The sequence below is a fragment of the Aquarana catesbeiana genome, linkage group LG03 (assembly GCF_042186555.1).
Source record: "Aquarana catesbeiana isolate 2022-GZ linkage group LG03, ASM4218655v1, whole genome shotgun sequence".
Taxonomy (NCBI): Eukaryota; Metazoa; Chordata; class Amphibia; order Anura; family Ranidae; genus Aquarana; species Aquarana catesbeiana.
Genome location: NC_133326.1, coordinates 145,944,111 through 146,204,958, shown reverse-complemented (window position 1 = coordinate 146,204,958; position 260,848 = coordinate 145,944,111). Strand labels below are relative to the sequence as shown.

The 260,848-nt window shown below is 43.2% G+C and overlaps 1 protein-coding gene and 1 long non-coding RNA gene across 3 annotated transcripts; one reads left to right on the top strand and one right to left on the bottom strand.

Annotated features, from left to right (window-relative positions):
* Window positions 1-17,476: 17,476 nt before the first annotated feature.
* MKLN1 (muskelin 1) lies at window positions 17,477-121,143 on the bottom strand. 2 transcript variants are annotated; one of them, XM_073619413.1, is made up of 18 exons: window positions 120,856-121,143; window positions 92,681-92,750; window positions 92,371-92,513; window positions 86,443-86,531; window positions 84,777-84,886; window positions 81,816-82,008; window positions 78,512-78,589; window positions 76,225-76,290; window positions 70,591-70,703; window positions 55,929-56,141; window positions 55,301-55,522; window positions 54,869-54,998; window positions 50,427-50,574; window positions 38,755-38,869; window positions 31,676-31,815; window positions 31,453-31,555; window positions 30,439-30,493; window positions 17,477-25,534 (listed from the first exon to the last, which is right to left on the bottom strand). In XM_073619413.1, exons 1-18 carry the CDS (start codon window positions 120,927-120,929, stop codon window positions 25,413-25,415), a joined length of 2,184 nt encoding a protein of 727 aa, XP_073475514.1. In that variant the 5' UTR covers window positions 120,930-121,143; the 3' UTR covers window positions 17,477-25,412. The 2 variants fall into 2 exon arrangements, with proteins under 2 accessions (XP_073475514.1, XP_073475515.1); XM_073619414.1 differs by lacking the exons at window positions 86,443-86,531; window positions 92,371-92,513; window positions 92,681-92,750; window positions 120,856-121,143 and having other exon boundaries at window positions 81,816-82,011.
* A 25-nt stretch (window positions 121,144-121,168) lies between these two features.
* On the top strand, window positions 121,169-151,413 carry LOC141131764 (uncharacterized). Its single transcript, XR_012242812.1, has 3 exons — window positions 121,169-121,309; window positions 149,737-150,168; window positions 150,432-151,413. It is a non-coding gene; the product is annotated as an uncharacterized lncRNA (long non-coding RNA).
* Window positions 151,414-260,848: the final 109,435 nt, after the last annotated feature.

The following is a 260,848-nucleotide window of genomic DNA, read 5'->3' as shown; positions in this document are numbered from 1 at the left end:
CTGGTCATTTCAGAACACAAAACATTTGTGGGCTGAGACAGGAACACCCCCCAGGGTTGATTGGCCAAGGGCTAAAGTCCAGCCCGCATCCATATTTCAATAAATTGGGTAGCCTGAAATATGGACATTGTTCTTCCACGAAGCCAGTTCGAAACTGGGGAGTTCCCACATATTCCAGTATGCTTCTACTAACGGATAGACTTACTTGGTAAAGTTTATTTCTGTTTTTATCCCTTTTTATTTTCATAGCAAATTGCCATTTGTGTGTCTTTCTGCATTTTTTGTATCTTTTTTCGTAACTTCTTTTTCTTTGTATATCTTTTATGCACTGCCCACTTTCGGGATATTAAATGATAAAATTAATAAGTGACTTCTGTGTACTAAGCTAGGACTCATATCTCTGGAGAGATTGTTGTATTTTAGTGCCTATGTACTCGGTTTAAGTTACGTACCAATCGGTATGCAATTGCACTGTGTGTTGGCAGATTGCATGCAGATTGTAAGCTAACAGATCTTCCAGACAGAGATCTGTGTGTGTGGTGGCTCAGCAGACCAGTCTGCGGACAAACTGTTGGGTGGTGGCAGGCTATCGTTTATTGTGTGTGTGGGGACAGTGGGAAGAGTGATTTGTCAATAAAACTGTTTTTATTTTTACTCCGTTGCCTTCAAAGTCCCACCACTTTTTGAGGAATTATTTTCTTAACACCGGGGTTCAAGCTTGCAGGATAGCTGGAGGAACCCTAGAAGTGTATAGTAATTGCTAGACTGCTCCCCAACCCTTAGAGTGCACCAGATTGTATGTAAGATTTGTATCTGCCTGTGTGTGGTCAGCTAGCTGGATTGGAGTGGAGTCTCCCTCTAGTGGTGGCCAAAGGTAGTGTAGGCTGTGAAAGTACCGCAACCAGTCTTACATGCGCAGTATAAGTTTCCCCTTATTCCCTTAGTTCCTCATATACCCCGGTCACGGAACGCACGTCGCGGTTAGTTGGTCGCCATGGGCGTGCAAATTCGTGACAGGCTTCACAGAAAAGTTGTATTTATACTGAGATTAAATTACACACAGGTGGTCTCTATTTACTAATTAGGTGACTTCTGCAGGGTATCAGAGTAGGGCTGAATACAAATGCATGCCACACTTTTCAGATATTTATTTGTAAAAAAAAAATGTGAAAACCATTTATCATTTTCCTTCCACTTCACAATTATGTACGACTTTGTGTTGGTCCATCACATAAAATACCAATAAAATACATTTACGTTTTCTGTTGTAACATGACAAAATCTGGAAAATTTCAAGGGAAATACTTTTTTTCATGGCACTGTATGCTCCTTTACTTGATGGATGAGTCCTATTAAGGACTTGAGTGATTCAATCGTGCAGAGTAATGCAACTGTGTAAAAATATCCCTTTCCCTACAGGCAATATCAGCCTCTAGTATCCCATGACAGGAGCTTGTGCTCAAAGGAATATACTGTGATTTACCAGTAACTTATGAGAAGGGCCTATGCCTAGATCAAGTGATCTGGATAGCCATGTGCACACAGCAACTGTGAGATCTCCTTCTAGGCATTTAACCAGCAGACCTTGTCCAGACCTAGTGTTTTTATAGTGAAGACAACTTTGTCTTGCACAAAGGGAGGGTGTAAAGGTGTTTTTCATTTGATTTAGCTTGTATTTGGTTTAGTTTCACTTGAAATAAAGCTTAAAGTGATTGTAAAGGATCGTTTTTCTAAAAAAACAAACATGTGATGCTTCGTTTGTGCAGCTCGTTTTGCACAGAGTAGCCCTGAACATACTCTTCTGGGGTCCCCTGGCAGCTCCTCCATGCATCAGATAACCCCCTAGGAGAAGCTCTGTCCCAAGGGGGTTACCTTGCGGGCACACTCCCGAGTCCAGCATTTGCGTCCACAGACACGAATGCCGGACCCGCCCCCCCCATCATTGGATTTGATTGGATAGATTGGCTCCAGCTGCTGTCAATCAAGAGCTGGGACCCCATGGAGAGAGGGACAGCACCTCCCCGCTGAAGAGATGAAGGGGCTCAGGTAAGTAAAACGGGGGGGGTGTGACCGCCAGGTGTTTCACCTTGATGCATTAAGGTGTGAAAAAACACACGAGGGTTTACAACCTCTTTAACCACTAAGCCACCGCTATATGACGGCGGGACGAGGCATCTCTTGTTCTGGGCAGACGTCATATGACGTGATCGCCCTCCCGAGCCACTAGGGGGCACACGCGTGCCCGCTGCATCGCTCGGGACCCGGTGCGCGTGCCCGGCGGCCGCGATGTCCGCCGGGCACCCGCAATTGCCGGGTAACAGAGCAGAACCGTGGATCTGTGTATGTAAACACAGATCCACGTCCTGTCAGAGAGGAGAGGAGACCGATGGTGTGTCCCTTGTACATAGGGACACCGATCGGTCTCCTCCCCTAGTGAGTCCCCTCCCCCCACAGTTAGAATCACCTCCCTAGGTCATACATTAACCCCTCGATCACCCCCTAGTGTTAACCCCTTCCCTGCCAGTCACATTTACACAGTAATCAATGCATTTTTATAGCACGGATCGCTGTATAAATGTGAATGGTCTCAAAAATGTGTCAAAAGTGTCCGATATGTCCGCTGCAATATCGCAGTCACAATAAAAATCGCAGATTGCTGCCATTACTAGTAAAAAATAAATAAATAAAAATGCTATAAATCTATCCCCTATTTTGTAGACACTATAACTTTTGCGCAAACCAATCAATATACGCTTATCGCGATTTTTTTTTTACCAAAAATATGTAGAAGAATACATATCAGCCTAAACTGAGGAAAAAATTTGTTAAAAAAAAAAAATTGGATATTTATTATAGCAAAAAGTAAAAAATATTGTGTTTTTTCAAAATTGTCCCTCTTCTTTTGTTTATAGCCCAATAAATAAAAAACACAGAGGTGATTAAATACCACCAAAAAAATGCTCCATTTGTGGGGGAAAAAATGATAAAAATTTCATTAGGGCGCAGTGTAACATGACCGCACAATTGTCATTCAAAGTGCGACAGCGCTGAAAACCGAAAAATGGCTTGGGCAGGAAGGAGGTGAAAGTGCCCTGTATTGAGGTGGTTAAACTCTTAACTGAATTTGTGTTACTTTAGACTTTGACTGATTAGATGCTGCAAGGGTCCACTGAAAGATGGTGAAAGCCTTTATTTGGTCTGTGATAGCTTTTAGACCACCTGGATTCACACATTAATTTTGTGAGTACATTCGCAGACATATTTAATTCAATTTTGCCTGGCAGGTTTTTTTGTAAATATTGATTCCAACTTAGAGGAGGAAGGATCCTCCATTTTTAAAGTTTCAGCTAATTAAAGCGGGATTCCGGCCAGCTAAACATTTTTTTTTAAGTCAGCAGCTACAAACACTGTGGCTGCTGACTTTAAATAAGTAGATTTACCTGTCCTGGGTGCCCGCCCGAGGCCGACCTGTCCCTCGGCTCTCGGGTCCCGGGTCCCGGCACCGCCATCCTAACTAAGGGAAACAGGCAGTGGAGCCTTGCGGCTTCACTGCCAGTTTCCTACTGCACACGCACGAGTGGCGCTCTGTGAATAGCCCTGTGGTTTTCTGGGAACACACACAGTTCCCAGAAGGCAACAGGGCCGCTCACCGAGGAACAGGACACACCGCGGCTTAGGAAGAGGCAGATTAGGAAGACTGCCTAGGAACAAGGGTTACGGTAAGTTTAAAAAAAATTTTTTTTTCAAATGTTTTTTTTTTTTTAATTTTTTAGGATTTTTGGATGAAATTTTTTTTTTCAGGGTGGCCCTCCACTTTAAAATGAAGACCATTTCCCTCTCGTTTTGCCAGGGGAAGATCCTGATCCTCAACTTCACTCAGTGATTCTTTAGAACCCAAGTACAAATTTAAAAGCTGAAATCAATACTGAGAGACACTGAAGAGAGACAGAAAGAAGGCTGACCCTGCCATATCAACCATGCCATTTACAAAGGAGAGCTATTACAGTATGCAGAAAATCCTCCAGGATAATGGATTCTGTAGCTAAGAGAGGGAGGTGCTATATTTTTACCCTATGCTATTACACAACTACAGTGCACATTAACACATAAAAAGCCTGTCACTGCATACTGAAAGCAGAGATGTGTCATTCAATCTTGATCCAAGTATAAAGGAAACAATAACTATTTAGATTATACAGGGAGATTAAAAGGATCTACAAATCCAGTCTTTTTACCAGTCTGCTACTCATCTAAAACATTCATGAAAAAAGAACCACAAATGTAGTGAGGTACTAAGTTAGACCAGTGTTTCTCAACTCCAGTCCTCAAGGCGCCCCAACAGGTCATGTTTTCAGGATTTCCCTCAGATGAATCGGCTGTGGTAATTACTAAGGAAGTGAAACTGATCAAATCACCTGTGCAAGATAATGGAAATCCTGAAAACATGACCTGTTGGGGCGCCTTGAGGACTGGAGTTGAGAAACACTGAGTTAGACCAATACTCTAATTTATAGTGAAAAGGTGAAATGTCCTCTCCTTATCCCTGTGCATGCCCCTATAACAAGTCATGTGCTATGGAGGCACCCATGTGGGTACACTCCTGAGCTGGGCTGTGTGCGTCCATAGACATACACACACAGTGAGGCTCACCCATGCCCCCCCACTCCCTCCTCTCAGGATTTACAGACAGCAACAGAAGCATATGGGATCCTGACTGGTGGAACAATATGTGTGACTCCTTGCACAAAAGCAGGTAAGGTGAAGCAACCAGTCTGAGAAAAAAAGACTGCCAAAGGCCGAAAACTAGACTTTTGATCGTCCTGAGTTTGAGGCTTGTCTCAGATAAATTCCAGATTGGAGAAAAGCCAGGATGCGACCTCTGACAAGATTTGGAGGAGAAAAACCTCACACCAAAACAAAACAATACTTGAAAGATTTGTGGTAAATTTTCCTTGAAGGCACCTCCCAAGCCTTCTATACATTAGGAATGATCCCCCCGTCTTACAGGACTCTGGCTTTAACAGCCTTGGCATTAGGCCAGCAACAATAAGAAAAGGAAGGAAGACTGGACCTCGCAACGGAAGGTCGGGAAGAACTAGAAGATCAAAGGATTGACCCCCGACATGTTCACAATGTAAGAGTACCTAGCTCTCCTAGCTAAGACCGGGGTTAGAAACATGTGAACTCCAGTCCAGCGTATCAGACAAGGTTGAAGCTATAATACCATAAAGGCATAAAATATTGAAAACTGGTCACCAGCGTAGTCCCCGCAAACACTCAAAGGTTCTTTGTCCTGGGGACATACCCGCCCAGCGAAGCATTGAACCTGGAAGTCAGAAGATGCACATGCAAGGAGCCCCACCCTCAACAGAGTTCCCCAAACACCTCTGGGTGAAGAGCCCAGTCTCCTGGAGACATCTGGTTAAGATAATAAATCCCACCAAACTTCCACGCCTGGAATGTGGATGAGGGACAGTGCAGGAACATGGAGTTCCATCCACTACAGGATGAGAACCGTTTCCCTTTAAGCAGCCAAACTACTGGTGCCTCCTGGATGAAAAATGTACACCACCATAATGGCCTTGTCCAGATAGAACCTACAGGAAAACCTTTTAGCTGCTCTATCTATGCAGTCAGGCAAGCCAAAAAGCCCTCGATTCCAGGATGTTGCTGGGCAATAACCTCTCCTGTGGTGACCAAGCTCCCTAAACTGAGAATTGTCCAGAACTCCACCCCAGTCCACAAGGTTGGCACCCATCGTCAGGATAATAGAAGAAATGATTTTCCCATCTCCAGTATAAGTGAAGAGCTCCACCAGTCCAGAGACAGTCTCTTTCTGGTATTTGGCGACATTGTTCTATGCCCTTAAGACCTTCCATTGGAGGGACTTGGAAGAAATCTGGGCAAGGTAAGGTCACTAGGCTGATCAGCTTGAGTAAGGCCACCTAACACCAGAAGGACAAACATTTTTACCTTGAAGACACCCAGGTCAGGCCTGAATTTTCCAATATTGGGTCAAGGCTAATTTCTGTAAATTCAGGATTTTAACCTCTCCAGTGTGCACTGTGTGACACACATTGGTGTCCAGCTGAGAAGCAAATCGCTCTCTGTGAAGTCATTCAAAATATCCACAACAGCGATACCCTGGTAAGCACCTCCAAAAAAGTCAAAATCTTGGCGACACTATGGGAGCTATGGGAGTCATGGATAGGGCAAATTACAGGGCCACAATTTAAAGTGGCAGTCCCCCACTGCAAAACGCAGAACCTTTGGTGAAGCAGAGGACTCAAAACATGCAGTATCTTAGATGTCGGGAAACTCTCCTCTCTCAGGAGAGAGATGACCACAGACCGCTCAGATTCCATTCGAACCTCTGCACTTGCAGAATCTAGTCGAGTCTCTTGAAATCCAAGACAGAACAAATACCCCCATTTGATTCCAGAACCTGTGAAAAAGTCTTGAGTGGAAACCTCAAACTTTTTGCCCTCTGGGATTGGAATGATCACTCTCTGAGTTAGAGGATGATCAAATGCTTTCAGAAGAGTAATATTTTTTTGTGGTCATGATGAAGGCCTACAGACAAGAAAATTTTTATTGTGGGGGACACCTTTTATCGTGTTGTGAAAATGGCTTGTTTCCCTGCATAACGAGTTGAGAAGTCCCTAACTTCTCACAGAAAACTAGAAATTTGGAGAGACTGGGGCCTAAGGTGGCAAAAAAGTTGTTTTTTTAATAATTAGATGGAGCATCAGGTTTTTGCAGAAAGACTTAAAAAGGATAAAGTTCACCTTTTAGAAAAAAATAATAAATGCAAACAACGGAAGGCACTCACATGAGTGTAGACGGATAGGCCGCACACCCCATAAAGTGCATGAAAAAGTACAAAAACCTCCTAACGGGGCTTTAAAGCAGCCAATAAAGTGCAGTATAGGTCGTTGAAAAAATTCAATTTTATTGATACAAAAGGTATAAATTAGATACAAAACGTAATTAGTTCCGCCACCACCCCTGCACTTTGACACTGTTTGTTTTTCACTGTTTGCGTGTTGTGCACTGTTGTTCTATGGTTTCTTTTCTTGTCACTTTTAGTCCTCACACCCCTTTCCCTTGACCCACACTCACTGCCCATCTCATACACACCCCCACATTTTCCTTTCACCTCCCCACACCTCTTACACACTCCCCTATCCCCACCACCTCTCACACAACAATCTCCCCCCCCCCAGCACTCTTTTTCTTCCTTTTTCCTCACCTTTCTTTCCCTTCTCACTCCTTCCTTCCCCTTCATTTCCTTACCCATTCTCGGTTTCACTCTTTTCTTCCTCTGTTCCCCCCCCCCTCTCTCCATCCTTCCCCCCTTCTTTTCTTCCCTTTGTTTCCTTCTTTCCGTCCCCCCCCCCTCTTTTTCCCCCTCTTCTATTCCCCCCCTTCTCCCCCCCCTCTTTTTCCCCCTCTTCTATTCCCCCCCCCCTTCTCCCCTCTTTTCTATTTTTCCACCCCCCCCCCTCTTTTTTTCCCACTATTTCTCATCCAGCTTGGCTGGTCCTTTCCCCCCCCCCCCACCCCCCCTTTTTTCACTTGGTTTATCTACTGGTGGTTTGTCGGCACTTCTACCCTATTGCTCTCCTCATACATTCCTATGTTGCATGATTATTGATTGGCAGCAGGGCATTTGCTATTTTCTAGTTCATTCCTCTCTCACTCACACATTTTTGGTTCACCACTTTTCTTTTCACCTTTTCCCTCACCTGCTCTCCCCCCCCCTTTTTTCTTTCTTTTAGCAATGCCCTTCTGCACACCCATGGACCTATAATCCAACAACCTTATAGAATCCATAGTTGGGGCATTCCCCGACCATGTGGATGAACCAATTGACCCCTCGTTCTTTATTCTATTTTTTTTATTTTTAGCACTAACGTGAACCTTTCTGGGTGCAGTTCGGATTGCCTATTGCCCCTTCCTTCCCCTCCCTCTCCTGCATGGGGGGCTGGTAGACGTGATCCCTCGCAAGATACATTCGGTCCACTGCCCGCTCCCTGGGGAGTTGGTTGGACACGGGGGAGACAGGGGAGCAGAGGAGAAATCGCATCCTCCTAAACACTCCACAATGTTAGAAATTATCTTATAACGTCATAAATCCTGCGATAGGTAATTATACCACCTAGGCAGCCACATCACATGGTATAAATATATAGGTTTGGTATTGTTGAATCCGATGTTATGTTTGATACATGTTAATCTTTTCACAGTGGACAACCATCCTCTGAAGAAGACCCGGGAAGGGTCGAAACACGTCAGGATTTATACGCACAACTTTTATTGTTCCACATATACCGTATTGTATATTGGCCTTATTTATAGGCATTGTCTATTGTTATCTAATTTTAAGGGTTCAACTCTTGAAAATATTTTGGTTGCCCTTTAATACATTGTGTTTTGCATTGGTTCTAATTGTAGGCTCTGTCCGTTGCAATTGTACTCCATATCCAGTTCATGTCCTGACTCAAATAGTCAGTATTCACTTCAGTGATTTTATAATATGTTATTTATACGTTTTGTATCAATAAAATTGAATTTTTTCAACTACCTATACTGCACTTTATTGGCTGCTTTAAAGCCCCGTTAGGGGGTTTTTGTACTTTTTCAAAAATAATAAATGCATTTTTTTTTTGGAGCATGGGAAGCATAGCACCAGCAATCAGCAAATTCCTGGAGCCATGCAGGACTCCCTCAGACTGTCAGTTGTACGGGCAGGCAGTTTTACACTGTCAGGAAGAATCAATGAACTACCACAGCACTTAACAGCGCCCTGGTAGTGCATTGAAAACTACAAGCCGACAGCAGCAAAGACTAGTTTTTATATTCACAGAACACTGTGAATGGATGACACGGCTGGGCGTCTTGATTGTGACTGCCGGGGGGGGTGAAGATTTCCTGCTGGCTGTCAAAACAGAGGATAGGGGAGAGTCGAGGGCCGGGTGCATTTGTAACAGGTTACATCCTGAATATGGGCGTTACAGGTAATATGTTACAAAAGGAGAATTTATACTTTCACCTTCTATTCCAAGGTGTAATCAAATACCCTGCCTTGCCCCCCCCCCCCCCCCAATCACTTACCAGATAAAGCATCCAAGCAGGACTAAACAAAACATTCCCTTTAAAATGTGAATGTTTCAGCAGGACATTTCCACTGACAACACTTCTGCCATCAAATCTTGCACAAGCGTACAGAAAGGACGCCAGGACATGACAGTCACTGGATGCAGTCTTTTATGGTGTTAACAGAGCATCAAAATACACGTGGAACATCCTCCAGATTTTGGCTCTATTCAGTAGTTTCATTAGCAGAAACCCTCCTCTCATCATATAAATGAGCCCAGAACGTAATGTTTTAGCACATGCCAACAGCTGGATGTGAAGCTGTTTGCACCAGCATAAACAAGGCCTAGAATAAAGCCTCCAGATATTTCTCAGAGACATCTTCAAATACTGGGACCTCATCCACTGGGCATGTAAAAACATTAACCGGATCCAAAGGCATACTCCATTCAACAGTGAACTCTATACGGGGTATTGCTGAACAAACCTCTATGGCGGAACAGACACCTTGGCAGGGTGACCTCAGTCAATGAGGATGTACAGAGAAGGACTGTGGATGCTATGACAAATATCATTATCTAAATCCTACAACCTTTGTAGTGCAGGATTCGGGGAGCATAAATTTTAAATTAGCCCAACAATGTTCATGTGGAAACTCACAGAGGCCATTTAGGGCCTGAATTAAACCCTGGCCCTGAGGTACTTTATGAGTAGAATACTTGGATGAGGATTCCACTGTGTCCCCTTCTACCAGAACATCTTGCTCTACCTCGCCCTCTGCTCCATTAATTAGGAAGGAGGAACGGGAGAATGCATCCATTTGCGACCAAGGTCGTCCAAACTAACATATTCCAGAAATCTGCTGCAGAGTTCAGTAACCGCAGAAAAAAATTCCCTCTTCCCTTCAGAAGCTTCTGTGTAAAATATGCAATGAATCACCAAATGGCCGCAATCACAGCCTAACGCAAGGTTAAAAATAGAGCTAAGCTTGTCATCCAAAAGGCGCAAGAGCTTGGGTGACAAATGTGGATAGGACTGCCCACTGAAGTAAATAGGCTGCTCTATGCATGACATAGTCCACTCAATAGTTAAACATTATAAAACGAAAATCTTTTTTGGGTTGTTTTTCAAAAGAGCAGAAACACGTATGAAGATAACATATTTGAAACAAAATAATGGATGCATACAAATTGGCAGAATTTTAAAACTATATACATTGTTTATTTTGCACACAAGTTTGTTACAGGCTAGAACAAAAATGTAGTTTGTAAATTGTGTTCAAAATACAATATGAAGCATTTTGTGAAAGCCAATGAATGTGTGGAATACAAAGAATGTGCATGATTGAAAAAAAAATAATAATAAAACAAGACTACAGCATTCACCATGGATTGAGAGGATTACTATTGATATTATTATTATATAGTATATTGATACTATTAGTGATCTCATCTTTGCCAAATTAAGTATTTAGATGCAACAGACAAAAGTAAAGCTGTCGGAACCTGGCAATTCATGAGCATGTTATAAAAAGTACAGATGGTAAAACCTACATGACACAATGACTATAGATATAGAGGTATAGGCAACATAGATTGTAGATAAACCTTGACTTCTCCCACAAGAGAGAAAAAAAAAAAAAAAGAATCATTTCGAGTTGCCTGTAAATGCCATATCTTGGTATACAGTACAGGACACAGACTATTCATAGACCCCAAGTTACAGACCCCTCTATAACCTAGGTGATTGGACACTTGCAAAGCTTTTGAGAACATGCCCCCCTCTGGGTCCTTCTCCTATAGCACTACCCCACTCCTTGAGTCCTCAGATTGGTAGCAAGAAACGCAGAGTAACCAAAGAATAGAAGGGAGGATGACCCGTGTCCTATACTATACTCCAAGATATGAAATTTACAGGCAAGTCAAAATTCTTATCTTAATCCTACAGTACAGGAAACAGGCTGTGCATTTATAGACATTCCCAAGGAACAAATGAGAAGGGTGGGTAACAACTAGGCAAATAGAAGCGTGCCAACAGACCCAACTTCAAGATTCCACAGCAAAAACCTTGTGAATATAAGCTGCATCAACAGGAAATTGGACATCTACCTGGTAAAACTTTGAAAAGTTATAGAGGACAAGGTGGCAGCCTTACAAAGCTAGGTTACAGAGGCTTGGTGCTGGAATGCCCAGGAAACAACCACTGACCTGGTGGAATGGGCACGTAAAAGTGCAAGAGAGAATTGTCCAATAGAGTGTAAGCTCTAGCGAACAGTTGTCTTATTCAAACGATGGTGGACTTGGGAACAGAATGTCCCTTGCGCGGTCCTGAGAATAGGGCAAATAAGGAGGTCATCTTCCTGATAGAAGCAATTGCATTAAGGCACACTGATGGCTCTGACTTAGGGTGCTTTGGAACAGGCAGAAGGATGGAGGACTATGTCTTTTTGAGGTGGAAGACGGATACCATAAGAAGAAATGATGGATGTAGGACTACCTAGGTCATTGTGAAGAATGAGGAATGTCTCCTTATAAAAGGGAGAGCCATCAACATCTGCCAAATGTGATAGTAACCCAAAAGGCTACTTTGCAGGAGAGGCCATCTAAGGGGATATCCCTGCTGGGTTCAAAGGGTGGTTCCTACAGGGCAGAGAAAACCATGTTGAGGTCCAAAGGGAGCACAGGATGCCACAAGGGGGAACTAATGGGAGATATACCTGGAATAAAAGGTTTAGACAAAGGAAAGCAAAGCCAAAGGTTTTGGAAAAAGAATGGACAAGGTTGAAACCTATCATTTCAGAGTGCCTAAAGCAGTTCTTCACTGCATCTGAGCACCACAAACCAAAAAACAATTATTTAATTTTTAATATTTAAAGCAAACTCTCCCCATCCATCCATGTCTCCATGCTTTATTTTGATGAGAAATCGCTTTGAAAAACACCCCCTAGCATTTCTGGCCATCTTGAATAAGGGCTTATGATTCATGTAGCATTTACTTTGTGGAATTCATCTGCCCTTAGCTCAAGCATGTAGGCAGAAGGGTGTGCTTACCCCCTCCTCCTCTCCTGATGACTTCTGAGATGTATAACATCATTTGCCTAGGCAAGAAACCAAGAAGTAACTGAATAAATGTATAAAAGAAGTAAATACGATATACTTTCCTATTTACCAACGCCATCAGCACAAGGAAAAAAAATAATTAATGTTGATTGGGAGACTGAAGTTCCACTTTAATATGGTTGTAAACCATTACATATACCCAGTGAAGTGACTAGCCTCAGATGATACAGAGATGAAACAAATCCTCCTACATATGTTGTACCTGTTTATATGCAGCCATCTCTCCTCTACAGACTCCTTACATTTTACACAGCATCTCTGAGCTATAGAAGGCAGGGGTTTGGGATCTGACATCATGCTGTGCAGAACACATAGCAGGGAGATGACTAATTGGAGAGTTGAGGAGGTGGAAATGGACACACCCCCCCTTCTACACAAACTCATAGGAAACATACACACAGCTGAGGCTGTGTGCTGGTACTCCCCTCCCCAGCTCCACTTTGAATGGCATTACCTTTAAGAAATGACTCCTGCAGATACCAGAGCTTGTGGGCAGCCGACAAATCACACATCGCTTTGGAATGAGGAAAGTACACACTATAGAAGGATAAACTTTGTTAATTTTTAATGTCAGAGGTTCACAACCTCTAAGATCAAATTCTGGTCAAGTCCTGATTGCAGGAAGGCCAGAATGCAAAGCAGGGTATTCTCTGGGATTGAAGTGCCTGTATTCACACAAGGCAAAGAAGGATTTGCAAGTACAATAATAGGTTCTTCTGGAAGTGGCAATTTTTGCAAGTTAGGAATAACATACTCTGAAACCCTTCTGACGTTTAAGACCTGGGCTGCCATGCATGTGGTTAAAGCTAATGACTAAGAGGGTGAGGGAGAAGCCAAGGGTTCTCTCCTAGTAGTCTGAGTATCTCTGTATAGTGGGTTATTCTAGGCTAGTTTGGGCCAATGGGAATCACTGGCTTCCTACTCGGGATCCTACTCAGGTAATGATAGTGGAACCAGAGCAGGAACCTGGCGTTTTGCAGCCCTGGACAGTGATGGCTGTATTAAAGCCATTAGTTGTCCGAGAACTTGACATAGTTGCAGAAAAATTGGCCTTTGCCAGGTAGCTGCTTGTTGTATGTCTGAAATAGAACTAGAGTCAGATACAGAGACCAGTGTTAAATTTGGTTCTGCTTTGGTGCAAAGGAAGTATAGTTATTCCCATGTTGAGTAGTGTGCAGGCCTTCAGCGGAGCAAATGTTCAGTTGATCTTTTGCTGTGGCTCCCTTTTGCCTGGTTTTCCCCATAGCTATGGGTGAGTAATACCTTGTGGGGTACTCATGGTGTAGGGTGCAAAATATAGGGTAAGCATGTCTACAAAGAATACATAGCAAGCTGGGAGGAAGTACCTGAATACCTTACGAAAGCTTTAGGCGGGTATGGCAGTAAAACATGTGACCAGTGGTGTCACAGAACACCTCTTCATCCACCAAGCACCAAGTGGTTGAGTTTTAGTGCCAAGTTTGAAAAGTTTGCACTGTAAAGTGAATGCATTCTAAACATAGCCCCAGTTTTTACACTGACTGCCAGATACAGGACCACTCTAGCGACCAGTGTCATGGACAGGTAAGACAGAGTCCTGGCTTCGCCCATCACAGTGGGCATTCGCCCTCGCAGAAGGGGTCCCCAGGGTCTGGATTCCAGGAAAATTGCCCATGACCCCAGGATCTGTATAGCATAAAGGGGCTGAATAATGTGCTAAGTTGAGCACTCACAGGATCCAGTGCCAAAGCAACATTAAAAGGCCATCCCCTACGTCATATGGCCTGGATACTGCTCCCAAAGCTTTACTGAAGTTGAACCAGTCCAGATGCACTGCTTCTAGTGTGGTATTAGGGGACAGTGAGGAATCCAAAGATCAAATTTAAATATTAAATTTAAGCCAAGAGTGATTTCTCTGTAAGGAAGATCCACTAAGACACTAGAGAAAACCTAGGAACTCACAGAGAGGGGTTATAGAGGAGGTGCCCAGGGGGTATGTCCTCAAAAGTTCTGCCAGCATCCAAACGTACAAGCCTCTAAGGGTATATGAATACTCAACCTGTGCCCTTTACTGTACAGTTAAGATGTTAAGCTTGGCCCAATTACCTAGTGAGATTTTCTATTACATTATAGGAGCAATTGGAGAGCTCAGGAGTGGGAAAAAAAACAAACAAACAATATTTGCATACGGATGCAGCCTACATCTGTTGCTATGCTTATTTGGATCCACTGATTATTCATTGTTTTTCTCTGAACTTTGGCTTATGCATTTTGTTTTCATGCTCATTGCAAATCAGTAATGTTTGTGATAGATAGGGTTGCAGCAATAATGAACGTGACCTTATGTTTTATTTTTGGCAATATTATGAATGGAAAGGCAGCTACAAAAAAACAAACACTAATCTGTCATTGAGGGACAGAAAATTTATTTTCTATATGTTCAAGTCGTAGTTATACAATATCTTCAAAATGAATAACTTTCTTCAGCAATAAGCCAGGTGATGGCTTTTGTGTCAAAATTCAAAGAATGGGTGCACAGTGTGCAAATGGCCTCACCAATAAAAATTACTTTTATATAGTAGCAATGAAAGCCATATTTTTTTCATAGTGATTAGTTCCAGAACATAACAGCAGGTCAGACAGTTTTAGAGGCAACTGATAATCACCCATTGGGGCATAAGTGATACCCCAGCTTGTATAGTCAAAATTTACATTATTCTGAGCTTAATATATTTTTGGTTTGGATAACCAAATTCCGTCACTTTGTTCACTTATATCAAGGTGTTGTGGTGTGTTGAGGAATATTCTCTCTCTCTCTGGGATAGTCAATCCTATGGCTTGGAGCCCTCTTGGACCCTACCTAGGCAATGGCGTCCCTGGGGGGGGGGCAGAGGGGGCCCTGACCCCCCCCCCCCCCAACATTATGCTGTGCCCCACCAATTAAAAAAAAAACATTTTTTTTTTTTTTATTCTTTAACAAAAAGGCAGTCTTTTTGTTTGCATTCATAGCGGATGCGCCACATCTTACTCGGGCCGCCGCTGGAGTAACACAGTCTCTATTGAGAGGGAGAGCATCCCCAGTCAGCTCCTGCGGGTAATTCCTCCCCCCTCCCTCTGCTCGCTGACACTGCATAAGCGAGCGCTCACACAACCACGACCGCCCCATCTGCTCCTTCCCCTGCATCCTCATTGGCAGGGAGAAGAGCGAGTTGCAGGAAAGACTCCGGCAGGACTCTGTTACTGACAATACAGACTGAATTCTCCCGTCCTTAGGACAGGAGAACCAGCCTGTAAATTCCAAGAGATGCCAGACCACCGCTGTCAATAGCAGGGGCAGGACAGCAAGGGGGGGCTGGGGAACCCCACAGTGGCAGAACACCAGGGCCCGGTGGCAAGACAACCTTTGCAACCCTGATAGTTCTCCCACTGCTTTGGACCCTTATATTTTCTTGGTATGCTGGTGACATATCTCGTTTTCTGCCACCTTGGGGGGCCCCAATACAGTAGGAAGGGGGCTCACTGCAGTGAGCCCGTTGTGGGATCATAGTAAAGGGCCCCAGAATATGAAAATATATATATATTTGCATTTCATAGTTGCCCCCCTACTCTTGTCCCCCCCCCCCCCCCCTAAATATGAAAGCTGGAGACACCACTGTACCTAGGTGCAAACAGCAATCAGAGACCCAGCTTCTATCCACAAGTACAAGGAAGGCCCTTCAACACTATTCTTAGTCCAGGACAGTAGAACATTACATTTAAAATCACATAGGTGTATACTTTAATCCCTGCACACTATACTCAATAGACACAGAAGAGTTTCTTACAGTGATTTTGGTAGAATAGGCAGTACCTATAGTAGAAGAATACTCTGGTCTGGTTTCCGTGAAAGTAATCCTAAAAAGCTGTTATGAGTGAATGCTTTGCTTCTTGTACCTTTTATTGAATAAGATCGTTCATCTCCCATGTTAAATACTGGTATGTTTATGCTTTCCTTGAAAAAAAAAAGGTTAACTTTAAAAAAGAATTCTAATTAAATACATTGATTTTATATGGATGTCAAAAGAAAAACTGTCATCAATACACAGGAATATCTCCGCAATTGCCTAAAAGCAACCACAATAAAAAAGGCACTGACTTGTGTTTGAAGATGCATGACATCCGTATCCTTGCTTCACTACTTGATGAGTAACTGCCACAGGACAGTAATATTGAGTGCCGGTTCACATAAGTGCGCTCTGCGAGATCACATGCAATGTCCATGCGATGCAATTTCAGCCATACAGATAGTATGGCAGAATTTGCATCGCATTTGGAACAAACTCGCACAGGACTCTTTTTTTGGTCCGCACCAGAATCGGAATTTTTTTTAAACACTCAGTTTCTATTTACACACATTTAGTGGTTTTTTTTTTTTGCCAGAAAACTCCTCTCAAACACACAATCCAGAAGGGTTTTTCTTTTCTGCCGCTAAAACACTGAGCTTAAAATAGGCCTCTAAATGTCCTAATGTGCATGGACACATAGGATAACATGAGCTGCTTCCACAGACAGAACATTGGTTGCAAATGGAAGCATTCTCCCTTTCCTCCTCCTTCCTAATTAATGGAGCAGAGGGTGAGGTAGAGCAAGATGGGTATGTTCTGGTAGAAGGGGACACAGTGAAATCCTCATCCAAGTATTCTACTCATAAAGTACCTCAGGGACAGGGTTTAATTCAGGCCCTAAATGGCCTTTGAGAGTTTTCACATGAACAGTGTTGGTCAAAAAGACCTCAGATCTCATATTTACACTAAAATGCAGTGTAAAAAAAAAAAAAAAGTTGCTTTAAGAGCTATGGGCGGAAGTGATGTTTTGACGTCGCTTTTGCCCTGCAATGGTATAGAGCCGGGTGGGGGCCATCTCCCCTTCACTCAGCTGCATACCACAGAGGGGAGAGGATGCGATCGCCTTCGCTGGCGGCTCCGGTAAGCGGCGGAGGGGGGGCCCTCTCCCACCACGATAAAAGTAATCTTGCGGCGAATCTGCCGCAGAGACCACTTTTCTCTGAAAGCAGACCGCCCGCTGAAGAAGAGGATACTGGGGTTATGACAGCTAGCTGCTGCCATAACAATGATATTCCTCTTCGAAGTGCCGACGTATAACGACAGCAGGCGGTGCGTAAGTGGTTAAACTGACTTAAATTTACAGACCGAAGTATTTCCCCTTTGATCTAAAAGGACTAACATACTTTTTTTGATAGTTAAACCCAGCACTGACAATGTTGAAAAACATTTGTCTGCTTCTTTTTTTTTTTATCAGCTGTGAGTAGAGAACGGCTCTCACTGTATGGAAAAAAGAAAAATAAATAAAATCGGGAAAATGCTGGGTTAAGATCGTGAGGGGGGTTTGAATCGAGATCGCAATTTAACAATTAATCGTTCAGCTCTAGTATGTAGTGAAACAAGGATAGTAGCTCCAAAAGTCAGGCTTTAAAAACAAATCTGAAATCACTTCCATATTTCTTTGCCAACAAGTATTCTCAAACACCAAATACATAAATGCTACTTTTAGCTGGATTACAGTACTTCAAGAAATAAAACTTAAAAAAACAAAAAAAACAAAACTAATTAAACTGGTTAACATGATCTGAAATCTGACTGGAAACAAGGGACAGGGTATAATGAATATCACTGTATTCCAAACAACTAGCTGGGATAGGGAAGTGGCTGGGAATCTGAAAAGTTGACATCCAGATTGTGGAATGCAGCAGAAAGCTAAGAAAGGCGTGTTACGCCAGATGACAGTTCAAGCCAAGCAGCTCAACTGTAATTTACTTCTGTCAACTACACACATGTAGAAAAATTGCATTCATTCCTATAGAGTGGCTGTCTACTATTGGTAAGCATAAGAGCCTCTCTAGTTTTAACATACCAGTAAAAATTACTGTACAGTACAGGACCAAAATATGCGGTCTTTAACCATGGCTTACTGTACGAGAGGCTGCTTAAGGTGGAAACTGGCAAATAAAAAATAAAATTAAAAAAACCCTGTAGGGATATCCCTCATAAAACCCCTCCCACTTCCAGCTAGCGGCAGTTATCTAGCACGCAACCCAACTAAGGATGGACAATGCAGCAAACAAATTCCAACAGACCCAGGTAATAAACATTAAAAAAGGGTGCAACGGACTTAATTACTAGGCTGTAGAAACTGAAATGGACATCAGAGGCCTAATCATCCACTTAGTAAAACTTACAAAATGTTCAAACAGAAGACTAAGTGGCAACCTTACAAAATCTGAGAAACAGATGCCCGATTTTGAAAAGCCCATGAAAAAGATCTTGTAGAGTACACCTCAAAAAAGGGAAGGGATTAACCCTATACTTATACCCCATAGACTATAAACTCAAAAGATGGCAATGGCTGCATGAGAAGCAGGAGGGTGACCTCACAACTGAGGTGTCCAGTGTTGGAGTGACAACCAACTTGCCCCAAGTTCCAGCATGTCGATGGCACTTGCACCGAATAGGTCAGCCAGGACACCTCCTGAGCCCGATAAGTGGGCATCTGTCATGAGACGTTATCACGTCCTTGGGAGGAGGGGTTTCCCTGGTTGAAAATCCACCACTCCAGGGAGAGTCTAGTCTTACAGGTCAGATGCATGAGGGGGTCCATAGATCTAGAGTTTACTTTGTTGTCCGAATGTTGTGTTGCAATGGTCTTTTGTGAAAAGAAGCATACAGCACTACCTCAAAGGACGTTACTATCAAGACCAAGCGCCTCATGCAGGTGCTGAAAAAAAAAAAAAAAAAAGGGTTGATCCTGGGAATGAAGGGCTCAGGGCATTAGAGTGGAGGGTCAGATGTTTGTTTCAGGGCAGGAAGATTCTGGATATGGTCCTATCCAATGTCAGGCCCAGGTACTCGAGTTGATGAGACAGACTTTAACAGGTTAAGGATCAAACCAAATCAAGCAAAGCAAGAGGACATCCAGGCCAATTGCATGTGGAAATTTTGAACCCACAGGAATAAGTTGAGCTTTCAGATAGGGAATGGCCTTAATGTCTTCATTTGGCTTGAGAACCACAAACAGGTTTGAGTGGAAACCCTTACAGCAGTCCGAATTAGGAACTGGGGCAATGACCGTTGCAAGAAGAGCTTCTGAACAGCAGCAAGAAGATCCACTCATCTTTACCTCTGCTTCATGCTTTCAAATTTGTGTTTCTTTAGCAGAGTCCAAGTCTGCAGGTTGTAGCCTCTGGGAAATGACACTCTTGACCCCAAACATCAGAATTCATGGGACCAGAAGGCCAGACTTTTTTGGATTGGAGGCCCAAATTGTGATCCAGATTTCAACTCAGGCTAAAAGCCTGAGGAGAACACCGGGAATGTTTTGTAGCCTCAGAAGTTGAAGGGCTACCTGCAATAGCAAGAGCCTTCTTTTTTGGGGGGAGTGGATAACTCTTATCCTCCTGCGATCTCAAAGGGCAGACGGTTGAGGTGTTTCTTGTGCGACAAGAATTTTAAGCTAAAGAAACCTCCACCTATGAACAGAGAAAAAGCTCGTTCTGAAGATCTGGTGAAGCATTTCCACTGAACTAGTCAATCAGTAAGCTGAAGGGCCCAGGTAAAAGCTCTAGGTAGTAGTGAAAGGAGAGGATCCATCAAGATGGTGCTAGGGTCTCAGGTCATGTACTTATTTGAGACTGAAAAAGTTTGACAAGCAACTAAAGGTTACATAACAGGGCATGGTAAAGAATAAAACAGCCTTCAAGGAGCCAGTGGAGAAAAGGTTATGGACCATTTTTAACACAGGATTGTCATTTACAGGATCCGTTAGCATCTTGTTAAGACAAGAGATGGTGGGGTCCAACAGAGGGATCATTCGTTTTGCAGGAATCCCTCCTCAAAAGGATATTCCTGAGCAAACCATTTTGGAGGAGCCTGTCCTTACAGGACAGGTTCTATGAACGATTGAACTGAGAAAGTCTCATGCAATTTTTAGGTATACCAAGCTGGACACCTTGGGGTGAGCAGACACCCGCTGCCTTAACACTAAACAAGAGCGTACAGGGTAGCAATGGTAATCTTATGCTTGGCTGACATTTCAGCTGAAGGCATCTCATCCTGATCTGATACCTCAGAAGAAAAGTGGAGGGAGATCTTCCTAGTCTACCTCCTCCTCAGGCAGCATGTCTGCAGAAAAAGCAAAGTCAGAGACTGACTTACGAGGGAAGACAAGACCCCTGTCATCTAGCAGCCTCTGAAAAGATAAAATTCAGCCCATTAAAATCAGACATTGTATATGAGGAAAGCTGTGTGGTGTAAGGGCCAGCGGTGTGCTCAGAGGAAGGCAAGGGAGTCAGAATGAAGTCAACTGTCTGAACAGAGGGTACTGGAGCCCTATAGGCTGCTGAACCCAGGCAGATGTCCAAAGATCACTGTGCTGTACCGGGGGGGGGGCACGGACCAGGAGCCCCATGTGCCAATAGAGATGTACATTTAAAAAAAAAGCTTCACTGTTCAGGTTTCATCAGGTTCCATCAAAGAGCCACACAGAACTACACCAGACTGCAGGAAAATTAGTTCCAATGTTAAATGGATGGTGTCCCCACTGCAAGGCTGCAACACTCCAAGTATTACAGCCTGTGCTCCTCCATTTCTTAGGTATAGGCATACCAGTGCCCTGCTACCGGGCTTTAAGGGTTACATATCTCAGCACTTTGCACAGGATTTAGCGTACCAGATTGTACCCTGGCTTTGCCTTCCATGTTGGGCACACCTCCAAAAGGGTCTTCAGGGACAGGACACTGCTTCTGTATAACACGCTGTGGCCAACAATACAATGCCCCACGTGCCAAGGTAAACACACTCATGCAAAATACAACATTATAGGCCAGCTATGCATTTTCTTCAGTAAGCCTGAGTATAGTCCCCCAAGGGGCAACCAAGCTGACTGATCATGAAGCTGCAGAAAGACATTGCGGTGGCTATGGTGCAACCAGGAACCTTGACGGAATCTTTAAACACAAAAGACTCCACACAAAAGAGTTAAGAAGTCCATTGTCCAAGGACACAAGCAAAAAAACTGAAGCTAGCTGGAAGTAGGAAAGGGTTAGATAGGGGATATCCCTGCAGCTTTTTTTTTTGCCAGCATCCAATTACTGAAAGGTACCTGCATATAACTCATGGGGTTAAAGACTAAAAAGCTTGTGCCCTGAACTGTATAGCTAAGAAAGAAGTGAACCTCCGGTCTGAATTTAAAAAATAATGCACATAAAATAACTAATTTACAATAGTCCTTTAATGTATCATCTTAAGTTTTAGGGCTGTACCATTGAGCAGTACACAGTAGCTTCTACACACAATACAACCCAGCAAAAATATGAGATGAAGGTGAAAAGATATGTGAAATGTTTGCAGCATACAAAAAAAAAAAAAAATAGCTAATCCTAGTATAAAAATAAAAAATATCAGGTGAGGAAAAGCATTAATAGATAACAAGGAAACTGAATATTTATGTTGCAACACCACATTTTTGTGAGCCAAAGCTCTGGCTTACTTATTGCAAATTATATCCAAAGGGAAAAAAGAAAGCTAAGTAAACTTGTTAATTCTGTTTATGTGGCACACAGGGCGAGTTACCTTGGCATTTAGGACACCCTTTGAAGGTTAGTTTTATTTTTTTCTAGTGGAGACAAAGTATGCCGTAACCACATGGTGGTCTGAAGCCATCAACCCTCACAAGTGCTCTCTAGTTCAATTGTCATGTTTCAGCTTAGTATTCATTCTTTATATGCAGTGAACAGACAATGGGGTTGATTTACTAAAACTAGAGTGCAAAATCTGGTGCAGCTCTGCATAGAAACCTATCAGCTTCCAGGTTTTATTGTCAAAGCTTAATTGAACAAGCTGAAGTTAGAAACCGATTGGCTACCACGTACAGCAGCACCAGATTTTTGCATTTACCAATGCCCGATGCCAGTCTCATATTAGCTCTATGAGATCAGCAGGAATGAGGAAAAGTGCATTTGTTAAATACTGATACAAACCTTTTAGGATATGACCTGCCAGGTGCTCAAACCAAAGAGGGTGCAGCCAGAATGCAAGTAAATGGCGTTATACTTTAACTAGTTGATAGGCCAGGGGAGCACCAAAATTCCAGACCAACTTTATACAGAGCCCTTACGTCTGGTCCGAGATATTGCTAAGCCCCACTCATCCCCTCTAATCAAAAGCCAATAGAAGAGCCTCTACTGGCCACAGGGGCTGGCTCACAAATTGTATTATTAAAAAAAAAGTGCGCTCATTTTGTTTGCGCCCCCCCCACTAACCTGAAAGATTCCACCCTCCCCCTCCATAGATGCATACTTGAGATTTGAAGCCTGTACCTGTTGTTGACATTCTCTTCCTGGCTATGCCTGTTCCAGGCCAGCTGCTGCAAAACTACAAGTCCCATGAAGCATTGCAAGGCTGACAGTTACAAGCATGACTCCCACAGGCAGAGGCATGATGGGACTTGTAGTTCTGCAACAGCTGGAGGGCCAGCAGTTTGAGACCCCTGCACTTCAATAGGGCACATGCACCTTTGTCTCGCACACGCGCAAACGTGGCCAGGGAGAGGGGACTTGCAGCATTTGATGTCAAACACAGGATTGTGTGTTGAACCTCTTTAAAGCGGGGGTCCACCTATCTTTTTTTTTTTTTTTTTTAGTTCATTCACAAACTTTTCTTCTCAGCATTACATACTCACATATTGTGTGTAATATGTCCGCCTGTGTCAGATTTCGTCGGAAAGAATAACTTATATTATTCACTGCAGGCGGTTTCCATCTTCATTGTGGGCATTTGAAGCCCATAAGCATTTATTTCCTGGATGTGGTGAATGCTGTGCTCCCAGCATTCACCGCTCGTTCCTGCACATGCTCAGTGGCATCCTGGGAAGCCTGAGACTAGCTCCCAGGAGTCTGGGAGAGGCTAGAAACACGCCTACTCCCACGGGAGGAGAACCAGGAAGTGCAAAGAAGAATAGAAAAATAAAAGGTAATTACAGCGATTTAAATTTTTTTAAACGGCATGTCAGCATCTAGGCAAGGAAGAGAATACATACAGATATTGTTCAAAATTTGGGTGGAACCCTGCTTTAAGTATGTGTCCACAGGAAAGGGAGTGGGGAATTCTTAGGTCTGCAGAGTGGGTGAGTTTAGTATCAACTAAGACCTAAGTACAACGTGGACCAGGAATTAAGAGGCCATCTCCAGTCCCACAGAAAACCCACTGAGGATTAATAAACTTGCGGGCATAAACAACCATGATAATCTGATCAGTTTTGATCAGCTTAAAGTCAACTTTTTTTTTTTTTTTTTTTTTTAAAAAGGGAAAAGCAGCAATCCACACCCTGGATTCATGCTTTACAGTTTTGCAGGAGAGGTCTGCATCTCTAATATAAACTTAGTAATTGACAAAAGAATTATTGTCCCATCTCATTTTCTAGATCTCACCAATGAAACACAAGGAGAGCATTATAATGACTACTTCACAATACCAGATTTCACCAGCAGATAGTAGTGCTGTAGGCAAACCAGGTATGACTGTGGCACTGAATGTATGAATGTGGCATTATGCAACAGGTCTCTTGGTTAAATGTTACAAAAGATCATTGAAAAGACATCACAGTGTTGTGTTGGCTTTAAAGCGGTACTAAACCCAAAACCAAAAATGTAACACATTGCAGCTTATCAATCAACAGATGTGGTAGTTGCATCAGTTTTCTTTACTTTGGATTCCGACAACTCTGGAGGCATGAGAACAGGAGGCACAGCAGACCGCAGCATTGTCACTCTGGGGGGGGGGGGGGGGGGGGGGGAATGTAGTGTTAAATGTATTAGCAGATTTAGAACCACTAACAAACTGAAGCCAAACTCCAGCTCACACTTAATAAGCAGTTACAGCAAACATTTTTTTTCCTTTTAGAATAAAGGTTTACATGAATAAATAAAAGCTGATTTTAATCACCCCGCCAGTGTTAAGTGGTTTGTGTCATCCATGTAAACTGATACATTCTGCCGGACAGTTTGTCCTTTTGAAAAACAGACTTGCTGGCTGGAGCACCAGATGAAAATAGAAGAAAGCCTGAAAAGGGAAATACAGCCATAACATTTAAGAACTGGTAAGAGGCAATATAATAAATGGTTGCTTTTGGGTTACGGCTTTAAAATTGCAGCATTAAAAATTCCAAGCCTTTGGATCAACCTACCTCACCGCTGCAAATACTACAATACATACTAGGGACTCTCTGATACTGTGGTTATGTACAATGCAAAATGCACAAAACTTTACTTTTCAATTAGCATTATGCTATCCCACAAGTTAAAAAATGTAGGATGCAATCTCTTGGTTTTATGGAAAATAAATCATGCATGTGGAGTTCAGTGACATTCAAATATATTGTGAAAATAGAACACAGAGGGCTGAACACTAAAGTACCCATCAGCCTCCACTCTACCAATTCAAAGGAAGCTTTAGATAGCAAGGTGTTCAATATACATTGATTATTAAATAAATAAGCAATAAGTCTTACTGCAGCTCAAATGAATACACAATGATGATTAGATTTGGCTCATACATCAATCTTACAACCCCTGACTTCATATTCAAAAGTAAAGGCTGTGAAAACGCAAAATAAAAAAGAAGTATATTTATAATACACATTCTTTATACAGAAAATACAGTAACTGTACAGGAGGTCACTCAGTTTCTCAGTTCTTAATTCTCAAAGAATTTCCTTGTCATGCACGACCAAGCTTCACGTTCATATGTTACTATAACATACAGCTATGCCCCTTTAAATCTAGTTGAACATAAAAAATAAAAACTATATATATAATTTCGGGGCAATGCTTATTATCAGCTAAAAGGCTAACCCACAACCATGGGAGGCCTTTTAAGAGAGCATGATACCATAGCATTTTAAATAGGAGAAAAATGCTACATTACATCATCATTTTACACATGTAAACCATTTTACCAAAAGGGGGAAAAAAAATAAAAATAAAAAAAAACACTTCAGCCAAATTAACCTTTGGCAGCAAGAGGCAATCAACCTCTTCCTACAGAGTTGAATTTTTACTACAAATGCAATGTTCAATCTGTTGTGCACAAATTGCATTCCAGCTTCAATTCCAATTATACATATAACACAAAAGCAGATTACAAGGTTTTGCTCTTCAACAGTTCATCACAGTGTAATCAAGTCAACCAGGTTGCCTTTTGGTGGGGTCATACTGTCTGGAAAGAAGTTGACAAGTGTATCAAATAGCTGTGTTCTCTGAGCATATGTGTGGTCAACATCTGAGAAACCTAATAAATAAAACAAAAATCATGAGGATCAGTGAGCATCAACAGGCCATGCATAAAACTAGGTACAAAAGGACAGGATAACATTTCTCCTGTTCCTAAATAGCCAATTCACCTTAAAGTGGAACTTTAGTCAGAAAATGAAGTCCTGCTAGATTACTTCAGGCTGGCCCCTTTTGCAGGTATAACTATGTAAAACATTAAAAATAAGTGTCTACACTGTTTAAAACCCAGTAAAATATGGTCTCACTCCACTCTGCACATTGTTCAGTTGCTCTCCATTTTTGGGCATTTGTAGGCCCTGCTGAGTTTGTAGAGGCTGATCTGCTGACAGCCTAAAAGCAGAATTAAACCTTCCTATGCTTTACAGCCAAGGGAGCTAGTTCTGTGTGAAATGCACGTGTCGTGGTACTGCACATGTGATCAGTTAGGACTCCAGACATTTGATGGTTTGACTGTTAAATCGATGGGGTTAGTTCCGCTTTTTAATTTTCTGCTGGGGTTCTGGGCTACGGCAAAAGGAGCAATGCTGGATGCAATTTACAGAACACGCTAATTTTAGTAGCTTAATTATTAATGTGGAATGTATTAATGGAATTATTAATGTGGAATGTTCCTTGCTAAAGAATTTTTTATCAAGTTATGGGTAAAGTTCCGCTTTAAAGTAAATCTAATGTCAAAATTAAACATAGGCCTTATTCACAGGTTTGCCGTTTCCTGTACAGCTTGAATGACAGCCTTACTTATGCATCTGGAGAAAGGTGCAGGCAGCCCATATATCCTATGGGAATGCAGTGGCTGAATGGACACAGTCACTTATCCTAATGTGAAAGGCATGCAGGGGCAGGGTGAGCAGCTCCACTTACACACTTTCTGCCCCTGCACACCTGTCACATTAAGACAAGTGGCTGCATCCCTATAGAGTAGGGTTTCTAAACCAGGGTTCTGCCACAATCTACTTCTCAGGCAGCTGATAGGTAGATCCTATCCCCCGCACGCAGAGTGGTGCAGGCAAACAAGGAGTTTCTTCACAGTTCCCCGCTGGCCCGTTCCCCCTCCTGTTCATCCCAGGTGCTTGTATGTGACTTCATCTGGGATGGACAGGAAGGGAGGAGGGGCTGGAGGGGAACTGCACACCACAAGAGGGAATCGGTAGTGTAACGTTGCCATGCGCCCCAAAATGTGCCCTGCTGTGTTCTCTACTGCCCCACCCCATGTACACTGTTTATCTTAAGTTGGACCTAGAATCAAGCATCAATACAGAAAAAAGCATACGTTTCATATTAAATAGGTCAATAGATGCCTTTAATGCCATGTCTAAAAATAATTGTTGTTATATATCAACAGCTCGCTAATCATACCAACATGAGCTGTAGATGTGATTTCAGGGGTTCCCCAAGATCTCAAACTTTTTACCAAGAGTTCCCCAAAGGTAAAAAGGTTGCAAACCCCCTACCATAGAGAAATTCAGGCTGCCTGCATGCAGCTTTAGCCACAAACAAGGTTTAGATTTGCGCTGTACGGGCCGCATCGTCCATGTGAATGAGCCCATCATGTTTTTCTTTTATAGTCTCTGCTATAAAATTTTGCAAACAACCATTTTTTCTTCAAAAATTTAGGCCATAATGTAGTCGGCTACATTTCTTTGGTAAAAAAAATAACCCAAATTAGGGTAGAGTATATTAATTTGTCTGTGTAAAAGTTAGAGTCTACAATCGAAGATAGATTAGATAGACAGACAGTTGTGCTCATAAGTTTACATACCCTGGCAGAATTTATGATTTCTTGGCCATTTTTCAGAGAATATGAATGATAACAAAATCTTTTTTCACTCATGGTTAGTGTTCACTGAAGCCATTTATTATCAACTGTGTTTACTCTTTTTAAATCATAATGACAACAGAAACTACCCTGATCAAAAGTTTACATACGCTGGTGGTTTTGGCCTGATAACATGCACAAAAGTTGACACAAAAGGGTTTGAATGGCTATTAAAAGGTAACCATCCTCACCTGTGATCTGTTTGCTTCTAATTGGTGTGTGTGTATAAAAGGTCAGTGAGTTTCTGGACTCCTGACAGACCCTTGCATCTTCTATCCAGTGGTGCACTAACGTTTCTAGATTCTGAGTCATGGGGAAAGCAAACTAATTGTCAAAAGGATCTGCAGGAAAAGGGAGTTGAACTGTATAGAAAAGGGAAAGGGATATAAAAAGATATCCAAGGAGATGAGAATGCCAATCAGCAGTGTTCAAACAATGCGGGGGTTCTGTTGAAACCAAACCATGGTCAGGTAGACCAACTAAAATTTCAGCCACAACTGCCAGGAAAATCGTTCGGGATGCAAAGAAAATCCCACGAATAACTTCAGGTAAAATACAGGACTCTCTAAAAACATGTGGTATGGCTGTTTCAAGATGCACAATAAGGAGGCACTTGAAGAAAGATGGGCTGCATGGTCGAGTCACCAGAAGAAAGCCATTACTACGCAAATGCCACAAAGTATCCCACTTACAATACGCCAAATAGCACAGAGACAAGCCTCAAACCTTCTGGCACAAAGTCATTTGGAGTGATGAGACCAAAATTGAGCTTTTTGGCCACCACCATAAACGCTTCATTTGGAGAGGAGTCAACAAGGCCTATGATGAAAAGGTACACCATTGCTAATGTGGAACACTGAGGTGGATCTCTGATGTTTTGGGGATGTGTGAGCTACAAAAGGCACAGGAAATTTGGTCAAAATTGATGGCAAGATGAATGTAGTATGTTATCAAAAAATACTGGAGGAACATTTGCATTCATCAGCCAGGAAGCTGCGCATGGGATGTACTTGGACATTCCAACATGACAATGATCCAAAAACACAAGGCCAAGTCGACCTGTCATTGGCTACAGCAGAATAAAGTGGAGGTTCTGGAGTGGCCATTTCAGTCTCCTGATCTCAATATCATTGAGCCACTCTGGGGAGATCTCAAAACGTGCAGTTCATGCAAGACAGCCCAAGAATTTACAGGAACTGAGGAGGAATGGGCAGCTTTAACATCTAAGAAAAAGAGCCTTATCCACAAATACCACAAAAGACTTCAAGCTGTCAATGATGTTAAAAGGGGGCAATACACGGTATTAGGAACTGGGGTACAACACGGTATTAAGAACTGGGGTATGTAATCTTTTGATCAGGGTCATTTGGGTAGTTTCTGTTGTCATTAGGATTTAAAAAGAGTAAATACAGTTGATTGCTAATAAATGGCTTCAGTCAAACACTAACCATGAAAAAGGAGCGCTTGTGTGTTATTCATATTCTCTGCAAAATGGCCAAGAAATCAAATTCTCCCAGGGTATGTAAACTTATGAGCACAAGCGCGTGTGTGTGTGTATATAATGTGTATATAATATATATATATATATATATATATATATATATATATACACATACACACATATATACACACATATATACACATATACATTATATATTTTAAACCTGATGCACCGACGGCTCATCTCATTTCTTGAGGCCCTAAAATTCCAGGACAGTACAAATAAACCACGCCCCCCCCCCCCCCCCCCCCCAATCACCCCTTTTTGGAAAGTAGACACTCCAAGGTATTTAGTAAGAGGCATGGCAAGTATTTCTGAAGTTGTCATTTTTTTGGAAAATTAATAAAATATTTTTTTTTAATGCTGTCAGAGTAGTTCAGCGACATTGTTTTACCCGGGGGGGGGGGGGGGTGTTCAGGGATTTAGTTTATTTTCTTTACACTGATTGCGCGTTACAGTGATGATCACTGTAACAGCAATCGTTTGAAATAGGGATGCACCGTTACATTCTCCCCCCCACCCCCCACCCCCCCAGTACTCGCCAATACCAATACTTCTTTTAATGTCATATGAAAGTGGCACTAATATGTAGCACTGATGAGGCGTGGACTTTTTTTTTTTTTTACCATTTTAGAATATAAAATTTTATAATATATAAATAATTTTTTTGGGAGGGGGGGGTTAGTGGACAGTGTCTGCTTTTTTTTTAAATAATTTTTACAATTTTACTGTTAATTTATTATAAGGTGTGCTTTTTTTTTTTTTTTTAAATCAACCCTGGGGGGGTTACAAGTACTCGCGCAAACGCTCGGTATGGGCACCAATACCAGTATAACCCTAGTTTGAACTATCATGAATAGCATTCATGACTTAATATTTACTATTGTGATGCTGTGTTGGGCCCACAACTATCACATGGACAGGATATGGGGGTTGGCCCAGGTACCATGTGATCACTGGTGACCAATCGCAGATCACTCACACACACACACACACACACACACACAGTGTAGTAAATTTCACAAATGTATTCCACACTTGTTTACTATGTGATCACATAGTGATCTTGTGGCATCTGGGCCGCTCTCAGCGGCCCGATACCGAGCACCGCCATCCGATAAGTTCACCGATGAGCACTTCTGGGGAGGAGAGGAGTGCAGTGCACATGTTTACCTCGACGCAAGAGTACGTTGCAGTGTCTCGGGAGCTGCCTGCCAGCAGTAAATGTACTGCTGGTGGTCGGCAAGAGGTAAAAACAATATCTTGGTATTTATGAAAGCTATTTTATTTATGAGAAATTCACAAAATATGCCCTGTTGGGGGTACTTAGGGAATACACTGCTCTAAAGTTTTGTCATTAAAACAAGTGTCAACATTAGAAAGTTTCTCCTCCGTTTCGGTCTTGGTGACCATCAAAATTTTAGTTTTTCCCTTACTTTCAGTACTGGTGACAATGGTCACTTCCCCTTTGTTTTTACCCTAACAAAATTTATTTTAAAAACACTTTAGAAGAATTTATAACATGCAAATACAGATTTTCCACACAAGTCTTCTGTATATTTATTTTACGGTCATGCTTACTTACCAAGAGGGGTGAATTCTTTGCTGGATTTGAACAGTGCAGAGGGAAGAAGCTGAAACTGAAAGAGAAAAATGAAATTGGGCATAAACAGCAACTCAGGTCATTGTTCTTTTTACCATCCCAAAGACATTTGTATGATGCTATGTCAAGGTTATATATTCTCAACCATTAAAACTGAGTAATGTATATAATTTGACAGTCCTGATACACCATACTTTATCAGAATTAAAAAAATGGAGAGCAGGTGGTGGGGACTTTATATGAAGCGCATAGCAGCACAGAGAGAAGTTAAGTGACTGGGAAATAATGTTTATTCATATTGTATGATCTACATATAAAACTAAACTAAGTTGGACACACGACCTTACAGTATATCCCTTCCATAATATTCAACGATTTTGTCTCAGTAATTTGATTGTCCCCTTATGCTTGGTACCCCTACCTCACAATCAAAATTTATTAATATTTGAGACTATTTAGAATCCATATTTTTTGTTTTTAGATATTTTCCATGGTTTTTGCTCCTGATGAGCAGCTATAAGGTCGCAAAACGCATCAAGCCATTCACCTTCATCATGCCATGGATAAATTCAAATTCCCTATGGTTTTGTTTATATTTATTTAATATATGAATTATGTTTATTTTCATAATAATTTTATTAAGTATCCATTGTCCGTTTCCATTTCTACTACTTGACTGTCTAAATGATTGCGGATTACCATGTAACTTATGTTTAATATGATCAAATGCTTTTGGAGGCTATATGCCCATTTAGTTTTATATGTAGATAATACAATATGAATAAACATTATTTGCCAGTCACTTGACTTCTCTCTGTGCTGCTACGCGCTTCATATAAAGTCCCACCACCTGCTCTCCATTTTTTAATCAATGATAGGGATGGCGGCTGTTACCCCTTTGGTTCCAGCCTCATTTAAAGTCCCAAAACACCCTTTTCCTCATTTATATACTTTATCCGAATTTGACAAGATCTAAAAAACTAGATATTCCCTCACCTCTTTAGTTTCTTCAGGGTCTGAGTGATCCACAGTGACATACAGGTCATTTTGCAGGTATTTCAGTGCGCTCAGGGGTTCGGTTTGTGCACGCTCTTCAAACCTGTAACATTTTAAATTAATTACCAAACAACCCCATTAAATTTCAACAAGGCAGTTTGCATTTTAGGCTAGCAGCTTTGAGAGAGGACGAGTCATATCAATGGGCATAAAACACACTTACCTGTGTTTTCTAATCAGATATTTACAGTGTCTTAGCAAGTACTCTTTAGAAGGCCGGCACAACTTCAAGGACCAGAAATCATCCAACCTCATTTTTGGAGAGCAGGACTTTCCTGGATTTCCTCCAAAAAGATAATGAACCTTACGTGAACAGAAAAAAAAAAAAAAAAGGAATTATACAAAGACATCTTGACACGCTTTGCAATTGCTTGGTGCAAGTGCAACAAATAGTATATTAGGCACTGGCAATGTAATTCCTACAATACAGTGCATAACCTCTGTTGTCTGTATCTTTAGTTTCAGGGAGCAGGCTACCTCTTTACCATTTAAATAGTGTACATAACTACATGCATTTACTATTTTAAATATTGTGACTCACTGTAATTATAAATAGATCATTCTACCCAGAATTGTAGGTTTGGAAAAACTCTGGCTATAAAGCCTGAAAACAAACAAAGCCAAATGCAATAGCACGAACCATGAGGGAACATCTGGTTTAGCTACTGGTTTCCTTTTGATTAGGAGCATTATTTGGGATTGACTGTACTCTATGAACAATAAATATACACCAACTTTGTTGAAATGATCGTCCTTCTGAACAATCACACTAATACATGTTTTACAGCCAGTATTAGACCTTATCAGTGATCAAATACCATAGCTGCTTTTGCAGTAGGGGACAGCGAGCATCAATAGGATTATAGTAGGGAGAAGGTACATTTTTGACTCCCCTAAAAAATTCCTGGTTATGGAGTGCAGTACAGGACAAAGGACCTATATTTATGGACCATGTGTTATATGCAGCTACCTTTGTGTTATAGAACACTGGCAAAAACCTTGTGGGGCCACCCCTAGGAGCGTATCCATAGAACTCCACCCACTCTGAGGCTCCAGTTTTTTTTTTTTAGCAAGCAATGATGAATATGCTGAAGACACAGAGGGGAGGGACCTGTGTCTTGTACTGTACTCCAAAATAAGGAACATAGAGGTAGGTTTAAATCCCTATTATCTTAATCATATAGTACAGGACTTGTATTCATAGACCAAGGGACATACCCATCATAATGATGAGAACGGGAGGAACTTTGTCCTTAAAGCCCTGGTAAAGGAGTAGTCTGACCCACCTGGCTATAGTGAAGGTGTCCACTACAAGGATCTCCTGGTAGTACAAAAAGAGGCCATGGCTACCAAGCAGTTTGCAACAGCCTTAACCACATCCAAACAATGTAATGCAGTTTCCTTTTACTTGGGGCAGGACAGAGGTAAAACAGGACAAAGCCCTCATTCAAGTAGAAGGAAGAGATAAACTTTGTTTTGGTCTCAAAACCATCTTGTCCAAAATAAGAAAAGTCTCTTTACAAGAGAGCTGCTAATGCAGAAACAAGCCCAATATACATGACAACCACCAAGGCGAGGTATTCCAAAGAAATGTCTCTAATCTGTTCAAAGTGGGTTCTCTGAGGAGCAGAGAGCACCAGGTTGGGATGCCAAGGTGACACAGGAGTTCGGATTAGGGGAATTATATAAACACCTCCTTGTAGAAAGTATTGATAGCGGATTGCAAAACATTTGTGGAAGAGGATGGAGAAGGATAAAAACCTGTCTCTTGAGGGTACTCAGGGCCAGACGTTTGCAAAAGTGAAGAAAGGGCAAAAAAAAAAAATATAAAAGTGTTCTGGTATTCCCCAGAGTCCAGCCTTCTCTCCTCTCCCCATGCAAAGGTGGTCTTCCATGTGTGATGGTAAATCTTGTGAGAATTAGATTTCCCTGCCCGGATTGGCCGATCTTGATCCAGCAATGTGCATGTGAAAAGCAGCTCTCTCCATCCTCAATTGCTCAGGCAGAGAAGCAGGGGGCCAGAGAGAGGATTGGGGCTGCTCTGTGCAAAACCATTGCACAGAGAAGTATGGCATGTATGTTATGTAAAAAAAAAAAAAAAAAAAATGCATTTACAATCACTTTAAAGCCAGTGACTGAAAAGCAGGATGAACAGGGGGTCTTGGACCAGTAAGTCTGGTCTGTCTGTTTGCAAGAGGCCAAGGCTTGTACATCAAAAGTCTGAGTATGTCTGTGTACCACATTCTGGGCAGATTTTGTGTTATGAGAATCACCATGGCCCTATCCTATTCTCTTAAGCAGCAGTCATGGGAGGATCTTCAGAGGCAAAGCATAAACCAGTTGGAATCAACAGAGCATCTAATGCAAAGGTTATAGGATCTCTGGTTTTGACCACAAAATTTTTCAGCTTGTCAAACCTGGAAGCCAGAATTTACACATCTGGTGTTCCCCACCTTAGACAGATTTTGGGTGCAGAAGCCACTCCCAGATTTAGGCACTGACAGCTTAGGAAGTCCATCTGCCAATCGTTCACTTCAGGAATGCAGACAGCCGAGAATGCTTTAATGCAAGTTTCGGCCCATGAGAATTTTATATTTGTTTCTTTTAGGGCTGCTAAGCTTCAGATGCTCCCTTCAGAGGATTTATGTAGGCTGACTGACAATCTGAGGGCTCTGTTTCAGCTTGCAGATGGGGAGTTTTGACTCCTGCAGAGACCATGTCCCCTGGACAGTCATACAGTTGTAAATTTAACCTGAGCCTGTAAGGCTCACATCTTTTATTACCACGTTTCCAAGTCTTGCGAAGGAATGGCTTTCCCAATTCCAGGGAGAGATTGAAGATCCACCATACCAGAGAGCTTTGTTTGGCTGAACAGAATAATTTGGTCATTAAAAAGGTTTACATCTGCTTGTTCCATGTCCTGAAAATGTTGGATTGAAAGTGTCTGGAGTGAAACAAGGCAAAGGGAACTACCCAAAAGGAGGCCACCATGAGGCCCAGAACCCCTATGCATGTCCAAAAGTTGGACCTTAGGGAGGTAATCTTCTGGCTTGGGCTGTGTCCAAGATTAGACCAAGGTAGAATGTGTGAGGGTTGGAGAACAGACTTTGGAAAGTTGATTATCCAAAGGTTTGAAGGAACTGAATGGTCTTTTTGACATTGGCAGATAAGTTCCTCACTGAGGGGTCATTCAGTAGATCATTCAGGTAACTTGTGACATGAATGCCCTGGTTTGTAGAAAAAGCAGAAGTGGGTAATGCACTTTAGTGAACATTTGGGGCGCAGAGGAAAGCCTGAATGGCAATGCCACAAATTGCTGAACTCCCACAGCAAAATGCAGAAAGCATTGGCACGATAGTAAAATAAAGTGGAAGTGAAATACCGCGCTGTCGCTCAAAAAATATATAAACAGCAGCCAGCACAGCAAAGAGAAAATTGCAAACAGATAACTACTAAATGTGCAGCGCTAGAAAGAACAATCACTAAATTATAAGAGACCGTGATAAATATGCTGATGCATATACGTGGAACTCTTATATTATTAAAAATATAAAGATGATGAATAAGCCACCAACATGTGTGAAAAATAGATGAATATTGTGTACAAAAGCACATATAAAAAGTGAAACCAAAAGAGGCTCGAGTCCATAGATTGATTCTGGCAGTTGAATGTGGAGTCAACTGGATGACATCATTTGAACATCAGAGGGAAGACTGTTGAGGAGAGCAAGTATGGAAAATGACCACCGACAACAAGAAGGCTTACCGGAGTTAATGGACTCCAAAGGCCATACGCCCCCTGATTCATCAAGGCTTGTGGTGAAGCTTCAAACGATCAAGAACTTTACATCTGTAGACACTCTTATGAATGGATGACATTCACTCCTTCCTTCAACTAGTTCCCAATGCTGTTACTGGATAAAGATTCTCACAGAGGGGTGGGTTGGATCATACCCATATAAACACACAATGTAACCCAGAAATAAAAAAAAAAAAGGTTCCATATAGTGTGATATCATTGATAAAAAAAGTATTTATTAAATAAAAATTAGGAAAACCCACATTTCTGTAGAGATAAAAGCACTTATAAAAAAGAGAACTGTAGAGTCACGCAATGACACTGGAAGAGCTCGTCCCAACGCGTTTCATCTAAAGAGACATCATCTGGGGTATGAGCCTGCCACAGTCATTGCTCTTAAATAGAAAATGTGCCCCCAAAATGAAATACCCACAGGCGGTGAGCTCATGCTGCATTGATTGCACTATGGTTACTTCCGGTCATAAAAAACTGGCGCCGATGCGTGAAATTCAAACCTTGATATGAGGAATAAATGCTTTTCGCGCCTCTGAAGTTGGCATGATACCCTATTGGTCAAACTCCCACTGCGGGTTCAAGCCTCATTGTGAGACGCACAATATCCAATGGACAAAATGGCAATAATGCATGTAAAACAAGCCTCGCTTTAAACAGTGCCATTTTTTACAATCGGAAGGAACCATAGTGCAATCAATGCAACGTGAGAGCACCGCCGGTGGGCATTTCATTTTGGGGTTACATTCTCTATTTAAAAGCAATGACTGTGGCAGGCTCATGCCCCAGATGATGTCTCTTTAGATGAGACGCATCGGGACGAGCTCTGCTAATGTCATTGTGTGACTCTACAGCGCTTTCATCTCTACAGAAATATGAATGTCCCTTTATTTAATAGATACTCTTTTTATCAACGATATCACACTATGTGGAAATTTTTTTTTAATTTCTGGGTTACATCTTGTGATTATATGGGGATGATCCGACCCACCCCCCTGTGAGAATCTTTATCAAGTAACGTCATTGGGAACTAGCTGAAGGAAAGAGCGAATGTCCTCTATTCGTGAGAGAAGCTACAGAGATGTCAAGTTCTTGATCGTTTGGTGAAGCTTCACCACAAGCCTTGATGACTCAGGGGGCGTATGCCCCTTGGCATCCATTAACTCCGGTAAGCCTTCTTATTGTCGGTGGTGGTCATTTTCCATACTTACTCTCCTCAACCATCTTCCCTCTGATGTTCAAATGAGGTCATCCAGTTGACCCCACATTCAACTGCCAGGATCAACCAATGTTCATCTATTTTTCACTCATCATCACCTTGGTGGATTATTCATCATCTTTATAATTTTTATTAATATAAAAGAGTTCTATGTATATGTATCAGCATATTTATCACTTATACGGTCTCTTATAATTTAGTGATTGTTCTTTCCAATGCTGCACATCAATACATTTTATATATATATATATATATATATATACATACATACATATATACATATATACATACATACACACACACACACATATACACACATATACGGTGATGTAAGAAATTCTCCTTTTATTAAGAAAAGCAACTACAGATCATTGATTGCTTCAGGAATTTTGGTATACTAAGAGAAATCTCTCACCCTCTCTCGTAGAAAACCGCAATCAAATCGGTGTCCACAGTGAAAAGCATTTGGCGTATAGGCATAGCTTGTACCTCAAAGTGCATTGGTTGGGAAATCCTCCACTACAATTAATGTCCCCAATACTTTCCTTCATAACATCTTCAAGTAGAAGGAGATTACACTTTTGATTCCTGAACAGGGTCAGGGGAAGACAGGACTTGTAAAGTTTCTTGACTCTTAAAACTGAAAGGTCCAAGAGTGTGAAAAGTTTTAATCAAGAGTTCTGACTTTGCATAGAAATCTGCTTTTGTTAAACAGGCTGCATGGTGTGCACCTGAAAGGGAGTTAGACAGGAGGTAGTGGTGTCAATTGAGAACACAGATGTTTCCTTGTCCTGGAGCAACCACTCTGAGCAATGTTTTGCGCCTCCTGTAGCATGTCTGAAAAATGCATGTTGCTCTGGCCTTTAGTCTCAGCTCTCTTGTGCTTCTGATCGACCACTGCTAGTTAGGAGGTCCCCAGTGGGATACTCACAGTTTAGGAATGCAAAATTAAAAGGGGCTCTCCGTGTCCAGAGGAGCCACTATAACCCAGGTGCCGACTTCCTGTGGCTGTGTATCCGTAGAAGATGGCGGCAGCAACGTACTGCAGGCTTTCTTGACAGATGAAAACAAGTCACCTAGGATGTGTGAGATAGCTACCTCATCATTATGAGACCAAGTCAAAATAGGTGGGAAAATTCCAAAACATTAAAAAGTGCTCATGCTGAGAAGCATTAAAAACCAAAATGGCAGGGGTTACGTGAACTACTCCCAAATCCCCTGCATCCTAAAATGCCTGGACTTCAAGGTCTGAACCATAAAAATGGATCATGGCTCTGGGCCTGTATAGCATCCTGAAGCTTTACACGTTGCATTTCATGCCAAGGTGAGCACCTACAGCAAGATCCAGTGCCCAAAGCCAATAATACAGGCCAGCCCCACACAGTGAGGTCTGGGTATGGTCCCCGAAGTAGACACCAAAGGTAACAAATCCAGGAACTCCTAGGGAGTGCAAGGCAAAAAACTATCAGATGTTGACAGACGCTATAGATGGAAAAAAAAAATTGAATGGTTTAAAATGTACACCAAGTGTTCAATCACTTGAAAGGACAGCATATAACCCACAGTCTATGAATACAGGTCCTGTATCCTGTACAATTAAGAGAAGTATTTTCCATATTTAGAAAAAAAATGCACACTTTATTTTTAACCAACCACAGTTGACAAAAAGCAAGCGAATATGACCATGTACAGCCACAAGTAATGGCTGTTGAAAACACTATTCAACCTATGCAATGAAGTACAGTCACTAAAAACCCTGATCAAAATTTCAGCAGTGTTTTCCCCAATCCCCCAATAGGTTTACCCTAGAAATACAGAGAACTGAACACAGCCAAGTAAAATTATCTTGACTTAGTGAGGTTTGTCACAATTGGATCAAGTATGGGAGTGATCTTGCCAAAGTGTCCAATAAACTAGTTGGAGATAGAACCCATTCACCCAAAACCAAAGTTTTGTTTTTAGCTAGCACTTAAACATACACTTGTTGTAATAGAGGTATGAAGGCTGCCAGTGGTAGTTTTTTAATTTTAAAAATATTTGTTGTACGGTTGTCATGTTGATGCTTTCTCAGGTCTAGAACAAGCATGATGTAAAAGATTGTTCGAACACTAAAACTAGACAGCCAGTCAACTAACATTCTTAGAAGGCAATGGCAGCCCTCATGCATCTCATGTCAGGTATACTGTAAGAAATACTAATTTGGGGACGATACCTTGTGCAATTCATCATAAACAAGCTGATGTGCAAATCTTGGACAAGGTTCCTCCTCTTGAAGGTTTTTGTTCGGATTTTCCTTTGATGCTTGGTCGTTTTTATACACACAAGACCTGAACATACAAATTGCAAAATTAATAAAACAAAAAAAAAATCCAGGATACGATAAAATAATACCAATGTAGGCAAATAGGCTAAAGGAAACTTATTTTAAAACTCACTGTGAATTATGCCAAACTCTAAATTTATATCCCGATGGTTAGAGCTGAAGACTACAGTAAAGAAACTAAACTAAAAAAAGGATACAAAGGGGGCGTGGCCAAGATGGCGCTGTAAGCGGCGTTTTTTTTAGAGAGCTCCGCCGATCCGCACAGAAATCCGGATCCATCGGCTCAAAAAACGCTCTAAACTCACTCCTGCTGCCTAGTAGGGGATGGGGGATCCTATCCCTGCTGAGATCTGGGGCAAGTTTGGATTTCTGGTGTGAGATTGGGGACCCGGCCTACCGCGGGCTACTGGGCCGAAGCCGCGGCCTTTCCTGGCGGCCCGCGCGGCGAACCGGGGACCCCCTGCCGCGATCGGACTGCACATCAGGCTTCACCGACTGCTGCGGACCACAGGTGGGGGCGGGAGAGGCCATCCTGGACTGTATCTAGGCCGCGTCCTGGGCCTGACATCCCCCCCCCCCCCCCGCGATTTACTAGGCCGCGACCTTTCCTGGAGCCCCAGGGCCGCCGGATCAAAGGAGGGAGTGCTGTGTCTTGCTGGCCTAGTGCAAGGGGCCCTGTGATTGCTGAGACACATTGCTAAGCCACGGGAGCAGATCGTGGAGCACCCACATTCCTCTGATTATCCCTGTAGGCCTGTGTCAGCAGCTCCTGTGCCATTTGCTTACAGATGAGGGGAGAAGACTCCTAGGGGGACATAGACTTTACCTTACCAGCTGAGTGAATACCCCTGACCTCGCAGATAGGTCCCCTATACTTACTCTTGAATACTGCCCGAATCTGGGCCCCCACCACCTGAATGAGGCGCCGGAATTCCAGCGCAAGATACGGCAAAGGAGGTAAGAAGCTGACCTTCCCACCACAGCCGGACTCCCCCCAGACCCCCATTGACCACCGTCCGGAGGTCCCTAAGGTACGCGCCACCCACAGAGTCCCACAGACAGATATTATGGAGTCGGAAGACTCCCGTCCCCCCTGGCTGGCGGACGTCATGGCAGCCATCGCAACTTGCCAATCAACACTAACAACAAAGATCGAAGCAGTTCAGTTGGACATGGGTCTAATCCGTCAAGATATAGATAAAATCAGATCACGAGTCACTGAGACGGAGCAAAGACTGAGCACCACTGAAGACACCATTACGGAACATGAGACGTCACTCCGTACTCTCCAAACTAAAGTAAAGGCCCTTGAATATAGAGCCGAGGACGCGGAGAACAGGAACCGGCGTAATAACCTTCACATTGTTGGTTTACCGGAGGGGGTGGAGGGGAGTAACCCTACCTCCTTCATATAGGGCTTGCTCCGTGACCTGCTACCTGGGGCCCGCTGGTCACCTTACTACACGGCGGAAAGGGCCCACCGCATTCCACCTAAGCCGGGGCCTCCTGGATCCCCCCCTCGCACTTTCATTCTACGTCTACTTAATTTTAGAGACAGAGACGAAGTTCTCCGCGCCTCTAGAAACGTTGGGGACCTCAGATTCCAGAACACAAAGTTGATGATCTTCCCCGATTATACGGTAGAGACCCAGAAGCTCAGGAAATCTTTTGACCAAGTTAAGGCGGCTCTACGATCACGCAACATTCTTTACAGTGTACTTTTCCCTGCTCGCCTGAGAGTCCAGGATGGCGAGACAACTCGTTTCTTTACCTCTCCAAGGGAGGCCTCAACCTGGATGGACTCGCTACCACGGATCCGCTGACGGTTCACCTGGCATGTAAGGTGAGATCCTTCATTGTTTGTTCACCATAGCCCTGGCTCAGGTCTGAGGCAACATATGTATTCCCACATGGATGACTTTCTTTGTTATGCTCAGTTCAATCCATGGTGTGGACGGCCTTGGGAGGAGAAGTTTGTTACCCCTTCCAGGGAAATTCTAAGATAATGCCCCTGCCAAACAATTTGGTCAGGAGACCGTTGAAATATGAAGTTCCTTTACAACTTCTTGTTCTCTTGAGGGGTGCTAGGAACACTTTTGCTCAGTATCTTCACCCAACGATGGACAGACTTTACTGTGGGGTCGCACTTTCGGATATTTCCCCTTCATCTGACTTTATACACCCCCACAGCCTGTTGTATTATAACGGAGCTCTCAACTATATAAGCCGTTTGAAATGCTGTTTCCCCTCCCCGTGTGAAGTTTCGGGGGGTGAGTTCGCCTCTTCCACGGACCCTCTGTTGCAGCCGGCGAGCTGAATAAGTTCGGGATTGAAACCCGCCTCAGTTTTGGGGGGTTGGGTGAGGAAGGGGGGTGGGGTGAGTTCCCCTACTGGGGCCATTTTTATCTGCTTCGATTATTGGGATCCTTTATCTGTTTTTGGTTTGGTTTTGTTTTTGTTTGTTATTCATACCAAAATAATTGACTTATCAGCATTACACTGTCTACAAATGTGTCCGGTTCGGGTCCCGGGGTCCGGTCTGAGAGCCGCGATTTCCATTGATTCTAATACTCTTAACACTATCAATGGCCATGTCCTCACTTAACATTATCTCCTGGAACACCAGGGGACTGAATTCCCCAGTCAAACGCTCCCTGGTGTTCCAATTCATTAAGTCTTATAATCCACACATATGTGTGTTCCAGGAAACGCACCTGACAGGTCGTAGAATTCTGGCCCTTAAAAAACCATGGGTGGGACACCACTACCATTCCACGCACTCCACATTTTCTAGGGGTGTAACTATACTGGTACTGAGGTCACTTCCCTTTCGGCTCTTGGATTTGGCCCTGGACCCTGACGGACGCTATGTTATTATCCACGCAAAAATGTATTCTCTAACGTGGACTATTGTGGGCTTATATTTGCCCCCCCCCCCGGCCTCCTTGCAGGTGCTCAATCAGATCACTGGTAAGCTGGCCGACTTTGCCTCTGATAACAATGTCATATTGGGGGATTTTAATCTGGTCCCTGACCCAGATTTAGACAGGTTAACTCCTGCGGGAGGTCACTGCTCTGGGTTGGCTGAGTGGGCGGATACCTATGGGCTGACTGATGTCTGGAGGTGGCGTCACCCCCAATCTAGGGCATACACATGCCACTCGGCCTCCCACAGAACGTTTTCCCGCATAGACTTGGTCTTCGCAGGGACTCAGGTTCTCCCACGGGTCACAGACATACGAATATTGCCTAGGGGAATTTCCGACCATGCACCCTTGTTGTCTTTGGATCTCTCCCTAGGCTCAGTAGAAAGGATATGGAGGCTCTCCAGATTTTGGATTTCAGACACCGCAGTAGAATCCCAATTTAGAACCGAACTGCTTGACTTCTGGGCTATAAATGTGGGCTCTGCTGACTCCGCAGTAGTGTGGGATGCCTTCAAAGCCACGACGAGGGGGCACTACCAGACCATCATTGCCAGGGTCCGACGTGAGCGTAGGGCAGACTTAGTGAAGGCAGAGCGGGAGGCGTGTAGTGCGGAGGCTCTGTTTGTTCGTACCCGGGACCCTGTGCACTACTCGCATCTACAAATGTTGACGAAGGAGGTGGTTCGTCTCCGTACATCTCTCACCCAGAAGAAAATGTTGGCCCAATCTCAGCGGATTTTTGAACAGGGAGAGCGGTCTGGCCGTTTGTTGGCCTGGCTCTCTAGGGAACAGGCAGGTGGGATGAGCATTTCACATATTAGAGACTCCTCGGGACAGTTACTCCACACACCGGAAGGGATCAATTGTTGCTTCGCGGAATTTTATGAATCTCTCTATGGGTCCAGGGTAGGCTATAGAGGGGAGGATCTGGGGGCATATCTAGACGACATCGATATCCCAACCCTTACAGTAACGTATCGCGACAAGCTTGATGCTCCAATTACGTCCTTGGAGATACTACGGGCACTTAAATCAATGCAGACAGGGAAAACTCCGGGACCTGATGGCATCCCTGTAGAGTTTTATAAACAATATGCCACAGAACTAGTTGACAAACTACAGGTCCTCTTCTCTGAGTCGTCGCGTCTGGGGAAACTTCCAGACACGATGAGCGAAGCAATCATTGTAGTGATACCCAAGCCAGGGAAAGACCCCACGTTGTGCTCCTCGTACCGCCCTATATCTCTTCTGAACGTGGATGCAAAAGTACTGGCAAAAGTATTGGCCAATAGGCTTAACCTGGTAATTACTGCTTTAATCCACAGAGATCAAACTGGCTTCATGCCCGGCAGAGGAACTGACATTAATATCAGACGCCTCCACACTCACATAGACGGGGCGGACGAGGTGACTAACGGGATGGTGGCCTCACTCGACGCGGAGAAGGCCTTTGACTCCGTCGAGTGGGGCTACTTATGGGAGGTTCTCTCGCGATTCGGGTTTGGTCCGGGTTTCACGAAATGGCTCCGCATGCTGTACCATAGCCCCTCAGCTAGAGTGCGTACCAATGGATGCCTCTCGGGGAAGTTCCAATTGTCTAGAGGCACGCGACAGGGGTGTCCCCTTTCCCCGGGTCTATTTGCTCTGGCAATGGAGCCTCTGGCTATATTGTTGAGGGCCGACCCTGGGGTAAGGGGTCTTCAGGTAGGACCCATTGAGGAGAAGTTATCGCTTTACGCGGACGATGCTCTGCTTTATTTAGCGGATGCGTCGTCCTCTTTGCAGACTGCACTTAATCTGATTGATCGATTCGGTCGGTATTCGGGGATTCGTATCAATTGGGACAAGTCGATCCTATTCCCGCTCCATCCCTCGACCCCAAGGGTACCACACCCGCAACTTAAATGGGTAGATGATTTCAAATATTTGGGGATAAAAATTAGTGGTAAGGTTCAAGATTACATTGACAACAATTTGCGTCCACTCATGACACAACTTACGGCTAAATGCTCTGCTTGGCGTTCCCTTCCATTGACTCCTGTTGGCAGAGTCAACCTGCTAAAAATGATATACCTTCCCAAATATCTATATTTCTTTCGTAATACACCCATACCCATCCCTAGGACCTTTTTCCGAAGGCTGGAGAGCCTATTAATACACTTTGTCTGGGCTGGGAGGCCACCCAGGGTGGCCAAGCAGATCTTATATCTCCCTCTCTCGGGAGGGGGACTGGCGCTACCGAATTTCCAAATCTACTACTGGGCTGCAGTTCTGGTCACGATTCGGTGGTGGTTCTCCCAGCCCACGCAAAATCCCGCGGTCACTTTGGAGGCAGCCATTCTGGGCTCCTTTGCTGCTTTGAGTAATCTCCCGTTTCGGGGTCTCAGGGCCAGTTTGTCCATGACGACCCCGATGCGTACCACTGTAAAGGTTTGGCAGGAGGCCAGGAAAATATATGGGAAACCTAATCACATTTCACCTCACATGCCCCTGTGGGGCAACCCTATGCTACCCCATTTTTATACTTTACCGGACCCCTCTCTCTGGGCTAAAAAGGGAATTCTTACACTAAAGCACATAGTCAAGGATGGCAGGCTTATGACTTTTCAAGCCCTTAGACAATCCTTTGCTATTCCTGCCTCCTTCCAGTTTAGATACTGGCAGCTGAAGCACGCCTTTGAGGCTCAGTTCCCGGCCCCCCTCACTCTGGAACCGGACTCTATTGAAAGACTCTTGACTTCCAGCGTGATGGGGAAGCCCCTCTCCACACTATACCTATACCTGACAGTGGAGTATGATGCCAAACTAACTAAAACCTGGGATAAGTGGGAGGGTTGATATTCCCTCTTTAGCTGAAGAGGAATGGAAGGAGTGTTTAATATCCTACATTCCTTCCATGATCGCTGCAAAAGGACAGGTTCATACAATTCAAGTTCCTACACAGGGCGTATTTTACTCCACAGAGGTTGGCGCGTATTTACCCTCAGAGAGATCCCAATTGTCAGAGATGCAGACAGGAAGTGGGTACTTTCTGGCACATGGTCTGGTCGTGTCCCTGTCTCCGACTCTTTTGGTCAGCGGTGGCGTCCACATTGAGCAATGTCATAGGATCGGATTTGCAGGCGGATCCCCAGATACTACTGCTCAGTCATTTGGAAGATGTTGAGGGTGATAGGTATAGCAAATTGTGTCTAACCTTCGCATTGTACTATGCTAGGAGGGAAATTCTATTGCGGTGGAAAATGGTAGAGCCTCCTACCTTGGCCTCGTGGATAAGGTCTGTGAATAAGGTGCTCCCTCTGTATAAATTAACGTATGAAAGTAGGCAATGCCCGAGGAAGTTCGATAAAATCTGGTCGTCCTGGGTCGACGCCTCCGGAGACCCTGATCCCCCTACCCCATAGGACGGGGAAGGTAATGGAGGATATCCTATATCTCACGTCTCTTCCCTTTATGCCTATTTTCTTTCATCCCATTCCTTCTCATCCCTCCTTCCCCTCTCTTCCTTTCTTCCTCTCCTTCTCCTTCCTTCCTTTTCCCCTCTCCCCGCCCCCCCCCCCCCGGCTTCCCTTCCCCTGCTGTCCCTACCAGGTTTAGTTGAATATTGGGCCACCCATTTTATACTATCAAAATGTATGAAGATTTGAGCTTTGAGAGGTCTGGTTGAGTAAACTTCTGATGTTTGCACACCTGGAATTTCTGATAAATAACGGCTATTGTTTAAGGGTCAATTTTACTGTTTTTCATTCTCACTACAATGTCTGTATTAAACTTTGTATTGTTCTGCTGATTTGTTCAATAAACAAAAATTTCTGTAAAAAAAAAAAAAAAAAAAAAAAAAAGGATACAAAAGTAAAAAAGGTGGGTATCTGGGACTTTTGGGGCACAGGCACCAAAGGAAGTATATATCATAAAAAGCCAAAATGTTATTATTGTAAACAAAGTCATATAAAAAAAAAAAAAAAAATTCTTTGCTGATCTAATAGAGCCTCACTCACCACTTAACAGCACATCCATTCTAATAGGTATGGAGTATTCCAGCAAAATTCTTAGGCGTTATCCAAGAACAAAGAATGATGCATTTTGAACAGATCTAGCCAAGGAGAGTTAAATATTTTTCAGCCAAATATGTATTAAAAAAAAACAAAACAAAAAAAAAAAAAACTGCCAGCCTGTAGATCTGGAAACATCTAGAAGGGTACATATAGATAGGGATACATGCAAGGATGAGGGAACATGCAAATAATGTGGCAATAGTGTAGAGTATTCCAAGATTCCCATCAGCCACAGCGGTCCCCAAAGGCCCATATTGGAATCAGAAAATCATACAAAAAATACCACTTTCAAAGCGATTGTATGATAATCTGATCGTTAGCACACTTGAGTCGATCACAATTCATGCAAAATATTCAGATGGGAAAAAACATGAAAAGTCCATCAAGTCCAACATATGTGTGTGATTATAGGTCAGTATTATATTGTATATCCTTGTATGTTACGTAGTTTAAAAGGTTAAACCTCTTTTTTTCTAATTTTAATGCGTGACCACGTGTCTTGTTAAACTCCCTTCTGCAAAAAAGTTTTATCCCTATTGTGGGGTCACCAGTACGGTATTTATAAAATTGAAATCATATCCCCTCTCAAGCGTCTCTTCTCCAGGGGAGAATAAGTTCAGTGCTCGCAACCTTTCCTCATAACTAATATCCTCCAGACCCTTTATTAGCCTTGTTGCCCTTCTTTGTACTCGCTACATTTCCAGTACATCCTTCCTGAAGACTGGTGCCTAGAACTGGACAGCATACTCTAGGTGCGGCCGGACCAGAGTCTTGTAGAGCGGGAGAATTATTATTTTATCTCTGGAGTTGATCCCCTTTTTAATGCATGCCAATATTCTGTTTGCTTTGTTAGCAGCAGCTTGGCATTGCATGCCATTGCTGAGCCTATCTACTAGGACCCCCAGGTCCTTTTCCAACCTCAATTCCCCCAGGGGTTCTCCCCCCAGTGTAGAGATTGCATTCATATTTTTGCCACCAAAATGCATTATTTTACATTTTTCTACATTAAACCTTATTTACCATGTAGTTGCCCATTAATTTGTTCAGATCTTTTAGCAATGTTTCCACATCCTGCGGAGAAGTTATTGCCCTACTTAGCTTAGTATCGTCCGCAAATACAGCGATTTAACTGTTTACCCCATCCTCCAGGTCGTTTATGAACAAAATAAATAGGATTGGTCCCAGCACAGAACTCTGGGGGACCCCTCTACCCACCCCTGACCATTCCAAGTACTCCCTATTTATCACCACCCTCTGAACTCACCCTTGTAAACAGTTTTCAATCCATGTACTCACCCTATGGTCCATGCCAACAGACCTTATTTTGTACAGTAAATGATTATGGGGAACTGTATCAAATACTTTTGCAAAATCCAGATATACCACGTCTACGGGCCTTCCTTTATCTAGATGGGAACTCACCTCCTCATAGAAGGTTAATAGAATGATTCTTCATGAATTCATGCTGATTATTGCTAATGATACTTTTCGCATTACTAAAATCTTGTATATAGTCCCTTATCTCCTCCAAGAGCTTGCATACTATTGTTTTAGGCTAACTGGTCTGTAATTCCCAGGGATGTGTTTTGGGCCCTTTTTAAATATTGGTGCTACATTGGCTTTTCTCCAATCAGCTGGTAACGTTCCAGTTGTAAAAATACAGTTGTCATCTGAAAATACAAATACATTACATCACTTCCAAAATGTTATTCTGTTGTACAAAAATTTCCGTAACTTTAGTAACCTTTATTTTCGGTATTAGACTAGCAGGCAAAAAAAAAAAAAAAAGTGCTGATCATTAATTCAATACTCTCATCGTGGGTATCAGGCATAAGGTTCAATGGTGGGACCGGTGCAGCTGGCAGGAATCCCAGGATACTCTTACACACTGCATTATTGCCACTTTAAAATGTGCATGATGCAGTGTCCTTGCATGTATCCCTGTCCAATACCCAGATGTGTACATAAGGAGGACACATGCAAGGATGCAGGAACATGCACATTTGAATATTGTGGCAATATTACATTGTATAAGAATACCCCGAAATTCTTGTCAGCCGCACCAGTCCAAAATGAGCAATGGTGAGAAGGGCGCGGATGGTGGGAATACTGGGATACTCTTAAACACTGCACTTTTGCCACATTATTTTTGTGTTTGTTGCCAAGTCCTTGCGGACCCCTACGGATGTTTCCAGATGTACAGCCTGGCAGGTTTTTTCAAATCTATATTTGGCCGACAAGTATTTAACTCTCCTCGGCTTTATATGAATGTCTTTAAGCCCCTTATGAAGATCTGCTCAAAATGTGTCAGGCTTTGCTCTTGGGATAACTTCTAAGGATATTACCATACTCTTTTACAACAGATAATCTGATGAGAGGAGAGAAACTATTAGATCAGAGAAGAATTTTCTTATTTATGGTTTTATACTTGTAATAACATTTCAAATTTTTATCACATATGCTTTCTCTGGTTAATGTCTGCACCCAATAGTCTGATACCAACCTTTACTCTGTATCCTATGCCACATAGTGGGATGTTGGCAAATACACAATACCAAGTCACATCTCGCTTTTTACCATAATCTAAAAAAAAAATAATAAAAGCTGCCAGTAGGCAGATAAATGCAGGCGATACAATTGGCAACTTACAATATTTCAAAAACTGTCATCCTCGTCTCTTCCTAATATGCACACTTTTTCTATGTCAATAACTTGATCATTTCTGGAGAAACAACAACAACTTTATGGTCCCATCTACTGAATCTTTAAAAAAACACGTCATTTGGCAGCTCCCATATTTCTATCATTTCAAGATTTTTATTTTTTATTTATTTATTTTTTTTTTTTAAGAGGCCACTTCACTGATAAAACTTGCCATCTGACAAAACCTGTTCTAAGAGAATACATAGGGTGACTTTGCTGACCACCTCCTGAAAATACTAGTGTTGGCCAGTATCAAAATCTGAACTTTTCCCATCCTGCCCGCCCAATCCCCTCTTAACCATCCAGCCAGCAGTTCAATTTTCTTTACCTGGGGAAGTAGATTATACTCACTGTGTACCACCATCCAGGGTTCCTTGCTGATGCCCGGAAGCCCAACAACAAGTACACAGAGGGAGAAGACCCGGCACTGTATGATTGCTTGACCGTGGCTTCAGGTTAAGTGAAATAGGGGCCTTCGTAAGGGTTTTTTTTATCCCAGCGAGAAGGCAGAAGGGGGGGCTATTTTATCCCAGAGTTGGGCTTTACAGTACATTTAAACCCCAAACTCTTTCATTTGAAACAGAGCAGACAAAAGTCAATCTCCCTTCACTTCCTGTCCTGTTTCCACAACAGTAAGTGAAAACTCTCAAAAGCCCCTCTATACCTATTCTATTAGTAAATGACAGCTTTGGATTTTCCAATCACTTTCTTTCCTAGTGATAATGGTAACCAGGACAAAAAGGGGTAAATCTTCTCAGGGAAGAACCAGACAACAATCTGATAGGAATTCTAAACTAGGTCTATTCTATCTACAATCAGCAGGACAAAAGATATAGTATAGCCTGGGGTTCACCTAACTATAGGTCTGTTTAACCACTTCAAAACTGGGCCATTTCTGATATTTTTCACATGTAAAAATCTGCATTTGTTTTTTTATTTACTAGAAAATTTACTTAGAAGCCCCAAACAATAAGTATTTTCTGAAAACAAAGTCAGTAAAGACAAAGGCAGTTTATCAAATGCAAATTTTAAGGAAAAAAAAAATACACTTTAATGAATTTCTGTGCACACAAACACATTAAAATGCCAATTTGGTAAGATAAATAAATATATGTTACTCCGAGGAAATAAATACCCAACATGTCACGCTTTAAAATTGCTTAATTGCCCGGAACAGTGACAAACTACGGTACCTAAAATTCTTCATAGGCGGCCTTTTCAAAAGCCTTTACAGGTTACCAGTTTACACAAAGTCTGGTGCAAGAATTATTGCTCACTCCAACGTTTGCAACAATACCTCACGTGGTGTGATCACCATTTACGCGTGCGCGCGTGTGTCCTAAATGCACAAACAACCCCTTGTGATAGCATGGGCCATAACAGGCCCTCTCTATGGAGAGATCTGGGGGGTCTATTAAACTCTAAATCTCCTCTCTGCCCCCTCAAAGCAGCCAATCAAGCTCCTAACTGTTTGAAACAAACTGAAACCAGAAGTGAAGAAATCCTTGTGGCTTCCGTTCCACTCTTCAGTGCATATAATGCAACTGGTCACATTGGTCCCAGTCTCCTGGGTGGGGGGTGGAGGAACCACCTTCTGTCGCCTAGAAAAGTGACTTGGTGGCTTTTTAGCCTCTCAGATTATTTTAATTTAAAAAGAAATCACCGGCTGAATAAAACGATATATGAATCATGGGTGCAGCTGCAGCCATGACCCAGATAATACCACCACTTCCCAAGGACGTATGTCGGGCAGGAAGTGGTTAAACACGTACCAATTTTTACAGGGCTGATTTCTAGTGGTCCACTTTTAGTGTAAGATTATTTCTGTAAATAAATTATACAAATAAAACAGAACTTTGCGAGTGTCTATACATACCAACTATTCCTGACAATATCATAAATCCAGAAGGAATTTCTGACGTTCTCCTCCCGTTTCTCTTTGTCTTTACTCAAACCTGACAAAACGTGGATTTCATTCAGCTCTGGATCAATGGTGGCTCTCTGAGTGAAACCTGTCATTGGAACTGTAAAAAATCATGCTAGTTAGAACAGTTAAGGCTCAGGGATCAGTTATATGTAACAAAAATGTCTGTACACCATCATTCCAGAAACAGAGTGAATCGCCCCAGTGATCTCCTGGTGACCCCGCCAGTCCCTTTGCTTTCCTATTAGAAACTGACCACACTAAGCAGAAGAGCACACCATGGTAAGTTCTCCAGCTATGCTGAGAATTCAGCCCGCTCTCCTCCAATAATCAGACTTGTTCTGAACCCCCCCTCCCATTTTTGTTCTTGCATTGTATTAGACCGAGAATTGTACACTTGCCTTCCCTGGACTCATTGTGTAACGTGAACACATGGCTGAAACAGCTACATGAAAACGGTTTCCTAGTGCCTGTGCAGTCAGTTATGCCATAAAGCAGCCAGTGCTGTACTTGCAAAAAATAAATAATCAGTTCTCCACCTGTTGCACATATAGTCCATCACATGGGGAACTTACAGATTTGCATTGTGGAACAAAAAGCACAGTGCAGCACTGAAAAGACAGATAGCTAATAATTTGCATTCAATGGGCAAATATAGCTGTCCCCTGCAGCACACATTTAAATACAAGCACTTAAAAGGCTTGTAAAAGCTCAGTTTTTTTTAACTTGTGTGCATCTGTGCCGCCCCGCACCCCCCCCCCCCCACCCCCACCCACCCCCTTCCAAACATAGCTGAGCTCTCTTGATCCAGCGATGTCCACGAAAGCCTCGGCTCTCCTGTAAATCTCACTCCTCATTGGCTGAGGCAGCAGGAGCCATTGACCAGTAAGCCAATGAGGAGAGAGGGTGGGGCTGAGCCGCAGCGGTGGATGGACACGCAGAGCTGCGGCTCAGGAGCCAGTGTAAGCTGCTTGCAGTGGGGGCGCTTGGCAGGAGGAAGGCAGGTAAGTATAACAAGTTTGTGGTTTTGTTTTTAAACCAATACTTTAATATCACTTTAACATACCATGCCAAATCTCTAACATGCATAGCCAAAGACGTATAAAATGATACTTTATGCAGGTAAAAAAAAAAAAGTGCATTTATTTACTTATTTTTGAAGCATGTAAAGCACTGCACCAGCGATTAGCAGATCACTGATGCCATGCAGGTCTTCTGCAGATCTGTCAGTGTATCTATGTGCCCGAACATCCCATACAGGAATGCACAATCTGAAAGGAAGAATTAATGAACTACAAGCCACCAAGGATGTCGGGGCTTGTAGTTCATTCACACAGAGCTGTGTGAATGTATGATGCGGCCGTGTGGGCGTAGCCACACGTGGCTGCGCGGATTTCAAAAAGTGACAGCTAGTACAGGAAACTTCTTCCCGTACTGCCGTCACAAAAAATGGGTGGAACATGTAACATGTTCCCAAAGGTTACATAGTGGGTGAGGTTGAAAAAAAAAAAAAAAAAAAGACACAAGTCCAACATATGTGTGTGATTATATGTCAGCATTACATTGTGTATCCCTGTATGTTGTGGTCGTTCAGGTGCTTATCTAATAGTTTTTGAAACTATTGATGCTCCTCGCTGAAACTACCGTCTGTGGAAGGGGATTCCACATCCTTGCTGCGCTTACAGTAAAGAACCCTCTACGTAGTTTAAGGTTTAACCTCTTTCCTTCTAATTTTAATGAATGGCCTTCCCTTCCGCGAAAAAGTTTTTTCCCTATTGTGGGGTCACCAGTACGGTATTTATAAATTGAAATCATATCCCCTCTCAAACATCTCTTCTCCAGAGAGAATAAGTTCAGTGCTCACAACCTTTCCTCATAACTAATATCCTCCAGACCCTTTATTAGCTTAGTTTCTCTTTTTTGTACTCGCTCCATTTCCAGTACATCCTTGCTGAGGACTGGTGCCCAGAACTGGACAGCATACTCTAGGTGCGGCCGGACCAGAGTAGAGCAGAAGAGCAGAAGAATAATTATTTTATTTCTGGAGTTGATCCTCTTTTTAATGCATGCCAATATTCTGTTTGCTTTGTTAGGCTCAGCAATGGCATGCAATGCCAAGCTGCTGCTATCTACTAGGACCTCCATGTCCTTTTCCATCCTAGAACTTACCCTTTAAAGTGGAGCTCCGGTAAGTTTTCTGAAAATTAAAAGTCAGCAGCTACAAAAACTGTAGTTGCTGATTTTTATTAACAGACCCTTACTTGGATGCAGTGATGTGCTCATCGAAGGTGGCACCAGGGACTAGAGGTCGACAGTTATGGGTTTTTCTCTGGCCGATGCCGATATTTAGAAATCTCAGTGGCCGATGGCCGATATGTGATGCCGATTTTTTTGGGCCAATATATGAGGCCGATTCTCCCCCCCCCCCCCCTCATCTCATAAAATCTAACAGTTAGACCCCTTTCACACTGGGGCGTTTTTCAGGCGCTTTTGGGCTAAAAATAGCACCTGTAAAGTGCCTGTAAAACGGCTCCCCTGCAGTCTCAGTGTGAAAGCCTGAGTGCTTTCACACTGAGGCGATGCGCTGGCAGGATGTTAAAAAAAAAGTCCTGCAAGCAGCATCTTTGGAGCGGTGTATACCACCACTCCTGCCCATTGAAATGAATGCGCACCGCTGCCGAAGCGCCTGCAAAGCGTTTCGGCAGCGGTGCTTCAGGGGCGCATTTAACCCCTTCCTCGGCTGCTAGCTGGGTTATAAGTGCCCCGCTAGCAGCCGAATAGCGCCGCTAAAATGACAGTAAAGCGCCGCTAACACTAGCAGCGTTTTACCGTCAACGCATGCCCGCTCCAGTGTGAAAGCAACCTTAAGTGATACAGAAAATTTTTTACATTTAAACATTTATTAAACAAAACAAACCTCCAATCAGTTCACTTGTATGTAGAATTTAGAAAAAAGAAAAAAAACTATATATCTTAAATATTAAATATACAAAAACAGGTAATCAAAACTTTTGCACGAAAAAATGGGCTAACTTTACTGCTTAGTTTTTTTTTTTTATTTATTAATGTATTTTTTTTTTTTTTAAATTGTGTTTGAAAGACCGCTGCGCAAATACCGTGTGACATAAAATATTGCAACAACCGCTATTTTATTCCCTAGGGTCTCTGCTAAAAAATATATATATATATATATATAATGTTTGGGAGTTCTAAGTGATTTTCTAGCAGAAAATACAGGATTTTTACTTGTAAGCAACAAATGTAAGAAAAGATTTAGTCTTTAAATGGTTAAACTGAGAGCTTCTACACACAGAATTTAGTTCATTCATAAGTGTAAACATTGTATCCTTCATGTTCTATTTAATCATATTCGGCAGGCTGCCCAGAGGAGGGAGAAGTCAAGATTTCAGGCAACTTGCACTGCCTTCTATTACAGAAGTCATTTGCAAGTCACGCTGAAGTTATATCGGCCTTTTTTATCAGCACAATCGGACGATGCCGATTAAGTAAAAAACAACAAATATCGGCCGATATATCGGTCGACCTCTACCAGGGACGGTCTTCGGTGCCAGCATCTTAACTGTCGGCACCGATAGCTTGAAGCTTCAAAGCCAGGTGCCCACAGCGCATGAACAAGCAGGACATTGTGAATGGCCCTGCAGTCTCCTGGGAGCTGTGAAGTTTCCCAGAAGACTGCAGGGAGGAGGAGAACTTCCACTCTGATCGCCCAGATTTTCTTTTTTAATAAATCTGCAAAAATGTCAACAATTCTGTGTTTTTCTGTCAATATGGGGTGCTGTGTGTACATTAATGAGGGGGAAAAAAAATGAACTTAAATGATTTTAGCAAATGGCTGCAATATAACAAAGAGTGAAAAATTTAAGGGGGTCTGAATACTTTCCGCCCCCACTGTATATCTGAGTGCAGGCTGTTCCTGGTGTACTTTTTCTAATATACTTCAGGCAGTGTACACAGTACTGTGCACCCATAGTGCAGATGCTACTACTTTCCTGGTGGTGTACACAGTACTGTGCACCCATAGTGCAGATGCTACTACTTTCCTGGTGGTGTACACAGTACACCCATAGTTATTACACTTCTGTTGGTGTACACGGTACCATGCACCCATAATGCAGTTGCTACTACTTTTCTGGTGGGGTACACAATACAGTACACCCATAGTTATTACACTTCTGTTGGTGTACGCAGTAACGTGCACCCATAGTGCAGTTGCTAGTGCTACTACTTTTCTGGTGGTGTACACAATACAGTTCACCCATAGTTGTTATTAAACTTCCTTGCTACTACAACACCTTCACTTGTTTTTCCCTTTGTTTTGTAGGCAACAGATCATAAGCAAAGCTAGAAGACAAATCAAAAGTCATTTCAGTTACCCATGCCAGAATCTTTCTTTGTTCCATCTGAGATGATTTCCACATGGTCGCTGTCCACATCATAACTAAAAAAGTCATTCAAGTAGGTCTTCGACCTTTGTCCACCAAACACATACAAGCAGCGATTTTTCTTGAATGAATAAGAACAGATTATGTAAAATGGTCAGTTTTATATTTAACATACCCAAATTTTTCACCCTGGTTATGGCATATTTTTCACAGTCCACTCAATCTCCACAGCAATTGGTTTGGGAGTTTATACTCAATGTTGCCCATTATCCCCCATCCCATAACCCCCCCCCCTCCCCCTCAGACATATGCCTAAAATAACCTGTCACTTGTCTTGAACAACATAATTACAAATATTACCTGCTCAAAATTTGCTTCATAAGAATTTTAATGCAAAATATATAAAATACAAAGTATCCTTACAGAGTGAAAAAGCATGCAGTGTCCAATTCTGGATTGTATATCTTCAGGTCCAGCATTACAAGAGTCTTCTCTAAGCAGTTTCCACACCTGTGTTCGACAATCAAACGCAAAGAGTCCACTGAACTGGGGCTCACTGGCCCTGCTGTCATCAACATTACCATTGCATGTCAGTATTCGGCCTCCAAATGTGTAAATCATGTGCTTTTCAGAATCCATACACATCTAAAAATCCAGGAAGAGACAATTTACAACAAATTAGGCATCTAAAATGAGCAAAGCAATTATTCCTACTGGAACCCACAAATTAAATTTACCTTGTCTGCATGTTTTTTAAGCAAACTGCAAGCGACTTCATTCTCATGAATGGTACTTCTTAAGGTCACATTCACACTATTGAATGTGGCCGTTTGCAATTACCAGTTCCCTGCAATTAGCTGAGGGTGGAAAGCCCCATTTAAAGCAATGTTCGTGGTCATTTGCATGTAATCGGTCACAGAGCAATTTCCTGCTGATGATCGACCCTGGACACAGACAGACAGGTCTATCATCTGTAGGTAATTGTGCCTCCGCCATGTATTCGTAGTCAGCCTCAATTGCCAGTGTGAATGTGGTCTAAATAAACACATACCTGGTGGTCAAATACAAGCTTTGGCCCCCCATCTGCTGATGTATCTTCACTCAATAAAGTCCAGGTGTTGGTGTCAATATCATAGCGATAGAAATCACTTTTAAGAGATTTGCTGTTTCTTACAGAAGAGTCCAAATATCGGCCCAGAGTATAGATCTGCCTGCGCTGAGTATCAATGCACATCTTGTGACAAGATCTGGCACTAGGACCATTCTAAAAAAACAAGTAAACAAAAAACACATTTAAGAACATTCATTTCTATTACTTAACATTTTATGAAGGTCTGTATTCAGCTGATATGAGCCATACTACAGATCTAGTAGGTTTATTAAGGGAAACAAAACAAAAAACTAAATCAGTATCTGCAGCACCAACCTTAACCCCCCTGGAGGTATTCCCGAGTCTGGCTCGGGGTGGATTTTTAATACCAAAAGCGGTATCCCCGAGCCAGACTCGGGATCGCATCGCAGGATCCAGGAAGAGTTTACTTACCTTGTCCCCTGGTTCCTGCGATGCCTCTCCGCTATGATCAGCGAGCCGCTGTGTCTCGCTCGATTCACAGTGCCGAGCTCCGTTCCCTGCGAGCGTTGCGACGCACGGGGACGGAGTTCGGCGGCAAATTCAAAAAGTGAAACACACAGTACAGATACAGTATACTGTAATCTTACAGATTACAGTACTGTATCAAATAATTACACACCCCCTTTGTCCCTAGTGGTCTGTCCAGTGTCCTGCATGCAGTTTTATATTGTAAATACTGTTCTTTCTGCCTGGAAACTGGAGATTGTCCATAGCAACCAAGACTGTCCCTTTACATCAAGAGTGGCTTTAGACCAGCTAGAAAACAGCGATAATAAATTAGAATCACTCGCAGAATTGAGCGATAGTGATTTGTGGGGAAATCTGTCACCAAACACTAAAAGTAACGAAAGCGACAATTCTGCAACTGAGCAAATTTCAGTGTTTTTGATTTGATTACATTATTGAATAATTTTTATTATATTATTATTTATAGTTATTTATTATATTATAATTTTTTATTTCTTTTTTCAAACTTTATCATACCCGGGATGTCAACTAGACTCTTGTTTGGACATATTTAATTGAATTATTCCTAAGAATTACAGGCCTACAATATAAAACGCCAAATTTATGTGCAAAATAATGGTACCGCTTTCAGCACCTAAAATCTGAAATAATCATACCGCCAGGGAGGTTAAGGCTAGGTTGACATCTATGTGGGTGTAAGGAGAATGTAGACCAATGTGGAAAGTTATCACAATAAATAAACGGCATCCCAGGGTTTTGGAAACAAGTAGAGCAAGAAGGATGAGACTTTAGCGGTGCAAGAAGCAAACCAATAAATAATATATGATAAAATGTATTAAACAAAATCATCTTAAAAAGTCACGTTAAAAAAAAAAAAAAAAAAAACCACACAAGCTTAAACCCATAAGGGAGGGGCGTGGCCGGATGTGATCGGGGCAGCACGCGTCTCTGTGGAGCTCCTGAGATCCTGATCTAATTTCTCCGATTTAGAGTGAAATTTCCTACCTTAAAGTAACACCAATCTCTGGGGGAAGGTGAGCGGACTCTGAGCATGCATTCCTCGACATCCAGAAAGTCACAGAAGCAGCTGCAGGACCAACGGCAAACACGCTCAGCGAAGGAGACGGCGAAAGACTCCGCCCCCGCCAGCTTGCCTGCAAGGGAGCCTGAGAAGCGCGCTAAACACAGGATGGCAAACATGGCGCCAACCGGGAGCCCGAAGGATCCGCATGCTGATCTGGAGGCGGTGGAAGATCAGATGCTGGCGATGGATGCGGAGGCTATAACCGGCCCAATCCTAGAAGCCATAAACCAGAGTAAGTCAGAACTCATGGGGCGCATAGATCACTTATCATCAGAGTGCACCTTGATAAGACATGACCTAGATAAAATAAGGGGCAGGCTCACCACTGTGGAGGACAGAGTCTCGGGGGTGGAGGACACTTCTCATACACAAGGCCTGCATCTAGCTGAATTAGAAGATCTGGTAAAATCCCTGCAATACAGGGCAGATGACGCTGAAGACCGTCAAAGGAGAAACAATATCAGGGTGGTGGGTCTGCCAGAGGGCGCAAAGCCTACCCACTTTGCTGAGGCCCTGTTCAAAAAATTGCTTTCCCTGGAGGATTTACCCCCCACCTATGTGGTGGAGAGAGCTCACAGAGTTCCTGCTGGTCGTAGACCCCCTGGTGCATACCCCAGACCTTTCCTGGTACGCTTCTTGAACTACAGAGACAGGGATATGATCCTTGCAAAATCAAGAAAAATCCCTGACTTGAAATATGAGAACACGCGCCTTATGTTGTTTCCAGATTTTTCAGCAGCCACCCAGCAGAGGCGCCGCTCGTTTAATGATGTACGCAAGAGACTCCGGGAGAAAGAGGTGCAGTACAGTATGCTATATCCGAGCAAACTACGAGTACAGTATAAGGGCACAGTAAAGTTCTTTGAAAATCCTATGGAGGCATGCGAATGGATGGATAAGGAACTGGCTTAAACTCCTGGAATGGTTGTCGAGATCGGATCCTCAAGTAAGAAGAGGTTATTTCTCCATTTTGGTTAAAAAAGTTACGCCAGTTGGTATGGGTTAATTCTGTTTTCAACCACCCAGGCCCTGCAATAATCAACCTGGACACTAGTCTGAATTGTGGTTATATGAATGCCTTGGGGTCAAACTCACTCCAGCACTGATGTCATTGCTACATCCCTCTAAGGAATGTTAACAGTGTAAGAACAACACTTGACTTAGATAACCTGGATGATGTAATGAAGTCCATGGGCAGGAACACTGCAACTAACATACGGCTGGAGAAGAGGACTAATAGTCCTTTAAAGTCACTGGAAATATGCAGGGTAACAGAGGAATTACTAGTCCTGAGCCTTTTTCCTTTTTTTTTTTTTTGTTTCTTTTTTTGTTTCCTCCTTTTATCTCATTGCCCAGGAGTCTCCCTCCCTTACCACAGTGCTCATTGTTTTTCAATTTTTTATTTTTACTTTTTTTCGGTAATACTACCACTACGTTTGGTACCTATCAATATGATCGCTGGAATTTCACTTACCGGTATGAACGGAGCAAAGGTCAACAGAGACTATCACTCAGAAAGTCTGCCGAACTTTGACCAATGCGGTTGGAACTCTCCATCAAGATTTGTTCGTGTTTTAGGGGAAAAGCTACATGCCAGAACTTTTTGGTTCTTTATTTTTTGGTTCACCCTTTTTTTCCAGGGGACTTTTTTTTGATGTTTCTGGTATAATAGCAGGGGGGGGGGGGGGGGTAAGTCACGGCTCGCAAAGCTGAGGGTGATGTAATAACCTTTAACGTGGAAAGTTTAACAGGATATATGGTGATTAAGAAATCGGAGAAACTAGTCTCACCAAAATGCGCTGTGAAAAATTGCTTCAGTAATAACAACAATGGCAGATAAATGAAAAATGGTCTCTTGGAATGTCAGAGGCATGAACAATAAAATTTAAAAGGGCCTCAATATTCCAATACCTAAAAAAGTCTAAACCTCACATAATTCTCTTACAGGAAACGCACTTGGATGGTAATAGGATCATGTCCCTGCGCAAACCATGGATACAGAGAGCTTTGCACTCAACGTATTCTACCTTTGCCAGAGGAGTGTCCATATTAATAAGCAAATCAATCTCATGTACTATCCACAGAGTCATTACTGATACAGGGGGGAGGTTTGTGGCGGTTGTAATCACCATATATCATTGTCAAATACTGTTGGTAAATATATATATATACCTCCTCCATTTCAGGGTCAGCTATTATTTGACATGTTAACTAATTTAGCCCAATACCTTCATCTTCCGACCCTCTTTTTGGGAGATTTTAATGCTATATTGGATGCGGCATTGGACTCTTCCAATTTGGGCAGAGGAAGCTCGGCTGACCTGAACGGATGGGCTTCTGTGGCTGGGATGGTTGAGCTTTGGAGATGGAAACATCCAATGGCAAGAGAATATTCCCATACATCACTGTCACATGGGTCATCAGCCAGGATTGACCTGGCTTTTGGTAATGCTCGATCTCTACAATATATAAGTGAAGTGGAATATATGGCGGGCGGACTGTCAGATCACAATCCCTTATCCCTAACTTTATCATTTGCAACGGGTCCTGCCAAGAGGGGGTGGCGACTTTCGCCCAGTTGGTTACAACATGAACAGGTTGGGACTCAACTGGAGGAGGCGATAAAAACTTACTGGTCTACAAACACTGACTCAACTGAGCCACCAGTAGTATGGGACGCCTTCAAGGTGGTAATAAGAGGTGAGTGCATCTCAGCCATCAAGACAGCTAGAGTAAACGATAACGAAACTTTAAATACATTGAAGCAGAAAGAGAGGGAGTGTGCGAAAAAGCAGGCAGAGGCCCCCACTAGGGCAGCATATGAGGCTCATCTGGAGGCTAGGAGAAATTTGTCATTACATATTAAAGGGCTGACACGTACAGAATTAACTAGAAATTCGCACACGATATTCGCTGAGGGCAACAAAAATGGAAAGCTTTTGGCAATGCTAGTAGCGGATTACCACCCAGTGACACACATACCAGCTATAAGAGATAAGGTGGGAACACTGGTCACTGACCCGACTTTGATTATGCAGGAATTCCTTGATTTCTTTTCTACACTTTATACCCCAATGCCGCAAAAAGATTCGGCAGGGCTTGATATGCTGTTCTCTAGATTGAATATACCAAGACTAACTATGGAGGACAGCAAATCATTAGACGCCAAAATCACAGTAAAAGAGGTTCAAAAGGCTATATTTGCATTCCCCCCAAACAAAGCCCCGGGTCCTGATGGCCTTCCGGCTGACTTTTATAAGGTGCATGTGGATCAGTTGGCCGAGAGATTTAACTGGTTAATCGAACATTGCTCTGATAACTCTTCTCTACCAGATTCCATGCTTGAGGCTTACATGATCCTCCTGCCCAAACCAGGGAAAGACCCAACAGAGTGTGCATCGTACCGCCCCATAGCATTGTTGAATTCTGACCTCAAAATCCTAACCAAAATACTGGCTTCTAGACTAGCCCTAGTCATTCAAACGGTGGTAAACATATATCAGACCGGGTTCATGCCAGGAAAGTCGACAGATACAAACCTCAGAAGACTTTACACCCACATACAACTTCCAAGGACAGACACAGACACCAGGATAGTAGTATCTATAGATATAGAAAAAGCCTTTGATACGGTAGATTGGGTGTATATGTCCAAGGTCCTTGAGGCAATGGGTTTTGGAGCACAATTTAGAGGTTGGATCTCCATGCTGTATAGGAACCCAAAGGTGGCTATAAGGATGGGATCGAGGGTTTCAGACTTCTTTGCGGTGGGCAGGGGCACAAGACAAGGTTGCCCGCTGTCACCTTTCTTGTTTGCCCTGGTTATGGAGCCCCTGGCCATCGCACTGAGAACCTCTAGAGAGGTACAGGCAATCAGAGTGGGTACAATTCAAGAAACACTTGCTTTATACGCGGACGACATGCTCCTGTTTCTAAGCGACCCCATCGCCTCGTTAGAAGCAGTACTAAAAATCCTAAACGAATTCGGTGAGTTCTCGGGGTTGAAAGTAAATTGGAGCAAGTCATCTATATTACCTCTAGACACTAAAGCTAGGGAAAAAGCAAACTCAGGAGTGCCTTTGCAGTGGGTAACATCACTAAAGTACCTGGGGGTGAAAATAACAACAAATATACACGACTACATCCCCTTAAATTTACTCCCCCTTCTGACCCTTCTTAAACAAAAAGTGCTTTCTTGGAGTAAAACTACCCCTTTCGCTCATAGGTAGGATCAGCCTGCTTAAGATGAAGTTTCTTCCGGTACTTCTTTATTTCATACGTCACTGCCCAGTTTGGATACCCAAATCATATTTCAAACAAATTGAAGGAATTATTGGATCTTTCCTCTGGGCCCCTAAGCCCCCTAGGATAGGAACTAAAGTATTGCAAGAACCTTGTGATCAGGGAGGAATGGCGCTGCCGGACTGGCACAAATACTATCTGGCAGGCCAGATGGTGTTTGCCCAGAGATGGTTGGTGGCGGATGACGGGGACTCTGCCACTGTACTTGAAGCGGCACATCTGGGAGCTTATGAAAGCCTGAGATTGGCACTGTTTCGCGGTACTAAATCTGACCTACCCTTGACCATAACTATGAAAGCCACTATTAAGTCCTGGGAAATGGCGGTGAGGTTGGTATCACCTAGTTATGAAGGACTGTCCCCATCGACCCCATTATGGATGAACAAAACTTTACCCCATTTTTACAACTTACCTGATCCAGGGATCTGGGCGGTTAAGGGCGTAAAAACATTAAAAGATATCACAATATTCGGGGAACTTCTAACTTTCTCACAGTTACAGTCAAGACATGAATTGCCCAACTCATACTTATTTCGCTTCCTCCAGATTAGGCATGCATTTAAAAACCAAATTTATAGAGCGGGGGGTGGCGTCTCTGCCTTCCGCACTTGAATCTATGCTGTCAGAGGACTTGAGTAAGGTCCTCTCTGTGACGTATAAATAATTCTTTAAATTAACACCAAAAGCAGTATCAAAGTGCTGAGCCAAATGGGAATTGGAAGTTCCAGAACTACAGGGGGAGGACTGGGATGACCTTTGGAACCAACCGTTCAAACATCTAGTATCAGCCAGAGACAGACTAATACAATTTAAATTCCTGCATAGAAGTTACTACACCCCAGCCAGGCTGGCCAGGATCTATGGTGGAGCATCGGCCGAATGCTGGAGATTCTCGGCATCCCCGGCCGGTGCGGAACATATTTTTTGGCAATGTACACATATACAAAATTTCTGGAAAGAGATTGTAACATGCATTTCAGATCTTATACTGGTACCTATACCATTGACTATTAGGGTGTGTCTTTTGGGTCTGGTTGAAGAGGTGGTTCCGAAACGAGCCATGAGAACGCTGCTCACTATTTTATTGTTTTATGGGAAAAAAGCCATTCTGCTTAAATGGAAAAATGCTCAAGCTCCTGACATATACTTTTGGAAAAACCTGGTAAATTCAATGTTACCACATTATAAATATACATACAAAGCAAGGGGATGTACCAAAAAATGTGATAAAATATGGAAAGTATGGTACGAGTCAAACACCACAGTGAGTTAACAAAAAATGACACAGTAGTCAGTAAGAACAAGGAATAGGCAATGTGAATGTCATGAGGGTATAGTTATAGACAATTTGGCAGATACAGATTGGTAGTAATATGATGTAAGAAATACAGTTTGTTATTTTTATATTCCCTGTTTACATAATCACCAAAACCATGGGTTAAGAAATATTGAAGGACGTTGGGATGCATAATATGCTTTGTGAGCTGTGACAAGGGGGGGGGGGGGGAGGAGGAAGTTATGGGGGGATGTTATATGGGCCTTGCAAGGCCAAAGATGTACGGGGAATTTTGCTATGTTGGCAGATTCTCAGCATTTGTATATCAAAATTTTTTAATAAAAAGAAATTAAAAAAAAAAAAAAAAAAAAAAAAAAGCTTAAACCCATAAATGTGGTCCGTGAACTTTTTAGAGTGGCATAGCGTTGAATCCCAAAACCCCATCTACGTGGTTGCAGTTGATGCGGTTTTGTGGTGCGTTTAAATGCATTTCACATTTTTCTCTCCTTAAACTGTGAATAGCCTGTTAAGGAGTGGGCAATTTTTTGTTTGTTTTTCTCCTATTTTTGGGAGTATGATTAGAGATTTTGGGAGGGGGAGAGAGGCGGAGTGAGCATGATTTTTTATCTTTTTAGCCCTTTCGATTAGTTAGCCCCCACGTTTGTGTTTTGTTATGTTGATTATGTTCTTATATGTATTTGTTTTGTTAAGTCATACACGTTGTTTGTTTATGTTTGTTGGTTTATGAGCACCTCTCGGAGTATTCTGTTTCTCCTTTACCTCCCCCCGCTGTTCGTGCCCATCTCATTTCCTTCATGGGAGGTACCCGTGAGGGGTTCGGTGATGGGGATGGTGGACTGGGGGGAAATGTCCTTGTATGTACATGTTTGTTGTATGTGTTTTTGCTTTGTGGTGTTCATTTTTGTGTATGCTTGTTTTGTATGTTGTTATCTTATGTGTACCTCTTGGAATATATTTTTTTCTCGCCCTTCCCTCCCCCCTCTGCCCGCGCATCCGCCCTTCCTTCACTGGAGAGGGATCCAGGGACGGGAGCTGCGGATTGAGGGGGTGGGGGGGCGGAAGTAGGGCGACATGGGTTGGAGTGAAAAACCTTGTAATTGCTGCACACGGCCTGAGTATTTTGGTTGGTCCATTTGTGATTTGTTTGATATGACTCACTCAAGTGAAGTGTTAATTTCTTGGAATGTAAGGGGTCTTGGTAGCCCCTCTAAGTGGCAAGCAGTGTTTACATCACTAGGGAGATCCTCGCCATCTATAATATGGCTCCGGGAAACCCACTTAAACCCTAAGACAATACACTATTTAAACCGAAATCTGTTTAATACTCAGTATCATACTACATACACATCTTATTCAAGAGGAGTGTCTATACTTGTATCAAATGGATTGGATTTTACATGTAGACAAATTAAGGAGGATAGTAAAGGCCGATTTATTTTTTTGTTCTGTACATTATTAGGTTGTTCATATGCGATGGGAAATATATACATTCCTCCGCCATATTCAACGGAAGTATTTAAATAATATATTTAGTTTATATCCGATAAAATAGATAGTGTATGTCTGTTGGTTGGTGATTTTAATATCTGTATGAACTCTGCATTAGATAAATATAATATGATTGATAAGCAAACATTACTGGGCCCTACAGCCTTTAGTAGATACATAACGGAACTGGGATTGATAGATCTCTGGAGACAGCATAATCCAACAAATAGGCAATATTCCTGCTCTTCAAGTAGTTATAAAACCCTCTCTAGGATAGATTTGGCATTGGGAACATATTCTATGTTGTCATACTATCGTGATATTAAATATGAGGCTAGGGGTATCTCAGACCACTCTCCCTTAATACTATATTTTTCATTTGGGACTAAGTTGGGAAATACCCTATGGAAGGAGAACCCATATTGGTTGTCATTATTCCCAACATCGGAAGAAATTATGACCAAATTACTTATTTATCAGAATATAAATAGAACCTCGGCCTCACCCTTAATATATTGGGATGCAATGAAAGCGTATCTTCGAGGTATCCTTATTGTGCAAATCTCAAAAATTAGGAAAAGCTAGGCAATGGGTAAAAACTCTAGCTAATGATATGATGAGGGCCGAGCGTCTATTTATAACCAACCCAAATGAAAACACAAAAAATGAATGGCTTCAGAGCCAAATACACTATGCAGCAGTGGCTAAGAAGAAGGCAGAAAATAAGATTCTTTCTACAACAACCATACTTTGAGGAGGGAGAGGGGACAGGACACCTATTGGCAACTATTGTAAAAGCTCAGTGGGCAGCAACATATATAACTGAAATACAATTACCCTTATATAAAAGGGTTGATACTACTCCAGAGATATTGGGTGCATTTAGGGAATATTATCAGGCATTATATAAAAGCAGGGTATCCTTCTCGGAAGAGTCCTTGAAAGGATTTTTTGATACCATTCAATTACCAAATATCTCAAATGACGAAAGGGAGGCTTTGGAGGGTCCATTGACTTTGGATGAACTAAAAAAAGCAGCAGGTAATTTTACCTAATAAAAGCACCAGGACCAGATGGCCTTCCAGGGGAGATATATCAAAAATATGGGGACACGTTATTGCCTGAACTGCTTGATGTTTTTAACCATGCTATGGAGGTGGGTTCACTTCATCAATGAAGGAAGCAGTAATTATTGTTCTATTGAAACCCGATAAGGACCCAAGTAACCCTGATTCATGTCATCCAATATCTTTGCCAACGTCAGATATTAAGTTGCTGGCAAAGGTATTGGCGACGAGATTATCAAGATATATATCCAAATTGATCCACCGTGATCAATCAGCCTATATCCCTAATAGATTTACAGCTAATATTAGACGGTTATTCTTGAATTTACAACCCCAACAGATATTATGGGAAATAGAGCTATAATGTCACTTGATGCGGCTAAAGCATTTGATAGTATAGCGTGGGTCTTCCTGTGGAATTGCTTAAAACGATACGGGTTTGGTCCAAGATTTATTAAATGGATACAGCTTTTATATGACTCCCCAAGAACAAGGGTACAGGTGAACGGATGTGTATTGTCCCCTTTCTCATTGACCAGAGGGACGAGATAGGGATGTCCTTTATCCCCGCTGCTCTTTGCTCTGGTCATCGAACCATTGGCTGAGGCTATTCGTTAATCTGTGGATATTGTGTGATTCCGCAGATCTACAGGTGAAGACAAGATAGCACTCTATGCAGATGACACTCTAGAGTTTCTGGGAGTTACAGGTCCATCCATATCTGCAGTTATCTCCTTAATAAATCTATATGGATCCTTCTCAGGATTTAACATTAATTGGGACAAATCTGTAATAATGCTTGTGGACTGAGTGTACGGGACATTTAGCCAGACTCAGCGGATGGCCCTGGTCACATCATTTAAATACATGGGAGTGGTAATTACACCGAATGTTATAGATTATACAGATAGCCAATGTAAGATTATACTTTATTGCTTCACAATTACAACATTGGCATGGTTGGGATGCAGTGAACATGAAGGATCCTATACAGAAGATAATAGCATCCCAATTAAAAAATTACCCTTTAATTCAATAGTAGCACACCATTTCTATAATAAAAAAAGGTCCCTACTTTCCATTTGATTCATAGAGTATGGGAAGCAGTACGAAATATTACTCAACATAAGGGATATATGAAACAGATGCCCATATGGGATAATTATTGCCTCTATGAATTAAATTAATCTGAATATTTTAGGAAAAAGGCAGACATAATATTCCTGTATCAGCTATATGAAGGGGACGCTTTACTTCCTTTTAATATATTGAAAGATCGGTATCAGCTAACAAATAAAAACTTTTATCAATACCTTCAAATACGTCAAGCATTACAAACTCAAAGCGACAATTACATTATGAACATTCTAAAATATTAACAAAGGCAACCTCGGCTGCATGTATGAAAAGAGGATTGATAGGAGATCTTTATGCTAAATTTACAAATAATGTAGAATACTGAAAAACACAAAAATAGCTTTGTTCGGTGGCAAGAAGATATAGAGGGTTTAGATGAGGAGGAATGGACAGGTGCTCTTGAAACACTTCCTAGGACATCTCTCTCGCAGTCTCAAAGGTTATCTCAGCTCCACAAAAACTTTATGCTTGGGGAAAATATATACCACCACTATGTCCATGATGCTCTCTATTCAATGGTTCCCTTATCCATATGCTTTGGCGGTGTCCAAAACTTGTTATTGGGAAAAAGTATTTATAACCTTAAACTTAGTATGCTCAAATGAGATAAGGACGCCCAAACTGGCACTACTGGGTATAATACTTGATGGAGCATTACCAATAGAAATGCATATTATGTGGATAAGATCCCTATACTTAGCACATAAAGTTATTCTTCAAAAATGGACATCTATTGATTCCCCAACCCATAAACAATGGGTTGAGAAACTCAATTATATACTTAAGAGAAAAATTAACGTACAAACAGAGGTACATCTCAAAGATTTCATAAAGTATGGTTACATTGGATAAAACCTACTAATGAATTATATGATGGTCTTTCTAGTAGAGAGAAGTGAAGGTAGAGGAGATAGGAGTAAGGAATAGTGGTAAAAGAGAGAGGCATAGAGGGTGTAAAAGAAAGATAATTTGTGGCTGTTTGGAGGAAATGGCTACAATTTGATGACTTACACTGGGGGAACTCAGGCTGTTGTGCAGAGTGTATTTATAATTCTAGTATGTTATATTCATTATATGCCAAGTCACCCCGAGAGGTCCAAAGTTTGCTTGGTTTAGGTTTTTGATTTTTATTTGATTCTTTACCTTACGATATGATATGGAATAATTTGTTATATTTGTTTATATGTTTTTGCAACAAAAAATAAAAAAAGTATTTGATTAAAAAAAAAAAAAAAAAAAAAAAGGAAGAAGAAGGAGTGGGCAGCCACGGTGTCCTTAACCTATGAGTCATCAACTGTCAGCAGGGAAAAGAAGAAATGCAAAGAAAAAAAAAAGTTAGTAAAAATATGGGTGTGGGGTCCCCCATATTCCATACCAGGCCGTTATTCGAGCATGCAGCCCGGGAGGCCAGAAAAGGGGGAGCCCAAAGTAACTTGTCCCTATTAAGGGCCTCTTCCCCACAACCTGGGCCAGTGGCTGTGGGAGTCTGTGGGTGGGGGATCAGAATCTGTTACAAGGGGGCCCCTAGATCATGGGGTACATATTACACCTACTCATTCACCAAACAAAAAAACAAAAAAAAAAGAAGAAGTGTAGGGTAAAAAAAAGCGACAGGCAATTTTTGACAATTTTTTTTATTCAAGGTCAAATGCCTAAGCTGCCATTACTTCTGCAAGCAAGTTTGTTTTCTGAACTTTACAATGTAGAAACCAGGGGGTTTTAAAGCTCACAATGTCCCCAGGTAGTTTTGGCCTTTCCCCTTAAAGCGGGAGTCCCGCAAAATTTTTTATTTTTTTTTTAAAGTCAGCAGCTGCAAATACTGCCACTACTGACTTTTAAAATAAAGACACTCACCTGTCCCGGGGTCCAGCGATGTCGGCACCCGAGACCGAACCGTCCCTCAGTCCTCGGGTGCTGCCGCCGCCATTCTCAGTGAGGGAATCAGGAAGTGAAGCGATGCGGCTTCACTTCTTGGTTCCCTACTGCGCATGCGCGAGTCGCGCTGCGCATTCTCAATGTTCCCCGCTATCTCCTGGGACCTGTGTGTTTCCCATGAGACAGCGGGGGAGTGCAGGAGGGGGCATGACTCCCGCGGGAGTCTATTCCCGGAAGTGGGTGCAGATACCTGTAATTATACAGGTATCTGCACCCCCCTCCCCCCTGAAAGGTGCCAACTGTGGCACTGGAGGGGGGGGGGGGGGATCCGATGAGCATAAGTTCCACTTTTGGTGGAACCCCGCTTTAACCACAATATCACTTGCTCTTTCAACACTTTGTGCAGCTCCAGCTCATCAAAAGGTGACTTTCCTCTATTGCCCAGATGTAGTTTGGGGCAGGTGGGAGTTACAGGCATTGATTCTTTCAAAAGGACTGTCTTGCTCATGGTTATTCCTAATGGTTTCTGTAAGTTAGTACCAGCTTCTCATGATACCATTTCTAAGGTGACTCAGACATTATACAAGCTTGTCTCCTCAAGAATCTGGTTCAACTCTTTTCTGTTAGCATTGGGCTATTGTTTCTCAGATTTTCAAGGCTACCACATGGTCTTCTGTTCATGTGTTCTACAAGTTTTACCAGGTGGATGTTCATCCAATGGCAGCTTTGGCATAGAGGCCAATTAGCCAGCTCTTTGAGCTGCATGCAGTCCCCAGTTCCATCTATATTTTGTTGCCTGTTACCACTCAGTTGAATCGATTTCGGACATCCCGACAGCTTACAATTTCCAGTGCCCTTCAAAAGGACAAGAACGAAAATAGATTTTTGTACTCATCATAAAATCCATTGCTCAGAGTCCATTGAGGGAACCAGATCCCACCTCTCTGCATTTATGTTGATCTTGGTACTGCTTTGCACAAAACCTGAGGCATGCTGGGAGTAGGAGGGGTTATCCTGGGCTGGCTGACAACTTGTTTGCCAGTGTTTAATCCTCGTGTGTGGCCTACATGTTCCTCTGATGGCTGAATTATAAAATTGGCAATTTTTCATATTTGCAATACTATTGCTTGCTTCCACTGTGCGAAAGGATGGCAAAGCAGAAGAACTTCATGGTGCTTTATTTTAAATACTGTGTGGCAACTTTAATTCTACCCAGGGATAAAGTATATATCACTGCTGGGCATGTTATAGTTTATCTAAAACTTTCAATCTCACTTTTGCAGGCCTGTTTGGTCTGTATGTAAATACAGAGATTAAAAGTAAAGTCACGTGAAATAAAGGGCATTATTGTACCAAATATCACATGTATTAACCCATACTATTCTTTAACAATAGTTTCCCTTCTTAAAAAGTAGGACTTCAGGGCAAGCAACTAAATACAAATGTGGACTTTCTTTCATGCCAAATTCTGTTTATCCAGTCTTGCAAATGACATAATACTGTGCAGACTGCACAGCTAGGTACTGATATTTAGTGCAGTTTACCAGTAGAGTTCAGTCGAGGAGCTTGTACAAGGACCCTTCGCAATGATGAAGTCAGCCCCTGTTCTGACTTCCTGCCACCAAAATTGCAGTTTTGCACCATTTAAAATATACTTTAAACCTTTAATGATTGTTTGAATCCTCCCCCCTTAACAAAAGTGGATTAAGGAGAGGATAAAATCCACAACATTAAATTTGGACAATACCTTCAACATGAACAACACTTTATTTTTTTTTTTTTTTTTTAAGAACTAATGTGAATCCTGTACAAGATATAATAGCTCATGGTCTTACGCCATTATGAAAAATCAAGACAAGCTACCTCTTTCTCTGTATCTCGGGATATGCAAATCCACTGGTTCTCTCGGACGCTGTATGCCCAAAAGTCTGCTAGATCCTGTGTTCCATCCCAGCCTCCAAACAAATACACCATCTCTGCCAATCAGAAAACAGATGTGTCAATAAGATATCCTGAGGCTACCATTTTACAGGGCACTGTGAAACAATATGTGAAGATGGCTTTCAAAAGCAAGGAGACCTGAACAAAAACTTAGTTCATTTCACTAGTTCAATAAAAAGCTGCTGATGGCAGGTTGCCCTATTCCATTTTGGACATTTTTGTGATCATAAACGGGGTAAAAACTACCACAATTGCCAAGAATATGCCCAGAATAATTATTAACTTTGCAGGGAAACCATTATGCTTCCGATGCTGATATAATTTTTTCTTCTTCACAAGCTTTGAAACTGATGTTTTATATATTTTTTTAATGCATTATAAAATTTTTACACAACCACCTCAGCTCCAGGAGGTTTTACCCCCCTTCATGACCAGGCCATTTTTTGCCATTTAGTACTGTGCTACTTTAACTAGTAATTGCATGGTCATGCAACGCTGTAGCCAAACAAAATTTATATGATTTTTTTTTTTCCAAACAAATAGGCCTTCCTATTGGTGGTATTTGATCACCACCAGGTTATTTTTTTATTATATAGACGATTAAAAAGACTGAAAATTAAAAAAAAAAAAAAAAATTATAATTATAATCTGCTATAAAACATCCATAAAAAAAAAAAAAAAAAAAAAAAAAATATCTTCTTAGATTTTGGCCAAAAACTTATTCTGCTACATGTTTTTGGTTTAAAAAAAAATAATATCCCAATAAGTGTATATTGATTGGTTTGCGTGAAAGTTATAGCATCTAGAAACTATGAACTATATATTGGATTTTTTTTTTTTTTTTTTTTTTTTATTATGCTACAACCGCACTGCAATAGTGCAGCTGACAATCTGACACGAACTGGTGCTGGGGGGGGGCGGGGGACTGCCACAAACATCACCAGTGACACCAATACAGCAAATCAGTAATACTATACACTAGTGCTGTACTGACACTGGCTGGGAAGGGGTCAACATCTACGGAGATCAATGGGGTTAAAGGCGTGCCCAACAATGTGTAATGTATGTTGCTTTGCAGGGATAAGAAACCAAGATCGTTCCCTCTGTACAGAGCCCTGTGTTGATTGTCAACACAGGGCTCTGGGCTGTGGCTGGAAACAGCCGATCAGCAGGTCCAGGCTATGTATCATTGGCCGGTACATCTTTGTCCACATGGGCCGCCCGTCCGCAGTACATTGCAGGTGCACCGCAAGTGGTTAACAATTTGTACAGTATATACCCATGACATCTTTCTGGATGACATTCCCAAAAAGGATGTCACCTTGCGCACACATATTCTCACAACTCAAACTTTAACATTTAAGTGTACTATATGTAAAACGAATAAAATAACTGCTCTTTTGGTCTGGTAAATATACAGTGCCTTGAAATTGAAACTCATACCCCTTGAAATTTTCCACATTTTGTCATGTTACAACCAAAAACGTAATTTTTTTTTATTGGAGTTGTATGTGATAGACCAACATAAAGTGGCACATAATTGTGAAGTGGAAGGAAAATGATAAATGGTTTTCTACATTTTTTACAAATAAATATGTGAAAACTGTGCGTGCACTTGTATTCAGCCCCCGAGTCAATACTTTGTAGGACCACCTTTCGCTGCAATTACAGCTGCAAGTCTTTTTGGGGATGTCTCTACCAGCTTTGCACATCTAGAGTGTGAAATTTTTGCCCATTCTTCTTTGCAAAATAGCTCAAGCTCTGTCAGACTGGATGGAGCGCGTCTGTGAACAGCAATTTTCAAGTCTCACCACAGATTCTCAATTGGATTTAGGTCTGGACTTTGACTATGCCATTCTAACAGATAAATATGCTTTGATCTAAACCATTCCATTGTAGCTCTGGCTGTATGTTTAGGGTTGTTGTCCTGCTGGAAGGTGAACCTCCGCTCCAGTCTTTTGCCGACTAACAGGTTTTCTTCCAAGATTGCCCTGTATTTGGCTTTATCCATCTTCCCATTAACTGACCAGCTTCCCTGTTCCTGCTGAAGAAAAGCATCCTCACAACATGATGCAGTCACCACCATATTTCACGTGGGGGATGGGGTGTTGTGCAGGGTTAGTTTTCCTCCACACATAGCGTTTTGCTTTTAGGCCAAAAAGATCAATTTTGGTCTCATCTGACCAGAGCACCTTCTTCCACATGTTTGCTGTGTCCCCCACAAGGCTTCTCGCAAACTGCAAATGGGACTTCTTATGGCTTTCTTTCAACAATGGCTTTCTTCTTGCCACTTATCCATAAAGGCCAGAATTGTGGAGCGCACGACCAATAGTTGTCCTGTGGATAATTTCTCCCACCTGAGCTGTGGATCTCTGCAGCTCTTCCAGAGTTACCATGGGCCTCTTGGCTGCTTCTATGATTAATGATCTCCTTGCCCAGCCTGTCAGTTTAGGTTCATAACCATGTCTTGGTAGGTATGCAGTTGTGCCATACTCTTTCCAATTTCAGATGATGGATTGAACAGTGTTCCGTGAGATGTTCAAAGCTTGGGATATTTTTCTATAACCTAACCCTGCTTTAAAGTTCTCCACAGCTTTATCCCTGACCTGTCTGGCGTGTTCTTTGGCCTTCATGATGTGGTTTGTTCACTAACAAACCTCTGATGGCTTCACAGAACAGCTGCATTTATACTGGGATTAAATTACACACAGGTGGACTCTATTTACCAATTAGGTGACTTTAAAGGCAATTGGTTCTAGTTTTTAGTTTGAGGTATCAGAGTAAAGGGGGCTGAAAAATGCCCGCCACACTTTTCAGATATTTGTAAAACATTTTGAAAACCATTTATCATTTTCTTTCCACTTCACAATTATGTGCCACTTTGTGTTGGTCTATCACAAAAAATTCCAATAACATACATTTACGTTTTTGGTTGTAACATGACAAAATGTGGAAAATTTCAAGGGGTATGAATACTTTTTTAAGGCACTGTACATGTTCAACAAGTGCAACCCCCCCCCCCCCAAAAAAAATTGCTGTTCGTTCAGCCAGCAACCTTGCAAGGCGATAACCATAAAGAGGCAAAGAGCACATGAAGTTATCACTTTGCCTTCTTTCCTGCTATCTTTATACTACAAAACACCTCCTCCTGCTTTGGAAAAGAGAGAGAAGTGTTGTAGTCCTAACACAAGCACTCAGCACTATTGTCACCCTAGGACAGGAGTTATTGGCAGGATTAGCAGTGTTGGAATTAAAGGAAAACAAAAAGGCAACTGGCAGGAGACCAGAAGCCAAACCACCAGCAGTGATTTTGCCAAGGGTATTTTCTGGACTTTATTACTATGGTAGAGAAGTAAAAGCTATTCTCGCTCCTCATGCAAGCAGGAAATAATGGTCATATTGGAAAAAAAAAAAAAAAAAAAAAAAAAAAAAAACTAATCTATAATAGCAAAAAAACAAAACAAAAAAAAAATTGTTTTTAGAAATTCATGGCAGTATCAGGGACTAAAAGGAAGAAATCTGATTGGTTTCTATGTATGACAATATATGTCTTCCTTCAGAAAAGTAATGAGTCATTATTGAAAATCAAAATGTTCAAAAATGAAAACCAGCTCTGACTCAAAAAAACACTGGGGCATATGTTGGAAATGGTGCCTGTATGACTGACTATGACAGTAATGGATTTTATGTGAAGGAGCAGCACTTTGATCAAGTGACTGTTACTTGAAACATTTATAGGAAACAGAAAGCTTATTCTATTACTGCAGCCTTTTCTGAAGGGGAGCATGAAGTCAGACATGAATGAATCACCATGGGTAGTTGGGAAAGGTGATCTACTAAATCAAGTAGCAACCCAACCTAGTTATGGCCGTCCATGCTTTGAAGCCCTGAAAATTTAAACAGCCATCATAAAAAGACTAGTTTGTTGCGGGGTTTGGTGTCACTTGTAAAATGTTAAAGAGGAGCTCCACCTTAAAAAAAAATTATTAAAAGCCAGCAGCTACAAATACTGCAGCTGCTGACTTTTAATAAATGGACACTTACCTGTCCCAGCGATGTCAGCAGCCGAAGCCGAGCAATCGTTCGGCTCTCGGCTGCGCCTCCTGCCCATCCTCGGTCAGGGAATCGGGAAGTGAAGCGCTTCACTGCCCGGTTCCCTACTGCGCATGTGCGAGTCATGCTGCGCCTCTGCACTGGTCCCCGTTGTGTGCTGGGAACGGTGCGTTTCCTAGAACACAACGGGGGGGCAGGCATCTGCGGATATTCTGCGGCTGTCTAAGCCCGGAAGTGGCTGCAGATACCTGTATTAGACAGGTATCTGCAACCCCCCTCCCCCCTGAAAGGTGCCAATTGTGGCACTGGAGGGGGGGAGGAATCCGATGAGCGGAAGTTCCACTTTAGGGTGGAACTCCGCTTTAACAGTTAAATATCCAGTTGAGCCGTCAAAGTTAAATCCCGTAAAACTTTATCTCCCTTACCGTGTATTCCAAAGAACACGAAGACTAAAGCAGACCGTAAAAGACAATAAATTAAACCAAATGCCTTAGCACTACAGAAGTGATTATTGTACTACAATATTATATTAATTTGAACATTTGACACACTTGTCAAAAATGTGTCACTTAATCATTTTTAATAGTTAAGTCCATGCACTCTCCTACCTACAGGTACTTCACTACTTGATGAATTGCTACAAACGTCAAACTTCTGTCCTTAGAGCAAAGCATGTTTTACTGATTAGGATTTGAGGATTCATATAATTAAAAAAAGAAAAAAAAAAAAAAAGAAGGAGCCGTGTCCTCAATTCACAGAAGTTCCAATGTATAAAGATTAGTGCAGTCGCTATAGAAGTTTACAGGGTGACAAGTAAATGCTGTTGTGTGGCAATCACATTGCGACATCAAAACGTCTATCACCAGTTTCTCTGGTCACTGTAGAAGCTTAATAAGCTTTAACCATTTAATACCGCACCATAGTCAAAAGACAGCTGCAACACAGCTCTGTTGTTCTGGGAGGGCGTACCTGGACACAGATCAAGGTAAAGGGCCAATCGCAGTGGCCCTTTGCCATATGATCAGCTGTGTCCAATCACAGCTGATCACATGTAAACACACTTGCCAGTTATTGGCATTCCTTTCATCAAGTGCTGTCACAGCATGCGGAAAGGAGAGCCAGTAACCGGCAAGTGTGAGGGGACATTTACACATAATCAGGGCTCTTATTATTGGTACAGCCTTAACGGCACCCATAGGTGAAGAAAAATTACTTGTTTGCAAAATTTTATAACAGAAACTAAGAAAAACATTTTCTTTTTCACAATTTTCCGTCTTTTGTTTAGCAAAAAAATCCAGTGGTAATTAAACCACCAAAAGAAAGCTCTATTTGTGTGAAAAAATGTAAATGATAATTTCATATGGGTACAATGTCAGTGTTACATCAACACGCAACTGTCATTCAAGGTGCAACAGGACTGAATGCTGAAAATTTGCCTGGGCAGGAAGAGGGTAAAAGGGACCAGTATAAGTGGTTAACATCAGTTAGCCCAAACAAATTTACCAGATTGTACATCGATGACCATCTGATGTCCTCCCCTCATTCCCGGCCTGCTATCTTCTCCGTCACCTAAACAAAAAACACAAACAACTGTTAAAAGAGCACTGCGGTTTACCATAATAAATCATTAAAATTTGCAAGTGAAAATATTTCAACCCAGGATACAGGCCGGGTTCATACTGATACGACAAACGCTCTGACATTGGGAGCTCATGTCGCATGACGTGTGAAAATCAATGTTTCCCGATGGGAGCCATCCTAACTGGTCCGACACAAGTCGGTCCGACTTTGAAAATGCTCCCTGTACTACTTTGGTCCGACTTTGATCCTACTCCAGCTCACTGACTATCACTGAAGTCGGATCAAAGTCAGATCGCCGTCTCCATGATCCGACTTTGGCATGCGACTTGTGCTCAGATGATCTTGAGGGGGAACTCCACGCCAAATTTTAAATAAAAAAACGGCATGGGTTCCCCCTCCAAGAGCATACCAGGCCCTTGGGTCTGGTATGGATTTTAAGGGGCACCCCCTATGCTGAAAAACCAGCGTTGGGGTCTCCCCCCCAAATCCATACCAGACCCTTATCCAAGCACGCAGCCCGGCCGGTCAGGAATGGGGGTGGGGACGAGCGAGCCCCCCCCCCCGAACCATACCAGGCCGCATGCCCTCAAAATGGAGGGGCGAGTGCTTAGGGGCAGGGGGGCGCCCTGTGGCCCCCCCACCCCAAAGCACCTTGTCCCCATGTTGATGAGGGAAAGGGCCTCTTCCCAACAACCCTGGCCGTTGGTTGTCGGGGTCTGCAGGCGGGGGGCTTATTGGAATCTGGGAGCTCCCCTTAATAAGGGGGCCCCCAGATCCCGGCCCCCCATCCTATGAATGAGTATGAGATACATCGTACCCCTACCCATTCACCTAGGAAAAAAAGCGTCAAGAAAAAAAAAACAAAAACAAAAAAAAAAAAACCACACTAGACAGGTTTTTAAAAGAATTTCTTAGGCAGCTCAGGGGATCTTCTTCCGACTTCGGGGGGTCTTTCTTCTTCTCTGCGCTCTCCGGTTCTTCTCCCGGGCTCCTCCACTATCTTCTGCTCGCTCTTTTGCTAGCAGTGGCCCGGTCTTCTCCGCCACCTTCTTCCCTCTTCTCTTCTTCCGATGTTGACAACGCTCTCTCCCACTGTAATGCTGTGTGCGCGGTCCGCAACGACTTATACAGGGATGGGGCGTGGTCACCGGGTGATGTGACCCCGCCCCTTATGACATCACAGTCCCATCATGCCCCGGGACTGATGTCATAAGGGGCGGGGTCACCGGGCAACATCACCCGGTGACCACGCCCTATCCCTATAAGTCGTTGCGGACCGCGCATGTGGCATTACAGTGGGAGAGAGTGTCGTGTCAACATCAGAAGAAAAGAGGGGAGAAGAGGGAAGACGGCGGAGAAGACCGGGCCACCGCTAGCAAAAGAGCAGAAGATAGCGGAGGAGCCCGGCAAAAAAGATACTGGAGAGCGGGAGAAGAACTGGAGAGTGCGGAGAAGGAAGAGATCCCCGAAGTCGGAAGACCCCCGGAGCTGCCTAATAAATTTTAAAAACCTGTCTAGTTTGGTTTTTTTATTGACACTTTTTCCTAGGTGAATGGGTAGTGGTACAATGTACCTCATACTCATTCACATAGGGTGGGGGGCCGGGATCTGGGGGCCCTGGATTCCAATAACCCCCCAGCCCGCAGACCCCGACAACCAACGTCCAGGGTTGTCGGTTAGAGGCCCTTGTCCTCATCAACATGGGGAAAAGGTGCTTTGGGGTGGGGGAGCCGCAGGGTACCCCCCCCTGCCCCAAAGCACCTGGTATGGTTCGGGGGGGGGGGGGGGCGCTCGCTCGTCCCCACCTCCCTTTCCTGAACAGCCGGGCTGTGTGCTCGGATAAGGGTCTGGTATGGATTTGGGGGGGACCCCCACGCCATTTTTTCAGCGTAGGGGGTGCCCCTTAAAATCCACACAAGACCAAAGGGCCTAGTATGCTCTTGGAGGGGGAACCCATGCCGGTTTTTTTATTTGGCGTGGAGTTCCCCCTCAAGATTCATACCAAACACAGTGCCTGGTATTGGCGGGGATCCAAGTCGGATCCCCGTTCATTGAAAGTAGGACATATGTCGGCTTCAAGTTGCAGGGCAAAGTCGGATCCAAAGTAGGACGGCTGTTATGTCGCACCAGTGTGAACCCGGCCACAATAAATACTTCTAAAGGGTCCCTTTTGTTGCTGAACCCTAGTAAGCTATATAAAAATGATTACCTTTAGTGCTTTTAGGAATTATCTGGTTCCATTGAGGTTTATATTCTTGTTGACTGATGTATTGGCTGAACAGACCATCTAAAAAGTATAAATCAAAATCTTGTTACATTTTATATACACACTATATTTTATATAAATATATATATTTTTATTAGAGGTCGACCGATATGGGTTTTTCTCTGGCCGATGCCGATATTTAGAAATCGCGGTGGCCGATATATGATGCCGATTTTTTTGGGCCGATATATTAGGCCGATTTTTTTTCTTTTTTTTTCCCTTCATCTCATAAAATCTAACAGTTAGACCCCTTTCACACTGGGGCATTTTTCAGGCGCTTTTGGGCTAAAAATAGCGCCTGTAAAACGGCTCCCCTGCAGTCTCAGTGTGAAAGCCCGAGTGCTTTCACACTGAGGCAATGCGCTGGCAGGATGTTAAAAAAAAAGTCCTGCAAGCAGCATCTTTGGAGCAGTGTATACCGCTGCTCCACCACTCCTGCCCATTGAAATGAATGTGCACCGCTGCCGAAGCGCCTGCAAAGCGTTTCGGCAGCAGCGCTTCATGGGCGCATTTAACCCCTTCCTCGGCCACTAGCTGGGTTATAAGCGCCCCGCTAGCAGCCGAATAGCGCCGCTAAAACTAACAGCGTTTTACCGTCAACGCATGCCCGCTCCAGTGTGAAAGCAACCTTAAGTAATAAGTGATACCGAAAAATTTTACATTTAAACATTTATTAAACAAAACAAACCTCCAATCAGTTCACTTGTATGTATAATGTAGATTAAAAAAAATAACTATATCTTAAATATCAAATACACAAAAACAGGTAATCAAAACTTTTGGGACGAAAAAAATGGGCTTACTTTACTGCTTATTTTTTTTTTTTTATTTCATTAATTTTTTTTTTAAAAATTGCGTTTGAAAGACCGCTGCGCAAATACCGTGTGACATAAAATATTGCAACAACCACCATTTTATTCCCTATAATGTTTGGGGGTTCTAAGTGATTTTCTAGCAGAAAATACAGGATTTTTACTTGTAAGCAACAAGTATCAGAAAAGATTGAGTCCTTAAATGGTTAAACTGAGAACTTCTACACACAGAGTTCAGTCTATTGATAAAAAGAACCTGAAAAGATACAATGTATCTTCTTATCAGACTTGGCAGGCTGCCCAGGGAGGAGAGAATCCTCTCCACAGATAACTCCGGAAAACTTGCATTGACTTCTATTACAGAAGTCATTTGCAAGTCCCAATCGGCTTTTTTATCAGCACAATCCGCGATGTCGATTAAGTAAAAAAAGCCAAACATCAGCCGACCTCTAATATATATATATATATTTATATAATAATAATAATAATAATAATAATAATAATAATAATAATAAAATATATATATATATATATATACATACACATATATATACACATACACACACAAACACAAAACACCACCTATTGAAACTGTAGCTCTGCCACTTAAGTAGGTAGAACCATTTTTACATATTAAATTTTTTTTTTTTTTTTTTTAGTTTTTAAGGACCGAGCCTCTTTCTGAGATTTGTTGCTTACAAGTTAAAAGCAGATTTGCTAGAAAATTACTTAGAACCCCCAAACATTATAATTTTTTTTCTAACACCCTAGAGAATAAGATGGCGATCGTTGTAAAACTTTGTCACACCATATTTGCGCAGCGGTCTTACAAGCGCACTTTTTTTGGAAAAATTTAAATTTTTGAATTAAAAAATAAAAAACAGTAAAATTAGCCCATTTTTTTTTTTTATATTGTGAAAGATAATGTTACGCCGAGTAAATTGATACCCAACATGTCACGCTTCAAAATTGCACAAGCTCAAGCTTTACCCTTGCATGTTTTGAGTTACAGAGGAGGTCTAGGGCTAGAATTATTGCTCTCGCTCTAACGCTCGTGGCGATACCTCACATGTGTGGTTTGAACACAGTTTGCATATACGGACAATAGTCACGTATGCGTTCGCTTCTGCACGCAAGCTCGTCGGGACAGGGCGCGTTTAAAAAAAATTTTTTTTTTTCTTATAGATTTTTTTTTTTTTAAACATTTTTACACTGTTTAAAAAAAAAAAAATTATAATTGTGTCACTTTTATTCCTATTACAAGGAATGTAAACATCCCTTGTAATAGAAAAAAAACCATGACAGGACCTCTTAAAAATGAGATCTGGGGTCAAAAAGACTCCTAGATTGTAAGCTCTAATGAGCAGGGCCCTCTGATTCCTCGTGTATTGAATTGTATTGTACTTGTACTGTCCTCCCTAATGTTGTAAAGCGCTGCGTAAACTGTTGGCGCTATATAAATCCTTAATAATAATAATAATAATAAAAAGACTTCAGATCTCATATTTACATTAAAATGCAAGCAAAAAAAAAAAGGCCCTTTAAGAGCTATGGGTAGAAGTGACGTTTTGACGTCGCTTCCACCCTGCAGTGATATGGAGACGGGTAGGGGCCATCATCCCCTCACTCGTCTCCATACCCATGCAGGGGACAGACGTGGCGATCGCCTCCACTGCTGCTGACGGCTCCAGTAAGCGGCAGAGGGCACCGGATCACGGCGGGGGGGGTGGCCCTCTCCCGCCGCCGATAAAAGTGATCTTGCGGCGGATCCGCCGCAGGAGATCACTTTTATCTTGTAGCGGACCGCCCACTGAAGAGGATAAAAGGGGTTATGGCAGCTAGCTGCTGCCATAACATCAATATCCTCCTTCAAAGTACCGACGTATAACGACGGTGGGCGGTCCGGAAGTGGTTAAAATATATAAGAGACTTCTATTTTTATTTTTTTCTAAGCCCTGAATTTACTACCAGTACACATGGTGTAAAAATAGTATTCAAAATCTGGGCAGTTATATAGCTATAACACTGAAGATAGTCTAAAGAGGAAAAAAAAAAAAAAAAAAAAAAACCTACACACTGCATATTCAATTTAAACGTCCACCAGACAGACTTGCCAAGCTCCAGAAGCTGAGAGCTATTGTACAATTCCTGTGGATGAGTATTGGCCTTTCCCTCTTATTCCTGCCAGCTGTTCTACAGATATGATGGGCGGTCTCACTAACCAACAGTATGTATGCATGCAAGGTGGGCAGCCTGAGTTCTAAACTAGAGTAACCAGTTGATATTTGCATAACAAAGCATGACAGGGGAGCTTTACATGTTATGCACGTTAGAAAGCTCTAGGTAGCTTTTAGTAAAGACAAAAGCACATTTTCAGTCAGTTTACACGTCATGTGCACCGTGTAATAAAAACTTATAAATGTTTAGGCATTTACCATTTACAGCCTTTTCAATCAACTCTTCACTGCCATCAAAGTCTCCTTTCAAAACCAGCTTGTCATGAAGCTCTGTTAACATTGGATGTTCCAAGGCAATTTTGGTTTTCTTCTGTAAGGACTCAAAAGCCTCTGTGTAATTGTGCTGGCGGAAGTGCTTGAGACAAAGGCGAATAGCTTCCTGTTCACGGTACTACTGGAACACAAGGAGAAGGATGAATAACTTTACTAAAATCATTACCAAAATATACTGCAAATGCTGCTGCATTCCACAAAGCATGAACTGCTTTATAGTAAAGTGGAATGACAGACGGTTATTAAAACATTGTGGGCAGGTAGGTTTTTATTGTAAAGGGAACTCTGAATGTGTCTCATGCAATAAAAGTTCCCCCTTCTGCAAGTCAGCAGTGTTTCTTCCGAGTGTACATGTTCAGCTCAGTGTACACTCTCAGCATGTCTTGATGTCAGGATTAACCTCTGTGCGCATGGGAGGAGAATTGCATCATTCTATCATCCTAGGCTGCCCAATGAAGGCAGCCGAAGATGTCAAACCCAGAAGACTGGGTGAAGATTGGGTGCGTCAACAAAGGCATTCAGTGGTAAGTACAAGGACTTTAGTTCATTTTAATACCTATCACCGGGATTTTGTGTTACTTTAGTTTGTGGAGCGGGCTGGCCCAACTGAACTATGTTCAATACTAAGACATGTAGCTGTTGTCAATGCTGTATAAGCTGTATGTAGCATTAGCTAAATACAGTATACAGCGCTGTATTCTGGTAGCGGTAGTTGGGCTGAGCACTGCTCAGCCATCTGCAAGAGGCCTTGTGCTTTTGTAAATTGAAGGTTTACTCTGATTGGCCAAGGTGGAGATTGTGTTGTGATCTGGCCACCTCAGCCAATCAGAGGAAGCCTTATATTCATTGATAATACAAGACTTTCTGCTTCTCTCCTGAAGACTCTTGGGATTTATGACATCATTTGCCTAGGAATGGGAACCAGAAAGAAAATGAAGAAACGTAAAAACAAAAGTTTAAAACACAAAAAATATGATATACCGGTACTTTCCTATCCAGTTACTAATGCTTAGCAGCATGTGGATTAAAAAGACTCAATATTGATGGAGAGTGTGTCTGCTTTAAGCATTGTTCAGCCCAGCTCAATTTTTTTCCAGAAATGGGACAGGAAGTTTATGCAACACTGCTGGAACACAGCGCTCTATACTGTATATAGCTTATGCTATATACAGTTTATATAGTGCTGACAGCGGCCGCAGCCATTGGCCCAAACTATTTAATGTAACACAAAGCAACAAAACATCAAAAAAAATATATATTTTTGTATGCTGTATGAACAGGAGCAAAAGCACATAGTGGGGTTTTCTCAAATTTGAGTGCAAACGTGGCAATAAACTTTAATAAACCAGCCTTCTTGCTAACAGGCAAATGGCCTCCTGCAATGATTTACTTATGTTAATACCAGTCCATAGTCACTTCAGTAATGGTGGATGTCTCAAGATGTGACACAGAAACTAGTGCCCCTCCTCTTCACCAGCCCAGAGCTGATGGGGAACAGACTATTGCACTATAGGTCCCCCAAAATGGCTAATGTGGTACTAAAGGCAAAATAAAAAAACGATATTTGATGGTCTTGTCATTGGCATTAACAAAGCAGTCGGGGGGGGGGGGTTACTTAAAACTGGAGCACTCAGAATCCGATGCAGCTGTGCGTAGTAACCAATCAGTTTCCAGATTTTATTGTCAAAGCTTGATTGAACAATTTAAAAAGTTAGAAGCTGACTGGTTACTATGCACAGCTGCACCAGATTCTGATTGCTCCAGTTTTAGTAAACGTCCCCCTTTTTTACCCACTGATCCGGCAGTTATTTTTCAGCCTTTGTAAGAGATCAAGCTGTACAGCAAAAAGGGGAGTTAGGAGGGCCAAGACAAACCACGTAACACTGACGGGGTGTTTACAATTGTAAAAAACTAAATATGGTAAAAAAAATAAATAAATAAATAAATAAATGTTTGTGACTAAAAAGCATTCGGTTAGGCTTTAATTTGTTGGTCATTTATATAAAGTCCTTTTACATAAACTAGCCTAACAATACCCACTCCAAACTGTACTGCTGTCCAAGGATGTTCTCCATTGCTCTATAGATAAAGAATACACCAAAGTACAGGAAATGCATTACTGTAAAGATCACTAGTTAAAATAATGGGAGGAAAAAAAAAAAAAAACACAAACAAAAAACTAAAAAACTGAAATTGAATGCAACCACAACAGCAAAGGATTGGTCAAATGTAATAAATACACTACTTTTTTTTTTTTTTTTGGGGGGGGGGGGGGGGGGGGGTTAGATAAACTTTAAAACAAAAGCGCACATTATATTCTGCTACTCACCCCTCCTTATTTTACCCTTCATGGAGCAGAACTCCATAAAGATCTTTGTTGTGTGGTCTGGCTGTGTTGTCAGACCTCTGAAGTCAATTCTGTCTGGGCCAAGCATTAAAGTTTATGGGCTTGTTGAGGGAATGTATTGACCCTTTAAAATGTATGTGCACAACCAGCCTTTTGTGAGTGAAACCAGTTTAACTACTGAGCTTTTATATTTTGATACATGGCATTTACATGACAAAGTCTGTACATCTGCAGCTAAAAACACATGCACAAATCTCCTCTGCATTGCCTACCAATCAATGCAGCTTTCAATAAAGTGGAAATTCAGCAACTAAATGTTTCTACTTAGCTGTAGAATAAAATTAATTTTACTGCTGTCTCATTTGTAAAATTTCCCTTCACTAGCTTTGTAGTCAATGAAACAGACAGAAAACTGACAGATGTTCAAATATTTGATCATGCTAGTCAAAAAAAAAGGTTTCCCTTTAAAGCATTCAGGAGCACAGGAATTGCATATTCCCAGTCATGCGGTTATAAGTTAATACAACCTGTAACCTTACCTTACTGTACCAGTGAAGACAGGGCTGTACCACTTCCGGATTATCAATGCCATTAATTTCAACATACCAGATACTGAAGTTAAAGCTTGGTCCCCAAGACAAGAGAGGAACTAAAAAAAAAAAAAAAAAAAAAAAAAAAAAAAATATACAGAGGCACATAAGATCATTGTGTCACACATTATTAAAACAATTTTGAAGTACAAAAGGCTCTAATGTGGTCTTAGTCACATACATTATTACCAAAAGTATTGGGACACCTGCCTTTACACGCACATGAACTTTAATGGCATCCCAGTCTTATTCCGTAGGGTTCAATATTGAGTTGTCCCACCCTCTGCAGTTATAACAGCTTCAACTCTTCTGGAAAGGCTGTCCACAAGGTTTAGGAGTGCATCTATGGGAATGTTTGACCTTTGGGCTGAATTAGAGCAGAGACTGTAAGCCGAGACTTCTTGTCCACATCAGTACCTGACCTCACAAAATGCGCTTCTAGAAGAATGGTCAAACATTCCCATAGACATGCTCCTAAACCTTGTGGACAGCCTTCCCAGAAGAGTTGAAGCTGTTATAGTTGATGGGTGGGCCAACTCAATATTGAGCCCTACAGACTAAGACTGGGATGCCATTAAAGTTAATGTGCGTGTAAAGGCAGGCGTCACAATACTTTTGGTAATATAGTGTATGTATAATCATGTTTCTATGAAAATAGCTCAAAGAGTAGTGTTATAATTCAAGTGTATCTAGTTCTGCTCGGTCTGCATGGAATGCATCTTTAAACATGTACTAAGGGCTAAAAGCAATCCGTTCAAATACTTCTATCCTCTGCAGTCTCTGTGGTCAGACTGTGCAGCCATAAGGCTCATTTTACAATGACGAGGTGCAGTTTGACTGCACCACGCATGTAGAACAGGTTGGCTGCTCTTTCCCATTGTGTTCTGAAGGCACACACCAAAACCACAGGAGATAATAGAATTCAATGGGAAATAGCTAACCCGATGGTACACTGCTCTATATCCACTGTGTGGTCATACCGCACTGCATCAGTGTAAAAGGGGCCTAATGCTTCACAGTAACTGTACATTGCAAAAAACAAACACAATTTGATATGAGGTGATAAAAACAAAACATTACAACATCAAATATTAGACTGTAATAAATGTCTTTTTGGAACACTAAGAGCAAATGTCTCCTTAAAAGCGGAATTTAAATTATAATGGTTTTCCAAAACTGTTACATTCAAGTGCATGCTGCCGTGAATGATAACTACCACAGTTGCTTGTGCTCTCAACTGAACTGTCAAGCTATCAAATGGCTGATGTCATCACTGAGCAAATATGCAGCACCATGGCAGCTTCAGATTGCAGATGCAAATAAAGGCTAAGATGGCAGCTTCGTCAGCTGTAAAGGATAAGAGGGTATAGTTCTGCTTTAAATGAAACGGAAGAGTTATTTTAATTCTTAAAGTGAAACACACACAAAAAAAAATAAAGAATAAAAAATGTTTGTTTAAATTTCAAAACTTTAATGACCTATGCAGATGTTTGCCTGCAGCTTATTGTTAAATTACTTGATATTGTAACTACAACGGTGAAAACTTGACTAAGATTAAGTTATGGCTAAGGAGTATACATAATTAAACAACTTCTGACACAAACTAGTAATATACCTATTTTAATGAATCGGCATGGGAACATCTGCTCATCAATTTTATGCTTCAATGTGAATGTTTCTTTGTTATAATCATTCTTCAGGCCACTGAAAGAAAGAGCATGCTTAAAAGTATGCATTTAGTAGAATTTAGATTTTGCAACTTTGACTATGGAGAAAACACACTGAAGACTTTTGGTACACACTAGAATTGAATGAACAAATAAAAGAATTATCAAAGGCTACAGCATCCATAAGGCTGAGTTCACACTGGTGCACTCTCACACCCATGCGATCCGATTTCTGTCCGAATTGACAGTTTGCACTGCGATACGCGAACCAATTTGGGGGTGTCATTAACTGTGTATTGACACTCCCAGCAGTTTGCACATAGCAGTGTGAACTGCCTGCGAGTCGGGTGCGATGCGGGAACCTGCAGTGGATTTGCAGTTTTCCCGCATCGCACCAATGTGAACCGAGCCTAAAACACGACTCCAATAGCTTTAACAATCGAAACATTCAAGATTGTATTCCTTTCCTCGCCATGTGAGAAACATCAATGCTGCCACTGCTTATTATTTTAGATCTTGCAACATACCTGGCTACCACCCTTCTGTCATTGTCACTAGTTAGCGTGCCAGCAAACAATCACACCATGAAACCAGCAGTATCGTTGTTTTGGTACTTCATAGATACTGCAGGTTGTAATGCAGCAATTTTGACAATGGTGGTCACCATTTTAGGGCTTATGTAAACAGGCTTTATAAAAGTTGAAATTTTGTATTTTTACAAAGTGCTATTCAAAAACGCATGGAGTTGGACCCCTTGCCTCCAAAGGAACCAAAAGCAGGTCAAGCACACGATTAGGATGCTCATCCACAACACACAATTAGAGCTGACCTCCAGAGTAATCAAATATTGTTTAAATTATTTGTTAAAAAAAAAAACAGTTTAAAATAAAAGACTACTGTATATTATATAGAATATATATCCGTGTGAAACTTTGCCTGCATGCAGGAGCTTCCTGTAATAAAGTCTGGTCATTGCTGTGCTCTTTGTGCAGGGTGACTGGCCTCAAATAATTCCCTCCTCTATTTTTCTGTAGGTAACCTGTAGTAAGTGGACCTTTTGGTTTACTTACATGGCTATACTCTAGACCATTGGTGCCTAATCTGTGGCCCTTTGGTATATGATGTGCAGCCCTCTGACCTCAGCAGTCTGTAGTGGGAACATTGATTAGAGCGGGGGTCAGCAACCTGTTTTTTTGCAATCTACCAGTAGATCTCGAACACGTGACTGGTAGATCTGTCTGGGCTTGCTGACCCCCCATTCCAGAGCATCAAACAGAGTGCAATGCAGAAGGACTACTTGTACAGTTGAAGTTGTAGTAGGAAGCAAATCGCATAAGCGGATGCCTCCTCTGTAGTGCTGGCTCCTGACCCATACGAACTGCACTCCACCTCTTATACCAGCTAGCAGCCTCCAGAGTGGTGATAGCAGCAGGAAAGAAGAGATCTTCAGGTCAGTGTGAATCAATACACTGGGCATTATCGTATAGGGCTGCTTTCACACTGATGCGCTGTGGTTTACCCACACCACGGGTGCAGTGTGCCTGCAGCTTTCCTACAGGTTTGCTGCACTTAGCCATAGACTATTATATTCTGCTGTTATACCACCCCCCAACTTTGTGCGAATAAGTCCCAAGGATGCTGCAGCTGAATGCAACTAAGGGCTCATTCAAAGGTAGAGCAGGCACTGCTGTGAATCCAAAATGCAATCTGAGTGTGTTTTGACAGGTGGTAAGGAGGGGATATGTTGCCTCCTGACTTAAACCCATTGATTGCTATTCAATGCACGTGATTGCAACATGGTAGTACAGCAATTACATGTTTAAATCATCTGGGAGTGGGAGACACTGTGTCCGGTGATCTTCGACTTCTCCCGTGTTGTTCAGGTAAATCTCCACCTTTTTAAAGGTTGCCTACCCCTGGATTAGAGTAATAGCATTGATCTCTACTAGCATCATGTTACATACAGAGTTTCATATTGACTTCTGCAGCATATACTCAGCCAAAAATGTAGCATATCTACACTCTGACCCTCCTTTCCTCTACTGGGTCTGCAGTCTGACAGCCCTTTCAAGCATTTCATATATTGAGTATTATGTGTGGCCCTTTGGCGATCTCAGGGGGTCGCATTTGAAGCCCCCCCCCTTTAGCTCATAAGTTGACAACTACTTCTCTGGGCTACAGAAAGCACATAGTGAAGATGTTTCTGCTGCTTTTACTAGGCAATAGTGGGGCTGGCAAAAAAACGAAAAACAAAACAAACACAGGAGGTGAACTTATTTACATTATTGATGAACAGTTCTTGTGCTCAGAGATCAGCTTTGAAGTGGAAATTTGCAGATATGGCAAACTTGCCTCTTGCTTTAAACACAGAACAAAGCCCAAAACATTATTATACTGCAGTTGGCCAGTTCTTAGCTGTGGTAGCTGCATCAGTTCATTCGTTTTCAGGGCGCCTTCTCTTTATTTTTCACCTGTTGATCTGGCCAGCAAATCTGTAATTTTCCAACTTCCTTTAACCTCTTCACGCCCGCGCTATAGCCAAAAGACGGCTACAGCGCGAGCCCAAATTGATGGAAAGGCATCCATGTACATCCTCCCGTGCATGAGCTGCCTGCAGGGCGCGCTCTGTGATCAGCGAGTCTATGAGACTCGGCTGATCACATCGGAGCAAGGGGCCGATCCTGACCCTTTACCACGTGATCAGCGGTCAGCCAATGAAAGCTGATCACGTGATGTAAACAGAGCAGGTGAAAAAAAGCTGATCATCAACTTCTATCAGAGGGACATCGGTCCCGAACAGCTAGAGCCACTGTCGCCTCATCTGCCTGATGCTCATCAAGGAAGGAGAAAAAGAAATTACCCGTTTGCAAAAATGAAAATTTTTTTTTTTTTCTTTTTTTTCAAAATTTGTTTAAAAAAAAAAAAAAAAAAAAACCCAGTAGTGATTAAATGCCACCAAAAGAAAGCCCCATTTGTGTGAAAAAAAATGGTAAAAATTACATTTGAATACAGTGTAGCATGACCGCGCAATTGTGATTTAACCACTTCCATACCGGGCATTTTGACCCCCTTCCTGCCCAGGCCAATTTTCAGCATTCAGCGCTGTCACACTTTGAATGAGAATTGTGCGGTCATGCGACGTTGTACCCAAATTAATTTTGATCACTTTTTTCCCCGCAAATAGAGCTTTCTTTTGGTGGTATTTGATCACCTCTGCGGTTTTTATTTTTTGCGCTATAAACTTTTTGCTATAACAAATATCCCCATTTTTTTTTTTTTTTTTTAAACAAATTTTTTCCTCAGTTTAGGCCGATATGTATTCTTCTACATATTTTCGGAAAAAATAAATAAATAAATAATCGCAATAAGCGTATATTGTTTGGATTGCGCAAAAGTTATAGCGTCTACAAAATAGGGGATTTATGACATTTTTATTATTTTTATTTTTTTTTTACTAGTAATGGCGGCAATCTGCGATTTTTATCGTGACTGCGATATTGCGGCGGGCACTTGACACTATTTTGGGACCACTGACATTTATACAGCGATCAGTGCTATAAAATGCATTGATTACTGTATAAATGTCACTGGCAGGGAAGAGGTTAACACTAGGGGGTGATCAAGGGGTTAACTGTGTCCTAGGGAGTGATTCTAACTGTAGGGGGAGGGGACTTATTAGGGGAGGGGACCAATCGGTGTTCCTCTGTAATGGGAACACACGGATCAGTCTCCTCACCTGACAGGAAGTGGATCTGTGTGTTCACACACACAGGTCCACGGTCCTGCTCGGTCAACGGGCAATCGCAGGTGCCCGGCAGACTTCGCGGCCGCCGGGCACGCGCATCGGCTCCCGAGTGATGTGGCGGGATGCTCTCCACAATGCAGGGAATCCAAGGACGTCATATGACGCTCACCTGGAGGGACGAAGGGTTCCTGTGGGCATCATTTGACAAGAGAGCAGTAGGGAAGTGGTTAAAGTGCGACACCGCTGAAAGCTGAAAATTGACCTGGGCAGGAAAGGGGGTTAACCACTTCCCGTCCGCCCCATAGCAGATTTACTGCTACAGGGTGGCTCTCCTGTGCAGGATCATGTGTATATATACAAGATTCTGCACTTCCACCTGCGGGGGGCGTGCCACCGGCGGGCCGCTTCCGTTGTGATTAATCACAGCAGAAGCCGATTTGCGGTTGCCGGGCACTCAATGTCCTCCAGCACCCACCGATCATCGTTAGAAGACACAGAATTGAGATCTGGCAGATCTCCGTTCCGACAGGGGGGACGGATGATTCTTTTGTTCCTGCAAGGCATCCCCTAATAAAAGCACCTAACAGCACACAAACACTGGCTAAGCACACAGTTAACCCTTTGATCGCCCTAGACGTTTAACCCCTTCCCAGACAGTGTCAGTAGAGTGACGGTGCAAAATTTTAGCGCGGATTGCTGTATTAGTGTAACTGGTTCCAGCAAAGTGTCAAAAGTGTCAGTTAGCGTCTGATTGTCCGCTGCAATATCGCAGTCGAGACACCGACGGCAGGGCGCTAGTCCTCCCACTGGGCGCTAGTCCTCTCGCAGGGCACCAGCCCTCCAGCAGATGCCAGGGCACTGGAACCAGTGACACCAATACAGCAATCAGTGCTAAAAAAATTGCAAACATAAACCTTCACTAATTGACACTGCTACTGTACAAGAGTTGCTCCTCCACAGATACAGTAGAGGAGTGAGTGCAGCCACTCTTAAACCTCTTACACACCCAGCGGGCTGAATGAAAAAAACAAAACAAAAAAAAATAAAAGACTGAGGAACGTGGGAGGAGCTTGCTTTACTAACTATGCAATGTTAGTACAGCGATTTCCCTGCTGAGCTATTGCGTTCTGACAGGGGGACAGCCCCTGACGACAGAACATGCCATTGGCTGCCAGCACTGATCAGATGCTGGTTTTCCAGCATGCTGGTTAGGCCGCCTTCTGTCGGACAGGCTGACGTACACACAAGCTGAATGTGAGCCGATTTCTGTTGAATCAGCTGATTTTCTGCCCGTGTCCCCCAGGCTTAAGACAGGAGGTAGGTTATCTGATCACCTGTGAAAATAAGGAGATAAAAGCCTGATAATAAGAAAACTGACACAGTCACCACATCCAATGATCGGCAAGATGCAATATATACATTTTTTGGTTTTAGTTACACTTTAAATTTTCACAAAGAAGGTAAACTTAAGAATGGCTATACTACTCAGATAAAGAGAACTGCTACAGACTAGTGAACTTAATGTAAAATGGTCCATCCAAAAACAAGCAGAAGCAAAAGCTGGTTTACTGATATTTTGGCAGGTCACAACCTGCCTTTCTCAAGGTCCACTGAAAAATCTGTTTAATAAAACTAGTTTTTGTTGTTATTATACTTCTGTGGAAAACCTGAGTGCCTACCTCATTCTTGACTATATTTGTGTATAGCACCAAGGAATGTCTTTTGGATGGAGTGCTGGTACCACTATTGCACGTGTGTGAGAAAAGTATAATATCTATATTTTATATACATACACACAAAAATAACTTTTTTCTCGATCATTTATCTACTAGCATTTCAATGTGATTGACATCATTGGATGACAAACTGAGGCTAGGAAGGCAGGATGAATGTACTTGCTTATAAGGGTGCCCTGGGTTACAAAGCCCCAGAGGCACTCAGACAAAAAGCTTAAACCACATGCAGCTATCCTGAAGGTGCCATGACCATTATTGGAAGTACTGCAAGTTACAGAAATCAGAGTGCTCCACAAAACTGTTGGAACCTCTGAAATGCATAGCGCTAGACTTGATCTGCATTTGTCTGGCTCTCATCACAATACAAATCGGTGAAATGAAGCCTCTTCTAGTACCTTGATAAAAGCTCTGTCATATTTTCTTCATTCATGCCTCCAAAAACTTTAAACTTTTTCAAATTACAAACATGAGTCTTCTCATATTTTCCAAAGGTGATGCTCTGGACAATGGCTGGCCTTTCAACTTTCAGTATGAGATACTAGATTGCAAAAAAACATAGAACATTGGTTAGAATCCAAGACAAAATGTAAATCCCTCTGTAAAAGTATTACTATCACAGAACAGCACAAGTAGGTTTTCAATTAAACTGGAAATGATAATTTATGGTAATTTGTACCAATATCACATTTTACTAAAGAAGATTACCTGAGGGGGGTAGTTGCTCTCAGAAGACCACCTTGAAGACTGATCATTAGGCTTGTCAAACAAAATGTTTCTGTTAAAATCAAAATTTTAAATAAAGTTATAAAAGGAATTAAATTTTGCAACACAGAAAAAACAAACAAACATTCTAAGCTATGATCTTATATTCCCTTGAAGCTGTACACTGCAGCTGTGAACCCTATCATTCAAAAACTGAATACACACTTTATATAAAAACACATAAAAATCTGGAAAGATCGAAAGATAGCAATTCATACAAATAAAATTAACCACTTGTCTACTGGGCACTTTTACCCCCTTCCTGCCCAGGCCATTTTCCATCTTTCAGCGCTGTAACATTTTGAAAGACAATTGCGCAGTCATGCAACACTGTACCCAAATGAAATTTTTATCTTTTTTTCTCCCACAAATAGCTTTCTTTTGGTGGTATTTGATCACCTCTGCGTTTATTTTTTTGCACTAACAAAAAAATAAATACATTTTCCTCAGTTTAGGCCGATATGTATTCTTCTACATATTTTTGTAAAAAAAAAAAAAATTAATATATATATATAGATAATCTATATTATTAATATTATTAATATCATTTTATTTTTTTACTAGTAATAGCAGCGATCTGTGATTTTTATCATGACTGTGACATTGCGGCGGACAGATCGGACACTTTTCACACTATTTTGGGACCAGTGACACTTATACAGCGATCAGTGCTATAAATATAAACAGATTACTGTAACTGTGGGGGGAGGGTATTGACTAGGGGAGGAGACCGATCGGTGTTGCTATATACTAGGAACACATGATCTGTCTCCTCTCCCCTGAGAGGACGTGGATCTGTGCGTTTACACACACACAGATCCACGTTCCTGTTCAGTCACCAGCAATCGCGGGTGCCCGGCGGACATTGCGGCCGCCAGGCACGCGCATCGGCTCCTGAGTGATGCGGCGGTGCGCGCCCCCTATACCGCCGGGAAGCTGAGGGCATCATATGACAGCCGCCCAGGATGGGAGATCCCACCTTCAGACGTCATCTGACTATGGGCGGGTAGAGAAGGGATTAATCACCACTGGGAAAAAGTTTGTTTGTTAAAAAAAATTAGCCAACAGGTAATTTTTCTTCTTCACTGATGTGCACTTATGAGGTGGCACTGATGGGGCTATACTGATCATCAGTGCCCCAATGATCAGTGTAGGTGTCTCCTTTCACACATTTCTAGAGTGTAAGCTCCAACGAGTAGGCCCCCCGATTCCTCCTGTATGAATTGTATTGTAAAAGCGCTGCGCAAACTGTTGTCCCTATATAAATCCTGTATAATAATAATAATAATAATGCCATTTACCGGCTCTCCTCTCCTCACAGTAACAGCATGAGGAAAAGAATGGCAATAACCGCAACGTGCGTTTACATCATGATCTGCTGTGATTAGACACAGCAGATTGTGTGGTAAAGGGTCGATGAGATTGGCCCTTTTCCCCCGATCTGTGATCAGCTGTAGGGCTGAAATAAGCAAGTCGACATAAACGATTAGTTGGCCTGCATACAGAATGTATTATTTCTTTACATATCAGAAAATGCAGTGCAATACCATCTACAGCTCAATGCACCATCCATACATGTCGGTATATATAGTGCAAAAAACACACAGCTCAGTACGCCACTCATACATGTCAGTAAATGCCTGAGAATTTGTGAGGAGCAATGCCTCATGAGACATGTAGTCCTGGGCAGAAGGAGGAAGTGAGCGATTCTAAAAAGGCTGAAGTTTTTGTACCTTGCTATAGGGCCACTCTATACCAGGGGTCTCCACATCTGGCCCACTTGTATGTTTTCTGCTGACCACAGCTCACTCAGACACTGCCAACCCGGCAGACAGCACTGCTGGTCTGCTTGCTTTTCTAAACCCTCGCTGTTCTCGGCAGCAAGTCCTTCCCCTCTATCTGGCAGCACCTGCCATGTCAGTCCCGGGCCTGCAAAGTGGAGGGCACACACGGGGGGGGGGGGGTAGAGGGGGCTGGTTGTTACTGGGAGTTTGTGGAAGCAATGGGGGAACAGACAGCAATAACACCCTAATCCCTCTCCAACCTATCAAAATGTTTTAGCTTTAGGATACTTAAGAGCTTATGCACAGTTGTAGTGCAAACCTATTCTAACGTAAAAATCCCAGAGAGCCATAGGTGGCACGTAACCTGGCTATAGAAGTGAATTGCTGTACACGTGTTAACTCGTGTATTGTGAACAATATAAAAAATATTATATATATATATATATATATATATATATATATATATATATATATATATATATATATATATATATATATATATATATATATATATATATATATATATATATATATATTTATTTTACACACACACACACAGCGCCACCAATTGTGCAAGTTCTACCACTTAAAAAGATGAGAGGCCTGTAATTGTCATCATAAGTATACCTCAACTATGAGAGACAAAATGTGGAAACAAATCCAGACAATCACATTGTCTGATTTTTGAAAGAATTTATTTGCAAATCATGGTAGAAAATAAGTATTTGGTCAATATCAAAAGTTCATCTCAATACTTTGTTATATATCCTTTGTTGGCAATGACAGAGGTCAAACGTTTTCTGTAAGTCTTCACAAGGTTGTCACACACTGTTGCTGGTATGTTGGCCCATTCCTCCATGCAGATCTCCTCTAGAGCAGTGATGTTTTGGGGCTGTCGCTGGGCAACACGGACTTTCAACTCCCTCCAAAAGGTTTTCTATGGGGTTGAGATCTGGAGACTGGCTAGGCCACTCCAGGACCTTGAAATGCTTCTTACGAAGCCACTCCCTTGTTGCCCGGGTGGTGTGTTTGGGATCATTGTCATGCTGAAGGACCCAGCCACGTTTCATCTTTAATGCCCTTGCTGATGGGAGGAGGTTTGCACTCAAAATCTCACGATACATGGCCCCATTCATTCTTTCATGTACACGGATCAGTTGTCCTGTTCCTTTTGCAGAGAAACAGCCCCAAAGCATGATGTTGCTACCACCATGCTTCACAGTAGGTATGGTGCTCTTTGGTTGCAACTCAGCATTCTCTCTCCTCCAAACACGACGAGTTGTGTTTCTACCAAACAGTTCTACTTTGGTATCATCTGACCATATGACATTCTCCCAATCCTCTTCTGGATCATCCAAATGCTCTCTAGCAAACCTCAGACGGGCCCAGACATGTACTGGCTTAAGCAGGGGGACACGTCTGGCACGGCACGATCTGAGTCATTGGCGGCGTAGTGTGTTACTGATGGTAGCCTTTGTTACGTTGGTCCCAGCTCTCTGCAGGTCATTCACTAGGTCCCCCTGTGTGGTTCTGGGATTTTTGCTCACCGTTCATGTGATCATTTTGACCCCACGGGGTGATATCTTGCGTGGAGCCCCAGATCGAGGGAGATTATCAGTGGTCTTGTATGTCTTCCATTTTCTAATTATTGCTCCCACAGTTGATTTCTTCACACCAAGCTGCTTGCCTATTGCAGATTCAGTCTTCCCAGCCTGGTGCAGGTCTACAATTTTGTTTCTGGTGTCCTTCGACAGCTCTTTGGTCTTCACCGTAGTGGAGTTTGGAGTGTGACTGTTTGAGGTTGTGGACAGGTGTCTTTTATACTGATAACAAGTTCAAACAGGTGCCATTAATACAGGTAATGAGTGGAGGACAGAGGAGCCTCTTAAAGAAGAAGATACAGGTCTGTGAGAGCCAGAAATCTTGCTGGTTTGTAGGTGACCAAATACTTATTTTCCACCATAATTTGCAAATAAATTCTTTCAAAAATCAGACAATGTGATTGTCTGGATTTGTTTCCACATTTTGTCTCTCATAGTTGAGGTATACCTATGACGACAATTACAGGCCTCTCTCATCTTTTTAAGTGGGAGAACTTGCACAATTGGTGGCTGACTAAATAGTGTGTGTGTAATTTTTTTTTTTAAATTAGTGGTGCACCGAATGGAAATTTTGATGCCCAAACCGAAAATGAAGGATGCACTAGGCCAAAAACCGATACCGAAAATGAGTCTCTCAAGCAGAAAGGGTCATCATCCAATGTGACCAACTTGAAGTGTACTCACAAGAGATTGCCAACGTATCAAAAGGACTCAATTGAAGGATAGCCCTCTGCACAAATTAAATCCAATAATTGATCACAAGTTACTTCGAGTTGGTGGTTGCGTTGGAAGGTCGAATTTGTTCAGTGAAGAGAAAAATCCCCTCATTATTCCAGGATGTCATCACATTACTGCTCTGTTAGGCATTTCCATGAGCAAGTTCAGCACCAAGGACGTCACTTCACAGAAGGAGCAGTAAGGTCTGCAGGTTTCTGGATCGTCAGGATGATAAGATGTATATTGTCCATACTCCACAAATGTGTCAAGTGCCAAAAACGAAGAGGAAAACGCCTACAACAGATGGCAGAGCTGCCGGCTGACCAATTAAGCACTGAACCTTTGTTTACTAATGCTGGCATGGACATATTTGGCCCCTGGACTGTTACACGCAGAACTCATGGTGGAGTTGCCAACAATAAGCGATGGGCTGCGCTATTCACTTGTTTGAGCATTCACGCAGTACACATCGAAGTGCTAGAATCAATGGACTCTTCCTGCTTTATTAATGCCTTCAGAAGGTTTGTATCTGTGCGAGGACCTGTAAAAGTTATTTAGATCTGACTGTGGGACTAATTTTACAGGAGCAGAAAAGATTGTGAACTTCTTGAATGACAACAAGTGTAAAATGGGAATTCAACCCACCTCATTCCTCTCACATGGGAGGCTCCTGGGAACGCACGATTGGAGTTGCAAGGAAAATCCTGGACTATGCTACTGGACCGGAAAACTTCCCAGCTTACCCATGAAATCATAGTCACTCTTCTTGCAGAGGTGTCTGCTATAATCAATGGAAGGCCTCTGGTCCCTGTGTCCTCAGATCCAGAGTGTCCAGTATTGCTCACTCCAGTCATTCTGCTTACCCAAAAAATTGGGATAGCCACTATTCCCACAGAGGAACTTCATTATCCTAAATGTTTACAAGCATCAATATAAACTGGTTCAACATCTTGCTAATGCGTTTTGGAACCGCTGGAAGATGGAGTACCTTTCTAACCTTCAAAGTCGCAGTAAATGGCAAACTAGCTAACCCAACCTACAAGTGGGAGACATAGTTCTCTTGAAAGAGACAGATTCTCATCGAAACCATTGGCCTATGGGTCTTATTACAAAGACTATGCCAAGTAATGATGGAAAAGTACAGAAAGTAGAAGTTAAAAGTAGTGAAAGAAGGTTCTGCACACTTTTACTCCAGGCCTGTAAAGGAACTAGTACTTCTTTTGCCCAAAGAAGACGACAAGTCTCACAAGTCGTCAACTTGATTCAAAGGGAGGTAGGAAGGATTGATGCATGTTGGTGCCTTGCCCTCTGAAGATGGCTATTTCCTTGTCACAGCCTGGACCTTAGAGACCAACATCTGCAAGTATATGTTAATGTTTGCATTGTTTCCATTCCCTCTTGTTTTCCAGGTGTTCTTGAAAAGAATCTTCTTTACTTATATTTTGACTTGAACTAAAGTTTGTTAATATAATAATAGAAATCATAGATTTGGGACAGGGAGTGTCATGTTTCACATGCTTTGTGATATGCCTTTAAATGTTATATGTATTATTCTGTCCCTGGTTCCTCCCCTTCCTGTATCTCAGCTTATAGTTAGCTCCACCCTTTACTTATTTCCCAGTAATACATCTCAGCACATGTCTCATGGACTGGATCACATTATGAGCTTTTGACCTATCAGATGTTCATTGCTGTAAGATCCTCACAGTTTATGGATTAAACTTCACAAGATCATCAAGGTGACGCCTGGATCGGGTCACTGTTTATCCACATAAGATTGGGGTTATTGACATCTCAACACAACTGTAAGTTATGGATTTCACACTTTCAATGCTTAGACTGGAGAGGCAGAACACCCCTAGTATGTATGATGCATGCATATTCTTAGCCCCCAAGTGCATAACTTTACATTCAACATTAAACCTCATTTGGCACAGTTGCTCAATTAAACAGTGCATTGAGGTTGGCTTGTAAATTGGAGACATCCTGTAAGGATGGTATTCCACTGCATAGCTTGGTGTCATCTGCAAAGACTGAAAATGGTACTTATAATCCCAGACCCTATATCATTTATAAAGAAATTATAAAGTAAGGGTTCTAACACTGAACCTTGGGGTACACCACTAATAACCTTAAACCATTCAAAATCATTAACCACTACTTTCTAATTTCAGTCTTTTAGACAGTTTTCTATCCAATTACAAACTGATCTTTCCAAGCCTTTAGACCAGGGATCCTCAAACTACGGCCCTCCAGCTGTTGCAGAACTACACATCCCATGAGGCATTGTAAAACTCTGACATTCACAGACATGACTAGGCATGATGGGAATTGTAGTTCCTGAACACCTGGAGGGCTGCAGTTTGAAGACCCCTGCTTTAGACTTTACCTTACACATTAGCCGTGTGTGGGGAACTGTGTCAAATGCTTTTGCAAAATCCAAGTATACCACGTCCACACCTCTGTTCAAGGTTTTACTTACCTCCTCATAAAAAAAAAAAAAAAAAAAAAAAAAGTACTAGTTACTTACCGGTAACTGTCTTTCTGGGAAATCTTCCAGGACGGCACACCTGAGAGATGAGAGGCTCCTCCCCACAGGAAGCAATCAACAGCTGTTTTAAGTCCACACCCTTCCCCCCAATCCTCAGTTTGTAGAGAAGTAACTCCTGAACCTGGATCACAAGGGAAATCATTCCTCATAGGCACTCACCTTCTAGTGTTCTAAAATTTTCCCTCCTCCAACGGGTGGGAAGTAGGCCTGCCATCCTGGAAGATTTCCCAGAAAGACAGTTACCGGTAAGTAACTAGTACTTTTCTCAAGTCATCTTCCAGGACGGCACACCTGAGAGGATAATCAAGTACCTCACTGCAAGACCCTCTTGGCAAACCTCGGTTCTGCAGTAAGCTTTATCTTTACTCCATATGCTTGATGAAGGTATCTTAGCTGGATCATGCGGCTGATCTGCCGGTCTACTGCCTTCTCTGTTTCGGATGCAGGATCTAGGTGGAGTGGGCTCTTAAAGATGAAATCAGAAAACATGTTAAACTTGTAGGTTATCAATGTTGCCTGTCACACATCTACCAACAATGGCCTATTCTGCCTATAGGTGCTGTTTAGAACCACTAAAAAGATTAATCGGAGACCTGTGTTGTAAGACAAGGACTAGAGGTCGACCGATATGGGTTTTTCTCTGGCCGATGCTGATATTTAGAAATCGCGCTGGCCGATGGCCGATTTACGATGCCGATATATTAGGCCGATTTTTTTTTTTTTTCCCTTCATCTCATAAAATCTAACAGTTAGACCCCTTTCACACTGGGGCGTTTTTCAGGCGCTTTTGGGCTAAAAATAGTGCCTGTAAAGTGCCTGTAAAACGGCTCCCCTGCAGTCTCAGTGTGAAAGCCAGAGTGCTTTCACACTAAGGCGATGCGCTGGCAGGATGTTAAAAAAAAAGTCCTGCAAGCAGCATCTTTGGAGCGGTGTATACCGCTCCTCCACCACTCCTGCCCATTGAAATGAATGCGCACCGCTGCCGAAGCGCCTGCAAAGCGTTTCGGCAGCAGCGCTTCATGGGCGCATTTAACCCCTTCCTTGGCCGCTAGCTGGGTTATAAGCGCCCCGCTAGCAGCCGAATAGCGCCGCTAAAATGACGGTAAAGCGCCGCTAAAACTAACAGCGTTTTACCGTCAACGCCTGCCCGCTCCAGTGTGAAGCAACCTTAAGTAATAAGTGATACAGAACATTTTTTACATTTATTAAACAAAACAAACCTCCAATCAGTTCACTTCTCTGTATAATTTAGATTAAAAAAAAAAATAAACTATCTTAAATATTAAATACACAAAAACAGGTAATCAAAACTTTTGGACGAAAAAAAATGGGCTAACTTTACTGCTTAGTTTTTTTTTTTTATTTCATTAATTTTTTAAAAAAAAATTGCGTTTGAAAGACCGCTGCGCAAATACCGTGTGACATAAAATATTGCAACAACCGCTTTTTTATTCCCTAGGGTCTCTGCTAAAAAAATATATATAATGTTTTGGGGGTTCTAAATGAATTTCTAGCAGAAAATACAGGATTTTTACTTGTAAGCAACAAGTGTCAGAAAAGATTTAGTCTTTAAATGGTTAAACTGAGACCTTGTATCTTTTCAAGTTCTTTTTATAAGACTTGGCAGGCTGCCCGGGGGGTAGAGAATCCTCTCCACAGACAACCTCGGGAAACTTGCATTGACCTCTATTACAGAAGTCATTTGCAAGTCCCGATGAAGTTATAATCGGCTTTTTTTTATCAGCACAATCGGCTGATGCCGATTAAGTAAAAAAAAAAAAAAAAAAAGCCAAATATCAGCCGATATATCGGCCGGCCGATATATTCGTCGACCTCTAACAAGGACACTACATTGATCCATAAGGGGGCCTGTCTTAACACAACCCTGTCCAGGGAAATAAAACCGCCAAAAAAGGGGGGCCCCTGACAGACAACCCCTTTTTGTTCATTTTTATCTTTACGTCAGCAAAGACTGAAGGGAAACCTACTTAAGGGAAATAGATTAACAAAAACTTAATCCCTGGGTTTAAGGCATGCCCAATCTATAGTTTTACTTAGAGCCTGAGAGCCTACTCAGGAGATTAACATCTATAGCAGGAGAAGAACACTCATTGCTACATCTAGTTTTGCTAGAAGGGCAAAATGAAGGCCATGCACCGAGCTGTAACCTATTTGGTCGGGTATACATGTTTATACTTCATCTTCAGGCCATAAACCGCCTCTGAACCGAACTTCCTAAGTTCTTATTAAACAGGGCGATTCATTATCGCCTTCCTCCAGTGACCCATAACTCTACTGGGCTTCAACCCTAGGAAATGGCTCTGGCATCCCTGAATGTAAGGGGTTGAGGCTTTCTGACATGTGACATCTGCAGCCAGAACTCCTGGCCCTTCCACGGAAGAGAAGGCTGAAATACAAAAAAGGTGATACATGTATTATTAACCGCTTGGCATCCGGAGGACGTCATATGACGTCCTCGACTTTCGGGGATTATATCTGAATGTCTGAGGCTACAGACATCATTCAGATACCGGCATTTTCAGCCGGCGATTCCGTACATCATAAGAACGATCATAGCGGCTGTTCCGCCGCTTGATCGTTCTTACGGGCGGCGGGAGGGGACGTCCCCCACCTCCCGCCGCCCTCCGGTGCTTCTACCGACTCACCTCAGTGATCGTGAGTCGGATGTTCACCATAGAGATTTCCGGCGGACCAGATGGTCGCCGGAGTCTCTATGATCGTTCGGAGGCCGGGCGTGATGTTATACGTCACGCCCGGCCTCTGCATTAAAAAAAACGGCGCGGCTTCGGTTGTGAAGCATTTAAAAAAAACGCGTTTGAAAAATTGCTGCGCAAATACCGTGCAAGATAAAAAGTTGCAATGACCGCCATTGTATTCTCTAGGGTCTCTGCTAAAAAAAACATATATAATGTTTGGGGGTTCTATGTAATTTTATAGCAAAGAAATGATGATTTTTGACATGTAGGAGCGAAGTGTCAGAAATGGCCTGGATGCGAAGTGGTTAATATCACAAATAAAAAAAAAAAATCATAGATTGTGGACATAGCACAATAGATTTAGACAGAAAGGACACAAGCATAGACAACAATGTTGTGTATCTGAGTGTGACTAGCTAAACCAAAATATCAAATATGGGAAGAGACCCAAATCTGAACCTCACAGTCTGGTTTTCTGATGTGCAGCCAATATGTAAGCATTAAAGACACAAACACACCTTAAATGCTGCGCATTTTTGAAGTGCAGCTAGCTAGGTCATAACTGGTAAATACAGAAAGGACGGGAACCCCCTTTTACAGTGGTGTTTTACTGATGTACAGCAAAACAAGGCTCTAAAAGAGAAGACAGAAAGACCCAAACTTCTATGTTGCGTATTTATGACAAACCACCAAGTACAGTTATAAGACAACCCTTCCTGTTATGCAGTTCTGTAGTGCAGTTACATAGAACCAACAGAGAAAGAACACAAGCAACCTACAGCATTGTGTTTTTCTGAAGTGCCATAAGGTAAGGCAATATGAAACAGAAAGCACCAACAAGCTTCAATGTTGAGTACTTCTGCTGTGCAGCAACATAAAAACAAAGAAACAGACAGCCTTTACAGCTGCGATCTTTCTGGTCTAGTGCAAAATAAGGCAATAACTCCACAATGAGTATTCCTGCTGCGTTGCAAAACCTGAACTAGAAGGGACAGATAAGCTTAGGGTTCCCACACCCGTGTGACCCAACCTGCCACTTGGGACTGCAAGACACATGAGAAGTCATATAATATGGCTTCCAAAGGGTACCATTCATGACTGTGCGACTCCAGGTCGCAGCGTCTCCAGCGGTCCCTGCTTACGGAACCACAGACCAAGATTACACAGGTCGCAGGAAAAGCAGTTTTCGGGTCGAACAAACAAGGGGTCCCCATGCTGTGGCTCCCTGGAGGAGTGCAGCCAACAACCCCCTACTGTGTATACCTAAGAAACAGCAAGTAAGATCAATGAGAAACACCACTTACTGCTGTGCCTTTCTGATATACGGACGATAAGGCAGTAAATATAGGACATACAGGACACAAACAATGTTCAATCTTTGTGTATGTCTGATGTGTAGCATATACCAATACTGAGCAGAGATGTCATCACCCTCAATGTGACTCCCTGCTGAGCAGCAAAAACAAAATCAGAATTCACTGTTGTGTCCTTTCTGATATGCAGCCAATAAGGCAGTAAAATGAAAGACATAAATGACAGACAACCTTCAATCTTGTATGTGTCTGATGTGCAACAAAAATCTTGAATAGAGATAGCACATCCATAGTTAAGTGATTTGGCATGTGACTCAACATGTCAAATCGCATGCCTAAAATTGGCAGCCATTGCCGTTAATAGCACTGTCTGAATCAGCACGGGCCACTTTGTGGTGCTGCACTGAATACCAATGGCAGTATGTGTACTACCCCTGGCACAGGTTCAATTTTGTATTTTCCAACAAAATCAGGACCATCCATCATCACTGCTGCCTTCCTGATAAAGCAACCAATAAGGCAGTAATACAGGACCCACAGACAAACCTCAATCGTGTATATCTCTAATGTGCAACAATCTAACAATTCTGAATAGAGAGAGCACATCCATATTGAAGCGATTTGGCATGCGACTCACATGTCAAATCGCATGCCTAAAATCGGCAGCTATTGCCGTTAATGGCACTGTCTGAATCAGCACGACGCCACCTTGTGGTGCTGTACCGATTACCAAAGGCAGTATATGTACTACCCCTGCCATCAATTTCCTGCTGCCTTTCTGATAAGCAACCAATAAGGCAGTAATACAGGACACAAAAACCCCACAGACAGACCCCAATCTTGTGTAGGTCTGATGTGCAGCAATATAACAATTATGAGCAGAAATGTCATCACCAGACTCAATGATGTGCGTTTCTGGCGTGCGGCACAAAACCAGAAAGAACAGACCACCTTCCCTGTTGTATTTTCTGATCTGTAGCCAAACAAAGCAGTACCTTTAGGATATAAAGGACACCCAACAAGCTTCAGCAGAGATGTCACAAATCTCAATGTGTACTTTAGTTGTGCCACCAAACACCCCAGCAAGGACAAACCTTCACTACTGAGGTCTACTGGTGAGCAGCCAAGGAGGAGTCATGGTGTATCCCTTTATGAAATAACAAAACAGGGGCAAATTATTTCATAGGCATAGCCTGGGCTGTAGATACTAATCCTTCACCACCAGTGAAGGAACCAATCCTAAAATGGTTGGACACCTTACTATAGTAGCTGTTGTCCTACCTTACCTCACCTCCGTAGATTGAGCAAACGCTAGCCAGCTCATACACGGGTGGGGCTGATCAGTAACTAAAGTCTCAATGAGCCCAGCCCTAGAGACCAATATAAGACCTCTAAAAAGGGTGGTTACCAATTTAGCCTGGAGGTAAATAGCCACCTGCAGCCCTTAAAGAAGCAATCATATAGCCATCTAGCTCTTGCATATGTTTGCACAGAAAATCCTTAATCAAAGGATATAGGAAAAACGATTTATGGTAAATCGCTTTTAGATCTGTCACTGAGTAGACTGTAGCCCAAACCAACAAAAAGGTTTTTCTTACCCCCTGCATTAAAATATAACCACAATGTAAGAGTGGAGTGGGAGGTTGGAGCTTATGAAAAGTTACCCATAGCAAGCAACCCCCAAAAGGAGGATCTGTCACAAGGGAACCCCTACTGTGCCACACAGAAGCTTGGTCCCTGCCACATTGTTGAAAGTTAGGTCAGCTTTTAAGCATCTTGGAGCAACTTTAAGCAGATTCCTAGCAGCTGGGCTAATAGGGCCAGATAACCTAGTGCACCTGCTGAGCAAGGGAGCTTACTCCTGAATCCTTCAACCATTGCACCATTAATAACTTGTTCAGTGGTATACCTGGCCAGTAAGGAACTCTTTGTTCTACCAGGTCACCCTCTTTGTTGTATTCAGCCCTACTAATGTACCACAACCGGGTATGTAGGGAGAGGCTGGCAACCTACTGTTGTGATAACCACAGTGTCTCTGCTATAAGAGGAAGCTGTGGCTGGTGGTTTTTAGCAGTAGCTTCTGGGCTATTTTGTTATGGAGACCCCAGGTCCTGCACTGCACCACTCAGTAAATACAGGTGGAAGGGGAAAAAATGCCTTACCTACCTCTTTCCCATCTGAGGTGGTTTAGGCACACTCGCTCCTCTGCACCACTTGTCCACCATACAGCATCTCTGATGTAAGAGGGAGCTGTGGCTGGTGTCTTTAGCAAAAGCTTCTGGGCTATTTAAATCTCAAATGCCCAGAAACCACCTGGCTGGGATTGGGGATTTTTGACTCACCGTTGTCGTCTTCCCCTTTTGCCACAGCCACCGGGCTTGCTTTTCCATCCTTATGGTCCACACGCAAGGAGGATAGCCGCCAAAGTGCCCCCCCCCCCCCACAACTGCTGTCCCTTTAGGGAGCTGCAAGGTTAGGCTGTGTCCTGCACTGTCCAGTCAGTATATACACATGGGGGGGGGGGGGGGGGGGGCAATGCCGTACGTTCCTCATTCCCATCTGAGGTGGTTTAGGCAGACATTCACCATAGTAAACTGGTGCCTCCTCGAAAGGAGGATGTGGGTGCCTGCTCCTGCTGACTCTCAGCCTTCCCTTCTGGGTAAGAACGCGGGTCGTTCAGGCGGTGCCCTCCCTAGCAGCCCACGTGAGCTACCAGGGACCCAGGAGTCAGGGGATACGATCCCCCTGGAAAGAACCGACGGCCAGCACCCCCGTCTGAACGGACGTCCGGACAGGTAAGGGGGGGGAGACAGGATAAAGGCCCCTGAAGTTCTGGGGACACCACTGTACCCAGGGGCCTTCAGCTCTTAGGGGGGCATTCCCAGTTTCTGCTGCCGCCCCCTGAGGAAAGGATAGGGGAACCCCCCGGGAAGGATAAATATATCCCGCTAGACCCAGAGGCTTCCCAGGCATTTGGTCCGGCTCCTAGGGGGAGACCACCAGCCCCAGGCTTCGGTCATTTGGAAAAAAAAAAAAAAACAAACAGTTTCGCCGTGTAGGGAGAAACACAATCAAAAACTGAGGATCAGGGGGAAGGGTGTGGACTTAAAACAGCTGTTGATTGATTGTGTTTCCTGTGGGGAGGAGCCTCTCATCTCTCAGGTGTGCCGTCCTGGAAGATGACTTGAGAAAAAAAAAAAAGTGAGATAGAGATATATATAGATATATATCTCTATCTATAGATATAGATACATCTATATAGATATATATCTCTATCTATCTATATCTATATCTATATTTGACAACTTCCGATGCTGTTTGTTGCTTAAAATATTTTTTTTCCAGCAAGAACTCATCTATGCGTTTTTTTTTTTTTTTTTTTTTAATTAAACTCTCCAATATCTTCCAGACTATAGAAGTTAAACTAGCAGGTCTATAGTTACTTGGTAAAGACTTTGATCCCTTTTTAAATATGGGCACCGCATTGGCCATACGCCAATCCGGTGGTACCATTCCAGTCATTAACGAGTAAATTTAGAAACAATGGCTTTGAAATGACAGAGCTCAATTCTTTTAGGATCCTTGGGAGTATGCCATCTTGTCCAGGTGCTTTATCTACCTTTATTATGGATTTGCATTATAATGGAGTCAAATAAGTATTGCATATTACCAAAAGAACACCATACCCACAGTGAAGCATGGTAGTGGCTGCATCATGCCTTGAGGTTGTTTTTCTTCAGCTGGGACAGGGGCCTTAGTCAAGGTAGAGGGAATTATGAACAGTTCCAAATACCAGTCAATATTGGCACAAAACCTTCAGGGTCGGTTCACACTAGGACGACTTGGGATCCGACTTGTAAGCCCTCAAGTCGCTTTACTGTGAGATTTGTATTACAGTGAATGAGAGCGTCTTAATTGACACTACTGAAGTCGCTCCAACTTCAGAGCGTACTACTTGGATCCAACTTCTAGGCGACTTGTACCCATAGAATTCAATGGAAGTCGCCTCCAAGTCGGATCTCCATCTATACTGAAGCGACTTTACAGTTAAAAAAATTAGTTTGCCCAGGCAAACACCTCCCTCCCAGAGAGCTGATTATTCTGTGATTGGCCACAGCCAAAGTCGCCTGTCCTGGAGGCAAATTGAAGTTGCGTTGTAAATTGCTTAAAGTCGCACTGAAGTCGCCTTGCAAAGTCAAGCTGAAGTCGTGTTGCCCCCTGTGTGAATTGAGCCTCAGGCTTCTGTTAGAAAGCTAAACATGAAGAGGAACTCCATTTTTCAGCATGACAACCACCCAAAGCATACATCCAAATCAATAAAGGAATGGCTTCACCAGAAGAAGATTAAAGTTTTGGAATGGCCCAGCCAGAGCCCAGACCTGAACCCGATTGAAAATCCATGAGGTGATCTAAAGAGGGCTGCGCACAGGAGATGCCCTCGCAAACCGACAGATTTTGAGTGTTTTTGCAAAGAAAAGTAGGCAAATATTACCAAGTCAAGGTGTGCCATGCTGATAGTCTTTTTGGATACGAGTCTGAATGCTGTAATAAAATCAAAAGGTGCTTCAACAAAGTATTAGTTTAAGGGTGTGCACACTTATGCAACCATATTATTGTCAGTTTTTATTTTTACTTCCCTCCACCTAAAAGAGGTCAGTTTGTTGGTCACATTAAAAAAAGATGGAAAAAGTTCTGAATTTATCTTGGTCTCATTTTTTTTTATATCACAGAAACATTTTAACAGGGGTGTGTAGAAAAAAAAAATTATATTATACACACACACTTGAAAAAAAGGTAAGTTTTGAAAGTTTCCACATTTTGTCATGTTACAATAATGTTACAAGACATAAATGTATTTTATGTGATAGAGCAACACAAAGTGGTACATAATTGTGCAGTTGAAGGAAAATTATAAATAATTACTTTTTTTTTTACAAAAAAAATATGTGAAAAGTGTGGCGTGCATTTGTATTCAGCCCCCCTGAGTCACTACTTTGTAGAACAACTTTTTGCTGCAATTACAGCTGCAAGTCTTTTTGGATGTCTCTACCAGCTTTGCACATCTGGAGAGTGACATTTTTGCCCATTCTTTGTAAAACAGCTCAAGCTCAGTCAGATTGAATGGAGAGCGTCTGTCAACAGCAATTTTTAAGTCATGCCAAAGATTCTTAATTGGATTTAGGTCTGGACTATGACTGGGCCATTCTAACTCATTTATATGCTTTGATCTAAAGCATTCCATTGTAGCTCTGGCTGTACGTTTAGGGTTGTTGTCTTCCTGGAAGGTGAACCTCCGCCCCAGTCTCAAGTCTTTTGCAGACTCTAAGGCCCCTTTCACACAGGCAGCTGTTCTGCCGCTGTTAAAAGCATGTTTTGTTATTTTGAAATTCAGAAGAATCCTGGCACAGTGTTCACTTGCACATTGCGATTAGCTGCGTTTACTTGCGGCTGCACTGAAGCATTGCCATTTCTGATGTGCTTCCTGTTTTTTTCCTTGTTGCCGCTGCTGCTGATCTGCAGGTTAAATAGCACACTGTGATTACCTGCAGTTATGTGTAGATAGCTGCAATAAATCGGTCCTAGACGCAAATTTATTTTTTCTAACCGCACCAATACCCATGTAACAGAACCGTTGCTAAATGCAGTGTGTGAATGTGGCCATAGGAAAGCATTGTGTGAGTTTAACTGTGATAGATAACTTGATCTATCTGCAGCTAAAAGCTGAATTCTATCTGCCCGTGTGAAAGGGGCCTAACAGGTTTTCTTCTAAGATTGCCCTATATTTGGCTCCATCCACCTTCCCATCAACTCTGACCAGCTTCCCTGTCCCTGCTGAAGAAAAGCATCCCCACAACATGATGCTGCCAGCACCAATGCTTTTTCCATTTTCAGGTGATGAATTGAACAGTTCTCCATCAGACGTTCAAAGCTTGGGATATTTTTTTTTTATAACCTAACCCAGCTTTAAAATTCTCCACAACTGTATCCTTGACCTGTCTCCTTGGCCTTCATGATGCAGTTTGCTCACTAAGGTTCTCTAACAAACCTCTGAGGGCTTCACAGAACAGCTGTATTTATACTGAGATCAAATTACACAAAGGTGGACTCAATGTACTAATTAGGTGACTTCTGAAGGCAATCAGTTGCACTAGATTAAGTAAAATTCCAGCAATAAAAGATTTGTAGAAAAAAAAAATTGTGTTTTTATTTGCCAAATGAACAGCATGTGCTAGAAATGTATGCTGTAGTAAAAGCCTAACGTTATTTAGGTGAACACCCTCTAGTCTAGATAGACTAGATAACCACTTTGTCTAGCATGCAGATCTTGAAGTCACACACTTAAAACATTCAGAGAAGAAAACAAAAAATGGTCATCAACATGGTCATACAGCTCTAAATCAATCCTGTCTGCAAACTCTATATGTGTTCAGAGCCATCCAAGTTCATATGACCTTTGTTCTTTCAGACAAGGTCAAATCTGGGTTACTGCCAGTTTTGTTAAAAGGGACACGAATAGATAAACATGAATTTTATTTGACCCTACTGTGGACATTTTTTATTTTTTATTTTAGCAGTGCATATGCATCCTGATACAATGAGGCTCATTGTCTAATGTAAAGTGACACCACAACATTCTGTAAGTGTCACTGAGTAGATTATGGCGTTTCTTCCACCCTACAGTGTCCAGATCTTTTTTGGATACGCCACCATTCAAAACTGTATAAAACGTACGTCAATCAGGAAACACTACAGATATTGTACTTTGCTGCCCATAGCAACCAAAAAGATGAAACCAGTTTGGGCCACATGTCATCTGATAAGATTCTAAACTCTCACACAGGCACAACCTGGTCTCCTCTATGGGAGGTCAGATGTAAACGGACTGCCTGTTCATTTACCACCAACTGCCATCTGATCCGCTAGGGATCTCCAAACTACGGCCCTCCAGCTGTTGCGAAACTACACGTCCCATTAAGCATTGTAAAACTGACTGTCACAGACATGACTAGGCATGATGGGAATTGTACTTCCTGAACAACTGGAGGCCCATAGTTTGGAAACCCCTGTGCTAGACAGATACACATCCCTCTGTTTTTAGCATATCAGATTTTGGCGGGTGTAAACGAACACACCTGTTTACACTTGCAGCTCCTTAACCACTACCGCGCATAGTTAGATGACGGCGGCAGGAACCCTTTGTCCCTCCGGGCTGCTGTCATATGACGTCTTTTACTTCCTGAGCCCCTAGGGGCGCGCCCACTGCGTCACTAGGCACCCGATGCGTGTGCCCGGCGGCCGCGATGTCGCCGGGCACCCACGATTGCCCGTGAACACAGCAGGACCGTGGATCTGTGTGTGTAAACACACAGATCCACGTCCTGTCAGAGGAGAGGAGACCGATCGTGTGTTCCCAGTACAGAGGAACACCGACCGGTCCCCTCCCCCTACAGTTAGAATCACTCCCTAGGATACACATTTAACCCCTTTCTCGCCCCCTACTGTTAATCCCTTCCAGTCAAATTTACACAGTAATCAGTTCATTTTTGATAGCTCTGATCGCTGTATAAATGTGAATGGTCCCAAAATAGCGTCAAGTGTCCGCCGCAGTATCACAGTTTAAAAAAAAAAAAAAAAAAACACACCCACACAAAACAATAAAAATGCCATAAATCTATCTCCTATTTTGTAGACGCTATAACTTTTGCGCAAACCAATCAATATACACTTATTGCGATTTTTTTACCAAAAATATGTAGAATACATATTGGCCTAAACTGAGGAAAACATTTGGGTTTTTTTAACCGGTTCCCGACCGGCGCACGCCGATGTACGTCGGCAGAATGGCTCGGCAAATGGGCGTACCCGTACGTCCCTTTGTATTTGCCGCCGTGCCATTGCGTGCGCACCGACCAGGAGCTTCGTGAGTCAGGTCGCAGGTCCCACGGACTAGATCGCCGCGGGGATACCCGATCGCCTCACGGAGAGGGCGAACGGGGAGATGCTAATGTAAACAGCACCTCCCCGTTCTGCCTAGTAACGGTGTCACTGATCTCTGCTCCCTGTGATCAGGAGCAGAGATCAGTGACGTGTCATATGTAGCCACGCCCCCCACAGTAACACATCCCTAGGACACACTTAACCTCTCCCTAGCCCCCTAGTGGTTAACCCCTTCACTGCCAGTGTCATTTACACAGGAATAAGTGCATTTGTATAGCACTGATTGCTATATAAAATGACAATGGTCCTAAAAATGTGTCAAAAATGTCCGATGTGTCCACCATAATGTCGCAGTTATGATAAAAATCGCTGATCGCCATTACTAGTAAAAAAATAAATAAAAATGCCATAAAACTATCCCCCATTTTGTAAACGCTATAACTTTTGCGCAAACCAATCAATAAACGCTTATTGCGTTTTTGTTTTTTTAACCAAAAATATGTAGAAGAATACTTATCGGCCTAAACTGAGGAAAAAAATGTTTTTTTTCAATAATATTTGGGGATATTTATTATAGCAAAAAGTAAAAATAATGCATTTTTTTCAAAATTGTCGCTATTTTTTTGTTTATAGCGCAAAGAATAAAAACCGCAGAGGTGATCAAATACCACCAAAAGAAAGCTCTATTTGTAGGGGAAAAAAATTATCAAAATTTCATATGGGTACAATTACCGCGCAATTGTAATTCTAAGTGTAACAGCGCTGAAAATTGGTCTGGGCAGGAAGGGGGTGAAAATGCCCTGTATTGAAGTAGATAGAGGAGAATGGAGGATCCGCTTATGTGAAGGCGGCTTTATGCAAACAATTACCTGAATGTGAATTCACACAGGAGAATGCAGCGGCTCACAGCAGGAGTTCGGTGCATCTCTATTCACCGGTTCAGGTCCGATTTCAGCCCACATTTTTGTCTGAATTTGGACCTGAAACGGAACAAAAGACACACAGGGCTCCTGTGCAATTCGCACCGGAGCCGCTGAGATGTGTGAACCGCCTTCATAGAGAGCCGGTCACAATCTCCTGCTATGCAAATTGGATGCGGTGAAACCACATCCAAATCACAATAGTGTGAACCCAGCCTGTACAGTGTACACAAAAGATGATTGGAAGAAAAATTTTGTACAACAAACAATTGGTCTGATCGTTCGTATAGTGCTTTCAACAGCCGATTCTGACTTTTCAGTGCCCCGTTGAATTAACCCACATGGTTATTAAAACATTAGCTTCTCTGTGACTGCAATATGACTTAAATCCAAATGTATAATGCCCTTTGCCATGATATTTCTATTTCCTAGGAACATGCTTGTTGTTCTGTAACACCCTTTTTGCTGTTTTATGATGTGCATGTTTATAACATAGAAGTTGATATATTTCCGTTTTTATAGACTTATGGAATAAAGGTGATTTTCAAAAGCATTGTTATGTCTTTCTGTGAGACCATCCACCTTTTAAATCCCGTTTTTGTGTTAGGCAGTTTTTCTGCCAATGAATGGTTCCAATTATATCAAGGAGATGGTGGACAGTGATTTCAAGGCCCAAAAGTATATTAGACCCCCTGAATACAGGTGCAACATCTTACGAAAGATGAAAATATCCTAACTTACCTTATCCTCCGCTTTCCCAGCAGATGGGCCACCCCAAGCTTCAGTGGTGAACTGCCCTTCAGCGTCATCACGTCCAGTGCAGGGCTATGCAATCTCAAATCACATGATGTATGTACGGTGACATTCATTTTCAATGGCACAGATGTGGCGTGATTTTGGTACAATTATTGTGCTGACTGCAATGGGTTTGTCACCTAAAAAAGGAGCTGGAGCTTTTTTTGGGGGGCGAAAAGCTTCACGTGTCGCAATTGTGGCAAAACTGCACCGCATTTAGACGCCACTGAAAATGAACGGCACCCGAGCATGTGTTTTGTGATTGCAGCACAGTTTGGGAAAGCAGGCAGAATTGTAGTGATTCTGACTGAGATCCCAAAACACCAAATGTGAACAAAGCTTTAGTAGTCAAGAGGCAATGCCATTAAAAGCGATACTAAAGAATTAAAAAAAAAATTTTTAACTAGAGGTGAAACTTTTTTAGTTTTGTACAATAAAGTGGAGAGGGATAAGAACATGTCAGGTTTTTATTGCTGTCTGTGCCTCATTAGGGAGATTCACCTTATCACATGTACCTATATCACTGAAAGAAAATCCCAAAATGTTGGACTGACATCGGAACAGTAATAAAAAGAGAAACCTTCCGATGGGGAAACACCCTCACTATAGAGGGCTTTCCTCTTGCTTCCTATTTTGGCTTTGGGACAGAAGTGCAGGGAAATCACTCCCAATGGGAAACAGATGGTAAATAAAACAGATATTTAAAAAAAAAAAACTGATAGGTTAAGACCCCCCCTTTACTTTACCCTAAATGGGGAAAAAAAAAAAAAAAAAAAAAAAAAAAAAAAAAAAAAAGGAGGATGGTTTTCCTTTTATGTTACACTTGTCCTATGCACTACTGCACAGAAAGCACCATCTTCTAATCCACTTGTAGGCACTGTCACCATCTCTCAGAGGCTGATCAAAGGTTTTCCAACTTTCTTGTTCAAGAGAAATAGATCATTAGATCGGCTTCTGTTGAGTGGCAAAGACCATAGATAGATTGAAATTTGTCTGGTCCCTGCTGGGGTTCAGCTTTGAAATGCGAATGGACACTAAGCGGGTTTGGAGGCTAAAAAAATAAGTGTAAAATGTGCCAAAGTGTGGTATTTTTTTTTTAACGCGCCATGTACACAAAGCCTTATAAGCTGTTACAGCAACCAGTATTTTCATTTTGGAAATAAAAGCAAATTGTAAGCACCCGTCAGCGGTAAATGGTTTGTCTCATCCCTCTAAGGCCCCTTTCACACTGGGGCGGTGGGGGCGTCGGCGGTACAACAGCGCTATTTTTAGCGCTGCTGTACCGTCGTTCTTGCAGCTGTATTCGGCCGCTAGCGGTGCGGTTTTAACCCCCGCTGGCGGCCGAAAAAGGGTTAAAATCCCTCGTACAGCGCGGCTATAGCCGCGCTGTCCCACTGATTTCAATGGGCAGGAGCGGTGAATACACCGCTCCTTCACCGCTCCAAAAAAGCGGTTTGCAGGACTTTTTTCACCGTCCTGCCTGCGCACCGCTTCAGTGTGAAAGCCCTCGGGCTTTCAAACTGAACAAACAGCGGAGGCTGTTTAGGGGCGGTTTGCAGGCGGTATTTTTAGCGCAATACCGCCTGCAAATCGCCCCAGTGTGAAAGGGGTCTAACTGCTACATCTGCAGGAGAGGTTATACTGCTGGGGAAAAAAAAAAAAAAAAAAAAAACACCAACTTACTGGCTAGATCGCCAGATGAAAACAAAAGAAAAAAAAAGGCTACAGAAGAAAAAAAAGAATACAGCCATCAAATTTGAAAATGAGTAAGCTGCAATATAATAAATGTTTGCTTTTGGGTTTAATACTGCTTAAAAGCGGTATTAAAAAGGAGAAACAAGCGAGCACATCAATGAGGACGTGACGCTCCTAGGATGGGGGAGGGGCCTGGCCAAATCGCCGAGTGGGAGTGTATGAGGCCGACCTGAAGCCCGGAGGGAGACCAGCGGTGTGAGGCCGCGGGGTCTCCATAAATGAAAGCCCTTGAACCCCAGCATCTTCCAGCACGGGCTCGACCCTGTGTCGGGTAAAGTGGTTTTAGGCAACCCACCCCTCCCCCTGCCCAGGGAGTACGTAGCCCCTGAATAGTAAGACTTCCAAACGGTACCCTGAGACCTGAGGGAGTAGTAAGAGGAGAGGTTACTTGGTCATGGAGGAGGCACAGGGTATCGGGAAGCGAGAAGGAACGGAATGGAAGAGTGGAGGAGAGAGTAAGGCGAGCCGGAATAAGGAGATGAGAAGCACGGAGCTCTGTGGATGATGGCTGCTGTCCCCCCCCCCCTCACACCGACAAGTGCCAGGATTATCTTTTTTTTTGTCTCTTCTCCTCCTCACACTGCATGTGAATTCCTCTGAAACAGCTAGATGAAGAATTGGGAGTAACTGGCGGAGAAGAGGAAGCGAGTGACACAAAACCAGTGACTTGTTGATATTCAGCATCTGTATGATTAAAGAGGCCTAAGGAAGATTTAATCTGTGGGGACATACAACAGAGTGTTACAATTTATGGCCATAGCTTTAACAAGCAAAGGATCTGTTTATGAAAGCACCCGAGGACTTTATGTGATACTACATAAACTATATACAAGTGCATGGTGGGAGAACTGTGATAAAGTGCTTTGAAATCATTGACGGGAAAAAGGTGTATGGACTGATTTCCCTGGAGAAACTGATAGTGGTGCAGGAACCAGCTGTGTAACTGATCTGTGACTTTTGTAATAGCTGGTACCCATTCGGTTGAGTATAGACAAGATACCCCTGGTGGAACTTGACTATAAGTGTCACTCTCATCCTTTGTTTATTTTTTGTTTTTCTTCCTCTCTAAGTCCCCCCAAATGTTTAAATACATTTTTATATCACTTAGGTGTTGCAAGTTTTCTTTGCCTCACTCCTGTCCGAGCGTGCTTGGTTAAACCCTCCCCCTTCCGGGCGGGTGAAGGGTAAAGAGGGGGTAAATATACCCCTGACTAAAGTGTGTCTGTAGTGGGTATAAGATAACGCTTAAAAAATAAATAACAGAAGCAATATGAGAGGTAGATCTACGAAAGGAAGGGAACCAAAAACACCAAAAGATAAAATGCCAACACAAGCATGATTAAGAAATATTTGACAAAAGAGGGGAGCCCAAAGACTCCCGGAACCGAAAAATCAAGAACAGAAAAGCAGCATCCAGTGAATAAGGACAAGAAAAAAGCACCCGGAAAAAAGAAAAGGCAAGCCTGCAGAGTCGATACAAGTACAGAAAGTGAATTAGAAACAAGTAAAATGGAGGAACAGGGGGCGGGGGCCCAAATGCCAACCGAAATGGTAGATATGATCCTGAGATTGGAAACCTTTATCAAAACAGAAATTTCCACACTGCAGGTGGACTTAAATCAAATATTGACACGGGTGGAAGAGATGGAAGAAAAAAAAAAAAAAAAAAAAAAAAACGGACAAACAAGCCAGAGAATTAATTCTAAAAAAATCAAGTCAAAGACATGCAACGGGAACAGAGAAGGATTCTATATAAACTAGAATATCACAAGAATCAAAATATAAGACAGAACCTAAGGATTCGTGCCCTACCAGAAGAAAGAGGGCAAGATCTTAGAAAAACTATAAATAAAATATACAACCCAGTGTTAGGCAGTCCTTCGCTGCTCTGTCCACAGACAGAAAAAAGTTCATAGGATCAGAAAACCCCAAAACATATCAGCGGACTTACCTTGAGATGTAATAGTAAGATTATTGAGGAAAAAGCACAAATCTGGGGGAAAAAATGAGAGGACAACCACCCTTAAAAGTATGAAGGGGTAGATCTTCAAATATTTACAGACTTGGCGCCAGAAACACTAGCCAGATGAAGATTCCTTAAACCTCTATTGGAGCAAATGCGCACAAAGAATATTAAGTACAGTTGGGGTTTCCCGGCATGTTTAATCGGCCAGAAGGAGGATAGATCAATAAGATTAAGAGACCCCGAAGAGCTTCAAGATTTTTGTAATAAACTTGACTTATAAGTACCGATTATTCCAGGGTGGACCGAACAAGATTCTTCATCTTCGATCGAGGGCGATCTGTGGCAGAAATCGCAAGGAGAAGAATGTTGCATAGATTAAATAGAGTTAGACTATAATTCTACAATCTGGCAGAGAGCATGCTCTGGACAAATGGTGTTCAAGTATATAGAGCAGAATTAGAATGGAAATGGTTAAGGATGGAGGAGAAATTTCTCTTCCTTTTTGGGGGGGGGGGGGGGGGCGGTTGGGGTCTCACCCCAGGATGGGAGAGACACTGGAGGAAACGGAATGCAGTTCCATCAGTGTCAGAGAGGCCAAAGGAGGAGGGGTGGTGAGGTTGGGGGGCGGATGGGAAGGGTGGGAGGAAGAGGGTGGGGGATGCTTTAGATGAGGGGGAAGGGAGATACCTCTCAAGAAAGAATGGTAATCATCTGTAGTAGACACCCCTACCACAGCTGCCACTGGTTGTACTGGGATGGTGCTGGGTCCCACATTACGGTACAGCAGCTATTTCTGGCGATATTATATTGGGGCCAAGGAGTAACCAAGATGGTAATCAAGGTAAAGAGGCTAGACAGCAGTCAAAGTTCTTGACATAACGTTCGTGGACTGAATATGCCAACTAAGAGACATAAAATTTTGAAAGAGCTAAAACGTTATGGGGCAGAAGTGGCGTTCTTACAGGAGACCCATCTCTCACAGGATATAAAATGTGAAATTATTTTCCAAAGACTTCCCAACATGGTATTATGCCGACTGCACAACAAAGAGAGCCAAAGGGCTGGCAATTGGATTTGCCACGGGGGTGCGGTTCAAATTGGAGGAACAGATGACTGACCCCAAAAGGTAGATACCTCTTTTTGAAGGGTAGCCTAGATGAAATGGATTTCACATTGGCGAACATCCAAGCAGAAAATGTACCAATACCAAATGCCAAGCGCATGGGAGGGCTATGCACCCTAAAACACAAGATTACACGTTCTACTCCCCAGTGCACGGGATGTACTCTAGAATTGATTACATAATGGTAGATCATAAAGCATTGAAGTTGGTGACTGAAACAAATATAGGAATATCTACGCCATCTGACGACTCCCCAGTAAGTATGAAAATGAGAGTAACAGGAATACAAAGACCCCCCCCTTATACTTGGCGACTAAATGAATCATTAATACAGGATAAGAAAGATGCAGAAACAGTTAAAAAGGAGATAGGAAATGGTGTTCTAACCAATGATACAAAAGAAATATATGCTACCCTATGGGGGGCCCACAAAGCCTACATTGGGGGTATTCTTATTGCTATAGGGGCGGGGAAAAAAAAAAAGAACAAAAAACATTAACTTAATAATAGATGAAATATATATATATAGATTAGAACAAGGACATAAAAAACTTAAAGGACAGCATCAGGAGATATTCCACTCATTAGTAATCAAGAGAGATGAACTAAAGGACCTCATGGAACAAGAAACGAAAAGGACATTTAATAGAAACTCAAAAGAAAGATATCTATGGGGAAATAAAGCGAGTAAACATCTAGCTAGGATGTTAAAAAAGAAAAAAAAAAAAAAAAAAAAAAAAAAAAAAAAAAAAAAGAAAGAAAAGAAAAGGAGAAACAAGTCAAAGCTCTTTTGGTCCACTTTTCCTGTGCGTCACAGAACTGCACCTTGTTCTGCAATCCTGTAACATGTTTCCATCTAACAGCAGGCTATAGCCCGGTGTCTGCTTACATCACTCAGCCAGTCTAGGCTCTGGTACAGTCGGGATCCTACCAGATGCATGGAACCAAGTAATCAGTGATGTTTGATTGCTCAGTTCTCGGTCTTAGAGGTGGCAGGGGACAAATGCAGCTAGGATTGGTGCTGCAGCCATCTAGGGGAGTATGAATTTTTATTATTTTTTAGGTTTTCGAACTTATCATTTAAACTCAAAACCAAAAATGTAACATATTGCAGTTTACCAATCATTATATGTGGTGGCTGCATCAGTTTTCTTGTTAAGCTATTTCTCCTGTTTTCACCTGGTGATCTGGCCATCAGCACACCTCCTGTATTAGAGTGCGCCCACTCTGTATGAAGGAGCGAAGGAGGCACATTTGGACAGCAGTATTGTCAGTCTTGGTAAAGGGGAGTGTTAAATGTATTACAGTAGCAGATTGAAGCCAAACTCCAGCTCATCCTTTATAATCAGCTAGGCCCCTTTCACACCAGCAGACCGATCGTGTCCGCCTGTGTTTTTTCAGGTGGACCCGATCGAACCACCCATATTTCTTTATGGGCGGCGGATGTCAGTGGACAGGTTTCAGCTGTCACCCGCCGGCATCCAATAAAGTTCCCCATCCATCAGGTGGATTGGATGGAAACGGACGGGCGGTTCATTTCTATCCGACCGCCCCATAGAGAACAGCAGGATGTATCTGCTCTGCATAGCGAACGCGAGCGGTCACCCGCCTGCTCAGCGGAGAGATCCCCCACTAAGCAGGCGCATCCAGTTGGACGGGTTCTGCACTGTCTGAAAGGGGCCTTACAGCAAACCCCCCCCCCCCTCCTTTTTTTTTTTTTGCAATAAAGGTCTTACATAAATAAAATCTGATTATTATAAGCACTCCTGTAAGTAGCAAATAGTTTTCTCATCCCTCTGATACATTCTGCTGGAGAGCTTGTTCCTTTGAAAAACTGACTCGCTAGTTAGATCAGCAGGTGAAAAAGGAAAGGAAGCCAGAAAAAAAAAAAAATAAATGCAGTCACTATATTTATTAATTGGAAAGCTGCAATATAATAAATGGGTTTAATACTGCTTTAAGGGAAGAGGGTGTAGGCAACAGCTCTGTAAGGACAAACACCTTGACCAGTGACAACATGGCCAATGAACCCTCCAGAATTCAGGGGTCTCAAACTGGCGGCCCACCAGCTGTTGCAAAACTACAAGTCCCATCATGCCTCTGCTTTTTTGGAGATGGGAACGAGGGACACCTATTAGCAAAACGTATGTAGGCATAGGACATGCCCCCTTAAAAGGAGAATTACACTGAAAAAAAAAAAAAAAAAAAAAAAAAAAGGGAGAAGGATGGATTAGTTAAACCCACAAATGCTTTTTTTTTTAACCACTACTATTCCTTTATACTGGCTTTTGAAATTTACAGCAATTTAGAAATTGGATTAAAGGTTTAGCACTGGGAAACACTTTTTGATACATAAGTAGTGCATTTTATATACAACTATATAGATCACACCAAAATGAGGGACAAATGGAGGAAAGAGGGACTTTGTTCCAAATCAGGGACAGTTGGGAGCTATGTGCTTGTAACTGTCAGCCTTACACAGCCCCATATGGGACTTGTAGTTTCCCAACATCTGGAGGGCCGCCAGTTTGAGACCCTCAGACGATGCACAGACATGACAGCTGTGTGAACCCCCCCTGATTGGACACATCCATGATCCTGCTCCATGTGTGATCTGCAGGAAGCTCTCTCTAATCAGTCCAATCCCTATAGAGAAGACAGTGACTAGGGATCAGACATCTCCTGGAGATCACACACATTGCCCTCCATGTCACATTATGGCTCCAGAGCCGGCACAATACTACAAACAATGGAGGTGATCGCGCAGAGCGGACACTTGTCCTCAGCACACACCGTGGTCACATGTCCCACACAGCGCCGTATTTACTAGAAACGCGGCTCAGGCCTGCTCTGCACACCGCTGTCCCGGGACAAGGCAGCGCCTGAGCCGGGATAAGACGTCGTACGTACAGTGCGGGGAGACCCCCTATGTACTCACTCGGGGAGGTAACTGGAGGAGAACGAGCTCCACTTGTACACGGTATAGGACAGTACTCTGCTCTCCGCCGCCATCTTGTCAGCAGGAAGACAGGAGGCCGGCCCGCTGTAGACACACACACAGGCACATGCACCGGCGGAGGAGGGAAGCAGGGGGGCGGGCTCTGCTCGATGCTCTTCTCACACACAACGGTAACCAGCACAAGGTGTCAGCCAAGCAAGGTGGCCGGTGAAGCGGCCTGCGTAGCCCCACCCATCATCGGCTCAGGTACGCCCTCTAGCCGACATTAGTTGGAACATGAGCTTGTACGTCACAAATCTCCGCCACCGGTAAACACATGACGCACTCGCCAATGACTCTTGTCCATCAAAGTGTGTTAACCACGCCCCCTCTGCTTGCCCGCGCTTTGGAGTTCTAGAGCCTGACTGAGCTGAGGAGATGTGGTGTCAGTCAGGTGAGGAGAAGAGAAGTACTTGTATAGGAGGCCTCCGTTTGTCTGAGAGTAGAAAGTGTATGAAGCGAATTTAAAGGGATTCCAGCAGTTTTTTTTTTATATGCTTTAGCTGCAATTTCTGGATCTTAAAGCGGAGTTCTGGGCTAAAATGAATAATTGAGCACCTCACGACTCCTGGTTTTTGGATATCTTTTTTTTGGGCGTTTTGTACCTTTTTTGTTCTTCATATTGACGTCCGTCCTACCTTGCTACAGCGAAGTACGTCATTTGCATCGCCCCCCCCCCCCCTGTCATTTGCATCGGCTGCCTTGTGGGACCTGTGTCTCAGAAGACAATGGGACCATTCAGAAAGCGTGGCTCGCGCATGTGCAGTAGAAGACCGTGTGGGAAGCCTGAAGGCTTCACTACCGGTCTCCCTTAGTTGAAATGCCGGTGCCTGCACCTGAGCTGGGGGGGGGGGGCGACATTGCAGGATCTGTTAAATGTTAGCAGCTACAGTATTTGTAGCTGCTGACTTTTACAGTTTTTTTAGAGGCTGGAACGAAACCTATTGATTTAATTGTTCCCAGAAACAGTTGCTTGTGCACTCAGTCATCAAATGGTCAGTGTTTTAAAGCAGTAGTAGACTTTGCTATGAGTAAGCTTATAATAAAGCTTATCTGTATGTAAAATGAGTATCTCCTAAACATGTATCGTGTTACAGCCAGAGATGTCTCTGATGCATGCACACTGCTCTGAAATGAAGGCACGGTGAACGTGCTGCCAATCCAGAGGTCTGTGCTGCGGCTGAAGCCCGCAAATCCAGAAGGAAGAGCGGGTAAAAATGGAAACCCTGTCGGTGACAGAGCATCGTTTTTTCATATAAAAGGTTTGGGAGGGCAATAGGACACAACTGAAACTGGCTATTGGCAAGGGACCAGGAGTTTGGATAAAAGGTTTGGTATCAAAGTTACCTGAAAATATTCTTGGAATGGATCTACTTCAATGTCAGTCAATTCAGACTGAACAGGGGTACATTCACATACGGGTACCTGATAAAACATATCTGGTTAGGGTGGTGAGAGGTCAGGGAAAATGGAACCCTGTCTAAATTCCTCTCCCAGAGAAGCCAGTTTGTCTCAAGCAGTGCAGACTTCCTAAAGTCCACAAATAAATTAGAGAGACTATTCAAGGACTGTTGAGAGAAGGTATCCTTAGATCTGCTGTAAGTCCTTTCTCGTCTCCGGTGTTCCCAGTACAGAAGAAACCTGATAGAACATATAGAATGACTAGATTACAGAGGTGTAAACAAAGTGGCACCTCCATTGAAGTTAGCTGTACCTGATGTGATCTGCATCATTGAGAAAGTTTGCAAAGATGCAAAAGAATATCATGCTGTGATAGACCTAGCTACTGCCTTTTTCTCAATTTTGGGAGACTTAAAGTGTCAGGACCAGTTTCCTTTTGTGTGGGATGGCTACCAGTATACTTTCACCATCCTTCCGCAATTCTACCTTCATTCTCCAATGAATTGTCATGGACTAATAGCTGGAGATTTATGTACCCTAAATTCGCTGTGTTTAACTACATTGATCTCAGGGACAAAAGAAGATGTCACTGAAGCACTGCACCTGCTGCTACAGCACGTGGAGAACAGAGGATGGGCCATCAACAGACACAAAGTCCAAGGACTTGCCACAGAGATGAAATTCCAGGGAATGATGTGGACTGGGCCACAGAGGAAAATTTCAGATATAGTTGTGCAAACTATCTTTAGGCCTATATGCAATGTTACCAGGAAAAAGCTATTTTGCAGCTTCAGTGATTGGGATGCGTGAGACAAAGAGTACCATTTCAGCTGGATGTAGTGGAGCAGGATGATACCATATCTTGGAGTCTGTGGCAGCCAAATGAAAAGAAAGGACAGAGAGCAATACCCATTGGGTTTTGGTCCAAAAAACTGACAGGGGCACAGAAGAGATACATGCCCCTAGGGAAATGCTTGTTTGCAGCCTACACAGCACTTCAACATGTAGAGACTATTACAGGACAGGACCCAGTCACCATCCATACTGCATTGTCAATAGCAGAATGGGTGAGAGATAATGGACTGACCCCTAGGGCAACTGTAGCATAGAATCAAACACTGATGAAATGGCAGTGGTACCCACAAGAAAGAGGGGGTATTGCAGCTGGGGATGTCGGAGACATTTCAAAACAGTTGGCAGGGCTTGTCACTTTTGCCAGCACCCAGCAAGACAAAGAAATTCCTTGTGCTGCTGCCATCCCCTATTCAAGAGGCTCCACCCTTTGAGTCTCTGTCAGAAGACATGAAAGAGTCAGCATGGTTCAGCCATAATCACATCGTCTGGGCGTCATTGGACAGTAGACAGTCCTGCAGGGGACCATAATTGGAGGGTCCAGTCAGTATGCAGAGTTAAAAGCTGTAGAAATGACTCTTCAGGAGAATCCTTCTTCCTGTGTCGCTATCTATACTGACAGCTGGATGATCTTTAAAGGACTGACAACTTGGGTGCCTATGTGGAAGTCCAGTGAATGAATGATTTATGAAGAGGCAAGAAAGTCTGGGACTACACCTGGAAGGAAATTCACTCCCTCACCATAAAAGTGAGGCATGTTGATGCATACGTGCCCCTAGTCCCAGACTTTGAGAACTATAACAAAGTGGCAGATAACATCGTCAAGGTGAATGCAGTTGTGCCAATTGGCCCTGTCTTGATTAACTGGGCCCACAAGCAATATGGACATTTGGAACAGAATGTGACATATGAATGGTCACAATAAAGAGGATTTCCTATAGCCATAGACATGATAAAGACTGTAATGGGGAACTGTACAGTGGTGTTGTGTTAGGTACCTGGTAGTAGAGCCTGACTTGTAGGAGGAGACCTCTCATACAACGCTGGTTCAGGAGCCACTGGAGTGGGAACAGTGGTCTCGTGAGCACAGTGGGGTAGGAGTGCCTGGTGAGGTAGAAGTCTCTGGTGCTGGAGCAGGGTAGAGATCCCTCCAGGGATGGCTGGACTGCAGGTGAGGTGGTCAGCGGAGGACAGCAGGCTGAAGCACTGGAAGATGCAGATGCAGTGGTCACTGGAGCTGAAGGTGCAGCAGCACACGGAGCTAACGGCAGGCACAAGCAGGGTCAGACAGTCCGGGTCGGCAGGCAATCAAGGCAGGTGATAACGGCAGGCAAAAGGCAGAGTCAGTAAACAGGCAGAGGTTGGCAACGGGTACTGGCAGAGATAGCAGCAGGGTCGGGCAAGCCGGGTCGGATTGGAGAGAGAGGGATGGTCAGACAAGCCGGGTCAGTATAGTAGACAGATCAGTCAGGTGCAGGTAACAGTTCACAGAAGCTGAAGACAAAACAGCAGCGCGCCATCGCAGCTGGAAGACCTTTATGCGATCAGTGGCGCCAAACAACGTTAACGCGCGCGCGCCCCCGAAGGACGCGCTGACGCACAGCAATAGCTGGGCATTGCTGCATAGTCTGAACAGGGGCGCGCATGCGCGCACGCATATGTCCCAGTCTGGTGCTGACAGATCCCTGACATTGCCCCCCCAAAAGGTCAGCCTCCGGATGCCCAAACACCTTCTTTTCTCAGGATGGGCAGAGAAATAAGCGCAAACTAATCGCCTGGCGTGAACGTTGCTGTCAGGTTCCCAGGAATTATTCTCTGGACCGTAACCTTTCCACTTAATCAGAAACTGATTTTGTCCTTGTCTTCTGCAGTCAAGAATAGCCTCAACCTCAAACTCCTCACTTCCATCCACTAAGATGGGTTCAGGAGGTCTGGTTCCTCTATCATTGAAAGGGTCAGGTATGGCAGGTTTTAGCAGTGACACATGGAATACCAGGTGAATCCTGAGAGAATCAGGCAAAGTTAGTTCATATGAGACTTCGTTCATTTTTCTCTTTACCGGAAAAAGGTCCCATAAACCTAGGTGCCAGCATCTTAGAAGGACATGCTAAATTGATATTACTGGTAGAAAGCCATACCTGATCGCCAAGCTGCAAATTCAGTTCCCCTCTTCTTCTCCAATCGAAGGCTTTCTTGCTGTCTGCCTGGGCCTTGGACACCGCCTCCTGCAACATCTGATTGTTGTGGCTGAGGAAGTCCACTGTATTCTGCACTGCCAGAACTGAAAACTCTGGAAGAAAGTCAGGTAGAAAGGTTAAATGAAAGCCGTAATTGGCGAAAAAGGGGGATTGTCTGGTGGCTGAATGGTTAGCATTGTATGCGAATTCTGCTAAGGACAGGAGGGACACCCAATCATCCTGTGTGAAGGATGTAAAACACCTGATGTATTGTTCAAGGGTCTGATTGGTCCTCTCTGTCTGTCCATTGGTTTGAGGGTGATAGGCCGAGGACAAGGCCAACTCAATCTTTAGGATTTCACACAGGGCTCTCCAAAAACATGAGGTGTACCCCTCTATCAGATACTATATTTGCAGGGACTCCATGTAATCTGATGATTTCCTTGATGAATATGTGGGTGGTTTCAATGGCAGATGGAGTTCCCCTTAAAGGTAGGAAATGGGCCATTTTAGATAGGCGGTCTACAACCACAAAAATGACTGAACACCCCTCAGAACATGGAAGCTCTACTATAAAATCCATGGAAATCATCTTCCAGGGTCTATCAGGTACAGGCAGAGGTTTTAACAGTCCCCAAGCTCGATTTCTTGTCGTCTTGTTCTGGATACAAACAGGGCAGGAACTGACGTATTTTTCACAAAAGTCTTTCAAGTTGGGCCACCAGAATGTGCGTTGCGCAAGTTCCAGGGTCTTTCGGACCCCAAAGTGACCTGCCAGCGTATGATCATGAAGTAATGTCAAAACTTTAACTCGAACATCCTCAGGAACGAAAATTTGGCTCCCCTTCCAAAACAAGCCATCCCTGATCGTCAAAGTGATCTCTGGAGGTTTTGATGAATCTGAGGATGCTTCCTTAATCTGAGAGAGAAGATCTGTCTGTAGGAGTAGGAAGTTGTTTGCGGGCAAGATGGTATCAGGAATGGATAAGTCCTTCGGGTTGTTGTGCATACGTGACAGGGCATCCGGTTTAATATTCTTTGACCATGGCCAGTAGGTTATATGAAAGCATAAACATGAAAAGAACAGAGCCCAGCGGGCTTGCCGAGGCTTCAGCCGTTTAGCAGATCTTAAATGCTCTAAGTTCTTGTGGTCAGTGTATATTAATACTGGATGAACAGCGCCCTCTAACAGGTACCTCCATTCCTCCAAAGCAGCTTTGATAGCGAGTAGCTCCCGGTCACCAACATCCTAGTTCTTTTCTGCGGGAGAAAGTTTGTGGGAGAAGAACCCCACAGGATGCATTAGATCTTTACTGCCTTGACGTTGTGAGAGGATTGCTCCCACAGCTATCTCAGAAGCGTCAACTTCCAAAATGAACGGTAACGATGGTTCAGGATGGCTGAGGATCGGAGCAGAGGTAAACAGTCTCTTGAGATTCTCGAAAGCATCTTGGACCGACTGACTCCAGGAGAAACGGGCATTCTGCTTAGTCAATTGCGTGATGGGTGCAATTATGTCCGAGAATCCCTTGATGAACTTCCTATAAAAGTTTGCAAAGCCGATAAAACGCTGAATACCCTTCTTGTCTAGGGGTACTGGCCAGTCCAGAACAGCAGACACCTTTTGGGAATCCATTTTGATGCCAGTTGGAGAGATTATTAACCCCAGGAATTGGATGCTTTGCTGCTCGAACTCGCATTTCTCTTCCTTTGCATATAGTCTGTGCAAGCGAAGACGACCCAAGACCCTGCAGACATGTTCTCGATGCTGATCAAGCGATCCAGAGATAATTAGGATGTCGTCCAGGTAGGCAATCACAAACACATCTAAAAAGTCTCTGACTACATCGTTAATGAGATGTTGGAAGGTCGCAGGGGCGTTGCAGAGCCCGAAAGGCATGACGAGGTATTCATAATGCCCGAATTGGGTCCGAAAAGCTGTCTTCCATTCGTGCCCGGCCCGAATGCGGATCAGGTTGTAAGCCCCTTAAATCGAGTTTAGTGAAAATGACAGCAGATCTTAACTTTTGGAATAGTTTGGGTATCAAGGGTAAGGGATACCGATTCTTCACAGCAATTTTATTCAGCTCCCGGTAATCTATACACGGGCGGAGAGTCTTGTCTTTTTTGGTGACAAAAAATATTCCGGCACCTGCTGGAGAGGTGGAGGGGCAGATGAACCCCTTGGCCAAGTTTTCATCAACATATGTCTTTAGTGCCTCTTGCTCTTTCTCTGATAAGGGGAAGATACGCCCAAATGGAATTTCGGACCCAGGAAGCAATTCAATCGGGCAGTAGTAGGGACGATGAGGCGGAAGGGAGTCTGCCCCCTTCTTGCTGAAAACATTGATAAACTCATGGTATTGTTTGGGTATGGACTGGAGTAATTTCTGATCGGTGTCAAGACATAGCAGAGTAGCTGAGGAATTGGGGTTTTCCACCAAACAGTGTTCTTGGCAGTAGGAAGACAAAAACTTTACTTCTCCAGTGACCCAGTTAATGTGCGGGTTGTGGGCTTGGAGCCAGGGAGTACCCAGGATAATTGGAAACAGTGGGGAAGAGATGGCATCAGGGGTCAGCAGTTCTTTATGCTGGGAGGAAACAGTAGCAGGCAAAGGAAGAGTCTCTTGAGTTACTTGTCCGGATCTAATGTGAGAGCCATTGGCCAAGAAAACAGAGTGTCCATGAGTCTTAGTCCATAAAGGAATATCATGATGGCTGGCAAAGGTCGAGTCGACAAAACAGCTGCATGCTCCGGAGTCAATGATAGCATTGACTGGAATTATCTTTCCCCGGAGCTGTAATGAAAGAGGAATGGCAAGGTGGGTAGAGTTGTCAGACAAAGCAGAGGCTGGTAGACACAGAAGATGAGCACTTATCTTGATTGGACAGTTAAGGACATAGTGTCCTGTTCCACCACAATAGAGGCACAGGTTCAGTTGACGATGATGTGCTCGTTCTTCAGGAGATAAGGCAGGACGCATCAGTCCTAGCTGCATGGGTTCAGAAGCGTCAGGCATCGAGTTGACCGGGTTCACATTGGGTGGAGGTAGGTAGCGAGCCGCAGGAACCGGAGCCCTTGCAGTCATCCATACCGGGCGGGTTTGCTGAGCAGAACGTTCAGATCGGCGTTCACGGAGGCGACGGTCGATCTGGATTGCCAAGGAAATTAAGGCCTCGAGAGAATCTGGTATGCCAACTGGAGCTAGTTCATCTTTCAGCCCTTCAGACAGGCCCATGCGGAACTGGTGACGTAGGGTCACATTGTTCCATTGAGTGTCCGCGCTCCAGCGCCTAAAGTCAGTGACATAGTCCTCGGCCGGTCTGCGGCCTTGCTGGAGCGCGAACAGGGCTGACTCGGCTGTGGCAGTCCGCAGAGGGTCCTCATAGAGCTGAGCCATGGCTTCAAAAAAGGAGGGTAGGGATTGGGTTAGGACCGAGTCCCCCTCAAGTAGTCGGTGGGCCCAAGTCTGAGGTTCTCCTTGTAGGAGGGAAATCACAAATCCCACCTTGGTAATTTCCAGAGAGAAGGTTTGGGGTTGCAAGGCAAAATAAAGTTAGCAGGCATTACAAAAGGCCCGAAACTTGGTTCGGTCTCCGGAGCATCTTTCTGGGATGGGGACCCTTTGCTCAGGTGGGAGCATCACAACGGAAGGAGAAGAAACAGGCTGTGCTGGAGCTGTGGCCGAAGAAGAAGCCATGGAACTGGGGCCAGCAAGATTCTGAACTTGTCCTTCAAGTCTGGTGTAATTATCCTGTAGGGATTGCACAGCTTGGGTAAGGGCCGCAAGATGCGTGCAGATCTCCTTCATTGAGGAGGTCTCTCCTGCAAGCTCAGTCATGGCTGTTTGGTACTGTTAGGTACCTGGTAGTAGAGCCTGACTTGTAGGAGGAGACCTCTCATACAACGCTGGTTCAGGAGCCACTGGAGTGGGAACGGTGGTCTCGTGAGCACAGTGGGGTAGGAGTGCCTGGTGAGGTAGAAGTCTCTGGTGCTGGAGCAGGGTAAAGATCCCTCCAGGGATGGCTGGACTGCAGGTGAGGTGGTCAGCGGAGGACAGCAGGCTGAAGCACTGGAAGATGCAGATGCAGTGGTCACTGGAGCTGAAGGTGCAGCAGCACACGGAGCTAACGGCAGGCACAAGCAGGGTCAGACAGTCCGGGTCGGCAGGCAATCAAGGCAGGTGATAACGGCAGACAATAGGCAGAGTCGGTAAACAGGCAGAAGTCGGCAACGGGTACTGGCAGAGATAGCAGCCAGGTCGGATTGGAGAGAGAGGGATGGTGAGACAAGCCAGGTCAGTATAGTAGACAGATCAATCAGGTGCAGGTAACAGTTCACAGAAGCTGAAGATGAAACAGCAGCGCACCAGTGCAGCTGGAAGATCTTTATGCGCTCAGTGGTGCCAAACAACATTAACGCTCATGCGTGCGCACACACTCTTCGTGCACCCGCGCGCGCCCAAGGGACGCGCTGACGCACAGCAATAGCTGGGCATTGCTGCATAGTCTAAACAGGGGCGTGCAGGCGCATGCGCGCACGCATAGTCTGGTGCTGACAGATCCCTGACAGGTCGATTTACTAAAAGTAGAGAGTGCAAAATCTGATGCAGCTTTGCATAGAAACGAATCAGCTTTCAGGTTTTTTTATGTCAAAGCTTAATTAAACAAGCTGAAGTTAAAGGCTGATTGGCTACCATGCACAGCTGCACCAGATTTTGTACTCTCTAGTTTTAGTAGATCAACCCCATTGTGTGGAGAAGTGAATCAATGGCCAATGCAAACATACTCCACTGGGTCAGTTAAGAGTAGCGAGAGGCCTGCAGAGCTTTGGCAAATTCACCTAATCTGTCCCCTGCCCCAGGGAAACGCTGCACTGCAGTGGCCACCTATTCAGGACTTTTGCTTGTTCCTCCTTGCAAATGTGCAGATCAAGCTGCAGTGCTTCAACTGCTCCAGATACTTATAGTTGCTTATGGCTGTCCCAGATAGGTCCAAAGTAATGACTTACACTTCACCAGATCAACAGTAGGCTACAAATGCTCGAGTGTACTGGTTGTGCCACATCCCATACCATCCACAGGGAGCTGGTTCATTGAAAGATACACCAGGCTATTAAAAGACCGGATACACAAACTTACACCCACATATACACTAAAGCAGTGGGATCGGGTCCTTACACAGGCAGTTCTGTTGTTAAGTTCTAGGCCAAAAGTACACCATATGAGAGGATGGTGGGGGCTGGAGCACAGATTCCACAGCTGGAGTGCAGGGTTCAGTCTTTACATAGGGTTCCTGAAAGAACAGGGCTTAACAGGTACCAAGTTACTGTTTCCCATGACAGAAACCAAAAGTAATATACACTATATTGCTGAAAGTATTGGGATGCCTGCCTTTACATGCACATGAACTTTTTCGTCATCCCAGTCTTAGTCCGCAGGGTTCAATATTGCGTTGGTCCACCCTTTGCAGCTATAACAGCTTCAGCTCTTCTGGCAAGGCTGTCCACAAGGTTTAGGAATGTTTGACCATTCTTCCAGAAGCATATTTGTGAGGTGCACCCCAAACTCACTATTCCATGTCTTTATGGACCTTGTTTGTGCACTGGTGTGTAGTCATGTTGGAACAGGAAGGGGCCATCCCCAAACTGTTCCCACAAAGTTGGAAGCATGAAATTGTCCAAAATGTCTTGGTATGCTGACGCCTTAAAGTGGAGTTCTACCCATTTCTGCTGACTTTTAATAAACAGACACTCACCTGTCTAGCGATGTGGCTGCCCGAAGCCTCGCTTCTCTCACTCTTCCTCTCCACGGCGCTGGCATTGCAAGTGTGGGCACCCGGCTGAGACAGCTTATAGCTTCACAGCCGGGTGCGCATTGTGCATGCGCGAGTCGCGCTGAATGTTCTGAATGGCCGGGAAATCTTCTGGGACCTGTGACATGTCCCAGAAGATTGCAGGGAGGGGGAGAGGACAACTTCCGCTCAGTGCCATGAGTGGGACCTGGGTACCTGTCAAAACTAGGTACCCACTCCCCCCCCCAAAAAAAAATTACATGCCAAATGTGGCATGTCAGGAGGCCTTAAAGCAGAAGTTCCACTTTTCGGTGGAACTCCGCTTTAAGAGTTACCTTCACTGGAACTAAAGGGCCACGCTGAACCCCACACCATAATCCTCCCTCCACCAAATGATTTGGACCAGTGCACAAAGCAAGGTTAATAAAGACATGAATGAGCGAGTTTGGGGTGGAGGAGCTTAACTGGCCTGCAAGGAGTCCTGACTTCAACCCAATAGAACACCTTTGGGATGAATTAGGAGTGGAGACTGCAAGCCAGGCCTTCTCGTCCACATCAGTACCTGACCTCACAAATGCGCTTCTGGAAGAATGGTCATACATTCCCATAGGCACACTCCTAAACCTTGTGGACAGCCTTCCCAGAAGAGTTGAAGCTGTTATAGCTGCAGTGGGTGGGCCAAATATTGAACCCTACCCACTAAGACTGGGATGCCATTAAAATTCATGTGCATGTAAAGGCAGGCGTCCCAATACTAATAGTAATATAATTAATATAATATAGTGAAGCTGAAACATTTCTAGGAATGAAAGGAAATCTGGCAGGAAGTTTTGAAGTTATATTTGCATTGACAGATAAACTGATATTTCCCAGAGGTCCTGAAGCTCATTTCGTCTCTGATCACTTACACATTAACACCTATAGTAGATTGATGGCCAGGTGGGTGCTTTACCATCCTAACTAGACATATGGTGTTCTTCACCGTGCGTGTCCCTGGGGGCGTATTTTGCGGCAATCAGGGTAAAGAGCCGATGATGTAGGCTCTTTACCATGTGATTATCTGTGTCCAATCACAGCTGATCACATGTAAACAAATCCTGGTTATCGGCATTTCCTTTCCTTAGCGCTGTGTGTCTGAGGAAAGGAAAGCCGATAACCATCTCTCCAGTTACAGAGACATTTACAATGATAATCAGTGCACTGATTATCAGTGCAGCATATCGGTGCCTGTGACGGAAGTCACTTTGGGCGGAGGGGCTTGTGTAACCCAGCTTACCTTAGAGAGATCTGGAAGCTCTTTGTCCAGCTCCCCCGACCCTCCTATGTGTAAGTTACCCTATTTCTATAAGGGGCACAGGGTGACCGAGAACCCCAGTTGGGTCTGCACTAACCAGACTCGCCGTACAACCACACCGGACTTTGTCCACTCGCACCCCATTTTGTGTTACCCCTGTTATCCAGGGTTCTATATGTGTGGTTTGTGTTGAAAGAATGAAGGGGCTCTTTCACTTGGGACAGTAATATTTCTGAACAATATCCCTCAAGAAATATATGAAGATAAATGAATTCCACCTTTCCAACTGCTGGAATATTATATGAGCTTGGTCTCATATACTTTTGTATACTTTTTACTAGATCGTTTGAGGAGTGGCTGTGTCCCATTGTTCTATTGTTTCTGTCTGCCTTGGGAGCAACCTATTATGGGATGTATATGCTTATGTGGATTGGCTTATATGTTAATGAAACCCCTGTCAGCTATTAGATGCTCGAGGGAAGGGGGGGATTTCTCCAGCAGCCCCTCCCAAAGACGGTCTAATCCTGGAAAGTTGAATATACCTGTGTGTCATGTTACTGGAGGAGGTACAGTTTACCCCGCCTTGTGTCATTATGCAAAGAAGGGGGGAGTGTACAGTGCCTTGAAAAATTATTCATACCCCTTTGAAATTTTCCACATTTTGTCATGTTACAACCAAAAACGTAAATGAATTTTATTAGGATTTTATGTGATAGACCAACACAAAGTGGCACATAATTGTGAAGTGGAAGGAAAATGATAAATGGTTTTCAAAAATTTTTTTTTTTTATAAATAAAATGTGTGAAAAGTTTGGCATGCATTTGTATTCAGCCCCCTTTACTCTGATACCCCTTACTAAAATCTAGTGGAACCAGTTGCCTTCAGAAGTAATCTAATTAGTAAATAGAGTCCACCCGTGTGTAATTTAATCTTAGTATAAATACAGCTGTTCTGTGAATCCCTCCGAGGTTTGTTAGAGAACCTTGGTGAACAAACAGCATAATGAAGGCCAAGGAACACACCAGACATGGCAGGGATAAAGTTGTGGAGAAGTTTAAAGTCTTTTCCAATTCATAGGTGTCTTTGTTCAACCCCACCTGCTATGTAACTATGTAAAGCAGGGTTAGGTTCTAAAACAAAAACTTTAAACATCTCACAGAGCACTGTTCAATCCATCATCCGAAAATGGAAAGAGTATGGCACAACTGCAAACCCCAGCAAGACATGGCCGTCCACCTAAACTGACAGGCCGGTCAAGGAGAGCATTAATCAGAGAATCAGCCAGAATGCCCATGGTAACTCTGGAGGAGCTGCAGAGGTCCACAGCTCAGGTGGGAGAATCTGTCCTCAGGACAACTATTAGTCGCGCACTCCACAAATCTGGCCTTTATGGAAGAATGGCAAGAAGAAAGCCATAAGAAGTCCTGTTCGCAGTTTGACAGAAGCCTTGTAGAAGAAAGTGCTCTGGTCAGAAAAAAATTTTACTTTTTGGCCTAAAAGCAAAACGCTATGTGTGGCAGAAAACTAGCACTGCACATCACCCTGGACACACCATCCTCACCGTGAAACATGGTGGTGGGAGCATCATGTTGTAGGAATGCTTTTATTCAGCAGGGACAGGGAAGCTGGTCAGAGTTGATGAGAAGATGAATGGGGCCAAATACAGGGCCATTTTTGAAGAAAACCTGTTAAGGCCCATACACACGATCGGACTTTCCCGTGGATGTACAAAGGGCATTGGCCATGAACTTTTTAAGCATACACATGGTAGGACTTTTTAGGCAACAAACACGAACGTAGTGACGTTACAATGTACTGACGACACTTCAAAAGAGGAAGTTCAATTCTCCGGCATCACCCTTTGATTGTGTCTGTCATGGAACAGTAGCACAGAGACACCGGCATTAGCGTTCTATTTGCTGTCCGTCCTCTCTCGCAGGGGATGAGAGAGGACACACAGCTGATCTCACTGCCTCCTCTTCTCCCCCCTCCCCTCTCCTGCTAGAGAGGACGGACAGGCAAATAGAACGTTAACGCCAGTGTCTCTGTGCTACTGTTCCATGACAGACACGATCTCCGCTCAGAGCCTTGCAGTCCTGAGAAGGCAGACGGCACTGATGGACATTAATAGCATTCACCGATGGGCACTGATAGAAGGCACTGATATGAGACACTAATGGTGACTGATAGAAGGCACTGATGGGCACTGATAGGAGGCACGGATGAGCACTGATAGGCAGCATTGATGTGCACTAATAGGTGGCATTGATATGCACTGATAGATGGCACAGATGATTGGAGCACTGGTTATCAGTGTAAACAATTTACTGACATTCTTGACAGTTAACAGCAGTCCTTTTCGAACACAGACACAGCGTGGGAGGAAAGGGCTGTGGATAACCGGCAAGTCTGTTTACATGTGATCAGCTGATCACATGGCAAAGGGCTGCTGTGATTGTGCTGGATGCATGTCCCAGGGGTCATGCGGGAAGCATGGTTTTGGGAGGCTGTCCATGGACACCCTCCCAAAATTGGAAGCCCGGGGCTCGGATGGAAGGGGGGCCCATCATGGTTTCTTGCATCGGGGCCCTGAAGGTTCTAGTTACGCCTCTGCCTGCATGATTACCTTCAAAATGTACACTATTAATTTTTGTTCTCCTATTATCTTAATGTTAAGTTATGTATGTCAAAATGCGTATAGATTTGGACAGTGTGTATTCTTCTTTTTGGATTATGCCACTTACCTGTCCACTGGGCTGCCAAAGATGGAAGGGCTGGCCAAATTAACCTTCATTTTTAATGCATTTAGCTCTCATGGAAGTGTAGCAGTTTACCTGTCCAAAACATCTACTCATTCCCATTCACAACCCCCCCCCCCCTAACATTTTTAGAATGTGCCACCAGAGGGAGTGAGGAAGCATATAATTCTAACTTGCCCTTTTTTTTTTGGAAATACACATTTAAATGTTATAAGTTTATGTTGCCCAACAATGTTTGTGTCAAATATGGTTGCAATTTTATGTGCTCAAGTATTAATTCATCTTTCTTTGTTTGACTCCACCATTTCCTTCAAACACCCAGCAATGGCAGGATGTGACAGTCCAGTTTGCCAATTTGTGGAATTTCCCCAACTGTGGGGGTGCCATTGATGGCAAGCATGTGAGTATTTTGCCACCACCCAACTCAGGATCCTATTTTTTTAATTATAAAGGCTTTTGCTGCATAGTTTTGCTTGCCGTTGTGTCATCAAACTACGAGTTCCTGTACGTGGATATTGGTATGAATGGACGCCACTCTGATGGAGGTGTCATGATGCATACGGAATTCTACAATCGGCTACAGAATGGCACCTTGCATTTGCCACATGCTCACGACAATGTTGAGGGGCTAAATTTTGTGTTTGTGGCAGATGAGGCCTTTGCTTTGGGGGAACATCTTCTAAAGCCCTTTCCAATGAGGAACCCCACCCCAGAACAACGCATTTTCAATTATTGGCTCTCTCGTGCCAGAATGGTTGGCATCCTTGCAAGTCGATTAAGGCTGTTTTTAACCGCCATAAACTTAGCAGAGTATAAAATCATCCATGTGGTGTTGTGCTGCTGCATCCTACATATTTTTTTAAGGAGGAATGCTACAAGCTACATTGCCTCAGGGCAAACAGATGAGCCTTCTATTTCACGACCAGCTGAAGAGGCTGTGATGCCAGCTCTCTAAAGTGTACGTGCTGGTTTTGGCTCCCAGAATGCCCGTCTTGTCCGGAAACAGTATATGGACTACTTTGTGGGTAGAGGAGCAGTGCCTTGGCAGCAAAATGTACTTGATAATGAGTAAATATTTGACTTATTCATAAAATATTATTTCATTTGAACTACTGTTGTCTGTGTTTACTAGGTTTGCAAATAGCCTTGATCTTTGTCATTTTTGCCACTAGTGCAAACCAACCTGATGTGTAACATGAGGTGACAATCTCGCCTTGAGCTAACTATTATGTTGTGCTGTGGCTCAGCTACACACATTTTAGAGTACACTGTCAATGTAACTACACCAACTTAACAAATATACTAGTATTGAGCATTGAAATAAGAAGCCACACATTGTATTTATACTCTCTGCACATTCACATGTGCGTTTAGAAAATTAATTTTTTTTTTTTTTCCCCTCCAATATTTTTTTTTTTTTAAGAAACAGGCATGTTTTAAAACAACATACACAACTCTGGAACTTACAAAGTTCAATGTCTAAAAACTGAAGGCAATATCAGACGTTATGGTGTAAAAAATGTCTTGATATTGCCATAAATATGATGGATGTCACCCCTGTAAAAGCCAAATTTTGAAGATGCACACAAATTGGGAGTCCAAATGGGTGATGTTAACATGTGCTATCTCCCATCATGGGGGATCAATGGACGTGTTATGTGGGTGCAATCCCTTCCTCTCACCTACTAGCGTTATGAGGAAGGGGTTGCACCCACAAAACATGTACATTGAGATCCCCTGATGGCAGAATCTGGTCATCTAAAAAGAAAATAAAGAACATGATCGATTTTGTTTTAGGGAAAAAGGGATATTCTCCCCCAAAACATCTGCTGCATGATGTCCAGGCGATTGCGCATTGCATCGATCTCCCCATTCCATGCCATGATTTTGGTAATGAGGGTTTGGGCGCTGGTGCTAGTAAAAGGTTCTGCTGCTTCCCCTTTCACAACCAGAACATCACCTAAAATTGATTTAAAAAGATGTATTTAGAAATATGCATGCATACATAGATTACCTGAAGCTGGGGTGTCAGACACTCACCTGGTGGGGTGCCCATGTCACCCACTTCCTCCACATCTCCTTTCTCCACATTCTCAGGGGGGTTACTTCCCATTCAGGCTGACGAGGTCGGGGGTCCCTGTGATCCTGTTGTCTGAGTCTTTTCTCCCTTATGAGAATGAAACAAAAGGTATGCTTACCACACATATATTTGAGTCCAGAAATAGAAATATGAAACATTGCTTTGAAGTGGTGTACAATTGTTTGGGAAGAGATCCAAGTTGAAGACATGATTAGAAAAAATCCCTTTTAAACAAACTGCAATACTTACCTTTTTTGGACAAGTTTCACAGATAGAGACACCGCAAGTATCCACTGGAGCACCTGTGTGGGTTACCCTAAAAAATGTTCTCTGGTGTCCCACACTAGTGCTCCTGAGTCTAGATGTGTAAACAGCTGCTGAGCATCCTCTCCTTACATTCCACTGAATCAAGTTTGCAATTCATTCAAAGACTTCTAGACAACAATGTCTTAAACTTCTTTCAATAAGACAAATTAGCATGACCAAAATGTAGGTATAACCCTGTATCAGCTAAATACATCGTATTTATTGGCAAACGATCGATGTTCCCTACCAACGATTACTGTGCCCACTGTACAACAGTAAAGAAAAGCACATGCAGCAGCATGCAAGTTAATAATCATAATAGGAACACACGACAAGTACTTACTTTTTTGAAGCACCTTCTTTATTTTGCGATACTGAGCCGGTACCCTCAGTTTAATGTCGGACCAGCGCTTCCTTAATTTGTCTTTGGACCGTTGTACCCCAAACTTGTGCTCCAGAGTGTTCACAACTGTAGTCATGATTTGGTCCTTTCGCAAATTGGGATGGGTGTACAGACCATGTTTCCCATCATAAGGGGCAAGATCTCCACCATTTCATCAAAGGCCATGTTGGTGGCCTTAAATCTCCTCCTCCTGGATCGGGATGTTTGTGGCTCCGGGCTTTCCTCCTCACTAGATGACAAATTGCCAAACACCTGTTTCTCCGCCATGTTGCTCCTACTGCGGGCGACACGGGCGGAGTTTCACGCATGGGCAGTCTATATCAAGTTAACACACGCTCCGTACGTAGGCCCACACACGATCGGAATATCCGATGAAAACTGCAGTTTCCAGTGCACTTGTAGTGCAAAGTTGATCGGCCTTTATTAAATAAGACCCACTGTGTGTTTGTTGCCTTTTGCTAACTACATGTATGGAAAATAACATAATTTAGACATGTGATCATTAGGGATGGGCCAAACCTGTTCGGTTTGAACCAGAACGACCGAACACCGTGAAAGTTCGGACCTGAATAACGAACCCCATTAGAGTCAATGTCAAATATCAAAGGTGCATTGCAGAATATGGAATCTGGTCACGGCCCAGCGTCATGACGCTTGGAGAGCGGAGGTTTCACGCATGCGCTGTGTATATCAATCCAGAACGAGCGTGCGATGTAATGGACGTAGTAACGTTCCGAATAGGCACGAGACGAACGCAAGCCGAAAGTAGCCACGAAAAAATGGTACGTTTCTAAATTCTGTCGCTACCGCTAGTACTTTTTTTTTTTTTTCATCAAACAAGGTTTTATTAAGCAAAGATGATGCATATAAATACATAGTATTACTAATATATATATATATATATATATATATATATATAAAAAAAAAATGCGTATTGAACAAGGAAAGTATACATTGTTAATATAGTCAACATTAGGGGTAATATATGTTGATGTAGAAATAAATGTATACCACATAATGTGTAATATTATCTCCCACTCCCCCCCCGTTGAACATATTTGGTTTAATTGCATTTTATTTTAGTACACGTGATATGTATATGCATAATGTGATGCTCTCATATGTGTTATATACCTTTAAGTCTATAGGGGATATATTGTGTTCAGTACAGACATGACCATTTTGGGAGAACAACATGAACCATGATGTCTTTTGGTTTATAGTTTCTCTGTATGTATCTGGAATAGAGTTTTAGTTACAGAGATCCACGTGTTGTATTACTGAGCGAATTTATGATTCCCAAATTTTGTTGTATTTTGTCGGACATCCTCTATTAATGTAAATATGTTTTTTGTATGGCAAGGTAGTGTTAACTTCTGTTTTCTACTCCGTCACACTGGGAGGGGATGGTCTCCACTTTCATCCACTTTCTTGCAATAATTTTTCTGACGGAGAATAGAGTCTCATGTAGGAATACCTTGGTAAATTTGTCAACTGTGTCTGGAAATATCCCTAGGAGACATTGTTTTGGTTCTAACGCTATTGGGGAGCCCATGGTATCGTGTAGAAATGTTATGACCTGTTTCCATAGTTGTTGAATCTTGGGGCATGTCCATATTAAATGAAAGAACGTGCCTGTTTCTTGGCCACACATCGGGCATAGAGTAGACTGATTACGCTTATATCTGGCTACTCGAATTGGGGTGAGGTATGTTGTATGTGTTATGTAAATCTGAGAGAGTCTGTCCGAGAGTTTTGGTGATACTGCTTTGCATGTCTCGAGGGCTTCCTCCCACTCCTCATTTTCCATCAGGCCTACCTCTCTCTCCCATCGAGGCTTCAAATCAAACGCTATTTTTGACGAGGTGGGAGTTAGAAGCATATTATAAAATGTGGATATTAGTCCACGTGGGTCTGTACTTTTAACAATAGCCATAACGGGATGAAGAGCAGGCGGAGCCTCAACCTGTAAGAATTGTGTTTGGGTTGCATGTCTTACTTGCAGGTATCTGAAGAACATGAAGTTTGGAAGAGAAAACTCCTCTTTGAGTATATTGTAAGTTTTGAGAGTTCCATTGAACAGCAGATGATGTATATAGTAAATTCCCCTAGACTCCCACAGCTCCGAGTCCGGTATGTTAATGAATTCTGACATATCTCTATTGTGCCATATCGGTGTATGGTCGTGCAGTCTTGGTATTTCTAATTTGGTGGAGGCAAGGTCCCAAATACGTCTATAATGGTATAACAAGGACTTCTTGTCTCCCCCCACTTCAGTATTCCTGGATCCCGCCGATATTGCGTACAGAGAATCGCCTGTGAGTTGCACACTTTTGGAGCAAAGAAGGGTCAGGAAGCGTACGTTGTCTGTCTTGTCTATGTGGAATAGTTGTGATAATTGTGATGCAATGTAATAAAAGTTCAGATACGGTAGGGCCATTCCCCCCATGTCTGTCGGGTTTTTAAGCGCTGACCATGCGATTTTATGTCTGCTAGTCCCCCACACAAAGGGTTTAAGTAAAGCTTCAAGAGACTTAAAGTGTTTTAGTGGGAGATAGATTGGGGTATGCCACAATATGTAGAGGATTTTTGGGAGAAGGACCATTTTTATCAGATTTATGCGACCCCATACTCCTAGTGGTAGACGGGCCCAAGTACGTATTTTGGTTTTGACTAGTGAAAAGAGGGGTTCAATGTTAAGGGGAATATAATCAGCCGGATCTCTGGATATATGGATTCCTAGGTATTTGATTGTATCTGCTCTTTTTAGTGGGGTATCTGTCCATGATTCAGATGGTGGGAAACTGTCTATAAGTAGTATCTGGGACTTTTCCCAGTTCATCTTTAAACCGGAAAACGTTCCGAAGTGTTCGATCAACTGTAATGCTTTTTGAAGGGATGGGCCTGAGTCAGCGAGATATAATAGGGTATCGTCCGCATATAAACTAATTTTTTCGGTTATGGTTCCCATTTGTAGACCCACGATCTCGGGGTTTGCACGGATCGACACAGCCAGAGGCTCTTCAGCTAAGACATAGAGAAGTGGGGAAAGAGGGCAGCCCTGTCTTGTGCCTCGACTGAGGTCAAACTCTTGAGACGGCCACCCGTTCGCCACCACTCTAGCTGTGGGATTTTGATAAAGTAGTTTGATCCACTTAAGGAATCTGGGGCCAAAGCCATATCTTATAGGGTGAAATGTGCAGCGCTTATGTGATCATATAAACCATAACAAATAATATTAGTACAGAAAACTTGAATAATAAATGATGTGCTCAAAAATACTCCAAGCAGTCCTCTATTATGACATGTAATGTCTATAAACAGAGTAACTTGGACGTGTGATGTCCAAAAAAGAAAAAAGTCAGTGACAAGCTTCAGTCATGTGTGATGATAATCGTCAACCACATGTGGATATAATATAGTGACAGTCTTTAACTTCAAATATGTATGATGTAATAACAGTTAATAGTGGGCCCACCACCAAAGACACCAGAAGCTGCTTACCAGAGGGATTGAACTCAAATAGGTGTACACCTAGTGAGTCAATCAAGCTTTGTGGTATAATATACCAAGGGGATCAGATGCTCTATCCAGATATGACCTCCAGATGGACCTCCGAACAAGTGTAAGGTATGGATGGACTCAGTAGATATAGGCAGTCAGCCCCATAATTAAAAGAAAGAGGAAGGCATATAGTGTAACTCTGTATGGAAATTTTAATACATAAAAAGCAAAGGAAATACACTCACGTGTTAAGCAGTAAAATCAAGCGCTTGTATAAAAGAAGACAGTGGTCTCAGCATATCCTTCCTCCTACACTAGTAATAGAATGGAAGATCCTCTGTTTCAACCATGGGAGCTGAACTCCTCTATGTGGGAGAACTGAAAGGGATACATCCTAATAACTGGTGGCCACTAAATAGGAGGTAATGAGGAGGGGGAGGGGTGCTCCAGCCCAAAAAACCTGGTCAGGGCCTATTACAACATACAAGTACATATTTGGGGGGCACACCATACAATGCATTTAAATTCAAGATGGTGCTGCTGTAAGACCTATAAACAGTACAAAATATTTTACAGCGCACACATACAAGAATGACATTTCCTGCAGGGCTAGTTAAAAACACCTGAACATATTCAAAAAATACGGGGGTTTGGTCACACTATATGGTCATATAGTGCTAAGCCCACTTACTGCGACCCCACTAATTCGGGGTACTTTGACGCAGTAAGTGGGCTTAGCACTATATGACCATATAGTGTGACCAAACCCCCGTATTTTTTGAATATGTTCAGGTGTTTTTAACTAGCCCTGCAGGAAATGTCATTCTTGTATGTGTGCGCTGTAAAATATTTTGTACTGTTTATAGGTCTTACAGCAGCACCATCTTGAATTTAAATGCATTGTATGGTGTGCCCCCCAAATATGTACTTGTATGTTGTAATAGGCCCTGACCAGGTTTTTTGGGCTGGAGCACCCCTCCCCCTCCTCATTACCTCCTATTTAGTGGCCACCAGTTATTAGGATGTATCCCTTTCAGTTCTCCCACATAGAGGAGTTCAGCTCCCATGGTTGAGACAGAGGATCTTCCATTCTATTACTAGTGTAGGAGGAAGGATATGCTGAGACCACTGTCTTCTTTTATACAAGCGCTTGATTTTACTGCTTAACACGTGAGTGTATTTCCTTTGCTTTTTATGTATTAAAATTTCCATACAGAGTTACACTATATGCCTTCCTCTTTCTTTTAATTATGGGGCTGACTGCCTATATCTACTGAGTCCATCCATACCTTACACTTGTTCGGAGGTCCATCTGGAGGTCATATCTGGATAGAGCATCTGATCCCCTTGGTATATTATATCACAAAGCTTGATTGACTCACTAGGTGTACACCTATTTGAGTTCAATCCCTCTGGTAAGCAGCTTCTGGTGTCTTTGGTGGTGGACCCACTATTAACTGTTATTACATCATACATATTTGAAGTTAAAGACTGTCACTATATTATATCCACATGTGGTTGACGATTATCATCACACATGACTGAAGCTTGTCACTGACTTTTTTCTTTTTTGGACATCACACGTCCAAGTTACTCTGTTTATAGACATTACATGTCATAATAGAGGACTGCTTGGAGTATTTTTGAGCACATCATTTATTATTCAAGTTTTCTGTACTAATATTATTTGTTATGGTTTATATGATCACATAAGCGCTGCACATTTCACCCTATTTGTCATTTTTGCAACTTTATCCACTGCTGTGCTGGCTGCTTTAGTTTTTTTTTTTTTTTTTTTTTTGAGACAGCGCGGTATATATTTGTTTATAACTTACAAAGCCATATCTTCCCAAGCATTGCCATAAGTATCCCCACTCCACAGAGTCAAATGCCTTGGCCGTGTCAAGCGTCACAATCACCCGGGATCCTACATTTTCACGTGTGGCCTGTAAATTTATAAACAATTTCCGTAGGTTGAACAAGGTGTTACGACCAGGCATGAACCCCGCCTGATCCGTATGTATCAGAGAGAGAATGACTTGATTGAGTCGGAGGGAGAGTACCTTGGCTAATATCTTGATATCTACTTGTAATAGGGAGATTGGGCGGTAGGATTCGGGGTATCCTGGATCTTTTCCCGGTTTGGGTATGAGGACTATTGTTGCCTCTCTCATAGAAGCGGGAAGTGTAAATGTCTCGAATAAGTGATTATATAAGATTAGAAGTTTTGGGATCAAAAAATCGCTGAACTGGGAGTAAAATTCTATAGGTAGGCTGTCCGAGCCCCGGGGATTTGGACCTGGCAAATCCAGCAATAGCCAACGCTATTTCTTCCTCAGTGAGTGGTGCCTGAAGGAGGTTAACCTGGTCTTCTGTTAACTGGGGAAGTGCCGTCTCCTCCAAAAAGGAGTTCATTGGGCCCTTATCCTCAGGACTTTTTGAGGTGTAGAGGTCAATAAAAAAAACCCTAAACATAGAGGTCACTGTGAGGGGATTAGTAATGGATTCACCGCCAGGACCGTGTAAAGATATTACCACAGGGGGTCTATCTTCATTGTGTACCAGGTATGCTAGGAGCTTGCCAGCTTTTTCCCCGTGCTCAAACAGCTTTTGTTTAGCAAAGAACATTTTGTGTCGTTCTTTCCCATATTGGAGTTGGGCTACTACTCTGGCCTGAAGTTTAAGTGAGTCTGCATTTGCGGGAGAGGGATCATCTATATAATTTTGTTCAGATTGGGATAGTACCGTTATCGCTCTATCAAGCTCTCCTGAGGAATCTGTTTTAATCCTGTTAATGCAGGTTGAGAGTATCATGCGAACATGAGATTTAAAAGACTCCCAGATTGTTGTCAGGGAAGCTGAGCGGTCGTTCTTCCTGAAGAACAACTTCCACTCATTCATAAGTTCATCATCCTCAGGGAGTAGTGAGAGCCAGAACGGGTTTAATCGCCAATTCCGCTTTGGTTTGTCAGTGGGCACGCTTAGTGTAATCCAGTATGGGCTATGGTCAGACATCAGCCTGGGAGAAAAAAGCTGTCTCTAGTAGTCGGGGTGTGAGACTTTGTGATAACAATATCATGTCAATTCTAAACATAGAGTTGTGGGAGGAAGAGAAACAAGAGAATGATTGTTTGTGTGGGTATTTGTATCTCCAAGAATCCACAAGGTGAAAGGAGGAGATTAGCTTGGCAAATTTGGTTTCTCTGTTGGTTATTGGATGTGGATTCGAGGGTTGAAGTCTATCTACCGAGGGGTTTAGTGTGGTGTTAAAATCCCCCAGCCAGACCGCCTGGACTGTGGGGTGTTTATTCATGAATGTTAACCCCTCTAAGATTATGGGTATGGAGAATGGGGGGTTACATAGAAAGCCAAAATAAGAAAAGGTTCCCCATACAGCTTGACAGATAAAAAGACATACCGTCCCTGCGGGTCCGTGGAAACCTCTATAAGTTCAAATTGTACCGATTTGGCCACCAAAACTGATACTCCACGTGCGTGTGATGTGTAGGTTGAATGAAATGCCCATCCGACCCAAGGTCGGCGAAGAGCCATTTGCAATCTCCCTTCCACATGAGTCTCCACTAAGACTAAGATGTCAGTGTGTTGTTTTTTAAGGAACGTGAGGGCCGCCGAGCATTTTATCTTCTCACGCAATCCCCGCACATTCCAGGTAAGAAACTTTAGAGTCCCCATGTGTTCCCTTCTATACAGCAACGTATTTCAGCCATCATATATACGTCTAGTTTTTTGGTTAGCCTTCTCAGATGTCTGTAATGTATATTTAGTGTACACTTTACTAGGTATAGCATAACGTTTAATGTCTGCAACAACAATGTCCAACTTTGGTTGGTGTACCATCTGGTTATAACACATACAAATCTGTTCAACGGTTGAACTATCCCCCCCACCACCCCCCACCCCACCTTGCAACTTCCCCAACTGTTGCAGGCATCATCCCCAAACCGACTGAAAATCCCCAACAAGGAAATACAAAACTTTGCATGGTAAAGCCATAAACATGTGAGTAATTGGGGCCACCGCACTACAGAGTGCTGACGGGATACACTCCGTGTTGGAGGAGCGGTATATAATTGTTCATTGCAGTGGCCCCCAATCTCACTATCATATTCTCTGATGTTGAGTGGGGTAAAGTCTCTCTGCACTTTGCAATAAAGGGGCAGGACTGTGCCCTCTCTGGGGCTCCGTCTTCTCAAAAAACATATTGAGCCACATAAGATGTCAGGGGAAAACAAATTAAAGTAAAAAATGTGGGTAAGGGAAAAATCAGCTTGTTGACTGTTAGGCTAAACTTGACTCTCGTAGTAAGGATACAACTCACAGTTCCTTGGCGGGTCTTCCATCTGGCTCACTGAGCGAATAAATGGGCTAGTGCGAAGAGCATTTAAATCTAGCAGTTTGATCTGTTTATGTCCACTTCAGTGCACAGCGCATATCTGTTAATTTCTAATCAGGTCTGCAATAAGTGTCAGGAGTTGTATGCTGTATTGATTGTGGTAAGTGGTAGCAAAAAGTGTACTTACAGCGGTATCAGTCTGCTCTCTCCGGTGCCCCTTGGCGTTCCAGCCAGGTTATCACCTCCTCGGGGTCCTCAAAGAAGTGAACTCTGCCATCTTGCTCTACTTGTAGTCGGGCTGGAAATAGCATAGCATATTTAATTTGCTTTAATCTCAGCCTGCGTTTGGCCTCTGTGAACCCTTGTCTGCGGCGCTGTACTTCTGTTGAGAAGTCAGGGAATATGGCGATTTTACTGTTCCCTAGTTGAATGTTGCCTTTTTCTCGCGCCATTCTCAGGGCCGCATCCCAATCCTTATAGTTAAGGAGCTTGGCTATAAAGGTGCGCGGGGGTGCTCCCTGCGGAGGCGGTCTGGCAGGCATTCGGTGGGCCCTTTCCACAGCTAGCATTGGGGAGAAAGCCTCTCTGCCATAGTGTGTGATGAGTAGCTGCTCCAGGAATGTGGTGGGGTCCTTTCCCTCAGCGCCTTCAGGGAGGCCGATTAATCGCAGGTTGCATCTCCTCAGTCTGTTCTCCATTTCTTCCTGCTTGGAGAACAGTTGCTGGATTTGGCGCTGTATACGTTCTGTCCCCTCTTGCAGGGGCGGGGTGGCGTCTTCCACATTGCTGATTCGGTTTTCTGCAGTTTTAACCCGGTCGCGGAGTTTATGTAAATCTTGCCGGATGAGAGATATATCTACCTTTACCTCCTCTATCTGGGCTGTTAGTGAAGTTCTGCAGAATGTGATTGCTTCGAGAAGCCGATCCGTATCTCCCGCCGGACGTTCCTCCTCAGGCTTTTCCGCGGCACCATTTTCCTCCATCTCCTCTCCCTCCTGCCGGCGGTACTGAGCTAGTTTTGCCACCGTCGCTGCTTTCTGAGCCTTTGTGGGAGACATCTTGATTGGATTCTTCAACGGTCACAAAAGGGGAAGCTATTAAGCTTGTTTAGAGGGGTCTGCGGGCACAGGATGAGGTAAAATCAGGAGTAATGGACAGATCTTCTCAGGAATGCGTCCTATTCCACTGTCAGGCCACGTCCCCAGGAGAAACCGCCTTTACAGGGGGATAGCAGGGCCGCAGTCTATGTGTATAGCACAGGCAGGGGGGGCAGGTGTGCCAAAATGGCCGCTGGTCAGCACGTGTAGGCCCAGGCCGCCAGCCAGGCCGTTTGTGAGTGTCAGTCTCTCTGGGTCTCAGATGGGTGAGCAGGCTAGGAGGAGGGGGAATGAGCACAGTCCAGCTCTTTCAGGGAGCTATCTAGTAGCCAGGTACCTGTGTTATGGGGCTGGATCCAGGCAGGGCTGAGATTAAGGTGTACCAAGATGGCCGCGGCCTCCGGTTGTAGGCCGAAGCCGCGGTCTCGATTAATTTTTTACCCGCCGAGCAGGAGATCGCCGCTCCTTTCGGGCCGCCGTGCGGATTTTTCCTCCAGGAGTCAGGTCCAGCTGTCCCAGGTGTCCCAGAGAGGTAGTCCAGCCAGTTAGTCAGTTATTAAGTCCAGGATTAATAGTTTTACAGGAGTAATGGACGGAGCTCTGAGTCCACACGTCCTACTCCATGCAGTGTCAGGCCACGCCCCCACCGCTAGTACTTTTAAATGACTTTCTTTTCCTTTAGAAATGTAATTTTGCTCTCGGACTGTTGTAAACATTGGAAACGTGCAACTTTACAGGCATACTATAGACACCCCCAGGTACGAAATGTAAAGGAATATTTAACTTTTATTGTTTCATTTTAAGCTTTATTAAAATCACTGATCCCGAAAAAACATCCATTTTAAAATGTTCTTTTGCATTGATACATGTCCCCTGGGGCAGGACCCAGGTCCCCAAACACTTTTTATGATAATAGCTTGCATATTAACTTTTAAAATTATCACTTTTGAATCTACACTCTCGACAACTATGCCTTCTTAGCTTAGATATCCATAAGGCATTTGATAGCGTTAGTTGGTCTTACCTTAACTACCTACTGCCTAAATATGGGATATCAGATACATTTCTGCAGGGATTCAACGCACTATATCATGCCCCCCACACTAGAATCAAAATTCCCGGTCATAATTCAGACTTCTTTCCCCTTAGCAGAGGAACTAGACAGGGCTGTCCCTTATCACCAGTATTATTTGCCCTCGCAATCCAACCATTAGCCCCAAAAATCAGAAACAATATAGATATAAAGGGATATATTAAAGGAAATAGCGAATTCAAAATTAGTCAATATGCAGACGACGCTCTTATATTCCTCACAGAACCCCATACATCAATCCCCTCTCTCCTTAAAGAACTTAACTCCTTCCATTACATCTCAGGCCTTAAAATCAACACCAATAAATGTTGAGCCTTACCAATTAACTATAACCAAAACACTCAAAACTTATTATCAAATAATTTTCCATTCATATGGTGTCCCAAATCATTTAGGTATCTTGGTGTTAACATCACCCCTATACATAACCTTTTATATAAATCTAACTATATCCCAATATTCTCTCAGATCACCTCCCTCCTCACTTCCTGGTCTTCTTTCCACATATCTTTTCTAGGCAGAATTTGTGCGGTCAAAATGACAATCCTCCCTAAGCTCCTATATTATTTTCGAGCCCTACCTATCAATGTTCCAAAATCTAAATTGACACCCATTCAAAGAATTATAAACAAATTTATATGGGCGGGTAAAAAACCCAGGTGCAGCTACGCTCTTATGCACAGATCTCAATCCTTAGGAGGCTTCGTCCTCCCCAACATCTGGCTCTATTACCTAGCAGCCAGATTAACACAGCTCACTCAATGGTTTACCCCCTCCCAAGAAACCTCATGGAAAAAATTTGAATCCATTTCTATATTCCCACTATACCTACAAGGAATACTATGGTCCAACATCACGTCTTACAGTAGACTTGTTAAATATAACATCATTGTTGCTCAGTTTTACCAGTTATGGAACAAATACAAAGACACTTTCAAACTCTCCTCTAATACTCCCCCTTTATCCTCCTTTTTGGGAGACCCTAGATTCATTAATGCATATAGTAATAGGCTCTCCTTCTCTATTTGGATCACTAAGAATTTAACCACCCTTAGATCCCTACAATTAAAATGGGAGTTTACCCCATTTTCCACTTTGCAATCTACCCATGGCCTTCCCTCTTCTGAACTCCATAACTACCACCTTATCAAATCCTTTTATGCTAAATTTTTCGCACTCACAACACTTCACACCAACACCACATTTGAACAAATCTGCATCTCTTCATCCAATGATAGAGGTCTCATTTCATATCCACAAAAAGAAATGGTCTTACTGGAATTTAACCTAACCGATTTTAATGTGATATTACACATGTACCTGCATAACTGTATGACTAATGTTGCTTCTATGCCTTTGACCTGATATCATACCCCATATATAAATATTATTGTATATTAATGTTATATATCTTTTATAACTATACTTTTTGTATATTTTCCTAAACTTCCAAATAAAACTTTTGTAAACATAAAATTATCACTTTTGAATTCTCCCATAGACTTTTAAAGGGTGTTCTGCGGCTTTCGAATTTGCCGCGAACACCCCAAACTGTTTGCAATTCGGCGAACAGCCAATGTTCAAGTCAAACTCATGTTTGACCCGAACAGACAGCCCATCCTTACTGCTTATGTAAAGGCCTATATTGTGACCAGATTATGAGCTATACGCCACCCATTATGGTTTGTCTTGTGTTCTGTTTTGCAGCCATCTGATACTTGTCACCAAAATTATGAAGTCGGGTTTGAATTCACACGAATTCCTTAGCCTGTCTGTGGCAAGTCAAACAAGGATTATTGCAATAAAACCAAGAGGATAGCAGCTATTGAGAAACTGGTGGAATTTGCGAAGACTGTGCACCCCAGAGCAACCTACGATTTGATAAAGACCAAAATTGGGGGCCTCAGAAGCATGTATAACAGGGAATGAAAGAAGATCGAAGAATCCAAAAAATCAGGAGCAGCAGCTGAAGACGTCTATGTACCCCAGCTGTGGTATTTCAACAGCCTCCAATTTTTGTCTGATCAAACTATACCATGCAGATCTCTCTCCACACTACCCTCCACATCAGCTGAGGCCACCGATACTGAGCCTGATCCTACACAGGATGAAGAGGAGGAGGAGCTCAGCTTGACCCAGGTATAGCATTGTTTAAAAGCTTGGATGAAAAAAATACAATGATGTTAATTAGATGTTAGTATGGATAATAATTTGTTGTGTTAAAAAAGTGAGTTCTATATCAATAGACAGTAGTGGCCAAAAAGGATTAGGAGAAGAATGAGAAATGCTGGAGTCAGAATGATAGTCTTTACTATTTGGACACATTCCAAATTAAAAAGTCATGAGTTGAAAAGTGTGATTGATGACCAAAAATTAAAATGATGTTGCTTTTTCACACACAGGAACTTTTGAACCAAGAACAGGCCGAGCCCAGCAGCTAGACAACTGAGTACAGAATCCCTCCCCTGCGCCCTCCCAACAAAAGGGCCAGGAAGAGCCACCACCTGGATGAGGCCACAGCTGACTTCCTAACTAGGGCTACATCTGTCATCACCACAGCACCCAATAGTGCTGAAGGGTTTGGCTGTTTTACAGGTAATAAGCTCTGCAAGATTGACGCGGATCAAAGGGAGCTATGTGAGGGGATAATCATCCAGCTCCTCAGCAAGGCCAGGAAACAAGAGCTAACCACAAAATCACATGTGTGTCATTTGGACCACACACCTCCACCTCCTCCACAATAAGCCTACCCACCCCAGCAAGCCCACCCACCCCAGCAACCCTACCCACCCCAGCAAGCCTACCCACCTCAGCAGCATGGTGGTCAGTGGCCAAATCAGCCCCAGGATCCACAACAAGGCCAGTGGTCTGGGGAGTTTAGGGGCTACTAATTTAGCATGTTGTATTTTTTTATTTGGTATGATTTACTAGGCTATAATTTTTTTAATTTTTCTGTGTATCATTTTCTTTTGTGGTTTATAATTTTGAATTTGGATGACAGAGAATATGTCTACTAATTTATTAATTTTATTTATGTTGTGAATGCACAATAAACAAAATGGCCTCAGCTGATGTGTAAAGAAGTGTGGAGAGCAAGGTGCGTGGTTTGGTCTGGTCTGCCAAAAAACACAGCCTGTTGTAGTACCACAGCCTGGGGACATATGTGTCATCTGCTGCTGCTCACAATCTCTTGAGTCCAAGAGATTGAACTTCTTGTGCTCCCTACTGTATGCACTCCTCGGGTTCCCAATTTAGCTCTTCACAAAATGTATGTCTGACCTGGGGTACAGAGTATTCACCAGTTGATCCATTGCTGCCTTCCGCTTGATTTTGATATGGCATTCTTGTGCTTACTATTCTAAAAATATAACATTTCACTAAAAATAGAGATTATGTGTTTAACTTCTAATGACAGTTTGGGAGTAGGCAGGTACATTTCTAAAATTAGGAACAAGAGACACATATAGAGCTGGAGCTTTGAGCTTCAAAACCACTATGGGATAATGGGGTTGTGCTAACTTGCCAAAAAAACGACAACATTTTTATTGATATCACTAGAACACAAACCCTTTGTAAATATGTTTGTTAGTACTCTGTCAGTATCACCAGCAAAGCAGTTTTATTATTAAGCCATTAGAAAGAAGAAGAGAATGTGCGCTGCATTTCAAAATTTCATAATTTGGCACGTCACGAATGTGCTATCTCCATTGCGAACGCTAGCTTTACAAGACCCACCGCTTTCGGCTGGTCCTTGCTTCTGAGTATGCGTGTTTGTACTTTGGACTAAAGTCCGATTTTTTTTTTTTTGTGTACACAAGATCGGACTAGCCGATGTAGGACTTTTGTTGCCGCCAAGTTCGCACAGCCAACATTTGTCCGATTAAAACCGAAAAAAGTTTGTCCGATGGAGCATACACACGGTCGGATGTTGCCTTAAAACAGCTTATTTGCATGTTTGTTGTCAAAAAGTCCGATCGTTTGTATGGGCCTTTAGAGTCTGCAAAAGACTTGTGACTGGGGTGGAGGTTCACCTTCCAGCAGGACATCAATGCTAAAGCTACAATGGAATGGTTTAGATCAAAGCATATTCATGTGTTAGAATGGCCCAGTCAAAGTCCAGACCTAAATCCTATTGAGAATCTGTGGAAAGACTTGAAAATTGATCTTTACATACGCTCTCAATCCAATCTGACAGAGCCTGAGCTATTTTGCAAAGAAGAATGGGCAAAAATGTCACTCTAGATGTGCCAAGCTGGTAGAGACATCCCCAAAAAGACTTGCAGCTGTTATTGCAGGGAAAGGTGGTGTTACAAAATATTGAATCGGGGGGGGGGGGGGGGGGGGCGAATACAAATGCATGCCACACTTTTCACATTATTGCACTGAGCAAAATTATAAACTCAACACTTTTGCCTTTGACCCTATTGATCATGAGCTGAAAGCAAAGATCTCCGACTTTTTCTATGTATACAAAAGGGCTATTTCTCTCAAATATTGTTCACAAATCTGTCTAAATCTGTGTTAGTAAGCACTTCTCCTTTGCCGAAATAATCCATCCACCTCAGAGGCATTGCTAGGGGGGTGCGGTCCGCACCTGGGTGACACCCGTGGGTAGCGGCACCACTAACACTGCCCTACACTAATCTCCTCCTCTCAGTGGAGCGGACTGAAGTCGCCGCCTCCTCCTCCTCCCACATCCACACAGAAGGAGGAGACTGAGGGACACCGCAGTGTGTATCCGTCCGAACTGACTGTTCTAAGGTCTGTACACTTTACTATGTATAGTCAAGATGGACATGGGGGTGCGCTATGGGAGGGCAGAGGGGGTGTCTACACTGATGGGGGGTCTGCACTGAGGGGGAGGGGGTGTCTATAATGATGGGGGGTCTGCACTGAGGGGGAGGGGGTGTCTATACTGATGGGGGAGTCTGCATTGAGGGGGGTGTTTATACTGAGGGGGGTCTGCATTGAGGGGGGTGTTTATACTGAGGGGGGTCTGCATTGAGGGGGGTGTTTATACTGATGGGTAGGTCTGCATTAAGGGTGGGTGTTTATACTAATTGGGGGTCTGCCCTAAGGGGGTCTATACTGATGGGGGAGTTTGCACTGAGGGGGGGTGTCTATACTAATGGAGGGGGTCTGAACTGAGATGGGGGGTGTATACTGATAGGGGGAGGTCTGCACTGAGATGGGGGGTGTATATACTGATGGGGGGAGGTCTGCACTAAGGGTAAGGGGGTCTATACTGATGGGAGGTCTGCACTGAGATGGGGGGTGTATATACTGATGGGGGGAGGTCTGCACCAAGAGGGTCTATACTGATAGGAGGTCTGCACTGAGATGGGGGGTGTATATACTGATGGGCGGAGGTCTGCACTAAGGGGGTCTATACTGATGGGAGGTCTGCACTGAGGGGGGTGTCTATATGATGGGGGGGTCTGCACTGAGGGGGGTGTCTATACTGATGGGGGGTCTGTACTTAGTGAGGGGGATCTGTACTGAAGGGTGGGTCTATACTTATGGAGGGGGGGTCTGTACTGAGGAGGAGATACTCATGGGGGGGTCTGTACTTAGTGGAGGGTCTGTACTGAGGGAGGGGGATCTATACTGCGGGAGGAAGATCTGTGCTTAGTGGGGGGGTCTATACTGAGAGAGGGGGGTCTGTACTGAGGGGGGACTATAGTTGGTGGAGGGGGGTGACACCAATTTTTTTCACACCGGGTGACACCAACCCTAGTGACGTCACTGATCCACCTCAGAGGTGTGGCATATCAAGGTGCTGATTAGACAGCATGATTATTGCACAGGTGTGCATTAGGCTGGCCACAATAAAAGGCCACTCTAAAATGTGCAGTTTTATCACACAGCACAAGGCCACAGATGTCGCAAGTCTTGAGGGAGCGTGCAATTGGCATGATGACTGCAGGAATGTACACCATAGCTGTTGCCCTTGAATTGAATGTTAATTTCTCTACCATAAGCCGTCTCCAAAGGCGTTTCAGAGAATTTGGCAGTGCATCCGACCGGCCTCACAACTGCAGACCATGTGTAACCACACCAGCCCAGGACTTCCACATGCAGCATCTTCACCTCCAAGATCATCTGAGACCAGCCACCCGGACAGCTGCTGCAACAATCGGTTTGCATAACCAAAGAATTTCTGCACAAACTGTCAGAAACCATCTCAGAGAAGCTCATCTGCATGCTCGTCATCCTCATCAGGGTCTTGACCTGACTGCAGTTCGTCATCGTAACAGATTTGAGTGGGCAAATGCTCACATTCGATGGCATCTGGCACTTTGGAGAGGTGTTCTCTTCACGGATGAATCCCAGTTTTCACTGTAGTGGGCAGATGGCAGACAGTGTGTATGGCGTTGTGTGGGTGAGTTGTTTGCTGATGTCAACATTGTGGATCGAGTGACGAGATCCTGAGGCCCATTGTTGTGCCATTCATCCAGGACCATCATCTCATGTTGCAGCATGATAATGCACGGCCCCATGTTGCAAGTATCTGTACACAATTCCTGGAAGTTGAATACATCCCGGTTCTTGCATGACCAGCATACTCACCGGACATGTCACCCATTGAGCATGCTTGGGATGCTCTGGATCGGCGTATACGACAGCGTGTTCCAGTTCCTGCCAATATCCAGCAACTTCACACAGCCATTGAAGAGGAATGGACCAACATTCCACAGGCCACAATCAACAACCTGATCAACTCTATGTGAAGAAGATGTGCTGCACTGTCTGAGGCAAATTGTGGTCACACCAGATACTGACTGTTTTTCAGATCCCCTGGACCCCCCAATACAGTAAAACTGCACATTTTAGAGTGGCCTTTTATTGTGGCCAGCCTAAGGCACACCTGTGCAATAATCATGCTGTCTAATCAGTATCTTAATATGCCACACTTGTGAGGTGGATGGATTATCACATATTTAGACAGATTTGTGAACAATATTTGAGAGAAATAGGACTTTTGTTTACATAGAAAAAGGCATAGATCTTTAAAGTGGACGAAACCCGAATATTTTTGTTTTTTTTAATTAAGGCTTGCTCCTTGTACAGTATAGGATTTCATGTCATCTGTGCCCAGTCTTGCCAAGAAGAGTTAATCAGAATGCACAATGCTTTGTGCAATATAAGAGAGGTGATTGCTAAAGCTATAGGTAGCACTGTATTCCTATTATTTTGTATAGTATAGGAATCTGAGTGAACAGTACTGTGTAAAGGATAGGAGGGGTGTCAGAGAATGGTTCGCAGAAGAACGGGTACTTCTGCCAACTTTCAATGGGATCGCAGATTACGGGCACTAAGGCATTTGCCAGTGCAAATGCGCATGCTGTGACCAGTGATGCTCAATTGCATGCGCCTTGCCGCACACAATGCGTGACAGATCCTTGTGCTCAGTGTCCTGTTTAAAGTCAGCAGTCTGATCCACAAGTTGCTGCATAATCTTCAGATTTATGTGTGTTCCTATGTTCTGCTATTATTGGATTCCCTGTTACAGATCCGGCTCACTTTTGACCTGTCTTGTTTCCATTCCTGGCTCCTGACCCTTGGTTTGTTCTACCGTCTTCGCTTCTGCCTGACTTCCAGTGTATGACCCGGCTTATTCCTGTTTCAGCTCCCTGCCTTTGCTCCTGACTGGTATTCGGTGTATGACTACTGGCTTGACTCCTGACCCTACTATCAAGCACCGCCTGGTACATCTGAGGGACTCCTGCCCTGCAGTGCATCCTGCTTGTCCGGCTGTCCTCCATTGTACATAATTTCTGCACTTCAGCCTATTTCAGCTAGCAACCCATGCTTCTTTGGGCATAGCTGTTACGTACCTTATAGTAGAGCCTGACTTGTAGGAGGAGACCTCTCTTACAGCCCTGGCTCAGGAAGCACTGGATTTGGGACAGTGGCCTCGAGAGCGCAGCGAGGTAGAAGTGCCTGTGAGATCTGTGGTAGCTGGCACAGATGGGTGGATGATGGGTCAACAGGAAGGACCGGGATGCAGATGACAGTACAAGCAGATGCAGGTCAGTTACCCGATGATGCAACATCAGGAGCAGACTGGAGCAGGGTCAGACAAGCCGGGTCAACACAGGTAATCAGATATAGCAAGGCAGCAGGCTGGAGCAAGGTCAAATGGACAGGTAGAAGTTGGCAGCAGGATATCAGGCATAAAAGGTTAGAGTCAAGGTAAGCCGAGGTCAGGGTTGGAGATAGCAGGTGTAGTCAGCAGTAGTCAGTAGGGATGAGCCGAACACCCCCCCTGTTTGGTTCGCACCCGAACATGCGAACAGGCAAAAAATTCGTTTGAACACGCGAACACCGTTAAAGTCTATGGGACATGAACATGAATAATCAAAAGTGCTAATTTTAAAGGCTTATATGTAAGTTATTGTCATAAAAAGTGTTTGGGGACTTGGGTCCTGCCCCAGGGGACATGGATCAATGCAAAAAAAAGTTTTAAAAACGGACGTTTTTTCGGGAGCAGTGATTTTAATAATGCTTAAAGTGAAACAATAAAAGTGTAATATCCCTTTAAATTTCATACCTGGGGGTTGTCTATAGTATGCCTGTAAAGGGGCGCATGTTTCCCGTGTTTAAAACAGTCTGACAGCAAAATGACATTTCAAAGGAAAAAAAGTCATATAAAACTACTCACGGCTATTTATGCATTGCCGGTCCGACAATACACATAGAAGTTCATTGATAAAAACGGCATGGGAATTCCCCACAGGGGAACCCCGAACCAAAATTAAAAAAAAAAAAATGACGTGGGGGGTCCCCCTAAATTCCATACCAGGCCCTTCAGGTCTGGTATGGATATTAAGGGGAACCCCAGCCAAAAAAAAAAAAAAAATGACGTGGGGGTCCCCCTAAATTCCATACCAGGCCCTTCAGGTCTGGTATGGATATTAAGGGGAACCCCGGCCAAAAATTTTTTTAAAAATGGCGTGGGGTCCCCCTCAAAATCTATACCAGACCCTTCAGGCCTGGTATGGATTTTAAGGGGAACCCCGCGCCAAATTTTTTTTTAAAAATGGCGTGGGGTCCCCCCAAAAATCCATGCCAGACCCTTATCCAAGCACGCAACCTGGCAGGCCGCAGGAAAAGAGGGGGGGACGAGAGAACGCCCCCCCCCTCCTGAACCGTACCAGGCCACATGCCCTCAACATTGGGAGGGTACTTTGGGGTAGCCCCCCAAAACATCTTGTCCCCATGTTGATGAGGACAAGGGCCTCATCCCCACAAGCCTGGCCGGTGGTTGTGGGGGTCTGCGGGCGGGGGGCTTATCGAATCTGGAAGCCCCCTTTAACAAGGGGACCCCCAGATCCCGGCCCTCCCCCCTGTGTGAAATGACCTACCATTTCACTAAAAAACTGTCAAAAATGTTAAAAATGACAAGAGACAGTTTTTGACAATTCCTTTATTTAAATGCTTCTTCTTTCTTTTATCTTCTATCTTCCTTCAGTTTCTTCCTCCATCTTCTTCTTCTGGTTCTTTCTCCGGTGTTCTCGTCTGGCATCTCCTCCGCGGCATCGGCGCCTTCTTCCACAGGGAAGTCCCGTCAAGTCACCGTGCGTCAGAGGGGGGTGGGGTCACCGGGTGGCCCCACCCCCCCATTATTTAAGAACCGTCAGAAGAGGAGAAGCGTCACACAGCGGGAGCCTCCCTCCATACCACCATGGATGCGGAGCGGCCCGGAGAAGGAGATGAAGAGAAGAAGATTAAGAGAAGAGCAGGAGCCTCCCTCCATGCCATCATGGATGCGGAGCGGCCCGAGGAGAAGAAGGGAAGAAGACGCCGATCCTGCGGGGGAGATGCCGGACGAGAACACCGGAGGTAGAACCAGAAGAAGAAGAAGATGGAGGAAGAAACCGAAGGAAGATAGAAGAAAGATGAAGCATTTAAATAAAGGAATTGTCAAAAACCGTCTCTTGTCATTTTTAACATTTTTGACAGTTTTTTAGCGAAATGGTAGGGGTACTTTTGTACCCCCTTACCATTTCACACAGGGGGGAGGACCGTGATCTGGGGGTCCCCTTGTTAAAGGGGGATTCCAGATTCCGATAAGCCCCCCGCCCGCAGACCCTCACAACCACCGGCCAGGGTTGTGAGGATGAGGCCCTTGTCCTGATCAACATGGGGACGAGGTCTTTTGGGGGGCTACACCAAAGCACCCTCCCAATGTTGAGGGCATGTGGCCTGGTACGGTTCAGGAGGGGGGGTGCTCTCTCGTCCCCCCTCTTTTCCTGCGGCCTGCCAGGTTGCGTGCTCAGATAAGGGTCTGGTATGGATTTTTGGGGGACCCCACGCCGTTTTTTTTTTTTAATTTTGGCGCGGGGTTCCCCTTAAAATCCATACCAGACCTGAAGGGTCTGGTATAGATTTTGAGGGGGACCCCACGCCATTTTTAAAAAAAAATTTTGGCCAGGGTTCCCCTCTAATATCCATACCAGACCTGAAGGGCCTGGTATGGAATTTAGGGGGACCCCCACGTCATTTTTTTTTTAAATTTTGGCCGGGGTTCCCCTTAATATCCATACCAGACCTGAAGGGCCTGGTATGGAATTTAGGAGGACCCCCCCACATCATTTTTTTTTTTAAATTTTGGTTCGGGGTTCCCCTGTGGGGAATTCCCATGCCGTTTTTATCAATGAACTTCTATGTGTATTGTCGGACCGGCAATGCATTAATAGCCACGAGTAGTTTTAAATGACTTTTTTTCCTTTGAAATGTCATTTTGCTGTCAGACTGTTCTAAACACGGGAAACATGCTCCCCTTTACAGGCATACTATAGACAACCCCCCAGGTAGAAAATTTAAAGGGATATTTCACTTTTATTGTTTCACTTTAAGCATTATTAAAATCACTGCTCCCAAAAAAACGGCCGTTTTTAAAACCTTTTTTTATCATTGATCCATGTCCCCTGGGGCAGGACCCAGGTCCCCAAACACTTTTTATGACAATACCATGAATATAAGCCTTTAAAATTAGCACTTTTGATTTCTCCCATAGAGTTTTAAAGGGTGTTCCGCAGCATTCGAATTTGCCGCGAACATCCCAAATTGTTCGCTGTTCGGCGAACTTGCGAACAGCCGGCGTTCAACTCGAACTCGAAGCCCATCCCTAGTAGTCAGGTGTGGTCAATACAGGTATCAGGGAGCAAGTACAGGTTCAGAATACGGATAAGCTACAGAGCAAACAGCACTGCACAAGTGCAGCTGCTGTTCTTTTAAAGGCCCGTTGGTGCCAAGCAGAGGCTAGCGCGTGCACCTACGCACACACACATACTGCTGCCCAGCTTGTTCGACCAACAGTGGAACCTGTGTGCGCATACATCTCCGCCTTGCTGCAGTAAGCCCCTGACATTGCCCCCTCCCAATGGGCAGCCTCCGGATGCCTAACTGGCCTTTCTTTTCTGGATGGGCAAGAAAAAAAGCACAAACCAACCTTCTTGCGTGGATATTACATTCGGGTTCCCAGGAATTGTTTTCTGGACCGTACCCTTTCCACTTTATTAAATATTGTACTTGATTTCACCTTCTCCTGCAATTTAAAATGACCTCCACTTCATAATCCTCACTACCATCAATCAGAACAGGTTCTGGTGGTCTAGACCCTCCGTCAGGGAAGGGGTCAGATACCGTAGGTTTTATCAGCAAAATGTGGAACACAGGATGGATTTTCAATGAGTCAGGTAAAGATAGTTCATACGATACTTTGTTTAGTTTCCTCTTCACTGGGAATGGTCCTATGAACTTGGGTGCCAACATTCTGGATGGGCATGCCAACCTGAGGTTAGTCGTGGAAAGCCATACCTGGTCACCCAGATTCAGTTCCCCTCTTCTCTTTTTATCGAAAGCCTTCTTGCTGTCAGCCTGTGCCTTTGTCACTGCCTCTTGTAGTACCTGGTTATTGCGACTGAGGAAATCCACGGAGCTCTGGACTGCTGGAACTGAAGACTGGAAAAAAGTCAGGTAGAAATGACAGATGAAAGCCATAATTAGCAAAGAAAGGGGACTGTCCTGTAGCTGAATCACTGGCATTGTTGTAGGCAAATACTGCTAAGGGCAGTAATGACACCCAATCATCTTGAACAAAGGACGTGAAACATCTAATGTATTGCTCGAGTGTCTGATTAGTCCTTTCCGTTTGCCCGTTTGTTTGGGGATGGTAAGCTGAGGACAAGGCCAATTCAATCTTCAAGATCTCACATAAGGCCCTCCAGAAACATGAAGTGAATTGAACACCTCTATCCGACACAATGTTTGCAGGGACTACCTGTAATCTGACAATTTCCTTTATAAACACTCGGGCAGTTTCAATAGCAGATGGGGTGCCTTTTAACGGCAGTAAATGGGCCATTTTGAACAATCGGTCACCTACTACAAAGATTGCAGTACATCCTTCAGAAGATGGTAGCTGTACTATAAAATTTGTGGAAATCATCCTCCATGGTCTATCAAGAATAGGCAAAGGTTTCAATAGTCCCCAGGCCCTACTTCTTGCCGTCTTATTTTGGGTTCAGACAGAACATGAGTTCACATACTTCTTGCAAAATTCTTCCAGACCAGGCCACCAGAATGTGTGCCGTACCAGCTCAAGAGTCTTATGGATGCCAAAATGACCTGCCAGCGGATGATCATGAAGTAGCTTCAAGACTTCTACTCGTAAATTTTCTGGAACAAAAATTTGACTCCCCCTCTAAAGCAAGCCATCCCTGGATGTCAGGGTAGCCCTGGGGGGGCTAGGAATGTCCGTGGAGGCTTGTTTGATTTGTGAGAGGAGGTCTGTTTGTAGTAGCAAAAAGTTACCTGCAGGCAAGATAGTGTCCGGAACAGATAGATCCTTGGGGTCATCGTACATGCAAGATAATGCATCTGGTTTAATGTTTTTTGATCCAGGTCAGTATGTAATATGGAAGGAGAAGCATGATAAAAACAGGGCCCATCGAGCTTGCCATGGTTTCAGCCACCTAGCGGAACTTAAATACTCCAGATTCTTATCTTCTAGATTGTAAACTCTAACGAGCAGGGCCCTCTGATCCCTCCTGTATTGTAATTGTACTGTCTTCCCCGATGTTGTAAAGCGCTGCGCAAACTGTTGGCACTATATAAATCCTGTATAATAATAATGATCGGTGTATATTAGTATTGGATGGGCGGCACCTTCCAACAAGTACCTCCATTCTTCCAAAGCTACTTTGATAGCCAGTAATTCCCGATCCCCTATGTCATAATTCCCTTTTGCTGGGGAGAGCCATGAAGAAAAAGCTACAGGATGGATTAAGTCCTTAATACCCTGACGCTGGGAAATATCTGCCCCTACTGCCATTTTTGATGCATCTACTTCAAGGATGTAGGGCAATGATGGGTCAGGATGACTGAGGATCGGGGCTGAAGTGAAAAGTCTCTTGAGTGTCTCAAAAGCATCTTGTGCCTCAGGGTTCCAGCGGAATCGCAGGTTTTGCTTGATCAGCTGTGTGATGGGGGTGAATATGGCAGAGAACCCCTTAATGGACTTCCTGTAAAAGTTTGCGGAGCCCACAAAACATTGTACTCCCTTCTTGTCTGCAGGTACAGGCCAATCTAGTATGAAGGACACCTTCTGAGGGTCCATTTTAATTCCTGTCATGGAAATTACCAACCCTAAAAACTGAATGCTCTGCTGCTCAAATTCACACTTTTCTTCTTTTGCATACAGACCGTGTTGGCGAAGCCAGCATAGCACCCTGCTGACATGTTCTCGATGCCGATCAAGAGATCCTGAGAAAATAAAAATATTGTCCAAGTAGATGATTACAAAATTGTCTAAAAAGTCTCTAAAACATTGTTGATGAAATGATGGAAGATGGCAGGGGCATTGCAGAGTCCAAATTGCATGACCAAATACTCGTAGTGACCAAATCGGGTACGAAAGGCTGTTTTCCACTCATCCCCCTCTCTGATGCGGACCAGGTTATAGGCTCCCCTCAGATCTAGCTTAGTAAAGATAGTTGCAGACCTGAAATAGCTCGGGCATCAAAGGCAGGGGATATCGGTTTTTGACTGTGATTTTGTTTAATCCTTGATGGTCCACACATGGACGAAGGGACTGGTCTTTCTTTGTTACAAAGAATATCTCTGCACCTGCTGGAGAGGTAGAAGGGCGGATAAACCCTTTTCAAGTTTTTCGTTGATGTTTTCCTTTAGTGTCTCTTGTTCCCGTTCTAAAAGTGGAAAAATGCGACCAAAAGGGATCTCAGCATTGGGGAGAAGCTTGATCGGGCAGTCGTAAGGACGATGAGAGGAAAGTGTGTCTGCCCTCCTTTGCTGAAGACATCAATAAACTTGTGGTACAGTTCAGACACCGACTGGAGTATGTTTTGATCAGAGTGCATACATAACAATGTGGCTGATGGATCAGGGGGTTTTAATACACAGTGTCTCTGGCAGTATGATGACAAGAGCTTGACTTCTACGGATATCCAGTTGATTTGGGGATTGTGGGCCTGAAGCCAGGGTAGGCCCAAGATAACAGGAAACAATGGGGAGGTGATGGCGTCAAGGCTCAGTAGTCCCTTATGTTGGGTGGAGATGATAACAGGTAATGGGGGTGTCTCCTGGGTTACCCGTCCTGACTTTATACAAGAGCCATCAGCCAAATAGACAGAAAGTACATGCGTTTTTTGTTGAAAGGGAATATGTTGTTGGGTGGCGAAAGTTAAATCAATGAAGCAGCTGCACGCTCCGAAGTCAATGATAGCGTTGACTGAGATTGTTCCTTCTGGGAGCTGGAATGAGAGTGGAAGAGTAAGGTGAGTTGCATTGGCAGACAACGTTGACAGGTTAGCAGGAACAGAAGATGGGCACTTACGAGTCCTTGCAGGGCAGCTGCGGACGTAGTGACCAGCCTCCCCGCAGTAGAGACAAAGGTTGTTCTGCCAGCGGTGTGCTGGCTCTTCAGGGGACAGGGCTGGTCGCATCAATCCTAACTGCATAGGTTCGGAAACATCATATGCTGAACTGGCTGGTGCCGGGTAGCGTGAGGTAGGGACTGGAACTCTTGGTGTCATCCATACAGGGCAGCCCTGCTGGGTGGACCGCTCTGATCTGCGCTCACTGAGCCGTCGATCGATCTGAATAGCCAGAGTGATCAATCCTTCAAGTTATTGGGTATTCCCACTCGGGCAAATTCATCCTTGAGGTTTTTGGAAAGACCCATGCGGAACTGATGTCGCAGAGCTGCGTCATTCCACTGAGTGTCTGCAAACCAGCATCAAAAATCCGTAACATAGTCTTCAGCAGCTCTGTGGCCTTGCTAGAGCACAAACAGGGCAGTCTCTGCTGTGGCAGTCTGCTGTGGGTCTTCATAAAGCTGGGCCATGGCATCAAAGAAGGGTGACATAGCATTCGTCTGTACATTGTTCTCCTTGAGCAACTGATGGGCCCATATCTGGGGTTCCCCTTAAAGTAGAGAAATTGTAAATCCCACCTTGGTGGCTTCTAATGAGACAATCCAGGGTTGCAGAGCAAAATACAGCTGACAGGCATTGCGGAAGGCCCGGAATTTAGTTCCGATCCAATGGGATGCTTACTAAACCCACAGCTCTGTGTCCCACTACTTACAGGAGCTCTGGCGCCTTGGGCTTTTTAAAAAAACGACCACTTTGCGCCTGAGCACTGGCGCACCGTGCATGCCACACGTGCAAGGTGCCCTAACCACGCCCCCCCCTCCTTCCCCGCTGACCCTGCTGTAAAAGCGTGCAGGGCCATCATGGTGGCGGCCAGGGTGAGGGGGGAGAAGGAGACTATCAGAGGACTGCGTGGGATCCCCCCTTTTTGTTTAGACCCTGCAGCAGAGGAGGTGAGCGGCATTCACAGACCAGCTTCACTGAGCATGTATCCTGGAAGGCATGTAAGTATACACCAGGTATGTCTCTTACTCCCTCTAGTGGCGGAAACCTGGTAAGACATACAACTACTCACAGAAGATAATCCATAATGTATAAACTTTAGGATTATCTTCACTTACCTTATCCCCGCCGCAGGAACTGCTGAGAACAGACAGATTGCAGCCTTCACCCATCACGGCGGGTAGCGTTGTGCCAACCTTCAGGGTTCTGGGTTTCTACTCACAGGATCCTCTTCCCTGGACCTGAAGAAGACTCTGCCAGAAACTTTTCATGCCACTGTTATATTAGTACACCAAAGCCTGGATCCCAGAGCCCAGACCTCCAAGGAGAGACAGTACAGGCAAAACCTTGTTTCTTCTTATCACGAGGCCCGGGTACCATCCATCTTAGGTGTTTCAGTATTGGCCCAAGGTATGGATCCGGTTGTATAGCTCCTAGGTCCTCGCAGACCATCAAACAGAGCTTTCTTCTTAGCACATCTTCAATGTGACCAACCACCTTAGACACTGGCAAAAAAACTGAGGTACTCTCCATATGGGAGGGGTTATATAGGGGAGGAACTCACTTTGTAATTAGGGTTACCAGTGTCCAATCACCTGAAGGTACTATCTAACCCACTAAGTAATTACCAAGCCTCTGTGTCCCGTGATGTATGAACAAGAAAGTATGTTTATATAAGATAAGGACACATGTGCAAACCAAACCGCAAACCATAAAGTAAATAAGTGCAAGACACAGCAAACCCCAAAAACACCTAACTGTCTAACTAATATATATGTATATACACAAGCAAAGGAAACAAACATGAAATAAACAAGGCAGGGACAAAAGCAAAAGGGGAACAGAAGCCAGGTATAAGGAAGCAGACCGTAAAGGGAGCAGGGAACAGGTCTCAGGGACAGGATACACGGAACGGGGTTTCAGGACAAAGCAGGAACAATAGCAGGTTCAGGCAGGGTCAAGGCTAGCAGAGGGAATTCTGAAGCATTTGAGCTTTGGTTCAGGGTGGGCTTATATAGACCAGCAGATCCACAACAGGTGTGCTTGATAGCTGGTTGGTAGTCTTGGCAGGGAGACACACGCTGGTGGCCACTAGAACTACACCTTTTGGTGCTGAGCGTAACAGTGCCACCAGCAGGTGAAACCAGTAATAACATCGTTCCTGACAGCACTGCACAAGTGCAGTTGCTGTTCTTTTAAAGGCCCATTGGCACCAAACAGAGGCTAATGCGCATCCGGCGCATGCACCCACGTACACACATGCTGCTGCCCAGCTTGTTGGACCAACAATGGAACCCGTGTGCGCATGCGCGCACACACTCATCTCCGCCTTGCTGCAGTAAGCCCCTGACAATAGCATTCCCTGTCATCACCTTCAGGGTTGCTCTGCACTTAGCCGCAAGGGAAGCCCTCTCAGCATTCCAGCCTCCAACCAGGTATGTGACATGGGGTGATCGCTAAGTCTACAATTGTTCTGTGTATGTGCATATGGGGGTAAAGCATTGAGAGAGCAGTGCAGCGATTATAGAAATCCCGAAGGTTGTGCGCTGACATGTAAATATTTATAGTTGTTTATTTCCTCACCTCCCTATCGATGTTCTTTGGGAGGATCAGAAGTGGATACAGGCAGGTGGAAGAGTGTTGGTCAGAGATCCAGGCAAGAAGCCAGTTAGAGAGAAGATTGTAGCTGAAGGGCCAAGGTCTACTGTTTTTGTTTATTATAAGAAGGAACAGATAATCTGCTTTGTTTCCAACTCCACGGGCTGTCTCCGATTTGATCCACAGGAAGACCAGAGAAATTGGCTTCATGATGGAAAGAATGACAGACACTTACAAGAGTTGTGGGGAGCAAGCCCCTTAATGTTGGATGTATTACAAGACTGGACTTGTTTCCAATTAACTTTTTTGCCAAAGACAGAAACACCTTCTCAGTGGCAGAAATATGGGAGGGGGGTGCATTTAAGGCGAATTAAAGTTTAATATGATCTTTTGGCCTATGTAGTCTGAGAAAAAAAAATTGTACGATAGCATAAATCAGATTACTTGGAGTGTCTGAGTGGATACTTCCAAATAAATGCTGTTGTGTTTAAACAAGCTGTCTTTTAAAACAATGAGAACATAAATACTATTATTGTATGCTGTCCAGTTTCAATTGACAATTAGATCTTTATATTGTTCTCTGTGACTAAAATCAACAATTTTGTAACCATGTTCAACCATAGTTTGACCTTTTGACATATATGACCTATGGCATGAATGATACAACAGTGCCATCTAGAGGTTGAATTGGGAAATGTTTCTACCATTGTTGAGAGAGGGGCCACACCCATGCGGGGATGGTAAAACTTTCCAAATAAATAGGCAACATCATAAGCTGACAGGAGGACTCTATAATAACCTAACACCAAGAACGATCTGTGCCAGAAGTGACTTCGCCTGATGACGCTTTCGCCCGACTTCTTGCAACTGTGCTTGTAGAGTAAGCCTGGGGTCCTCGTTGCCTTTGGAGCTCAAGAAGCCACTATAACCTGAGCTATGTAACTTTTTAGCGTACTTCTGTTTTATACAGACCATGGTTCCTGCTTATTCACTACATAGTATGTAACAATGTGCTTGTTAGGTATGTCTGTCAGTCTTGTATTATTATTGTTATTATTATACAGGATTTATATAGCGCCAACAGTTTACGCAGCGCTTTACAACATTAGGGAGGACAGTACAAGTACAATACAATTCAATACAGGAGGAATCAGAGGGCCCTGCTCATTAGAGCTTACAATCTAAGAGGGAGGGTCAAGTTATTCAAAAGGGTAATAGCTGTGGGGGATGAGCTAATGGAGAAAATAGTACAGTTGTTAGATGGAGGCAGGATAGGCTTCTCTGAAGAGGAAAGTTTTCAGGGATCGCCTAAAAGTGGATAAGTTTGGAGACAGTCTGACAAATTGGGGTAGGGAATTCCAGAGGATGGGTGAGGCTCGGGAGAAGTCTTGGAGGCGGATATGGGAGGAGGTGATGAGGGAGCTAGAGAGCAGGAGGTCCTGGGAGGAACGGAGAGGGCGATTAGGTTGGTATTTTGAGACTAGGCTAGTGATGTAGCTGGGGGCAGAGTTGTGGATGGCTTTGTAACTTATTGTTAGTATTTTGAATTGTATTCTATCCCTATAATTGTAATAATTTGTATGTACAGCATTTTTTGCTTAGTAAAGGCAAATAAATGCACTACAGAGTTTTAATTGCTTCCTTGGCTTATACCGCAAAGTAACCTTAAAAGATAAAAGCAAACCATGGCTTTGGCCTAGGTAGACTGTGGAGTACATTGCCCTTTCAGGGGCTTTGTGTTCCAGAGGGTTCAGGGATAGAGGACCTTCCTCTCCAGAGGTTTGTCCATGTCAGAAACCATGAATCAGACCGAGACAGAAGTACAGTAAAATCACACTTGTTTATTAATAAAAAATAAAAAGGTAAATAGAGTAAGCGTAGTCAAAGTATAACCAGAGTCCAGTAACCAGATCGGGTAGTCAGCCAAGCCGGAGTTCAGTAACCAGATCAGGTAATCAGCCAAGCCAGAGTTCAGTAACCAGATCGGGTAATCAGCCAGGCCAGAAGTCAGGGATCCAAGTAGAGGAACAGCAAGCAGGATAAGGAGCCACAAGGAATGTCAGCAAGCCAGTCTTTAAACAGAAGCACAGGAGATGGTTTCTTGTGATGTGACAAGGCGAAGACAGGAATGAAGTGAGCTGGACGGCTTTAAGTAGGCAGGACTGACAAGCAGAATCAACAACAGCTGGGTAACTGTGGAGAGAGATGGGAGCTGGCAATTAGCCGACAGCTGAGCGGCCAGCTCAGAGAAGGAAGAGCTGAGGCCAGCCCTCACAGTACCCCCTCCTCAATGACCCCTCCCCCTCAGAGGACCACTGGGCTTGAGGGGAAAACATCTATGGAAATCAAGGAGGACAGGGGCATGTACGTCCGAGGATGAGACCTAAGAGGGTTCCTCCGGACCGTACCCCTTCCAGGTACTGTATGCGCCCACGGAACCTACGGGAGTCAACAATGGATTATACTTCATACTCCTCATGGTTCTCAACCTGTATAGGGTGAGGACGTGGCACCGAGGTGGTAAAGCGGTTGTAGACCAAAGGTTTCAATAAGGAGACATGAAACACATTTGAGATGCGCATACTAGGAGGAAGGTCCAACACGTAAGCCACTGGGTTAATCCTGCGAAGTATACGGAAAGGCCCAATAAACTGAGGTGCGAACTTCAGTGAGGGAACACAAAGTCGGAGGTTGCGAGATGACAGCCATACCCTGTCCCCAACCTGGTAGGAAGGCGCAGGCAGGAGTCCGCGGTCAGCATGGAATCTGTACCTATCATTAGCATGACGCAAAGCCTCCTGGACTTGTGCCCAAGTGGAACGAAGACCACGGAGATGCTCCTCTAGCGCAGGAATACTCTGTGGAACAAACGAGTCAGGCAACATGGAAGGTAGGAAAACATAATTCGCCATAAATGGAGACAATCGGGAAGCAGAATTCAAGGCACTGTTGTGAGCAAACTCTGCCCATGGTAATAGGTCTGACCAGTTGTTGTGATGGTCAGAAATATAGCAACGTAGGAATTGTTCCAAGGACTGATTGGCTCGTTCTGAGGCCCCATTAGACTGCGGGTGATACACAGAGGAGAAAGCAGCTGAATTCCCAGCTGTGCACAAAAGGCTCACCAGAACCGGGACACAAACTGACTACCCCTGTCCGAGACAATCACCTTGGGTAGCCCATGTAAACGAAAGATCTCCGAAGCAAAAAATGGAAGCTAGTTCCTTAGAAGTGGGCAACTTCTTAAGTGGAATACAATGACACATCTTTGAGAACCAGTCAACCACCATAAGGATAACTGTGTTGCCTTGGGAGTTGGGCAACTCCACAATGAAATCCATAGACAGGTGGGTCCAGGGCCTCTCTCCATTGGGTATGGGTTGTAGGAGGCCCACTGGAAGGTGTTGTGGAGTCTTACTCTGAGCACACATGGAACAGGCAGCTACATCAATGAACAGGCCTGCAGCCCCAGAGTCGATTAGAGCCTGTATCTCGATAGACAACTTAGCCCAAGAAAGAGTGACCGAAACCAGGGGCTTATCCTTCTGGATGACACAACGCCACCTAAGGTCTGTCCATTGTTGTAATATGTTCGCCGATTTATGTGGGACATTATATTATTATATATATGTACACATACAGTACAATATTGACCTAGCAGAAACTCCCTCCCAGGGTACTAATATATCAAAGGGGACTTGTTGATGTTAATATGCAAGAATACAGATTAGGAAGGTAGGTATTCCAAGGGCTCAAAAGGATGTTCAGGTGGTATATGTTAATCTAATCTAATTACACCTAAGGGGACTTGTTGATGTTAATATGCTGGAGTGCAAATTCGGGCGGTTTATGACTGCAGCTGTTCACGGCTGGGGGTTGTTGTATGTCTGAAAGACTAAAGTATATCAAAGGCCTGAATGGAGACGGCCAATCAAATTGCTCAGCCATTCAATGTCTAGTGAATATAACATGGTGTTCAGTCTATAGTTTAAGATAGTCTTGTCTGTGTATGACTATGAAGGCGCAAATCTAGAGAAAATGGGACTCTGAATTATATTTACTCTGTCGGATATTTTTGTCATCTGTGGACTTTGGACCTTGTTCTGTGTTGGAAGTCAATAAAGTGCATCTCTCTGGAAGAATTGGGTTGCTGCGGAAGAGTACTTACATCATCATTACAATAACTACTAAATTAATTATTCACCCAATACATCATATCACTACATTGGTGCCGTTCAAGTGACCAGAAGAGCATTTTCGGAGTTAGTAACAGAAGTCGGTGGTGACAACAATCCTGTGAGTTGGACAGAAGTCTGATGAAGAACCAAGAGCTGTGCTGTGACTCTATTGTCTGGTTGTGACATAAGAGAGTCTGATCTACAAAATTTAACAAGTTGGGAACCCCAGAATTATTCTCTGGAGACTGGAAACAACAAAAAAAGGACTGTGTCATGTACCAGAAGACCTGAACTGTAAGCTGAAGGAGTAATTAATGCGGTGAGTAAAATATTTGTGTTTTTTTTTAATTATTAGTAATATAGTCAAAATGCTTACTCAGTGTGAAGCTAGTGTCAGTTCTGATAAAGTTAACAGATGGGTAATTAAAATGTATTAAGCGCTATGGCGGTCCTTATGAAATTCCAGAAAAATGTAAGCAGACGTGGACGATGATGAAGGAATTTTTAGAGAAAAATGTTTTTGATAGCAAAATTTTAGAAAGTAAAAGAAAAGGTTATATTATACAGGGCTTATTATCTTGCTGTTTAACAATGGAAAGTTCTTTGAAGAGTAAGGTTGAGGAAATGACCCAGTTACAGAAGGCAGTTGATAATAGCAACAATGTTTGTGAGAGATTACAAAACCAATCAGACACCGAGACAGTAAATTTAAAATTGCATGCAGTTACCATTGGGGGAGCTTTGCTTGAGAAATCTAAACGTTGTGATGAATTATCAGAGGAAAATGAGAGATTAAAATTAAGAATTATGGAATTAGAGAAGAGATCTCAGGAATGTAGATATGCATCAAATCTTGGATTCAGCAATCTGCAGCAAAACACAAACTTTCTATCAAACAGAACCTCATATTAAATCTGATAGTTCATTACCAGCTGCCCCTACTGTGACTACCACAGTTTATAACAATAATAATAATAATAATACAGGTGAAGTTCAGCTTGTAATGAAGCCTTTGAAACCAAAAGAATTAGACGCAATTCCTAAAGAAATAGGAATGGTTCCCTGCCATGATTTAAACAGATTTTTAAAATGGTTTTGTGACGTGCAGCAGGTCAGAGATATGTACAATCTCAACCCATCTGACTTCGAAAGAGTTTTGCAACATTCTATAGGAAGTAGTCTTTGGATGAGAATTAAACAAATCTGTATTCAGCCTCTTAGAACAAGGGACATATTACTGGAATTATTATGTGTTTTGTATGGTGTACGTTCTGATGTTACTATTCATGGGAAGATCCAACAAATGCAAAATGAATCTCCCTATGAATTGTCACACAGGATAGCAACAATTATGGAATTATTGGTTGGTAATAATCTTGCATTTGAGCGTGGTGCCTTGATACATATGAGTATGTTTCTAGATGCGTTGCATGAAGATATCAAACAAAATATTTTATTAGTTACCCCAAAACCTCATGATTTAAAAGACATATTGTTAAGAGCAGACCATTTATGGAGAAAGTCAAATGATCAGGCTGTCAAAATTGATTTAGCCACATTGTTTAGGACAAATACTGAACCTAAAGATCAGAAAATAATATCCTATAACACCCAGAGAGGAGACACCGGGTCAAATATAGGTGATAATTATATGAAAAACAGAGCTGACCAAAATAATAATAAGAAAAGGTCCAAAACCTGGATACCGTTTTCTCAGTTAAAACAGAAATATGACCACCTGAAGATTGAGTATGACAAGATGAGAGGGGAACGTGATAAATTATTAGAGCAGTTGAAGGGGGTACAAGATGTACATTCTCCAGATCTGTTTTTGAATGCAGATGATACTTCTCTAGCAGTGGGGGTGAATTAGCTTCAAACTGTAAAAGTGTAAATAGTGCTTTGTTTTAACTTCAAACAACATTTAAGGACCTTGCTAATGAGTTTTTGGTGGAGAGTTTTGTCTTTCAGGTACTGCCGGAGATACTTGCTTGCATGTGAATAGCAGAAGCACAGTCTGAAATTGCTGGCTAGTGGGGGAGAATTATGGGAGAAATGCTGAATAGACAACAAGGAATTATAAAGAATTCATGGACTCTCTCAATATTCATCAAGCAATGGACCTTTTTTCTTTTTTCTTCAACGCCCTAATTTTTAATTTTTCTCCCTTTTCCTGATATATTTTGCTTTACAGAAGTACAGTAAAATCACACTTGTTTATTAATAAAAATAAAAAGGTAAATAGAGTAAGCGTAGCCAAAGCATAGCCAGAGTCCAGTAACTGGATCAGGTAGTCAGCCAAGTCAGAGTTCAGTAACCAGATCGGGTAATCAGCCAAGCCAGAGTTCAGTAACCAGATTGGGTAATCAGCCAGGCCAGAAGTCAGGGATCCAAGTAGAGGAACAGCAAGCAAGATAAGGAGCCAGAAGGAATGTCAGCAAGCCAGTCTTTAAACAGGAAAGCAGGAGATGGTTTCTTGTGATGTGACCAAGGCGAAGGCAGGAATGAAGTGAGCTGGACAGCTTTAAGTAGACAGGACTAACGAGCAGAATCAGCAACAGCTGGGTAACTGTGGAGAGAGATGGGAGCTGGCAATTAGCCAACAGCTGAGCGGCCAGCTCAGAGAAGGAAGGGCTGAGCCCAGCCCTGACAGTCCATTGCTGTACTCTCTGTGCACTTTTTTGTGTGCTGTGATTTCACAGCTCACTTTTTTGTTCACAGGAGATTCAATTAGCCTGCACTGTGGAGCTAAAAAAAAAAGTCTAATTCCCCATGTAATAAGGTATTGTGGGAGGGAATCCTTGGGCATGTTGCCTATTTCTTTTCTTGGGTAGGCCTTTTGGCTAGTCTGGGCAAAATTTTTATACTGGCCGAAAGGCTTGCCTTATGTCAAAGCATTTGGCACTTTTTATTTATTTTTTTAATATTCATCACAGACACTAGCACTGCTTTTTTTATTCTTTGAAGAGAGACGGAGGGTGCAGGTTATTTGGGCCTGCCTTGATGTTAGGGAGAACTTTCACCAAGTACTTGGAGAACCAGCTTCAGCGGGTCCCTAGGGAGCGGGGTCTGCTTGGCTTTAGCTTATGTTGCCCATAGTATGCCCTACTCCTGTCAATAGGCTTGCACCAGGTGTAGAGGGAGGGGTTCAGGGACTGAGGCCCTTCCTCTTGAAGAGTTGATCCTATTCTGAACCTTTTGTACAGTTTTTCTGTGCTGTGATTTCATGGTTCATGTTTTTGTTCAGAGAAGATCGACTTAGCACTACACCATGGAGCTCCAAGAAAAAAAAGGCTAGGATCACTTATCAGACTTTTGTCTGGCTGTATAGTATCCCTGTTGGTATAATGGGGGTCCTGAGAGATCTTCTTCATGGGAGGAAATCCAGATTAAGTGCCCACTGGGTAAGGTGTGGGTTGTTAATATTTCCCTAGTGTGGAGGGGCCCATTCCCCCTAATTTAAGCAGTATTTGAGCAGTGCTCCCTGGTCTGACCTCATTGGTTAGGCCTTTCGGCTAAGACAGGCCAATTTTTGTTACCAGGCCGCAAGGCCTAGCCGTTTCATCATACACTGGTACTTTTTATGTATTTTCCTAAAGCTACATGAGAGACGATTGGCTCCACCCTCTACAGGAAACACAATTCCAGAAACAGTTAAAAGACCTCTCTTAACCCTTTGTCCTCAGTTGTTTTTGTGTTTCTGACCCTCCAATAGGGATGGGCGAACGGTTCGGCCCGAGCATAAGTTCGGACGTTCGGCAAATAGCCGAACAAACGGGTCGTTCATCCGTTTGTTCACCCCGCCCAAACTGACCACAATGCATTGCAGCGCTGAACAGTGCATTGCAAGCCCTGATTGGCTAAAGCAGTGAAATCTTCAGCCAATCAGGGCACAGAGCACTGTCAGAGTCATGATTGGACACTGTCATCATGACTTTATCCAATCATGGCTCATTCGTGCCATAGTATAAAAGTTTTCTTTCAATGTCATCCATTTTCAGTGTGATTTCGGCGTGGAGAGAGATAGAACAGGGCTCTGTTCAGTGCTATTAGTTAGTTAGTGTGCTATTTTGCTTCCATTGTCAGTGTAGAATATTAGTTTAGTGTCAGTATAGGGATAGTGTGAGTGTAGTGAGGAGGACCATCATTCAGCTTTGCATAGTTTGCAGCTAGAGTAGGGACAGTTCAGATAGTTTCACTGTAGTGTAATGAGACCGTGTAATTCATACATACATTAGTGTAGAGTAGGGACAGCTCAGGTAGTTTCAGTGTAGTGAGACCGTGTCAGAAATCTTTACATTAATGTATAGCTAGAGTAGGGACAGTTCAGATAGCATCAGTGTAGTGACGGTTGAACACCGTCTATTTGATAGCGTTACTGCCAGTTTAACGCCATTTACGTCTGTGTGCGTTACTGCCAGTTTAACGCCATATAGTTCTCTGTGTGTTACCGCCAGTTTAACACCATATAGTTTTGTGTGCGTTACTGCCAGTTTAACACAATGTAGTTCTGTGTGCCTTACTGCCATTTTAACGCCATATAGTTCTGTGTGCGTTACTGCCAGTTTAACGCCATATTGTTTTTGTGCGTTTGTCCAGTTTAACGCCATTTACTTCTGTGTGCATTACTCCCAATTTAACGCCATATAGTTCTATGTGCGTTACTGCCAGTTTAACGCCATATAGTTCTGTGTGCGTTACTGCCAGTTTAACGCCATATCGTTTTGCGTGTGTTACTGCCAGTTTAACGCCATATAGTTCTGTATGCTTTACTGCCAGTTTAACACCATATAGTTTTGTGCGTTACTGCCAGTTTAATGCCATATAGTTCTGTGTGCGTTACTACCAGTTTAACACCATATAGTTCTGTATGCTTTACTGCCAGTTTAACGCCATATAGTTCTGTGTCGTCACTGTATGTTTGACGCATTATATTGCAGTATATTATAGTGTATCCGTCGAGTGTGTCTCTGTAGTGTGAGTACTCAAATGAACCCCGTCCCGACCAGCCACCGCAGTTGTACTGCGGCAGGTTGGCTCCCCTGGGCGAAACTACATTACCTTACATCGGTTCGCCTGTTGACCAATATGCGGCGTGTGCGTGCCACCGGAGGCGTGCGGCCCCCATGCGCGTGTCCAGCGCTCGCAATGACCGCGATACACATGCCTGGTGCTCACAATGACCGCCGGGCACCCGCGATTGCTCCACACAGAGGCAGAACGGAGATCCGTTAATGTAAACAGACAGATCTCCGAGCTGTCGGGTGAGGAAGAGTGATCTGTTCACTCTCCTCACTGCACTCAGGCAGTCCCATCCCCCCACAGTTAGAATCACTCCCTAGGTCACACAATTAACCCCTTGCTCGCCCCCTACTGTTAACCCCTTCTCTGCCAGTGACATTTACACAGTAATCAGTGCATTTTTATAGCACTGATCGCTGTATAAATGCCAATGGTCCCAAAAATGTGCCAAAAGTGTCCGATCTGTCCACCATGTCGCAGTCCCGATAAAAATCGCTAATCATCACCATTACTAGTAAAAAATAATAATAAAAATGCCATAAATCTTTCCCCTATTTTGTAGATACACTTATTGCGATTTTTATTACCAAAAATACATAGCAGGCTAAACTAAGAAAAAAAATTGCTTTAAAAAAAAATTGGGGATATTTATTATAGCAAAAAGTACAAAATATTGTGTTTTTTTTCAAAATTGTTGCTGTTTTTTTGTTTATAGCGTAAAAAATAAAAACCGCAGAGATGATCAAATACCACAAAAAGAAAGCTCTATTTGTGTAAAGAAAGGACATCAATTTTGTTTGGGTACAACATCGCAGAACCACGCAATTGTCAGTTAAAACAAGGCAGTGCTGTATTGCAAAAAATGGCCTGGTCATTGAGCAGCCAAATCTTCCCGGGGCAGAAGTGGTTAAAGTGCACCAAACACCTCTTTACATTAATTAAAGTGCATCTACGTACAGATTTCAACTTCTTTACATTTGCTTATAAGCACCGCCCCCTCCCTCCCAATAATGTCTGAGAGGACAACAATGAGAGGCAGACGTTCCCTTGGCACTGTAAGGGGGCCAGCAACAAATGTGTCCACAGGCAAAGGTGAACGTGGTGGTCAGTCCTCAGGCAGGGCATCATTTCCTCTGTTTAGTGAGTTTGCCCATGCTATCCAGCCACAGCATGCAGAGGAGGTAGTGGACTGGCTTACTAAACCTTCCTTATCCTCATCCTCTGTCAGGCAAGCAGAGACAAGTGTGCAGTCCCCTGCAGTTGCCATAGTGGATAAACCTGCCTCCTTGTCCACATCTATTCCTCCCATAGCCCCAACATCAACCATTGAGGAGTCAGCTGAGTTATTTGACCACAGTTGCTCCTTGATGATGCCCAGCCATTACTGGATTCAGATGTTGGTTCTGATGTTGAGGATGACAGGAACATGAGCCTAGAGAGAGGGAGGAACACTGGTAGACAAATTGGCATTCATGTTCCCCAAGCCGCAGCGTATTGTCAAGTTGTCTCCAATGGTAATGATGAAGATGATGATGATGATGCTGAGGTCACTGATGCAACTTGGATGCCAGATAGAGCAGAGGAGGGAACTGAAAGTGAGGCGGCACAACCCCAAGGAGGCCGACATCAAGAAAGAGTAGAGCGCAGCCACCCTATTCCATCACATTCTGCAGCTGTTATCTCCCGGCCCACTCCCCAAAGCTCAGCTGTCTGGGCCTTTTTCAGCACATCTGCAACAGATAGCACTTTTGCTATCTGCAAACTGTGTCTCAGGCACATCAAACATGGCAAAAACACCAACCATTTGGGTACCACATGGTTAACAAGGCATTTAACTTCCAACCACTCATCCCGCTGGAAAGAACACCTAAAAGCCACACAAAAGGGGCACAAATCTGTCCCTCCTCCTCCTTACCCATTTCAGTCTGCCCCTGTTATACTGAGTCATTACCTCTCAGCAGCCTCCACCGACAGGGATGATGCTATAGCACAGGGTGTCCCAGGACCTAGCAGCACATCTGCCAGCAGCACACAACCAGCTGTAGACCGTAGCTGGCAAATTTCTCTGCCCCTCTGCGGCAGTGGAAAAAAAATACAGTCCCTGCCACCCACATGCCCAGCGTCTAAATGCAAGCTTGTCAAAGCTGTTGGCTCTCCAACTTCTGCCTTTCAGCCTGGTGGATTCTGCCCCCTTCCATGAATTCGCACAATGTGTTGTACCACTACTTTTCTCTACTTTTCATGTAAGGCTGTTACATCTCTCTACCATCACATGGAAGGGAATGTTGTGGCATCGTTGGGCAAGGCAGCCAGCCGTAAAATCCACCTTACTGCTGGCACGTGCTCCAGCAAGCATGGAAGGGACAATATATTTAGTTCACAGCATACTGGGTAATGCTGCTTGCACCTCGAAAAGATGCAGGACAGGGCTCGGTGCTGCAGCTTGTTGTGCCCCCACTTCTCCATACAGCTGGTGGTTATAATGCCAGACCTGTGAGCTCTACCCCCTCCTCCTCCTCCGCCACCTTCAAGCCCTCCTCTGAAGAATTGTCCTATGAACATCAGGTATCCCCTAAGCGTTCAAAGGGCTATTCCCAGAGTCAGGCTAAAAGGTGCCATGCAGTGCTTCAGCTGGTGTGTTTAGGGGACAGGAACCACATCGGAGCATAGATTTTTGCAGCTCTGCAGGGACTGGCCCAGAGGTGTTCGATAATGGCTCAAACCGCCCTTAGACACGGAAAGTTGCCTGGCACATGTCCTCAGTTTGGTGGCACAGCGTTTCCTAAATACTTACCCAGGGTTGCAAGATGTGATAAAGCTGGCCAGAAGAGTCTGTAGCCATTGCTCAGTTGGCTGAAATTCAGCCGGAAATCCACCTGCCCGTAAACTGCCTGATTTGTGACATGCTGACCAGGGGGAAATCGACTTTGTCAATGCTGCAGCAGTTATACATGCAGCAGAGGGCCATCAACGAGTACCTGTGCGAATCAACGTGGCAATGGCTGATCATTAAGGATGCATGCACTGTATTTTTACCATTTGAGGAGGCCACAACGATGGTGAGCCGTGAAAGTGCATGCATCAGTGACACAATCCCTGTTGTGTTCCTGCTGGAGCAGACTCTGCGTGGCATTATGGACAGGGCACTGGAGGCAGAACAGCAGGAGGAAGAGGAGGAATTCCTTTCCTCTCAAGGCCCACTTTATCCAAACACCATCATTCCTATGTCACAGAACACACAGGAGGAGAGAGGGGAGGAAGATGAGGAGGAGGATTCTGGCACTTTCATAGGCTTTGAAGAAGAGGAAGACATGCGTCAATCTGTAAGCGATGGCTTTCCAACCCCAGGACCCTTGGGAGTAGTACGTAGCTGGGAGGAGGAAGTTCCAGATGCTGTTCGCCTGAGTGACCCCAAGGAGTCTGCTTCTCAAGCCTCGGCAAATTTGAGGTGTATGGGCAACCTCATGCTTCAAAGCCTGCAAAAGGACCCAAGAATATGTGGCATAAAGGAGAAGGATGATTACTGGTTGGCAAACCTTCTTGACCACTGTTATAAGGGAAAGGTCTCAGAACTCATCCCGCCCCCACAGAGAGTGCAGAAGATAAAATCTATTGAGGACATGTTAAAGAGGATTTTATTGAATGTTTTTCCTGACTCCAGTAGGTTGCAGTGTCGTGGGAAAATGTTGTTTTGAGACTTCTGTTGGTCAAGAGAGGAGCGTTGGAGAAGGCGTCTGTCTAAGTGAGGCATTTCAGGGCTGTCAGCTTCTATATCCCATCGGCAGCGTCTGCATCACATGGTGGATGATTACCTCTGGGCAAAGACAGAGATGGAGAGCTTTCCAGCTGACGATCCACTGACTTACTGAGTCATGAGAATAAACCACTGGCCAGAACTTGCCCAGTATGCTATTGAGTTGTTGGGCTGCCCTGCATCCAGCGTGCTTTCAGAACAGGCATTTAGTGCTGCAGGAGGTTTCATTACTGATCATAGAACGCGTCTGTCCACAGACTCCGTGGACTGTTTGACTTTTATAAAACTGAATCAGTCCTGGATTACCAGCTATGAAGCCCCTGATGCCGATGTCACTGATTAAGTCTTTGGGATGTGAAATCTCTGCAGGACTTCAAGGCTGCCTAGCTTTGAGGGTGTTCAATCATTTCATCTGGAAGAATGTTTTAGGTATAGGTTTCATGGGCACAATTAACACCCAAAGACCAATTTTTCAGCACCTGTTTGACAGGTGCATATCATTGCAAATTTTTTGCCTTCATCAAGTGGACCTCTATAGGGTTACGGTGGGAAGGCGTCCCTGACACCCAAAGAGTAATTTTTCTGCACCTGTTTGACAGGTGCATATCATTGCAATTTTTTACAGCAAGGCCAATTCTTGCTTTCATCAAGATTACCTCTATAGGGTTACGGTGGAAGGGCGCCACCAACACCCAAAGACCAATTTTTCTGCACCTGTTACTTCTATACAAGTAAGTATCCACAATGTATCCAACAAATCTCTAATCTTGTTCCCTGTGCACTACATTGTGGCCTCATCATACACACTGGCTCCCCAGCTGTTCGAAATAAAGGCAGCTTGCAGGAAAATGTCTTTTTTTTGGCTTTATAAATGCAATTATTGTTAGAGCAGATTCTAGACATGGTACAGATCTGCCACTTTACAGATAGACTAAGGGGACCCTCCCCAGGCACTATATTGGACGGAATTTTTCATTTTTAGGCTTTTACTTTAAAAATTAAAAAATCACTGTTCATTTAACCACTTGCCTACAGGGCACTTACACCCCCTTCCTGCCCAGGCAATTTTTCAGCTTTCAGCGCTGTCGCACTTTGAATGACAATTCCGCGGTCATGCTACACTGTACCCAAATACATTTTTTATCATTTTCTTTACACAAATAGGAATTTCTTTTGGTGGTATTTAATCACTGCTGGGTTTTTTATTTTTTACAAAAAAAGACCAAAAATTTTGAAAAAAACATTTTTTTACTTAGTTTCTGTTAGTCAATTTTGTAACTAAGTAATTTTTCTCCTTCACTGATGTGCGCTGATGAGGCGGCACTGATAGGCTGAACTGGTGGGCATTGATGAGGAGGCACTGATGAGGCGGCACTTATGGGCACTGATTAGGTGGCACTGTTGAGGAGGCACGAATATGCCGCACTTATGGGCACTGATATGTGGCACTGATGAGCACTGATAGGTGGCACTGATGGGCACTGTTAGGTGGCACTGATGGGCACTAATAGGCGGCACTGGTGAGCACTGATAGGCGGCACTGATGGGTGGCACTGGGCGACACTGATGGGCATTGATCGACAGCAGTGATGGGCAGCACTGATGAGCAGCACTTATAGCACTGACTGGCATTGCTAATGGGCAGTGATTGGTGGCACTTTTGGGCAGTGGTGGGCACTGATTGTTGCCACTGGTGGACAATGGTGGGCACTGATTGGTGACACAGTTGGTGCTATATTGTAATCAGGGCACTGATGATCAGTGCCTTGATTACATGTGTAGCTGTCCCCCTACGTGGAGATGCCGCTGATCAGCTCTCCTCGCCACACACTCTGTCAGTGTGAGGCGAGGAGCGCCGATTACCAGCATCTACGTGTTTACATGTGACTGGCTGGGATTGAACACAGCCAATCACATGGTTAAAGAGCCGCAGATGAGACTATTTACAGAGATCAGGGTCGCTCCGTGTCCTAATAACATGGCACGGCCGAGATCGCCGCGCTGCGTGCCCCCGCAAGCCCGTGAGAGCGGCCATTCATATGACGGCATGACGGGTGATGATGTATTTCGGGGCATCATTCAAGTACTCTGAGGGCGGCAGTTTGAAAGTGGAGCTGGTCCTTGGGAGGGTTTTTTAACTTCTGTGTAATGCCATCACTGTGGAAAACAGGGGAAGAGCTGAGCCTCTTACCTTGTCACAAGGTTTTGAAAAATGAAAAAAAAAAATGAAAAAACATATTTTTTTTTTCATTTTCCAAAATCTTGTGTCATCAAATGAGATCTGCTAAATACTTGCCATGCCTCTTATCAAATACCTTTGGAGTAGGGATGAGCTTCGAGTTCGAGTCGAACTCATGTTCGACTCGAACATCGGCTGTTCGCCAGTTCGCCAAACAGCGGGTGACCCCGCCCCCCTCTGACAACACGGGGAAAGCCACAGGGAAGTCTCATGAATTCCCTGTGCGTCAGAGGAGGGCAGGGTCACCGGGTGGCCTTGCCCTCCGTTATATAAGAAGTGTCAGAAGAAGCTAAGCGACACGCGGCTGAAGACTCCCACTGAGGCGGATCGTGCAGACGGAGCAGAGAAGAAGCCTGGAGGAAGATGCGGGACGAGAAAAGCGGAAGAAGAAGAAGATGGTGGCAGAAGAAGAACACCGAAAGAACACCAGAAGAAAGAAGATGGAAGAAGAAGCCGAAAGAAGAAGAAATTAATAAAGGACTTGTCAAAAACCGTCTCTTGTGTTTTTTAACCTTTTTGACACTTTTTTTTGTGAAATGGTAGGGGTACATTTTGTACCCCATTACCAATTCAAACGGGGGGCGGGATCTGGGGTTCCCTTTGTTAACCACTTCCCACCCGGCCTATAGCAGATTGACGGCTGGGCGGTGGTTCCGTTATCCTGACTGGGCGTCATATGACGTCCACCAGGATAACATGCCGCCACGCGCCCGCGGGGGCAGGTATTGCGGCGATCGGTGGAGCGGTGTGTCAGCCTGACACACCGCTCCACCGATCTTGGTAAAGAGCCTCCGGCGGAGGCTCTTTACCATGTGATCAGCCGTGTCCAATCACAGCTGATCACGATGTCAATAGGAAGAGCCGTTGATCGGCTTTTCCTCACTCGCGTCTGACAGACGCGAGTAGAGCACTGATTGGGCACTGATTGGCACCATTATATTTCAAAGTATATACAGGAACTAATGCGCAAAACCACAAAATAAATAGGCAGATGATAGTACCAGACAAGAAGCTGCCAACATAAATCAGTGTACTCCCTTTGAGATAGTCACATGGTGTGACGCAACGCGTCAGGGTAGGAGGAGCCAGGTGCCGTCGCTTTCGGGTACGAACCCGGAAGCTTTCCATTCCTTACTGTTTGCTGCTTTTTTGAATGTAAGTTGCTACGTTGGTTTAATAAATTGTATTTGAAATACTACACCATGGAGGCTATTTCTTCTTTTTCACTATCATCTGGTGATCATCATTTGTGAGCGGCGGGGGGAGTTACAGTTTTCCATACCCAAGGATATCCTCCCGGGAGCTGCGATTATCCTTAAAGACCCATCCTCTGCATACATCACCATCTACCTGGGCACTTTCGTTTGACTCGGCCCATTGGGGGCTGCTACTGCAGGTGAGAGGCTGGGGGAAATAATGGTCACGCACCGGAACAGAATCGGATGAATGTATCATAAGACACTGGCCACCACTATATCTGCACCTTTTGTAGAAGATCTCCCCTTGCGAACATTGGTGTCACATTAGGAGTCGCACAGCGCTGGAATTAAATCATTCGTGTTTTGAACTGTATTGCACTATTGTCACTTTATAAGTTTCTCAATGCTTAATGTCTGTACGTGGGACCTGAAATTGCATTATCAGTGGCATATATGCACTTTGTGGTCAGTTTGCACACTTTGTTACTTTTTTGCCTAGGATACAGCAGTCGCACTAGGAGCTGCAATTTTTTGCACCAATTAATCCACTGCGCACTTGACACTTTGTTTTTGATGTATATTTATTTGAATATATGAGTAATAGGAATTGCAATATATGATACATTGATGTATGATTATTTATAGTTCACAATTTTGTGGTAAGACCTCATTGTGTCACCACGGGCATTATTTCAATGCACTTTATCACCCACTATAACTGTATATGCACATTGCACTTATAGTTGCACACATGCACTTTCTGTGATTTTTGCACAATGTGTCACTTTTGAAAAAAAAATAAACATTTGTATGTCAGAATAGGCGCAACAGGAGTTGCAAGGGCACTTTAATATATATTTTATTATACCTATGAGCACTAGGAATCATACTATAATAGTTTGATGCACTATTTTTTGGATCTATGTCACATCATTTATGTATTGAAGTAGATCTTATTTGGTTATCACAGGGCATTGTTATTAGATATAGTTTTGTAGTACTCTGTGATTTTTTTATTTTTCCCGATTTGGAGTTGGTACACAAGGATAAGGCAAGCAATGCCACCAATTAGTGTCATCAGTGCCACCTGTCAGTGCCCATCTGTGCCCATCAGTGCCCACCTATCAGTGCCACCCATAAGTACCAATCAGTGCCACCCATAAGTACCAATCAATGTCACCTACGAGTGCCCATCAGTGCCGCCTATGAGTGCCCATCAGTTCCGCATACCAGTGCCACCTATCAGTGCCCATCAGTGCCACCTATCAGTGCCGCCTATCAGTGCCCATCATCAGTGCCACCTCATCAGTGCCACCTCATTGGTGCCACCTCATCGGTGCCCATCAGTGCCGCCGTATCAGTGCCCATCAGTGCAGCCATATCAGTGCCCGTCATTGAAGAAGAAAACATACTTATTTACAAAAAATTTTAACAGAAACAAAGAAAAACTTGTTTTTTTTTTCAAAATTTTTGCAAAAAATAAAAACCGCAGAGGTGATCAAATACCACCAAAAGAAAGCTCTATTTGTGGGAACAAAATGCTAAAAAATTTGTTTGGGTGTAGCATGACCGTGCAATTGTCATTCAAATTGCGACAGCGCTGAAAGCTGAAATTTGGCCTGGGCGGGAAGGTCTCTAAGTGCCTGGTATTGAAATGGTTAAAGGGGCTTCCAGATTCCGATAAGCCCCCCACCCGCAGACCTCCACAACCACCAGGCAAGGGTTGTGGGGATGAGGCCCTTTTCCCCATCAACATGCAGACAAGGTGCTTTGGGGGGCTACCTCAAAGCACCCTCCCAATGTTGAGGGCATGTGGCCTGGTACGGTTCAGGAGGGGGGGCGCTCTCTCGTCCCCCCTCTTTTCCTGCGGCCTGCCAGGTTGCATGCTCGGATAAGGGTCTGGTATGGATTTTTGGGGGGACCCCACGCCATTTTTTTAAAAACTTGGCGCGGGGTTCCCCTTAAAATCCATACCAGACCTGAAGGGTCTAGTATGGATTTTGAGGGGGACCCCCACACCATTTTCTTTTTAATTTTGGCACGGGGTTCCCCTTAATATCCAGACCTGAAGGGCCTGGTATGGAATTTAGGGGGACCCCCATGCCATTTTTTTAAATTTTGGTTCGGGGTTCCCCTGTGGGGAAATCGCATGTCGTTTTTATCAATGAACTTTTATGTGTATTGTCAGACCGACAATTCATTATAGCCGCGAGTAGTTTTAAATGACTTTTTTTTTTAAATGTCATTTTTCTGTCAGAATGTTCTAAACACAGGAAACATGCGCCCCTTTACAGGCATACTATAGACACCCCCCAGGTACGAAATTTAAAGGAATATTACACTTTTATTGTTTCACTTTAAGCATTATTAAAATCACTGCTCCCAAAAAACGTCCATTTTTAAAACTTCTTTTTGCATTGATACATGTCCCCTGGGGCAGGACCCAGGTCCCCAAACACTTTTTATGACAAAAACTTGCACATAAGCCTTTAAAATTAGCACTTTTGATTATTCGTGTCCAATAGACTTTAATGGTGTTCGCGTGTTCGAACAAATTTTTTGCCTGTTCGCATGTTCTGATGCGAACCGAACCAGGGGGTGTTCGGCTCATCCCTACTTTGGAGTGTCTACTATTCAAATAGGGGTCATTTGGGTTTTTTTCTGTACTATTCTGACATTTCAGGGCCTCCGAAATTGTGATAGGGAGTCAGGAAGTAAAATCACAAAGTTACGTCCTTTGAAAGCCTAAGGGCTGGTTCACACCACATGCAGTCCAGTGCGGTTTTTTTTCTGCATCAGAAATGCATAGATAGTAGGTTATATGGTTTCCAATGGCATAGTTCACACCAGTGCGGTCAGTTCCAGAAAAAAAGTTAACCACTTCAGCCCCGGAAGGTTTTACCCCCTTCCTGACCAGGCCATTTTTTGCGATACGGCACTGCGTCGCTTTAACTGACAATTGCGCGGTCGTGTGACGTTGTAACCAAACAAAATTGATGTCCTTTTTTCCCCACAAATAGAGCTTTCTTTTGGTGGTATTTGATCACCTCTTAAGGTGAAGAAAAAAAGAGGAGAAAAATGCACTGGAAGGCATCAAAAATGCACCGGAAATGCATCAAAAACGCACCGGAAATGCATCAAAAACATGCATGCAGTAATGCATCCAGGACACATCTTGACAGTGTTTCTATGGTGTGAACTGGCCCTAAAGGTGGTTATTGAATTTTGTGCTCCTCTACGTGGCTAGGCTCCCAAAAACTCTCTCACATGTGGTATCCCCATAATCAGGAAAAGTAGCAGAATGTGTTTTGGGGTGTAATTCCACATATACCCATGGCAAATGTGAGAAATCTCATTAAAGTAAAAACTGTATTTAAAATTTAAAAAAAAATGCTTTTTTTACGTAATTTTCCAAAAACTTGTGTCAAAAAAATTAAATCTTACATGAGCTCAACATGCCGTTCAGCAAATACCTTGAGGTGTCTGCTTTTATAAAGGGGTCATTTGGGGATGTCTGAATTGTCCTTGCATTTTATATCTCATTAACCACTTTCTGCACAGTCACATACATGTACATAATGGTCTTCAAACAGTTATACCGGGGCCATGGCTGCAGCTGTAAGCCATAACCCTGATATTGTTTTTTTCAGCTAGCAATGCCCTACACTGTAAAAGCAATCCTGGCAGCTAGTTAGCCGATAGATCGCTTTTACAAGCAGTGGGACGGGTCATCACCTCTTTCCTGCTGCTCTTTGGTGCGTTTTTGATGTTTTTCAGGCTCTTCAGTCCATCTGGAGAGCCCCAGATCCAATCCGGCATTTCCTGCTGGTAACAATAAAGGTGATCATCTCTATGGTCCAGGACAGGTGTAGGCAACCTGGGGCCCTCCGGCTGTTGTAGAACTACAATTCCCATGAGGCATTGCAAGGCTGGCAGTTACAATTACTCCCAGAGGCATGATGGGACTTGTAGTTCTGCAACAGCTGGAGGGCCCCAGGTTGCTTACCACTGGTCTAGGAGACTGAAAGCTATAAGCATTTCGACACTTAAGGGAAAATGTAAACAGCCATTTGTTTTTTCTGGAAAGCATGAGATCAATGGGTTTTTTTAATCTCATGCTCTCAGAGGTAGAAGAGAGATCTGGAGTCTTATAGACCCCAAGATATCTCCATATAGAGGACCTGTTGTGCTATATTGCTATCACAAGGGATGTTTTTTTATTTCTTGTGATAGCAATAAAAGTGGTTAAAAAAATTAAAGGAACAGTGTACTTTTTAAAAAAAATAATATAAATAATAATAACAAAAAAATTGAAACCACCTGTCCCCCCCCCCCATGTTTGCACGCAGAGGAGAATGCATATGTAGGTCACACTCGCATATGTAAATGGTGTTTGCGCCACGCACGTGAGGTATCACTCCGAACATTATAGTGAGAGCAATAATTCTAGCTCTAGACCTCCTTCGTAACTCTAAGCTGGTAACCTGTACAAATTTAAATGTTGCCTATGGAGATTTTTAAGTCTTGTAGTTTACCAAAATATTGGGTTATATATTGTGGTTTTTTTTTTGCATTAAAATTCATCAAAGTGTATGCGACAACAAATACCGTGCGACAACAAATTGCAACGACCACCATTTTTTTCGCTATATCCTCTGCTAAAAAAATATATATATATAATGTTTGGGGGTTCTTAGTAATTTTCTAGCAAAAACATACTGATTTTTACATGTAGAAGAGAAGTGTCAGAACAGGCCTGGCCTTCAAGTGGAGTGACAAATTTGTATCTATATATTATATACTATTTTGGGTTCTGCATTTTAAAATGTAATATATGAATAAAAAAGAGGTATTGCACTTACAAGGCTAGCCAGTGCTAACTCAAACACATCTAAAATTCTTGGCAAAATTCATAAATCAAGCCAAGAAAATAATATGAAATATAAAAAATGTAAATGTATGAAAAATATAGAAAATGGATACAAATAATTTGAAAATATTATTTATTACAAATCTCAATTTAAGCATTCCCTAAACCAAAGAAACTAGAGAGTGCATCCTGTATCACTATTAACAAAAAAATATGAAAGAAAATTATGACTATAAAAATGATACTATAGAAATCAATGCTATAAAAATCAAGCGTGAGGAAAGTACTCATAGACAATGGGCAGAATATTAAGGATTCACAAGGAAAATCACAATCTCCTAATATGAATGATGTGTAAAACATAAAAGTTCTGACCAATTAATAACTATCTCCACTGGTCTTACAGGGAAAGGAATTCATAAAAAAAATCACTGATAAAACAGTTAAGATCAAATTTCATATTGAGACCTCCTGGAGTTAAGACCTTTAGTCTCATAAATCCAAAAGGATTTCCACAGCTTAATTGCCTAATGTAGTTGCCTCCCCTCCAATGCTTATGTACCTTTTTAAGCCCTTAGAACGTTAAAGAGCTGGGGTCCTTACCATGACAGAGCTTAAAATGTTTAGAAACATTGTGATTCTTTTCCCCTCTCTTGATATTGTTCACCTGTTCCACTACCCTTTTAAGGGTCTAGAAGTACACTTTTAAGGGTCTAGAAGTACACTCCACATATTGGAACCCCTATCCACATTCTAAAATTTACACCACTCCAGAAGTGGAGTATGTAATCAAATCTTTAATATGATAGCTTTTTAAAGTACTAGTGGAAGTAAACTTATTACACTTTTTATTTTACTACATATTTGATACTGAGCATTTATTTTTTGAATTGTGCTGTACTAATTATCGTTATGTATACATGTAATGTTTTTTTTTTTCGCTCAGCTTGTGAGCTGAACAATAAAAAGAACAAATTCCTCCCTTCACATGGATCAATGTGGATAAAGAAATCTCTGCAAGAAAAAAAGGGAAAAAAAATATATGCCGAAATATAGGAGCAATCTACCCACTTGCCACCTCGGGCTCCTCATGCTTGGGGATACACATTCTTTTTTTTTTAAACTGCGAATAAGAAATCTTCTCCTGCAGTGCTACAGGACCAGCAGTATGTAATTTGAGAGCAGCACCCTGTTGCTGTCAGAATAAACATATCAGTGCTGCAACTGATTGGCATTCCTGCAAAGCAAACAACAGTTAATGACAGAGGAATAGAATAAGCTATTGCGATGACTAGATTCCAACTCATTTAATGGGGCACAAGTTCAACCGCTCTCCTGGCCCTGAAATATTTTGCTTGGGAACTTACTATGTACAAGAAGGTGTGTCTCTAGGAGGGGCCGTCACGCCACATGTTGTCTCTCTCATACGGATTATTGCTCGATGTCCACTCTTAGCCATATTCAGATTTCCTTTCCAAATGGGAAAAGGATTTGGGCATGACTTTTTCAGATGAACAGTGGGTTAGGATCCTCACACTTGCACATTCCAAGGTGCTGCTCCAGCTGCTAAATGCAGCTAAAGCATGTATTACTAGCTCCTGTAAAAGTCCATCCCCACCATCGTTGAGACATTGGTTTGCCAGCGTGAATGATATTCAAGAAATGGAGGACCTTACAGCAGTTCTCAAAGGCAAGATCTCTGACCAAAACAAAAAATGGTATTATTGTAACGGCTTTAAATTCTCCTCTAGATGCCAACAATTACTTGGCTAAAATCGGCTAGAGACGTTGGGTCGATGGCCTGGCTTCTGGCCTTGTAACAAATCAGTTGTGACATTGGTGATATTTTATTTTATTTCTCCTTTTTCCCCTCCCCTCATTATTGACAGTTCTACCTTTGGAAGAAAGCTCTTTTATTCTTGTTCTTATTTTTCTGTAGATCTTAGTTTGTACTTTGTTTGGCCTACGTTGTACATGATGGCTTATGACTAGGAATGAGCCGAACCCCCCCCCCCCCCCCCGGTTTGGTTCGCAGCACAACATGCGAACATGCAAAAAGTTTGTCCGAACACGCGAACACTGTTAAAGTCTATGGGACAAGAACGTGAAAAATCAAAAGTGCTAATTTTAAAGGCATATATGCAAGTTATTGCCATAAAAAGTGTTTTGGGACCCGGGTCCTGCCCCAGAAGACATGTATCAATGCAAAAAAAAGTTTTAAAAACTGAAGTTTTTTCGGGAGCAGTGATTTTAAGAATGCTTAAAGTGAAACAATGAAAATTAAATATTTCTTTAAATATAGTGCCTGGGGGGGTGTCTATAGTATGCTTGTAAAGTGGTGCAGTTTTCCCGTGTTTAGAACAATACCACAGCAAAATGACATTTCTAAAAAATATAACACTGCTTGCAGCTGTAATGTATTGTCGGGTCCCGGCAATATAGATGAAAATCATTGAGAAAAATGGCATGGGTTCCCCAAGCCCATTACCAGGCTCTTTGGGTCTGGTATGGATATTAAGGGGAACCCCGCACCCAAATTTTTTTTAAAAATGGCGTGGGGGGCCCCTAGGCACTATATACCCTGAACATACGGTCTGCCCTATATACTCTGCAGAAAATTGGGCCTTAGGTGTTGGTGGTGACAGAACACTGTAACCCCTCACAGTTACTCTTGTTGGGCGCAGGAACAGGCCCTGCTGTTAAATATTATTTCAAAAATTGTAATTACATGCCCCTGTTAAACAGGGGCAGAAAAATTTAGCCTTGGGTGCTGGTGCCACAACACGGTAAGCCCTCACAGTTACTCTTGGTGGGCGGAGGAACGGGCCCTGCTGTGAAATATTAGATCAAGAATTGTAATAACTTGCCCCTGTTAAACAGGGGCAGAAAAATTGGGCCTTTGGTGGTGGTGCCGCAACACTGTAAGTCCTCACAGTTATGCCGCATACACATAATCGCACATTCCGACAACAAAATCCATGTTTTTTTCCGACGGATGTTGGCTCAAACTTGTCTTGCATACACACGGTCACACAAATCTTGTCGGAAATTCCGATCGCCAAGCACGCTGTGACATACAACACGTACGACGAGCCGAGAAAAATGAAGTTCAATAGCCAGTGCGGCTCTTCTGCTTGATTCCAAGCATGCGTGGAACTTTGTGCGTCGGAATTGTGTACACACAATCGGAATTTACGACAACGGACTTTGTTGTCGGAAAATTTGAGATCCAGATCTTAAATTTTGTTTGTCGGAAATACTGACGGAAAATGTCCGATGGAGCCTACACACGGTCGGAATTTCCGACAATAAGCTCCCATTAAAAATTTCCCATGGAAAATCCGACTGTGTGTACGCAGCATAACTCTTGGTGGGCACAGGAACGGGCCCTGCTGTTAAATATCATATCAAAAATTGTTATTACATGCCCCTGTTAAACAGGGGCAGAAAAATTAGGCCTTTGGTGGTGGTGGTGGTGCCACAACACTGTAACCCCTCACAGTTACTCTTGGTGGGCGCAGGAACGGGCCCTGCTTTTAAATATTATATCAAAAATTGTAATTACATGCCCCTGTTAAACAGGGGGAGAAAAATTGGGCCTTGGGTGGTGGTGGTGGTGCCACAACACTGTAACCCCTCACAGATACTCTTGTTGGGCGCAGGAAGGGGCCCTGCTGTCAAATATTCGATCAAAAATAATTACATGCCCCTGTTAAACAGGAGCAGAAAATTTGGGCCTGGTGGCGGTGGTGGTGGTGGTGGTGGTGCCCTAAACCAAAAATATTGTTGGAAGCTAGCATCATCAAGATTGAGGAGGAATAGGATAGTCACTCAGCACTCAGTCACTCAGTCTTCAAGGGATCCCACATCCATAGAAAAATCAATCAGTTACATCAGCATCAGGTGCTTGATAGCTGCTGCTGATCCAAGACTGATTCATTTTTATGAATGTGAGCCTATCAACGGAGTCTGTGGACAGGCACACTCTATGATCCGTTACAAACCCTCCAGCAGCACTGAATGTGCGTTCAGAAAGAACGCTGGATGCAGCACAGGCCAGTAGCTCAGTTGCATATTGAGCAAGTTCTGGCCAGTGGTCCATCCTCAAGACCCAGTAACCCAATGGATGGTCTGTTGGAAAGGTCTCTAAGTCTGCTCTTGCCCCTAGACATTCCTACACTATGTAATGCAGACGCTGCTGATGGTTGCTTGAACCGATCAGACCTTGGTGCTGAGGACTGAAAAATTGTCTAAAGGCATCGGTCAGCCGGCCACCTTCTCAACCGCTCTTCCTCTGACTGAACAAAGCCTCAGCAACACGTTGTCTAGCACCAGGAAAATTGTAACCTCCCTGGGTCTGGAAACACATTGCACAAACTTTTCTTCAAGGCCTCCTGAAGATTTTTCATCCTCTGCTCCCTCTGCGAAGGCAGGATGAGTTCTGCAACCTTACCCTTGTAACGTGGATCAAGAAGGGTTGCCAGCCAGTAATGATCCCTCTCCTTGATACCACCAATCCTAGGGTCCTTTCGCAGGCTTTGCAGGATCAGGGAGGCCATGCAGCGTAAGTTTGCAGAGGCATTTGATTCTGAGTCCTCTGGGTCACTAAGGATCACATGATCCGTAAAAACAACCTCCTCCCAGTCATGTACAACTCCTTGGGTTCCTGGGGACTGAAAACCATACCTTAAAGACTGCTGCTGAGTGTTATCCTCCATGTCCATGCTAACGCAATCCTCCTCCTCTTCTTCCTGTGTGTTTGGCGGGCCTGCAAGAATACTATCAGGATAAAGGGGGCCTTGAGAGGTAAAGAAGTCCTCCCCTTCCTTCCGCTGTTCTGCCTCAAGTGCCCTGTCCATTATTCCACGAAGCATGTGCTCCAACTGGAAGACAGGAGGGACAGCATCACTGATGCATGTATTGTCGCTGCTCACCATCCTTGTGGCCTCCTCAAATGGTGACAGGACAGTGCATGCATCCTTGATCAGTAGTCACTGGCATGGCGAAAAAAAGCCAAGCTCCTCTGACCCTGTCCTGGTGCCATAGTCACACAGGTATTCATTGATGGCCCTCGGCTGTGAGTGCAGCCATTGCAGCATTGCCAATGTTGAGTTCCACCTGGTGGGCATGTCACAAATGAGGTGGTTGGTGGGCAGGTTGCATTCCTTTTGAATGTCAGCCAGCCGAGCACTGGCATTGTATGACCAGCGGAAATGACCACAGACTTTTCTGGCCTGCCTCAGGAGATCCTGTAAGCCTGGGTACCTGCTCAAAAACCGCTGCACCTCCAAATTCAGAACGTGTGCCAAACATGGGACATGGGTCAAGTGTCCCTGTCGGAGGACGGGGAGAAGGTTGCTGCCATTGTTGCATACAACCATTCCTGGCTGAAGCTGGCGTGGCTTCAACCACCTCTGGGCCTGCCCCTGCAGAGCTGACAGAATCTCTGCCCGAGTGTGGCTCCTGTCCCCTAAGCAGATCAACTCAAGCACCGCATGGAATCTTTTTGCCTAAGGGCTGCGTAGGCCCTTGAACGCTTATGGAGCACCGCTGGCTCAGAGGACAAATCTGCAGAAGAGGCCATAAAGGAAGAAGAAGAGTAGGGGGTGGATGAGAGAACTGTGGCAGAATCACCACTAGCATTTTGGAGGCATGGTGGCGGAACAAGCTCCAACAATACTGAACCCCGTTCTGCATCCTTCCCAGCTGGCAGCAGAGTTGCCCAGTGCGCCGTGAAGGAAAGGTAACTTTCCTGCCCATGCCTGCTAGACCATAAATCAGCGGTAATATGCACCTTACCGCTGACCGATCTGTCCAACGAGGCCAAAACGTTGCCTTCCACATGCCAGTAGAGAGCCGGAATGGCCTTCCGTGAAAAGAAATGGAACCTGCCACTGAGGTACAGCACATTCCACAAATTCACAAAAGGGGCCAGAGTCTACAAGCTGAAAAGGCAGCAGTTGCAATGCTAGTAATTTGGCCAAGCTAGCATTCAGACGCTGTGCATGTGGATGGCTGGGACCGAATTTCTTTCTACGGTTTAGCAACTGGGGTAGGGAAATTTGCCTGCTAAAATCAGAAGTAGGTTTACTGATAACAGATTGGCTGCAAGTACTTGGGGCACCTATTGCTATACCTTCATTCCTCTCAGTGCAGGTTTTTGAGATAACTGGAGGTATAGTGGGGTTGGAGATCCCAGATGAGGAGCAAGGAGAAGTCTGCCTTTTTCTTTGATGTGGGTCTTTCAAGTGCTGTTTCCAACGGACTGCATGGGAGGTCGTCATATGTCTGGTCAACCATGTGGTGCCCAAGCACCTGCTGTTCTGGCCACGCTTGATCCGCTTCACACATAGGTTGCAAACAGCAACGGTGCAATCTGCTGCACATGTGTCAAAAAAGGCCCACACCAAGGAACTTTTCAAAATCAGCGGGGAGTCAGCAGCGTCCTGCACCTGCAGAGCTCTGCGGTGTGATGCAGTAGGGTGGCTGCCCTTAAGCTGCCCCCTAGAGGACATCCTGCCTCGTTGGAGTTGTGCCTCCTCCTCTTCCTCTCTTCTATCAGGCACACAAGTAGAGTCAGTGACCTCATCATCCCCTCCCTACTCGTCACTGGAGCAAACTTGGCAATATGCTGTGGCTGGGGGAACATGACTGCCAGTTTTTTGTCCTTCTTGGGCACCCCCTCTTTCTAGAATCACGTTACTCCCTTCCTCAACCTGGGAACCAACATTGGAGCCTTCTAATCGCTTTGCATCCTCCAGCAGTATGTACCCGACACTGTGGTCGAATAGTTCGGGGGACTCCTCCGTGCTTGGTGGTGGGGCTGCGGAAGGAGTGACTGTGGACAAGGAGCCAGTGGAATAGGCCACTTTGGCAGCTGCATTGGAACCCAAACTACTCTGAGCCTGGGTAACAGAGGATGAGGAGGATGAGGACAGCTTTGTTATCCACTCCACCAACTCTTCTGCATGTTCTGGCTCAATAACACGGCCAGCAGCAGAAAAAAAGGACAAGCGTGCCCCACGGCCACCTGCAGAGGATGCACCATGTCCATGACCAGCACTACTGACTGTAGACACAGAGCCTGCTTGCCCTCTTTTAGTGGCTTGTGAGCGTCTGCCTCTCCTTGGTGGCCTTCCAGACATGATGTATATTTTGTTTTGCAACACCACACTGCACTGTATTGTGTACTGTGTACACCACCAGAAGTGTAGTAGCAACTGCACTATGGCTGCACTGTATTGTGTACTGTGTACTAGGGATGAGCCGAACACAAACCCCCCCGGTTCGGTTCGCACCAGAACCTGCGAACGGACCAAAAATTTGCACGAACGTTAGAACGCCATTGACGTCTATGGGACTCGAACGTTCAAAATCAAAAGTGCTCATTTTAAAGGCTAATTTGCATGGTATTGTCCTAAAAAGGGTTTGGGGACCCGGGTCCTGCCCCAGGGGACATGTATCAATGCAAAAAAAACTTTTAAAAACGGCTGTTTTTTCGGGAGCAGTGATTTTAATGATGCTTAAAGAAAAAAAAAAAGTGAAACATTCCTTTAAATATCGTACCTGGGGGTGTCTATAGTATGCCTGTAAAGTGGCGTGTGTTTCCCGTGCTTAGAACAGTCCCTGCACAAAATGTCATTTTTAAAGGAAAAAAAGTCTTTTAAAACTGCTTGCGGCTTTAATGTAATGTCGGGTCCTGACTCCTGGCAATATGGATGAAAATCAGTGAGACAAACGGCATGGGTACTCCCCAGTCCATTACCAGGCCCTTTGGGTCTTGTATGGATATTAAGGGGAACCCCGCACCCAAATTAAAAAAGGAAACAGCAGTATACAAGCTCTGTACTCTGAACAGCAGTATACAGACGGTGCAAACAATACAGGGACTGTAGGTTTGTTGTTAAGTAGAATCTGTTTGTAATTTTGAACGGGTACATTTTTAATGTGTTTAGCTGCAGCCAAAAAATCTATTTTAAGCTTTTTGGAAAACATAGGGAAGGGTTATCACCCCTGTGACATTTGTTTTGCTGTCTGTGCTCCTCTTCAGAAGATTTCACCGCACTTTTTGTCCCAATGACAAATGTTTTTTGAAAATTTGGGTTTTTTTGTGAAACAAGGATTGGTGATAAAGCATCAGTGGAAAGGAGAAATGTTTTTCCCATATTAACTCTTACAGGAGAGAATTTCCCTTCCTAGGGGTAGATTTCATCTCACTTCCTGTTGTCTCCTTCCGTTTGCAAGTAGGAGCCGTTTGTAAGTTGGATGTTTGAAAGTAGGGGCCTGCCCTATATACTCAGCAGAAATTTGGGCCTTAGGTGTTGTTGTGGCCACAACACTGTAAGCGCTCACAGGGCCCTGCTGTGAAATATTAGATCAAGAATTGTAATTACATGCCCCTGTTGAACAGGGGCAGAAAAATTGGGCCTTTGGTGGTGGTGGTGGTGCTGGTGCCACAACACTGTAAGTCCTCACTCGCTCTTGGTGGGCTCAGAAACGGGACCTGCTGTGAAATATTAGATCAAGAATTGTAATTACATGCCCCTTTTGAACAGGGGCTGAAAAATTGGGCCTTAGGCACTGGTGCTGGTGCCACAACACTGCAACCCCTCACTGATACTCTAGTTGGAACGCAGGAACGAGCCCTGCTGCAAAGTATTGCATCAAAAATTGTAATTACACGCCCCTGTTAAACAGGGGCTGAAAAATTGGGCCTTAGGCACTGGTGCTGGTGCCACAACACTGCAACCCCTCACAGATACTCTAGTTGGAACGCAGGAACGAGCCCTGCTGCAAAGTATTGCATCAAAAGTTGTAATTACACACACCTGTTAAACAGGGGCAGAAAAATTGGGCCTTTGGTGGTGGTGGAGGTGCTGGTGCCACAACACTGTAAGTCCTCACTCGCTCTCGGTGGGCGCAGAAACGGGCCCTGCTGTGAAATATTAGATCAAGAATTGTAATTACATGCCCCTGTTGAACAGGGGCTGAAAAATTGGGCCTTAGGCACTGGTGCTGGTGCCACAACACTGCAACCCCTCACAGATACTCTAGTTGGAACGCAGGAACAAACCCTGCTGCAAAGTATTGCATCAAAAATTGTAATTACACGCCCCTGTTAAACAGGGGCTGAAAAATTGGGCCTTAGGCACTGGTGGTGGCGCCCAGAACCAAAAATGTTCTTACAAGCTATCAGCGTGATCATTGAGGAGGAAGAGGATAATTACTCAGGATAGTCACTCAGCATCAGCATAGGCAGTCTTTGAAGGGATCTGAGATTTCAAAAAAAAATATTCAGTTACATCAGCATCAGGTGCTTGGTAGCTGGTGGTGATCCAAGACTGATTCATTTTTTTGAAGGTCAGTCGATCGACCGAGTCGGTCGACAGACGCACCCTGTGATCGGTTACAAAGCCTCCAGCAGCACTGAATGTGCCTTCCGAAAGAACGCTGGATGCAGGACAGGCCAGTAGCTCAATTGCATACTGTGCAAGCTCTGGCCAGTGATCCATCCTCAAGACCCAGTAACCCAGAGGATTTTCGGTGGGAAAGGTGTCCAAGTCAGATCGTGCCCCTAGGTATTCCTGCACCATGTAAAACAGACGCTGGCGATGGTTGCTGAAACCGATCATACCTTGGGGCTGCGGACTAAAAAATTGTCTGAACGCATCAGTCAGATGGCCACCTTCTCCACCGCTCCTTCTCTGACTGACCGAAGCCTCAGCAACACATTGTCCAGAAACAGGAGTTTGTAACCTCCCAGTCTCTGGGAACGCGTTGCACAGACCTTTCTGCAAGGCCTCCCGAAGATGTTTCGTCCTCTGCTCCCTCTGCAACGGCAAGATAAGGTCCGCAACCTTACCCTTGTAACATGGATCAAGGAGTTTTGCCAGCCAGTATTGGTCCTTCTCCTTGATACCACGAATACGAGGATCCTTACGCAGGCTTTGCAGGATCAGGGAGGCCATGCAGCGTAGGTTTGCTGAGGCATTCGGTCCAGAGTCCTCTGAGTCACTAAGGACGACATGGTCCGCAGCCACCTCCTCCCAGCCACGTACAAGTCCATGTGTTTCTTGGGACTGATCCCTTAAAGACTGCTGCTGATGCTGAGTGCTAGGCTCCACCTCCATACTGACACAATCCTCCTCCTCCTCCTCTTCCCGTGTGATCGGCGGGCACGCAGGAACACTGTCTGGATAAAGGGGGCCTTGAGAGCTAAGGAAGTCCTCCTCTTCCTGCCTCTGTTCTGCCTCAAGTGCCCTGTCCATTATTCCATGCAGTGTGTGCTCCAACAGGTGGACAAGGGGGACAGTGTCACTGATGCATGCACTGTCACTGCTCACCATCCTCGTGGCCTCCTCAAATGGTGACAGGACAGTGCATGCATCCATGATCATGGCCCACTGGCGTGGGGAAAAAAAAACAAGCTCCCCTGACCCTGTCCTGGTGCCATAGTCACACAGGTACTCATTGATGGCCCTCTGCTGCATGTGCAGCTGCTGCAGCATGGCCAACGTTGAGTTCCACCTGGTGGGCATGTCACAGATTAGGCAGTTCTTGGGCAGGTTAAACTCCTTTTGGAGATCTGCCAGCTGAGCACTGGCATTATATGACCGGCGGAAATGCAAACAGACTTTCCTGGCCTGCCTCAGGACATCCTGTAAGCCGGGGTACCTGCCCATAAACCGCTGCACCACCAAGTTAAGGACATGAGCCAAACAGGGCACATGGGTCATTTGTCCCTGTTGGAGGGCAGAGAGGTTGGTGCCATTGTCGCAAACCACCATTCCTGCCTTAAGTTGGTGTGGCATCAACCACCTCTGAACCTGCCCCTGCAGAGCTGACAGAACCTCTGCCCCAGTGTGGCTCCTGTCCCCCAAGCACACCAGCTCAAGCACCGCATGGCATCTTTTGGCCTGCATACTTGCGTAGCCCCTTGAACGGCTACAGAGCACCACTGGTTCCGAGGACAAAGCACAGGAAGAGGCCATGGAGGAAGAAGAAGAGGAGGGGGTGGAGGAGAGAGGTGTGTCACAGTCATTAGTAGTGGCATTTTGGAGGCGTGGTGGCGGAACAACCTTCAACACTACTGCACCTTGTCCTGCATCCTTCCCAGCTACCAGCAGAGTCACCCAATGCGCGGTGAAACTTAGGTAACGTCTCTGTCCATGCCTGCTGGACCATGAATCAGCAGTAATATGCACCTTACCGCTGACCGCCCTGTCCAGCGAGGCATGGACATTGCTTTCTACATGCCGGTAGAGAGCCGGAATCGCCTTCCGTGAGAAAAAGTGGCGTTTGGGTACCTGCCACTGAGGAACCGCACATTCCACAAACTCACGGAAGGGGGCAGAGTCTACTAACTGAAAAGGCAGCAGTTGAAGTGCTAGCAATTTTGCCAAGCTAGCATTCAACCGCTGCACATGTGGATGGCTGGGAGCAAACTTCTTTCGGCGGTGCAGCAGCTGGGGCAGGGAAATTTGCCTGGTACAATCTGACGTTGGTGTACCAAAAGCAGATTGCCCACAAGTACTTGGCTGTGACACACCTAATTCTACACCTTCATTCCTCTCAGTGCAGGTCTCAGAGAGGACTGAAGGTATAGTGGGGTTGGAGATCTCAGCTGATGAGGAGCAAGGAGAGGTCCTCTTTGTTCTTTGGTGTGGGTCTTTTAGATACGCTTGCCAACGAACTGCATGGCAGGTCAACATATGTCTGGTCAAGCATGTGGTGCCCAAGCGGGAGATGTTTTGGCCACGCGAGATATGCTTGAGACATATGTTGCAAATAGCAGCGGTGCGATCTGATGTACTCATCTCAAGAAAGGCCCACATCAAAGAACTTTTGGAATAACGATCAGAGACAGCAGCGCCCTGCACATGCGGAGCTTTGGGGTGTGATGCAGTCAGTGTGCTGCCCTTAGGCCGGCCCCTGGAGGGCATCCTGCCTCGGTGATGTGCCTCCTCCTCCTCTCTCCTATCAGGCACCCATGTTGAGTCAGTGACCTCATCATCCCCTCCCTCCTCATCACTGGAGCAAACCTGGCAGTATGCTGCAGCAGGGGTAGCATGACTGCCAGATTGCTGTCCTTCTTGGGCACCCCCTCTGTCCTGCTCACGTTACTGCCTTCATCTAACTCAGTATCATCATCAGAGCCTTCTAAACACTGGGCATCCTCCTGGAGCATGTACCCAACACTGTGGTCAAACAGTTCAAGGGACTCCTCAGGAGGACATGGTGGGGCTAGGGAAGGAGTCACTGATGCCATTGAGCCGAGGGAAGAGGCCGCAATGGCAGCTGCTTTGCCAGACAAAGTACCCTGAGCATGGGTGAGAGAGGATGAGGAGGATGAGGACGGCTTGGTCATCCACTCGACCAAGTCTTCCGCATGTTGCGGCTCAACACGGCCAGCTGCAGAAAAAAAGGCCAAGCGTATCCCACAGCCACGTGCTGATGAGGATGCACCGTCTCCACGACCAGCACTGTTGCTTCTAGACACAGAGCCTGCTTGCCCTCTTTTATTGGCTTGTGACTGTCTGCCTCTCCTTGTTGGCCTTCCAGACATACTAATGGCCTGTAGCCACACTAAGCTGGGAGATATAGATATATATATATATATATATACATATATACTGATACTGCAGCTAGCAAAATCAACTGCTTGCCTGTAGTATGAGAACACCACCAACCTTCTACAGGTAGCTTTAGGTGAACACTGTGCAGAGCTCGCAAAAAAATAACTTGTAGCTCATTTAGCTGCCTGCGGTAGTGATAGGATCAGGAAAACACCACCAACCTTCTACAGGTAGCTTTAGCTGAACACTGTGCAGAGGTCGCACTACACGAACTTGAAGTTTTAGCTGAACACTGTGAGGAGGACGCACTACACTAACTTGTAGCTTTAGCTGAACACTGTGCAGAGGTCGCACTACACTAACTTGTAGTTTTAGCTGAACACTGTGAGGAGGACGCACTACACTAACTTGTGGCTTTAGCTGAACACTGTTCAGAGGACGTACTACACTAACTTGTAGCTTTAGTTGAACACTGTGCAGAGGTCGCACTACACTAACTTGTAGTTTTAGCTGAACACTGTGCAGAGCTCGTAAAAAACTAACTTGTAGCTTATTTAACTGCCTGCAGTAGTGATAGGATCAGGAAAACACCACCAACGTTCTACAGGTAGCTTTAGGTGAACACTGTGCAGAGCTCGCACAAAACTAACTTGTAGCTTATTTAGCTGCCTGCAGTAGTGATAGGATCAGGAAAACACCACCAACCTTCTACAGGTAGCTTTAGCTGAATACTGTGCAGAGCTCACAAAAAACTAACTTGTAGCTTATTTAGCTGCCTGCGGTAGTGATAGGATCAGGAAAACACCACCAACCTTCTACAGGTAGCTTTAGCTGAACACTGTGCAGAGCTCGCAAAAAACGAACTTGTAGCTTATTTAGCTGCCCGTGGTAGTGATAGGATCAGGAAAACACCACCAACCTTCTACAGGTAGCTTTAGCTGAACACTGTGCAGAGCTCGCACTACACCAACTTGTAGTTTTAGCTGAACACTGTGAGGAGGACGCACTACACTAACTTGTAGCTTTAGCTGAACACTGTTCAGAGGACGCACTACACTAACTTGTAGCTTTAGCTGAACACTGTGCAGAGGTTGCACTACACTAACTTGTAGTTTTAGCTGAACACTGTGAGGAGGACACACTACACTAACTTGTAGCTTTATCTGAACACTGTGCAGAGGTCGCACTACACTAACTTGTAGTTTTAGCTGAACACTGTTCAGAGGATGCACTACACTAACTTGTAGCTTTAGCTGAACACTGTGCAGAGGTCACACTACACTAACTTGTAGTTTTAGCTGAACACTATGAGGAGAACACACTACACTAACTTGTAGCTTTAGCAGAACACTGTGCAGAGGTCGCACTATACTAACTTGTAGTTTTAGCTGAACACTGTGAGGAGGACGCACTACACTAACTTGTAGCTTTAGCTGAACACTGTGCAGAGGTCGCACTACACTAACTTGTAGTTTTAGCTGAACACTGTGCAGAGGTCACACTAAACTAATTTGTAGCTTTAACTGAACACTGTGAGGAGGACGCACTACACTAACTGTAAATAGTCTAGCTGCCTGACTGTGGTACTAATAGGATCAAAAGAACACCAGCAATTTTCTTCAGGTAGCTGTAAATACTGTAACAAGACAAGCCTGCCTGTCAGTATGAAGATAACAGGAACGGATCTAGCTAAACTGAATACAGTGTATATATAGATATATATATATATATCTATACATATATATAGATATATATATACACAACACTTGGGATGCATATATATATATACACAATACACTGTAAGTGCAGCTAACTCACTGACTGTCCTGCCTAATCTATCTAACTTAAATCAAATGACACTGTCTCTCTGTCTATCTCTTTCAACGCCAGATCACACACTACACAGGGCCGCCGTGCAGGCGGGCTTATATAGTGTGGGGCGTGTACTAAATCCCCTGAGCCATAATTGGCCAAAGCCTCCTTGGCTTTGGCCAATTGTGGCTCTCTGTTCAGACGGCGCTGTGATTGGCCAAGCATGTGGGTCATAGTGCATGCTTGGCCAATCATCAGCCAGCAATGCACTGCGATGCCGCAGTGAATTATGGGCCGTGACGCGTCACACGAATTTGTCGCGAACGGCCCATATCGTTCGCAATTCGGCCAACGGGCGAACAGACGATGTTCGAGTCCAATATGGGTTCGACTCGAACACGAAGCTCATCCCTACTGTGTACACCACCAAAAGTGTAGTAGCAACTACACTACGGCTCCACTGTATTGTGTAATGTGTACATCACCAGAAAAGTAATAGCAACTGCACTACGGTTGCACTGTATTGTGTACTGTGTACACCACATGAAGTGTAGTAGCAATTGCACTACGGCTGCACTGTATTGTGTAATGTGTACACCACCAGAAAAGTAGTAGCAACTGCTCCATGGCTGCACTGTATTGTGTAATGTGTACACCACCAGAAAAGTAGTAGAAACAGTACACCACGGAATGCACTGTAGATATAGGCTACACTGGATGCTGTAGAGTATCTAGTATATATACTAGACTATCTGTATATATAGATATATATATATCTATATATATATATACACACTGCCTGAATTAGATTAGAAATAGTACACCATGGAATGCACTGTAGAATGTAGATATAGGCTACACTGGATGCTATATATATATATATCAATCAAATACACCACCTGAAGTAGATTAGAAATAGTACACCACGGAATGCACTGTAGATATAGGCTGACTGGATGCCGCAGAGTATATATATATATATATATATATATATATATATATTTATATACACTAGACTGACTGTATATATATATATATCTCAAATACACTGTGTCTGCCACTAACTGAATAACCTGCCTGCTTAATCATACTTTCTCTCCGTCCACGCCAACAACACTACACAGGGCCACCGTGTAGCCAGCCTTATATAGTGTGGGGCGTGGACTTTTTCCCCCTGAGCCATGATTGGCCAAAGGCACCCTACCTTTGGCCAATTACGGCTCTCTTAGCAGAGGGCGCTGGGATTGGCCAAAGCATGCAGGTCAGGTGCATGTTTTGGCCAATCATCATACAGCATTCCACTGCGATCTCACAGTGCATTATGGGGCTTTCCGCGGGCGCTCAAATTTCCCACGAATGCCCCATAATGTTCACTGTTCTGCAAACGGGCGAACGCCCGATGTTCGAGTCGAACTTATGTTCAACCCGAAAATCGAGCTCATCCCTACTTATGACCTTAACCGATGTGAATTTTAATATGATGCTTACCCTTTAAAATAAAGGATTAATAAAAAAAAAAAGTAGTTTATGGAATGAAATGATGAGGACCATAGTGAAAGTGCAAGTAGCTTTTCCCTCCAGAGTTCTCATTCCAGAAACACTCTTTCTGCTGCGTCTGGATCATCACAAAGTGTTTCTTCACCAGTAGCATCTTCAACTAAGGTAAGGAAGTGTTGCAAACTACTGCCTCCCAAAAATACACAATACCTTCATTTATAGGTAAAATTACACCTGCAAATCAGGAGCAAATAGATCAAGCTCTTGCAAGAGCAATATATGCTTCTGGATCATATAAATGTGAAATGGCGCCTCCTATGTGCAAAAAAAATGAAATGGAAATAATTAGCCGCTACGCACACCTATGCTTATACACAGTCCCCCCATTTTCAGGGGCTCAAATGTAATTGGACAAATGAATATAATCATAAATAAAATGTTAATTTTTAATATTTTGTTGAGAATACTTTACTGGCAATGACTGAAGTCTGGAACCCATGGACAATACGAAAGACTGGGTTTCTGCCTTTCTGATGCTTTGCCAGGCTCTAACTGCAGCTGTTTTCAGTTGTTCTTTGTGGTCTTCTCTGTGGGTCTTTCTGCCTTTAGTTTTTGTCAGGGACCGGTGTGACCAGAAATGTGTGGACTGCAATAGAGTGAACCAACCACATGTAAAGTATAAATAATATGATTTATTAAAAGAAAAGTAAATAAACAAAAGTAAACACACCTTCAATATGTCAAATAGTAAACTAACCAGCAACCAGCCACAGTGACACACAACTGAATACCAAAACTAAATCTATATACAGATGTGGAATATAATCCTGACCGTAACAAGCCAGGGTCATACACGGGAGGTCAATCCAATACAGCTGGGAGCAAGACAAGACAGGGAGGGGGTAACAAGGGACAGAGAGAGCAGGCGGAAGGGATCAGGCTGCAGGATAGAGGTCCAGGAATGGATGCAGGGTTCAGGAACACAGGATACAGGGTTCAGTATACAGGTTTCAGGATTCCGGATACAGGGTTCAGGATTCGCAAATGCAGGTCAGGGCACAAGGAAACAATGCCAAGGCAACCAGTGCAAGTGATCACCAGGTTTAAGTATACTTCCTGCAATCCATATCAGGTGATGCCGAGATCCACCTGCTGGTGGACACTAGAACTGCAGCCCATAAGTCTGGGAGCTACAGTGCCACCAGCAGGGGAAACATTTCCTGACAGTACCCCCCTCAAAGGAGCGACCTCCAGACGCTCCAGTAGTCGTAGCCAAAAAAGTCCAAGGAGCGCCGGGTCCGAAATAAACAGTCTTGCTGCCGAGATCCCAACAGAAACTAGGTGTTCCACCGCCTGGGTCTGGTAACTGGCTAGGTACCCCACTGCTGGGGCTAGGCCATTGGCTAGGTATCCTGTCGGCCAGAATTTTAAAAGCATAGGACCTTTGAATTCTCAAAACTTTAGGCATTCTAACGCTGGGGTACCATGGGTCATTCGCAAACTTATCCCTGGAGTCAAGTGACAATACCGCAATTCTGACACCGGAATGTCTGGTCACAATTATGTAGCTTGCCTGATCTCCGGGACTTGTTCCACACTTCTGTGGCCTTCTAGGTTTCCCCAGGGCACTGGTTACCCGACACGGGTCCCCTAATGCACCTGGAGTTGTGAAAATTGCATTCGGGTCAAGGCAAGACACAAATGGTGCTCTGCAACTCCCCAGGAGCGCACCACTACCAAGGTCGCAAAGGCAAACATAGCTACCAGTTGTGAGTGGTATGTCCGGACCACCAGGCTTTGGCGCCATTGGAGCAACGTACTGTGCGAGGGACCCAACCAAGGCAACTAGGAAAAGAATCTTAAGCAAAAGGCGTACCCCATATCAGGCACCCAAAGACTCAGGAGTATCAGAACCAATGGCAGATGGAATTCTACCCTCTGCAGGACAATCCAGCTGGGCAGTAGGCATAAAGTCAATAAGTGCTAACTGACAGTAGGCACAAAGTCAGTAGAACCTGGCTGGGCAGTAAGTAGCGAATCATTAACAACAAGCTGATCTTTGGTCACAGGATCATCATCAGCCGGCTGGAAAGCAGGCATCGTATCAACAGGCATTGGATCATCAGGCTGGGCAATGGGCAGGGTACATCAAGTTGGGCAGCAGACAGAGGCACATCAAGTTGGGCAGCAGGCAGAGGAACAACAGGCTGGGCAACGGGCACTGCAACATCAGACTGGGCAACGGGCACAGGATCATCAGGCTGGACAAGGGGCACTGGGACATCAGGTTGGGTATCAGGAACCGGATCATCAGCAACTGGATTATCAGGCTGGGTATTAGGAATGGGCATCAAGTTGGGCATCAGATCATCAAGCTGGACATCGGGCACCAGAACAGCAGGCAGGGCAGCGGGCACAGGAACAGGCCGGTCAGCGGGCACTGGAACATCAGGCTGGACAGTGAGCACCGGAACATCGGGTTGGGCATCAGGAGCTGAATCATCAGGAACTGGATTGTCAGTCTTGGTATCAGGAACTGGATCGTCAAACTGGGCATTTTGATCATATATAGTTACATAGTAGGTGAGATTGAAAAAAGAAACACGTCCATCAAGTCCAACCTATGTGTGTGTGATTATATGTCAGTATTACATTGTATATCCCTGTATGTTGTGGTTGTTCGGGTGCTTATCTAATAGTTTTTTAAAACTACCGATGCTCCCCGCTGATACCACTGCCTGTGGAAGGTACTTCCACATCCTTGCCGCTCTTACAGTAAAGAACCCTCTACGTAGTTTAAGGTTAAACCTCTTTTCTTCTATTTTTAATGAGTGGCCACGTGTTTCCCTTCCGCGAAAAAGTTTTATCCCTATTGTGGGGTCACCAGTACGTTATTTGTAAATTGAAATCATATCCCCTCTCAAGTGTCTCTTCACCAGAGAGAATAAGTTCAGTGCTCGCAACCTTTCCTCATAACTAATATCCTCCAAACCCTTTATTAGCTTTGTTGCCCTTCTTTGTACTCGCTTCATTTTCAGTACCTCCTTCCTGAGGACTGGTGCCCAGAACTGGACAGCATACTCTAGGTGCGGCTGGACCAGAGTCTTGTAGAGTGGGAGAATTATCGCTTTATCCCTGGAGTTGATGCCCTTTTTAATGCATGCCAATATTCTGTTTGCTTTGTTAGCAGCAACTTGGCATTGCATGCCATTGCTTAGCCTATCATCTACTAGAACCCCCAGGTCCTTTCCATCCTAGATTTCCCCAGAGGTTCTCTCCCCCAGTGTATAGATTGCATTCATATTTTTGCCACCCAAATGCATTATTTTACATTTTTCCACATTAAACCTCAATTGCCATGTAGTTGCCCAGCCCATTAATTTGTTCAGATCTTTATGCAAGGATTCCACATCCTGCGGAGAAGCTATTGCCCTGCTTAGCTTAGCATCGTCCGCAAATACAGAGATTGAACTGTTTACCCCATCCTCCAGGTTGTTTATCAACAAATTAAATAGGATTGGTCCCAGCAGCACCCTGTGGGACCCCACTACCCACCCCTGACCATTGTGAGTACTCCTGATTTATCACCACCCTCTGAACTTGCCCTTGTAGCCAGTTTTCAATCCATGTACTCACCCTATGGTCCATGCCAACGGACCTTATTTTGTACAGTAAACATTTATGGGGAACTTTATCAAATGCTTTTGCAAAATCGAGATACACCACGACTACGGGCCTTCCTTTATTTAGAAGGCAACTCACCTCCTCATAGAAGGTTAATAGAATGGTTTGGCAAGAACAATTCTTCATGAATCCATGCTGATTACTGCTAATGGTACCGTTCTCATTACTAAAATCTTGTATATTGTCCCTTATCATCCCCTCCAAGAGCTTGCATACTATTGATGTTAGTCTAACTGGTCTGTAATTCCCAGGGATGTATTTTGGGCCCTTTTTAAATATTGGTGCTACATTGGCTTTTATCCAATCAGCTGGTACCATTCCAGTCAGTAGACTGTCAGTAAAAATTAGGAACAATGGTCTGGCAATTACTTGACTGAGTTCCCCAAATACCCTTGGGTGCAAGCCATCTGGTCCCGGTGATTTATTAATGTTAAGTTTCCCAAGTCTAATTTTAATTCTGTCCTCTGTTAACCATGAAGGTGCTTCCTGTGATGTGCCATGAGGATAAACACTGCAGTTTTGTTTACTGAAGCCCCCCGATTACCTCGTGAAGACTGAGGAGAAGAATAAATTCAATACCTTCACCATCCCCCCATCCTTTGTAACCAGATGTCCTTCCTCATTCTCTATGGGGCCAATATGGTCTGTCCCCCTTTTTTACTGTTTACATACTTAAAGAATTTCTTGGGATTTTTTTTGCTTTCCTCCACTATATGTCTTTCGTGTTCTATCTTAGCCACCCTAATTGCACCGTTACATTTCTTGTTGCATTCTTTATAAAGTCTGAATGCTGATGATGATCCCTCAACGTTGTATTTTTTGAAGGCCTTCTCCTTTGCTTTTATATGCATTTTTACATTGGAGTTAAACCATCCAGGACTTTTGTTCGCTCTTTTAAATTTATTACCCAATGGGATGCATTGGCTAATGCCCTTATTTAATATGCTCTTAAAGCAAACCCATCTCTCCTCTGTTTTCTTTGTTCCTAAGATTTTATCCCAGTTTATGCCTTCTAGCAAGGTTCGTAGTTCAAGCTGGACATCGGGCACCAGAACAGCAGGCAGGGCAGCGAGCACCTGAACAGGCTGGGTATCAGGAACTGGATCAACAGACTGGACAGCAGGCAGAGGCACTGGAACATCAGGTTGAGCAGCGGGCACTGGAACATCAGGCTGGACAGCGGGCACCGGAACATCAGGCTGGACAGTGGGCAGAGGATTAGCAAAGTAAAGTGGGTCATTAGGTACAGGACCATCAGAGGCTAGCCTAATCCCATTGGCATTTATAGAGGCAGGCTGGAGCAGATTGGCTGGCGTGGAGGCAGGCTGGAGCAGATTAGTTGGTGTGGAGGCATGCTGGAGCAGATCGGTTGGTTTGGAGGCAGGCTGGAGCAGATCGGCTGGTGTGGAGGCAGGCTGGAGCAGATCAGCTAGTGTGGAAGCAGGCTGGAGCAGATCGGCTGGTGTGGAAGCAGGTTGGAGCAGATCGGCTGGTGTGGAAGCAGGCTGGAATAGATAGGCTGGTGTGGAGGCAGGCTGGGATAATGACAGGATTGTATGGGTTGGGAAAAACTTACATTTCTTTTTTAGGTTTAGCCAATGAAATCCTGTAAGTGACTGCAGGACTGTAAGTAGGGGGTGCAGCTGATGGAAGAAAAGAGCTGGAGTATGGTAAAAAAGAGGGAGCAGTGACTAAGGGGGATTTTTGTGGGATTGTTGCAGGCAGCAGAGAAGAGGCAGATGGGTTAAAGGCAGGGTAGGTGCAGCAAGTGGAAACAGGGTACTGATAGTTGGTAGCAGGGTATATTGGGCTGCGACTGTGGTTGCTGTGGGTGATGGAGAGAGAGACATTTGAGCAGGCAGGTGTCTGGCAGCAGGAATGGGTTGTTGCAAGCTGACTGGGACTGGGTACAATATATCTGATCATGCCTGTAGTAAAGGTTGAACACAATTTAGTTTACATGCTGTCTGTCTGATAAGAGACTGCACTGCATTAATACACTCCACTACCTAGCTGTGTCATCCTCCAATAACCACACCAGAGATTCCACTGAAGGGGAGAAATGTCATCACTACCTTTCAGAGTACTGGACAAGGATAGCTCTGCACACATCTGAATTAAAGGCTGAACATCTTCAAACAGCATACTGCCCTGATCAACTAGAGAATGAGCAAAATTGATAAATTCTAAAAGCTGATCTCTGGCGCACTCTTTCAATATCTGATCGCAATACTCATTATCCTTTGTCACCAATAAAGAAAAATAGACAACCTTTTCCTGATGCATTTCAGCACAAGCAGCAGAACCAAGATGGCTCCTCTGTGCAGCCATTTCTGGTCAGGGATGGCCCTGGTATTATGTCAGGGACCAGTGTGACCAGAAATGTGTGAACTGTAATAGAGTGAACCAAACACATGTAAAGTATAAATAAGTATACAGTAAACGCACCTCCAATACGACAAATAGTAAACTAGCCAGCAACCAACCACAGTGACACACAACAACTGAACACCAAAACTAAATCTATATACAGATGTGGAATATAATCGTGACCGTAACAAGCCAGGGTCATGCACGGGAGGTCAATCAGATAGAGCTGGGAGCAAGACAGGACAGGGAGGGGGTAACAAGGGACAGAGAGAGCAGGCTGAAGGGATCAGACTGCAGGACAGGGGTTCAGGAAAGGATGCAGGGTTCAGGAACACAGGATACAGGGTTCAGGAAACAGGTTTCAGTATTCGCAAGCGCAGGTCAGGCCACAAGGAAACAATACCAAGGCAACAAGTGCAAGTGATCACCAGGTTTAAGTATGCTTCCTGCAATCCGTACCAGGTGATGCCTGATTGCAGGATATGTCAGCTCCTGACTGCCAAGATCCACCCGCTGGTGGACACCAGAACTGCAGCCCATAGGTCTGCGAGCTGCAGTGCCATCAGCAGGTGAAACCTTTTCTGACACTTTTGCTTTCAGAAAGTGAAATGCATGCTCAATTGGGTTGAGATCAGGGTATTGACTCTGCAGAATATTCCATTTCTTTTCCTTCAAAAGCTCCATGGTTGCTTTTGCAGTCATGTTTTGGGTCATTGTACATCTGTACTGTGAAGCGCCATTCAATCAACTTTGCTGCATTTGGCTGAATCTGGGATGACAGTATATCTCTAAACACTGCAGAATTCATCCAGCTGCTTCTGTCTTCTGTCACATTATCAATAAACACCAATGACCCAGTGCCACTGGAAGCCATGCATGCCCATGTCATCACACTGCCTCTACCATGTATTACAGATGAACTGTTCCAAGCCTTCTCCACACTTTTTTCTTCCCTTCATTCTGGTACAGATTAAGCTTAGTTTCATCCGTCCAAAGAATGCTTTTCCAGAACTGGTCTGGCTTTTTTAGATGTTTTTTGGCAAAATCTAATCTGGCTTTTCTATTCTTAGGAAAAAAATAAAGTGCAGCGCTAGGTATAAACACAAGATGATCCTGTGCAAAAAAGCATATATGAAAGTAGATATGTCACTGTATTATTAAAGTGCAATATGACCATAAACATTAAATAGCATAAATTCAAATATAGTGCAACTATACAGTGCACATATGATGACGAGTTGTTATATACGCAACCAAAATATTTTGTTTTAGTGCGATCCCATGCGACAAAAGCAAGATGAAAACAAAGTCGCATAAAAAACGCACACAAAATTGCAAACAATATACAATCTGTAAAGTGCAACACAGTTTAGGGACAAAACGACTCTATATATGAGAACATATGTGACGAAAACATTTAGTTTTAGTGCGATCCCATGTGACAAATGCAAGATGAAACAAAGTCGCATAAAAAAAACACACAAAAGTGCAAACAATATGCAAATTGTAAAGTGCAACGCTAGATTTGGGCACAAAAAGACTCTGTGCATGAGAACATATGTGAAGAAAATATAACACAGTGTCAGGGATACTACGCACACACGTTCTGCACATGCATATCGTTTTGCACTTTTGTGCGTTTTTTATGCGACTTTGGTTTCTTTCTGCATTGTCGCATGGGACTGCACTAAATTAAATATTTTTGTTGTATATAACACAATCCATCACATTTGCACTGTATAGTTGCACTTTATTTGAATTTATGTTACTTAAGAATATGGTCACATTACACATTTATTATTGTGTTATATTTTGAACAACTCAAAATCAGTCCTTTCCAATATTGTAAAGTTTCTTCTCATCCACTTCACTAAACTTCACCACGTGCAAAATGAAATTAATAAACGTAATGTGCTCTTCTTATGTGATGTGCACCTCAACCTAAGTAAATGGGGCCACTTATCAGATCGCTTTGGACCACTAGGACCCTCAATGCTCTTAGGAGGTATTTTTCTGCAATGGATCTATCCTGGTCATCTGCTCACTGGTCTATATCCTTTGCTTATTCCATCAGGATAATCTCAGGATAAAAAAGCCAATACCCAATCATCGCGCAATACGTTATTATGATTTTTTTTTCCAGTTTTTCTGAAAATTTCAATTTTTTTCTGGAAAAAAACATTTTCCCCATGGCTCGGAAAAGTTTACATCTTAAATGCCCTAGTCCTGAACGCCTTAACCAAGGAGATTTTTGAACCTTTGACTGTTCTCTTAAATATTAAAGGTTCAGGTTTTTTTTTTGTTGTTTTTTTTTACATGCTTTGCCACGCCATTAACTCCCTGATCATAGGATTTGATTGACATCAGTGGGAGCCAATAGCTCCCGCTGCTATCAATCTTCCCTGTGAGAAGAGGGAGATGCTGCTCTTGTGCACATTGCTAGATCGAGATCTGGCTAAAATACAGTTGTGTTCATAAGTTTACACACCCTGGTAGAATTTATGATTTCTTGGCCATTTTTCATAGAATATAAATGATAGCGCAAAAACTTTTCTTTCACACATGGTTAGTGTTTGGCTGAAGCCATTTATTATCAATCAACTGTGTTTACACTTTTTAAATCATAACGGCAAAAGAAACTACCCAAATGACCCTGATCAAAAGTTTACATACCCCAGTTCTTATTACCGTGTATTGCCCCCTTTAACATTAATGACAGCATGAAATCTTTTATGGTATTTGTGGAGGAGGCTCTTTATCTTCTCAGATGGTAAAGCTGCCCATTCCTCTTGGCAAAAAGCCTCCAGTTCCTGTAATTCTTGGGCTGTCTTGCATGAACTGCACGCTTGAGATCTCCCCAGAGTGCCTCAATGATATTGAGGTCAGGAGACTGAGATGGCCACTCCAGAACCTTCACTTTATTCTGCTGTAGCCAATGACAGGTCGACTTGGCCTTGTGTTTTGGATCATTGTTATGTAGGAATGTCCAAGTACGTCCCATGCACAGCTTCCTGGCTGATGAATGCAAATGTTCCTCCAGTATTTTTTTATAATATAGTGCATTCATCTTGCCAACAATTTTGACCAAATTTCCTGTGCCTTTGTAGCTCACACATCCCCAAAACATCAGTGATCCACCTCCGTACCTTTCATCATAGGCCTTGTTGACTCCTGTCCAAATTTAGCATTTATGGTTGTGGCCAAAAAACTAAATTTTGGTCTCATCACTCCAAATGACTTCTGTGCCAGAAGGTTTAAGGCTTGTCTCTGTGCTGTTTGGCATATTGTAAGTGGGATACTTTGTGGCATTTGCGTAGTAATGGCTTTCTGCTGGTGACTTGACCATGCAGCCCATCTTTCTTCAAGTGCCTCCTTATTGTGCATCTTGAAACAGCCACACCACATGTTTTCCTGGCAGTTGTGGCTGAAATTTTAGTTGGTCTACCTGACCGTGGTTTGGTTTCAACAGAACCCCTCATTTTCCACTTCTTGATTAGAGTTTGAACACTGCTAATTAGAATTTTCAATTCCTTGGATATCTTTTTATATCCCTTTTCTATTTTATACAGTTCAACTACCTTTTCCCGCAGATCCTTTGACGATTCTTTTGCTTTCCCCATGACTCAGAATCCAGAAACGTCAGTGCAGCACTGGATGAAAGATGCAAGGGTCTGTCAGGAGTCCAGAAACTCATTGACCTTTTCTACACACACACTAATTACAAGCAAACAGATCGCAGGTGAGGATGGTTACCTTTAATAGCCATTCAACCCCCTTTGTGTCAACTTATGTGCATGTTATCAGGCCAAAATCACCAGGGTATGTAAACTTTTGACCAGGGTCATTTGGGTAGTTTCTGTTGTCATTATAATTTAAAAAGAGTAAACACAGTTGATTGAATATAAATGGCTTCAGCCAAACACTAACCATGAGTGAAAGAAAAATGTTTGTGTTATCATTCATATTCTCTGAAAAATGGCCAAGAAATCATAAATTCTGACAGGGTATGTAAACTTATGAGCATAACTGTATTTTCCTTTAGCGTTTTTATGTTAGCGTTCCTGTTTTCTTGGGAAATAAAAAAGACCCTGGTTTATATAAGCAGTGTGATTATTGTCAATAGCTAACCTTATTATTGTATTGTACCACTAACATTATCAGAGCTTTCCTAGACTAGCTAATTTTAGGAATAGATATATATGTAATAAATAGAGGGAATCCATAGCCACCCGGGAAATATTCATTTCACAGAGTATGTATATATATATATATATATATATATATATATGTGTATATGTATGTATATATATATATATATATATATATATATATATATATATATACATACATATACACATATACACACACACACACACACACACACATACATACATACATACATACATATATACACACACACACTAGGCAGTATATAAGATTTAAATACACTGCCTGCATGCCACTAACTAACCTGAGCCCCCTGAGCCATGATTGACCAAAGGCAAACAAAATGTTACTCCAGCTCCACTGCCAATATGAAAGTCCACGAGCTGTGATCCGGTACTCTAGCCAGGACGTTCAGGCTCCAAATACAATACTTGAATCAAAAAGGGGGCTGGCAATTTGGATGCTCTTGAATAAAAGTCCTTTATTGGTTACATGGGTACAGGCTATATACTGACGCGTTTCGGCTAAGAAGCCTTCATCAGAGCATACACGTTTGATTTAAAAACTGATATTTAAAACAAAGTAAGCACTCCAAATGGGGCGGGTGCATCCTGATCAGAAACACAGCAGGCATATGAAGGACATATCATGAACAAATAAAGCATGTTCAAAGTGGTGCAATAAATGTATCAAACAATGCGATTATGTTAGAAAAAGATTTATGTCCATCCTATCATTCAAGCCATACGGTTCTCTAGTACTGAGAGTATGGATCCACCACACTTCATGCTTAAGCAAAATACGATGAGAGGCACCCTGCCTTTGGCCAATTATGGCTCTCGCAGGAGAGCGCGCTGTGATTGTTGGCCAAAGCATGCAGGTCAAGTGCATGCTTTGGCCAATCATCAGATGTCAACGCACTGTGATCTCACAGTGCATTATGGGGTGCTCGAATTTCCCACGAATGCCCCATATGTTTGGTTCGTTTGCAAGCAAACGAACACCCTATGTTTGGGCTCATCCCTATTGCTGACCCTGTCATTTACTAAGACCCTCAGATATCTTTCCATCCTGAATTCCCCCAATGGTTCTCCCACTAGCAAGTAACTTTAGCACCCAAATGCATTTGTCAACATTAAACCTCATTTGCCATGTAGTTGCCCACCCCCCTTTTTTTTTTGTGGTCCTCCTTTAAGATTTCCACATCTCACTGTGACGTTATTGCCCTGCTTAGTTTTGTATCGTCAGCAAAACACTGCGATTGAGCTATTTATACCAACCTCTATATCATTTATGAATAAATTAAATATAATTGGTGCCAGAACAGATCTTCGGGGGAACCCACTTACCACTCCAGACCATTCTGAGTACACGCTATGTATCACCACTCTTTGGACGAGCCCCTGTAACCAGTTTTCTATCCAGGCACACACTCTATGTTCCATGCCAACAGACATCAATTTGTAAACGACTGTAAACGATTACAGGGAAATCTATCAAATGCTTTTGCAAAATCCAGATATATGACATCCGCAGGCCTTCGTTTATCTAGATGGCAGCTCACTTCCTCAGATTGGTCTGGCAAGAACAATCCTTCATAAAACAATGCTGCTTACTACTAATTATACTGTTTTCATCAGCAAATTCTTGGATATAGTCCCTTTTCAAACCTTCCAATAATTTGCAAACTATTGATGTTAGACTGACTGGCCTGTAGTTTTCAGGTATATATATCTCGGCCTAGCAGAATTGTAGGAATTTTTTCTCCTGTTTAATTAACTTTTAGCCTTGTACCTCACCGCCATTGTGACCTAGGCCAGAATGATGTGTACCTGGCTCTGTAACCTCCTGAGATACTTGCATCACTTTTTCTGGGAGGCCACAGGATTGGGAAAAAAACATAGGGGGGTGGGGATTGAGTACAGCTTTAAACACTCTTCTTTTGTCAGGCTGTGGTTGGCATGTTTTCATGCTCATGTAGCTAAAGATAATCCCACCTTAGAGCCTATTGAAAACTTTCTTCTGAAATGGCTGGTTGGTGCTTGCATGTCAAGAACTTTACTTCAGTGTGTGGTGTTTTGTGGATGGGAGAACACATTATAAATTACCATGTTTCTTTAATTAAAATAAATAAATAAATAAATAAAAAGCTTTTAATATAAAACAGAGAGGGTACTACAATAATTTTTTAGTAATACTTATGCCACGTACACACGATCGGACATTCCGACAACGAAATCCTGGGTTTTATTTCCGACGGATGTTGGCTCAAACTTGTCTTGCATACACACGATCGTACAAATGTTGTCGGAAATTCTGATCGTCAAGAACTCGCTGACATACAAGACGTATGACGGCACTATTTAGAGAGAGTTCAATAGCTAGTGCGCCACCCTTTTGGCTCCTTCTGCTAATCTCGTGTTTATCTCGTGTTAGTAGAAGTTTGATGAGAGACGATTCTCGCTTTTCAGCCTCGTGCTTTTCAGATCGTTACTGCTCTTCAGTTTGTGCTTGTGGGTTCATATCTGGTTTTCAGTGTGTGTGTAGTCAGTTCGTATCTGGTTTTCAGTGCGTATTTTTATATTACGTATTGGATTTTTAGTGCGTTCTTGTCTGCTCATTTCTGAATTTCAGCTCGCTCTTCTCAGGCCTTTCTGATTTTCAGTGCATTCTGTTAGTCCGTTCTGACCAGCTCACCATTTTGAAGCCATGTTGCGGGTATGTACTCATCGTAGAGTTCATGCTGTGCAGGTCCTTGGTGTTGGGGTTCTTACTTTGACCCAAGCCCAGTCCATGAACAGGGCGAGTAGGAGTTCATGGATGAAGAATTGGTTGCTCCAGCGTGACCAATTCTCTCATATGTCTTTGTTGCGGGAGATCCGTGAGAATAATCCTGATGATTTCAGGAATTATCTCTGGATGACGGACCCCGTTTTTCACCGTCTGTTGGCTTTGCAGTTCCCTTATATTACGAAGCAGGACACCTGCATGCGGCAAGCCATCACTCCGGAACAAAGGCTAGTCGCCATCTTGCGGTACTTGGCGACAGGGAGGAGTCTGCAGGACATCAAGTTCTCGACAGGCATCTCCCCCCAGGCTCTGTGGGCTCTGGGGATCATTATTCCAGAGACCTGTTCTGCCATCATTCAGGTCCTGCAGAAGGATTATATTAAGGTAAGATTTCTCCTTTAACATCACATTATATGTATTTAAATAAATGTATTTTTTAAATAAATTTGTATTTTAAACTGAAAAATATTTCCTTTGATTTACTTCTTGTGTTTCTTTTAGCTGTCTCCTAGGTTATCCAATAGGCTTTTTTTTGGCCATTTTCTTCAATAGTGCAAACGTAATTTCTTTGATACATGAGGTGACAATCTCTTCTTCAGCTAACTATTATGTTGTGGGTCTGCTACACACACACCTTGTTTTTGTTGTTAATGTATGTAATGCATTAATGGTAAAAAATATTCATCATTTTCAGCACCATGAATTAATTTTTTGGAGTGACGAAAAACGCCTGATTGATGCAAATTATAAAGCACTGTGGGTGTGACATGGACATTCACTGTACTGTTCATTTAAGCACAAGAGACTCCATTTTGTTCTCACTGTTGAAATGTGTTCTGTAACCTTCACCTAACACACAGACACATCTCCTACTAAAAGCTCTCTACTCCCCACTCCCCTCTCAAGGTTTTACTTTTGCAATTGATCTATTAGCTAGCTTTTAACCACTTGACCACAGGGCACTTAAACCCCCTTCCTAACCAGACCAGTTTTCAGCTTTCGGTGCTCTCACACTTTGAATGACAATTAATCAGTCATGCAACACTGTACCTATATGAAATATTTGTCCTTTTTTCACACAAATAGAGCTTTCTTTTGGTGGTATTTAATCACCACTGGGTTTTTTATTTTTTGCGCTATAAATAAAAAAAAACCTGAAAATTAGATTAAAAAAAAAAAAAAATTATTTGTTTCTGTTAAAATTTATTGCAGAGTATTGACGAGTATTGGCAGAGTATTGGCGAGTATTGGCAGAGTACTGGCGAGTATTGGCAGAGTATTGGCAGAGTTTTGCAGAGTATTGGCAGAGTATTGCAGTGTTGCAGATTATTGGCAGAGTATTGCAGTGTTGCAGATTATTGGGAGAGTATTGCAGTGTTGCAGAGTATTGGCAGAGTATTGCACAGTGTTGCAGAATTTTCACAATGTTGCAGAGTTTGCACAATGTTGCAGAGTATTGCACAGTGTTGCAGAGTATTGCACAGTGTTGCAGAGTATTGGCAGAGTATTGCACAGTGTTGCAGAGTATTGCACAATGTTGCAGAGTATTGCAGTGTTGAAGAGTATTGGCAGAGTATTGCACAGTGTTGCAGAGTATTGGCAGAGTATTGCACAGTGTTGCAGAGTACTGACACTGAGCAGCGCTGTGGGCACTAAACATCCAGCCCACGCCACTGCTGCAATCTCTCCCCCTTTCCTCTCGCACTGTACCCATTGGTACAGAGAGGGGAGGGAGGAACCGGCGTCATGACGTGACGCTGGTTTGTTTACAAGTGATCGTTCCATCATTTGACGGAACGATCATGTGGTAAACAGCCACGATCAGCGGCTATTTACCGTGACCTGTGATGCGCCAGGTCCCGAATGTTCCCAGGTGCGCGCCCCAGGGGGCGCGTGGGTGCAACATTCTGGAATGACGTCCTACAGACATGCACCCAGAATAAGCCGACCGCGCTGTAGCCGTCTTTCGGCTATGGCCCGGTCGGCAAGTGGTTAATAATATATTTCTATTTGTTAGCTATTAATAACATATTTCTATTTGTTAGTTTTTAATAACATCTCACACCACCCCTTTCTTATCTATGTATAAAATAACATGTAGTAATAAATTTTGACACTGAACGGACATTTTAAACACAGTGATTGAGTCTTGTGAATCTGTTCTTGCAGCTGCAGTACTAACTTTGTTTGAGGCTGGGTTCACACTGGTGCGACACGACAGCCGTCCTACTTTGGATCCGACTTTGCCCTGCGACATGAAGCCGGCATGTGTCCGACTTTCAATGAACGGGGATCCGACTTGGATCCCCGCCAATGCCGGCACTGTGTTTGGTATGAATCTTTAGGGGGGAACTCCGCGCCAAATTTTAAATAAAAAACCGGCATGGGTTCCCCCTCCAGAGGCATACCAGGCCCTTGGGTCTGGTATGGACCTTGAGGGGAACCCCCTACGCCGAAAAAACGGCGTGGGGGGTCGCCCCCAATCCATACCAGACCCTTATCCGAGCACGCAGCCCGGCCGGACAGGAATGGGGGTGGGGACGAGCGAGCGCCCCCCCCCCCTCCTGAACCGTACCAGGCCGCATGCCCTCAACATGGGGGGTGGTGCCTTGGGGGAGGGGGGCGCGCTGCGGCCCCCCCACCCCAAAGCACCTTGTCCCCATGTCGATGAGGACAAGGGCCTCTTCCCGACAACCCTGGCCGTTGGTTGTCGGGGTCTGCGGGCGGGGGGCTTATCGGAATCCGGGAGCCCCCTTTAATAAGGGAGCCCCCAGATCCCGGCCCCCCACCCTATGTGAATGAGTATGGGGTACAGCGTACCCCTACCCATTCACCTAGGAAAAAAGTGTCAATTTAAAAAAAAAACACTACACAGATTTTTAAAGCATTTTATTAGACAGCTCCGGGGGTCTTCTTCCGACTTCGGGGGTCTCTCCGGTTCTTCTCCACGCTCTCCGGATCTTCTGCCGGGCTCCTCCGCTCTCTTCTGCTCTTTTGCCGCTCTTTTGCTAAAGCGGAGGAGCCCGGTCTTCGGTCTTCAATCTTCTGCCTTCTGCCTTCTGCCTTCTGCCTTCTGCCTTCTGCCCTCTTCTCCTGATGTTGACACGACGCTCTCTGGGGCTAGAATGCTCTCTGTGCGCTCTGCTCTGACTTATATAGGCGGTGACCCCGCCCCCTTATGCCGTCACAGTCCCTGGGCATGCTGGGACTGTGACGTTTTAGGGGGCGTGGTCATCACCCGATGACCACGCCCCCTAAAACGTCACAGTCCCAGCATGCCCAGGGACTGTGACGGCATAAGGGGGCGGGGTCACCGCCTATATAAGTCAGAGCAGAGCGCACAGAGAGCATTCTAGCCCCAGAGAGCGTCGTGTCAACATCAGGAGAAGAGGGCAGAAGGCAGAAGGCAGAAGGCAGAAGGCAGAAGGCAGAAGATTGAAGACCGAAGACCGGGCTCCTCCGCTTTAGCAAAAGAGCGGCAAAAGAGCAGAAGAGAGCGGAGGAGCCCGGCAGAAGATCCGGAGAGCGTGGAGAAGAACCGGAGAGACCCCCGAAGTCGGAAGAAGACCCCCGGAGCTGTCTAATAAAATGCTTTAAAAATCTGTGTAGTGTTTTTTTTTTAAATTGACACTTTTTTCCTAGGTGAATGGGTAGGGGTACGCTGTACCCCATACTCATTCACATAGGGTGGGGGGCCGGGATCTGGGGGCTCCCTTATTAAAGGGGGCTCCCGGATTCCGATAAGCCCCCCGCCCGCAGACCCCGACAACCAACGGCCAGGGTTGTCGGGAAGAGGCCCTTGTCCTCATCGACATGGGGACAAGGTGCTTTGGGGTGGGGGGCCGCAGCGCGCCCCCTCCCCCAAAGCACCAACCCCCCATGTTGAGGGCATGCGGCCTGGTACGGCTCAGGAGGGGGGGGGGGGGTGCTCGCTCGTCCCCACCCCCATTCCTGTCCGGCCGGGCTGCGTGCTCGGATAAGGGTCTGGTATGGATTGGGGGGGACCCCCACGCCGTTTTTATCGGCGTAGGGGGTTCCCCTCAAGGTCCATACCAGACCCAAGGGCCTGGTATGCTCTTGGAGGGGGAACCCATGCCGGTTTTTTATTTAAAATTTGGCGCGGAGTTCCCCCTCAAGAACATCTGAGCACAAGTCGCGTGCCAAAGTCGGATCATGCAAGACGGCAATCCGACTTCAATGATAGTCAATAGACTGAAGTAGGATCAAAGTCGGACCAAAGTAGTACAGGGAGCATTTCTAAAGTCGGAACGACTTGTGTCGGACCAGTTAGGACGGCTCCCATAGGGAAACATTAAATTTCACACGTCATGCGACATGAGCTCCCAATGTCGGAGCGTTTGTCGGACCAGTGTGAACCCAGCCTTAGAGTCCCAATCAGAAATTAGTCATAACAGGTGTTATTTACTAAAGGAAAATCCACTTTGCACTACAAGTGCACTGCAAAAGTGCACTTTAAAGTGCACTGAAACTGCACTGAAAGTGCACTTGTAGTGCAAAGTGGATTTACCTTTAGTAAATAACCCTCACTGTCACTGTAAACACCAACTTAAGCAAAAAACTACTATTGAGCATTGAAAGAAGAAGCCACAGATTGTTGAGTAGAGCATTTTTTACTCTGTGCACATTCACATGTATGTTTAGAAAAGGGTTTTTGAACAAACCAACATATTTTTGGAATACATTTTTTTTGGACAGTAGAAATATCCTTTTTTGTGGTAAACAGTCATGTTTTTAAAACCATAAAACAATGCACAACTCAGGAACTTACAAAGTCCAACTTTGATCAATTGAAGGCAATATCAGACATTAGTATGTCCAAACTGTGTTGATATTGCCTTCATCAGATGGGGTGATGTCATCCCTGTGAAAGCCAAATTTTGAAGATGCACACAAATTGAGAGTCAAAATGTGGATTTCCCTCCTGATCCCATACCTAATGTCAACATGTGCTATCTCCCATCATGGGGGATCAATGGACATGTTTCGGGGGTGCAACCCCTTCCTCTCACCTACTTTAGTTGCGAGGAAGGGGTTGCACCCACAAAACGCGTACATTGATATCCCGTGATGGCAGATAGCACATGTTGACACACTGTGTGCATCTTCAAAATTTGGCTTTCAACATTTTTTAGAAAAGTTAGAAAAATAAAAACAATTACAAAAATGTTGGTGTGTTTTAGATTCTGCCTAAAACATCAATGATGTTTTTGAGTCTTTTTTCCACATCGTTGATGTCTTTCTTGATCTTCTGTAAATCCTGATTGCACACCATAATCTCCCCGATGAGGATCTGTGCACTTGCAGTTGTGAAATGTGTTTCTTCTTCAACAACATCCACATCACCTAAAATAAAAAAACACACCATGTATTATAAATATGCAGGCATACATCTATTACCTGAAGCTGTGGTCTCAGACACTCACCTGTTGTGGTCACTATTTAGCCCAATTGATAAACGTCTGCTTCCTCCACATCCTGAAGTTGTGGTTTTGGGATTTCCCCTTCTTTAGGAGGTTGTGGGTCCCTGGTGTCCTCTGATGTCCTTATGCTGGCCATACACTATACAGAAAATCGTCCGAACCCATTTTCGAAAAACGAACGTTCGACCGTGACCGCAAACGATCGTGCCATCATATAATGACCGATAAATTGTTCAGTGGACATGAATAAATAATTTTTTGTTCGTTTTTTTACATATACCTAGTGCAGACAGTTCGGACGGGAAACACATTAACCTTGCAATTTATCGTACGTTCGGCAGAAATTTTCCAAACTTCCCGTTCGTTTTTTTCCCACAAAAACGTCACAAACGATTATCGATTTGTGCCCATTAACTTGCCGAAAAACGAACGAAGTGTCTATACGAACGATTTTTCGGCCGATTTTTCGTATAGTGTATGGCCAGCATTAGTCTTTTGAGTATAGAGGAGAGATATCACCGCTCCGGGAGCATTGAACAGACAGGAGGTGAATCCTTCTTGGTTCGGAGGCCATAGGTGCTGGCTATTGCTAATAGCAATAAACAGGAATAAATTCTGGACAGCCGCACTTGTAGATTAGCCTTGTTTATTTTGAAGGTTCACATCAAATTCAAAGATAACAGCAGACAGGAAAAGAGCTGACGTTTCGTTAGTGCTTACTCATAGCTGACAATCACACAACAGGAAATCGATTAAATTTCTTGGTGTTAAACACATATGGCTAAGTGATTAGCTGATAACCCAGACTTTTAATGAACACAGGTGTGGAAGAGATCCATAGTTAGCCATCATGGGCAACATCTCTTAATGAAAACAAATAAAATAAAACGATTTCACATAATCGATTGTGATTGAGAAGTGATGAGAATGGATATGTGAGTAATGCGTGAAGAAAAAACAAATAAAGTGTCATAAATAGAAAAATATAAGATTATGTATAAATAAAAATATGTGTAAATAAAAAGAGTCTATATATGTATATACGAGAAAAAAAGGAAAAAAGGTATAAAGGTGTACTGATTCGGAAAGGTAAAAAAATGTATATTAAATAAATAGAAAATGAGTAATAAAAAGTGCATTTATGTGTGTAAATAAAGAATATAATGTGAAAAATAAACTATTAATGTATAATGAATATAATGCATGTAGAATGCTACCAATAATCTTAAGTGTTATGGAATGAAGGTGAAATAAAGTAAAGTGAAAATATAACAATAAAGATGATACATGTGAAAATGTAAACATAAAAATGAAGTAAAAAGAAAAAATGTAAAGGTAAATAACTGCATTAATGCGTAAATGGATCGAATCTGTAAATACAGCAATCACTAATTGTAAACAGAAAAATAATAAAAGGATCAAATGACAATATGTCTATCCATATGCATAAAAAGCAAACATTGTATCAACACAATTTGTAATAAATGTCAAAATTTGGTTATACAAGTCTTATGCTGGCCATACACTATACGAAAAATCGGCCGAAAAATCGTTCGTATAGACACTTTGTTCGTTTTTCGGCAAGTTAATGGGCACAAATCGATAATCGTTTGTGACGTTTTTGTGGGAAAAAAACGAACGGGAAGTTTGGAAAATTTCTGCCGAACGTATGATAAATTGCAAGGTTAATGTGTTTCCCGTCCGAACTGTCTGCACTAGGTATATGTAAAAAAACGAACAAAAAATTATTTATTCATGTCCACTGAACAATTTATCGGTCATTATATGATGGCACGATCGTTTGCGGTCACGGTCGAACGTTCGTTTTTCGAAAATGGGTTCGGCTGATTTTCTGTATAGTGTATGGCCAGCATTATGCTGGCCATACACTATACGAAAAATCGGCCGAAAAATCGTTCGTATAGACACTTCGTTCGTTTTTCGGCAAGTTAATGGGCACAAATCGATAATCGTTTGTGACGTTTTTGTGGGAAAAAATGAACGGGAAGTTTGGAAAATTTCTGCCGAACGTACGATAAATTGCAAGGTTAATGTGTTTCCCGTCCGAACAGCATTATGCTGGCCATACACTATACAGAAAATCGGCCGAACCCATTTTCGAAAAACGAACGTTCGACCGTGACCGCAAACGATCGTGCCATCATATAATGACCGATAAATTGTTCAGTGGACATGAATAAATAATTTTTTGTTCGTTTTTTTACATATACCTAGTGCAGACAGTTCGGACGGGAAACACATTAACCTTGCAATTTATCGTACGTTCAGCAGAAATTTTCCAAACTTCCCGTTCGTTTTTTTCCCACAAAAACGTCACAAACGATTATCGATTTGTGCCCATTAACTTGCCGAAAAACGAACGAAGTTTCTATACGAACGATTTTTCGGCCGATTTTTCGTATAGTGTATGGCCAGCATTAGCACACAGATATTTGAGGGCAGAAATAGGAATATGAAACATTGCTTGGAAGTGTCGTATAATTGCCTGTTTTGGCAGAGTTCCAAGCTGAAGACATAATTTTTTCCCTTTCTTAAAGCTGCAATACTTACATGTTTTGGTAAAGTTTCACACATGGAGACACCCCTAGTATCCACTGGAGCGTCTGTGTGGGACACCCTAAAATTTGTTCTGATGTCCCACACTAGTGCTCCTGTGTCCAGATGTGTAAACAGCTGCTGAGTGTCCTCTCCTTCCACTGAATCAAGTTTTCATTTCATTCTAGTTACAAACCCACCTAGACAACAATGTACTAAACTTAGTAGTAGGCAGTGACCAAATGTAGTTAACCTGCATCTGCCAAAAACATCGTATTAGTGGGCGAGCGAATGATGTTTACTATGAACGATTACTGTGCCCACGAACCTGAAACTTGCCATTTTAGCCGCCATCTTAAACTGTCCAACAGTAAAGAAAAGCACATGGAGCAGCATGCAAGTAATAATAATAATAATAGGAACACATGACAACTACTTACTTTTTTGCAGAACTCTCTTGATCCTCCTGTACTGATCGTGCTCCCTCAATTTGAGGTCTGACCATCATTTCCTCAGTTGATCCTTGGATCGCCGTACCCCAAAATTCCTGTGCAGGCTTTTCACAACTTTAGTCATGATCTTGGCCTTTCTGACATTTGGGTTTGGGTAAGATCCATGCTTCCCATCATAGTCGGCCCTCTTCAAGATGTCCACCATCTCCACCGGGTCCTCCGGGATCGGGACGTTTGTGGCTCCGGGCTTTCGTCGTTGTTGCTGCTGTCTTCATGCACTTGTTCTTTCTCTGCCATGTGCTCTACCACTGTGCCGAAAGAGAAGGGGCGGGGAATATACTAGAAAGAATGTCAGTGGCAGGCGGAATTTAACGCATGCACAGTGTATATAAAGTGGAACACGCATGCATCGTACGCACAATCTGTGAGCGGAGGAAGGAGTAGCAGAAGCGCCAAACGTTCTAAAAAATGTCAAATTTTAACTTGGGGCATCAGTGGCCTATACTGCTTATAGACTGAGGCCTATATTGGGACAAGATTATGCGAGTTTAGCCTGACACTAGGGTTTGTCTTGTGTTGTGTCTTGCAGATAAAATGGATCGATTCAACGATCATGATTTCCTCCCCCAAATCATTGATTTGTACAGGGAACTGCCCTGCCTGTGGCAGACAAAACACCCCTTTTATACAAATCGACTAAAGAGGAAGGCAGCACTGGATAAATTGATGGAATTTGTGAAGCCGCAGATCCCCGCGGCAGACATCAACTATTTGAAATGCAAAATTGGTGGCCTGAGGAGCACATATAATAGGGAGAGCAAGAAGGTCCAGGATTCCCAGAGATCAGGAGCAGCAGCAGATGACATTTATGTCCCCAGGCTCTGGTACTATGACAGACTGCGATTTCTGTCAGACCAGACTGAAATCAGGCCATCACTCTCAACCCTTCTTTCCACTCTTCCTTATACTCTTCCTTCCACCACAGCTGAGGCTTCCGACGTCCAACCTGGGCCTTCCACCCAGGAAGAAGATGTGGAGGAGCCCAGCTTGAGTCAGGTATAGCATTGTTCAACATATTTCTCAAAATTGTTTGTGATTGATGAACAATAAACTAAAACTATGTCCCTCTTTCATACACAGGAAAGCCTCAGCCAGGAGGAGGCTGTGGAAAGTGGCAGCCAGGAGGTGGCAGGGGAAAGTGGCAGTCAGGAGGTGGTGGGGGTAAGTGGCAGCCAGGAAGTGGCTGGGCCCAGTAGCCTGACCGAATCCCAGGTCCCTCCCCTCCGCCTTCAACAAAAAAGGCCCAGGAAGGGGAGGAGCGTGAAGGAGTCAGCACTTGGGTTAATTCGGCAGGCTTCTGCGTCCCTCAGAACCCCCCCAGTCTTCTTGAGGCCTATGCCTGCATGGCTGCCAACAAAATGCAGGAAATGGAGGTGGGCCAATGCCTCTTTTGTGAGGAAGTGATATATATGGTCCTAAATAAGGGGTTGAGGGGCGAACTCACAAGCAAAACTCACCTGTGTGAGTTGGACCATCCTCCTCCTCCTCCTCCACCTCCTCCACCTCCTGCCACAACTCCAACACCAGAGCCACAGCCTGGAAGCAAACGTGGAAAGAAGCGTGTAAGGAAGACAAGAGAGTGATGGCCTGGGTTCGGTCTGGTCTGGCAAAAGACGCAGGCTGTGGTAAGACCACAGCCTGAGGACATATATGTCACCTGCTGCAGTTCCTGATCTCTCGGGGTCCTGGACCGGATTGTGTTCCCTATTAAATGGACTCTTCAGGCTCCCAATTTTGCATGTCAAATAGTTGATGTGTGCCCTGGGGTACAAAGGCTTTGCTAACTTCACCAGTTTATCCAGCGTTGCCTTCCTCTTTACTTTGTTATGACCCCTTAATAAATGTCTATTTTTTTTCTTAAATCATTGGCTATGTGTTATAATTAAAAAAAAGGACAGTTTGTTTGTGAGTAGGTAGGTACATTTCAAAAATACAATGTCAAATTAACAAGGAACACCAACACTAACCAACCTCCTTGAGGTTAAAAAAAGATAATAATGGTGTTGTGGTAACTTGACACACAAAACAAAAAAAAAATATTATGGCGATCACTAGAAAAAAAAAAAAACAGGAGATCTCGATTTAAAAAAAAAAAGGAGATCACTATAAACAAAAATTATAAATATTATTCTGGAGATCTGGCGAAAAAATAAAAAAGATTATTCATGAGATCACAAGAAATAATAAAGAAATCAGTTTGTCAGAACTCTGTGTGAATATCAGCAGCAAAACAACTTCATAATTCTAGCATTATAAAGAAGAAGAGAATGCGCTGCATTAAAAGATTAAAAAATGTGCAGCGTGATGAATGTGCTATCTCCATTACGAACGCTAGTTTTACCAGACCGAGCACTTCCGTCTCGTACTTGATTCATTGCATGCGTGGAATTTTGTGCATCGGAATTGTGTACACACGCTCAGAATTTACAACAACGGATTTTGTTGGAAAATTTCAGAACCAGCTCTCAAATTTTTGTTGTCGAAAATTCCGACAAAAATTTTCTGATGGAGCCTACACACGGTCGGAATGGGACAACAAGCTCCCATCGAACATTTGTTGTCAGAAATTCTGGCCGTGTGTAAGGCGGTATTAGTCTAATGGCTGGGTCCCTGCTTTTTTACTCCTTTTCTTTAGTGAGGGCAATAAAGTGAGCATTCCTGAGTTATCTTCATGTATCCTCTGAAAAATATATAACTTTGTCTGTTAATGTTTTGGTTGGCCTTTTTTGCTCAAACTGACCTTTTAAAGTTTTGGTATTTTGTGGCTCATGCACTTGTGCTCTGTACTAAGTGATGTTTGCAATTTTGTCTCCCTATGTAGCCAGGAGGCTAAAATGATTAGGAATCAGCCATCTATTATACTGCTTTGGGGACAAGTACTATTAGCAGAACAGGCAGCAGCCAATTATTATGAGCTTGTTTAATTTCTTAGAACTCATATAAAAGTATGCAGCCAGGTAAGTGTCCTTATGCAATTCACATTTTCTGAACTGACGCAATAAGAGCCTAACATACAAAATGAATAATAACAACAATTAAATTGTCCCATCTGCACTTTTTAATAAGCCACTTATTGCAGAAGTGCTTTTTGAATATTCATGCACACATTCTTGGTCAGTACATAAAATAAGGGGCTTACTGTCAAAACTGAGAATTTAGATTCAGCAACACACAGAACATACAATAGTTAGGACCAAAAAGAGTTATACGTGTTACTATATAGTGTGAGCTGGGGAATAGGTAGCAGGTACAAAAGCTCTCTGGGGTGAGCACACTTTTAGGCATTGGCACAGTTCACAGAGGTAGTGACAAACAGTGCAGTGTTTATTTACAAGTCTATTTACATGTGATGTACAGTGTTACAAATTAACAGGATAAAATCTACAAAAGAAAAATACTAGCCATGTCCTGGCACTATCTATACAAATCACTTATTAATTAATTATTACTTACTCATGGTTGCCAACTGTCCCAAATTTCCCGGGATATTCCAGGTATTTAGACCTTTGTCCCGGTCTTACCGCTTTCCGGGAAATGTCCCGGGAAATCTGCATTTTCACGATTTTTTTTTTCCACCACTAGAGGTCCACGACCGGCACTGTGAATTGCCTCCGCCGGCTGCCATTTAACAGAAGACCAGCTATCGTGAGGAAGAAACAAGAGGTGGAACCCAGGCTCCACCTCTTGGTTCTTCTCTTCGGCCACCACAAGCTCAGCTGGTCTTTTGTAAAAGGCGCGGAGACTGCCTGTGGTGTAAGGGGGACTCCACTGGCGACACCTAGTGTAAGGAGGTACTCTGCTGGGGCCACCTAGTGCAAGGAGGGACGCCGCTGGGGACACCTGGTGTAAGGAGGGACGCCGATGGGGACACCTGAGGTAAGAAGTGACTTTGCTGGGGGCATCTGATGTAAGGAGGGACTCTGCTGGGGACACCTGATGTAAGGAGGGACTCTGCTGGGGACACCTGATGTAAGGAGGGACTCTGCTGGGGACACCTGATGTAAGGAGGGACTCTGATGGGGACACCTGATGTAAGGAGGGACTCTGCTGGGAATGCCTGGTATAAGGAGGGACTCTGCTGGGGACACCTGATGGCATCTGGTGGCAGGCGACATGGCAAGTGACATGCTCAGGGCTCCCACTGATTCTGCATTATGGTGAATTGAACTATTTCATTTTATACTGCAATGTAATAATAGAAATAATGCGCTTGAATCATCCTGACACCATAACAACCTTGGTGCCGGGACGATTGAAGCACTAACACCAGGTGTTTGGAGTATCTTTATCTGCTGATTGGTAAACTTTCTAGAATACACATATTGCTATTGTGGTGTAGGATCTGGGCCTGCTGTCCCTCCATCCCTCTTTCTTTCCTTCCTACTCTTTCTCCTTCCCTCCCTATTTCTTTCTTTCTTTCTCCCTCCATCCATCGTTCATCTCAGACTCAAACCACACACCCTTTGAGCCACGTCCCCTTTAAGCCACGCCCAATATTACCAATTTTTCATGCATCACATTTTTCTTCCCCCACTACAGCACGCCTACAAATGAATGCCCAGCCCCCTAATTATAATAAGACTCCACCTACAGACAAGAAAGTGTCCCTATACATTTTTTGACAATGTTGGCAACTATGCTTACTATCAGACTAGGCAAGCCTACCGCTTATCAGTCTCCTCACACACAGATTGTAGTTTTTTTATGGACCTTCAACTCTCCCAGACCGGACCTGTCTGTTCCCCAGGTAAGAGAGCACTGGCTGTCTGTCTCAGGTGAGTATAAATTGACCCAGGGGAGAGGACCAAGAGGGGATCAGAGATCCCTAAACATATATGAGAGTAGCCTGGGAGATGTGTAAACCCCCAACAGGACTTTTCCCAGCTCTCTTGGACGCTCTTCTACAGTATAGATGTATGTTTAAATACAGGCATGTAAAACATGTGCATATACTGTATATAATGTTTCTTCTACTGTCCACATACAATATATATACAATGTGTAACTTATCTCTTTGGTGAAAACAATCAAACCTTTAAATTTGCATTGCTGGGTTATCTGGGGAATTCCTGTTTTGCCTTATAATTTTATCTCCTAATACTGAAGGAAGACTTAATGGGTACTATAGCATATTTTCAGTGAATACACATTTTAAGGCTTTAATATAGCATTTACCTGTTTTGAAAAATGTGAGAAAGATATAGAACTTGTGTCAGTGAGTCCAAGTCAGCTGTTTAAAAGAGAGCATGTGTCATTGTCTGCAGCTGTTGCCGTGGGTTCTGTGCAGGATAATTTTGTTGTATCGCACCTGGCTTGATTCCTGTTCATCAGTGCAACAGCACTGAGGTCCCCAGAAACACAATGGGGTCTTTTCAGTCAGTGTGTTTAGACATTCTCGCACTCCATGCTGGTGCCTGGAGGGATAAGACCCAGGAGCTGTTTGGGGAGTGTTTTGGTTAACACAGGGCGGTTCCTTAGACCCTGTGCCTTGGCCCTCTATAGGGCATACATTTACCTGGGTAAATTCTGACACTGTGTCCTCATTTGGCATATTTATTATCATTATTTGATCTAGTGATCTTTGTCAATTGGAGAGAAAATATGAGGAACACAAAATAATACAGTCATTGGAGCAGAAGGGTGCAGGGAACCCTTCCAATGGGGACATGAAAAAGACAGCAATAAGAATCAGAGGTTCCAACCATTCACCACTCTGCAGAACTTTTAGGACTTTTTTACACTTATCTTAGCAAGCTGCAATGCCAGTGAGTTTTGGCACCCCACTGTACTAAGGCAATCCATGTCCAGTGCACATGCTTTGACGTGCACTATAATGCATGGTAACACACTACCTTGTGCTGTGGTACAGTGCATAGGAAAAAATGGTGCATCGCTATTAGAGTATTGACAGTCTGTTCATTTGAATGGGCTGCCTTAATGCCAGCACATGTTAACATGTGATAAGATGTGAGTTAATACAATGCACCAGAATGGGTGCACGTGTGCACTAGTGAGAATGAGCTTTTTCACATCATAGCATCCTGCACCACATTGAACATGTTTTTATGCTTTGAGGAGCCCTGCTGTGCACAGTGTTACCCAGCCTATTCAAAATTAATAGGTCACAATGTGCCTCAAACAAGAATAAAAGGGCTTAGAGCTTTTGTTTCAGTGCACAGGTGCACTGGGGTGCCATTTACAATGAATGGCACTGCAACGCACATACTGTGCATTACTGCAACAGCCTGGTGTCAACAGACCCTAAAAAAGAGGTTTCTCTGAAATTACAATAAAAAAACGCTTTCACAGATGATAGTAATTAATACTGAGCACTTTTTATCTTTACCGAAAAACACACGTTGAAATGTTCAGTAGGCACAAATCTACAGGAGCCAAATTTCACCATCTGAATGTTCCTAGTATCAAGTCCAGACCTTGACAGACCAATAAGAAGGTTCAGACTAAGCTTTTATGGAACACGTTTTAGAACAAAAAGTATAAGATAGAACTAAAAGGAGGTTGTGCAATCAGATTGTGGGGTGTTGGTTTTCCTTAACCACTTCCCGCTGGAAGGACATCCTCGGGTTTCAGTGGTTATACCGGCATCCCAGTTTGAAAATTTTCAGCCAGCGGAAAATTCTCTTTCCAGCAGAGGTGATTACTTCTGAGGGTGGCTGAAGGGGGGCCACTCCCTCTCCATCGCCACTGCCTTTCCCGGGCTCTGCTGTCCGATCACGGAGCCCGTGAGCCATGTGACCGGCGGCGATGGCTGCCCAGAACAGAGAGAGAGAAACTGACATTGTTTCTTTCTCTATGTGACGCCAGAAACAGGAAGTATGTTGTCACTTCCGGTTCCGCCTCTTTGTTTACCTGCCGGTTAGCCAGGAAAGCAGCCGATCAGACCGATCTGTGTCTGATCAGCTGCTTTGGAGGTCAGAGGAGAGATTTGGGGTCTAATAGACCATAGTCCATAAAGAGGACCTATCACAGCCCATACTGTGGGCTGTGACATGTTGTTTATCCCTTGTGATAGCAATAAAGTTAATCCAAAAAAAAAATAATTAAAAAATTTAGAGCACCCCCGTCACCCTGTGCTTATGTGCAAATGCGAAGTATGCGTGTTACTCCCACACGCATATGTAAACGGTGATCAAACCACATTGTCACTAATGTCAGAGTGAGAGCAATCATTTTAGCACCAGACCTCCTGTGTATCTCTAAACTGGAAACCTGTAAAGGCGTTTCACGCATTGCCTATGGAGAATTTTAAGCACCATAGTTTGTGTTAGAATATTATTCCAAATTCATAATTCGGCACTTATAGGTGTTATATTATATTCATGGCAAGCTTGCAAAATATATTTGGTTTTATGATTAATCATAATAAATAGAGTATGTGTGAATGACCTTGATCAATTGATTTGACATGATTCTTCATCTAAAGCTGAGCATTGATGGATTTTTCTGGTGTAGCCAATTTGAGTATGACATTTAAGGTATCATGGTATAGAATGTCATGAGAAGACAAAAATAGACACGTGTCCATGTAGCTAAAGGAATATACATTGTGGATTATATCCTGTTAAGTTAAGTTAGTTTGTAGTCTCAATCATATTAATAAGTATTAGTATATAGTTACTTAATGTAGTTAAAGTTTGGTAATATGTGTTTATATTATGTAGATGTTTAGTTATATGACATTACATGATTAGCACATTACTTCAAGTATGGAGTGTTACATGTGGGCTTGTCAATCGTATGCCATATATGACTCTGAGTTAGAATCTTCTTTTGGATAGCATATTGCTGAAGTTAGCAGAAATGAATGTGTGCCATACAAGGTTCTAAGTTGGTGTGAGGTTATGACGTTCACACGTTCACATGTAACATATAAAGCCAACGTTTCTATACTGAAGGCGGACACACACACACAGACACACACACACACCCTCTAGGATAGATGACACTGACATGTTCACAAGACACTTTGACAAGCTGGGACAGCTGAATTCTGCCAGAAGTCTGAGAACGTCATTTCCTGCTTCTTCTTGAAGGACACACAAGACAGCATGGAGACAGGAGGGCAGCATCCATGAAGCACACATGCTTTCATAAGCTTATTACAGCTTTATAACTTTTTATTCTATTTCATATATTTTTACCCACACTGAACTGAACTATTATATTTTTTACATTGTATTTATGATGCCAATTGTGTGACAATAAACTCACACTTTGTTATAAGTCAGTTTGACTATCAATGCTAGTCATCCGGAAGCGCCTCTGAGATACAAGAATATTAGATATCAATAATATTCTTCAGTTTGCTGCCAATCCATGGGTGGACCCAATTTTAAAGCATGACACGTTAGGTATCTATTTATGCGGTGTAACATCATCTTTTATATTTTACGAAAAAATAGGCACTACATTGTGTGTTTGTATGCAATAAAATCCATTAAACTGTATTTTTTCCAAAGAAAATTGAGTTTGAAAAATGACATAAAAAATTGCAACACCCCCCATCATTTTATTCTATAGGGCCTCTGCTAAAATATATATATATGTTTGGGGGTTTTAAGTAATTTTCTAGCAAAAAAAAAGTAGATTTTTACATGTAGGAGCGAACTGTCAGAATTGGCCGGGATGGCGAGTGGTTAACGCACAAGGGGCTACAGTGGAGCTAGGTTGTATTTATTTTTCTACACAATTAGTGCTTTTTTTTTTTTTACCGAAATACAAATGGTTCCTTAATTTTTAACATAGCTAGTCGCTTTGGAACTAGATCAACAAAGTTCAGCATAACCTTAAATACTAACATTTATTACTACAGCTTGTGGGTGTCTTTAACCACTTGCTGTCCAGGTCCAGGGCAATTTTTTAAATTTTCACACACGTGAAAATTTGTGCTAAAAATTACTTACAATCCCTAAATATACAGTATATAAAATATATTTTTTTGTCAAAGCAGATGCCTTGGTGACTGTTGCAATAATTCATGTCACACAATATTTTCTCAGCCATTTATCAAATGCAAATTGTCAAGGAAAAAATACACTAAAATTAATTTTAGTGCACACAAACACAACATAACAGCCAATTTTGGTAAAAGATAGATGGGGTTGCATGGAGTAAATAGATACTAAACATGTCAAGACTAAAATTGCATGCACCCGACCATTTACCGTGGTCCTGGGCTCCCTGGAGAAACAAGAGAGCAGGGGAGCCACCATGGGCTACAATGGAATGGTGAGTGGCCTTTCTCAATATCATAAAAGTGATTGGGCAGCCAGATCACTTCGACAAGACAGCCAATCACCAGTTGTCTTGTGTAAAAAACAAAACAAAACAAAAAACACAGTACCAAGATCATGACTGCAACCATGATAGTCAGCAAGTGGATGATGAAGTGCACATGGAATTTTTATAGCATACCTAAAGACAAACCTTTTTTTTAGTTATCAATGCCCCCATTAGGGAAATTCATCCTCTGTTTTGTTTGCCATTACCACCCAAAGTGAAAGAAAATAGAGGGCAAATCTTGAAATGAGGACACTAGTATTGGCGACAGCCAGATATTTCACTATTTCCTCTTACTTCCTGTTGTGGCTATAGGACAGGTAGTAAAGGGAAATCTCCTGAATATGAGACAGAAAAAAAAAAACATGACAGGTGTCATCACCCTCCCTTTACTCTATTCAAAATGAAAAAAAAAAAGTTTTCCCTTTAGTTCTGTTTTAAAATATACTAGTCTTTGAACCACTGATTCACTGGTATAAATCCTGGTAGTCTGCAGAGTGTAGGCCTCAGAGGTAAGTGTTATTTGCTTACTACGCTGATGGCCTATCATTATTATTGTACATGAGTTCTCTTTTAAGAATCTTTTTTTAGTTTGTTTAGCGTTAGTTATATTAAACTATGCATGATAAACTCCAGGCCCCTAGATTTGCATTGTGGCGCTATGCATCTTTGCTTGTCAAGATAGTCTGGGTGGAAGAAGGCATCACTGGGTCATGTTAGTAACTATAGAAGAGGTTAAAAGGCCAACATCATCAGTGTCATGGCATTATGTTTTCAGGGGCTGCTGTGAACTAAGAAAAAAGTTGATCATTAACTGTTGAACACATTTTTCCACAATTTAGCATGTTCAAATGTTGCCATTTCAGAGTGAGAATATTGATGACCATGAGGGGACCACTGAACAACAGACATATATGAGTGAGATCTGCCACAAACTTTAATGGTGGGCAGGCCCAAGGAATGAAAAAGTAGAAGCAGGCCACTAATGATGTGAGAATTTAGAATAGCAGAATGAAAGTGGAGTGTTGAGTGGACAGAGTTATGGAATCTTGAATAACAAAGAAGAAACAGATGACTAGAGAAGTGCATGACGGAGAAATGTGTTTTGTTTTGGTTTTCTTTGTTAAGTAAATCATTTTGTTTCATTATAATTGTTATGTTAGCATGATTCATTTTTGGAACGATTTGTTATTTCGGGAGAGTACATATTCAATGTTCTGAATTGATTCATTTTTTCGGAAGTTCTGTTATTCTTTTGTTATTTCAGAAGATTGACTATATTGATTTTAATGTGTTTGGATGATATTGACTGGAGTCCCATGCATCCGAAAGTAACAAATGGAACAAAATGAATTTTGAATTAATTTGTTATGTTATGATTCAGAGATTGTGAAGGATCCACCTCAATCCAGCCCAAGCACAATAGGTAGGGGTCATCTTGTTTCACTTACACTTTACTGTATTTATTGTGATATGTTTCCATTTCATATGTAGTGCATTGTTATAATAATGAAAAATGTTAATGCAAAAGAATTGTCTAATTGTCCAAATGTCAAAGACTACCGCACCACTCTCATCTGAATAAAACAATCCAAATTAATACGTATGTCTTTGTTATGTTATTATTGACATAATTTCTCCATTCCCTAATGACTTTGTTTGTTGGGCCATGCACATACAAATTAAACAAATGGTCTCTCAACCCCAATACAAAAATAATCTTATTAGAATATTCATGCTACACTAGAATAAAAACAAATGGATCCATATCAATTTGGATCATTTGTTATGCTTTTACATTATTTTGGATGCTTCAGACTTTACCAGAAGGCCCAAACTATTGCATCATGTCATCCGAATTAAACTAATGAATATGAATGGGGTCCACTTTGTAAAGTTTGATGACTGGAGTGCACTTTTAAGAAAAATGCATATTTTGGAATCCATTTTGCATAAAACAAGAAATCAGTAATAGGTCACACATGATGTCCAGAGGCAGTAGAATAAGGCGTTGCTCGACAATTTTTAAATTCAGATGACATGCTTCAATAAAAATGCATTGTGGCATCTGCATGATGCCATTACGTAATCTGAAAGTTTTTATATAGATAAAGAAATGTATCATATCTTGACTATCATTTTAATAAGGAAAGAACCAAGACATCCCACACAAATCCATAAACAAATAAATGGAATCATCACATTTGTTCAGAGGAATGAAGAATTTGTGCTTTGGATTATGAAGATATCAAATGTCCCACGAATGAGCAAATGCTGAAGACTAAGAATCATTGCTAACACTCTGTTTTTTCTTTTTCAATTTTTTTCAAGTTGACCTCCAACAGGCAGCTAGTGCCCGTGTGACTACACATACAACATATGAACCTTTTTTTATCTGCTAAAGGATATAGCAAGGCTTGTCAGAGAGCACAACCTGTTCTTTGATATCCACTGCAGCAGAGCAGCTTAGTCAAAAACACTGATCATAATACACTCCAGCCTGCAGACTGGACAATAAAGGAGAAGGGTTATTCTTATGATTGCTCTGCCCTCATATCCAGTCAGCACATGTGCACTGCAGCACAGCCTAATTGGCTCACAGTGCTGCCCTTCCAGCTTACAGTCTGTTACCTGCTGCAGAGGGTATTACCTGAGGATTTCATGAGAAGTTAAGCTAACACTAGTTGCATTTAAAAATTTGTAATTTGTTTAGTTACTTTAAACTAACACTTTAATCAATCATCAATGTGTTTTTCTATCTGTTTGGATTTCCGTTTTAAAGCTTTTGTTACCCCAAAATTTCATATTCCTGATATGCGCCTGCTGTACCATGTACTTATATGAGAAAATATCCTGTTATCTTTGTATTGCTTCCTGTGTGTGAAATCCCTGGTGTTCCTGCCATTCCCTCTGCTTTTCTATTAGAAACTGACCACACTAAGCAGGAAAACACAGTGTGGTCAGTTCTCTTGTTGTGCTGAGAACTTGGTGTACTCTCCTCCAATGATCAGACTTGTCCTGACACGCCCCACTGCACAGCCTTTTACTGGAATCTGGAGTGCAGTTTTGTGGTGTGAACCATTACTTTTATTGTGTAGAGATACGGGATAGTACTTTTCCAGATGAATTCTGAACTTTTACTACACACAGTGTAATGGCTTATCTTTATGTGGGGAAATGCTTTAATGTTTGATTCTAACATAACCGCAGCCCCAGCCTGGTACCGAGCATTGATGTGTGCTTGCACAGAAAAGTGCCCCATGTACAGGGCGAGTGGCTCCGCCCACTGCCTGCTGTAGCCCAGGAACCCCTATGAGAGTTGGCAAGAGTACACTACCTGCCACCAACACATTGCTGACCTTTAGGCTAAGTTCACACTGGCATTAAAAGCAGGCATTTGAGAGGCATTAACGCCCCTCAAAAGCCTATGCAAATGATACAGTAGACAGCACACATTGAAGTGTTAGCATTGCGTCACTTCAAAATTGAAGCCTCATATTAAGTCAGGAGGTGTTTGAAGCCTTTCAACACCTCCCATTCAAGTCTATGGTAATACTTTGCAAACGCTCTGGCAGGCAGTAGCCGTGCGGTTGCGGGGCGTTAAGATTAGTTTATTTCCTGGCATTTTTGAAGCGGTTTTACCGTACCTTAATGCTCATCAAACGCCTCAAAACTGCCCATTTTTAATTTGTCATTAATGCTTGTATAATGCCAGTCTAATGTCCATATTAAATCTCATTAACGCGAGTCTAACACCCATACTAACGCTATAGGAGCATTTGTTAAGCATTAGACATTTTGTCAAGTGTGAACAAGCCCTTAGACTAGTTTGTTCCCTAAATGGGGCTTCCTGTGGAGTGGAGTGTTACTGTAGGAGGTCATTTCAGCTGTTTCCCTATTGCACATTGAAGTAACGTTTGAAGAGACTGTTGTTATTATCTGAACATTTAGTTTATAATAACTTGGACACAGATTTGGAATGTTTTATGGATAATATATTTAGATAGTATGCCTGTAAGAAGGTGAGAAAAGGCTTTGTAGTTTGGCTGTTACATTTCAGAATAAAAATAGACTTTATCCTGTCTAGTAACCTAGCTATAGCATTCTGATAAATTAAGAATAGTAAGGCAGTCCAAGGAAATAATGTGCACTATAAATATTTACTTCCGACCTTGTTCCCTTATTCCAAGTTTAGAGAGTCTTTAATATCCATTATGTTTCCAAGGAAATATTTACATTTTGTTTGTGCCATGGTAGAACAGCAGACACAGAATAGTGTAAGCTTCTCTTATGGTTCTTTTGCATTCTTGTTGACAGCAGTATTATACTTGCTTGCATGTTAGCCTAGGATCAATTCCCACTGCAGTATAATTCTCCCGCTGCACTTAGCAAAATACAACTTCTGGAGTGTCAGGAAAAGAACATCATTCTTTCCACATGGTGCGTGGGCTGAGCAGTAAACTTATCATACTAGACAATAAGGACCAGGCATTCTTTCCACTTGATACCAACGCTGACCTGTATATTAGTCTTTTACTTCTTTTTACAAATCTACTACAGTGATTTGCAACTTCTACAGGGGTCGGTCAGGTATGAGAAATGCATACTGTGATATTTGGGTGTGCTTATTTGAGTGGTGGTGAGCATTTTCAGTGAGTCATGCCAGTCTAAACTGTGGTTTTAGGGGTTGTTGTTCCTCTTTTCTTAAACAAACTGTAGAGTATATATATATATTTTTAAAATAACAAACATGTTTTGCTTACCGGCTCTGTGCAATACAATTGCACTGAGTGGCTCCGATCTTCCTCTTCTGGGGTCCCGAGCAAGCGCTCCTGCCTCCTCCTCTTCTCAGCATGCCACCATAGGAAGGGGAGAGCAGAACAATTAACAGAAAAATGCCAAGCCACCTGAATTTCTCTTTAGCAGCTCCATTGCTCTTTTCGAAGATCCTTCTGACCCAGCTCTCCTGACCCTCTTGGCTCTCCTGGCTCACTCAGCCTTTTAGTTACAGCATTCAGCTACACAGGCCTACTCCCTGGCCTGTCAATAGGGGATCTTCAGGCACCTCGGCTCTCTCACTCCCCCCAGGCTTAGATTCCCTCAGTCACTTGCACACATCTAGTTGCCTCAGCTCTCTCAGTCCTCCAGACGGGGGAAGCTGTCCAGACTCTTACAGCCCGATGGACATGGAATCTCTCATCCAATATAGAGTGCTGTCCCCTGAGTAGAGCACCTTTTCTAATGGGAGTAAGTCTGTCTCCTGGGTGGTGCACACACCTGTCTCCTGATGGGAGCCCTGCATTATGGTCAGGTCCTTGCTTATAACCAGTGCACACACCTGCACACTCACACAAACTACAGGTCTCCAACACAGAATTGAAGGCTTCATCCCACACAAGACTCTTTGAAGACTTTGGATCCTGATCCAGAAATACGAAACCCAGAAAAAACTGAAACCCCAGTCTTCTCTGCTCAAAGGGCTTATACTCATGCAGTGGCAGGGCCTAGTACTGTCACAATACTTACATTGGTCCAACAAACATCATACCTAAATTTCAGCTTTAAAGCTGAATTCCAACTTTCTTTTCACTAGAACTGAATGGAATGATCAGTCCCAGCATCGATCATATCTCTGTACCATGTTGCTCTGTTGTCTGCAGATCCCCTGATATTCTGGGTTTAGTTGATGGTTTTTGTCATGTGTCACTCTGCATATCCTGCTGATAGACTCTGTCCCTTCCACAGCCCCTTCCTGCAGCAGCTAGCATCTATAACACTCCCCTTGTAGTACCTTGTAGTATTTCAGACTCTGCACTTGATGTAACTTCCTTCATAGCTCTGATGGTGGGTGGGAATAAATAAATCCTAATTAACATTCAATCCCACCCAGTTACCTACAGGAAGAGTCCTGACTCACAGATCATAGCATTATTCAAGAAGGAAACCCCATTCATACAAAGCCTGTTCTGAAAGCTAGCTGTGCTGCTGCTGGGCAGGATTGAATGGATCACAATTAGAATTCAATCCTGTCCAGTTAAATATCCTACCCTCGCAGAGCCCTGCTCCCTGTGAAGTGATTCATTTACATATGAAGGAAACACCTTCATAATAACCACTAATAGCCCTTCCTCTGTAGTTTTGCAGTAAACCATTATTCTTTGCTGCAAGACAGCTACAGAGGCTCAAAAGGATCATGGGATATGTAGGAAACAGGAAGCCAGAGAACTTTGAAATTCAACCAGAAGGAGTGACACCACAGACACAGAAATCCAATATATATTGTTAAAGGAGGTAAGTTACACACATGTATACATGCACAATGCATCTGTTTTGGGAGGAAAAGATGGAGTTCTTCTTTAAAGGAAAAAAGTACCAAGGGTACACTTGTCCTTTAAAGCAATGAAGGGCAAAGCAAGAGATTTGTTTTATTGCCCCCTTCCCCGGAGTACATTCACCTTTCCTCCACTCCCCTGTCACTTCATTAGCCGTTGGGGAAAGAAAATACTTTATTTTAGGGTATGAAGGAGCATGTGATGTACTTTACTTCCTCTCATGTGACAGCACTGGTGACTGATAATTGGTGATTGAAACATTAACTAGTTTCAGACTCTGGGCGTACTAGACACGCCCAAAAAAAGGTCAACTGTGTACGCAGGGCGTATCTAGTACGTCCAGTCCTTCTGCCCGGCTGCCGGGATCCCCCTTGTCCCAGTACACAGCAATTCAGCTCCGATTAATCACAGCTGCATTGCCGAGTACACAGAGAAGGTCGGCAGTAGGAGCTGTTAAAAAAAAAGCAGTTAACAACATTTTTCAGCCACAAATACAGAAAGCTACGATGAAACACTGTTTTGTAACTTTCTGTTTATTCATCTACAGATCAAAGATGAACTTCGATTTGCAGATGAAGTCAGTTAAAGTAACCTGACAAGTGAAAAAAAAACTTTTTTTTTAAATTAAATATTCCTCTGTTGAGCCGCTCATTAACCCCTTAGTTTACTTTCAGCCCTAACACCTTATTCTCCTTCTCTATTCAATTATAATTTTCCTGGTGATTTTTTTTCTTTTTTATTAACTAATATATTTCTGTTTTTGTTTGCTTTGTTCATTAATATTTTTACACCTTCTACATATATTTACACATATCACACTAAAAGAAAGCGCAAAATTGAAAAAAAAAAAGACTTTACTTCATCTTGTCTTTTAAGAGCAGCAAAACCTATAAAAGCAGCTTAATGCTTGTGATTTCTCTACGGGATTTCTCTATGGGACAAAAGCTAATGATTCACAAGATTCAAGGTTTTGTACATTTAAAAGGCTTTAAAAGATTCAAAGCTTTGTACATTCACTGTAAATCACTACAATAATAGTCGAGCTCCTGGCAAAAATGAAAAAAAAAATGCAATAACTTACCAAGTGAGGGAGACAACACATTGGCGGGAGAGTCAGGTTACAAGTGCTTGACTGTGCTTTTATTTCACAATTAAAAAGAAGTCAGGAACATACAAGACACACACAGAATGGAAGGTCACTAAAAGGGTTTTACATGTGAAGTAGAAAAATACTTTGGCTGTAATCCTTTAGATACCACTTATGTTATGACTAAGACACTGATGATGGTAAAATGAGTCATAACAGGAACACAAATCTTTTTGTTAGGTTTAGAATTAAACATCTACTTTTAATTATGCTTGTGATTTGGGAAATGAGTAGCAAAACAATAATTTTAAATTTCACTGACAATTGCAGTTAAAATGAATTAACACCATGATCATTTTAACAAATACCAATATGATCTGTGGCTGATGAAACCTGCTTAACACTCTGAGTCAGATAACACACTTGTGATTTCTCGTAATTCATTTGCATCCATTAGTAGCATTATTCTTCAAACAGAAAATGTCCAGCTACTGGAATCACAGTGTATGTCATTTGAGAGATAAGTGAATGACAGCATATGACGAATGTAACAGCACCAAAATAGAATGTCGACGTTGTAAAGAGAGCTGCCTCTTTTAACCTTTCCTTTAATAAAGTCACAGGGTTCTATGTTCACTAAGTGCGATTTAGCTTGTAACACAAATATTAAAAAAAAAAAAACAAGGCATACATATTGAAGTACTGAAATGAAAAAAAAAAACAAAAAACATGGGGTCTGAACTGTATATGTATAATTTTATCCTCATCTTTTTAAATACTTTGTACACACAAAGTAAACATGTCACAAACATGGGAAGTTCATACTGAGCGTATGATGTACAGTACTGTGCAAAAGACAGATGTGAAGAAATGCTGTAAAGTAAGAATGCTTTCAAAAATATATATTTTAATTGTTTATTTTTATCACTTTACAAAATGTAAAGTGTGTGAACAGAAGAAAAATCTAAATCAAATCAATATATGGTGTGACTACCCTTTGGCTTCAAACCAGCATACATTCCTACAATTGCACACTTTGTACACTTGCACAAAGTCAGGGATTTTGTGGGATTAGAGTCCAGTGTACGATTAACCAATTATACGAAGCAGGAGCTAATGATCATCAATTTCATATGTAGGTTTAAATAGTCATTAACTGAAACAGAAACAGCTGTTTAAAAGGATTAAAACTGAGTGAGGAACAGGCAAACTCTCCTACTAAGCTGAGGTTGTGGAAGACCTTTTCATGTCACAGGTCATACACCATGGCAAGACTGAGCACACAAGGTAGTTATACTGTATCAGCAAGGTCTCTCCCAGGCAAAGATTTCAAAGCAGACTGGGGTTTCAAGATGTGCTGTTCAAGCCCTTTTGAAGAAGCAAAAAGAAACGGGCAACCTTAAGGACCTTATAAAATATATATAAATACACTGCGCTATCCAAAATATATAATCCAGCATAAAGTGCTAAATGTGCAATACATGCAATATTAAATAAAGTGCTAAATATGCAATATATGCAATATAAAATAAAGTGGCAATGTGCCTATACGCGAACAACTCTGAGATAACATATAAATATAAATATATATAATATATATTGCATATAATCAAAAATTCTTGAAAAAATCGCAGAAAAAATAATTGCAGAATAATACAAATGAAAAATACATAACAGTGAAATGCACTAAATAAAATATAAAGTACTATATATTATAGTGCAATAATCATTGTGCAATAATTAAAATAGTCCATAATTGCTCCAAAAATCCATGCGATTCAGTGAAATGCCAAAAATAAGATGCTGTGTCCACACACAAGTGCTCCCCCCTAGGTGATATCTGCTCACCTTAGGGCGTATGACCTTGCTTCTAGGCTTGGTCAAAATATGCCTTTGAACCACTAAAGGGTTCTATGGTGCATCTGGGATCCTGAGTTGATCATATGTCACTGTGCCTCAAAGGAATGCGACTTTTAACCTCGGTATATCTGGTCTTTGTATCAGCTGACATCAGTGGTATCAGTGGACACAGCATCTTATTTTTGGCATTTCACTGAATCACATGGATTTTTGGAGCACTTGTGGACTATTTTAATTATTGCACAATGATTATTGCACTATAATATATAGTACTTTATATTTTATTTAGTGCATTTCACTGTTATGTATTTTTTTTTGTATTATTCTACGATTATTTTTTCTGCAATTTTTTTCAAGCATTTTTGATTATATGCAATATATATAATATATATTTATATGTTATCACAGAGTTGTTCACGTATAGACACATTATCACTTTATTTTATATTGCATATATTGCATATTTAGCACTTTATTTAATATTGCATGTATTGCACATTTAGCACTTTATGCTGGATTATATATTTTGGATAGTGCAGCGTATTTATATATATATTTTATATTGACCTTGTGCATGATTTATGAGACATGTGTAACGCTAGCGGCTAATTCAATATAGAGGTATTGGTTTTGAGACCTGTATGGTCTATTAATTACTGGTGGCTCACAGGACGTAGTATTAACCTTAAGGACCTTAGCCAGGGAAACGTAATGCAGCAGATGAAAGACACATCATGCTTACTTCCCTTCGGCATCAGAAGATGTCTAGCAGTGCCATCAGCACAGAACTGGTGAAAACCAGTGGGACCAAGGTACACCCATCTACTGTCCAGAGAAGTCTGGCCAGAAGTAGTTCTCATGGAAGAATTGCGGCCAAAAAGCCATACCTCCGATGTGGAAACAAGACTAAGTGACTCAACTATGCATGAAAACATAGGAACTGGGGTGCAGAAAAATGGCAGCAGGTGCTCTGGACTGATGAGTCAAAATTTGAAATATTTGGCTGAGTCTGTTTGTTCATCAAAGGGCTGGAGAACGGTACAATAAAGAGTGTCTTCAGGCAACAGTGAAGCATGGTGGAAGTTCCTTGCAAGTTGGAGCTGCATTTCTGCAAATGAAGTTGGAGATTTGGTCAGGATCAATGGTATCCTCAATGCTGAGAAATACTGACCGATACTTATCTATGAGGTAGGCTTGTGATTGGCCCCAAATGTATTCTGCAGCAGGACAACGACCCCAAACATATAGTTGATGTCATTCAGAAATATCTTCAGCGTAAAGAACAAGGAGTCCTGGATGTGATGGTTTGGCTCCCACAGAGCCCTGATATCAACATCATTTGATGTCCTCAAAAGGATTTGAGGCAGCCTACATCCACAGAAGTTCTGTAGTTAGTTCTCCAAGATGTTTGGAACATATTGGTGAACATCTTGCCAAGTTCTTTCAAAAACTGTGTGCAAGCGTACCTAGAAGAGTTAATGCTGTTTTGAAGGCAAAGAGTGGTTACACCAAATATTGATTTGATTTGGATTTCTCTTCTGTTCATTTACTTTCCATTTTGTTAACTGATAAAAATAAACTAATAACAATTCTATTTCTGAAAACAATCTTGATTTACAGCCTTTTTTTACACCTGCCTAAAACTTTTGCACAGTACTGTACCTTCACTGGAGGCAGGAGGGCTTTGAGGCAGAGGAGTCTGTTGCTATGATAAGGCTATCACTGCTAAGAGAGGGCATTTTAGTTATGCCTGTTGAGGGCAGACACTAAGGCAGCACATACCAGCGGGTTGAATGGAAGAAAATGCCTCAATTTCCTCATCCACCATTGCTGGTATTCTGACAGCGGGGAGCCTTCCCCACTGTCAGAATACAATGGTAAGTGTTGCTGGCTATAGCCGGCAGCACTGATCATTCAGGAAAAACCTGACAGGCTGGTTGTACACAAGTCGTATTTTGATCCATCTATGGATTACTTAAATGGATTTCGGTTAAGCAAACATGTGACATTCACATGGGGTAGGGCTTTCAGAAACATAAATTGATCCATGCAAATTTTCCACAGTTTTTAAGTGTTTTATTAACAATTCATGGAATTTGCACTGCCATTGTCACTAAAGTAGAACTAAAGCCAATACAGTTTTCTTTTCTTTTTTTTTTTGCTTTCTGTGTCCCATTGAGAAGATTTTCCTTCATGTCCCATCCTATAGCCACAACAGGAGGTGAGAGGAAATCTGTGCAAAGTTAGAGAAATCCCTTATTGTCACCAGGGTCACCAGGACTAATGTTCCAATTGGAAGAATTCCCCTCTAATTCCTGTTCTGGTGACAATTTAAAATTTGGAATTTTCTTAAACTTTGACCCTCTTCACTCTATCCGAAACAAACAAAGTTTTGCATTTAGTTATATTTCAATATGCCCTAAAATGTGTGTTAGTGCATAAAAAAGCACCAATGCACATCAACATCTAGTACAAATGTAAACTATGGCACAAAAAATTTGATGCACATCAACACATTGCATGGATGGGAATTGCAGAATCTAAAGCAATGGTTAGTAATTCACATTCATTCATGCATTTAAACACTAATGCCCCGTACACACGGTTGGACTTTGTTCGGACATTCCGACAACAAAATCCTAGGATTTTTTCCGACGGATGTTGGCTCAAACTTGTCTTGCATACACACGGTCACACAAAGTTGTCGGAAAATCTGATCGTTCTAAACGCGGTGACGTAAAACACGTACATCGGGACTATAAACGGGGCAGTGGCCAATAGCTTTCATCTCTTTATTTATTCTGAGCATGCGTGGCACTTTGTCCGTCGGATTTGTGTACACACGATCGGAATTTCCGACAACGGATTTTGTTGTCGGAAAATTTTATATCCTGCTCTCAAACTTTGTGTGTCGGAAAATCCGATGGAAAATGTGTGATGGAGCCTACACACGGTCAGAATTTCCGACAACAAGGTCCTATCACACATTTTCCATCGGAAAATCCGACCGTGTGTATGGGGCAATAGATGTAAATGGGCCTTTAGTGTTGTTGAGATCTGTCCTTTTTAGCACAATAGCTTACCAGTTTTTTCACATATGAGGGAAACTGTTCACAAGAAGGATCAATGCAGTGAACGTTTTGCCAAGCATAGTTCCTAAACCAGCTTTTCTCAACTATTTTACTCCAAAGGAACCCTTAAACTAATATTCAAGTCTCAAAGAACCTATGCTAAAATGTATACCTCCAACCCAAGGTACAATAACAATCTCAGTAGGTTGTAGATATTATACCAATAATCATAATAATAATTGAAAAAAAAAGAATAAAGAATGTGGAATACCTAAACTATAAAACACTCAAAGTGGATTATTTTTAACATCCCTTTGCTCTATATTATACAATTTTCAGAAATGATTACAAAATTAAATATGATAATGACGTATAGAAAAGTAGCACAGACAGACGATCTTGCATTGTTGGTCAGTGAAGGAACACCTTCTTACATTGATGTACAATAAAAGGTCTTGAATTGCTGGTCAGTGAGAAAGGTGCCCCACTATATTGGCGGTCAGAAGGAGATGGCACCCTTACACTAAGATCAGTAAGAGATGTGCCACCTTGAATCTTTGTTCAGTGAGAGGAAGGATGCCCTGTACATGGGTGGTCAGTGGAAAGAATGAAGCATTTAATTGAGGGTCAGTCAGTCCAGGCCAGGGTCGCAGAGGCGGGAAATTTTCTATGATTTTCTATGATGTGAAATGGTGATCCCTATCCCCCATTCCCCTCCCCCCCTTCCCCTGTCCCCCAAGTTTTCCTTGTCAAAATAGTTTTATTGAGTACGGAGATTATGTACAGATAACATTGAATAATAACATACATTCAGTATAAGGAAGCTCGTTTACAATTAAAGAATAGTTAATTCATTAATAATATCGTAAAACAAGACAATATATTCTAACACAAGGCAATATATTTTAAAAGGAAATAAAGAAATAGGAGAGAAAAAGAACTTTGGAGTCTTTGTCCATTTCAAAAGAATAGAATTAAATGAGTTATGTAAGTTCTGCTACATCGTTTGCCTTGTTTTATTTCTATTTCTAGACAATAATTGAGATTATTATTTAAATATCAATTAGAGCTTCAATATCATAGAATAATATAGTATAAGGAAAAGAAAGGATAGAAAGTATAGTAGGAAGGGGAGAAGAGAAGAAGGTTAAGGGAAAGAATCCGCGAGGTCAGGCCGAAAGTCACCACAACAACTAGGGCTGAAATATAGCCTATATCATGTTATCACAACTACCATGGCAGTAGAACACTCTTGTCTAGGGTTGGCATGGAATATGTAATCCAAGGCTGCCATATTACCTCAAATCTGGGGAACGTGTCCAATTCTATAGCTATCATCTTGGCATGAGTCATATAGTAATTCATTTTAGCTTTTGCTTCATTTATATCTAATGTTGGTGATTTCCAAGATTTTGCTAAAGTCTGTTTAGCTGCTGTGAAGAGATATACCAACAATTTGAATTGGGTATGCGTTATGAATTCAGGTTTTAAGTTGAGAAGAGCCATTGCTGGATCGAAAGGGATTGTTTTCCCAATAAGGTTAGTTGCAATGTTAAATATTCCCCTCCAGAATATTTGAGCTAATGGACACGACCACCAGATATGAAGGTATGTGCCAGGGTCCAAACAACCCCGAAAACATTGCGCCGAATAATTTTGCACATATTTTGCTACTCTAGTAGGTACTAGATACCAGCGTGTTAAAACTTTATAATTAGCCTCAACCGCCAATATATTAGGGGAAGCTGTTTTTGTTGTTGACCATATTTGTTTCCAATCTGAATTATCAAAAGTACGCTCAAGGTGCTCTTCCCATTTCTGGACATAGGATAATTTGTCTTTACTGGAATGAACCAGCAGGTGAGAATATATAGTAGAGATTGTGCCTCTAGCATGCGGATCTTTTTTACAAACTTCTTCGAAACTAGTCATATGTGTTAATGGGGATGTGGTAGACACTAAGGGTGCAAAGAAATTTTTAATTTGGAAGTATCTAAATAATTCCGACTGCGGTAGACCATATCTCTCACAAAGAGTTGGAAAAGGGATGAATGATGAGGAATGTACAAATTTATACATACACAGTATGTCTCTAGATACCCATTCTTTAAAGGAATTAGGGAATATCCATGCTGGATAGAAAGCAAGATTTTTATAGAATGACAACATCGGGTTATGAGATGATTGTAAATGTTTATTCTTTTTGAATCTATCCCAAAGGGAAATGTAGTGTTTAGTAATTGGATTCTTTAGGTCTATGCGATCTTTTGGAGTGATCCATAGTAAGTTTGATATTGGAATAGGATCGCATTCTGTGGCTTCAATATGTACCCATAAAGGGGTCTCCTGATACGCATGATATTTAGCCAGGCTTGCTATGTGTGCAGCCCTATAGTAATAAGCAAAATTAGGGCAACCTAGGCCTCCGTTTGCTTTTGGGAGATATAGTGTATGTAGTTGTATGCGTGGTTTGGAGGAACCCCATATGTATGATGATGTTTTCCTTTGTAATATTCTTAGGTGATAAGCTGGAATAGGAATTGGTAATACTCTAAATAAGTACAGTAATTTCGGTAGTATCGTCATTTTTACCGCATTGATTCTTCCGAACCACGATAATGGAAGATGAGACCATGATTTCATTAAGTTTGATAATTGTTTTAAAATTGGAGGGTAATTAACTGAAAATAGATCTGCTAATGATGCTGTAAGATGTATGCCTAAGTATGGGATTGATCTGTTCGACCATGTGAAAGGAAGACTAATTTTAGCTGAAGTCAGTTCAATGTTAGAAAGAGATATGTTCAATGCTAAACATTTTTTAGGGTTTATGTATAAACCAGAAATGTTAGCAAATTTATTGAGAATTGGGATTAGGTTTGGACCTGACACTTGTGGAGATGAAAGAAATAGGAGGATATCGTCTGCAAACAAACAGAGCTTATGTTGAAATCCTCCCATTTCTATCCCTGTTATAGTGGGGTCAGATCTAATTACTAGTGCGAGTGGTTCTATTAGGAGGGCGAATATTAATTGGATTAGGGGACATCCTTGTCTTGTGCCTCTCTCAATGTTGAAGAAGTCAGATTTATAACCTGCGTATTTGACATACGCTTTAGGTTTGTTATATAGAGCCGTAATCCAATTTATAAAATTTGGACCGAATCCCCATTTCTGCAAGGTATAATTCAAGTAAGGCCATGCAATAGAATCGAAAGACTTCTTTATGTCAAGTGAGAGAAAGCAAACAGGTATGTGACGTTTTTTAGCTATGTGTGCCAAGAGGGTTGCTCTTCGTACATTGTCACTTGCCTGTCGGGAGGGCATGAAGCCTACTTGGTCACGATGTACGAGGGTACCAATGATCATATTAAGGCGGGCTGCTAGAATTTTTGCCAACACTTTAATGTCCTTGTTCAACATGGATATGGGGCGATAATTTGTACATAGAGAATCATCTGAGTGAGGTTTAGGAATCATGCAGATGATTGCCAATAATGATTCTTGTCTAAAGGATTTATTATTTAATAGGTCATTAAACGCTTCAACAAGCATAGGTGAGATAATGTCTGTAAAAGTTCGATAATAAAGGGCTGTGAATCCGTCTGGTCCCGGCCTTTTATTTATTTTTAATGTTTTAATAGCCTCTGCTACTTCATCGCTAGTTATGGGTTTTTCTATTGACAATTTTTGGGATTCCGTCATTTTGGGTAGGTTGATACGTGAAAAAAAGGCATCAGCTTCCTCAATGTTAGTTTTATTTGTCTCTGTGTATAGAGTTTTCAAATGAGAGCTAAATTTTTGTACGATTTTAAGAGGATTACTGGTGTATACATTGTCTGCTATTTTAAATCTAATAGGTTTATAAGATTTGTTGATAGACTTTAGTGCCCTTGCCATGAGAGTACTTGGTTTATTGGAATTCTTATAAAACATATGCTTAGTTTTCCTGAGGGATTTGTCAGCAGATTCAGTTAAGAAAAGATTATATTCTAGGCGGGCTTTCTCTAAGCGAATTTTCCCTTTCTGGTTAGGATTGTTTTGAAAAGCTACGAATGATGCATTAAATTCAGTTTCTAATTGTCTAGCCAATTTTACATGATCCCGTTTGAGTATACCTGCTTGTTGCTGAAGTATTCCTCTCAGAACTGGTTTGTGTGCCTCCCAAATTGTGAGTGAGGAGATTTCGTCACTTGTGTTATGTTCTACGTAGTCATTTAGAGCCTGTTGGATTGTTAAACAGTGGGAGGGGTGTTTAAGTAGCACATCTGGAAGATACCATGAAGGGTCGTGCCCCTTGGGTATAGTAGAAGCCACCGAGGTATAAACTGCATTGTGATCTGACCAGGGTATAGGGATAATTTTAGATAAAATTACTTCAGGAACCATCCCTATTGTTACAAAGATATGGTCTATGCGACTAAAAGTTTGATGTGGATTAGAAAAATATGTATAATTTCTTTTAGCTGGATTAGATTCTCTCCAAGAGTCAATCAAATTGTGCCTAGAAAGAAGTTGAGATAAAGACCTAGCATCTTGTGTTCGTGGTGGGGTATAAGGGGTTTTGTCAAGAAATGGAAGGAGGACCTGGTTGGAGTCCCCACATATAAAAATTGATCCCATTTTGTGGGTGTTAATGATATTAAATAGGTGCGATAGAAAGGGTACAGGACGATAATTTGGTGCATAGTATGAGACCACCGTTACAGCTGTGTCCATAATGTATCCCATTAGAATTAGGTAGCGACCCTCAGGGTCTTTAATTTCTGAATGTAAGGTAAATGGGGTAGAGCGATGAAACGCAATGAGAGTTCCACGTTTTTTAGTGAGCGCCGAGGCGGTGTAAACTTGGGGATAAGAAGTACTAAAAAATTTAGGGGTTGAAGTCGGGGTAAAGTGAGTCTCTTGTAGACATACAATGTGTGCTTTTTTAGACTGAAATGACCGAAAGGCTTTTACTCGTTTCTGAGGCACATTAAGACCCTGGACATTCAGAGATAAAATATTTAAAGGAGCCATGGTAATTGGAACAAGAGTATGCGCTTACCAGTTGTCTGGGTGCAGCGACTATTCGGCCTGACCTGCGCGGATTTGAAACAAAGAGATAGATAGCCAGATCCATAGTAGGATAACTTAGACAGGAAATAAGAGACAATAAAAATTATAAAGCATTTGAGTATAGTACAAATGTAAGTAGATTCGAAGAATACCCGAGTTGGGGTCAAGGACTTCCCAACAGGGGAAAGGAGGCCTTCGTCTGGTCCCCATATATTACTATGGGAATCCGAGGAAGGCATGGTGAGGCACATGTGATTTCCGTGCATGGGGGAATCCGCCTTAAAAAGAAAGAAAATTTATCACAAAAATATGAAGATTGTAAAGTATAAAATTGTAAATTTAAGAGCCCGAGTTTCATATAATTGGTAATGTCTATTATTTTGAAGGGTACATATTTATATTAAATATAAAGCGTATGGGAAAAAATTGAATGGGTATAAAGGAGTGCAGTAATATCAGAAACATATTTGGATGTCCAACCAATAGAAAAGGATAGGAAACCCTTTCCTTCCTATTGGGGTGACCAAAGAAATGTAATTTAAACTGAAATTAAGACTACTCAAAAACTGTATATATCAAATTAATGAAGAATTTTAAATAAACTTCAGTTAAAGGAAGATTTTCCATCCTTGGTGGTTGTTTCACAGTTTTACATTGAGAAACAAAAAAAAAGGAGGAGGAAATATAATAATATAAAAATAAATAAAAAATAAATAAAAAATAAAAAATGTGTATATATATACACTGAACAAAAATTTGTATACACACACACACATATATATATATACACACATACACACACATATATATATATATATATATATATATATATATATATATATATATACATACATATATATATATATATATACATACATACATATACACATACATACACCTACATACATACCTATACATACATACATGCTAACTTAATCAGTCCACCATACATTAGGGACCATTTAGGTGCTCAGAAAGTAAAAATATTATCTGAACGCTTATAACACCATGTTTCTAAAATAAAAAGTACTATAAAAAGGGAACTTAAATTCAAAATAAAAATTTTGTTATTTCACAATTTTATCTTGAGAAACAAAAAAGGAGGAGGAAATATAATGCTATGAAAATAAATAAATAAATAAATAAATAATAAAAAATAAAAAATGTATACATATATATATATATATATATATATATATATATATATATATATATATATATATATACACATCTATATATACATACACACATACAGAATAAAAAAATACATATACATTAGGGATGAGCTTCGTGTTCGAGTCGAACCCATGTTCGACTCGAACATCGGCTGTTCGCCCGTTCGCCGAATTGCGAACGATATGGGCCGTTCGCGCTAAATTCGTGTGGCGCGTCACGGCCCATAATTCACTGCGGCATCGCAGTGCATTGCTGGCTGATGATTGGCCAAGCATGCACTATGACCCGCATGCTTGGCCAATCACAGCGCCGTCAGTAGAGAGAGCTGTAATTGGCCAAAGCCAGGGTGGCTTTGGCCAATTATGGCTCAGGGGATTTAGTACACACCCCACACTATATAAGGCCGCCTGCACGGCGGCCCTGTGTAGTGTGTGTTCCGGTGTGCTGAGAGATAGAGAGAGAGAGAGACAGTGTCATTTGATTTGAGTTAGATAGATTAGGCAGAACAGTCAGTCAGTTAGCTGCACTTACAGTGTATTGTGTATATATATGCATCCCAGGTGTTGCATATATATATATATATACACTGTATTCAGTTTAGCTAGATCCGTTCCTGTTATCTTCTATCTAGACTATTTACATTTAATGCAGTGCGTCCTGCTCACAGTGTTCAGCTAGATCTGTTCCTGCTATTTACATTTAGTGCAGTGCGTCCTGCTCACAGTGTTCAGCTAGATCCGTTCCTGTTATCTTCTAGACTATTTACATTTAGTGCAGTGCGTCCTGCTCACAGTGTTCAGCTAGATCCGTTCCTGCTATTTACATTTAGTGCAGTGCGTCCTGCTCACAGTGTTCAGCTAGATCCGTTCCTGCTATTTACATTTAGTGCAGTGCGTCCTGCTCACAGTGTTCATCTAGATCCGTTCCTGTTATTTACATTTAGTGCAGTGCGTCCTGCTCACAGTGTTCAGCTAGATCCGTTCCTGCTATTTACATTTAGTGCAGTGCGTCCTGCTCACAGTGTTCAGCTAGATCCGTTCCTGCTATTTACATTTAGTGCAGTGCGTCCTGCTCACAGTGTTCAGCTAGATCCGTTCCTGCTATTTACTTTTAGTGCAGTGCGTCCTGCTCACAGTGTTCAGCTAGATCCGTTCCTGTTATCTTCTAGACTATTTACATTTAGTGCAGTGCGTCCTGCTCACAGTGTTCAGCTAGATCCGTTCCTGTTATTTACATTTAGTGCAGTGCGTCCTGCTCACAGTGTTCAGCTAGATCCGTTCCTGCTATTTACATTTAGTGCAGTGCGTCCTGCTCACAGTGTTCAGCTAGAGCCGTTCCTGCTATTTACATTTAGTGCAGTGCGTCCTGCTCACAGTGTTCAGCTAGATCCGTTCCTGTTATCTTCTAGACTATTTACATTTAGTGCAGTGCGTCCTGCTCACAGTGTTCAGCTAGATCCGTTCCTGCTATTTACATTTAGTGCAGTGCGTCCTGCTCACAGTGTTCAGCTAGATCCGTTCCTGTTATCTTCTAGACTATTTACATTTAGTGCAGTGCGTCCTGCTCACAGTGTTCAGCTAGATCCGTTCCTGTTATCTTCTAGACTATTTACATTTAGTGCAGTGCGTCCTGCTCACAGTGTTCAGCTAGATCCGTTCCTGTTATCTTCCTACTGACAGGCAGGCTTGTCTGGTTACAGTATATAAAGCTACCTGAAGAAAATTACAGGTGTTCTATTTGATCCTATTAGTACCACGGTCAGGCAGCTAGACTATTTACATTTAGTACAGTGCGTCCTGCTCACAGTGTTCAGCTAGATCCGTTCCTGTTATCTTCCTACTGACAGGCAGGCTTGTCTGGTTACAGTATATAAAGCTACCTGAAGAAAATTACAGGTGTTCTATTTGATCCTATTAGTACCACGGTCAGGCAGCTAGACTATTTACATTTAGTACAGTGCGTCCTGCTCACAGTGTACAGCTAGATCCGTTCCTGTTATCTTCCTACTGACAGGCAGGCTTGTCTGGTTACAGTATATAAAGCTACCTGAAGAAAATTACAGGTGTTCTATTTGATCCTATTAGTACCACGGTCAGGCAGCTAGACTATTTACATTTAGTACAGTGCGTCCTGCTCACAGTGTACAGCTAGATCCGTTCCTGTTATCTTCCTACTGACAGGCAGGCTTGTCTGGTTACAATATATAAAGCTACCTGAAGAAAATTACAGGTGTTCTATTTGATCCTATTAGTACCACGGTCAGGCAGCTAGACTATTTACATTTAGTACAGTGCGTCCTGCTCACAGTGTTCAGCTAGATCCGTTCCTGTTATCTTCCTACTGACAGGCAGGCTTGTCTGGTTACAGTATATAAAGCTACCTGAAGAAAATTACAGGTGTTCTATCCCAGCTTAGTGCAGCTACAGGCCATTAGTATGTCTGGAAGGCCAAGAAGGAGAGGCAGACAGTCACAAGCCAATAAGAGAGGGCAAGCAGGCTCTGTGTCTAGTGCTGGTCGTGGAGACGGTGCATCCTCATCAGCACGTGGCCATGGGACACGCTTGGCCTTTTTTTCGGCAGCTGGCCGTGTTGAGCCGCAACATGCGGAAGACTTGGTCGAGTGGATGACCAAGCCGTCCTCATCCTCCTCATCCTCTCTCACCCATGCCCAGGGTGCTTTGTCTGGCAAAGCAGCGGCCTCTTCCCTCAGCTCAATGTCATCAGTGACTCCTTCCCTAGCTCCACCATGTCCTCATGAGGATTCCCTCGAACTGTTTGACCACAGTGTTGGGTACATGCTCCAGGAGGATGCCCAGCGTTTGGAAGGCTCTGATGACGATACTGAGCTCGATGAAGGCAGTAACATGAGCACGGACAGAGGGGGTGCCCAAGAAGGACAGCAATCTGGCAGTCATGCTCCCCCTGCTGCAGCATACTGCCAGGTTTGCTCCAGTGATGAGGAGGGAGGGGATGATGAGGTCACTGACTCAACGTGGGTGCCTGATAGGAGAGAGGAGGAGGAGGAGGAGGCGGCGGCACATCACCAACGAGGCAGGATGCCCTCCAGGGGCCAGCCTAAGGGCAGCACATTGACTGCATCACACCCCAAAGCTCCACATGTGCAGGGCGCTGCAGTCTCTGCGCGTTATTCAAAAAGTTCTTTGGTGTGGGCCTTTTTTGAAACGAGTGCATCAGATCGCACCGCTGCTATTTGCAACATATGTCTCAAGCGTATCTCGCGTGGCCAAAACATCTCCCGCTTGGGTACCACATGCTTGACCAGACATATGTTGACCTGCCATGCAGTTCGTTGGCAAGCGTATCTAAAAGACCCACACCAAAGAACAAAGAGGATCTCTCCTTGCTCCTCATCAGCTGAGATTTCCAACCCCACTAGACCTTCAGTCCTCTCTGAGACCTGCAGTGAGAGGAATGAAGGTGTAGAATTAGGTGTGTCACAGCCAAGTACTTGTGGGCAATCTGCTTTTGGTACACCGACGTCAGATTGTACCAGGCAAATTTCCCTGCCCCAGCTGCTGCACCGCCGAAAGAAGTTTGCTCCCAGCCATCCACATGCCCAGCGGTTGAATGCTAGCTTGGCAAAATTGCTAGCACTTCAACTGCTGCCTTTTCAGTTGGTAGACTCTGCCCCCTTCCGTGAGTTTGTGGAATGTGCGGTTCCTCAGTGGCAGGTACCCAAACGCCACTTTTTCTCACGGAAGGCGATTCCGGCTCTCTACCGGCATGTGGAAGGCAATGTCCATGCCTCGCTGGACAGGGCGGTCAGCGGTAAGGTGCATATTACCGCTGACTCATGGTCCAGCAGGCATGGACAGGGACGTTACCTAAGTTTCACGGCGCATTGGGTGACTCTGCTGGCAGCTGGGAAGGATGCAGGACAAGGTGCAGTAGTGTTGGAGGTTGTTCCGCCACCACGCCTCCAAAATGCTGATTGTGACACACCTCTCTCCTCCACCCCCTCCTCTTCTTCTTCCTCCATGGCCTCTTCCTCGGAACCAGCGGTGCTCCGTAGGCGTTCAAGGGGCTACGCAAGTACGCAGGCCAAAAGATGCCATGCGGTGCTTGAGCTGGTGTGCTTGGGGGACAGGAGCCACACTGGGGCAGAGGTTCTGTCAGCTCTGCAGGGGCAGGTTCAGAGGTGGTTGACGCCACGCCAACTTAAGGCAGGAATGGTGGTTTGCGACAATGGCACCAACCTCCTCTCTGCCCTCCGACAGGGACAAATGACCCATGTGCCCTGTTTGGCTCACGTCCTTAACTTGGTGGTGCAGCGGTTCTTGGGCAGGTACCCGGGCTTACAGGATGTCCTGAGGCAGGCCAGGAAAGTCTGTGTGCATTTCCGCCGGTCATATAATGCCAGTGCTCGGCTGACGGACCTCCAAAAGGAGTTTAACCTGCCCAAGAACCGCCTAATCTGTGACATGCCCACCAGGTGGAACTCAACGTTGGCCATGCTGCAGCGGCTGCACACGCAGCAGAGGGCCATCAATGAGTACCTGTGCGACTATGGCACCAGGACAGGGTCAGGGGAGCTTGTTTTTTTTTTCCCCACGCCAGTGGGCCATGATCAGGGATGCATGCACTGTCCTGTCACCATTCGAGGAGGCCACGAGGATGGTGAGCAGTGACAGTGCATGCATCAGTGACACTGTCCCCCTTGTCCACCTGTTGGAGCACACGCTGCGTGGAATAATGGACAGGGCACTTGAGGCAGAACAGAGGCAGGAAGAGGAGGACTTCCTTAGCTCTCAAGGCCCCCTTTATCCAGACAGTGTTCCTGCGTGCCCGCCGATCACACAGGAAGAGGACGAGGAGGAGGAGGAGGAGGAAGATTGTGTCAGTATGGAGGTGGAGCCTGGCACTCAGCATCAGCAGCAGTCTTTAAGGGATCAGTCCCAAGAAACACATGGACTTGTACGTGGCTGGGAGGAGGTGGCTGCGGACCATGTCGTTCTTAGTGACCCAGAGGACTCCGGACCGAATGCCTCAGCAAACCTACGCTGCATGGCCTCCCTGATCCTGCAAAGCCTGCGTAAGGATCCTCGTATTCGTGGTATCAAGGAGAAGGACCAATACTGGCTGGCAACCCTCCTTGATCCACGTTACAAGGGTAAGGTTGCGGACCTTATCTTGCCATCGCAGAGGGAGCAGAGGATGAAACATCTTCGGGAGGCCTTGCAGAAAGGTCTGTGCAACGCGTTCCCAGAGACTGGGAGGTTACAAACTCCTGTTTCTGGACAACGTGTTGCTGAGGCTTCGGTCAGTCAAAGAAGGAGCGGTGGAGAAGGTGGCCGTCTGACCGATGCGTTCAGACAATTTTTTGGTCCGCAGCCCCAAGGTATGATTGGTTCCAGCAACCATCGCCAGCGTCTGTTTTACATGGTGCAGGAATACCTAGGGGCAAGATCAGACTTGGACACCTTTCCCACCGAAAATCCTCTGGGTTACTGGGTCTTGAGGATGGATCACTGGCCAGAGCTTGCACAGTATGCAATTGAGCTACTGGCCTGTCCTGCATCCAGCGTTCTTTCGGAACTCACATTCAGTGCTGCTGGAGGCGTGGTAACCGATCACAGGGTGCGTCTGTCCACCGACTCGGTCGATCGGCTGACCTTCATAAAAATGAATGAGTCTTGGATCACCACCAGCTACCAAGCACCTGATGCTGATGTAACCGAATAATTTTTTTTGAAATCTCAGATCCCTTCAAAGACTGCCTATGCTGATGCTGAGTGACTATCCCTGAGTAATTATCCTCTTCCTCCTCAATCATCACGCTGATAGCTTGTAAGAACATTTTTGGTTCTGGGCGCCACCACCAGTGCCTAAGGCACAATTTTTCAGCCCCTGTTTAACAGGGGCGTGTAATTACAATTTTTGATGTAATACTTTGCAGCAGGGCTCGTTCCTGCATTCCAACTAGAGTGTCTGTGAGGGGTTGCAGTGTTGTGGCACCAGCACCAGTGCCTAAGGCCCAATTTTTCTGCCCCTGTCTAACAGGGGCGTGTAATTACAATTTTTGATGCAATACTTTGCAGCAGGGCTCGTTCCTGCGTTCCAACTAGAGTGTCTGTGAGGGGTTGCAGTGTTGTGGCACCAGCACCAGTGCCTAAGGCCCAATTTTTCTGCCCCTGTCTAACAGGGGCGTGTAATTACAATTTTTGATGCAATACTTTGCAGCAGGGCTCGTTCCTGCGTTCCAACTAGAGTGTCTGTGAGGGGTTGCAGTGTTGTGGCACCAGCACCAGTGCCTAAGGCCCAATTTTTCTGCCCCTGTCTAACAGGGGCGTGTAATTACAATTTTTGAAGCAATACTTTGCAGCAGGGCTCGTTCCTGCGTTCCAACTAGAGTGTCTGTGAGGGGTTGCAGTGTTGTGGCACCAGCACCAGTGCCTAAGGCCTAATTTTTCAGCTCCTGTTCAACAGGGGCATGTAATTACAATTCTTGATCTAATATTTCACAGCAGGGCCCTGTGAGGGCTTACAGTGTTGTGGCCACAGCAACACCTAAGGCCCAAATTTCTGCTGAGTATATAGGGCAGGACCCTACTTTCAAACATCTAACTTACAAACGACTCCTACTTGCAAACGGAAGGAGACAACAGGAAGTGAGATGAAATCTACCCCTAGGAAGGGAAATTCTCTCCTGTAAGAGTTAATATGGGAAAACAATTTCTCCTTTCCACTGATGCTTTCCAATCCTTGTTCCACAAAAAAACCCAAATTTTCAAAAAAACATTTTTCATTGGGACAAAAAAGTGAGGTGAAATCTTCTGAAGAGGAGGAAAGACAGCAAAACAAATGTCACAGGGGTGATAACCCTTCCCTATGTTTTCCAAAAAGCTTAGAAAAGATTTTTTGGCTGGAGCTAAACACGTTAAAAATGTTCAAAATTACAAACAGATTCTACTTAACAACAAACCTACAGTCCCTGTCTTGTTTGCACCGCCTGTATACTGCTGTTCAGAGTATATAGGGCCTGGTGGCCCCACACCTTTCCTTATTTTAATTTGGGTGCGGGGTTCCCCTTAATATCCATACAAGACCCAAAGGGCCTGGTAATGGACTGGGGGGTACCCATGCCGTTTGTCTCACTGATTTTCATCCATATTGCCATGACCCGACATGACATTAAACCCGCAAGCAGTTTTAAATGAGATTTTTTCCTTTAAAAATGACATTTGGTGCAGGGACTGTTCTAAACATGGGAAACACGCGTCACTTTACAAGCATACTATAGACACCCCCCAGGTACGATATTTAAAGGAATATTTCACTTTTTTTTTTTTTTTACTTTAGGCATCATTAAAATCACTGCTCCCGAAAAAACGGCCGTTTTTAAAAGTTTTTTTTGCATTGATACATGTCCCCTGGGGTAGGACCCGGGTCCCCAAACCCTTTTTAGGACAATACCATGCAAATTAGCCTTTAAAATGAGCACTTTTGATTTCGAACGTTCGAGTCCCATAGACGTCAATGGGGTTCTAACGTTCGTGCGAACTTTCGGTCCGTTCGCGGGTTCTGGTGCGAACCGAACCGGGGGGTGTTCGGCTCATCCCTAATATACATATATAATAATTTAATCAGTCCACCATATAATAGGGATTGTTTAGGTGTTCAGAAAGCATAAATATTGTCTGAACACTTACCATACCATGTTTCTAAAATAAAAAATACCAAAAAAAACCATTGAGAAACAAAAAAAGAGGAGGAAATATAATAATATAAAAATAAATAAATAATAAAATATATATATATATATATATATATATATATATATATATATATATATACACATACACATACACATACAGACACATATATATATACACATACATATATATATATATATATATATACATATACATACACATGCATACATATATATATATATATATATATATATATATATATACATACATATATATACACATACACACATACATACACATATACACACATATATACACATACATGCACACACACATACATACATATACACACACACATACATAAAAATTTTAAAAAAAATAATATATATATATATATATATATATATATATATATATATATATATATATATATATATATATATATATATAATATTTTAATCAGTCCTCCATACATTAGGGGCTATTTAGGTGTTCAGAAAGTAAAAATATTATCTGAACATTTACCATACCATGTTTCTAAAAAAAAAAAAAAAGAAAAAAAAAATGTAATAAAAAAAAATATAAATAAATAAATAAAATAAAAACTAACAAAAAAGGGAACCTAAAATCATAATAAAAATGTTGTTATTTAATTATAAACTTATACCAATAAGGTATAAATTAATAAATTAGATAATCTAGTTCATAGTGTATGTCCAATTGCTCACTAGTGAGCTAGATGGAGTATTAGTTTTTGGTTTAGGAAGAGTATTCAAAAATGTAATTACAATTCTGTTCTCCCAATAGGTGCTGTCTTAGCTGAAATGGCTATATTATATAAGTGCATAATACTCAATTCAATGGCGTCATCTTGTTCTTGTTGTGAGGATGCAAATCGTCCTCTTTTGTGTGTATGATGGTTTCCATTTTTTGTCTCAGAGGTGGATGTTTTCTGAATGGAGGAGGCAGAAGCTGATCTCCTACGTGAGGTGGAGGCTATAGTTGTACCGCCAATCAATTTGAGGTCTTGAAGTACATGTTGTAGTTCTTCAGGAGTTTTGCATGCGAATCTGGTCCCCTGGTGGGTGAATTTTA

What these genes read in the sequence shown, in the direction of transcription:
- MKLN1 (XM_073619413.1), bottom strand. Translation starts at nt 120,929, where the DNA reads ATGGCGGCGGAGAGCAGAGTACTGTCCTATACCGTGTACAAGTGGAGC. An exon ending in GATTGAAAAGGCTGTAAATG is followed by an intron (nt 78,590 to 81,815) that starts GTAAATGCCTAA and finishes TATACTTTTTAG; the next exon opens with ATGGTCTGTTCAGCCAATAC. An exon ending in TATCTGATTAGAAAACACAG is followed by an intron (nt 31,556 to 31,675) that starts GTAAGTGTGTTT and finishes AAAATGTTACAG; the next exon opens with GTTTGAAGAGCGTGCACAAA.